Genomic DNA, 275997 nt, shown 5'->3' with positions numbered 1-275997 from the left:
CGAGCAGATTCGATCACACTGTATGGAATGCCATAATTAATCCTAGGTTCCATCCAATCACTGTTCATCTCTGAGGATGGTTCAATGGGTAAAGACTCAGGATGCTCAAGTGATTATCTCTTAGTTTTTGCGTTCACAATTGAAATAATAACAATAAAAAATCATCCAATCGCAGTCTTGAGAAAGAGAAATCTAATAACAGCATCCTACATATGCAATACGCAATCTTATACACTACCATGAATAGTATTATGGTTCATGGCTCTTGACTGTGGGTTTTACAGTTTATATCCTTCATAAAAAAGGGTTTTGGATGTAGTTATGATACACATCTCTCTCATACATTCTACCTTGTGAACTTGCATGTTATCAATAGATTAGACTGACGCTGTTCAAACCATTCCGAGCCAACTGGTTCGATGAAACCAATGATCGATGATCAGGGGGAATCGATTTGATCTGCTGTAAACGCGAAAATCTCTAATCAGTGCTACTCACACTCATACTGTTCGTAATAATAATAAACACACGAAACAGCAAACGCGGGTTCTCCAATGCTTCTCTTTTCTCCCCATCGACAGACACAGTTCCGTTTAAAGACATAAACAGAGGGATTCCCCCAGCTCTCTCTCTCTTAGCATTCGTCTGGACTGGTTCTTCAGTCTGCTCCAGGCGTTCGAGTTAATCAAGTGTGATTCTTTGTTGCTGACCAAGAGAGACTAATGGTCACTGATAGTTCGAAATGACCCAATACTATCGGTTGTTACAGGCTGTTCTGCTGGCCCTGGCATCGTCGCAGGTCCTCGCTAGTGGCCTTCCTGCAGATTGTGGCCAGCGGAAGCACATGTACACCAATTTGATTGTCAAGGGCAAGGAAGCAAAGGCAGGCAACTGGCCGTGGCACACGGCGATCTTCCATCGTGTGGATTCTGTGTTTGAGTACAAGTGCGGTGGAACGATCATTGATAAGAATACTATACTCACAGGTGAGAATTTGTGAAACGATTGGTTGGTTACGCCTGCTAATTAATGAAACCCAGACACTGTTGCCAGATTATATTTTTTTTATCAAACAATTAAATCTTTCAGCGGCTCACTGCGTTCGCTTGTCGAATGGCATCATCCCCAGCGAAAAGCTCTCGATACAGGTGGGTCGAAACCAACTGCTAGTGGCGGACGATCGTGCGGCGGAGCATGCAGCGAGTCGGATTCTGGTGGACAAACGCTACCAGAGCGGTGCCGTAGACCACGACATTGCGCTTATCAAACTGGCAACCGATATCCAGTTCACGGATTACATTCAACCCGTGTGTCTGTGGAACAGAGGCGAAGATCGGCTGTTGATCCGAGAGCGGGAAGGTACGATCGTTGGGTTTGGGGCGACGGCAACCTCCGGCTTCTCGGAGGTATTGAACGAAGCACAGCTTCCAGTGGTTGATAATCAGATATGTTTGGAAAGTAATAGGGAGATATTTGCGCGAACCCTTACCAACAATATGTACTGCGCGGGACGGCGTAACGGTGTCAATGCCTGCAATGGTGACAGCGGAGGAGGAATGTTCTTTTTGATCGGTGAGCACTGGTTTGTGCGAGGAATTGTATCGTTCTCGCCCGTTGTTGAGAGTACCGGTGCATGCGATCCGCAGGAATACGTCGTGTTCACCGATGTTGCTCGATACGTCGACTGGATTGCTCACCAGTTGAACGCATCATTCGTTGAGGCTCCTGCTCGATCCGATGTGCACCCAAAATTGAAACTTCTCAAACAGGATATCTGTGGGACCAATACTTATCCGTTCCACAAGGAAACAGAGAAACCAGTGTTTCTTACGTATCCATGGGTAGGCTTGATAGAATACACCAAGCAAGGTGGAACTGAGACCAAAACCCTCTGTCATGCGATTCTGATCAGCGATCGTTATCTAGTGACAGCTGCCCAGTGTGTTTACAACACCAAAAACTACAAACCAACCTCGATCCGATTGGGTGATTATGATACTTCCACTGACCAGGACTGTGATCAACTTGACGGGACCGTGGTATGTGCTGATCCCATCCAAACGTTACCCATCGAAACCATCACCGTTCACCAGCAATACAACAAACCACGTTACGCCAACGATATCGCACTGATTCGACTTCGAAGGCGCGCGGACATCACCCCGGAGAATGTACGACCCGTCTGTCTGCCACTCTCCAAAGCGCTTCGGAGCCACAAGCCGCCCACCTTCACGAGAACCGGCTGGAAGGGAAGCAACAGTCAGACAACCATGCAGCGCTCCCAGGTGAACGTCGTTGAATCCGTGGCCTGTCAGCGTCTGTACAACGCGAATCGTGTCCGGCTGGAGAAGACTTTCCGCCAGATTTGTGTCGAGCGGGACCCGGTGCCGGCGAGTGGTACCTGTGTGTTCGACAGAGCCGCTGCGCCCCTGCAATCCGTCCAAACGGTGGACGCTAGCCCGCGGTACGTGCTCCATGGAATACTCACCCTCGGTCCCAACAAGTGTCACCTGAACTATCCCGATGTGTACACTAACATAGGCACCTACTTGGAGTGGATATTGGACAATTTGCAGGAGTGAGCAAAAACGGGGACAGATTGTTTTTTTATCTCTCTTATTTTATTCCATTAAATGCTATGATTTGTTTTATCGATAGGTGAGATTATACACGTGTGTAGTAAACTTAATACTGATTAGAAATAAATACACCACTTTCAAACCGTTTTCTCTTTCTCTGAATGACACAATTTTTGTTTCCTTTTTTTCTGCTGACTCTCTGGAATGCGACGATTCGACGGTGAGTAGTATGGTTCTGGAAAGATGCGGCTTTGCGTCGGTTTTCACTGGGTTTGTTAGTGTCTATACTTTATATTGACTTTTTCTTGATAGCTAAATGGCCTCAATTAACCATCCTGTACTCGCGCCCAAAAAAAACTCGTATACCCGCGCACGGTCTCACAGGCCGTGCGTGTCTCTGTAATTCTTCTTCTTCTTCTTCTTGAATGGCGTTAACGTTCCCTGTGGAACTTTTGCCGTCATTAACTAGCGTCATTTATTAATACTTAGTTGAGATTTCTTAAGCCAAATAACACGCCTTGAATGTATTCCGAGGGGCAAGCTCTAGAATACGCATGACCACAGTGCCAGTCGAAGGAAATTTCTTTGACGAAAAATCCCCCGGCCAGAACGGGAATCGAACCCGAACACCCGGCATGGCTCTGTAATATAGCTATTGTGTATTTTTAGGCATTATTTAAAGAAAAAATATAATTGAATAAAATAAAACTCCAGAAAATATGTTTTCTTTAACTTCATTCAATTTTAACAGTCATTGAATTGAGCCTCCTCAAAACAAAATTACTGATTTTCGGTCTGTGAGACCGTACGCGCGAGTAGAGGAGGTGTTTGAGCAAGAAACAAATATTAATAGAAAGACTTAAGGTGGCCGTACACTGTTTGCCCGGAGATCAAATATTTGATATTTTTTGACAGATAAGGTTTGATTTGATATTTGTACAAACACTATTTTGTTTGCCACTCTTCAATTTTAAACAGTAGTAAACAATATCAAACACCGAACATGGAAAAAAAATCAACTGAAATATCCAAGGTAACCGACAGGTTCGAAGAACAAACTGAAAAAATATTTTAGGCATCCAATAATTGAATATTTGCTTGTCGTGTTTTGTGTAGAATATATTTGATCAGTACACGTTGACCAAATTTTATCTGTCAAAAAGAGTCAAATATTTGGCTTCGGTCAAACAGTGTATGAGCACCCTTAGAGCCATCACAATTGATTGACATCTAGCTAATTGAACATTTTTTGTAAATATCGTTTGTGCAAGTTTCTACAACACGATAAATTTTTTAGGAGTGTTTTCAACCATTTTCCAATCAAAATAATCTTGTATTTTACTGAACCTCATTTTCAACGGGTTTATTGTTGGTTTTGCTGAGGGTGATTTGTACTAATGCACTAGAACAGCTCGAATGAATGTTGGCCGATAGTAGATCTTCAAAAAGCTCTTCTAAATGTTCTTCTTGCTTGTATTCCTCATCAAAGTCTACGAACGTTGAGTTCATTTTACTAGATTATGTATTTTGCACACATTTCTAATGGATATTTGTAGTTTTTCAATAATTTTCCTGTTTTAACTTGTTTTTCACATTGTGTTGTGTTTGTTGATATGTCCAATTATAGGTTAAAATCGAATTATTTTAATCGAATTCCCGAAGAAAATCTTCAGGCTTCAAAAATTCTGATTTACTCGTCTAAATTTTGTTTGATTCGCGTTAACACTTATTCTTGACTCCGGGGATGTATTCAATGGTTGTGAACACTTCTGGAGTTCTTCTACAGACGGGCGGATTCGAATTAAAAAATGTTGCTTCAAATGGCAACTGACAGCGGGAATTTCATGACATACTAGTGGAATTGGCAACTATTTGATTTTATCACATGCATAGAATCCGTCTGAGCCGACAAGGACTGAGAACGTTGAAATCTGATTGATTCGAAATTCTTTTGAATTACGTTGGTGCTCTAATTGGCAGCAGCCAAAACTATATAGTGCCAAAACTCTTTACTCTATACCGAGCTTTAGTCTTATGCATATTCTACTACTTCTGAAACAATACATACAATTTAACTATTATATTGGGTGTTCAACTTGAATCGTTCTGTTTTTTTGCATGAAAAACACATTTATATTTGAAAAAAATCAAAAACACAACATATTTAAATGATAGAATGAATTAAAGGAGTAGTACACTATGGAATCTTAACAAAATAAAAAATGTAAGGGGTTGTATCTAGGACACGACCGCATATTTTTGACGTAGAACTACGCAATTATATTATACAATCAACTTGTTTACCACTTCGAATATTATTTTAGAATTCATCGAAATTTTTGTAATAGTTACAAATAAATTTAATGAACGTGCTATAACGTTTGATATGATGCCTAGGACTCCTAAAATATGTGAACGGAAGAATTGTCAAACCATCATTGTATTTTACATTTCCCACTGAAATTATCGCACATCTCATGTTTACGTAGTTCTCGAACCGCGAAAGTTCATTCACCTCTAGTATCTGAAATGACGATTTTACCAGGCTTCTCAGCTTAAAAGTACGTTTTAGGGAAACATATTCCGGTCTGCACAACGACAAACGAGTACAAAAGTACTCAACACCAAAAGTTACCCCCGACTTGCATGTATATTTGCAGAGCGAATTTCTACAGTTACATCGATTTAGAAGTGTGTGTTGGGGAAACCATAAATCGAGTCAATCAAAACTTGACAGTTAGGGCGTTTATATAGCGCTTTACATTTTACAGTTATTCAATTGTTCATCTCATGAAAAATAATATTTTATTAATTGTGATAGACGCGTAGAAATATTTCCTATCAATCGATGTAAACATCCTTTGCGATCTGTTAAGAAATGTTCGAGTTATAAGCATTCGAAATACGGGTAGGGTTAGCACACAAATCGGCAGAACAAATGTACGGGAAAAAAAGGAAGTTCTTCCAGTTTTCATGAATTTACACCGTTTAGAGATTAGCGAATTGTAATGTATAGCATATCAAACAAATCTTAGAGAATTTCCGATTCGATTGGTATGCAAATCATGAGAATAAGTTCACAATGAAAATAGTTATTAACGATAACTTTATTTCATAAAAACGTGACCTATTTTCTGATTTGGCACCCTTCCTGAAAAACGTAGTTCTACGTCAAAACATAATTCTGGCTTAAAATGTTCTATGGAATGTCTTCTTTACTGTAGTTTTTGTCCCATGTTTGCCCGATGCTCCGTTCCGTAGTTATAAGCCAATTAATGGACCGAAGTGCTACCATCAGGTATGGGCATAATCACATCGAAATTCGTTCAACAACACTCATTCACAGATAAAACTCACCCTTCTATTCTCCGTTTATGCCTCACTTTATTTGAGACAGAAAACATTCACCTATCCTCTTCGCAAAGTTCATTCTCGATTAGAACGGAAAAATACTGTCTCGATTCCGCTTATCTATTCTCAGAAATTTTAGCATTCCCTCATTTGCCTCTCGGAATGACGTTAGATGTTGATAGAATCAAATTAGAAACTTTTGCTTGAACCAGCGAGTGTCTCTGTAAAATCATCCGTTTTTCACTCAAATAGCAATCATTGAGCCTCGATCGCGGCAGTTAAATATAGGTAGATAGTTGAAATCGATTTGTTTCCTGTGCACTATTGTAATGACTTTTTTTTTTGTGTCTAGAATGAAACGATCTAAGCCAACGCAAAAGACCATATTAACGCAAGTTATTGGTGAGCGGGAAGGTGGATTCATGTGCACTTAAATGCTGACAAGGAAAAGAGTATAAGGGAAAATACATACACGCAGATTCAGTCTATTTTGACGCACTCGTTATTTTGTTTCGTGCGAGCTTTCCAAAGGAGTATTCATTCATTGAATGTTGTTTTCCAATCTTTGTTTTGTTATGTTCACTATAAGTCCCGAATTAAGGAGGAGTGTGAAATGATTCATCGTGCAATCTCACGATTGCCTGCTGCATTCTTTTCGCCATGATTATTCCAAGCAGATACAAGAGTGATTTATAATCGAACCGATGAGGAACGAGCCGAACGAGCAGAGATGCGGATGTCAGAAGCAGCTAGAGAAGCCTGCAAGTCCCATTTTGGCAACAAAAAAGCGACAGGAAGATCACCTTCTAAGTGTTGTAGGACATTTTTAGGGTCCAGGGATTGCAGACTGAAGGCACGATGTAAAATAAGTAAATGTATCAAATATTTAAAACGCGTTTTTCTCGAAACCAGAGGTGGCATCGCGCATTTCGAAACGAGTAACTCGTTTCGAGAAAATTCGAACTCAAATCGAGTTGGTTTTAGTATTATGTATCTTTTTCAAGTTCATATGTTCGGTGTACTAGATTTAGAGCAAAATTTGTCTCGTAGAGAAATGTAAAATTTTTGGGTTCGTAAACAAAGCTGGTCAAAGGCATGTCAAAATGGTCGAAACGAACATAAATCACTCGTTTCGAAATGCGCAATGTCACCCCAGGGCTCGGCATAGTCATAGTCAACTGAGGATAGTCAGCTGACTATCTGACTGACTATATCCGTATTCAGTCTGAAATGACTTTTGGCTTCTTCACGCAGTTTCTCCACCAAAACGACTAAACAGTCAGTCGGGCGTTTAGTCGCTATCCCCCTCTACGGTCTCGACTATATCATTTCAAGTGACTTCCCCTAAAACAAATTCGTTCCTCTCTCTCTCCCATGTATCATTATGCATGCTACACGAAAATTAGTCACACGTATAAAATAGTGTGCAGTGTGTGTGCGCTATTTTGCTCGCTTTTTACTAATACTAACGCGAGGACCTTTATAGAACACCTGATAAATGTCTAAGTTCGTTGGTTTGAGTTCACGATGGGTGGACAATAAATCGTCCATTGATGGGGTAACCACTTTTTGACGTAGGATTACGTCTTTCGGGAACATGTTGGGGTATCAATTGAAAATCGAAAATCGAGCACATCGTGAAAATTGTCCAATTTCAAACGCATATTTCTCAGTCATTTCATGATGGATTGATGAAATTCGATTCAATCGATTTCGCCACTTCAAAACAATGTTTTATATTGAAGATAATAATATATGTCATGAAACTAACTATCGAACTATTGAAAAATTTCAACCTCTATCCTAACGGGAATAACCACATCTGATTGGTCGAAATTTACAACACGTGTGGCGGGTCCCTAACAGAGACATCAAAACCAAGCTGCCTGGGAGAAATCGGCTTTGCAAATACATGATAGTAGGGGGAGCTTTTGCTCTCACCGAAATGTTGCTTCGTGGAATTGCATATCAATGACTGATCGTGTATTGTGAAAAATTTATCACAAGTGTAAGTGTAAAATATATTGTAGCAGTTGTGTTGAAAATTACTTGATATATGAAACGATTTATTTCGATTTTCATATATAAAAACCAAGGTGTGTTCCAGCTCGAGAACGGGTCGTTTGGTCACCAAATCATTATCAAAGAGTTTAACGATGTAATTCTTCAAACATATCCAAAATCAACAGATAGCCTGATGGAATCCTACGTCAACTATGCGGTCGTGTCTCGGACACAACCCTCCTGTGACTTTTTGCATCAGGAATCAAGTTCTCGTTCCTCTTTATGTGGACGTAAAAATAAGATTGCGTACGCGGGTATAAAATTAGTCTCAGGGGGAAATGGAAGTGTGGATTGAAGTCAGTTGAATGAAGAGGCAAATTTGTATTCATCAATCGCGTCAGTTAAAATAACCCAGTGGACTAGTTCACCAGTCATCCTCGCTAGTCAACGCTAGTCAATTCATTTACTAGTCAAGTCATTTTTTGTTCACGGCGACTGCCGAAGCAGTTCTAGTCGAGACGAAGCTACTGAGAGTAGAGCCGGTCTTCATTTTTCACCTTCGAAGAACTCGGGTCCTGCTCGAAACCATGTTTTTCAATATGGTGGGAGTTCCACCTCCGGAACGGTCCATCCGATTTTGATGAATTATTTTTTCCCAGATTCTCCACTAAATTTCCTGTCAATGTAAGTAGGATTTTTTGACGTAGAACTACGTCTTTCATTAAGGGTGCCAAATCAGAAAACAGGTCACGTTTTTATGAAATAAAGTTAACGTTAATAACTATTTTTGCCGTGAACGGATTTTGACGATTTACATACTAAACGAATCGGAAATTCCGTAAGATTTGTTTAATATGCTATACATTAGAATTCCCTGGTTTGTAAATGGTTAAAATTCATGAAAAATGTGAGCGTTTCCATTTTTCCATACATTTGTTCTGTCCATTTGTGTGCTTTCCCGAACAGAGATGTCAACAACGAGCAACTTATCGACGACCAACGGAGGGGAAGTCGTAAGATTTAAAGTCTCCGTGAACAAAGAAAAAGTAGAAGAATGAAGGGGAATACTTGCCTAGAGTATAAACAGTGGATCTCGCTAAAGCAAACTTTCATTCGGCATCGGACTGTTGAGCAATCCAGTTCACTTTGCTTTCGCTGCGCTTCGATCTAAGATTGGACCCCACCAGTGGTAATCCAACTTGGATATCGTCGTGTGGTTTTTTCAATTCGTTTTTGGCGTTATTCGTATCGTGTGTTTTTCTTTCCGCGTCATAAATTGGACACTTCGCGTAGTGTGTGATGAGCAAGAAAAAGAAGAAGGCAGGCTCGAGCCCTGCAAAAAACGAACGCATTGCCAGGGACAATAAAATTTCGAGGCATCGTCATCTAATGATGCACGCGATGTTGGTGCAGTGAAAAGCGCTCACACTGAACCGAGCCTTCGCGAGTGTGACACCGCATCGATCAACAGCGAAGTAGGCGATTTCGGCGCGTCGCTCGAAAATGTAAACGCCGTTACCCAGGCAGCAACCAAATCAAGCTCCCCCCGCTGGTGATGAAGGCGGTCGCTCTTGACAAAATCATCAGCGAATTCTCATCGATGGGTGTTACAGCAGGGTACAAGCTGTGTGGCATAATTCAGTCTTTTTCCAAGCAGTTAATATTGTTTGTTTTCCGTCATCAAAAGGGCTTCGTTGGTGCCTTTGAGGATGCATCAATGCATTAAACTGACGTTATGGCGAAGCAGACATTAAGATTGTGCGCCAAAGCATTATAGAATAATATCCGAATATATAAACAAGCGACTTATATAAAAAAAAAACAGCTTAGTTCTACGTCAACAATGCGGTCGTATCTTGGACACAACCTCGTATAATTTTTTGATATTTTTGAAAATGAAATTTTGGTGAATATTTTTGTCTCGATATTTTAGGCATAAACGCAATTTTTTTACGACAAATGTCGCCATTTCATCAAAAATCAATATTTTGAAAAAATTCTAAGTGCTATGACAGGAAATATATCCAAGATTACGTAAAAAAAAGTTACGTTACGGTTACGATTACGTAGGAAATCGGTCTACTGGAAAAACTTGTAGAACTCCCACCAGTTTACAAGGTTTTGACTGCAAGGGTTCAAGAAACCGGTTGCGGCTATTCATGGGACAGTCCAATTGTCACCTTTTTTTCGTTTGTTAAGTAATATATAGGGGAAAGTCGGGAAAGACGGACACCCCTTACCCCTGTATAATGGGTAAATTACATTTTTATTTTAAGTTTTAATGATGGATAAACTTGCAATACAGTGTATCAATACCTTTGACACTTACTGTATACCCCTAGCTAGCTTTATGTTAAAATTGTAAATAAAAACAAAAAAGTAATCTACGAAGAGCAGCTCGACATAAATTTTCGTGTGCAGAAAGTGAGGCTTTCATTATTATCGAGTAATTTTTTGGGGTAGTTTTCGTTCCGTGAATATTCTACCATCACTTCTCTTCCAGTTTATCGAATCAGCGGTGAAGTTTTCTCATTTCTACTCCAGAAATATTGACGAGAATAAAATACTAATCAAGTCGTTTTGTTTTGTTTTGAGAAAAAAATTATTATCTCCTCCTTCTTTTATTAACAGATGCCCACTAACTACGTTTGCAAGAGCAACCAGATATCATGGACGAATAAGCAGAGCGGTTTTAAAAACGTAATCCGAATTGATCATTCCGAATGCTGGAAGCTATTTTAGACATGAAAAAATTACAAGCCCTTCTAGGTGATTTATGTCTAGCTGTCTAGATTTTTGTTAGATCATATTTGAAGACCTCCAAAACTTATCGAGTACATAAACTTGAATTTTCAGTTAGTGTCCCTCTTTCCCGACTCAATCTTATTTTTTCAAAGATGTCGGACACATTAGTTTTTCAAAATTTCTGCCTCAAAGACAAGTTTCATTATAAAAAGAGACCTAGACTATCAATTTGTAGTGAAATAGCTATATATTTTTTGTGAATTTCACGAAAAAAAATCAACTTTTACTTAGGGTGTCCGTCTTTACCACCCTTACCCTACATAATAAAACTATGATATCAGATTAATCATAGTAATTTATTTCTCGTTGAAGAAAATCGTAAAAATCACATACTTTTTATGGTGTTCATAGTGCACTACCCCCTTAATACATTATTCACAGTATTGGCCATCGCTAGACGCTTATTTTTCCCCTCCATCTGATAATTTACGGATTCTGTCGCGTCAGAAGTATTCATCTTCTGAGGCCAAGGATTATTCCATCCAATTTTTTTATGTTCTGAAGTAAAGCATATTCCACTCAAAGCATCCTGCATCGATTGAAACAAATGGTAGCCGGAAGGGGCAAGGTTGGGGCTACAAGCCGGGTGAACCCTTGTTAACTCGAACCAAATACAGAGCATTACTTTGGCACCGTGGATATCCGGCTTCGGAATTGACGTTTCTATTTGGCCGGACTTGACATACGATCGTTAGCGTTTTGGATTGTCGTAGTGAATCAATTTTTCGTCCCACGTTTCCAATTCAAGCTTTAAAATGCATACATTTTTCCCAATATCATAAGCTACAATTCATAAGCACGTCTTTCCAGGAAACATATTCTCGGTAATCGGTAATGAATTAGAGAGACTTTAAACTCTGAGAGTTCATTCGTCTCTAACAACATATTCTCATATGAGCTTTATCCCTAGTATTAAAAAAAACCTGTTTCGCGTGTGATTGAAATCAATCTAAATCGAAAAAAATTGCATCACAGTCCCACAGCTCCACTCACCGTCTCGCAATATCAATATCTGAGTATGTTTTGGTCCTCCCGCTTTCCTTCGCCCTAACCTACACACAAATATGGCCACTCATTCAACCCCGCCCTGCACTGTTCCCGCAGTCCTCACTTACTCTTAATGACCATCATTTTTTTCGCTTTCCGCTTGCTGTGCATCTTGGCAACGTGTCGATTGAGCGTGTACCCTCGGAGAAACTTCAGTCCGCAGAACTCGCATGCCGTCACCGTGAGGCCGGGTGCCAGCTCGCCGTGTACCTCGTACATGTGCCTCTTCAGGTTGTACGATTTGGTGAACCGCATCTGGCAGGGATCGCAAGCCAGCGAGCATCGCGATCCGCGGTCCCACGCGTGCACATTATCCATGTGCTGCTCGTAATCGTAATGCGTCGCGAAGCTCTCTTGGCAAAGCTCGCAATCGGGTGGCGGTTTGTTCGGATCGAGCTTCCCCTTCCGGAAGGCTGACCGAGCACGTGACTCTGCGCTGGCTACGGATGTTTCGTCTAAGGGAGGCGCCATATGCGCCACATTAGGTTCACTGTCACCCAGCGATATCTGGTTCACCTGCACCGATATCGACAAATTGCTAATCGCAGATGACTGTGAGTAAAGGGAGATCTCCGCCGGTGGCTGAAAACAACTACTATTGGCTACGAGACTAGATTCATGTACTGATTGCGTTGACTGGGACGGTTCCTCGTCGTCATCTTGCTCCTCCTCCTTGCAATCGTCTATCACAATGGTCGGTGGCTCCTCTGGTTCTTCCTCCTTAATTTCAACCACCTCATCCGCAACGGAAAGTTGCTGTGCTGCTAACCGCTGTTGTGCTTCTCGTTGTTCTTTCTCCAACACTCGCCGGGTTCGGATCATCACATCCTGTCGCAGACATTCCTCTCTGAACTGGCAAAACAAATCCAACATCTGTAAACACTTGTCACATATTACTGCACCGGTGTCTTGTGTCCGTGTGAGCGTCACCGAGGTAAGCACATCGATCATCCGTACCAACTCGTCCTTCGGGTCATCATCCCCAGGAGGAAATAGCGGATGTATTACCACCCCCTCCGAAGCGCACAGTCTACAAAAGAACTCCAGGGTGCTACGGTTGGAGGGAACAAACCATTAGAGAAACACACTATTTTTTTTCGCTAGGACACTTACAATTCACCATTCTCCATTGCACAAACAATACTCCGCTAGTGGTTGTATTTTTTTTTTACCTTCGGCTGACACTTTCATTTATGCGTTGTGTGATATGTGGCTGCTCCCCCAACGCACAATCACATATTTCTGTTTACAAGCGAATCCTGAATGTTTTGACAGCTGGTGCGCAGTGTTTTTCTTTTCGGTTTGTCAAAAACACTGAAATATTCACCACCACGACGACGGTGGTGAATATCCTAAGCGCGGTGGCTTTTCGTGGAAGCTAGGATGAAAAAAATATGCTCTTCGAAAAAAAACAACCATATTATAGACAATTAAAATAACAACATTAATTTATTTATGGACAAATTTTGCAATTTTTCTCCTTTTGATGGCATTGTGAGATTGGGGACATTTCGGCACAAACAATTTCCCGCGCACCGCTGCTTCGATATAAAATTGTATATACTATACGTCTCAACAGATGATAAAAGGTATAATTTGCATTCGTTATAAATGTATCAAAAAATAAAAATTAAAACAGAAGACGGCTTTCAACAAATACACACACGTATAGGAAGCTGCTCCCCCGATCAGTGTGGTCTCCTGCAAAATTTCCCCCTGGAGTCGCTCGTGGCCCACTCCTGTTTGTGGGCACTGAACAGATGACCGAGCAGCTGGTAGCGCCGGGGGAACCGCTTGTTGCAGAAATTGCAAGTGAACGGCCGCTCGCCGGTGTGTATCCGCATGTGCTCTCCGTAGGCGAATTGGCTGCGAAATTGGCGGTTACAGTACTTGCAGTAGATCATCGCCTTCGTTCGCTCTCGGGCCCGTCCCCGGGATCGAATACGATCCTGGTGTGCGTGCGATAGGTGTTCCCTGAGCTGCTGCAAGTTGGTCTGGTCGGTGTTGCAGATGTAGCAAGCGTACGATCGCTTCTCGAGTAAATCAATCTGACGGTTCTCCTCGTCATCTTCGACGGTGCCAGCGACGGTGGCACTGTTGCTAGTGCCGGGTATTGGTTGTGGAACAGTGCCCGGCACCACAGCACTGTTCGAAGCCGCTGCAGCAGCTGCAGCCTCGATTTTTACAGGACTAGTGCTGGCGGTTATCGCTGCAGCGGTGGCAGCGGCAGCCGCTGTGTTGCTAGCTGCTTGTACAGCACTACCAATCCGCGACGACGTGGACGGGATTGGCGTCAGATTTGGCGCTACGGACGTCGTCGGAACCGAGGACATAGAATTGGCTCGCGATGTCGAGGGAATCGCAACGGGCGTCGAAGGAGTTAGTACGGTCGAAGCTGGTGCCGATGTGGATGGAACCGACACCACCGCCGAAGCCGGTATAACGTGGGTTCGCATGTGGATGACCAGCTTGGATCGCTTGAGGAAAACTCGCCCGCACAGAATACAGTTGAATTCGTTCTTGAAGCGTTTGCGCGAATCGGTTGACTCGGAACTGCGTCGCCGCACGCTGGGAACTCGATAGTCAAAGGCACACTCCTCCGAATCCTCCGCCTCTTCGCTGGTTTGCTGCGGGGAGAAAAAATGAATAATTTTTAGTTTGTAAGTGGAATGCGATACAATTCAAACTCTGAGCAGGATAATTCTCATTCGAGTCAGCTCATCAGAATCTGATTTGCTACTCCGAAGACGTAGACAAAAATGTTTGACGAATGATGTCCAATGAATTCATTGATAGTCTATAGCACAATCACAATTCCTTCCAGAATTTGTGAATCAAACTTGCACCGGACCTGACAATAAAATACCTTTTACGCTTTTTACCAAGTAAGCATGTTCTTCAATAATCATCGATACATGTATTAAAATAATTAGAACCGACTGCAGATCACTATTCTAGAAGATCATGGAAACGGACTATTTTGGATTCCTCTGATCATCATTGAGCATTAAAATCATGATCACGATCATGAGCATTGAAATTATCAGTAATGACAATACCAGCAAGAATCACTCCATTCCATATTACAATTATTTTTCAACACCGCACAATCCTTTTCATTGACAATGCTTTCCTTCAGCATTGTGTTCGACAGCTTGCAGGAATAGACCAACTCCAACCTGTATAGTCGTAAGAGGAAAATTTTCGAAATTAAAATTAATTTTCGTGTTTCAAATAAACTCCTCACCAATAATTTGCTGCAAGTTGGTCTGGTCGGTGTTGCAGATGTAGCAAGCGTACGATCGCCTCTCGAGTAAATCAATCTGACGGTTCTTCTCGTCATCTTCGACGGTGCATCAAAATAATCTTGAACAAAACTTGTGCCTTATAATGGTCTCTAATTATAATTTCAACAATTTGATCTGCCCTTATAATCACCTCTATTCCGGAACCCGAACGAGTTTGGAAATTTCACAAACCGATCGAGATCGACTTCGGCATTCTAAAATCCATCCGAGATTCAAACTCATTCGACATATGCAAAAGTGGCAGCATTGTCTTGAACCAAACAAATGTCAAAATGATTCATCCGTATTTGTGAAGCTATTTACTCACTATCAAATTAACATGCCCAAATGCAATTTAAAATTGTTGAAATATGAATGAAAAGTATGACTTGTTATTAAACTATTTTTTTATAAATTCTGAAGTATTTATGCTAAAACTTTATCAATAATATAAAATCACTATTACGCACAACTTTGTTTCGCTTCAAGGCAATAAAGCCACTTTTGCGAATGGGTTTGAATCTTGGATGGATTTTACAAGTCGATATCGTTCGGGTTACAGAATGCAACATCGTGCTAATTTCAAACCCGATCGTGTTCCGGAATAAGGGTGAATGTCTTTCAGTGATGGATGAAGAGAGTTCAAAACGATACGTTATGAGCATTCAAAGAACATTTTGCTATTATTTTTATTGATCTAACAACAATTAGCAGCTGTATTGACGTACGACTACGTCTTTCATTTCTGTACCGGATAAAATGTCCAAGATTAATATGATTGTTACTTATTGATCCAAAAAAAAATTCAATAGCTGAAAAACTACTTTGAAACATACTATCAAAATCACTATAAATATAGCAATCACTTCAAATATCATTTCAGTCGCGATTTGACTACGGTTGTAGCATGATGCATGATATCGACGCCAACCTCTCTCAGTTTCTATGTTGCTTTCGCATGGAGTGTTCTTGTAAAATTGTTTGCTTGTGTATGCGCCCGAACGGAAGAATATTCGCACACATTCGATTCGATGTTCTGTGGTGCAATCCAAGAGCATCAGTTTCTATTCTGCTTTCGCACGGAATAGTCATGAAAAATTGTTTGCTTGAGAATGCACCGGAGCGGAGGAATATTCGCGCACATTTGCTCATTCGACTAGGTGTTCCGTGATAAAATCCATAAGCATCAGATTCTATTCTACTTTTATATGGAATGGTCGTGAACAATCTCGTGTATTATTCTAACGAAAACAAAATGAATCGTGTATCAAATATCTTCAGTGACTTTTACAAAGCCACTCGAACCCATCGGTTCTTCACGTTCGAAATAGTTGAATTTTATATTTATAATAATTTCATACTTATACTAATATACCTAAAAACTAACGAGAAAAACTCAGCAATCTTTCAAAAAATTCATTCATTCATCCATTGAGAACTGATTCAGATGCGAATTACCATTTAAAACTTCGCGCTCAATCGTTGTAAAGCGTAAATGATAACAGATTTCCATGTGGCATTAACAAACTTTAGTAGGATTACACCATGGGCTGTCAATTTAAATAACTTATCGAATATCCGAATAGTTTTTCTGTACATATTAGCAAAATTACATCCCTAACGCTCCCAAAAACATCATTCCCAAACAAAACATTCACAAATTATACTATGCAGCATAATTCGCAGAACGATAACAAAAAATCTGAAATCAATCGTGTTGGTGGCAACTATAGCTATAGTAACTGAAACACTTTGAAGCCACTTTCAATTCGTAAAACATGCACGGATTCGTAAAACTTGAAACTTGATCGATCTAAAAGACCCCAACCACCAAAAAGTTCAAAAAACCGTCTAAAGTTACACAGGCCCTTCCCAAGCAAACAAAAATCAGTTTATATATATTACCATATTATTCAGATATCACTCTAGAATCCATCGTATTTATTATAACAATAGATAGGACGAACAAGAAATAACAGAATTTTAATGAGTTGGTCTTATGGTTTTTTTTTATGTTAAAATGTGACTACTTTATAGTCGAATTACAGACTATCGACATGGTTTCGAATAAATATCTTCGGGAGTTGAGACCGACGCTGATATTGTACGAGCGCTTCCCGCTAATTTTCTTTCGCTCTCTTGTTAGCGGCTCAATGGATGCCTGCCCCATCGTAAAATTTTTAATTAAGCTTCAAACAGCTCCACAGCTTCGAATTCAATTTATGCTTTGACGATTTTGATCGTTCTTGTAATTCCCGATGAAAATGATCAATGCACTGCAACATTCCCATTCCCATTTCATTAGCAAATGTTTAATCGTTGGATTTAAAAAAAAACTTTTGAATGGCCATTTCGACTAGACTAATCCTTTCAACAGCAAGGAAAATTACCAGAGCATTGAGTATGATCACAGCGTTACTCCGAGACGGTCCTTTGATTTGCAAATATTCTGCGCCAGATCTTCTTCATGTAGTAAAACGCACCAGAAGTACGGATAAAAAAGAAGTATTAAATCATAAACTGCTGGTAGTAGGAACCGTGCACTTGATCCAGTATTTGAGCCGCGCAATACTCCAGTGGCATTATAATGAACAGTCCATCAAGTTTGTCTTTCTAACATAACAACTGTGTGGCTCAGAAACATATCTCAGTGATCAGTCGGAACTGTGAAAAACGAGTAAACAGATTAAACCGTTCTCAAAAATGTTACACATTGTAGATTCTCAGCAAAATCATGTTGTCCTCATGGATACAAAGAGTTATCTACAAGCCCACGCACGGATTCTTTATTTTGCTTCCTCAACAAAACCGGAACTCCTTCATTTGATCCTGACATGATTGGAACGGTTGATATGCTGTGAATGGGACTCCAACCTTTCTGTTGTTGAAGCAGAGGCGACGCGTGATCAACTGAGCTACCTGTTCAATTTCATTTGCAACATTGAAACAACAGTATTGCGATGACAGATTCTAACATTTTTATCTCTCAACATTTATCGTTACAGTAAACGAACGAACGTGATGAATTATAGAGGTTTTAAACTTTTCAGTTCATTCGCCTCTAGTTTACAGTAAAACTAGTTTTTGTGCGGTTTTTATGCGATTTTTTTTTGTGCGACTTTTTTTGTGCGGTATTTGAAAAAAATGAAGTCATCGGTCATTTTTTTCTATCTTTGATATGTATTTTATCGCTCTGCATAGGGACTGTGTCAGCTAATTCCCATTCTCATGTTTTGTTTTGTTTGTTTGAAGGTGTCAGTAAGAGCTTATTGACAGGAGCAAAAAGTTGATTTTATGATCTGCGCAAGTGAGTAGGCCGCTTATGAAAGTGAAAAAAGGTAATCGAATGTTGATCACGAATGGATTCATTAGGATTTGGGTTATTTTCTTAAGGAAACTTTTTTAAGCGGTTCCTATCCACCACATAACGAAATTTTTTTTTTCAAATTGTTTAGCGAACACGATTTTTTTGTGCGGTACCTATCACCCGCACAAAAACAAGTTTGCCTGTATAACACAATCAATCAATAACAATCCTACGGTCAACTATGAGCGCAAACTTATCAATGATTTCCTCATAAAATAAAGGCATCTGCATTATCTCATAAAAGAAATCTTTTTCCACAGTCATCATCATAATTGCGAATAACCATTTCTGGTCAGATCTCGACCGCAAATCGACCGTCTAATTCCGCCGGACATTACAGTAGCGCCATCATAGCTCAGGGCCACAATTTTGTCAGCATTAAGACCAAAGTACGCAGCTATTACATTCACATGACCGACCAATGCAGCGGAGGTTTTGAAACGTAAGCAGACAAACGTGTACTATATGTATCGGGTTCAAGTTGTCGAATGAACAAATTCGATAAGAACGCTCGAATTAAAACCACACCTCAACGAAAGAATACCAGCACATCCATAGAAATCATGAATGAATTTGCTCGATTTTTTTATTCACGTCATGCTCGCTCGGGGTGTTTGGTGCTGTATACTTTCGCGGTCTCGTGCCCTCTCTCAAATTTTAATGACGTCAGGAATAGAAAGAGAAACAGAAAGGGAAACGATGACAACCAGGAACAAACACTGAAGAGCGGTAGTGTGTATTTTCAATCGTTTTCATCGGTTCGTTCAGCAGAAAAATTGAACCTAAAACGTTATTTTTACGCAAGGCGGCGCATTAGTAATAGTGATCGTTTCATACGTAGTTGACGAGTTAAGATGAATGGTTTGAACCCGGTAGTCATTACTGCTTATTTCGTAGCGTTAAGGCTATGTTGCGCGCGGATTGGGGTGAAATCAAATATAACTATCAGATTATATTCTTCACGGTGGGTTTGAGTTCCACCAAAATAGAAAATAAAATAAGGATATTCGGGATAATATGGAAATCAGAAAAAAATACCTTCGATCATTCCTCATCCATGTTACAAATGTGAAATAATATACCTTTTATTCTGAGATTGTCTATCTGTCCTATGAACAGTTTGAACAGTCGGACGAGACGAGACGTGTTGACAAGAAAATATAAAATAAATAAACTGAGAGCAGGTCTCTTTTTGACACTCAAATCATCAAAATGGGTTCAATGCTCCGTGTACCAGAAATATCATATAATCAACTTTTTCAAATTTTCCAAAAATGGCTTTTTTCAAAAACTCATAACTTTTGAACTACTAGACCGATTCAGATGATCGACATATCAAATTGATGCCAATCACCTGGTCTTATTTGAAAAAAATGCTGTAGCTGCTGTAACTTCGAATTCTGTTCTTGTTATTATTGATTGTATTCGTTTTTTGTTGATTTCATAGTATCGGGACCAAGGGCGCTATATTTTTTATATTTTTTCTGGAAAGCTGAAAAGCTGTTTTCCACATAACATTCGTCGAAACCAGAGAGGCGTTTTATTGTTTTTGAGTTATGATTTTTCAAAGTTAACCGATAGTCTAAAAATAAATCGGTCTAGCAGTTCAAAAGTTATGAATTTATTTTTGAAAAAAGTCATTTTTGGAAAAAAGAGGAAAACATTTTTCGGACAACCCTAAACTGGAAATGGTCACCCTATTGAAAAAATAAAAAAATACGAGTCTAATGTTTTGTGATAAAGAATAAACCTACCACTTTTCACGAAAATCTGAGAACCACTATATCGGTTTGGCATGGAATGGCTGTATATTTATAATGATTTGAATAGTTTGCTTTCTGAGCTGTTCTGAACTGTTGAAACATTTTTCGTGGCCACTAAATAAAAAAAAAACATCCCTCGTATACCTTTTATCTTTCAAATAAAGTTACATTCATACCATTTTGTTCATTCGGGAAAGAAATACTAACGAAAACCTTGTACTCCGAACGCAATCGCCTCGTTTCCGAGACATTGAACAAACATCCCAGTACTGAAATGAAAGACATAGTTCCACGTGAAAAGTAAGAAATATTCTTTTCCATAGTGACTTGCATTGTTAAATAATACCATAAATAATAACTGGTTACCTTCATTCAAAATCACGATTTTTTTCAATATAAAAAACTAATCATGGTCATGGGTGCCACCTCCCTAAGGGTGACAACCGGGACGGACCGCCCTCCCCGTATGAGCGCTACATCAAATTAAACTCTTTACCCGCTGTCACCGTTGCCGATTCACAACAAGAGCGGCTTACAATATGATTCATTGCTTGTATCCAAATTATATGCCGCTGTTACTCTGGTTGCTCCTTTTGGTCGGACCCATTTGAGGAGCACAAATTGGACCAATCAAAACGAGACAAGAAAAATAAAATGTTATTCATTGTGATAGATGCGTGGAAATATTTCCTATCCATTGATGTGAACATTTTAGCGATCTTTTAAGAAATGTTCGAGTTATAAGCGTTCGGAATCTTTCATTTTTTCCTGCATGTTCAGTGCCTAGATTATCTTTTTATCCCCTACATCTTCCGGTTAGACTTCCGGCCTGATTCTCGAATACACTTCAAGGTGGAAACGGAATGAAACGTATCCGTGATGACAACGGTACAGTGTCGACATCTGGATACGAGATTAGTTTCCCACTAAACTTATCATTATAATATCAAATTATCTTCAGATGAAATTTTTGTATGAGATTATTATATCGCATAAAGACAACAAAGTTTTCCCCTCACATTAAATACCAGTTTGATACGAAGAAGTTAATTTTCAATAATGATTTTTTTATTTGAAAAGTGCTCATTCTGCCTGAAAACTCATTATTATCTTCGACACTTCACTAACTCGTAAAACGTAGTTCAATGGCGTGCCGTTTAGTTCGTTTCCACCGTGAAGTGTATTCGAGAATCAGGCCCGTAGTCTTACCTGTGTCATAGTGCTTGCCGAAAAAATAAGTTTGGACCGTTCTTTGGACTTGAAAACATTTTTATTCCAGAACAAATGGAGGAACAGGTGAATCAAAGCTCTGACCTGCCATAAAGTAAGGCACTTTTTGAAACAACCAGTAATCAGAGAGAGCAATGTTCAGAAGATACGATGGGTACGGTTAAAATTCCATTCGAGGATCAGGAATTGATTCAAAAAACATTTGTATTGTCATATTTCATGGATATTCTCACAGCGTTGCGGGTATTCCAAAGAGATCCCAACATTTTCCATGAATTAATTTCAAGCAGCATACAATTCAAAACCGACGGTCCCCAGGATGAGTTCAGCGGTTCATTCCCACTCAGTCGCATGGAAAACAAAGAAGGAACCTGGAAGCAAACTCACCGTACTCCTCGCCCTCAGCTCTTGTAGCATATTGAAAAGCACCTCCCGGCTGCCACCCGCTTCACTATCACTGTCGGAATCGCGACGGAACAAACTTTTAAAGTAGCTCACTTCCTGTTTCTCCAGATTTGTCGCACTTATTGCGACTGCAGCGGCAGCAGCTGCCGCACTTATCTGCTCCATCGACCCGCTGCTGGCGCCCGGAGTAGTGGCGACGATGGCTGCAGCCGCTGCCCGATGCTGCATTAGAATCGCCCGCAGCTGCGAGGTCAGTGGCGTTTCGGAATGTGATTTGTTGTGGTTGAGTTCATGTGGGGACGACTCACGTTTGTGATTCATTGTGCTCGGTCCTTCGAGGGGAGACTGTCGGCCTCCCCCCTCCATGAGCATTCGTTTCAGAAGCGAGGGAGACGCGTTAGGGTTGCTAGGTCCAGCCTGCGCTGGTGATTGAGAATCTCGCACAGAAGATTGCTGGAGAAGCATCTGCTGTAGAAGCGAAGCCGGAGCGGGCTCACTGCCGCCCTCATGATGTTGTTTATCATCATCATATCCTCCACCTTGTTGTTGTTGTTGCTGCTGCTGAGGTGAAGCAAAATTTTTTTGCTCAGGTTCTTGTGCTGCTAGTGGTGCCCTTTCAGGCTCTCGATTTTGCAGTAAAATGCTTCTCAGAATAGATGAGCCTCCTGGATCTTCTTGCTTGATCGGTTGAGCACGCTGCTCTAGTTCTGGTGCTATCACCGCAGGGTATGACACTTGTTCCTCATAATGTTCCGGTTCCTGTTTCACCTGAACCAACTGTTGTTGTTCCTGAGTAGGCTTGGCGTTAGTGGATGACGATGAGGATGAAGATGTCGAGCCTCGCTGAGATTTCAATATTCTATCATTTTGTTGACATCGCTGTCGATATTGGTAAAACTTGTCTAACGTCTCCAAGCATTTCTCGCATACTTTCGAGGGGTAGTCTTCCTCCAAGGTTATCTAACGAAAGCAAAACAAAACAACACGCGTAAAGTTAATGCGCCATAACATCGCGAAGCACGAGTCAGTCAAGGCCTACTCGATATACCTACCCGTATCGAGGTGCACTCCAGTATCATTTCGATCACCTCCCGACGGGGCTCCTCTTCGGGCGGGAAGAGGGAGTACGAAAGATCCTCCACAGAGAAGCACAGTCGACAACGACTTTCAACGTCTGCTTGTTCCATTTTCTTTTTTTTTCCTTTAGCAATACATACGAGCGAGGTTTCTTCTCACATTGGTGACGATCACTTGCAGGCGCCCGAGAACTACCAACCGGACGACCAAATTGACAAACCTCGCGGCACTACAGGCACCGGAATCGCTGGATTTCCGTTGCAATTTGACCAATTTCCTACCAGAGGCACAATTTCTGCGTGCAAATTTTCGCTCCCGTTGAACTAAAATTGCTTCCACGAAGACAGATACCTATCTTTCACTCATTCTCCCATTCCCGCGACTCAGTAGCAGCAGCAGCAGCAAGCAGCACACATTGTGTGTGCTGCTCTCAGATAGACAGACCTTGCAATTTCTTCCAACACAAACACACCGCTCGCGCTCTCGGACGAAATTTGCACAAACACCACGTTTGTACGGCGCGAGGTCAATAACAAATAAATGTCAAATTTATTCACCACTCCCTCCTTATGCTAGTGGTTTGTCCCACGGCGCGGCGGCTTATGGATGAGAAGAACACCGAAGGGAACGTGCCCCTGAGTGGAGGGAAGGATGTTGAAAACGCCGAAGAAGGTTACTGGCGGCGGTGGCGGTGGTGTTTGGAGTGTGTATGTATAAAATGAATAGCTATGCGCGGCTCGAGAGAAAGAGGTGAATCAGCTGCACATTCGAAATTGGCGATTAGTGAAGTATATACGCCAGTCACTAGCTAGCAGCGGCAGTCGTACAACATGATTGGATGGAAATGAGAGGCATGATTTTTGCGATATAGCGGAGCGAGACAATGCAACTGAGACCTACGAAGACGACAACAACAACGACGACAACGACATCGGGAGCACGATATAGCCTAGCTAGCAGCTATATCAGGTCGATGACCTCTCGCGGCTTGAGGTTTTGCTTTCTCTTCGGTGTTTAGGTCCAACGGCGGAGAGAGAACATACATGTGTGTGTGTATGCGCGCGAGAGAGAAGCGTATTTGGGTGCTCGATCCGGCAGTCAAGTAACCGAGCGTGAATGACGTAATTGAAGGATATTTGGCGCTTTTTCAACCGGCTCTTGTTTTGCACCTTGGAGCTGTTGCCTTTCGATTCGGTGAAGGCTGACCATCACCACTTGGAAGGTCTCTTCGCTGTTTATTGTTGAACAAAACACAAAACGTGAGAGAGAAATCGAAGGTTTTTTTCCCCTCGAAACGCATTTGAATACGAACGAATGATGACAATAGAAGGTCGCTTGTACTGCGGCATATATTGTTTAACCTTTTTTTCCAATGGTCAAAAGAACTGTGGATCTATGCACAGCTATCTCAAAAACCCTACAATACGCCCTTCGAATACCTTTGATGTGGATAGCCTTCGAGAATTAATGGAACCATGATATACGCGTGCTTCTGCACTGACGTGTTTTCGAAAGACAATGCAATTCAACCTTCACACCACATGTCGCAAAGATACCATAGGGCTCTGAAGTAGTGATGTCCGCTAATCGTTCGATTAATCGAATATTTTCTACAAAAATCGATTATTAAATGAACGAAAACTGTGCAACCAATAATCGAAGCGAACGAATAATTCTCGCGTAACTTTTGAAAAGGTCCTATGTAACAAATGTAAACAAATCGAGTTAATGGATGCACGCTATTAGTTTTCAATCATTGAATGCATTACAAAAACAATTGTTCACGTATCTATCTTCTTCATCTTTTTATCGCCGATGCAAAAAATATCCAATGTACAGAATCGGATTTGAAGCGCCCGGCTGTTACTTCAGACGCCTCTTTCCTCCGACGCCCGAAACGTCCGAAGTAACAAAGCAGTCAAAACAATACGAAGTCGTACTTCGGTTGTTTGAGTTTTTTTTTCGTACAGCTGTTGTTACCAATTTCAATGCAATCCGACGAGTGATAACAATAATAATTCGCCTTTAGAATGAAATGCTTTTATTTGGATTGTTGCTTAGAAGTTAGTTTCAAATTTTTTTCGTGCAACGTAATATGTCCAATGGGCAAATGCGGGCAGACAAAACGTCCAATGTAACATTTTTCGCTCCTAGTCTTCAACTTTAATCTTAAATCACGGAACAACAGTTATGATTGGTTTTTCAGAGTTATTCTTGACTGCTAGTGGTGAAAGTAGTGATAAAGATCGGAAGCTTTTAAGACAATTCGCGGAATAATGTTTGGGTCTTCAACTTTGTTTTTCTCGAGTTGACGAAAATGTTACATTGGACCTTTTCAAAAGTTATGCGAGAATTGAATCGTTTGTTTGAGAAACCCCATAAACGCTACTTTAAAAATTTCAGGAAAAGTTTGTTCTACGAACCCCCCCTGGGCCTAGTTTAAACATTGCGAGTAAGCACACGAGTCGGCCTAGTCAGCTACTGCAGTGCAGCTACCCACACCGTGTGAATACATAACTTCATACTTCTTTTTTGAGATAGTTTTCTTGAAAATATAGAATTTAAAATCATTATCAGACACATTTTTCGTTCAAAATTCGCTCGCCATTTGCAAAAAAAAGTATTGCTCTATAAAACAGAATACATATTCGATTTGAAAAAGTCCTTTTTAATTCATTATTTAAATTTCTGACGCGTATTTATTCCATCTGTAAATCTACTATCATTTTTATTTCACAAATTGGTACACGAAACTGCTGTCAAGGCAAAATAAATAAAATTTAAAAAAATCTTTTAGACTGCCATTTATAGACTGTTATACATACAGTAATTTACATTTGACGTGAGAGTGGACAGACCTGTTATGCGACACGTTTAATTGGACATTTTTACCTCTAATTCGCGTTGACGGCGGACGATGCCGACATCTGGATACGACATTAGTTTGTATGAGGCCGAATATTCTCTATCAGATTAGTCGGCCCTAAGGCAGTTTTAAATTGTTAAAATTTGTATGAAATTTTTTTCTTGACGTTATTTACCTTCTAAAAGTACGTTGTTCTCACCCTAATTTAAACTATTTTCTATGGTTTTTCAGATATTCACTACTACTACTACATTTTTCACTACTTGCAAGCAAAAGTGATTTTAATTTACATGAAGTGCTAATTTGATTTGGGAAAAATAGTTTTCATTCATAATATTAATTTTAAAAGTGCGTCATTTTTTCTGCAAACCCATATTCCTATAGTAAACCTACTCCCCCATTTCGTAATACGAAGCTCAATTCGCGACTACGAAGCTAAATTTGACAGCATGTGTGCGTGAAGCGAATGTCAACAAAGAATTGCAAAAAGAATGTGATTTTGAAACGCACCGTTTTTAACGTTTTTTTGCGGAAATTTTCGTAATGGTGAGTATGTATCGAAAGAACTATCCTCTAGGATGCTAATTTAGTTAAATCACATAAATTTACTGCAGGGGAAAACGTTTTCTTACCGCATCCGAAGGATACTGTCTTTATTTGTGAATAAGTAAACAAACTTCCAGGATACTAAATTTTAATAAAAATTAATAATTGTGTGCAAAATTTATCTTCCAAACGGTTGGAAAATGAGTTTTCCTCATGCAGTGAAAAAAACTTTGCCGTAGCTTAAGCTGAATTTAACTTATAAGTGGTTTTTCTGTGACCATGTTTCATGCATTATCAGGAGCCATCAGTCGGAGAAAATGAAAACTGCTACGTGGCTGTGGAGTTTGCGGATGTGTTCGATTACGCTGCGGGTGGAAGCCGTTTAGTCGTCGAAGGCGAAAGAGTATTCAAAGCTGGACATCTTTTAATAGTTGGTGTTGAAGAAGTTCACGATGAAGGCTTCAGTATTTTCTCGTCCTGCCTCCAGTCATCATCTCCAAGCTCGGAACCCCATACAATAAAAATTCGTACGAAAATCTCCTTCTCCAAATGGTTGTTTTCGTGTTCCTGTAAAGCTGGCAAAGGAAAGTGCAAACACGTAATGGCTGTTTTGTATCATTTGCTTAAGTATGTTTTATTTTATTTCTTTATTATTGCACATTTTGCACCAAGTTGGACTGTTTCACACTTTTTCAAAAGTGCGAAAATGTGAATGTGAATACTTGGAGAGTAGAAGTTCGACACGATGAAATGGAGGCTACAAATACGGGAGGTTTTTGTAAGTTCTATCTTTAACCGTAGTCGTTGGATCCAGTCTAGATACCGCGATTTGTCCGTTTTCGGAGGGAAGGCATGAAAAGAAATTCCGGGGCGATATCTCTGCTTACATCCGGGGACGACACAAACAATACGGCTTTTGAATTTTGCAGATTGTTCGGAGTCAGCTTCAAGCAAATTTCGTCCGACTTGCATGTTCTCCGGGCAATTTGCGCAGCTTTTGACGTCCATATTTCACACGTTCTAAGGAAAATATTTTGAAAAATATTAGAGCACTGATTGAGTAGAAGCCAGATCTTTGTATTTTAGGTATTTTATGAACACTAAGCGGATATTTTTATATCAAATTTCATTAATTCGGTTTACCTCTCTCGCAGGGTGATTGACAGAGGGTGTGCTTCAACGGCTTTTTTTCACTACTAAATGACAATAAATTTTGGTTCGGAGCATCGAAACAGCTAAGAAAAACTATTTTTCAACAATTTCCACTAATGGTAAGATAAACACGGTACAAATTTTCGAGAAATCAGTATATTAATTACAGAGAAAATATGCAACGGTTTGTTTACATATTTTTCACTCACACGCGAAACTTTCATAGGTGGCGACACCGTACCTTCGATGACGCGAATGCCGTCAACGCGGATTGGACATTTTTGTAAACATCGAGTTCGGGGCCCAAATTATGGCCCCACATTGAAAGTCGCCATCAGACGTCGACACTGTACCACTCTCTTCGTCAATGTTCAATCACAGGTCAAAATCGCCTCCAATGCGACACTGAGTGGTGCCTCGGCATGTCATATTAAATGTAAATTACTGTACTTCCGAAATTATCTTAGCTATGATTGCTTTCGAGATTCTAAAAAATATCAACAATAATCTGAATGATATCCCAGAAGATATTCAATGTAATTTCTAATTTCACACTTGCATGTATAACATCCCTCATGAGTGTATCTTGGCGTTCTATTTTTGGAGCAATTAAATCCAACAGTGTTTCCACTTGTTCAGGTGTTATTCTCCACACTGCCTCTGTACTCTCGGAGATCATTATCGTAGAGTTCCTTCAACACCAATGAAACCAAAATCAAAACAAAAGCCGAGACACAAAGCCCAGACAAAACCACAACGAACCGTCCGTCTCCGTCAATTATTCTTTTCTACAAATCCTGCCTGTATTGAACTGTGATGTTCCGAGTATTGTTTTGGAAAATCAAAAAATTAAGACTATGAAAATGGAAAACCTGCTGCTTATGTATTATTGGAATAGTAATTCAATTCGGATTCTGATTTTGAAGAGTATATTCGTGTAGACGGCATTAAGCGTTGTGTGCTTTCATTGGGAGGCGAAAATAATGATGGATATTCAGGTGGAATAAACATGCTTCCAAAATCAAAATTATGAATGAAAATTTACTGTAACGTATCGAATATTTATTTTTTTGTGATGAAATAAGAGATTTTTTTATCGATATCCCAGAAACATATTGAACGAAAACTGTGTCTAATGATGATTTTATATTATAATAGTAATTATTTGTGGAACAAACAGGAAATGCATCGACAAATGGTTAAGTGAGTGTCAGGACTACATGTGTTAGGTAATCAAACAATATGAAGTAAAAATTTTCATTCAAACTTTTATATTTTTACACTGCACTTGGCTCTTCTGATCTGATAGAGAATAATTTACCTCCCAAACAATAATATCGCCACTAGACGTCGAAACTGTACATTTGTCGTCGCAAATATAAACAAATTAGAATATATAATGCACACCAGTTTAAAGCCTCTTAAAAACAAAGAAAGAAGAAGAATGCACACCAACGTGGTGACGCATTCGTGGTAACGCATTCGTGAAACTAAAAACGTTTTGACGTAGGATTACGTCTTTCGGGAACATATGGGGGTACAAATCGAAAATCGAAAATCGAGCACATCGTGAAAATTGTCCAATTTCAAATTGTTATTGCTCAGTCATTTTATGATGGATTGATGAGATTTTTGCGTCAATCAATTTCGGCACTTCATAACAATTTTTTACATTGAATAAAATAATATATGTCATGAAACTAACTATCGAACAACTATGAACTATGATTGGTCGAAATTGACGACACATGCGGCGGCTCATGTACTTACAATTATTGGTCAGTTATTTCCTGATGGACTTGCGAGATATTTTCATCAATCGATCTGAGCATTCCATAACGAGTCATCACAATGGATAAAATAACATATCATATGATACTAACTATCAAACAATCGAAAAATCTCCAAACGGAAATACCTCGTTCTGATTGGTCGAAATTGAAGATAGGGAGAAATCGGCATTGCAAATACATCAATGTTAAGTGAACTTTTGTTCCCACCGAAGTGTGTTCCCTAACAGAGACATCAAAACCAAGCAGCCTGGGGGAAATCGGCATAGCAAGTGCATGAAAGCAGGGGGAGCTTTTGTTTCCATCGACATGTATTCCCTAACAGAGATTTCAAATTAAATGTACCTGGGGGAAAAGAGAGTTTTTTCTTTTATTTTCGTTCCAATAAGAATCGATGGATTGATTGAAGAATGATGTTTCAATGAACTGAATAAAACTTATGTTTGATAATATATAAATAATATTTAAATTTGGAACTTTTATGATGGTTGCTTCGTGAAATTTCATATCAATGACCGATCATGGATTGTAAAACTTTCAGAACAAGTGTGAGTGTAAAATTGTATATGGTAGCGGTTGTGTACGCACCATGTAAAATGACTTGAAATATCAAACCATTTTTTTTCTCCCAAGAAAAGTTCATGCGACGAGAAAAATGAAGGAGTTCCGTGTTCCGTTGGGTTTAAAGCGAAAATGAAAATGGAATGAATAAACACTCAGAAAGTGAAAATTATAAATGAAATCGTTTTCCATTTCATATATATTTTCTCTATAATAAAGTTTTTTCTGGTGAGAACAATTGATAATTTTGTTCGCTAATAATAATTATCTTATATTACATTGATGAGTTTTTTTTCTTCATTTCATTCATACTTCATCTTCGTCATCTCGTTCAGGGTCACAAAGGGAGGCTTTCATCATATATCATTCCACTGTGTCATCTTCTATCGTGATACGCACCAATCACCATTCTTCTATCATCATTACTCATCACGAGTGAACAAACAATACCTAACGACCAGACAAAACGGCCCTTTTCCGGGCCACCAAATCATTAACGAAGAGTTTAACAATGTAATTATTCAAACATATCCAAAACAACAGATAGCGTAACGGAATACTACGTCAACTATGCGGTCGTGTGTCGGACACAACCCTCCTGTGACTTTTTTATTACAGAGTCAGTTTGGCATTAACTCAGTTTTAAAAACGAATTCGCTATGAGTGAATAAAAAAAGTTAGGTTGGAACTGGGATTGAAACCGAACAAAAACGAATTCGCTATAAGTGACATAATCGATTTCTCTACATCGACTGTCTCTTTTGGTCATAACTTAGCTGCAAACTCATTCTCAGTTGTATTTGGTAATGTGGAAGATAGGTCAGAACCTCATCTATAGGATTCTATAACAAACTCAACGGAACGTTTTCGCAGTTGAGTTATTAACTAAAGAAAAAGTTGATGTAGAGAAATCGATCAAGTCACTTACACCCCTTTCGTTCTGAGTCCCTCATATAGAACAAGACGAAATGATACATTAATTATAGAAACCAGGGCCTTTCTCTCCAACTGGTCTAACTTTTCAACCAACTGGTCCGAAAAGTTACAACACCAATCTGATTTCAAATACGAATTCGTCAGAACAGCTGCAAAAGAGTAACGACCTTCAAAGATCAGGAGAGCCACAACACCAGTTCTGACGACTTGTGGGTGATTCACGATCCAATTGTGGCTGAAAGCAATCACCTGTATGGAAATGACAAAGCTAGAGAAATCGGACCTTTTTTCAGCATTTTCGCACATTCGTGCGGAGCTGTGCGATGTATATCATAAATATAAACAGTATAAATAATAAAATAGTATGCAGGCTAAAAACGTTTCTGTTTGCAATATTCGAATCGATAAAAACATCTCTTTTATCAATGAAAAAAAAATAGCACTAGAGGAAAACATGACATAACCATTTTCTAAAAATTTCGTGACACTCTTGATTTATTCACCAATTACAAAGAATCATGTCATCCTATCAAATAGAACATCTGTTTAATACGGAAAAACTTTTGATCATATACAGTAGAACCCCAATTATCCGTGAGCGGATGATCCGCGGTGCGGATTATTCGCGGCAGCGAGTTGCAAGGTAAATCTATAGACCTTCCTGGAAATTGTGAGTGAGTGGTAGACGCAGTCCTTTACTGCGTTATCCGTGTTTTTTGTTATACGACGTTACCTTACCCGACTATTCCGCGGATAATCGGGGTTCTACAGTATTTCAATTTCAATATTAATTAACATTGTTTCGGGTAGAGCTATGCATAGCTTGTTTTCACGTTTTACAGCTGTTGAAGAGATGTTACAAACACGTTGGTAAACCAAACAGTGCTGCGGATCACCACTTGTAACTAAAATAATCTATATAAATAAAAATGTAAGGCCAAATGTGTTGCTAAGGGCGAAACCCAAAGAAGGAAACGTCCGACTTGAGCCATCTTTATTTTGATGTATTCGTCTCTGCCCGTAGATCAATGTTATGGAGAGAAAAATCGGAAAATTCAGAAAATTGATTTCCCATATGTTTCAAAATTACATCATGATAAGCGTTGCCGGTCCAATCGATATTTGCACTATTGAAATTGATCTTTGTTTGAAGGTGGGAATGGATTTTCAGGTGAAATAACGCACTCCTATATCTTCTATCTTCTACATAAATAAAAAGGGGAGGCCAAATGTGTTACTAAGCGCAAAACCCGAAGAAGGAATGGTCCGATTTGAGTCGTCTTTATTTTGTTGTATTTGTCTTGGCCCATAGATCAATATAGCGGGTAGAAAATCATATCAAAACAATAATTTTGGGCAGGATGAAGTTCGACGGGTCAGCTAGTTACAAATATAAATAATTCTAACGGTAACAAAAATTCTGGAAAAATATTAAAATTGGTCTAACTAATTATTTTTCTCAGTAAGGCGATTAATCGATTAATCGTATCGAATAATGAACAGCTGAAAAATATCGATTGGTTGATGAACGAATAATTTCAAAAATCGGGGATCACTACTCAGAAGGTGCTTCTCATCGCTTCGAAAACTGGGTTTAAAGCTAGTCATCTTTTTTAAAGCATTTTAGAGTGACTTTTAGCAAGTGTCTGCCGCAACGGAGAAGCGATTTTAAACCATATCCTGTATGTTTTTCATATTTACACAGCCGCAGCCCCTAGTAGCAAGCTTCCTTTCACAATCGGAACTATTATCTATGCTATCAACGATACGGTCCCCTCTTCCTCTGGGGTGGCTCAATTTCAACATCATCCGCATTACGACTAGCGCTCGCAGTTCCACCCTCGCTTCTGCCTCCATTCGCGGCAGATTGATTTCGTTTCAAGAAATGCTTTCGCAAATTCACAGACTTCTGACAAACGATCAGTCGGGCAAGCTTCTCGTGGGAACGAGCGAGCAGTTCCTCTTTGTTTGAATTACCTAATTCCAGCTGAATCCGCTCGAACAGTTTCACTGTGGACAAGAAGAAAGGATACATCAGTTGTTTAGTAGCAAATCGATATATGACTCCGTGGCGCAACGGTAGCGCGTCTGACTCCAGATCAGAAGGTTGCGTGTTCAAATCACGTCGGGGTCAAGCCAGACATTTTTTTTATGATGAATTACAATTATGAGATAAAAATAGAGGTCGATAAAAAAATATAACCTGGCTCCAGAGAGGATCGAACTCACGACCTTCGCGTTATTAGCACGACGCTCTAACCAGCTGAGCTATGGAGCCATTCAATCCAATAGGTGCACAATGATAAAGTTCAGACAAATACTCACATCCAATCGCAGCTATTTTCTATGGACAAAGCGGGGGTTTTGCTGGAATATTATGGTGTGCATTGGATGGACGTCCGGTGACACTAGAACTGGCCATCGTCTCGGCTCCAAACACCGCGACAGCTAGCTTGCTGACAATGTTTCGATCGCCTTTTTCGCCTGGTCCAGATTTGAAATTTAATGTTTGCAGAAATTCGACTGAAATCTGCGGAAAAGCCGGATGCATCTTAAATTCCCCACACTAGCCATCGGATGGCTCTACCTTGGGTTCTCTTCCCGGTCCACTGTTAACTCCTGATCTCAGGAAACTGGCCTGCTGCTGGTATGCTCTTAACGTTTCTTTGGTACTCTTTATTTTGGTGTGCTGCTCTCGGAAAGCCGTCTGCAGGTGATTATTATTCTTTCGAAGCGTCAGATACTTCAACTTCCAATCTTCCATTTTCTCGTCAGAATCACGTTCCTCGCCATCTTCACCACTTAGTTAGTTTCGATGTGTACCTTATGTCCACAAACCTCATTTATTGTCAACTGAAAATTATCCGACTTAAAATCGGAGCGATAATGCTTCAACGCATTGTTTACTTTAGCCAGCGCCTTCGTTCAATCTCCCGAACCTTACTCTTCAATGAATCTGTTTCTTCACCAATCCATAAAATTTTCTGTCACCACTCGATTCAGTCTGTTTCACAGCAGACGGATAGTATAGACACGCCAACGGAACCATTTCTGTCTGCTTATGCTCTTCCCCATCCGATTCTCTATTCTTCTCAACGCGGATCCGTCTCAGTTCCCGATCGTTATCCATGCATTTCCGTCGGTAGGCATAAAATGTGTTCAATATCCGGACACAGCTGCTACACACCGGACACGGAAAGTCCCGCTCGAAGCTGATCCGAATCGAGGTGCATGCATAGATTTTCTGAATGAATTCCTCGTTCGGGACGCTATCCGCTGGGAAGATTACATCGGTGAGATTGCTCGAACTGGAGCAAAGCCGGCATCGACTTAAAACGGAAGGTAGGTTAATACAGTAATTGTGTTCTGTTTTATGCCGACATGTTACTTTAATTCATTGAGATCGGCCATCTCATGGCGGAAAGAAAGGACGTTTCTATTGAAAAAAGATCAACGATACGAAAAATGTATATTGACGACACATCACCAACAGAAGTTACTGCTCTGCGTTCTCTTCCTTTGACATATTCTTTATTTACGTACACTACAGATTATAAACAGTAGATTCGGTGCAATGAGAGAAATGTCAACTAGAGGAACAAAATTCACCACACCAGCCGATGTTATTTTTAAGTGCGTGTGTGCAGAATTATAACTATCAACACAATCTGTATGCTCTGTTTTGTTTCCGCTCATGTTCATGATGATCCTTCAATGGTTCCTATTTTCTCCCTCTCGATATGGAATATAGACATGTTAGAAAAAATATGCTACAAGTTCGTAAATAAATAATCTTATTAATTGGAATATTAACACAGTTTGGCGAACTGAATGTCCCAAAATTGAGTAGCTTTTTACCCGACTATTTATCACCATTATTTTGTTCTCTTTTATACTTGTATTTTTACCTTATCATGAACTTTAACATAAAAGTATTATTTATTCTAAAGAAAGCATCGAATCCAATCTAATCATAGTTTCAAATCCCATTCAAATATTTACTCTGAAGGAATGGAATGATACCAATTGACAGACACGAATCTTCTTCGTCGAGCAAAAGCACATAAAATATTAATTAAACATTTGAACGTAGTCAAATTTAGTTGTATTAGCCAACAGGAATGGACATTGAGAACTGTCTGCAAGTTTGACGATCTCAGATATAAAAAAAAACAATTGCTGTCGAGTTGTTATAATCTTCGTATTTGTCAAAGTTTCTCTCTCTTCCTAATTTTTATGTTGGAATTTGTGTACATCATGTACATATTATTCAATCTGTATTGAAAACAATTCAGCCAGATTTTGTGTTCGATTACCACAGTTGAATTGTGTTTTTGTGTTGGATGTTAAATCTGCAGAAATTTCGTAGTAGCTCAAAAGATTGAGACTGGATCTTAGAACTGCATTTTATAATAGTTTTCAAAAAATCATAACTTGTTCAAAGAACGTTGGTGTCTTGGATTTAGCAAAATTACATCTTTTCATACAGAAGAGCCTCGATTGTACACAGAGTTGAATGACAAAATCACCCAGTATAACATAATAAAATACTAAGAATTAGAAGCAAACAAGAAAAACTCTGTTCGACCGAAGCCAAATAAAACTGTTTAACAGATAAAGTTTGATCTACGAGTACTAATAAATATATATTTGACACAAAACACGACAAGCAGATATTCAGTTTGTGAATGCCTAATTTTTTGTTTCGATTTGTTCGTTAAACCTGTGAGTACATATTCACGTTACGTTAGATATTTCAGTCGACTCTTTTCCATGTTTGATGATTGTCATTGTTTTTCTTTCCAAAATATATATTTTGTAATTGTATTCCACTGTTGTCAATTGAAAAGTGACAATCAAAATAGTTTTAGTATCAAATTCAAACCAAACTCTAATAATGAACTGCAAACACAAAAAATGTATTTCAGCATGACAACTATGTAAATTATTGCTGCTAGAGTGCAAAAACTTAGAAACATACAATTTAATATCAAACTCAGAAGTTTGCCTAAGCATTCTAGGCCCTTCCGGCGACTGGCAAAAGTGTTAAAAAATAAACCGAAACACGTGCCTCCTATTAAAGTAAATAATCGAATCTACCTTACATCTACTGAAAAAGCAAACGCCATAACGCAGCAAACAGGGACACATAATCTGGGTCAGAATATTGCTAGTCCGATGGAGGTATCGGTTGCGCTTCGAGCTTGTAGAAGATCAACGATCAAGCCATCAAATACTCTCGCAATATGAAAGCCCCCGGACTCGAAGGCTGCTTCCACATTGTGCTTAAAAACCTCGGACCCAAATCATACGCTCTACTGGCAAGCACTTTCAACCGTTGTCTCGAACTCGGATATTTTCCACCTGCCTGGAAGGCGTTCAAGATTGTGCCGATCCTCAAGCCAGGTAAGAATCCTTTGAGCTCGTCAAGCTACCGCCCGATCAGCCTACTCTCCTCCATCAGCAAGCTGATCGAGAGAATAATGTACACTGGACTCCTCCGGCACACAGAGTCCAGTCCACTCCTCCGGCACACAGAGGAAAACTACATCCTGCTCGTAGGAGTTCTCTAAACAGTCATGACTCTGATGGACATCGAAAAGGCATTCGATAATGTCTGGCATGACGGACTGGTATTTAAGCTTCAGAGATTCGACTTCCCAGAATATCTGGTGAAAACTTTCCAGAAATATCTCCATGGTAGAACATTCAAAGTATACATTGCTGATGCGCTCTCGGAGACGTACCCGGTCGCAGCTGGTGTCCCCAAAGGGAGTATTCTGGGTTCGCTACTGTACAACCTGTACACTTCGGACATTCCTCCTTTACCCGGTGTCGATGTTTGCCAATGATTCGAAAACCCTCTACAACGGACGTGTCATCAACGCCCAAGCTCCAAACCGGACTCAACGCTCACGTCGAATATCTTTTTTTTGTTTTGTTTTGACCTGGAAGTTTCGAGTAAACGCGGCAAAAACCCAAGGGATTATTTTCGCAAAATGTAACACGGAGCGATTTAAGCCTACGTCGAGATTGAAAGTACTGAACAGCGAGATAGAGTAGTCACCTGATGTTCGCTACCATGGTGTGATTCTCGATAGCAAACTTTTCTTCTGTCCGCACGTAAATGATCGCGTAAACAAAGCCATCACCATGTTCCGTAACCTCTACCCGATCATCGCCAGGCGAGCCAAAACATGTACTGGGAACAAACTGGCGGTATTCAAACAGATGGTGTCTGGAGTGGATGTGCTAGATCTCACCTGAATTAGCTTCAGGTAATCTAGAACCGCTTCCTGAAGCTAATACTCAATCTTCCGTGGCACACGAGAACCACTGACGTCCACCGGCTAGCTTGTTTTGGCCCAATAGGAATTAGAATCGAGCAGTTCGAACAACGACACATAGCCAGATCCTGACAGGTCGGAATGGCAAAAAAATCAGAGACCTTTATCCCTAAATTTTGTAAATGTGTGTACATAGTAGATTAAGTGTATTTAAATCAAACAACAATAGTTCAGTAGCAACTAACAAAATGGTACATCAACCATCTACGAAAAATATATATTTTATATAAATTAATTATATCAATAACAGCTGGACTAAAGATTGAATCACCATGTGGAATCTTTCACACTGTAAACTAATTGTAAATCAAAAATTAAACTAATAAAATTGAATAAAATAAAAAATAATTGGGTAAACAGTTCCCTATTATTTTCTCGGTAGTGCCAGTAGTATATCTCGCGTAATATCGATCATACAATTTTCAATTTAGGCTCGTTGTAAAGGTTTTCGCACATTTCGCACTAAAAAAAATCTTTTGCGATTTTTTGTTTGTTCCATTCAATTGTGAGTATCAGGTTGTTAACAATGGAGATCAACAAAAAGAAAATTCGGTACATCACATCTCACACTTTTCTTTTTATGAAGGCGAAATTTCGAGCCAGGCCACTGAAATTGTGAATGGTGTGTATAGTGCCGATACTGCAGCAGTAAAATACGTGCAATTCAATTTATTTAAAAAACATTTTTAAAATTTTTTTAAATTTTTTTTCTAACAAACCAATCAATTTTCTTAATTTTTTTTCATGTTTTAATTTTTTTTCGGTGCAATACTCTAAATTCTGATCTCTACAGTCAACGAATGGACCGTTTGAGGCTAGCGGTTGACCAGAAACGTCCAGAATTGGCCAAAAGAAGAAGCGTTGTGTTCCATCAGTACATCACAAGGATACACAATTCCGAGAGTTTGATTGGGATGTTTTAATGCATCTACCATATAGTCAGGACCTGGTATGAAACGATTACCTGGTATCAAACGATTACCACCTTTTTTTTGCATTGTAAAATTTTCATAACGATAAGAAACTGGGACCAATAGAAGGTTGTAAAAATCTATTGCTAGAGTTTTTCGCCAGTAAGAACCAAGACTTCTGCGATAGAGATATTATGAAGCTACATTTAGAAAGGCAACAAATTTTACAACCAAACATGTGCATTCCGAAGCATATTAAAAATGGTTTGAATTTCACCCAAAAATAATGGATTACTTTTTCCCCAACCTAATATAATGGAAAAAATGACAACTATGTTTTATCGCTACAGACACCATTAAACTGTTCATCTGTAAGGTTGGATGGCAAGGATGTTCTCGGACCATGGCACTAAACCACTGGGGAGGAATCTGCGTCGTGAAAAGATGCCTAGAAGTTCTTGTTCCCCTTGATTATATAAGAGGAAGGAACAAGGAGCATCATGGCTGATCCATTATTGATCTGTCTCCCCCGTTGAAGACCTGTGAAACCGAGTATTGCCGTATCCTTAGTCTTGTTGTACATTCCATGTTATCGGCGCTTGAATTAAAATTTATTTATTTGAGAATCGTAATTAATTTTTTTGTTCCTTGCGCTCATGGATAATCGGTAGTACACTGTATTAATTTATTCCAATATAGCGAACACTGACAAAAAATGGAGAAATAAGCTTGCATATGAGCATATTTGTTCTTGGTCTAGAATGAGCAACCAATCAACCAATCTCATTATCCAATAATATGCAGAATTTTCTAGAAACAACCGCTTTATTAGTTTTGTTTTTCGTGTGATTTCATTACAATCATCGCATCAAGCAGACTTTAAGTGTTTGTGTGACATATTCACCATAAAGAAAAAAATAATTCACCTCAATGGCGTTTGTTGCTCAAGTGCAAGATTCGCGTTGACAGTGATACTGTGTCGTCGTCTGTTGGCGACTTCCAATTAGGGGCCTCAATTTGGGTCCCAAACTCGTTACTGAAATCTGTATCAGATTAGAAGAAACGAAACCGGTTTTAAAATGTTAAAATTTGAATGAAAATGTTCACATCATGTTATTTATTTACTTGAAACACGTATTTTTTACTTTTATTCGACTATATGGCTATACATTTCCAACATTGTTTCTAAATCTTTTCATTATAATATAAAGTTTTCTTCAAAAACAATTTTCATACGAGATTTTCCACCTCCTGCAAAAAAAGTGTTTTTTTTATTTAAATATAATACTATTTTGATACAGGAAAATTAATTTTCATTCATAATTTTAATTTTGAAAACGTGTTCATTCCGTCCGAAAAACAGTTATTCTTTGACGCTCCCCTAAACTAGTGAACGAAGCTCAATGCTATCAACGCGGATTACATAAGCAATATATTTAACCATTCTATGAATCTTCTGAGAGGCAGCTGTGATAAATTCTGAGTCCGCTTTATGTTATTTTTCAACAATTCATTTGGGCAAAATCCTGCAATCCTCTCAGCATTTAATTAATTCTTTTTATTGATTGAGTTAGAAAATTGAAATAAAAAAAGAAAGTTATATTTTTTCCTCGAGAATACACCTTACAAATCAATTAAATCTAGAGTAACATGTCAAAAGGGTCTATCTTCTTTGATCGATTCTCTTCATCAACTTTCTCTTTCGATAACCACGGTGTTTCAGACGGATTTTGCTCCAGTTTTGCCGTCTAGTTTGATAAACGAGATTTTCTTTCACACTCCTTATCGTCGAAAACATAGGGAAATGCTTTTACCGATGAGGTATTAATGAAAGAAAATGTAGATGGAGAGAGTCAATCAAAGAAGATAGGCCCTTTTGACATGTTGCTCTAGAAATGACAGGTAAATCGTTTTTTATCTACTTCAATGTTTTGATATGGACTAGACTAAAGTTTTGAAGGACGGTCTTTATACAGTGCAATATCAATGTGTTATGTTCGGTTTGAAACTGCCACATTGCCCACAAATGAGTTATTTTGTATTTATTGTAACTTCATTATCGTCGTCGGCAATACACAAAAAAATTGGATACCCACTATAAGGTTCTGTTATCCAGTATGTAGTCGAGGACTCTTTGTATATTCCAATATTCATAGGAATACATCGTTTGTTTTCGAGAATACTGTGGCTTGTGCCATTTCACATCTTTCGCCGAGCAGAATAAAAGGGAATGGTTCTTTCGGTTTGCATGTTATCTAATGAAAATGTGTTATTTGGCACTGTCACATTATCCAAGTTTTAATAAAAAATGATTCATTGAAATGAAAAAAAATATCTGTCGAATATAGTAGCATTCAGGCAGAATGAAGCGTCAAACATTTTCAGACAAAAAGCATTAACCAAAGTAGGGAGAACAAATATTCCAGACATGCTATGTGCCAAAACCTAAATTTTTATCCACTCACCACTCTAGAACACTTTGACAGATAAATTCCCCACACGTAGCCAAACTGTCAGCCTATGCCGTCGTGATTTTTCCTTCCTCACGTCAGTCTCTGCGCTACAATAGGTCGGGTCAGATGTGTCAAAAATTGTTCGCTTTGCAAAGTAAAACGGAATAGTGTGTAGGCTACCGATGCAGCAGCAGCAGCAACAAATCGATTCAGCCCCGACTCAGGGGCACAAGCAGCTAATGCGCGTCCGCTCAAAGACGTGCGACGTGCGGGGTTGCCCCTCCAACAGTTTGCGCAACCCAGATCTGCTTTTCGTCGGTGTCCCGGGTCATTGTTTCCCCGAACGACGCTTCGTTTGGTTGACACTGATGCAAGCGATTCGTGACAAGAAACGAAGTTACGTTTGTTCTCGTCATTTTAAGGTGCGATAACCCTGTTATGAAGAATCAAGATGGTTGCCAATTGGATTGGTGGTGTGCATCTGTTTTCATATGACTTTGTTTTCCACCTACAGATTCCCGATGATTTTAAAGATTTTCATGAATTTATTTCTGCCCCACCGGGCTATAAGCGTCAACTAATGGTAAAAAAGGGTGTCGTACCGCATCTCAACATGCCACCGAGCAACAACACTGGGCTACCGCCGTTGACAGACAAATGGCAGATGACGCTTCCTGTCACGTTGACGGAAAGTCATCGGATCAAAGAAGCAGCGTCTATGGCTGCTGCGCCGACTGCAAGTGTTTTGAGCCGTTTTCAGAGCACTACCGGAACGTCGGTGCGTCAACAGGGGTGGACGCAGGATTTGCCCCAGCGAAAAACATGTATGCCCAGCAATAACAACAGAAACAATGATAGGATACAGCTGAACAAAGCGATACAAACTGATTCTAAAAGCGATTTTTGTGGACTTCGGGTGGTACGGCCTAGTTTACAGTACTGCAGATTGTGCTTGAAGCGGCACGATCTTGAGCCTATCTTTGCCGGTGATCAGACTTTAATTGAACCCGATTTGATCGATAAAATATATCGGAATTTAGGGATAATGGTAAGCCAAAAGAAATGTTACTGCGTAGAAGCAATTTGTAATTTTTTTTATTGTTTGATAGATCACTGCACAGTGCGATTTTCCCTCCTCGATCTGTTCCGGCTGCTATCAAAGCGTATATGAGTTCGCCAAATTCTACGAGTTGGTACGAAAACATGACAGATCTTTGTGGGTGTCTACTAGCTCTCAAGGAAAGACCAATCCCAAGAATCTTCCTGTGCAGACATCTACTTCTGTTCGAACGAAAACCACCGCACTAAAGCAACCCGTATTTCGAGTGCATAATGCCTCTGTACCGAAAGTTATTCCGAACATTTCTTTGCAACAGACGGAACGCCAAGAGGATTCTCTGTTAGTGGTGGGTCACGTAGAGGACGTTCGAACGTACGAACAAAGACAGAAAACTATTGAAAGAAATCAACCGCGAGAGCAGCGCATTCAAGACACGCTCATTCCTGTTCCCTACAGGCGGAAGCCAATGTTGGACCCACTTCAAAACATTGAAGAACAGACGGATCGGTCGGTTGAAACAGATGCCCCGGCGAGGGGAGTCCAAATGGGTGATCGCATCGTTCCGGTCACTTTTATCGAAGCTCAGATCGACACGCATGATTCAAATAGTGAGTCTACGGAAATTAATGTTTCGAAATTGGAACAAACTTCATCTTCCGGGCAAAGCGCTGCTGCCGGACAAACGGAAGAAACGACGGTGAAAGATGAGATTGGCGATGACCTGGGAAACGAACCTACCCGGCAAACCAAATCTGTTGAGCCCTCACCTGACGTGCTTCAAGCGGTCAAGTTAATATCGAAGACTGTTCTAGAAGCAGCTTCTCAACAGAGAACTTCTTCCAGGATTTTAGGGACGAAATCGAAATATTCGTGCGATAATAAGGTATCAAAAATTTGGAAAATAATCCATAGCGATCGGAAGAAGATCTCCGTAGAAAATAAATCGTTGCCAACGAATCGTGTGGTGTCGAAAGTGAGTCGGGGGATTAAATTCCCAGGCACATTAACTACTCTATTTTCTGGGGGGAAGAAAAATGTATCTAAGCAGCAGCAGCAGATCGAGGCAACGCCGTCAAAAAATTCCGAAGCCGTTAAACCGATTAAGAAGCCCGAAGTGTTGAAATCAAGCGTAAGTTCTCAACTGTCCGAAACATTGAAGGTTAAAGAACCGGAACCGAAGCCAACCGATGGCGTCCAACAAAAGCTGAAAGAGAACGATGCCGTTTCAAAAGCCGTTAAACCGATTAAAAAGCCCGAAGTGTTGAAATCAAGCGTAAGTTCCCAACAGTCCGAAACATTGAAGATTACAGAACCGGAACCGAAGCCAACCGATTGCGTCCAACAAAAGCTGAAAGAAAACGATGCACGTTCAAAGGCCGTTCCCATTACATCCCCCCGTACAGCACGTGCCCGGAAAATTCCGCTGAAATATAAAGATACTGTGGGTTTCCCGATGCCTAAAATTATAATCGTTAAGAAAGAGTCGGAGCCTCCGTTGGAACAGTCACAGCGGGTGACGGAAAAATCTAAATCCAAACCTCCCACCAGCCAGAAATCGGAAGTGCCCGCGGAAGTCAAAACGCCACAACGCATTGAAGAATCAGTTCAAACGCCAGAGGTAATTCCCGAAGAACGGACAACCAGAGCAAGAGGACGCCCGCGGAAATATGATCAGCCAGTAGAAGCCGATCCGAAGCCGCCTCCCAAACCGATTGGTCGACCTTCGAAGCGGAAATCGGATTCCATCACCAGTCAGGTTGAGCTAAAGGAAACGATCACTACCAAGCTATCTAAAGTGGACAATTTAGATAAGAACACCGAACAGACACAGTCACAGCGTCAGAAAAATCCTAGAGCGAATGGTTCTCGTAAAAGTGCACCGGCGAAAATTTCCGAGGAAAAAGGGAAAGAAACAACGCAGAACACCGTTGTTTCGTCACAGGATTGGAAATGCCCGTTCTGTCCGGACAGAAACTTCGACCAAAAGAAGGGTTTGGTGAAGCATCTGCGGAAGAGGCACGGAATGGATTACGCGCTTGTGCGACAGAGACTGGCCATCTACGGAGGAAATTGGCGATAGAGCAGGAGTGTTCCCGGGAAGGCTAGGCTATTCTTTGTTTTTTTTTTCTCAGAAAAATAACCGTTGTATATATACGATTTTTTATATTGTTTTAATTGTACTTAGGTCGTTATTATGTGAGAGTTAGTTTAGCTTGCAGAAAATAATTTGAAGATTAATTATTAACTATTTTGTTTGCCCACAAAATCATTTCACATGCGAAAGAAACTGTCGAATATTGGAATAATATGATCACTCAGTAAAGCAAACGGATGAATGGATAGTGTCTTTTATTTCTCGTGACATTTTGATTCTTATTACTTGAGTTGCATTATGTTCAGCTACGACAAACTGTTCCTCTACCAAAAGTTGCGATATCGTTCATTTGATATCTCTTTTTTTGATATTTTTTTCTTGTGTCTCGACTACTGTTCTTTTGGAATTTTTACTTGTTTTTATGTTTTGTTTATATTGTCGCTTTCCAAAGAAGTTTATTTCTATTCTACAGGCATTGACCAGTGCTACAGTTAGTGTGATCGATTGTAGTACATCGGGTCTTCGTAGCCAAATTGATTGCCTATCCGCTACTAAGCGAACGATCGTGTGCTCAAAACTCAGAGCCCATAATTGATTTCAATTGAATTTTGTGTGTTACTCTAGCTCAGGGTTTCTCAAAGTGGTCGATTTCGATCTCCCAGGGGTCGACTTGAAACTATTTTGGGGGTCGAGGAGGTCTGAAAATCGACCCATTTGAATAACACAAGTTTTTTTTTGAAACTTATAAAACGCTGCATAAGTTGTGTGAACCAGGCGAATACACGAGTCAAGCCGTTTATTGTTGCCGTAATTTGTTCTATGTCAAGTGACTACTACAAAGATGAGTTCCGAAGACGACGGGGAGGAGTGTTTGGTGCAATCTGTGCGAGAAGTGCAGGACAATCAATACAACCTTGCATTATGTCAAAAATCAATATTCGCTGCATTGTAGCGCGCCTGGAACTTAATGATTCCAATCCTATAGGCTAGCACCGGTCGGAATACGGAGGTATAATAGCTGGATCGTTCTATTGAAGTCGTCTCAGAGCAAACCGTAAAAACTTTTACTGCACCCATACGATTGACAAAGCATGGACTACATAAAAGGGGGACCGAACAGGGGCCGCATACTCCAGAATACCACGAACCAACGAGCAGTACAAAATCTTCAAAGCATGGATATCGGTGAACTCGTACTGATCTCTGAGCTGAAGATCAATCATGACTCCGAAATGACAGATTGACGATGTTAATTCCAGTATTGACGATTCCATCCTGTATTGATGAAGCATGAGACTATTGAAGTGACCAAAGGAAATGATCCTGCATTTCTTGTCGAGATATGAAAATATCCAATCCGTTATCAAGTCTGGCAAACCTATTTGCTTCAGTTTCTCGACTACTGTGCGAGGCAAAGCGGTAACGTTGCACATCAAACTCGATGTGGTAGAGCGATGTTTCATGAATCCATGCTGGCCGTCGAAGATTATAGGAGACGTTGTATAAAAGATTGTGCATCAGTCTTTCCAACACTTTGCTTAGGCAGCAAAATATGGATACCCCGCGATAGTTCGTCACCTGCTTACAGTTGCTAGATTTATGAATAGGAATGATGCAAGCTGTTTTCTAAGACGCTGGAAATATCCTTTCTTGAAGCGATCGGTTGAATAGATTCGCAAGTTCTCTGGAGCAGCTTTTCAGGGGTACCGTCCGTATCATATCCTTTTATGATGTCTAGGCCATCAATGGCTTTTGTTATTTCGTCTTCGGAAAACTAAATGACGGGTAGATGGATGTTGTACGAAGGAATATGCACAAAATAGTCACTTTTTGGCATAGGTGACGATTTGCTGAAGACGCTCTCAAAAAATATACCGAACATATTAGCGACATCCGCATTCGTATTAGTCTGTAACCCATTGAATATTACGTTGCTCAGGATACGAGTGGAATTTTGCCGTTTTTTTCACGAAGTCCCAAAAGCGCGATGGATCCTGTCACTGATGTCACATTAGGCAGATTCGCCGCCGTCGGATCATCCGACGCGAACCCCCGGCATGTTAGGTGTGACGCTAAACACTCGGACATGGGAGCACAACGATTGAGAACCTGCTGATTATGAAGTGAGCATGGTCTGGGCTAAGCAATGAAAACAAATATTTGACGATATATAGTGGTGATAAGTTCTTATAAATCGAGATTGTATGTGGAGACGAAAAATTTCTTCAAAATTTTCAATCACAAATGTGTTTGTGATTTCGTATTTCACCAGTATTCTGAGAGAAAGTTTCCAGAATCGATTCTCTAAAGTTGTTTCTTCTGCCAGGGGTGAATGAACTGCAAAGTTTGGAGCCTCTTTAATGCAGAAAGTAAAGTTACTTCTTGTTACTGATGTCGTTTGAACGTCTCAGGTTTGAACTGCAGCCTCATGGTCGGCGGCCGTTCAGTTCCTTGTTCCCTATAGCTAGGGATGCAGACCACAAGAAAACAAATTGATAAACGTTTGGAAGAGACCCATTGCCAAGTTTCTCATAACATTATCTTGAAATTTAAAAACATATATTTATTGAGTTCTTGAAAATCATATTTTATTTTATCTCTTCATAAAACACAAATAATGTTGTGTAATAAAAAGTACTTAAGGGGGTATTCTAGTGTAGAGACACGAATTTCGGACGTTTTTTCGAACTCCGTAAAAATATAACAAAGAACATTTTTACTATCTATTATATCATTATTTGTTTATCTATCTCTTAACAATAAAACAAAAAATGAACGGCGAAAAAATATTCATAACGAGAATAACCAAGAGCTGATGAAGTGAGGGGGAGCAAAAAAAAGTTGTGCCATGGCGTACACGATTCCAGCCCTTCTGGTTATCTGAAACAAAAAAATCGAACAGATTCTGAATCAGTAAAGATGCCGCTCTCGCATGGACTTCGGACAAGTCAAAAAGATATTTTTTGACAAAATGGCGGCCATTTGAAAACAAAATGCGGTTTAAAATGTTTTTTCTTACGTTTTCCGATTTTAGAATTTAGTAAAATTTAAAAAATATAATTTTTTAAAGGTTCATGCGATAGACAGATGCCTGCAGATTGTATCCATATAAATTTGATATGAATCGGTTCAGTAGAATTTGAGATGTCGTGTACGCCAGTTTGAAAAAACTAGTTTTGACGAAAACGCGTTTGAAGTTCATTGTTATGACCGTACCAAGTTAGATACCGCATCACTAATATAGCTTTAACTCGGTAAATAATAGGATTTTCTATATATCCTTTCAAGAGTATATTTTTGAATACCTAATTTACAGAAATATTAAGCAAAAAAATTGATTTTTCCAAATTTCTAGACTAGAATACTGTCTTAAGGGGGCACTATGAACACCATAAATAATATGAGATTTTCGCGATTTTTTTTTCATGGAGAAAATAAATTTCTATGATTAATCTGATATCATAGTTTCATTAGGTGTATATCATTTAACAAACAAAAAATAAATTGGACTTTCCCTTAAATAGATGCAACCGATTTGTTGAAAACTTGCAACCAAAACCTTGTAAACTGGTTGGAGTTCTACAACCGATTTGAACCAATTGTTTTTTTACGTGATCTTGGATATATTTCCTGTCATCGTACGTAGGATTTTATCAAAATATAGATATTTAACGAAATGGTGATTTTTTTTTTGTAAAAAGATGCGTTTTGATCAAAAATGGAGACATAAACTTTCACCAAAATATTATTTTTCAAAATATCGAAAAAATCCTACGTACGATGACAGGGAATTTAGTGGAGATTTTGGGAAAAACTATTTCACCAAAATCGGATGAACCGTTCCGGAGGTAGAACCCCCACCAGTTTGCAAAATACGGTTTCGAGAAAAACGCGTTATAATTTTTAGATACATTTATTTCGTCTATTTTACATCGTAACATCAGACTGCAATCCCTGGACCATGAAACTGTCCTTCAATGCATAAAAGACGATCTTCCTGTCACTTTTTTGTTGCCAGATTGGACTTGCGGACTTCTCTAGATGCTTCTGACATCCGCTCTTCTGCTCGTTCGATTCGTTCCTTAGCCGATTGTTCGCAGAAATTGTTGCACTCCGATCCAATTTCAAGCTCAAGTCCTTTCATTATCTCCAAAACACCTTGTACACCATCATTTAGGTTACAGGATGCTATATTTGCTGCAATTTCCAAAACTTTTGATTATTGGTTGCATGCACCAATATTGCAAATCCACCGCTATGGTCGCGATAGTATGCGAATCAAGTTGTTTGAATGTTTGATCGATAAATGTACATAGGACCAATTCGAAAATCAATCCACATATATCCATCCATTATATTGTATGATAGCTTTGGTAGCCAGGAGAATATACATTCCCGTAAGCAACTGATGTATGCGTTGTGCGCATTCTTCACGCGCTCCTCAACAAAGACTTAGGTCCACTAATTGGCTTGTAACTTCGAAACGGAGCATCGGGCAAACCTGGGCAAAAACTACAGTGACGTAGACATACCAGAGAACATTTTAAGCCAAAATTTTTTTTAACATTTTTTCAAGTTTCCATAGTATACTATCCCCTTAAATTTACATGCCTTCAAACAAATTTCGCTGCTGCTTGCAAATTCCTTCGTTCCCACCGGTGTTGACCAACAACGGTTTGATTGTTGCAAAGAAATGTCAAAAATCAAAAACAAACCGTCGCTATAGAGCGGTTTTCTCAGTTGTCCATCTTGATTATGTCTGTTAAATTGTTCGAAATATTGTAAATTGAAAAACAGGCAATTGTCCATCAATCATGTATGAAGTAATATCCTGTGCGAAGGACACGCAGCTGCACACATTCCCCTCGTTCAATCTACTCTCTACAAGTGCCCATGTGAATGGAAATGGGAGCGACTGCCAGTTCTTCCCGGCCTCGAAGTTGTTCCTCCGGGCGAACAAGAACTGGGGTGTGGAGATGATGAGAATCAAAACTGTTGACGGAAAACGTAAGTCCTATTCTTCCACGAAGCATTGATTATATGATAATGGACTATTCATGCACTTTAACACAGCCACGCTCGGAAATGTGAAGAAAATTACTATGGACAACCTGTACTGTGTGGCCTGTCCTAAAACGGACCGCGAAGATATCGCAATTGGTCTAACATCGGGAGTGATTCGACTGATGAATTACAAGAAATCTTCGGCCACCAAACGGTTCGAGGCGGATCGCATAGCCAATGGGGTCACTTGTTTGGATTTCAATGCCACTGATGATTGTCTGGCGGCGGTTTATGAAAGTGGAACGGTCAATTTGTTCGGCATAAAGACCAATGCCCGGGTGGCAACAATGACTTTTGATAAGCAGTGAGTGGTCGATGACGATTTGCTTGTTTTACTTTTTATTCTCTATATTTTCTCTCGTATTTGCAGCACAACCAAAGTCCGCTTTCATCCGACCAGACGATTCCTCATGGCAGTGGCCTCTTACAATGGGTCCGTTGTGTTGTATGACACACAATCAAAAAAGGTTGCCTTCAGCCAATCGGAAGCACATTCCGCTCCCTGTCGAGACATTGGTATGACTAGCAACTGTCCGGATGCCTTATTTACCGTTGGGTATGACAACGTGATCAATATATTCGACACACGAAAGAAGCTAACCGCATCGCAGATTCGGTCCAACTACCCGTTTGAATCTATCGCCGTCTCGGAGTGTGGCGGATTTTTCTGCGTAGGAAATTTGAAGGGATTCGTTTCCGGATACGATATGAGAAACTTGGCGGAGCCATTGAAGACCAGCAAAATTCACGACAACATTGTAAACAGTATAGCGTTTGTTCCAAAACCGTCGGAAAAAGGAGGACACCGGGTGAGCTTCGATCCGGCTCAGGTATCTAAAATCGACGAAGTCAGTTTGACGAGCAACTCTGGTGGTTCGCGACCGGGATCAGCGAACAATTCACAAAATTCTCAGAATGCCAACAAATCCGATCAGGATAGTTTTATGGGTGAAATCGATTTGTTCCTGCAAAGGCGCGATTCGATGGATTACATGTCTCGATTGAGTTCATCTTCCAGATTGAGCACCGAATCCCGCAGTAGCATTAATATGGGAGGTGGTAACAATTTGATGGGGTATTTGGACGACATCTCTGATAGTAATCTGGATGTCGATCAGGGTGGAAATGTTCAAAGTAACCTCGATGATAGTTTCGTGAACGTTAATCGTCTGCTGAAGCGAACCACAACCACCACCACCACTAAAAAACAAAGTTTTGTGGATCGCACTCAAAAATCTACCATTAACTTGGAAAACATTCGAGAAGAATCGCATGACAATGATAGTAGCCGTACGCTTGCCGAAATCCCTGCCGATACAAACGTTGAACCTCAAAAACCTATGGTCGGCGTTAAAAAATCAGCTTCGTTTCGTCGCTCTGTTGCCACCGAAAATAAGGAGAATCATTTTGATGGCACAGAAAAAAACTCAACCCCCCAGTCGGAAGTCATAATCACCTCCACTCCTGACTGGGATACACCTAAAACAGCTCTTCCAACCACCACTAGCACCGAGCCAATACCGGCGAGTGTCCAACTCGCTCTACAGGAACTCAAGCTGGAAATCGCAAACTTTCGTACGGAAATCCGCGAGGAAATGAAGGAACACTTTTTTCAGAATAAAGTCGACCGAAAATATACAGCCCAAGCTACGCGAAGTCATGCATGGATGGGTGCCTTCAACCTTTGGCGAGAAACACAGAAGAAGCTCGATCGGGTGGACGAGGTCACGCAAACCGGGTTCGGACTGCTGCTGTCGAATGATGAATTTACTCAGCAATTTCTGAGATTGCAGAGGGAAAATGAAGCCCTCAAACAAAGGATAGCCGAGTTGGAACAAACGAGTGTGAGGAAATAGAATAATATGTCTAGTTTTTATCGAACTCATGATTGTGAACACGTTAGTTATTTTTTTTTAAAGTAAAATTTGACTGGTTTTAAAATATACACTTTTAGTTGGAGAACATTTTCAAGAAAACCGTGTGTCTTATTCTATTTTGGAAAGATAATATTCTAGTGATGAAATTGTATTGTAATTGTTCTTTTCAGTTGTTTCTTGATTAGCAACGCCTGAGATCATGCAGTGGTGGAAATTCATGAGCATTCTGTTTAATCATGGTTAGATATAGGGGAAGGACGATAAAGACGGACACCTTAAGTTTTTTTCCTTGAATTTCACAAATAAATATATAGCCATCTCACCATAAATTGATAGTCTAGGTCTCTTTTTATGATAAAATTTGTCTTTGAGGCAAAAATTTTATAACATGAATGTGTCCGGCTGTGAGAAATCGAAAGAATTTGTTATTCCAATAAACGTAGGCAAACAAAGGTCAAGATCAGAATCACGATTTTCCGCCCAGATATGTATCTGAGCAGAGTTCCAGAGTTTTGAGATGAGAGTAGACTGGCTACCCGATGATTGAGGAAATGATGAGATTGAATGTAGTCAAGATGTTGATCTATACTGATCGGTGGTTTTATTGCAACTGACACTATTCTTACCTTACCTTCTCTATTTTTAAGAGGCTTTAAATTAGTCACTGTTCTTAACATTTCGTGCCCTATTTGTACGATTGGCCCATAGACACTTTAATAGCGTTTGTTTGGATTGCGTCTGGAATATTTGCTATAATACAGTTGCGCGTTGTATAGCCAGTTCATTTCCATCCGTTCCTGGTCTTTTGTCAATTCGCTTGTTATTGTTTGTGATTGTTATGATTGTCTATATGTCGTTTTGTTGTACTGTTGTGTTTCGAGAGGTGCAAATAATGTGTATCAGTTCCGTGCTGAAAAAGTAAGTAACAATAAAGTGCGTACACATACAGCGTCACCGTCACCCACGGCTTACAGAGACAAGGCTAGCTACTCCGGATCAGTCATTTTTTAGTGACGTCATCTGAGTCGTTGAACTAAACAATGTGTTCTTATTTTTTATTTTTCGTGCTTTGTAAGTTTATGCGTTGATAATATAGTTGATTATATTTAACACCATGAATAATTTGATAAAACATTTATCCACAAAGAACATAATTCTCGGTTTTTCGGAAAGCGAAAGAATCTCTTTTTTGGCCCGATAATGTCATTTTCATAATTTATACACCCGCTCACAGCGCATTGAACCATTTTCGATTTTTCATTTCAGGAACATTTACGCGTAAGTCGGAAAACAAAATACAACTGGCGACTGTTTACACTGAGAATTCGGATGACGTCATAAAAAAAAGTTTACTCGCTAAAGAACTAGCCTTGTCTCTGTAAACCGTGACCGTCACCGTCCTGTCAACTATTCTCTTGCACTTATTTTGCCGACGTTAAAGTTGCCAGTGATTGTGTATGTGAATGCTACCATACGATTTCCATGGGAGAATATTTGAAATGTCAAATATTCTCCCATGGAAATCGCATGGTAGCATGCAATTCCTTTACGTTGACTTCACGCTGACGGGACGTTGTATGTGCAGTGCACTTATTTTTTATCGCTTGAAGCGAGCATATGTTTGACTCAGCTGGGAATATAGTTTAGAATTTAGTACGGTATGAGGACGCACGCTGCACATAGAACCAAAACAAACCATTAAATAGGCGAGCACGCGAGCGATTGTTAAACCAACAGCCGGTTGTGGCTGGAACAGAAACAAACACAACACACAACAAAACAGGCAGCTTAAACCAAATGACCCATTCTGGAGCGGGAACACACCTTGGTTTTTATTTATGAAAATTTAAATAAATCCCCTTTTTTTACTAGAATTAATCGTATCACTCACCTTACTTGCAATATAAACTTGCCCCCGACTTGGATATATTTGCAATGCCGATTTCCCCCGGGCACATTGGTTTAAATATCTCTGTTAGGTAATACATTTCGGTAGGAACAAAAGCTCCCCCTACTTTTATGTATTTGCAATGCCGGTTTCTCCCAGGCAGCTTGGTTCTGATGTCTTTGTTAGGGACCCGCCGCATGTGTTGTCAATGCAACCAATCAGAAGCGGGTGTTTCACGATATGCTCGATTTCCGATTTTCAATTTGTACCCCAATATGTTCCCGAAAGACGTAATCCTACGTCAAAGAAAAAAAAAGCAGTCTCAGGCTGCCTTCTGCAGCCAGAAGTTGTCTCAAGTAGAACTGAGACCGGTGTTGTTCCTGGATATATCACAGTCTTGAGTCCGCTAACGAGAGATCAGCAGCAACCAGACTTCCAACCTTCGAAGCATCAATTGTATAATTTGCGCTCGGAGTTCGTGAAGATCTTGCTCTCGTTGATCCTCCCGCTTAGTAGATTTCGACAAATTGTTCAAACTCCCGTTCGTAACGCGTTCCGTAGGGAATTAGTGCGAAGGCTTTGGTTACTTCGAAATCTGTAACGTGCAAGCCAGACTCATTACAAAACTGTTCGTGGAGTGTTTTGCCGCGAGTGAACGCAAGGGTTCCCGGAATAAATCGCCACAGAAAACGACTGCAACAGAAACCACCGCTTATAAAATGTGTAGTAGGCTATAAATATTGTGGCGCGGTATTGTATTTCAAAACAAGAATTAACCGGGCAAACGTATCGCCCCAGGCAAACGTAACGCCCCGGGCAGACGTATACCGTCCGACGCTCGCTAGAGCTCGGTCGGACATTGCTAAAGGATCGTATCCTATGTTTCAAACTAACCGGGCAATCAGTGGATCCCAGGTTTGCGTGCGAGACACCGCCGCTTCCGACGGCGGGTCGGCGGTGGACTCGGATTGCGTCATCTTGGCGGCATGGGCCGCCTCGATTCCTTATCCTCGCCAAATGGGGACTTCGTCCCCATTACATTGTCCTCAGAATAAATTTCGAAAAACGAGAACAAGAGAATAAATTTATAATAGAAATGTGAGGCACATGATGTTTTTCCCGCGCCAAATATTTCTAGCCTACTACACTTTTTCTAAGCGGTTGTTTCTGTTGCAGTTGTTTACTGTGGCGATTTATTCCGGTCACCGAACGCAAGTGATGGTTGCCAGACGATTTTCATAATCGAACTACTCGAACGAAAATAAAAATTGAGTTGTTAAATTATTATTTTCGTGTTGTTTGATAAATCATATAACTTTATTCTAATTCACATAATACATATAATGAAAACCACTATTGATGTTTTTATATTTATTGTAATGAGTTCTGAAAAACACGATATAGACCTTGTTCTCACTGCAGCGGGGCGTCAGCGTGGCTTGGGCGGGGCGTGTGACGCTTACGATTAATCGAGTGTGTTCACACCAGGCTGACGTGTCGTGAGCGTGGTTTTGGCGTGTGGCTGTCGTGCAACCGAAAACACTTCACGCCGGCGATATTTGTACTTCTCCGCTTCTCTCTTGCATATGTTTGTTTGTAGGAGTGACATAATTATAATTTTTTTGATTTTCTTTTTATTTTTTACGGTTTTCACCCTCCAAGTTTTTAGCCGGATACGTCCAACTATGTTGGAATTTTTAAAAATAACCCAATTTTCATTCTTTCATCCAAAAACAGGAAGTGGGTTATATCTATGGTATAACCGCAAGGGTGACGTAGGACTATCGTTGATTTAGAGATAATTTGTTTGAAGTTGAATCTGAATTCATTCTGAATGAATGAATATTTGGGGGACCTCGAAAACGAGAGCGTTACGTTGGAGGCACATGGTTTTATGCATCCAATATTGGATACGGAAATATCCTACTGATGGGGAAGAATAATCTTCAGAAGCTATCCTGTTAATTGCGATTGATTGAAAAATCACAAAACCAAATGTATTTGGTCACAGTGTTACATGGATAGAAAACATTAAAATAAACTGTTTCACATGAATGTATTTTTAAATTCCCATAGGAACTGGCAGATTATTTTCAGTAACGATTAGATATTTCCACATTTTCCTCGATACTGGAAGCCCACCAGTGGTTAATGCTAACTCGATAACCATCTGTTAATAGCACTTGATTGAAACATATTTGGTCACAGTGTTACATGAATAGAAAACATTCAAATAAACTGTTTCACATGAATGCATTTTTAAATTCCCAGAGGATCTGGCAGATTATTTTCCGGATCTTTCTCGATGCTGAATGGCATCCAAACGGAAAGAATTCCGCGCGTGAATGTGTGTGTGTGTGTGTAGCGGCTGCTTCGAGATCTTCCCGGGGAACCGTTTGTGGCATCACTCTCCTCTTGATGGATTCCCTTCTGGCCTAAGGTGCACAAACATGCTCTTGGTGACACCGTTCATCCGCGCTTTCATGATAAACAAAGAGCTTCACCACAACAGCGACAACATGCTCCAATCGCTGTTCAATTTGAACTTAGTGGATTTCCGAGCGGCGCTCGCTTATATACCGATTGGTGATTTCAATAGCCTGTTTTGAAAGCAATTTTAAGACTATTGAAACAAGTTTTTGGATCAGAAAGTAACAAGTATAGAACGCGTAGACATTTTATCTTTCGAATGAAGTATCTATCATACCATTTCGTTCAGTTGTTTAGGAGCTATTAACGCTCAAAATCTCGGTCTCCGGCGTAACGCTTTCGTTTTCGAAACTTTGATTTTACACCCCGGTATAGAAATGAAAGACGTAGTCCTACGTCAAAACACACATTGATAATTTTCATGAAACACGTCGAAGACACGCCGCTGGCACGGTGCAATGTGAGTGAATTAAAATATCGAGGCGAGAAGTGAACACGCCCCGCTCACGCCACATTGACGCCCCACTGTAGTGAGAACATGGCCTTAGAATACTCAAGTGATTTTATCTCAATGTTCTCTCCCAATGTAACTATCTTGATTCCACCCAAACTCAAACCAATTTACTATCAGTGCATGAAACAGAAATAAATCAGTTTATGTTTGAAAGTTCACGCGTACGGGTGTTTATTTGTTTACGTTGAGCCAAAATTCGGTTATACAGTCCACTCTCTCGGAGCTACGGATTCATTTAAGAGCGCAAACCATCACTCTGAAAACATGCCAATGGACCATCCTCAAACCTCGGAAACGACGGGATTAAGTTCAAAACATTCCAAAAAAACTCAAACTGAAGAGCTCGGCTTCAAGCCAGGCCCATTGCCGATCCCTCTTGAGCAAACAGATTATTGTCGGTTGTGTTTCACAATTCAACGCCTCCAACCACTTTGTTCGGGAAGGACTAGGGTTCGAGATGACATGCTGGACATGATCTATGCCTGCACTGGGATTTTGATCATACCAAAGCGAAAAAAAATCTTTTTTATTTGTCAAAACTGCGCTCAGACGATTAGTAATTTCTATATGTATCAGCAGCAAATTTGCAGCAATAATCGTGCACTGGTGGCATATCATGCAAGAAACATAAACATTATGAACTTCCCCACTGATAACTATGCGCTTCCGACAGTACAAGAGACACCGGCCACTAAAATGAGAAAAGTGCCAATCCAAGTTCAAATGAGGACTGAAGAGAGTACTATCGACATCTCAGATGGCACTATATCGGATACTGTTGACCCATTGATGAGTCTTGATGAACCATCGAGCGAATCTAGGTCGGATGCGCTGTTTCTAGAGATCTTACCAGAGGATACCCAAACGATTGCCTTGAAGAGTGAACCTCCGGATGATTCGCTGAATTCAGACGATTCATCGGAAGTTGAGTTGTGGGATTGTTGGCAATGTGGCACGACGTTTGCTTTTAAATTTGAATGCGCCAAACATTTGCTGCAGGCGCATCGAGAGGATGTTTCACTTATAGGAAGGCGCTTGGAGTTGGATGAACTGAACCGTAACATGTTGGAGATGATGAGTAAATGTACTCGGGTGCAGGCGACGGGAAGTAAAAGAAAGATAGCTAATTGAAGATAAAACTTCACATGTCATAAATAAACTCAGCCGTCGGTTCTTTCTCCTTGAATAAATAGCAAAAAACTGAACGTCTAAGATTTATTCATTGCAGTGTGTGTGCGTACCAACAGTGTTGGTAAGCGCAAATTGTACTACCCGACATCGGTCTTGTCTCTAACGGTGATGTAGTGTCTGCAGTGTAGCTAACTGGTGCTCTGCTAAGCTGTCGAGATTCAAATTCTCCGCATTGTGGCTTGGGGCATGCCTCCTGTAGTCCTGTAGACGCGAGAATACTCTTGGACAGAACTCACATTTGATCGATGAGTCCTCATTAACGATGCCCATTTGCGTTAGCTGGATTTGGTTTTGTCGCTGCTGATGCTTCACCTGATGTCGCTTCCACTGGATGTGTTGGGAGAAGCTATCGCCGCAGATAACACACACGTAGGGTCTTTCTCCCGTATGCGTCCTTATGTGGTACCTTAGATGATGGCTGTATTTGAATGATTTCGGGCAGTGGGGACATTTACGGTCCCGTATTTCCTCGTGAACAGCCTTCAAGTGTCTAGATAGTGAACGCTTTTCCCTAAACTGAGCCAAACACTCGAGACACTGGTATGGACGTTCCCCGGCATGGACATCCAAATGAATTTTCCAGGACTCTCGATCGAGGAAAGCTCGCCCACAAACCATACACCGATGTTCCTTGCTTGCATTGGCGGCATTAGGTGGTTCGATCTTCGGAAAAGACTGCTGCTGCTGTTGCTCGATCGCTCCTTGAAATGAGCCCATCAGCTCCCCAAGACCGTTCAAACTGGTTATGGCATCTGCTATAATACTGCTTTCGGTGAGACAATCATCACCGGCATATTCGTCCGGTTCCTCGTGAACTGGTGCCCTCGTTTCGACAACATCACGCGCAGTATTTCCAACAGAACCATCATCTTCGCCCATCTCCACCTTCACCTTAATCTCCGCCAATAGGTTTCGCTTCGTCTTGATTATGCTGTCGCAATGTTTACTTCGCTTTTGAAACTGGTGAATCTCGTCCAGAAATGTCACACACATACTGCAGATTCCAGCTGGATAGTCTTCGCGTAGCGAAATTTTCACTCCCGCACAGCGACGAATTTTGTCCGTCAGTTCGCGGATGTAGCTGCCATCGGGAGGAAACAGATTGACAATGTTCTGGTCGGAAAAACACAGGCGGCAATAGGATTCCGGATTATCGTTGGGGCTGTGAGCAACATAGATTTTGATTTTTTTCACACATTAGAATCTCACTTGTACTTACACATCATTACGGAATTCCACTGCAGCGGTGGATCCCCGTAATTGGGCCTCGATCTCCATAATTTATGGCACTTTTTTTTGAAGATTTTTCTTGTTGGAAAAAGATGGATCGACAATTTCGTCTAGCTTGCCAGACGATGTTTTTGTTTTGCGCCGTTTGTTTTGCTTTAATCATCCGTACAAGTCAGAAGCTGTTGTCATTGCTGTCAACAGCATATTGTTATTCATCGTACGTAGCAATTACCCTGGTATGCTTTAAATATCTTTGCATTAGTATTGCTGGATGGAATATATTTTCGTAATTGAGTGAAGAGCAGAGATGTCAGGTTTAAAGACATGTCTTCGTTTCAAAGACATTCGACTTATACTTATGACAGACATACAGCTGTACTACCGTTGTACTTCGAAAATTGTATGTCTGTCACCATGTACAGCGCTAGAACAATGCAAGCAACTCCGTACAATCGCTGTACCTGTACCGACCTCTTTTACCGCTGTACATGGCTACAGTTGTACTGTGCGCAGCGCCATAGACGGTTAGTGGTGGGTAGCATGAACAAAACGAATCAAAACATTTGGTATACATTCTTTTCAATGACTTTCTCTTGAGTTGATAACTCAGATTGGAAACATATTTGTTGTGTTCGATAGTTTAGACGCTAAATAAAAACCTTTTCCATTGAAATATTGGTGAAAATACAATGCAATAAATTCAAACTTCTGATTGTCAGTCTGACATGCGGTACAATGTACAACCAAAGTATGTGTGTCATGCTATCGTGGTACCTGTACAACGCTGTACACGTACAGCGCTAGTACAGTTGTATGTCTGTCCATGGTATTACTGTCAAGATACAGTGACTCAAACTCGTAATCGTACGGAATAATGTTTACTTGAACATCCTGAAGGAATATATGAAGTAAAGTGTCAACAAAATGTGATGGAATCGAGGATTCAAGTTTTGCCACGACAATTACCCAGAGCTCGAGACATATAAAGTTCGCCCATGGTTACATTGCAATCACTCAAAAGTTATTGATATTCCTCTGCAATTTTCCGACATCAAACACAATAAAAAAACTGAGGAAATTATCTGTGTAGGAAAGAAGAAATCATTAAATTTCTAAAAATAATGACCACTTTATGAAAAAATCGATGAATATTCCTTCCGAATACATAAAAAAAACTCGTAGATAAGGTTAAGCAAAGCTTATAAGAAATTGAAAGGCAAGTCAATTTTAACATCATAAACGATCGAAAGAAGGACAGACGGAAAACATTACACGATGAACGCGAGCCGAGTGTACGATCCTAAAATAAACAACCTATTGGGAGCGGGTGCAATAAAACAGTGAAAGGAGAGGGACCAAAACGATCGCAAACATTTCATATCGCGCTAGGCTCCGTTGGTTTTAGAATGCAGTTACAAATCTTAGATAAACATTAGCCAGGAGTTGTATGGTAATGACGATAGTGAAAGGATTTATATACAAAGAGGCAAGAACGTTTATAGTTTTCTCTTTCCTTCACACGTACCGTGAAGATCTTGTACTCGTTGATCCTCCCGCTTAGTTGATATTTAATAGATTGATTCTGCTCCCGTTCGTGGCTTGTTCCGTACGAAATTTGTGCGAAGGCAGTCAGTTCAATTTGTTGAAAGGAATAACACTGGTTAGCTTCCGTTCGTGGCTCGTTCCGTAGGGAATTAATGCGAAGGCAGTCAATTCAGTTTGTTCCAGGAACAAGGGTAATTCACTCGACACTTTTCCTTACTTCAACCCTGTAAAGTGCCAATCCAGATTCGCAAGGTTGATTCCTTCGCATCAACCGAGTTTGCGTCTTGGGCATCTTTTACACAGCTAAAGATAGTTGCAATGAACAACGGATACCCTACTAATGATGGAGGCAGAGGCAGCCGTGGCAGTATTCCGAGCTCTGCAATACAATTTTCTTAACCGATTTTAAAGTTGCTAAAACTTACATTATAGACCCATTAAACATAAAAACAATAATTTGATATCAACACAATTTTATTTCATTGATTTCCATGACATGAAACGCCAACATAACATAACAACAGTAATAACATTTTATTGAGTGGTTTTTATCAAGGCGCTTATATCAATGTATAACAGGTGAAGCAACATCATCACTTCAATAAGAAGGGGATTACGGTTTGCGGAGCGGGGGCTGTTTGTTTTGTTATTGCTAGGATACCTCTTTTTTGTATTTCCACATGCGAGAGTAGTGGAAATGAGAATGAGATTCTACAAAATCATCCCTTCTTTTTCACATAAATTCGCGAAATCCGAACATAGCATGCATCGTTCGAATAAGCATCGTAGCAGTTTGTAGAGAGCTTGTAGAGAGGTATATATAGAGGCCTTGGTTTTTAGAACCAAGTTGTCTGGCATCAGTGTCGAAAAAATAACGATGCTTTCACCAATACAAACAAATCCATTGCGGAAAATTGAAAAATTAAAATTTAACTTTCAGAGCACTAGCTCGAGTTTTAAAACGTTTTTCACTACACAATGCGACGGCAGATGAAAATTTATTATCTTGTGAGTAATCGATTAAAGTTTGATTGATATCACTTAATGGGAAGTGTGCGAAAACGATCATTTTCTACATACAGTTTCGCAAAATGATTGATTTTCGGGCGAGGGGTGTCGCGTCGTCGCCTGTTTCACCTCTCTGTCTCTCTTAATTATCTCGCTTGCTCTTGGCCGAACATGGTTGCCAATCTAAAGGCGCGTGGTATGTAGACAACCCCAAAGGTAAATGAACAAAGCTCTGTACACAGTGTCCAATAGTTTCTCATACAAATATTTAGACAATTTTACATGAGATATCCAGAATTTATTGAATGAAAGGTAATATTATGTTGACCATTACAACACATGTTTCGGAATAACATCGTTTTTAACCTTTTTGACCAGTTTAAAAACCCGTCGTAGCCGTCGCAAATGAATTTCGTCCCAAATTCGAAGATCAATGCCTTAAACTAGGTCAAACAATTAATTTTTGACAGACTGTATGAACATATAAAGTAATCCAAGGAGTGTAGATCTGGGGGTCTTCGTAGCCACATAGGTTGCGCGTTCACTCACTAAGCGATCGATTGTGAGTTCAAGACTCGGGGCCCTCAATTGATCATCTTTGTGTTGTTATAGAATACCTTCATCCACGCAACAATCTATAGCGTTGGATATCGATTCACGGTAGGAGTCCTGGCCTCTCTTAATCCATACAAGCTCTGCTTGAAAGTGCTCTGTAAGAAACTGTTGTGCTATTAATAACACAACAATGATCATATCAACTGTTTTCGCCGTTCGTTCTAACTGAACGATGGAAGAACCAAAAGAATACTCTTACGCCTGAGTGGATTTTGTGTAATGTACCATATGTAATGGAACAGAAGCAATAATCTTACGCCTAAATGGCTACTGTGTAATTTACAAATTATGGATACCTTATACATGTAACATGAGCCTAAATAAACAAACAAATAGAGTAAAAAAGTGGTTTAGATATGGTAAATCAGGAGGCCATACATCTATTCTGAACTAGATTAGTAGCATGAGAAGTCGTTCCATCCTGCTGAAACACTTAAGGATAATTCCCGTACAACCTTTCCTACTTGGCTTCTCGACATTCTGCGAAACATCCGATTTATAATATAAAGTGTTAATTTCAACGTCTTTTTTCATAGTGAAGAGTGGTAGTTCATCACGTTTGCAAATACCTTCTCAACTCTTACGGATGCGGCGCTTTGGAGCCGTGGAATGTTTCTATCGTTATCTGGAATATTCCTCAAACTGTAGGTTCCCAATTTGTTGTTTGGGCATTGTGAGACTGTTGCAAGAGAAACAACAAATTTAGCATGAAAACTATGTTTTATCAATTCAGAAATCATTAAACTATCCATCTAACGGGTGTTAAATAAAAAATGAGATTTTTTTCAATCACATATAAATTTTTTTTAATTTTTTTTCATCGATTTCAGTATTTTTTATTAATAACATAATGTATTTTCTTCAAAAAAATGTCAGTGAATGTTTGAGTAAGGGCCGTGGTCTGCTGTTCGACGCAACTTTGTCGCGATGCTCTCAAAAGAACGTTGTACGGCACTTACGTCCATTTTCCAGATTCTTGTAGTCAGTTGCTTCGTGTCCTTGGCTCTCCAATTGTTTTTATACACTAGGGCACTGAGTGAGCCAAAGAAATCCTCTATTGGGCGGCACTGGGGCAAGTTTGTTGGGTTACGATCTTTCGGCACGAACGGTATCTTTTTCTCCTCAAGATACGCCAGCGTCTTCTTGGCGTAATGGGAAGACGCCTTGTCCGGCCAGAAGACGTACTTCCCATCCGCGTGATGCTCGTTCAGGAACGGCAGCAGGATTTTATCGAGGCACTCTTCTCGATAGATTTGGTGGTTGATTGCCAGACCGCTCGGCTTAAACCAAGGCTTTGAAATGCCCCGGTCAGAAATGGCGATGTACAACATAACCTTTTTTTCAAACTTGTGCTTGACAAACAGCTTCTCTAACGATGTCTTCCTCTGCTTCGTCATTATCGTCACCGGACGACCACTTCCGACCTTCCGCTCTAAGTTCAGGGAACCCAGGATACGATATACCGTACTGACAGGTACATTTTCTTCCTTAAAATGTGCCACCGTGAACTTTTTTCCTTGCTGGAAATGCATTTCGTAGAACCGTACAATGCGTTCGCGCAGCAGTGCTGTTTCGACGCCATCTTTGCTTTGACTAAATTCAAACTAGCAAAACCAAACACGCCTACTGTTTCTAGGGAGCCCAAAGAGCGATTTTCTTGGACAAAGAAAATTTTACGCTCTTTATTTGAGTTACTGAAAGGTATTGAAAAAATTCTAATTTTTTATTTAACACCCGTTACAATGTCGTGTACACCAGTGGTCAGATAATGTGATAGCCATAACCAAGACGAAACAGCCTGACAAACTGACAAATTTCGGGATGGTCTATAGCGGATCATCCACTCGCAGATAATCGGGGTTCAACTGTATCAAAAATAAACGTGTGTGTCATCTTTCATCCTTTCAATTTTGTAAAGTTCAAAATTGGAGCCGAAAAACTAAATTAACGGATCTCAAAAAATATTTTCTTCACAAAATTCTTGAAAAAAATGTCATGATAAATTTTCTACAGAATAAAATGCTTCCCCTTTAACAATCCTGGCTCACCGTGACTGGTTCTCGCTAAAATATGGGTGATCACCAGAGTGCCTATGAAAATGGCCATCTCGAATTTTCAAAGCGAACTTGAATAAAAATGTTGATTTCCACGAAAAACTAGTCTATGCAAAATATCAGCTCAATTGGACTTCATTTACTAGTGTCACACAACGGTCAAAGTTTGAGTTTTTTGAAAACCGGAAAATCACCCAAGGGGGAAGTAAAGGAAATCGGGGTTTTTGAAAAAAAAAATTGATGCCAAGTGTCTTCAAATTGCATGAAACGTCGAGATCTAGTGTCATCTCGATTTTTTTTTGTCAAAAACCGACACTCTGGGACTTATTTTTCGTAAAATTTTTCGTAATAATTTTGCATAGGGTAGTTTTTCGTGGGAATCAACATTTTTAATCAAGTTCGCTTTGAAATTTCGAGGGTCACTTTTGTTTCTCTCCCCTCCGGAAGATGCATGATTGGGGCCTAATGAACCTTTTGGATATTTCGGTACGACAGTCATGTTGAAAAAAACATTTTTAGTTTGCTTATGCCATTACTTGCGGTCTATATTATTAGTATTTTATTATTTTCGAAAGGGAACAAAATCAGAGTCGCAAAGTGGACAACAAGTAGTCTTCGGCTTATTTCTGGTTGCACTCAAGGATTTTCTGTGCCTCGTTCTGTGGGGGACAAAATTATATTTGGAGAGGTTCTTTTCGTTCATGACTAACATTCAAATACCTGAATCAAATGGTAGATTACGGTTAGCGCCTCAACGGGTGTTTTGCAGTTATCTTGAACGCCAAGCACATTCTGCATGTTCATGCCCAGTGGTGTGGGAGCTCGTTTGCCCCAGGATGGTGTAAAGGTGAGCTGTGGATGATTATCAAAGACCCCTCAGTTGATGGAATATTGAACAATTTCGATGGTTTAATTACCTGTGCTTCGCACACGAAGAGCAAAGAGGCACACACCAACAGTACACTGAACAGTTTAACAAGATCCATTCTGAACAAATCTTAGTGAGAAATGCGAAAGATATTACGTAATTCAAACACAGCTGACAACTTGTCTTCGGTTGTTCGATCCGGATTGATGATGATGGGAGATTAATCGCTCGTTTTTATATCTTTAGTTGGTATCCATTTCCGCAATATATTGTATGGCTTCACAGCCACGATATACATACATTCGAAAGGATTGAGGAGTGAATGGATGAGGCGAAGCAATTATATTTTTAGAGCCAAATGAATCCATTTCTTCGGTAAATAACATACGTTTTCGATTAGATGAATCCTTATCAATAGAGTGTCAACGGTGGGTAGGAAATTTCATGTGTTATTCCATAGTTATAGATTTTAACAGAGGGTGTTATATTTCTCACGTAGAAGCTAGTAGAAGCAAATACTGATTTAATGATAATTCGGAACCTTTTGAGGATATACATACTGTCAAATATATACCGTGAATACCTGTCAGTGGTCTTAATGTCAATTTTGAGTGCGATCTGTAATTTAGTTTATTCACAGCGTCTGTTATCTTCTATTGCTCGGCGATTTTTGATATGATATCCATTAGGAATTCTAAACGCTAAAGGTCAATGATCAAATGACAATGCTGTGTACTGATTCTACGAAGACTAAGGATTCTTGGAAAGGGTATTTATACGCCTTACAAAATCTACTCAATCGAGAAAGGAATGGAAACTGATGAACGCGGCTGAAGGTTTCTGCAGGAAAACACATAACAAAACTGACCACTATGAGCGATGCAATTTTCTTTACAAGATGACGAAGAGAGAAACATTTTCTAATGGAGTTGACGAAATATGATAATTGATTTTCATGGCCAGAAATTGAGGACTGGGATTTAGCCTAGCTGTAGTTTCAGAAAGATGTGGCTAAATACTAAACAAGCCTTCTTTCAACCGAATTTTTTGTTCAATGAGTTCAATATCAGTGTAATATATCGTTTTGGTGATGTTGGGTGAAATTGAACTCGAATGGATCAACAGGAAGGGTGTTCTTACGCTCCTGAACTTTATGCACCACGATTTGCTTGAATCAATTCCGAGAATCCCGAATGATAGTAGGGGTGGCTCATACATAGGCTGACCAAATAGTTCCGGAATAAAATCGAAAATAAAACCATACAATCAATTATTATTTATATTATTTTGGAATATTTGTATTATTCTGATTTTTAGCAATTTTCTCATAATATTTGTCACATTCCAGATAAAAGTTCTGTTTGACAACTGTTTCATGACTTCAACATTGAATCGTGACTTTTCTGTTGTCCACATATCACCATGGAAAAATCCTTCCCACTAACGCTTGTATTAATAAAAATGTACACATTTTACCAATTTTTCATGCGTTCACCCCTTAACACCTGATGATGAGACCACTTGGACATCGTCAATCATAGTAGCTTCCAAACAAAATTTGGTTTATGCGTACTGGGAGCTCCATCCCATTGCGAAGAAAGTGGACATCGTCAAGTATTTTGAGTCCGCCGGATACGCCCGTTCCGGTTCCCGAAGCCTGGTTTCGGTCATCCGACGGTGCAACACGATCGTAAACTGCTGCTGAAACTAAAGCAGAAAACGAAGGGAAAGGCTACCTCATTCCGGGCTTTGGGCCGGGAGTTCGGAGCAACGTTCAATTTAAAAAAAAAATAGGACACAATTTCTTAAAAAGTTGTGACGTTTTGTATAATTTATTAATAAACGTATTAATAAATTGTACAAAAATGAACGTATTAATAAATTGTACAAAAAGTCACAACTTTTTAAGAAATTGTGTCATAATGTGTCATAATTAGTTTTCTAATTGAAATTGGAAAGTAGTCAAAATGACTTGCTTGGGCAATCTACTGTTAACGACGGATTCAAGTAAGAGTGAGCGAATTCAAAATTTTCAAAGGTTCGAGCTTCCATATATCCTCTGTGCTTTAGTGAGCAAAAAATAAGCGATGTTATTTATTTATTATAACGCTATATGAATAAAATAGGTGAGATGGGAAAAAATATGATTAACCTCGGGCCATTATTGCAACGTTATTTTGAAAAATCTGTTAACTCTGTATGATACACAAAAATCTACACATTCTTGGTTTAAAAAAACTGTAGAAATACGATCAAGGCTATCCCCTTCCCCCTATGCCACATTCAGTAACGCAACCTCGACCCCCCTCCCCCCTACTCGCGTTACGTAATTTGCGCATGACGCCTAAATCTCGTTGCATTTCCTCCAAAACTTTGTCCATTCTATAAGTCAGTTCACGATTTTGTCAAACACGTAGAAAAAAAGATGTTTCCATCACATAGAACACATATTCATTTCTGAATAGTCAATTTTCATTAGAAGCTTAATTCCAGAAACGCCATAGTGGTCATACGAAAAATCATTTTTCTTCAAATTTTTATGCCGTAACAACACTCCTGGATGTGGATTGTATATTGTGTCGAATTTTGAGAAAAAAATTATTGTATCGGTATGAACTCATTCGAGCATCCGCGTTTTCTTACTAAACGAACGTTCATGGGTTCAATCGCAGAACTCGACATTGATTAATCTTAGCCCTTTACAATTTCCGGTACTTACTGATAAGCGTCATCGGATCTGAACGAAAGGATCGTCTCCTATGTTCCAAACTAACCTGGCAATCGGTGAGACACAGGTTTGCTTGCGAGAGATAGCCGCTTACTACGGCGGACTGGCGGTCGACTCGGATTGCCGCCTCGATTTCTTATTATCGTTAGATGGAGACTTCGTCACCATATAGCATTGACCCTAGAATAAATTTCATTACGAAAAAATAAATTCATAATGGAAATTGCGCTTGGGTGGTGTTTATACGTAAATACCGCAAAACCCAAATACACATTTTCGTAGCACTTAAAAAATAACAAAACAGTGCAAACAACAAGACAACAACAATACAAAAGTTAACTGAGTGCCCGTGCGAACAATAAAATTTTTATCTATTGAATTTCGGCTCCGATGACGGTCATAGTGAGGACCCAATTCCCTTTCACTATAATTTTCCTATTACTTCGAGCAAAACTCGTCATTATAATAAACATTTATTTTCAGACACAATTCTCGCTCAACATTCTTGATTCACTTGCAAATAACATGTTTCTCCGATACATGGAATACATGTTTGATAAAATTTCTAAAAAATTAACCATAACATAACATTGATCTACGGGAAGAAATGAATACAAAAAACCAAAGAATGCTCGGGTTATCCGCTTACCAATCTGGCCTTCCATTTTTTATTTATATAGATAGAAGATAGAGGAGTGCGTTATTTCGCTTGTAAATCCACTTCCACTTTCAAATAAAATTCAATAGCAAAGTTCATTAGCACAAAAACACAAAAACAAAAACAAAAACTAAAATGAGCGTTGTTAGTCCATGCTAACAACGCTCATCATAATGTAATTGTAGAACATATGGGAATTCAATTCTCCGAATTTTCCGGACTTGCTTCAGAGTTTTCCGGAAATTTTTAGATTTTTTTCTCCGCTATATTGATTTACAGGAAGAAACGAATAGAACAAAATAAAGAAGGCTCAAATCGTTCCATCCCTTCCTCGAGTTTCCCGCTTACCAACATAGTTGGCCTTTCATTTTTATTTATATATATGAGTTTTGGTAGAAGTACAGGTAAATTTATTGTAACAAAATGTACAGGGTCAATCAGAAGATCAATAAAAGAATAGTTCTGCGATTGGATCCATGAACGTTCCCTCAGTAAGAAAACGTGAATGTTTAAAAGTATTGATAATAAAAAATCCATTTTGGGTCAGCTAATAGTAAATAAAAATTCGGTCATCATCATCCACAACAACATTCTTAAAAGGACTAAAATAGCACATTTGATAGCTGGAAAAATGTTCGAAAATATGTATCGAAGCAGAAGATAAAACAGATACCATACTGTGGGTATTTTGGTGAAATCAAACTATACACTAAAATTATTGTACTTATGTGTTTAGGTAGCCGGGATCCTGATCTTCTGCTTCATACCTGTTCCTCAGAAACGCCGATGTCAACGTTTAATGATGTTTCCTTCGTTGTGTCCCCGTTTCATATCCCTCCTATCCGATCGATAAACTTTTACTTAGTCGCGGCAATACATACACACACTCTTTACAGATGCACGGGCCGAAGGTTGTGCAGTCCACTGATCATTCAACAAGAGCCAAAGGTTGTACCGCTCATGACAACTCTACACGAGCTGATGATTGCGCCGGCTAGTGACCATTCTATCCTGGATTCCTCGAGTCGAGAAAGACGCACCACGCTAGATATGGGGTACAGACTAGGGGGGCGTTGCTGATTAATGGTCAGCTGCATCCCAATAGGAAGTATCCCGTGTCGGGCACACGTACTGAGCATCGAAGACTGCAACATACCAATTATGAGAACACTTGTAATACTAACCTCGAGCCAACCGCGAGTAATCGGTTACATATTACTAACATAGTTGTAAGACAAAAATTGTCAAAATATTGGACTCCCGGCCCCGTCAGGCTAACGCCACATGTGCCTTAATAAAATATATATTTTGGGAAAAAAACCATATACAGGGTTTTCCAACTTTAAATTCCGAAAGTAAATTGAAATAAAACACACTTAGAATTCGAATTTCGATGAAACTTTTATTTCAAATTAAAGTTTGGTTTATGCCATTATGTGTGAAATACAACATCATTCAAATGTCCACCTAGGGCTTCCTCGCACACCTTGATCCGGAACAGGTAGTTTTCGATGATTTTTCGGCACATATGGGGCGGTACCTCGGTCATAACTTCACGAATGTTGTCTTCCAAATGTTCAAGAGTTTGCGGAGAGTTGGCATAGACACGGTCTTTCGCATAACCCCACAAAAAAAAGTCTAGCGGGTTCAAATCGCATGATCTGGACGGCCAATTGGCATCACCAAAACGCGAAATTATGCGTCCCTCAAATTTCGTTCGCAATATGGTCATGTTCGGTCGTGTTGTGTGGCACGTGGCGCCGTCCTGCTGAAACCACATGTCATCCGTATCCATATCTTCAATTTGTGGCAACAAAAAAATCGGTTAACATGCGGCCATAGCGCTCACCATTCACAGTTACCGTCTCGCCGTCCTCATTTTCAAAGAAATACGGCCCGATGACTCCACCAGACCATAATGCGCACCAAACAGTAACTTTTGGCGGATCCAGTTTGTTCGAATTTACGCACTACATTAGCGATTGTGTGCTCTGTAGGCCGTCCATGACGACCAAAATCCGTCCGTAATGCTCGAAAAACATTTGCCGGTTTTTCATCATTTTTATAGTATAATTTAACAAAATTGGCAGACATTCAACTAACGATATGAGGCTTTGGTTGACAGCTATGTCAAACGGTTGTCAGCGCTGTATACTTTCGGAAGCCCGAAATGGAAAACCCTGTACAAAGCGATGAACAACTTATTATGATTAAATGAAAGAAATTTTCAATCATTTATTTATTATTAAGGCACTTAATCGGAATCACGCTGTAGTCATTTTATATCCCAAGCACAATTGCACTCCATAATCTCTCGTGCCGCTGATAAAGCAGTGGAAGAATTGTCGATTTTAAGACAAAACCCATTCAATCTGGAAGCAGCTAGCAACGCCACACATATGTTAGATCTTTCATTGATTGGACAAAAGTCCATCGGAAGACACCTGGCTTGAATGAACCAAATAAACACCAACCACACACAAATGAACCAATTTCGCTCGATCAGTATCACGCATATGGTCATTCGCGTATCTTGGCTCTTCATTTTGGAGAGGAAATACTCTCACGGCGTCAGTCGCACAGTGCCCTTTGAATCGGCTGATTGTGAGCACTCGTCGGGTAGAACTTACGGCAGCCTCCGTCGTATGTGTTATCAGTATTACCGCCCTCGACGCTATCGCTGTGGTCGCAGGTTCTCAGCTGTTTGTCCACAATTTACTGATCAGTCTTGCGAAAGCCTGACGCCAAAGCGCGCGGGAGTGCTATATCGACTGCAAATTGGGGGGGTGAACGACACGATGGCATCCCGAAGACAGGAGCTGAGCGGTGAGTAAAGTAACGAACGAATTGCTCTGTTCTAGTTCGCCGTTTGCTTCCTCTTCCATTTACAGATGAAACCCAGGTGGACTATCGCGAGCGTCTGCCCAATGTGGGTGAACTGATTGTTCCGCACATTTATTCCGCCTGCAGTTGGTCAACCGTGCGGACGCGTGTTCATGTGCTTCAATGGTTACCAAAGTACCACGCCAAATATTTGCTCTCGGACATAATCGCCGGAGTAACGGTTACGCTGACTGCAATACCCCAGAGTATAGCCTACGGGATTCTGGCCAATCTACAACCCCAGGATGGCATTTACTCTAATCTGATCGGTTGTTTGATGTATTTCCTGTTCGGAAGCGTCGCCGATGTGACCGTAGCACCGACTTCCATCATGGCCATTATGGTCCAGGGTGTGGTAACGCAGATTGGGCCTGGAGCGGCTCTGCTGACACTGCTGGCTGGTTTGGTTACCTTTCTGTTCGGTATCCTACATCTTGGCTTTTTGGTGCGATTTATTTCGATGCCCGTAATCACCGGGTTTACGACAGCGGCGTGTCTGACCATCGGGAGTGCTCAACTGCGATCGCTGTTCGGAATTAACAGTGCGGGGAAGAGTAGTGATTTTATAGATGCATGGGAGAATGTGATCACTAACATTGGCGAGACTCGACTGTGGGACACCGTTCTTGGATTCAGCTCAATCGCATTCCTGGTTATTTTTAGGGTGAGTCTATTTAGTATATGTCAACACTTAAATGTATTAAGTTTTTTTTATGTCCTTCTTCAGCTGATAAAAGACTGCGGCCAGGGCCATTGGAGAACGTTTTCCAAGTACCTGTCCCTGTTGCGTAATGCACTGGTCGTTGTAATTGGCGCTTCTCTCGCATACGGTTTCTCCCTGAATGGTTCCCAACCGTTCAAACTAACCGGTCATGTCGAGTCCGGCCTTCCTCCGTTCATCGTTCCACCGTTTTCGATCACCAACAACGGCACATACTACGCATTCTCCGACATGATCTCCGTCATGGGCACCTCAATCATCACGATTCCTCTGGTTTCTATCTTGGAGATCATATCGATCGGGAAAGCCTTCTCCAAGAACAAGATGGTGGACGCTACGCAGGAGATAATCGCGTTGGGAATGTGCAACATAGCGGTTGCCTTTTTTTCGCCCCTTCCGGTGGCGGGATCGTTTACTCGAACCGCGATCAACAACAGCAGCGGAGTGAAAACTTCTCTCGGTTGTGTGGTGACAACTGTCATGCTGCTGTTGGCACTGGCCATTCTAGCAGACGCATTTTACTATATTCCGAAGGCAACTCTCGCTTCGGTGGTGATCTCCGCCATGATATTCATGGTGGATTATGGGGGAATCGCTGATATTTGGCGTGCTAAGAAAATTGATGTGTTGCCCCTGGTGGGAACAGTCATCGCTTGCGTCTTCCTGGGACTCGACTATGGGATTCTTGTGGGGATTGCTGTCAATTGTTGCTTCCTGCTTTATCTAATGTCGGCTCCGGAGATAACGATGGAAACGAGACACATCGATAGTACGAATGTGCTGATAGTGCGACCTGCGCTGGATTTAACCTTTTCATCGGCAGAGTATCTGAGAGACCGAGTAATGCGAACGGTAGTGGAAGCGTACCAAAACCCTATCGATCTGGTGGTTCTGGATGGTAGTGGAATGAATTTTGTGGACACGACCGTGGCGAAGAATTTGGCTAGCGTGGTGAGTGATCTCCAGGGACGTGAGGTAGGACTAGTGTTGTGGAAGTGGAACAGAAGCACCGCCGGTACGGTGGTTAGACTAAGTACTAGGTTTGTGCCGCTGTTGAAAAATGGGGCTACGATCGATGATGTAATACTGAAGTGGAAATCGGAATGGGAAAATAGCACAAAAGAGGCCTGATGACGGATAGTATTGCACAAGGCATAATTATTCCTCTCAAATGTATTATAATTCCATGCGCTTTAACGTGCACATGATGGGTTATTATCTAGATGCATATGTTGAAGACGGGTATTAGTAATCATAGCTGACTACTACCATTATAGTTCCACAAATCATGTTCCTATACTAACCGGAAGCTGTGAATTCGCCTGTTTTTACTACTTGATAAATAAACTATTCTATTATAACAACAATCGATGCTATTTCTTACATCCAGAACATACTGGGAAAAGAGTAATCACAAACATGTCTGTCATTTTCAAATTTTTCATTTAGTTTTTCTTTTCTGATTTTTTTAGCTAGCGTAAAATTTACGAAGCTGTTCATTTTTTGTGCAGCGTTTTGTCGGGCTGATAATAGACACGATTTGAACCGAAAATCGAACAGTTGAGATCACTGTACAAAAACTCAACGAGTCAAAAATTTTACGGCTTCAACCGTTACGGGACCCGGCATTCCAGATTTACATCGATCCAAACCAAACACACACCAAACACAATGCGTGATAAATATTTACCCCCGTTGATTAGAGCAAACAATTCGTCGCAGCATCGTAACTGGCTAGATATCATGGTTTTTGACAAGGGAGAAAGACACTTGTTCATTACTCGACTGGATGATCTGGAGGAGAATTACGCAAAATATGCCAGTACCAACTGACCGTTGAACTCAAGGGTTTGTATTTATTTAAATTTTACTTAAACAGATTTGAAGAAATAATCTTAGAGTGGTTTGAAAAATAACTACCAGGTGTATACAAATGAAACTTGGATGGTTCAAAATGTGCACCCGTGGCCGAGTGGTTAGCGTCTCACATTATCATGTCGGGTGTTCGGGTTCGATTCCCGTTCTGGCCGGGGGGATTTTTCGTCAGAGAAATTTCCTTCAACTTGCACTGTGGTCGAGTGTATTCTAGAGCTAGCCCCACGGATTTCATTCAAGGTGGGTTATTTGGCTTAAGAAATCTCAACTAAGTATTAATGAATGACGCTAGTTAATGCATACGTTGAGACGGCAAAAGTTCCACATAGAACGTTAACGCCATTCAAGAAGAAGAATAAGAAGAAGAAGATGGTCTAAATTATTTCATCTAAAAAGTAATGGTCATTGGAAGTTGCAACTGTTCTGCGCCATCAAAAAAAAATATATCTGAAATATGAAATATTTCAGCCGACTTGTTCTTCATGTTAGTGCGCTTCACATTGTAAATTGTCTTATTTATTATAATTTAATTGTAAGCAGTTTTTCCTATCTATTTATCCGAATGTTTAACAGATTTTTCTGTTTCGGACAGCTCTGGGAAACATTTTTCTTCGGGATCTGGTAAGTAAGACATCCAAAGGGCTGCCATGAAGTGTAAAACCGTGTTAAGAGGACTGATCTGCATTTTCGAAAATTGCGTGCAGCCCCAACGAACCAAGTGTAATGCATTTTAAAATCTATTTATGTTTATTTATTAAGATATTATTTTGTCAAAACAGCAAAATTGACAAAAAAAAATAGAGGGACAGAGTGCGAAGTCGGAAATTTTAAGTGATTTTTGACATGCTGTAACTTCGTGAAAAATCAACGCATATCGATAGGATGTACATCATTTTGAAGCTACAAACTTCGGGTATTAGAATATCATGCGTACATATTTTTACCTTGGTGTGAGGTGTAGTGGGCAACAATATCGGGAAGAACTTAAAAATAGATTATTCTGTGTTTTTGTCAAAGGTTTTCTGAACTGACACATTTTTTTGCTAACCAACTCAACAGCAAATCCAATTAACCTTATCATCCAGCTTTCATTTGGTTCCTAGAACATTCCTGTAGGATCTTCCCATACATAGATATGTTAGTTTGAATGAAAATTACTCCTTCGTTTTTGATGATAAATTAGCAAAGAATAAACAATAAACAACCATCGCACCGCAAATTTTTTTTCATCGATTTCAAAAAAAGTGCCAAAAACAGGATTTTTATGGCGCTTTACAAAATCCATCGTAATTCTGCAAATATCGTAGTAAGTTCTAATGTTTGCAGGTAAATTTTTAGCGTAGGGTATTCCCCAAACATCTGTGAATGTTTCATATTGATACGTTCAGCCGTTTTTCTAGCTGATTTTTCAATGTTTGGAGTAAATTAGAGGAGCATTTAATCGCAAATCGTATCAGAAGTACAAAATCCTAAAGGTGGGACCACAATGCCGCGCTATGCGTCGCATTGCGACAATTGTGCTTTGACACTTCATTTTAAATATGTGTGTTTCCATTTAGTCAAACACAATAATGCGTTGCGTCATTAGCATCGTTGTACTAAACGCTAGCATTTGTTCTAAACTGCTTGCGCCGAATTATCGATGGCAGTGGTATGGTGTCGACGTCTGGTGGCAACTTCAAATAAGGGCCATAATTTGGGTCCCAAACTCGTTAGTGTAATCTCTATCAGATTAGAAGACACGAAGCCGGTTTTTTAATTCTAAAATTTGAATGAAAATTTTCACATCATGTTATTTGATTACTTGAAACACGTGTTTCTGACTTTCATTCAACCATATGGCTAAACAATTCCAACATTGTTGCTGAATTGTTTCATCATAATATAGAATTGTGTTCATAAACAATTTTCGTATGAGACTTTTTCACCACCTGCAAACAAAAATGTTTTTCATTTAAATGGAATACTAGTTTGATATGGAAAAGCTAATTTAAATTTTATTCTTAAGCGACTCTCAGAACGAACAGCCACGTTCAATTTTTGGGAGCCCAAACTTCAAAATGAAATATTTCAAAATAATGTTTTTGGCACTTGGTTCGCTTTGACAGAACTCCGACCATTCGGCCTTTTATGTACTTTTCAGTTTGGGTCAGTTTGTGTGCGTGCAGAATAATGCCTCTATTTTGATTTTGACATTTGATCTTCAGTTATCAAAGTGACGTCCAAGCAAGAGGAGCAAGGCATCAAAGTTTTGCTCGCGGATTGCGGGAATTCGAATTATTCGCACGACGAATAAGCGAAATCATTCATAGTGGCCAAATCAACTGTCACCAACACAATACATAACGTCAAATATATACCATGAATTTGTGTTTTTGCAGAAAATGCTTTATTTATCATCTAAATTTATACGAGGGTCACTATTTATATTTCGGGAATAGGAACAAAAACAAATAGTTAAGCTGCGAATATATTTTTATTGTTTTTCAAAGTACTCGCCACGATGCTCGATACACTTTTGCATGCGCTTAAACCAATTTTCAAAGCATTTATTCCAATCGACACGAGCCTTTTTTTTGAGCGATTGTCAAATTATGTGGGATCCAACGTGAACATAATTTTCGCACAACTAAGTGTTCATGTAAAATCGCATATATGTTGGTGGAACTAATGCTTAGGGATGCCTCAATCTCACAATAGGTTACATGACGATCTTGCTAAATCATTTCGTGCACTGCATCGATGTTTTCTGGCACTACAGTCGATTTTGGATGACCTTCACGAAACTCGTCGGACAGCGAACTACGACCACGATTGAATTCACTATACCAGCGATACACAGTGGTTTTTGATGGAGCTTCATCGCCAAAAATTCAAATTAAGTTGATTGACGCACTCTTGTTGTGATAATCCACGTCGAAAGTCATAAAAAATCATCGCACGAAAATGTTCACGATTCAGTTCCATTTTTTTGCCGAGACCAAACTTTCAACTAAATATAAAATAAACAAATAGCGTCCGTATGACAAAATGTTCTGAGTACGTATATCGTCAAAAATGTCAAGCTTTACGATGGAACCGTCAGATGGACTCACATGACATCAGTGTTGCCAATTCCCGAAATATAAATAGTGACCCTCGTATTATCGCCTTGAAAAAATACCCAGCAAACATTAAGTCGTATGAATAGCTATAATTGGAGGCGATATACATACAACCAAGACACATTTGTATGATATATGATGCAGATAACTAGCATATACACACAAAAGTGGAGGCGATATACGTATATGCCATATTTTGTACGCATATAAAGCCGTATATAACGATATGCGATGCTTTTTGGACTGATATGCGATTTGATACGACAACGTTACCACTCAATCCATCGATGACATGGAAAATCGTGTTTTTGCATTTTATGCGATTTTAGATATATATGATCGATATTTTGATTGATATTTTATGCGATTGTGATTTGATACGAAATTATATGTGACTTATCATGTGCAAAGTTATACGATTTAATGTTTGCTGGGTACCCCTTCTGAAGCAATAAACTTTTTCCAACGAACAATCCAGTCATCGAAACATTTTTTATAGCTGTATTCAGAATTGCCTTCAATTCACGCAGCGGTTTCGTTTCTATGTCGTGAATGCTGTCAAAACGGATCTCCCGAAACGGTAATTTGAGTTTCGAAAATAAGAAAAAGGCGCTCAAGGCCGTATCTGCAGATGCGTTGGATGAACATGGGATCAAATCGTTTAAGCATGATCAAGCATGCCACTTGCGATGAAATTTTTGGAGAATATTGAGCTCTTTTGGCACTAGTCGTGCTGGGACTTTTCTCAAACCAAAATAACGGTTTTTTTTCCATAGGGACGCTATAAAAGTAGACCGATAGGGACAGCAAACGACGCCATATTTTCTCCCGCTCTTTTGACATTTCTCTTCAGTAAGGATTGCCATTTCATAATGGAAAGATATACGATCCAACAACAAGTCGAGATTATTAAAATTTACTACCGAAATTCGGAGCTAATGGTCTCAACTTTAAGAGCGTTACGTCCAATTTATGGTCGTCATAATCTTCCTGCCAGATCAACGATTGAGCGTCTAGTGGAAAAATTTGAAATCACAGGCATAGTACAAAATGTCCCCGTGCCAGTGAGACAAAGAAGTGCGCTGATCCGGATTTTCATCGAAAAATCATCATCAGTGATGAGGCTCAATTCTGGCTGAATGGCTTCGTCAATAAGCAAAATATGCGTTATTCGTCAGGCAACAATCCATACGTACTCTATGAGTCACCATTGCATCCCGAAAAAAATACGGTTTGGTGCGGTTTATGGTCCAGCGGCGTCATTGGACCGTACTTCATCCATGATGACCAAGACCGGCACGTTGCTGTGAATAAGAATCGCTTTCTCGAGCACTTTTATGCATACAAATTCTGCTTCGCATTCCGGTCCGGCTTAATATGGGCCTGAAAAATCCTAATCCAGCCCTTTTATTTGTCTTTTTCAACGCTTTCTTCGATGACAGCTTCGGGTTCGGTTTGAAAATACCCAATACTTTCACGTGTGTTGTACGATTCGCTGGATTTGACTTTCCCTAAACCGTTTCAGAATGTCAAACTCCGGGGATTTCGAAAGATTTGCTTATTTTCGATTTCGTTTTTCCGTTTCGTTCCGAGCGTACAGCTTCGAATCGCGAAATGCTCGATCCGGTGAAGCCACGATTTAAACAAATGAACAATCAATGACAACCTGACAACCAATGCCTACTTACACCACACTGGTTGCGTTTTGATGTGTTCGATTTTTTTCCGCATCAAACTTTTACTAATTGAACTAAAAAAAGAAAAACAATTAAATTTCTGCATCAGAAATTATAAAACATTTGGGCATTTTTCTCCACAGAAAATCACTGAATACACTAAAAAATTGAAAATTGTTTATTCGTTCGATGAACAAACTTTGAATTGTTGCTAACACTTTTATAATAAATATAAAATTGATGGATAAAAAGTTAAAATTCATGATGAATACTTAATCTCACATATCACACATTCCCCTAAACGCATCCCTCTCCGAAACAAACGGTTCTCCAGTTTTTGATCATCAACTCTTCGTTCGCATCTGCCTTAAACAGCGGCAGGAACTGGTCCTTCTTGTACCGATAAAGCGAATACTGTACTTCCCGGTTCCACCTCCAAAGCAAAAGATACTTTCCCTGGACCTTCAAATCCCCTACCACGCCGGCCATATTCTTCACCACTGTCGAATCAATATACTTGATCAGCTCGCCATCGATCACCACCACATCGGCCTCGTGCTTGGCAGCCATCTTGATAATTTTTTCTCGTAGATACTCCGCCGATGAGAAGGCAAGATCGTTGGTTGGGCGTAGGAAAAGTGCCCTTGTTGAGTCCACCTGTAATGCGATTCTTTCAACACCATTCCCAACCGCTGCTCAAATTTGAACAAATCTTACCGTCAACAACCGATGATCGATTCTAGGGCGGGATATCAGGTACAGTAGGAAGCACAGATTAACTCCGATTCCGACCATAATTCCGAGCTCTAGCCCCGTCAACAGACATGCCACCACAGTGACCAGGAACGGGATAATATCGATACGCTTGATGCGCCACATCTCCGCCACCGCACGGTACTCGATCATGAACACCATGGCGGCAATGATCACCGCCGATAGTGTTGCCTTGGGAATGTAATAAAAGTACTCCGTAAGAAGTCCTAGTGCTAGTAGTACCAACACGCCGGTGAATACTCCACCGAAGGGGGTTTTGACGCCGCTGCTGCTGTTGATGGCACTTCGGGCGAATGAAGCCGTCGTTGGGATCGACGAGGTGAACGAACCGGCGATGTTGCACAGCCCTAGGGCAATCATCTCCTGAGTAGCATCGACGGGTTTTCCTTTCGCGAAGGCCTTGCCAATCGAAACGATCTCCAGAATCGAAATCAGCGGAATTGTTATGATTGACGAGCCGAGTGTTTGTAGCATTCGGGGAAAATCGTAGAACTCATCCTTGATCGTGGTGGAGAAAGGTGGCGGTTCCAACGAGGGGAACCCGGATGCAACTTTTCCCGTTAACCGGAACGGATGTGTGTCATAGGTGGCACAAATGTATGCCAAAGTGCCTCCACTGATCACGATCAGTGCGTTCCGGAGAAGACATAGATACTTGGTGAAAGAGCGCCACCGACCCGTGCCACGACCTTTGATGAGCTGTAGAATGTGCGTCTTTGTTTATAGTAGAATTTAAATTATCGGAATTAACCTACCGTGAAACAGATCAGGATCGCTAGTGATCCAAAACCCAGCAATGAGTCCCAGAGTTGTGTCTGTCCAATATTCTCGAAAATGTTACTCCAAGAATCAATGAATTGGCTGGATTTACCAGGGCTGGAGATTCCCATCAGTGATTTCACCTGACTGCTCATGATTGTCATCGCCGCGGCCGTAATGAAGCCCGTTATCACCGGCATTGATATGAACTGAACCACGAATCCAAAGTTGATCATCCCCAGCAGTAGAATGATACACCCGGACAGAAACGACGACAGGATGGCCCCGGCAGGTCCCAGCTCTAGCACCTTCTGCTGTACCATAAGCGCCATAATGGCGGTCGGTGCAATCGTTATGTCCTTCACACTGCCGAAGAAGGCGTACACAAACGATCCCATAAAGTTCGAATACAGTCCATACTGGGGCTCGAGATTGGCGACAACCGCGTACGCAATACTCTGTGGGATGGAGGTCAGCCCGACCGTTATTCCGGCGATCGCATCCGAGAGGAACTGTTTCGGCGTGTATTGGGGGCCCCACTGCAGAGCGGGGAACCTGCGGAGTGCATTTTCGCGAGTCCAGATGCCCCGAAATTGTCGCCGAATTAGAGGGCGCAGATCCGGAAACTGTTCCTGGTAGTTGTGATCGAAATCTGAAATGAGATGACAGGGGTAAGTGAATTTAGTTTAATCTAGTTTAGTTATTCGAAAAATTGAAATTACTGAGAACCAGAGTAGAGGGTCCAAAGCCCCTAAGTAGGATGGTTGTAATAGCTGTTATCCATGATTATTATGTAATGATAGAAATTGATAATCTCCTAATCACATCACTCATCACAGTGAATCCTGTTTCTTACCTTCCCACACTAACAACTATCCATTCCTTGGCAATCGCTAGGGACCCACACTACAGAGGCGACCCTTTTTGCCCTAGGGCCACGAATATCATACTAACATTCCTCCCCTACTCCTGATGACTGTAAGGACGTGGCCGGCGTCGTTATTGACTATTTAAATGTCGATTCACCGAAACTTGCACAATGAGAATGATTTGCTACTCCCAAGAGTCATTCGGCGTGTTCTCTGTGCAATTTTGCTGGTTCAGATCAATCACGGAGAGCAACTACGAAGTGTACAGTCTACCCAAGCTCAAGCTCAAGCTCGAAAAATTGTCGATGGTGAATTATAGTACTGTTATCTACCGATGCGGAAGCATGGCATGGTGCCGCTGTTAATAAGGGCTTAGAACGATATCAGAGGCTTGTTTGCAGATTTGTGTCTGGAGATGTTATTTAACTTTCGAATAAACAGAAAGACATAACAAAATCTGTTAACAATTCACGTAGATGGCAACATAGGATGATAGAATGTAGTTGGTGGGACACAACGACAAAAGTATTTTGCGAGAATCGAGAATCATTTTCAATTGAGGAGAACACTTGTGGCCACGAAGGGATATTGAAAACAGGTTCTGAGCTTCCAATCTAAACGTAAAAGTGATGGCCATAGAACACATATTGAATCAACTCATATAGAAATTTCATTCATATTACAACGTTGGGGAAAACCTGTTCGTACGCTTCGGGATTCACCGCACAGAATTGAATATCTTCTTCATATACTTATGTTAAATATTTCAATCCAACGCGTTGGAAACACGAACACAGTCATATGATAAGTACGAAAACAAAAACATACCTTCTGGAATTTGGTGGCTGGGGAACAGTTCCTTGTCGGTGAGTATAATCTCTTTCGTCATAATTGGTCCAGGGTAAATAAATTCGATGTTAGGCACTTCTCACCCACTGAGCACTACTAAGCGACTTCGCGAACAAAAAACAGTTCGAACATAAGTTCTAGTTTGTTGTCGCCAGGAATGCCAATGAACACGGAAAACCCCACCGCGAGTCAATTGACAACTGCGGCTGAAAGCCAGCGAACTCTCGACTGCGTCGACTCTGGGAAAACAGCGTTCACTCGTTACCAAACAGCACAACTGTAGATGACCACTAACACCTGTTGCGTGCTGTTTCTGCCCTGGCACGATTCACACGATCGATCCGTCCGCCAGCCGGAATAGGAATAAGCGAGTGCGAATTTGCAACCCCGACTATAGATCCCCAATAAGCCATCCGGTTCATTTGCGCCGCACGCTTCTCTTATTAGCGAGCATCAATCCGCTTCATTCATTCGTGAGATTTTTATTGATGTGTTGGAAAAATCTAATAACAAGGTTCGAGCGGGAAAGAGATAACCACACCTGCGTGGAACGCAGAACAGAAATGCGGGAAATGTATCGTGCTAATGATTGCCCGCACGTGACGCTGTTTTGCCCACGGGTCGTTGATTGAGCTCCCCGATAACCCAATTCCCCGGCGAAAATATTACGGAAGTGTAGATCGATTCGAAACAATGGTGTCTATAAATTGTCATTCAACTTCCGCTGGTCGGTGTCAATCGCAGGTTCATGGGTCGGAATACAAACTAGCTTTGATTGATTAATCTTCATCATTTCATTCAGGTTTTTCGGATGCTTCAAGTAGTAACGAATCACGTCTCATTGATGTCAAATAGTTAAAAGCAAATAACCGTATTGGTCAGTATACGTCGTATACACACTCGGGCGCCGTGTGCCTTCCAAATATGACATGACTTAGCAGAAAAGAAACCGGTTCTACAACCGAGCGAGAAATTTTGCACGTTACGCAAATTTGAACGAATCGACTATCGCACATGCTGCTTTCTTGTTGAACATTGTTGATTACATTTTTTCGCAAACGTTTTTATGCTTTTGTGTGTGAAAGTGTGAAGTTTTTGGCCATACAACTCTGTTGATGTTCATTATAATATATCAAATTCCATCGAACATTCATTGCTGATTCCTTTAAAGTTTCATTAGCAATGTTTATGTTTCCAATTTCATTCGAACTTTAGCTTGGATAGACTGTACGCTTCGTAGTCATTCTCAAGTTTCGGAGATTCGAGCTTCAAATAGTTAATAACGACGCCGTATTACATTTCAATTTCATTTTTTTTTCAATTGTCTCGATCGAGGTAATTTTTGGCAACCTGGGAAGGCCGCCGAGAAACTCCGTCAACACTTCGTCGGACGCTATATGTTTTGGTACACGGTCGAGCGTATTGGGCCTGAGAAGCACTGCTTGATTCATTAATCCTCTCTGCCGAAATAAACTTTTTTTTCTTAGAGAAACAGTTGCTAACTACTATTAATAAAGGCCCATATGATCTAAGAATGCGTAAAAAACAATTCGGGGATGTGGGGATGTCGTTTTGAGTGGGCGGGACAATCCAAAAAAGTTTGAGATGTGGACTTTTTTAGGATGGTGATAAAAAAAAAACTAAGACAGATAATTGAGTTCGATACTTTTCCCATGGAAGCTAATTATATTAGCTTACTTACAGCAAAATACTACTCCCTTGCGAGCGGCCTTTCGGCAGTTAACCAGGACATTCGCCATGGCTGACTAAAACATGCGTGTAGGCATGTTTTAGAGTTCTTTATTCGTTCTATTTATCAATTCCTTCTCAGTTTTCGCGACGAAATTTTTCAAATAGATCTCACGCTTCAGGTTTGCCCAGAAATTTCCGATGGGACGCAGCTGGGGGACGCTGGGCGGGGACGGGGATATTCAGCCGCTCCATCTCCTCTAACGATCGCTTCGAGTAGTGGGCCGACGCCAGATCCGGCCAGAACACCGCGTCTTCGCCCTTACGGTATTTCTTGATGAACGGCGCAACTTCCGGCAGGCACTACGTACTATAAATTTTCGCCGTTCACGGCCAGTCCGGAGTTAAAGAAACGCTGCTTTGACATCCCCTCGCTGATTGTCAGCCACAGCAGCACCTTCTTGGGGAACTTGGTGTGTGAAATAAACTTCACTTCGGAGCTCACTTCCTTCGTGGGGGAAGTAAAATACGAAGTGCCCTGGCAGTCGTTGCCATCCAGGGTGAGATAGGTCTCGTCGTCCATCATCACCGCCACGTCGCGATTCGCCGGGAAAATCGACATGACCAGCTCCGAGACCAGTGGACGGGACAGTGGCTATGGCAGCGTCATAGCCAGCAGCTCCGAGACCAGTGGACGGGACTTCCGCTTCCTGACATGTATGTCCAAGTTTGCCAGGCCACTTTTCCCTCGATCTTCCTCTTCACCCACCTTCGGAGCTTTTTGACGCTCAGAGTCGTCGGCCGTCCAGCACCGGGCTTTCTTTCGATGCTCTGATTGTTGTTCAATAGTGCCAAGGTGTTGTAGATGTCGGAACGGGCGTATCCGGCGTCCACAAAGTGCCGCACGATGTTCGTTTTCGACGCGGCGGGGTACCGTTCTTTGAACGCGCACACTTTTTCAGCTTCACTGTTTTCGCCATCACGGTTAGAGTTCGACTGATAAAGCTGTCATTTTTTTCTTCAGACTCATGGGTTACTATGATTGATGCTGCATGGGTAGTTTCGTCAGTGGGTGTGAAGACAAACCGTTGGAAAATCGGCAATTTTTGTCCATTTTTTTAATGCAAACGTTATTACAACCAGCGTACAAATTTATCTGGAAAGGTACACATTTTTTCGTTATTTTTGGTACAGATTCTGTGCGGTACAATACAGATTTTCGTCAAAAAGTACAGATTGGTACAGATTTTTTGCTGCGTGTGAAATTTCTTACATTTGAATAGAGCTACATTAAGGTACATGATGAATTTTACGTCGCGGTATCGCATGGTGCTGCTGATAATAAAAGGATTTACAATTTAATAATTGATCGATTTCATAAGGACGGACTTTCTTAAAAGGGTCGTCTGAAAGGATTCGCGTCGGACGGTGCGATCGTGATGATGGTTTCGAATTCCGTAATGCGCTTGATAAAAATCGATTTCCCAGATCTAGTAAAGGGTGTGTCACATCAAATTGCATCACGGAAAAAACGCTGTAGAAATTTAATTTTTAGGAATTATATCTTCAGCTTTCGCTTATAATTAGATAAGAGTGTATAGATCACGTTGGCCATGCTTCACTGTCAATTTTTCGTAAATTTGGAAAAATATCGTCGAACGAAAAAGAGCGCCGTGAATTAATCCTGTGCACTCATTTCGAGAATCCGGAGTTGTCACATCGGGACATCGGTAAGATGCTGGGAATCGTCCAATCCACGGTCAGCAGAGTACTAAAACGATACTTCGAGAACCTAACCATCGACCGGAAGGTGAAGAACGGCCAAAATGGATGCTCCGTCAGTGAAAAAGATCACAAGCGCGTAGTTAAGCAGTTTTGACGTGATCCGAGAAGTTCGGTCCGGGATGTCGCCAATAAGCTGAATTTGTCAAGTTCATTCGTCCAGCGGACCAAGCAGCGGGAGGGCCTGCGTACATACAAGGTTCAGAAGGCTCCTAACCGCGACGAAAGGCAAAACATGGTGGGGAAGACGCGAGCCCGGAAGCTGTACACCGAAATGCTGACGAAGCCGCATTGCCTGGTAATGGACGACGAAACCTACGTCAAAGCGGACTTTCGTCAGCTGCCGGGCCTGTTGTTCTTCTCCGCAGAGGACAAATTCAGCGTTCCGGAGGAGATTCGCAAGCAGAAACTATCCAAGTTTGCCAAAAAGTACATGGTGTGGCAAGCGATCTGCTCTTGCGGAAAGCGGAGCGCCCCCTTCGTGATGACCGGCACGGTAAACGGGCAGGTTTACCTTAAGGAGTGCCTACAGAAGCGCTTACTACCACTTTTGAAGCAGCACGAGGGCCCGACCATCTTCTGGCCGGATCTCGCTTCGTGCCACTATTCAAAGGACGTGTTGGAGTGGTACGAAGCCAACGGGGTCACCTTCGTGCCAAAGGAAATGAGCCTGCCCTACGCGCCGGAGCTTCGCCCAATAGAGAAATATTGGGCGATTATGAAGCAGGCCCTCCGGAAGCAGGCCCTCCCAAAAGTTGTCAAATCGGAAGCGGACTTCAAGAGAAAATGGATTTCTGTTCAAAAATTTCTGTGATTCTGTGCTTGGGCTCGAAGTATGAATAAAAAGAAAATGCCAAAAGTTGTTTAATAGTTTTTATTTTAATGTCTAAAATTTTCAAAAGGATCGCTTTACTGGGCGAATTTCTATAGCGTTTTTTCTGTGATGTAATTTGATGTGACACACCCTTTAGTCGTCAAATGTACAATGTTATTCGCTGGCTTTGTGCTAGTTATATATGTGAGAAAACCCCCGACTATTTTGAGTATGTTTTGTCCCAGATCAATAGATTAATTCCTTTTTTCTAGGCTGAAAGCCTAAATGCATGAATGAGTATTTCTAGTAATTCTATAGAGCTTCCCGAAATTTGTCAGTGAGAGGAAGGCACTTGCTATATTGCTATGGTCATGGCTTTCACATTATCTGCCTAGTGGTATACACGACCTTACAGAAGGATAGAAAGGCCAATTGGAGAGCCTCGCTGCAAGATGAGTGATAAATCGTGAATGACTTATTGGGAACTGAGATTTTTTCACCACCGAAACAAAAAACGTGTTTTTCATTTAAATAGAATACTAATTTGATACGGAAAAGGTAATTTTCATTCCTCCTGAAAATCAATTATCATTTGACGCTTCCCTAAACAAGTGAACACAGCTCAATACCGTCAACGCGGAATGATCAACGGTAGCGATTCTTGTTCGTTTGAGTATTGCGTTTTATTGCAAATCAAGTTCATATTAAGTAGTATGCTAGTCTAAATTCGTTGGCAAAAACTACTTTGAAGTAACGACCAACGAAATGTGGGTCACTTTCAATGAATCTCTTTACCACCGAACCAATGATTATTTATCGCATAGAACCAACGCTATAATAATAAATTGTCGCTAATGTCGCTAATTCTCTCATTCAAAGAAAGTGCCGAATTTTTTACGATTCTGATAATGATATGAAGATTTAATTGCGCTCGCGCTGGTTCTGTCTGCACGTGATGTGACAGTAAAGTATCGTGCCGCTATACATTTGTTTAACGAATGACACAGAGATAACGTGAGGAATGACATTAGATTACTAGAAAAAAGTCCATCCAATCTACCGAATCCAAAATAATTCGTTTTTGTTTTCACATTCTGACTAATTGAACTAATCATCTGACAAGCGTCTTTCTTGTTATAATATTCAAGGGCTTAAATTCCGATCTGAGCGCAATATCATAAAATCTGATTTTTTTATAACTTTTCAAAGACATACTGACTTTTTTTTTTACATTTTTTTGAAAAAAAAAGTACATTACTTTGTAACGCTCTGTAGCTTCAACGATAGCTTGCATTTTTTAACGTAAAAAAAAGTTGCTGGAAAAACTATACAAAATTTCTCTTCCATTAGGTATTGCAAAAATTGTTCATATGAAGCCCGAAAAAAATTATGAAAAAAGTGATTTCTGGTAGGGAACCAACTAAAAAGTTTTGTTGCCGCAGTTCGCCATGGTTGTGACTACATGCAAAATTTAGGCAAAAACATATGCTTTCAAATGAACACGTTTGTCGTTTCGGTGAGAAAAGCGATAGCCATTTTTTTACTATAATTTTTTTTAATATTAAGATTTTATCTAGGACTTATTTGAATCAAAACCATAATAGCCCATTGATGAACATTTTCATATTACAGTAATCTGTAGAGGATGAAATATAAATTTGGACTTTCACTTTTACATCACAAAATTTGTCATGTAAAAGTTTTAAAAAAGATTTTTTTTTCTTTCTTTATTAAAGAGATTTTCAGCCGAAGGCTGGTTCATCTCTGCAAAAAAAAAAATGAAATTGACCCTCTACAACCCAACCCCGGCTTTAGACGGGCGTTACCGTACGAATATGAGTTTGACTCAATTTTCATACATTCGCAATTATTGCAGAAATAAAAACCATTATTCTGAAAACAGATAGCAAACCTTTTCTCTGTCATATGACACTATGATTAAATAGAATGTTCCGAAAGCTCGTTTTGGACTTTCAAAAGAAGGGAAAAAAGATCTGCATGGTGGGGTAAGATTTCTAATTTGAATCACTGTATATGTGAACAAATAGTTACGCGTAACAGATCCGTGAATTGGTCTCCAAGTTTATGCTGTTTAACACCGTTGGAATATTTTAATGGGGCTATGGAGTTACAGTAGGTTTATTTTTACTGGTATTTTTTTGATTAAATAAAACACATTCTGTATCATCTACAAAAATATTTTCTGGTAACAATTCCAGTATTACTTTCGTAGCTCATTTCTCATTTGCATTCATTTTTTTCAGAGTTGTTTCGCGAAATTATAATGCTGGCCCACTGTGTTATCCAAGCACAGGTTCACCCGCCACCTTCGTAATGAACCGTTTGTTTACATCCGGAATGAATGCTTCGAAACGGAGATGTGTGTGATTCCATTCATGCGAGCGTGTAAATAACGTCAAAATCAGCTGTTCGCAATGTTTACAATTATTTCGTATCAGTCGCACGGGGATGGCACCAGTACGGATCGTGAAGGTTGTTATCTCTGATCCATTTGATATGGAAACTGCAATTCTTTTTTGCTGGGACGAATGATTTGTTTATCACTTCTAGAAGCACGCTGGAGAGAACCATGACACGTTAAACAGTGATAAATAGTGTACTGTGCGTAATGATGCATCCCCGACGACGCCATAAACTCTTATCAACCGTGGTTGCATTTGGATAGCGATTCGCAGACGGCAGCGTTGATAAGCGTACGAACCGATTGGGGACACTGCGAGGTACAGAGTTTAGTGATTCGTCTATAAGGGCCCGTGCCACAACAGCCTTTTGCCACAACGAAGAGAAGAGTGCCGAGATAACTCACTGCGAGATTTTTTTAATGGACAATTGTGATGTACAAACGGGTAAAATGTATCGAAGTTTGTCTCAACATGGAGACGGATTACCATCTACTGGTGAAGGTAAGGGTTTCTACCGACGTGGTTCAAAAATTAGGTATTTGTAGAAAATCAATTTGCTACGCAAACATTGCCTTACACATAGCAATTCCTGAACCGTTCACAAATGAGATTCTACGATTCATTCGCATATGCAGAGCTGGAAATCTGAACAACTCATGTCTGAGCAAAGCGAGGAGTTTAGTTCGAATTGTAACTGCAAGTAAGCAGATTGCTGTTTTGAGCCTTATCTAATTGATATGAATAAAACAGAAGTAAGATAGTGTAACAGAGAACGAGGTCAGAATGCTGCTGTAAATTTATATGGGGATGTTCTATTGCTAATTTGCGTTCTACATTCGTATTTTACAGTCTTCACTATATAAACTTATATTCATTCCAACTCTATGACACTTTCGGTGCAAGTGAATCATCTTGTGAGCTCTCAATGTATATTTATAGACTATAGCTGATCATCCATTATCAGGCGATAACTTTATCTTCAAACAAATAAACGCTAGATTCGCGAAATGTGATTATTTGAGAGACTTTTTCACACATATGAAGTAGTAATGTCACTGTTATTTTATGATTACACATTATTCCATTAAGGTCACTGGAGGCTCCACTCATACACACCTACAAGTCTGGCTGTGGGTGATTATGATCTTACCTATCAATCGTCTATTACGCTACTGTGTTACCAAGGTTTGACGAGATTGACTATTGTTCCATTTATGGGTGATAATGAGCGTAATAATGGTAATGATTCCAAAGCAGATGCGTCAGATCGGAGACTATTGCATCGATAGAAGCTGGAGTGTATAGAGGTTCGTAGTTTAGTTGATTGGCGCTCCGAAGTAATGCGCGAGGTGTGCATGTGACGGTTGGTTACATTCTCTTGTGCTGTGATTGAAATGAGTGGTTTTTGAAACATAAATTCGGTGAAAAAAGTGAAGGCTTCCGAAGGCATTTAAAAGCAGCGAACATTTTTGGCGAATAAATAAGCTAGAATTAGGAGAGTTATTTCCATATATCTCTTCGCCGAATATCGCCAACTGAAAAAGTTTTAACAACAAGGAAAAGGATCTCGAATTGTTATACTCAATATATCCGTCGAGCATGCGGTATATAGTAAGACTCATTTAGAGCTTTGTAAGCATGAGTTTCCTGCTTGTTCTATTGATTGATAGTAGCAAAAAATAAAGTGAACAATAGGAAATGCTGCTTGTTTCCTTGTTTGTTTGTTCCCGGAGTCTTCTTCCGTCTCCGGATTCGGATTCATTCGTCTCCGACTAAATGCGGCGAGTAGCATCATAACTAGGGTGCCGTTTTTTCAATTATTTTTCATAGTTCCGCCTTTTTATCAATTTCTATCGTATTTTGAGTACAAAGAAAAAAATACTTGTAATATTGTCCATTTGTACCACGATTTTTTTTGAAAAGCTATCCCTCCATCAGATATTAGTTATTGAGATTTTAAACGTTCTTTGGCCTTCTTGAAAGAGATGATGTATCTGACACTAAAGTTGCTGTTGATTTTGGAGATTTTATCAAAATTCTTTAGCATACTAGTAAAGAAGTATTTTCGACTAGTGTGATGCAAAGGGTTCTCAAAAAATAAAGAGAGTTGTGTCCAAGACAACACCGCGTTGTTGACACAGGACTATGAAATTATTTAATTCAATTCGCAGGTTTACCACTTCGTCTGGAGAGTTCATAGAATGGCAGGTGCCATGCTGCTGTATTTCTCTTGAGATTCCATTTTCAATTACTATAATAATTTTCGTCGATTTCGTGAACATCGAGGCCACGTCATCCGCGCCTTTTGTGAAATCAATCGGTCAGTGATTGCGAAACAGAGAGGCTTCAGTTGACATTGTAACATTCCCTGCTCAGGATCGGTGTTCCATGCTCAAAGCAATAGTAACGTGGTTGATTTGTGAGATCGCCACAGGAAGCTCAAATGGACAGCATAGGAATTGAAGAACACCTGTAAATGTGGAACGAGTAAGAGTTTCAACTAAGCAGTCACCGAGACATTCTGTGTGAAAATATGTTGCTGTTCCTGTTGCTGTTAATGTTCCCTCTTTGCAGAATTAATTACGTGATTATGCCAGTCGCAAAAGGCATCAGGATTATGAGAGGCTGACGTTTGATAAGTTATAAACGGGCGGGGTTAATTTGCAATATCTCGTCTCTCTACAGCGTCCATGAGAACGAATGCTACATTTGTATTTCGAGTGAGCGATTTACGCATACCCAATTCGCAGTGGCAGATATAAATTATATTTTATATCTACATTCGTTCCTCGGTATAGAAAGCACGGGTAGATAGGCACAGAAATGCACAGAACAAATGTATGGGAATATGGGTATGCTTCCAATTTTTGTTAATTTAAACCAGGGGTTTTGGTCCTTGCGAAGCTATCCAAGCTATCGCAAGTGCTCCCACATGAGAACCCACTTTGGAAAATATTTTTTATTGAATTTCACTTGGCATGTAGAGATAGAAAATGTACCTCCTTCGCTCTGGCTCATATGTCGTGTAATCGCGATGGGCAACCATGATAGAGCTGTTCTCAGCTGTTAATGCAAAAATGATCTGTTTTTGTTTCCGACGATAACTTTAAGCATGTAATTTGCAGGATTTGTTTGATAGTTTTCCATAATATTTTCCTGAAGTATATCATCGATGAAATGGCTTGAATGGAACAGTCTTTTTCGACACAAATTTATAAAGTTTGCAAAAATTTTCAACTAACAATTTCTCATCAGTGTGACGTTTTTATGATGGTTTTATTCAGTTGTATGCTTGATAATGCCTGAGCTAATGGTCATCAAATCATCTATTCAAGCCTTATTCAAGCATATTTATTATGAAATTATTAAGCTATAGCCAATATTGTTCGTTAAATGCAGTTTAAAGTCAATTAGAAAACGTTTATCCAACTCCAAGGTGTAGTGAAAACTTCTATTCGACCATATTCTGGTTTACTTAGCTCTTAGACTGCGATATCGAAGAAAATCTTTGTCTGACTGCATTATTTTCTTCTACCAAATTTCTTTAGATAGAATTTAAATAGAATTGACAGATGCTTGTTAGAGTATTTTACAGCTACTAGATAAAACTTGTTAGGTTTCTGATGAACTTTTGAAAAAAAAAAATAGCCAAGATTCAAACTTACAACCTTTGCCTTTGTCGAACATGAGCCTAAAAATACTGGCAGGAAATGCTCATTTTGGTAGTCCGTCATGTGTTGTACAAAAGCTGCCTTGCAGTTGAAAAAAGGCTTTCAAGTCGTTTCTCTGGCAAATCACCCAGGTGTTTACCGATGGTTGAACAGAAACTTCAATTCGGTCTGAATAAGCTTTTATACAACGTATAGTTCAGCATATTGCCTTATTGAGCACTCAATACTATAGTTCGACTTGATTGGTTTTATTACAGCTAATGATCGATTCGTGTCGGTAGGGTAGAGTGTAAATAGTCAAATAAAAAATATCTTTCAGACTCAAATTGCGTCTGTTGAGCTTTTTCATTTTCGAATAAAGCACTCTCGAAACTTTTCACTGGCGTATTATCCAGCTGAATATAAATGATTGAACAAAAGCTTCAATTTGGTCTGAATAAGCTTTCATACAACAATTAGTCCAGCATATAGTCTTATTAGGCATTTAATACTATTATTAAACCATGATTAGTTCAATAACGGCTAATGATTGTTTGCTGAGTCACATTTTTATTGATTAAAAAGCGAGCACTCCGGCTATAAAAAGATTATAACATACCAATTCTTAGAAAATTTCCAATCCGATTGATATGCAAACCATCAACATCCGACTGAAAAATAAAAATAGTTCTTATCATTCAAACTATTTAGTGAAAACGTGTTTTTTGATTTGCCAATCTTGCTTTGAAACATAGTCCTACGTCAAAACTTGTTGATTGAAGTAAAATACAGGAGACTAAATTTCTAAAAATTGTGAAAACTTTTACCATACTGCGTTACTTTAAAAAATGAAAGGCTAGTCTAGTTACTAGTTAAAAACAAAAACAAAATTGTCGATGAAACAAAAACATTCCTATCTTTATACATAGAGGTAAGTTGCATTACGGTGACCATGAAAAAAAAACTTTTATATTTCAAATTCTACAACAAAATTGTCCTCATGCAACTTTTAGAGCTTATCAAGACCAACATTTTGCGATGCAGAACTTGTCAATATCTTAATCCTCCTCAATGTTATTAATTGGTTTTCACCCGAGGAATTCATGATTTAAATTTTAATTTACTCAACAAAAAAAAATTACCTGAATAACCTCTAAATGCCAATTTCCACTTAAATGCACCTCCTGGACCATTGTGCAATGGCCTTCGTTAAAAAAATAATTTTGACAGCTTGGTCGTTAATGTAGACAATGCAGTTCAAATGTTCTCCATTATTGTGAACTATGCTATTGACAGGCATGTACCGAAGCGAACTACTTTAGAGCATTCGCATACTCCATGGCAGACTAGGGAACTAAGTCAAATGAAAACAGCAAAGAGAGCGGCATTACGTCGATTTGCCAAGTACCGAACCGTGCCACTTAGGAATTATTATGTGCGACTAAACAATGCATACAAGCGAATTACTCAATCGTGTTATCGTAGTTACATAACTAACATGCAGCAGAAACTGAAATCAAATCCTAAGTCTTTTTGGAAGTTCGTAAACGAGCAAAGGAATGAGTCCGGTCTACCTTCTACAATGGAGTACAATGGGCGCTGGAGTTCTGACATACAAACGATATGTGACCTATTTGCTGATAAATTTGGAAGCCTGTTTTCGGATGAGTCGATAACACCCGAGCAAATTGAATCTGCTGCTGGAAACGTACCTTTTCTCGGCCAGTCTTGCTCCCATATCGAGGTTGACGAACCAATGGTACAATCTGCTATGAACGAACTCAAGGCGTCTTGCTCAGTTGGTCCTGATGGAATTCCGTCTATTCTATTGAAGAAATGCGCAGCTAATCTTTGTCGCATTTTCCGCTTATCGTTGATTAGTGGAAAATTTCCAACTTCCTGGAAGTCGACGTTTTTGATTCCTGTACATAAAAAGGGTGCCAAGACTCAAATCGATAACTACCGAGTAATTTCGGCACTAAGCTCGGTCGCCAAACTGCTTGAGCTTGTTGTCTTGGAACCGATCTTTAGTTTCTGCCAGCATTATATTGTAGAAGACCAACATGGATTTATGCCTAAGAGATCTACTGTAACCAATCTGTTGACTTTAACGGCTTATATAACGGAAGGTTTCAATAGCGCCAAACAAACAGATGCGATATATTTCGACCTGACAGCAGCGTTTGACAGCATTAATCACGAAATTGCGATTTCTAAAATGGAGAATTTGGGGTTTGGCGGCAGAATAATCAGTTGGCTGCGGTCATATCTAATCGGTCGCCAGCTAGCAGTAAAAATTGGTGATCATTTCTCGCGCAAATTCGACGCGCCATCTGGGATTCCTCAAGGCAGCCACCTGGGGCCGTTGATTTTCCTCTTGTACTTCAATGACGTCAATTTTAAGCTGAACCTTCCGCGCTTGTCATTCGCCGACGATGTGAAAATTTATTTTATAATCAACTCGACTGCCGATGCCTGCCTACTTCAGCAACAGCTGGATAGTTTTGCCGAATGGTGTATTGCTAATTGCATGAAGGTGAACCCAATTAAATGTGCCATTATCACCTATTCAAGAAAAAAGGAACCGATCTTGTTCGATTATAAACTCTTGGATACTTCCATCGAGAGAACCAACTGTATCAAAGATCTAGGGGTACTTCTAGACAGCAAACTATCGTTCCAGCAGCACATTTCATATATTGTTGGCAAAGCTTCCAGAAGTCTGGGCTCTTTGTTTCGAATCGGTAAAGATTTCAATGACATATATTGCTTGAAGTCTTTGTACTGCTCGCTGGTACGTTCGACTCTTGAGTACGGCTGTCAAGTTTGGAGTCCTTACTACCAAAATGGTGTCGACAGAATTGAAGCTGTACAGCGCAGGTTTGTGCGCTTTTCTCTTCGACGCTTGCCGTGGAGGGATCCTTTTCGGCTACCCAGCTATGATAGTAGATGCCTTCTAATCAATTTAGACACCCTAGCTGTTCGCCGCAATGTCGCCCGTGCTATGCTAGTGTCTGATGTCCAGAGTGTCCGGCGTTGCTCCGTTCATTCCAACTACAGGTGCCTCCAAGAAGTCTGCGGAACCAAAATTTGCTGCGTATACCGGTCCGGCGAACAAATTACACGACCTACGGTAGTATATCCGGTCTGCTCAGAATGTTCAACAGAGTTGCAGAGGGCTTTGATTTCAATTTATGTAGGGTAGCTATCAAACGTAACTTTAAGAGAATATTAACCAACTTAAATATCATTAGGGCATAGATTCTGCCTGTTGATTATTGTAATAAATAAATGAGTTAAAAGGCCACCAACTGATGTCTCTGGTAGGAAGCAACCATAGTTTTAAGCATCGGTTTTCAGTTAAAGCCAGTAGTACCGCAAGACACTTTTCTTGTGAAAGAAAATAAGAACGCAATCCTTCAAAAATACTAAGCATCCTCTCGATAGATGGTCCAAGAGAAAGGAATCGTGTGTCACCCTGCTGAAGCAATTTAGCATCATGTTCACCGGCGAATTCACAAAAACTCTTCAATTTTCCTACACGAATCGTGTAAATTTGAATATATTTATAAAGTTTTACAACGGAACTGTCAATATCGATTGCATGTTGAAGACAGTTGTGTGAAATCTCTGCGAATACAACATTGTAAATCCCAATTCATTCATCAGATGTTCATTCGAATAAAATTATCGAAAATAACGATAATGAATTATTAAGGAATATGTATAAGAATTTTCTGTATATTCAAAATACGGTACAAATTGATAAAAAATGGGATAATTTAAATTGGTCGAAAAAACGGTACGTCTAAGAATTTTCGAATGATTGGTTTAATTCACTCAATAAAACACTTCAAAAAATAACATGACTTTTCTTTTTTTGGTCTTATGTGCCCGGTTTTCACTCATGAACTATTTGGTTAGCCTAATCTTAACATATGGATCGTATCCGATTCCACAACTTGGCGCCATTGTGAAAACAGAAACCAACCAGATACTATGACCAAATGCCAATCGCCGCACGACCGCCGAACTCATATCAATTATGACTGGGCAATGACGTTCAAACAATAATGATTCGCAGCTTACGTGAAAGATTCTTAAAATTACAATACCAGTGGGGGGCACCGTTGTTTGGAATGCTAATCTCAGCGCATTTGATAGCCTATCAGCTGCTGGTGGACATCCGTTATCGCTTTTCTTGTACATTCGGTCAATACGCAGTGGTTTCCGATTTGCTTCCCGCTCTCTGTTCCCACCATTCAACGTTGGCGATTCATCGATGTTAAGAGCTGTTCTCTCTTTAGTATTAAGCCAACGAGTAACTTGAGTGGTAGAAGAATATGACGGCAAGTATTCCAGCTAGCACGATGTCCGTGCCATTGGATTCTAAATTCGCTTTGGCCCAGAATGGGTCAACACACAAGAAGGGTAACCTTTAAACATTCGAATAACAAATCGACGTTGATTGGCGTGATCTATTTTCTTAATTTACAGATGCGGAAGACGACTACACCGAACGAATCCCCCACTTGGGGACACTTGTGTCCGAACGATGCCGAAACGGATGCTGCAGTGTGAAGCTTCTGAAAAAGCGCGTTCCCATACTCCATTGGTTGCCAAGTTACCCTCGACGATATCTGTTCGAGGATCTGGTGGCCGGCCTTACGGTAGGTTTGACCGTGATCCCACAGGGCATTGCGTACGCCGTGGTCGCTAGTCTAGCCCCACAATATGGACTGTACTCGGCATTCATGGGCTGTTTTGTGTACTTCGTGTTCGGAAGCTGTAAGGACGTATCGATCGGACCGACAGCGATCATGTCGTTGATGGTACAGATACATGTAGCAAATCTGGGACCGGCGTTCGCTATCCTGTCCGCGTTTCTAGCGGGGTGCACAATTTTGGTGTTGGGGCTGTTGAACCTCGGTGGGTAGATCATCCGATGCTCTTGCTGTAACTAGTTCTATTCCGGATTATTGTTAGGTTTCCTGGTACAATTCATTTCGATGCCGGTGACAGCAGGCTTTACTACTGCCGCAGCGATAACCATCGGCAGTGGACAAGTCAAATCGTTGCTTGGTCTTCCTGGGAAATCGAATGAATTTCTTGAATCGTGGATAAATGTGTTTGAAAACATTCAGCAGACGAGACCGTGGGATACAGTCCTCGGCGTGGGAACGATCGTTATTCTGTTGCTAATGATGCAACTGAAAAATCTTCGTGGACGATGGAAGACAACGGGAAAATATGTGTCTCTGTCAAGGAACGCTGTGGTTGTCATCGGAGGGACGATACTCGCGTACTGTCTCAGTACAGATGGGACGGCTCCATTTCTGTTGACAGGCAAGTTACGTTATGGTCTTCCTCCTGACAGATTTTTTTTTATGTTCTTCTATATTGCAGGTAATGTAACATCCCGATTGCCTCCTGTGCAGCCACCTCCCTTTTCAACGGTGGTCAACAACCAAACCTACGAATTCCTCGACATGGTGTCAGAGCTTGGAACGTCACTGTTCGCTATTCCACTTATCGCCATTCTGGAAATCATTGCCATCGCAAAAGCCTTCTCGAAGGGTAAAGCCGTTGATGCCACTCAGGAGATGATCGCTCTGGGTCTGTGCAACATAGCAGGATCCTTTTTCTCGTCGATGCCTGTTACCGGATCGTTCACTCGTTCCGCTGTTAACAATAGTAGCGGGGTACGAACAACTGCCAGTGGTGTAGTCACGGGAATCGTGGTGCTTCTGGCCCTCAGTTTACTCACCAGTACGTTCTACTACATTCCAAAGGCCACATTGGCCGCGGTTATCATCGCAGCCATGCTGTTCATGACCGAATTTCACGCGGCGTTGGAGATTTGGCGCACAAAGAAGATCGATTTAATTCCATTCCTCGCGACCCTTATCGCTTGTCTCTTCGTCGGTTTGGAGTATGGAATGCTAGTGGGCATAGGTATTAATTTGTGCTTCACATTGTACCTAACCTCCCGCCCGCAAATCACCCATCGCATCCAGCGGGTTAACGACACCGATTTGCTCGTCATAACTCCCGACCAAAGCTTAATCTATTCATCCGCGGAATACCTCAAACAGAGTGTACTAAAACTTTCCCAGCGAAATCTAGTCGATGTGGTTGTGCTGGAGGGATCAGCGGTGGCTTACATCGACAGCACAGTGGCGAAGATTCTCGCCAGCATGGTCGGAGATTTAAGAATTCAGGAACGGGCTATGGTTTTCTGGAACTGGCAGCGACCAGCGCAGAACACCGCTTTTCGAATGGACGCCGAGCTGTTTGTGCCACTGTTTAGGAGAGCCGACACCCTGGAGGAGATTGTTAGTGACTTGAGGCATGATAACCTCATTCAAGCCTGACGACGATGTCAGCAGCCTGGGTTTCCTCGATAGAATGTAATTGAGGAGCTTTTATTCCGCGATTGAGGAAGAATGTAATTATTCCAAAACCAGGAATGTGATATGAGGGAATGAACTTTCACCGCTAGTGACAATAAGAACATATCAGAATAAGAAGGCTTGTTCAAGGCTGAAATTTTGCTTCAATTGAGATGACATCCCTCGATCGCCATCATAGAAACACGTCAAAGAATTGCCAAACGAATAGAAGCTTTGGAGCTAAATTACTTCCCTTCGATTTGAAAAACAGCAAAAATTATCCCAATTCTGGAACCCGGGGAGGATCAAAAACTACGTCAAGCTACAAACCAATTAGTTTTCTTCCAGCTTTGAGCAAAATCTTCGAGCGTCTTCTGTTGGATAGATTGACGAAGCGTCTGGACAGGAACAGTACCTTCTTGCCAGAGCAGTTTGGCTTTAAGAAAGGGACACTCTACTGCACATCAACTGGTTAGAGTGTTGAACATATTAGAAAGGACAAATCTGGATCAAAGTCAACTGCAATGGCAATACTAGATGTCGAAATGCGTTTGATAACGTGTGACACGATGGACTTATAGACCTAAAGTCTTAAATTTGTGTATTTGGTGAGCAATAAATCACCGATTCTCATAAATCTCGGACTTTATTTCTTCATCGTACAATTAGGACTGCCACTCTCTTATCCAGTGTCCAGTTCAATGCTTCGATAAGTAAGTGGATGGGGTACTACGATGTAGATAGGGATGCTCTAAATTTTCGAATAGTTCACAGACTGATATATAAATTTAACCAATTAACTGCTAATTTAACATCCCGCAATTGCTTTTCTATTTTCGCCATAACTTCCGCAGTTCATCTGATAGCGCTGTCAATTTATGTCTGAAAACTCATGGGATATTGTGATTGACGATGGACAAATAATCTCATCATTGACCGCATAGTGTATTGCCTCTGGATTTCTTTATCAGACAAAACATTACGCAAATCTACTTTATTACGAATGTAAACATTAATTTATTCGTCGATTGTCTTAAATCACTTAAAAGTCTAAAAATCGCGAAGTTCCTATTTACAATAATGACACGAAAAGACTCGTGGAGAAAAATTTTTACAATAAAAAAAACTACCGTTCACTTACACACTAATTAAGACTCTGTTCAATCTCTTGTATTGTTCTCAATATTCCCTCTGCCGATGAGATTTGTATTCATGGATAAAAAATCATCCGTTGTGTTATTTACTATTAAATTCGCTTACCGAAACTTCTTAAACGATAGGAAGACACGAAGAAAGGCACCATGAACGAAGTCGGGGGGCGGAAATCTACGAAACCCGCTTTTTACGTCCGCACGGGGAACCCAAATCTTATTCCTAAAAAATGCATCGGTCGGATCGCTTAACTTACTAGAAATCTTAACAAGTCTACATGACAAAATACACACAACACGCACTCTGAATGAAATCGGGGGTCGTTCGGATCACTGTTCTCAACTTCTACGATTAAAGCCTATCATCTACTGGATATTCCGAATAAACGGGGGAAACGCACAAATTATCACTACTTGTATACAGTCCTTAAATCTACAGTAAGTCTCAATCGATGAGTCATTGTTGCATTTGTTAATCGAACTAGTTTTGCCTAAAGAAACACATAAAATAAAGCTCTGCAGCTGTCTACTGAATCATCTGCAGATAGCGGTCTTCCTCGAAGTACGAGCTGAGTGAGGTGCTCATATCGTTGATCACAAGGTTGGAGGAGCTGGCGGCGGCACCGGTTGCGGTCGCTGCCGTTGCCGTCGTCGCCGGATGGGTACTGCTGCTTACGATGTCCGCTGCGGACTCGACCCAGCTCTGGCAGTTCTGGACGTATTCCAGCGTACGCTGGTAGGTCTCCGAGCCCATTGCGGTTTGGGTTCCGTTAGCGGAGGCAGCGGCGGTGGCGGTGGCGACGACTGCGACGGCTGGGGCCGTAGCAGCTGCCGGTGGTTCTCCGAAGCCGACGGGGGTGGAAGGAAGAGGAGGCGTTTGGAGACTGCTTTCCATGGGTTTGGGGGCTTGCTGGAGGGCCGAAACTCCGAGTGCGGCGGAGCTCGGAGTCGGTACCAAGCTTGCCGCTACCGCTGGAGACATTTGCGATTGACTGATGTCTCCGCATTGAATTTCCACGTTCGATGCTGTTGCCGTGGTGGTGGTTGATGGCTGCTGTTGCACGGGAGCAACAGAAGGCTGGCCTCGCTGGCATTGGAAGTTTGAATTAAAATTAACACTAAATGGGTTTTTGTACTGTTGGGAATTGTTGGCGGAAGGTCCCGATCCGCCGGAGGGTTGATTGATGTGGAGCGCACCCTGCATCATCATTGCCAGACAGCAGTGGTGTGCACTTTGATCCGTTCGGTGGTAATAACCGATGAGGTTTGAGCATGCAATCTGCCGAAGTTGCGGAACCTGCTGACTCTGAGGGAAGCATCCATTGCGATTGTTGCTGTTCATAGTGGCATTGAAGTTTTGCATTTGGCACTGAACTTGAGTGGCTTGTTGAGGCTGTGGTCCGTAGTTGGAGGGGGTTCGCGGGGCGACAGCACTCTCGGGCATCATTGGGGACATCATCGGTTGTTGGGGCGTTTGAGGAGACATCACGTTACTCATGAGACTGCAGTCGTCATTGCTGTACTGCGATTGGGGACTCATCAGCACATTATTGAGGTTTGTCTGAGCCTTGTTGAACGATGCCGGCTGTTGTGGTTGAGGTGGTTGCATTGGATTCGCTGTGAATCCTTGAGGAGAATTATCGCTCTGATTCCAACCACACGCTCCTACCGTATCTGAGGGTGCGGTGGCGGAATTCGGTGTAGACATTCCTTGGGGAATTGTCGTCTTATTTTCCTGGTCAGCCACTTGATTGAGATACTGCAACATTTCGTCCGGAATAACTAGCTTGTTTTCCACCATCTCGCCTTCCTCGACCTCGTCCAAGACCACCTCCTGATTTGGATGTAATTTTCCCGTAGGAGGCGATGGTACCTTCGCCGCGGCTCCTGACGTGACGGTACTACTCCTAGGAGCAGTTGAGCTAGGCCGCGAGGGTCCTCCGAAGGCTTGACCAAATCTTCCTCCAGTAGCATTATTTTGATTGGCTGCTACCGGTTCCGACAATCTTCGGTCGATTTGACCCAACATCATCTGCTGCTGTTGGTAGTAGTTACCACTGCCGAGATTGTTCGGAATCGAATGTCTAGAGGATCCGGCCGCTGCGTTACCCATCAAACTGTGATTGAATCGCTGCAGGTGTGTTGAGATCAAATGCGAGGATGGAGGCGGCGGCAAACTTTGACCACCGGTGTTCGTGGCCGTCGACATCGAACTGGATCGCCTCGAGCTACCCGGCGAGATCGGGTCGTAGAACGATGAGTTATAGTAGCTGATGGGTCGCATCGTCGATATCGAGCTCTGCTGGGAAGCTTGACTGCTACGACGGCTAATGTCCGCCGATCGCATACTGTAATACGAGCTGCTGGTTGTACTGTTGTTACTATCCCTGCGATTCTGCGCCGGATTGAGGTAGGCATTCGTCATCATTGTATTCGTGCATGCAGGCGATGGACCAGTCGGAGGTCTCAGGTTACCCAGATCAGTCAGGCAGCTCTTGGCGATCGGTGATGACATCGGTGGAGGCGTTGTACCTGGTTCCATCTTGAGATCAGTGATCTTCCGGTTCAGTTCACCCAAACCGAAATGGTTGCGTTGGTTGTTAATCTCCGGGATGTTTGACAGTGGGTTGCTTACCAGGGATCCCTTGTTGCTGATGCGGTTTTTCAAACGATGTCGTGGTCCACCCGAACGGACTCCAGCCGTTGCAGTTGCCGTTGGACCACCGAGATCGACCATTTCGCGCAGAACGTAGGGCAAATCGGCTACCTGTTGAAGACCAAACATAATGGTTAGAAAATGTTTTCATGGATGTCCACATTTTTATAGGTTGACCAAATAAAGGGTGTGTCACATCAAATTGCATCACGGAAAAAACGCTGTAGAAATTCGCCCAGTAGACCGATCCTTTTGAACATTTTAGACAGTAAAATAAAAACTATTAAACAACTTTTGGCATTTTCTTTTTAATCATACTTCGAGCCCAAGCCCGTATGCTCGCACCTTCCTCTTTACCCCGTCCATAAGGTTCTGTACAACGTTAGGTTGTAGTTTTTTTTGAACAGAAATCCATTTTCTCTTGAAGTCCGCCTCCGATTTGACAACTTTTGGGTTCTTCCGGAGGGCCTGCTTCATAATCGCCCAATTTTTCTCTATTGGGCGAAGCTCCGGCGCGTTGGGCGGGTTCATTTCCTTTGGCACGAAGGTGACCTCGTTGGCTTCGTACCACTCCAACACGTCCTTTGAATAGTGGCACGAAGCGAGATCCGGCCAGAAGATGGTCGGGCCCTCGTGCTGCTTCAATAGTGGTAGTAAGCGCTTCTGTAGGCACTCCTTAAGGTAAACCTGCCCGTTTTCCGTGCCGGTCATCACGAAGGGGGCGCTCCGCTTTCCGCAAGAGCAGATCGCTTGCCACACCATGTACTTTTTGGCAAACTTGGATAGTTTCTGCTTGCGAATCTCCTCCGGGACGCTGAATTTGTCCTCTGCGGAGAAGAACAACAGGCCCGGCAGCTGACGAAAGTCCGCTTTGACGTAGGTTTCGTCGTCCATTACCAGGCAATGCGGCTTCGTCAGCATTTCGGTGTACAGCTTCCGGGCTCGCGTCTTCCCCACCATGTTTTGCCTTTCGTCGCGGTTAGGAGCCTTCTGAACCTTGTATGTACGCAGGCCCTCCCGCTGCTTGGTCCGCTGGACGAATGAACTTGACAAATTCAGCTTATTGGCGACATCCCGGACCGAACTTCTCGGATCACGTCTAAACTGCTTAACTACGCGCTTGAGATCTTTTTCACTGACGGAGCATCCATTTTTGCCGTTCTTCACCTTCCGGTCGATGGTTAGGTTCCCGAAGTATCGTTTCAGTACTCTGCTGACCGTGGATTGGATTCCCAGCATCTTACCGATGTCCCGATGTGACAACTCCGGATTCTCGAAATGAGTGTACAAGATTAATTCACGACGCTCTTTTTCGTTCGACGACATTTTTCCAAATTTACGAAGAATTGACAGTGAAGCATGGCCAACGTAATCTATACACTCTTATCTGATTATAAAACCAAAGCTGAAGATATAATTCCTAAAAATTAAATTTCTACAGCGTTTTTTCCGTGATGCAATTTGATGTGACACACCCTTTAGTTCAGGAATAAAAACGGGACACGTAAGCAAAAAAAAAATATATTGTAAAAATATTGAAACTACTCCAGTCGTTGCAAGATTACAAAAAGTTTTGGCAAATGATCATGCTAATGGTTTAGGTATTCTCAAAAAAGAGGATGGAAAGTTCACTTCTAATGCATCGGAGACCTTGAGTTTAATGATGCAAGTTCATTTTCCAGGATTACTATCTGTCTTGAGTGATAGGACGACTCGCATAGATTCACATACTGATTTGCAATAGAATCAAACTTTACCGTCTGAAGATTTCAATGACCTGGGTAAACCTGAGCACGAAATGATCAGTGAAGAGAAGCAAGATCTAGCGAGTTGTATTTTCACTTCTGCAAGAGTAGAGTGAGCAATAAATTCATTTGATCCTTTTAAATCACCGGGGAATGATGAGATCCGTCCTGTGACGATCCAGAAAAGTGGAGGAATTATAGTGCCCTGCTTAACTGAAATGTTCAAAGCTAGCTTACTATTGAATTGTATTCCAGAAAATTGGCTACAAATTCGGGTTGTTTTTATTCCTAAATCTAATAATAAAATGGGCTTTTCCCTGCTCCAAATAAACAAATAATAAAAAAGAAAAAAAAAAATATATTTCAAATGCTACAAAAAGACCAATAATGTGTAACAAGGGAGGGACCACAGTTACAGTAAGAACTGTGAAAGGATGCCCACAAGAAGGGGTTCTTTCACCTTAGTTGTGGTCATTGGTAGTAGATAACCTACTGTCACTCCTTGAAAGAACAGGATTTGAAATCATAGGCTTTGCAGATGATATTGTAATTGTAGTTCGTGGAAAATATGAGCATGTAATCAGAGATAGATTGCAATATGCTCTATACTTAACTATGACATGGTGTAAGGATGAGGGTTTATCTATAAATCCTCATAAAACTACTGTTGTTCATTTTACACGTAGAAGGAAAATGAAAATACCAGATTTGAATTTGCTGGGAACTAAAATAGTGTTTTCTCCAAAAGTGAAATATTTAGGAATAACTCTTGATAGCAAGTTCAATTGGAACTCGCATTTAGATGAACTAATACATAAGGCTACAAATGCTACATTCAGTAACAAATGGGGACTTAGACTTAAAATGATCTACTGGATCTAGACTGCTATAGTGAGACCTTGACCTAAAGTTCATTCGTGCTATAATACCTTATTGGGATCATGCCTACAGTCAGCAAGTGGAAATCACTCCAAATAATAGTGATACGACATCCTGATAAGGCTTACAACAAACAGGGAGATATTTTAGTGAGACATTTTCACTCCCCCACTGCCATAGAAAAGAACGAACTTTCATTATTTTTACGATACCATATTAATATTACTATGGATCTCTATGTCGATGTGTGTGATGTGGGAAACTAGTATTCATTTAAGCAGCATTTCACTGAAAATGTTACTGCTTTCGAGGACTAAAACTACGACTGCTCTCTGGGACTTTTCACTACATAAATAATGAAATTATTGGCACTGCTATTGGTATTATTCCCATATAAACAGCGCCTTCCTGAGAAAATTTTAAATAGCATTCTCGATGATTGGTCAGTGAGTAAAAATGGCTCAGGCTGGATAACACGAGAAACTTTGCCAATAAATAAGTAAAATAACATTTTTGACAGATAAATTTACATTTTATGGATGCGCATAATTATTTTTTTAAAAATAGTTTTATGATTTATTGTTTACGGTTGTTATTTTCAATGATACTACTAATGATATATTTTCAAGACCGCATTAACTGTTTTGTGATAAGGTGCAAATATTTTGGTTACAGAATGGTTTAAACATTGAAAAGTTTTAACTGCGCAGAATATGGTAGATTTAAGGTAAATGTTTGGAAGGCCACCTATTGATCCCTGGTAAAAAGTAACCATTGTTTTAGGCATGTGGTTTCAAATTAATTGCGGAGGACATTTCTCCTTCTTTGAAATAAAATAGGAGCGCAATTCGACAAAAATACTCCTCTTGATAGAAGATCCAAGAAAAAGAAATCACGCGTTACCATCTTCAAGTAATTTAACGTACCGTTTACTGTTCAACTCTTCAAATGTTCCATTCCATTCTTTGTTTTTGAGAGGCTTTAAACTTTGCAGTTCATTCGCCTCTACTTCAATTAGTCCACACTAATCGCGCAAATATGAAAATGTTTGAAAATTTGCTGTGTAAAGTTTCTGCGAATACAATGCATAAAATTTAAATTCAAATTCAAATTCGAAAAACATAACACGGTGCAACAATGTTTTCCCTTGGCTTCTTTAGATGATTTTTCATTTGGGTTTGACATGAAATAAAATGTCGCAATGTAGTCATCGCTATTCATTGGGTCTGATCATCAATGTTCTGAAGGTTTCTGAAAGTATCTGAAACGAATTAAAGAAATCACGCTGAGATGACTTCGGAAAGAGCACTGTTTTAGGCTCAATTCTTGACCGATGACTAAAAGGGGTACCTGTCATATGTTTTTAGCAATGCATTTCACTATGTTATTGAAAATAATGACGAAGAAATAAATATAAATATACTCATAATATACTCAAAAGACGGGCCATCGAAAAAAGTCGAAAAAACCAACACTCTGATCAATCTTACCTCGAGATCCTCATCCACATACGGCCACGCAGGGTCATCCATGGTACCCAAACTGCCCAGCTGCATGTTTCCGCCGTCGTAATCGTCCACCAATCCGGCAGTGAGCGCCGATATCGACATCGGACTGTTGATCGGTGGCTGTCCGGGCGAGTGGGCATCCGATTCGGACTTGATGCTGGGGCTGCTCATGCTCGTCGTCTTGCCACTCTGCATATCCTCGCTGCGTGGGCTTCCATCGTACATGTGGTTCGAACCCTCACCATCGTCACCTCCGTCTCCGCCACTTCCGTGTCCGCCGTGGCCACCACTGCTGCCACCATGATGACCGTTACCTTTGTGCTTTTTGTTCGCGTAGAACTCCGCCCCGTGTACAGTCTTCACGTGCTTCCGCAGGGAGCTCGGATCCGTGTAGCGCTTGGTGCAGCCGGGAGCTTTGCAAACGTAAGGTTTCTAAACATTTTCGAAATGGAGAGATGCAGTTGAACAAAAAGTTCGTCAAAAATTATGAAGCTGTGATCGTTACCTCATTGCTGTGGGTGCGATTTTGATGCTTCGCCCTGTCAGACGCATTGCTGAAAGCTTTGCTGCAGCCCGGGTACTCGCAGGTGTACGGTTTCTCCCCGGTGTGTGATCGAAGATGTGTTTTGAGGTTCTCCAGGCGGGAGTAGGCCTTGCAGCAACCTTCAAACTGTGAATGGATAGGAACGAATTAGAAGTTGTCATTGGCTGAGGTTTTGAGATTTGAACATTACCGTGCACTTGTGTGGCTTCTCGCCCGTGTGTCTTCTCATGTGTACCACCAGCATGTACTGTGCCTTGAAGGGCTTCTCATCCCGCGAGCAGTCCTCCCACCGGCAGACGAAGGATTTCTTGTTCGCGTGTATATGATCGTTGTTGATGTGCTTGACCAGCTCGTCCTGTGTGTTGTACTCCAGCGTACAATCCCGCCAGTGGCAGTTCGTCTCGATAAAATCGCCCGGTTCATCTTTGGGATCGGTGGAGTCCACCTTGGAACCACCTCCGCAGTTGCTCTCCATCCCATGCATTGGGCTCAGGTGAAGCCCATGGGATCCGTTGTGGTGAGTGGTGGATGACGCCGCCGTTGAGTGCGATGACATACCCTGGGTGGAAGTCGGACTGAGCTGGTGGTTGGAGGTAATCATGGCCGAACCATTCGGGGGGCTGCCCTTGTGCATCGGGACGTGTCCGGAAGGTTCCCGCTTGACGCGTGTCTTTTTCTGCTGGGCATTGCTCGCGCTGTCCGCTTCTACGCGAGCCACCTGGTTCGAGGAGGTCGGCTGTTCCGATTTCTTGCTCGAGAGATCGGTGATTTGCTATCGGTTACGAAGAAAAATATGTTGTTAGTTTATTGGAGGGTTCGGTGCTACAATGTGTCCAACTTCTATAAGACAAGGAGATGATCTTGCTGCTTGGTGTCATCGTTAACAAATAATTCAATTAATATTCTAGTGTAGTGGTATTAGGAACTACCATACACTGCATGATTTTTATATGTGTGTGTGCAAACGTTGATCGTAAACAAATGTTTTTTGAATTTTTAAAGTGTCAAGTTTGTATAATACTAGTTACATTTTTCGTTGTTCTAGTTGTTTTGAAAATTCCGAAAGGAAAAGTGCTCACAGAGAGAGAAAAAAGACAAATCAATGCATTTCACCCGTCGGATTAGACGATCCCATCAAGTAGTGCTAAATTATTAATCGTAATCCTCAAGGATACGGGAAGAAGTAGAGAGCCCTAAGTAAACTGAAGCTATCTGACTGGGATAAACGTGGACTAGTTAGAACAGCTTCAATTACCTCAAAAACGCTTATGCCAATAAAGGAATCTACATGTAATCTACAGGTAATACATGTTACCGGGGCAAGATAGTATACCCCATGGAGCTCGGTTATTCACATTGGCGATCCTGCCAGGAGCTGCAATTGTTTATTAAGTGACGATGTTTATTAAGTGTGGTGAGATAGTGTCTAAATAAGTTTCGAAAAATAAAATTCGTGAAGGCGAATAAACATGGCTGTCATCCGGGTCCAACGAACTTAGACAGTTAAAAGGTATGCTATGAAGGTCCTCGCTTTAGCATTAGTGAATAGCGTGCAATTTTTGAGGAATTTTCAACCAAATTTTGGTTCAATTTGTCTCCGAGTTCAATTTTATGAAAAAAAACATACAGAAAAACGGGTTTATATTAAAAAAATTACAAGTTTTTCAGTGTTTCTGAACACAACACTGCACGCTATTTTATATGTGTGAGTAATTTTCGTGTACGATACATAATTTCTACGCGAGTGATGTTTTTTTAATTTGCTTGTTGTATTTACGGATTGTGTGACTCCCACATGTCAGACGGTAGATGGAAGTGATGAACTTTTTTCCGCGATGGATAAGAAAGGAAGCGGCTCCTGACGAGCGCGCTAGATTCAAATGAAAGCGGATCGTTACGACCGCGTTATGTTCAATGAAAGCTGAGGGTAAATTGAAAGCGGATCGAGACGACCGCGCTAGATTCAATCGGAAGCGGATCAAGATAACCGCGCCAGATTCAAATGAAAGTAGATCGAGACGACCGCGTTAGGTTTAATTGAAAGCGGATTGAGATGACCGCGTGAGGTTCACGAGTTTTCTCGTGTTTCCCATCCCGTCTGTTGCGGATGGATCATGAAATAACATGTGTTTTCTACACGCTGTCTTTAGATGACACCTACTTTGATACATTGTATCTTACTTTGTGTATTTCAATATTTACATCAGCAGCCAATGTATTAGTTTGATGGATATCGTCGCAAAAAATCACATCCCAGCAGGACAATGTTATTCATACCAGCGAGAGAACTACGTAACGGATTAAGGACCAAAAACTTGTCTTATTGGACTGGCCGGCTCGCTCTCCAGACTTGAATCCTGTTGAAAATCTTAGGGGAATCCTTGTAGGCAGAATCTACACTGAGGGAAAGCAGTACACCACGGTTGATGAACTCAAGGCCGCAATTTCAGAGACATGGGAAAATATCGAGAAATCCGTTATTGACTGAAATGGCAAGGTTGCCAATTATTTACATGTGAATCTGTCACTTTTTTTAAAATTTTTAATTGATAATACTTATGAATTTTGAAATGGTCTTATAAAAACTGGACAATTGAAACAATCATATTTAAATATACTTTATTCTGAGCATTCAAAAATGTATGAAAAATGTAGTCAAAATCCTAACTGTTTGTGTTGCCACGAAACATATTCAAGGTGGTCTTATAGAAGTTGGACAGAGTGTGTAGTGATCCTGTGTCTTACCTGTGGCTTCGTTAGGGAGTGTCCGGGATGCAGTGGATGATGCGGTGGCAGTGAGAACATATTGCTCGTTGGGGGATGATGTCCTGGGAGGGAATGCAGAAAGCCGCTACTTCTGAGCAGATGCTGCAGATGTGGTGGCATCGCACTGTGAACGCCCAGAGCTGGTCCGAGCGCACTCGCTGATAGATGGCCGTACGATCCACTGGTACTACTGCTGCGGGACGCGTTAACCAGTGAGGCCAGAGAGTTGGGCGAGTAGCGTATCATCGAGCTGATATCGAACGAATCCGAATAGGGCGATGTGGACAGGGCCCGTTTGCGGCTAACGCTGGCTCGTATGCTTCCCGGCCGGGGACTGTTAAGTCTGCTGGCCGCATCAATGCTGAAGTGGAAATCGGCGCTCGCCAGCGAGCTGGCCGGGTGCAGATCGGCGATGGCGTTTCGTGCATTGATATACTCGGAGGTGAGACCGAGACCTGTAAGATTTGAAAAGAACAAAGATCGATTAGGATTTCATGCTTTATCCGTTTTGTTCGAAAAATGTTTTACGACATCAAACGACACTTGGCCAGCCGACCTCGACGACGTCGCGTATGTGGATAGAATTAATTGGCTGGCCAAACGAGCAAATCGATAATCCAAAAGCGATGGTTCAATGCTATCCTCGAGTTTTATCAATGAGTTCGATGAATATATGGTTGACGGTCGAATACATCCTCGCAACTACCCAAAAAAAAAGACTTTAGAGATAAAAATCTGGCTCCAACCGTAAGCAGTTCCCACAAGCGACAAAAATTATAATTGATGTGTTTGCTTTTGTTTTTAAGAGCTGGCTTCTCAGAGAATACCAAATGAAACAGTGTGGCGACGCTGGGCACGGAAAAAAAATGAAAAAAGAAATATCCAGGGTTGTTCAGCAGCTGTCAGCCTGCAGCGACTGACTGCAGCCAAGCACCACCGTCGTAAGCTGTCACGTAGAAATTGCAGCCGTGTAAAACCTTGATTAATACACTCGACTCGCCGTTCGTCATCACATCTTCCCGCGACGCGAGCACCGGGCGCTCTCTCATATTTTCTGCAAACATAAATTTAATTTACGAGTTTATGACTGCGTTTATAATGCGATTTGGTCAATCTTTTATGCGCTTTGTGCATTACGTTGAAAACGGCACGCATGGCTTTGCTTCTTTCCATCTCATTGAGACGGCTTTCCGCAAATTAATTGGACACACGTAGCCCTCCTTAAAGTGCCAATAAAATCGGCTGAGTCGATCTCCGCTCCGAGACTCGACCCGTTCCGACGATTAAATCAAATGAGAGTGACATCTATATTTCATCTTCGCGCTGTTGTCACCCGCCGTTGTGGTCGTGGGACGCGCGTTGGCAGAGATTAGGCTATAAATAAGCGAGTCGAGTCACTACCATTCATCCCATTCAGAGACAGGACAGGCGCGAAAACTCGACTAAATTGGAGTGAAAATTAAGCTATTGCTTCGTTGACCGCCGGCGTTTCCTCGATTTGGATTGTCGATGAGCGGACACTCGTCACCTGCCAACAGCGGCCAATTTCATGCCCGAACAGCAGCGAATGCAGCAGCAGTAACTAAAGCTGGACGTGATAAAATTATAAATAGTCACGCACGTTCTCTAGCTTCTGGCTGCCGCCTCGCATTTGTTTTGTTATTGTTTTCTGATTCTTGTCATACGCAAGCTTCTGCTCCTTTCCTCGCTCCATTCAATTCAACCCATTTAATGAGTTTTTCAGAATAATATTTAGATTCGTTTTCACCTCCCCCACCCCCCTCAAAAGCTCCTCCCATTACCACAAAAAACGAGTTAACGTGGAGGCTCATTTAACACACTTGCATGCATACATATAGGAGAAATGGGTAATACGCACCCCCTAATGGATTTATCTTGACCGTGCTCTTAAAATTTAAGGTAACAACTACCTCAGTACGTAGATTAGTTAACTCTCAGTCATCTGTAATCGTTCTGTATTTTAGATACTGAATAACAAAAGTGCTACGAATTTTATTTTGTAAGGCGCCCAAATTTTATATTTCCAATCATACGGTGTTAAATGGCCCAGCAAAAGTATAATATGCTCATAAGCTGTTCCTCTCAGAGAATATAAAGCTCAGAGAAACTGCTTGTATGAATGAGAGATTCCATCAATCTATTCACTTCATGCCCACCAGCGAAGAGAAGAACCCGTTTCTCCGGTGAGCGTGTTCTCACAGTATTCGTACATTAATCCTCCAGTCCGCGCTCTTTTTTTCCTACATTCTCTGAGCACATAATAGCATATAATATCGTGATGTTTTGCTCATTTTCGTTCATTATGATTACATTTGAAGACATTTGGTCGGGGTTCTGCCAAAACGGACCAAGCGCCATTTTTTTCAAAATTGAGTTACACACACGCAAAAGTGAGTCAAAATACATACCATTCTTGAAATTAGTCAAGAGCCGTTGCAAAATACTAATGTGTTCTGTAATGATATTATGTTAATAACTAGCATGTACTTGGTTCTCTCTGTCTGCAAAGAGAACGAAGTTTTGCATGTCAAGCAGAACATAATTTTGTTTTTTTTTTCATATTGACGTAGGATTACGTCTTTCGGGGACATATTGGGGTACAAATTGAAAATCGAAAATCGAGCGCATCGTGAAAATTGTCCATTGATGAGCTTTTTTTCTTTATTTCATCCATACATAACACAGGAGCCATCTCGTCCAGGACCACAGAGGGCGGCTTTGGTACGTGATACGCACCATCTAATGACTAATCACCATCCTTCTATCATTATCACTCGGTTATGGACACTGGTGAAGTGAACAAACAATACCTAACAACCAGACAAAACGGACCCAAATCATTATCGAAGAGTTCTTCTTTTTGGTTCTGAACCAAAAATTGACGACGATGTGTGTTGATTCGATAGCCTTGAGAGCGGAGGTTCTGGTCGGATGGTGCACTGTTTCACTGGGGGAAACGTGCCTCTGGACACTTGAACTTGAAGTTCTCAGCGGAAACACTTTCAGGAATCAGTTCTGGGAGGAACTAACTGGGCAAATGGCAAAAAACACACGTTACGACAGGATTAAAATGTAAACTCTTTACTACTCAGTATTCAGGCGCGTTTTGGACACATCTCCTCTACACTTTTGTTCCCCTCGCTCTCTCTCTCTTTCTTCTAGTCATCCATTGAAATTTTATGTCCGACGGAAGTTGTCTTCATCATCTGTTCGACTGGTACCAATAGAACCGGGCAGCAACCTTATTTATAACTCCCTGTCGCTCTCTCTCTCTGCTCCCGCCGATTTCGGACTAATGTGGCCCATTTGCTTGCGATGCACGTTTTCGTCACTGTCCTGTTTCCGACGGAATGCATCCACACCATCATCCCACTGGGTCCAGCTTTTAATGGAATTACAATTTTAGCGTGCGCTTAGCTTCCTAACCAAGAGCTAGAGAGTAGGAAGGTGGATCCGTGGTGTGTAGAAGTCGCCATCGTCAGCCGTGATTTATTGTTTGTTTTACTAGGAAAGACGTAATCGGAGGGGGAGGGATGGTGGGAAAATGTCAAACGGTTTGCCACGAGGGGCAAGCTGTCAAAACTCATGCTCGATTAGGTGCTGCCGTGGTGATTTTTAATTGCTTTTGTTTCGTCGCCTGCTTTGTTTGCTTGCTTAGGGTGTTTATTATCGGGCGCTTTTTTAATGTGATGTTGGATGAGCTTGAGATCATCACGGGTCGCTGATAGGTGTTGTGTTGTGTGTTTATTTATGCGATATTGATTGCTTTCGAAACGGGTTGTCTGCGTAATTGATGAGGTACAGGCTGTGTCGGTTGCAGGCCTATAATTGGAGTGTCGACAATTGTCACGCTGAGAAAAAATGTTCCACGTTTTATGCATATAATCTTCTATGCTCAGAATCTCCGAACCTCCTACAATCGTTTCCCCTTGAAACGGAGTATTAAATTATCGCAATAAAACATGTGCGCTAAATTGAAGACAGAAGGTGAACTAGAGTGTTGATACATAGTGGATCCACCGTTATCAAAACATACAGTTACTCATTTATCAATGGCGCCTTCTCAGTTAATCTTGAACCGAGATTGTGTCTGATAATGATTCTATATGGTTGGTATTCAGTCAGACCGGGCAAGTAACAAAATAAGAAAAAAAAAATGAGTCAATAGTAGCAAACAATCAATAAATTGTCAACCTACATTCTACTTTTATCAGATCACACTTATGTTACTAACAGCCAGGTTTGTGGCATAAATTTATTTTGACTGATCAGCGAAAACTTATAATAGTTTGCAGTCAGAGTGGACCAAGTGCCTACGACCATACGACAAAGTTATAAAACCCCGACATGGTAGGATACAAAGATTGAGTTAAAAACGGTCAACATCTACGGCTGTACAGTGCTAAAATGTTTCAAGGTGTGACCTTCGTTTATTGCCCGATTGAGCTGATACCCTATGCAAAATATCAGCTCAATCGGACAATAAATAAACGCGAACAAAAACTACAAATAACTCAAAAGTAGTCTTCGGGCTTGTTGATCTGATGGGAAGCACCCAGCAAACGTTAAATCGCATAAAATGCCAACATTGGAGGCGATATACACTAGAGTGCCATTGGATGTATGGGAAAAAAGGGACCTTCGAATTTCCAAAGGGAACTTGATTAAAAATGTTGACTCCCATGAAGAACTACTCTATGCAAAATATCAGCTCAATAGGACAATAAATAAACGCGAACGAAAACAACAAATAACTCAATTAGTGTCATCGTCAGTGTGCTGCAAGTTAGAAATCACTAGCAAAATTAATTTTCATGTGTCAGGCAATAGAACCACTGACAACAGTATCGCAATTGCCACACAATTTACACTCATGTAGACCGCAAGTGTTTAAATGCGTTGAAAGTAGTTCAAAAGCAAGGATGTTGGGTTCCTTAGGAACTGAAGCGAAGGGATGATCGGTGTTGTTTTTTTTTGGTCTGTGAACAACTGCACGCGTGGAAAAGTGATTTCTTCGTCGTATCGCCACGGGTGAAAAATTCATTGCAGCAGCCCATAGAGAAGAAACTCATAGGTCCCTGCCCAGCAAAATAGAAACTGAGGTGGGACAGAGCAAGCACAATATTTATAGTGCCTTCACGGCTATCCGACGACATGCATCAACGGTATTAACGCTCAAATTGTAAAAACCGAACCTTTGTGCTATATCTATTTTCCATTATTTCTTTAGCCCGAGCAGTTGTGTCAGACATCAGCATTGAGGAAGTCTGCTGCCCGCTAACTGGAGCGAGACTGTGACTTGAATAATGATGATCATGGTTTGACTTAACTTCTTGATTTTTTATAAGTACATAGTTGAGATTTCTTATGTCAAACAACACGCCTTGGATGTATTTTGAGTGCAAACTGTAAAATACGCGTATGCCAGAATTTTCTAACGAAAAAATCTTCAACGAAAAGTCCCCCCGTCAGAGTGGGAATCGAGCCCCTGGCAAGATAATGTGCGCGCTGGTTTGAATAACAGGGGGTTTAAAATGTATCAGCCCATTCGTTCTTAGCCCTGAAAAGGCCATTTAAAACAAAATAAACTCTCAGCTATTTGTAGAACCTCACCGCCGTCTGATCCCTAGCCGGGTCACTAATTAATTGTAAATGCTGTGAATTCGCGAATAGTTTGTTTATACTCAAGCGTAAATTTGTGGTGGTGCAACGTAAATTGCAATATTTATCCTATCCACATTGTGCGTAGAACGAACCATTTCTATTTCATAAAAATATGCCCTGTTTTCTGGTTAGATGCCATTACTGAAAGACGTAGGGGTAGTGGGGGCAAAGTGGTCACCTGCTTGTTTGGTAGTATAACTATTGACTATAGATGCCGTATTATGTTTGAAGAATTTCATGAGTTTTGAGTCACCCTGTACTTCAGTAGAGTTGTCGCATGTCAAAATATATATAAAAACAGAAATTGCTCTCTCGATAGTCATTCGGTCGTAGTTCTGTACGCATGGTATATAAGGAATTTCTCGTGAAATTTAGTTTATTCAATTTGCTATATTGGACAAATCATCAGTTTGGACAACTGTTCACATATTCTAGGAGAGGTGAACAGATATTTTGTTTTATCTCAGCGATTAATTAACATAGAAATTATTTTCATGTTTGGAGGCAAAGTGGTCATAGGTGAATAACGACTTACAATGTTCTGTTTACTAAAGCTGATATACCGCATCACATTCTGCTCTTGAAGAAGATCCTTTTGTGGCTTTGACCTTGGATAAGTATGCCACTTCAACTAAACCAAGCCTCATTATGCGGAACGTTATGCGTTTCTTACTACTTTTTTGTATACATGAGAAAATTCAAATTGAGACTTCAGGTGAGTAGGCCAAGCTTGTTTCATACATGTACCTACTATATCAAATATGATTTGAACAAATTTGGTCGAAAAAACGCATAAATCTATCCCATTTAGCTTGATATGTGCGAGTGACCACTTTGCCCCCACTAGGTGACCACTTCACCTCCAAGCAATAAAAATGTGCGATTTTTCACCTTTTTTTCTAAAGGTGAAAAGTGTACTCTTTTGAATTTTTATAGTAAAAGACGTTTGCTATTTTGAAGAACAATGAGTTGAACTATAATATTCTTCGAGAAACGGGAATTGAATCGGTACGTGGACGCTGGAAATGAGCATGTTCCTTAGGGTGACCACTATGCCCCCACTTCCCCTAGTCCTTTGTAAAAACAAAAATTATAGGAGGTTGTGTACAAGACACGACCGGATTGTTGACGTAGGAATAAGCTATTATTTTACTCAAGTCGCTTGTTTATAACTTCCTACATTATTTTGGAATGCTTCGAAATACTGAAAATAACTGTTTAGTAGAATGGTTGCAATGGTTTTTTTTTATTGTAGAATCAGTTGACGATAATCGTTTGTCAATGCATTGAAAATTTTCACTCGAACGCTGTGTGACCTATTTTGCACTTGACATACACTCGGCTACAGGCGATTATATACTTGTTGCAACAATCCCATTATTCCACATCTTATAACTACATCAATCTATCTTCGGCACCGCATGGAAACAAAAACAGTTGAAAGTATCAAGCGAACGAACGTGATGAAGCCTCTAGGCTTTAAACTTTTCAGTTCATTCGCCTCTCTCGCAAGTTTCAATGATATTTGATACTTGTTATTTAGTATTGCCTCAGTAGAATCACATCTCTAGACATCACGTCACGTTTTTATGGAGTAAAGTTAGCGTTAAAAGCTATTTTTGCCGCGAACGGGTTTCAGCTATTTACATACCAAACGAATCGGAAATTCTCTAAGATTTGTTTAATATGCGATACATTACAATCCCCCGGTATGTAACTAGTTTAAATTGATGAACATATACTTTTTTTGTTCTGCTAATTTGTGAGCTTACCTAGCTGTGCCATCAATAACGAGCAACTTATCGACGAGCAATGAAAGGGAATATTTGCTAGAGCATAAATATTGGATCTCTGCTGAGGCAAACTTTCAGTCACGTTCTTTACTCTGAGCAATGAACATCGTTTGTATCTCCTTCGTTTCGGCTTGAATTGTGGAATGATGTCTCTGGACGCCATTGCATTAAAGTTCTGAACTGAAACTAGGTAATGATTTCTAGGGGTTTCGTTATTATTACACACACACAATTTTGACAAAAATCAAGCATAACCAGATATGACAATCAGAAGAGTCCGCCGGACCGTAGCTTGAGTATGGCTGCATAAGAGCATCTGAACAGTGCATGCAACAATCAGTATCAATCACATGGAAACAGTATAAATTTTGAACACGGTGTGGTGACTGCCCCAAGCTAGGCAGGACCGCAGAAATATAGAACCCTTGAAAGTTGGACAAAAGCAGTAATGAACTATTTTTTTTTGGGGAAGTTACAACTTGGACTACAATGTATTAGGCTGTCAAAAAAGTCCTGCGGTATTTTTTTTGAATTTTCATTTGTTCATAAAATTAGTTACAATCATCTGTTTTAAGTCAAATATGCGCCGTTTTGTTCGATGACTTGTTCCCAACGAGGTGCCAACTTCATAATACCCCTGGTATAGAAGCTCGCTTCCTTATTGGCAAAAAACTCGGATAGCCCATTTTTCACAGGCCTCTTTTGTGGCTAACTTCTGACTACCTAGCTCGTTCGCCATGGACAAAAACAGGTGGTAGTCACTTGGTGCAAGGTCCGGACTATACGGCGGATGCAAAAGAACCTCCCATCCGAGCTTCCGGAGCTTCTGGCGCGTCACCAAAGAAGTGTGTGGCCTGGCGTTGTCCTGATGGAAGACAATACGGCCTCTGTTTATCAAAGATCGCCTCTTCTTCATGAGTGCTACCTTCAAGCGGTCCAGTTGTTGGCAGTACAGGTCCGAATTGAGCGTTTGGTCATAAGGAGGCAGCTCATAATAGATTATTCCTTGACAATCCCACCAAACACACAGCAGAACCTTCCTGGCCGTTAATGAGGGCTTGGCCACCGTCTGAGCCGCTTCGGCGGGCTTCGACCACGACCGTTTGCGCTTCACGTTGTCGTAAGTGACCCACTTTTCATCGCCAGTCACCATCCGCTTCAGAAACGGGTCGATTTTGTTGCGATTCAGCAGCGATTCACATGCGTCGATACGGTCAAAATTGTTTTTTTTTGCGTCAACGTGTGTGGCACCCATACATCGAGCTTCTTTGTGAATCCAAGCTTCTTCAAATGGTTAATAACGGTTTGATGACTTATCCCCAGCTCTTGGCCGATGCTATGGCTGCTACTTTGCCGGTCTTTCTCGGCTAATTCAGCGATTTTTTCGCAATTTTCGACGACAGGCCTTCCGGAGCGTGGCGCATCTTCGACGACCTCTACACCAGAACGAAAACGTTGAAACCATCGTTGTGCGGTGGAAATGGAAACTGTATCGGGTCCATAAACTGCACAAATTTTATTGGCAGCTTGACATGCATTTTTGCCTTTGTCATAGTAGTACTGTAAAATATGTTGGATTTTCTCTTTATTTTGCTCCATATTTGCGACACTATAACTCACGAACGACTTAACCAAACAAAACACTGTCATGGACTATATTATAGCGCGCAAAAATACATTTCCAACAAGCTATAGTATGACTCGATACAATGAATACAACTAGAACTACGCGCTTACAACGACACCTCGCGGAAATACCGCAGGACTTTTTTGACAGCCTAATATTTGGTCAATTATAACATTATATTACAAAACAATAGCGACTACGGAAGCCAGAATCATTAACGAGGTCAATCAGTATTGTATTGCTGACATTGTCAGCGGTTTTGTTTTTTTCTTCTTATCAATGAGCCCGGTCAAATCAAAACACTCAATCGTATAAAATGAAAACGGTTGTTCAACGTAATCATGGATTTCGATTGTAAATCAGCAGACAGCGTTATAACGTTATTCATTATTTTGCTAAATTTCCGCTGACAGTGCCCATACTACAATGTAAAGAATCAACAAGGTCCCCGTAGCTAACTAATAACATGGCGTAGCCAAAACAATCTGGTCAGAACAACTTCTCCAACAACATAAACTTACCATGCAACGAAGCGGACGCGTGCTGGAGCGAGTACAGATGCTCCATGTAGCCGGGTATCCTGTACGCCGGATGGAAGTCCCCTGGGTGTGGTACCGCCGGTACCGACGGTAGTGTGGTCTGTCCAGCAGACTGCGGACCGCCGCCGGGTGGGCTGCCACCATTGGTAGAGGGCAGACCGGGACTGGAACCTCCAGCGGCGCCTCCGTTTGCGCCGCTATTGCTGCCGCCGGATGTGGCCGGGGGTGAAACCGTGGTCGGGTGGGACGATGGTGGTGGTGGTGGTGGCGGTAGAACGGTACCGGCGGCGGCGGCGGCGGCCTCTGCGCTTGCCACCGCTGCGGCAACGGCAGCTCGACGGGCGCTTAAAAATTGCAACTCGGCGAAATTTGCATTGCTGGCCAGTCTGTGTGTGGGAAGAAGAGAAGAACAAAAATCATCAAATTAAAATATTATGTTACACACATTGGGGTTGCGTTTTTTGGGGAAGGCGAAAAAGTTTCGCTTGATTGCGCTCCAGATTTTTGTCGTCTCGTATCGGTATCTCGCTTCTCGCCATATAAATCGGGAGGCAGATATATGTATGCTAATCAGGAGCTTCTTGATCGGCGGATACTCGTGTTAAAAGTGGTTTAGAGAGAGAGGAGTTTGTAACCCGATATCCAAACTAATAAATAATCCTTTGATGGCTTTTTCGTCTCGGCAGAGCGATCACGGAACGATCTCTTATTCCCATCAAGCCAATCGGTCGGTGGTGGTCGGATGATAGTCAACGATCGTTTGCGAAAATTAGTTTCTGCGCGGTACGACCCGTCTCGGTCTCGATCCGTCCGGCTGGAGTTTTAGTACTCCAGCAAAAAGTACTAACGCAAATGGATCAAAGCAAAGGGGGATCAAACATTCGCACGGTATTTAGACATCAAACGATCATTTGTAGCAGAATTTGTACACCAGGTGCGGTACCCCGAGAGGGAAAGATTAAAGCCGTTGGCGGATGTGGTCGAATCGATATTTCAATCGACCGGTGCAAGCCACAGGATCAAAGCGGGGAAAATTAATTAACAATCGCTTTTCGGCTACGCGCGCGCTCAGACACACGTGATCTCGTTTTACCCGCGTCGTGCGTACATGTTGTGGACCGCTTCGAACCCGCTCCCGTGAAGTCACGCTGATGGAAATTGCTTTTTTAGAACAAAACGCATAAATCATTTGCTCAACCATGTGTGGGAGGGGGGACGCAGCATGTTTATTTGTGGCACAACAAGAATGTTAAACGATTGCGATCGAGAGGCCAAACGCAGCCAAAGTGAACGCGAGCAATTTTCGACATTTTAATATTTCATCCCCGGCGATCAGATAATAACATATTGTTTTCTTGTGCCTTCCTACCTCAAAGCCCCCGTCGCCCCCGCCTAGCCCAACGTTCACATTATTCAAATCGAGTCAAGCGAAATTCCTGGGAATTGGACGCGGCTTGGCTTTCAATTGAAATGATAGAGATCATACAACATCGAACACAGAATCATGAAAGCGCGCGCTCGCGAAGGCAGCCAACAAAGTCATCAATTGAGCAAACGAACTCTCGGAATTTTCGCTGCGTTCGCTGCACAGTGAAAGGCAGGAGGGGGCGGTTTGGACAGCAGCGGCGACAAATCTAACCATCTCAAATATTGACGCAAAGTGGGCTTCCAAAAATGGAGAGTACACATATATTTGGGCACACCGCACTAGGAGCGGTAATTGAACGGGTAAATATTTGATCGGTCGGATCGACCGTGTATCACAAATCGAATTAAAAGTAAATATCGTCGAGAGCGGCTTGACGATCCCGTAATCCTGGGAACGGCGCACTCCGATCATGATGATCATGATGCCGCCGCAGATCGATGAAAAGGGGGGAAACATAAACTCTGGGCGTCCGAGAGACGGACGTCTTCATCGGGAGAAAGAGAACGAACTTCAATGTGTTTGCTCGGGTCGGGAACTAAAACTGTATAAATATATGCTATCAAAACATCGATATTAGCAAAACAAACAGACTGTAAATAGTGAGATCGGGTCCGGAATAATAATGGCCGATGGTTGTGACCGGGGAACGATCAGACGATGCAAGATTCGTGTGTGTGTGTATGTTTACTTTGTGTCTTGATTTTGCGGAAGCGATGTTGGTACAACTGGCCTAAAATGCGTCGTTTTTTTGTTTGTTTCATTAGGCAGCAGCCAATATGCACCCGGAGAAACTGGATTAGCGGTTCGGTGAGAATTGACTTTCCGTCAGGAAAGGGGGCCGTTGCCGCCATCCACTATTCTGGCTATACTTTGAATGAGATTGAGTAGGAAAGTTTCTCAGTGGGGTGTTAATAATAATTCATCAAAGGTGCTAATTAATTGCCGAAATATATATAGTGTAAAATGCACTAATTGACACGGTGCTGCACGGGCCGAGCCATATTTGGCCGATACGGTTCGATGTTTCGGCGGCGCCCAGAGGTACCATGACATGATTGTATTTTAAAGATAATTTAAACGAAAAAAAGTTTGACAATGTTGTGTCTAACTTGAAACTTCCCGGAAACGAAATCAAATGTCGTATTGGCGTAGGACTACGTCATTGATTTCAATGTAAGATGTTACTCCACGCAACTGAAAGTGAGGCATGTAACGAAAATTCATGAAATTTCAAACGCATATTACGCAAAATCATTATACATGTTATACTGTTGTATGTTGAAATATTTGAATTTTCTGCCTAATACAGATTCGGCTATTATTTCAAAATAAAAATAATCTAAATAAACTACGAAAAGCACGACGGTAGATTGATATCTTGACGTAGGGATACGCCTTTAATTTATAGGAGGATCATTCGACAAAAATGTAACGAAAAATTAAAGGATTTCAAATGCATATTACGCAAAATCGTTTTTGGCATAATCGAAATGTTTGTGAAAATAGAAAAATGTCGTTACGGGATTGTTTCTCTTTGCTTTTACGTGCTACAAATCATGACACAATAGAGAACGAGACAACTCTGCTTCGGTTCGCACTTCATGATACACGAGCAAGCAAACCAAAACCGTCATGATTGGTTTCGGTGCAGAAAGTTTATATGCTTCTTTGGTAACTCATTGCATGTCGAACCTCTCCATGCATCATGAAGCAGCAGAATCATACGGACTACCCAAAGCGAATGTTTCATATTCAATTACAGCAACAGATCCTGACCCATAATTGTCAGAGAGTGCAAACTATGTGAATATTTAGCTAGCTCAGGGAAGGATAGTCAGATCATATTTTTCATTTGTAACGCTGCTATCCCTTGAAACATATATATTCATATAGACTGCAAGTTTTGTGAGAAACAAAAAGACGGGTGGGTAATGTCGGTGACATAACCGGAGTGACGTAGGACTATACAAAGGGGACAGCTTTTGTTAAATATATATTTTAAATATATTGTTTTATTTTCTTCTCCTACGTGAATACCTACATATCTACCTGAAAAATGGATTAGTTTACTGTTTACTCTTTATGAATATGTTGATGGTTCTGAAAAGATCCTTTGGTGTTGTGATTTTGTTATCACTCGATATTCCCATCTTGTTCGGTTAAACCTTCCTGTTTAACTATTGCGTTTGCCACTCGCCACAGCTTTCACAGTTGGAAAATTTCTTCCCATCCAGCTTGTGACATGTTGTTCAGTAAATTACATTTAATGCGACGTGCCGGAGAAACACTTTGCCACTCACTGAAACTAATTGTTGCCTTGATGAGCGCCGAACCGAAGCTGCTCTGTTCTTGATGCGGGTTTTCTGATTGTCGTGAGCAGCTTTGCAAGCCAACTCGAGCACTCCGACGGCCGAAACTCTATAATCGCTGTTAGGTATACTGGTGCTCCGGCACCAATCCGTTCGGCCTAGTTACCCTTGCGGAGCAATCAGTGAATGCGACCAACAGGGTACTGGAGACCTGCACGGTTCGAGTGACGCTTTGCCTTTCCATTAACTTGTCTTCCTTTGTTACGTCCACGATGCCGATGCCGTACAACCACACGGGTTTACGGTTTGAAAGAAAATAAGATATTTTTTTGGGGTCCGCGTGTTTTATACTCTAGCGGTTTTTTTGCCACTCGCCACAGCTTTCACAGTTGGAAAATTTCTTCCCATCCAGCTTGTGACATATTTTACAGTAAATTACATTCAATGGCACGTCGCATTACCACCACTCAGTATCGGATTGGAGGTAATTTTAACCTGTAATTGAACATTTGCGATGACAGTGGTACAGTGTCAACTTTCAATGTGGGGTAATAATTTGGACCCCGAACTCTATGTTCACAAAAATGTCCAACTAAATATGTCGCATTACAGGTCCGTCCAATTAGCTAAATGTCGAGATAAGTGTAAATTACTGTACTTTCAATCTAGAAGCAATTTAAGAATTGGTGAAAATCAATAAGCTCAGAACAACTGCCAAATTCACATACTCATCATATCCTGGCAAACAAATTATGAAAAAATCAATTTGTGTTTTATAATTATTTTGGATATGTTTTAGAAAACATTGAACTGTATTTCCTAAACTCTTTTTTGAAAGGTTTAATGGCCCTGAAAAGCGCCTTGTTTTATGGAATGGTTCCAATTTAGAAAACTTAGTACTCGTGGTTTTGAAAAAAAATCATTTCGATAGCCCTCGATGCCGCCTTGTTCTGGATTTGCCACCAAAGCAGTTTGTATAAAGAACAAACTTTTTTCTTCTGCTACCTGCTGCCGTTTTGCGAATGCGTTTGCCACTCACTGCAACTGCCTGTTGTTGTCTTGATGTCCACCGAACCGAATGTGTTCTGTTCCGAATGCGGTTTTTCTTATCCTCGCGAGCAGCTTTACCAGCCAACTCGATCACTTCGGCGGCTGAAACTATATAACGCCGGCTAGGTGGACTGATGCACTGGTACTAACGCGCTCGGCCTAGCTACCCTTGCGAGGAACTCCAGATCAACACGGTTCGAGCGGGATTTTGCCTTTCCCTTCACTTTTCCTCCTTTATCATGTCCAGACATGGCTTCTTGGGTTGGTTTGTTGATGTGTTGTGATGCGAACCGATGTGGTGTACGGTTTGAATGAGAATGATCGTTACGGCAGCGGAGCGGGGATTTTTAAGCTGACTGGCTGGCTCGAGAATTACGCATGTGTGAGACTGCGACCAACGTTTCGTTCATTTTTTTCTTTTTCCTTTCCAATCGTGCTTCATTCTATTTCGCTGCTGCTCTGGTTGCCCGTTTTGGTCGGTACGATTTGAGGAGCACAAAATGGACCAATCAAAAATGGGCACATAGTGCATTTTGACAATGCTTGATATTTCACAATTATTCAATTATTTATCTCAAGAAAAATGAAATGTTATTCGTTATGATAGATGCGTAGATATATTTCCTATCAATTGATGCAAAAATCTTTGCGATCTATTGAGAAATGCTCGAGTTATAAGCGTTCCAAATCTTGCCTTTTTTCTACTTGTTCAGTGCCTAGATTTCCATTTCACCCCCTATATCTTCCGGTTAGACGTAGTCCTACGTCAAAACTCTCTCGTTTTAGCTCTTCTCCCATTCGCCGCTCCCCGCCAATGGTGGCCGAATGATGACGTAATTTTTCATGTATCATTTATCGCTCTGCACTTGTCTGTGCAGTGGTTATTCGCTGGTGCTAGAACGGGGTGAAATATGCGGTTCAAACTTGTACGCAGGCTTCGAGAGTGGTGTGCGATGTTTGGCACAGCTCGGATATGCAATCAACAGGCTCGCTGCGTATATTCTTCTGGTGCAACAAAAGTGAATACTGTCATTCGGTCAAGTATCTGAATCATCCATGCATGTTAGGTTATATATTTGTGAATTGTTAGTTACATGACACATTGTGGCTCATTCAACATTAACAGATATCCTAACACTGTGAATAGCTGTAAAGCTACTTATGTATGTCAATGCGCAAAAACGGCTCAAAAGAACTGGTTCACTTAGGTGGACGGTTAGTGACTTAGCCGTTCATCAAAGTTAACTGCCTTACTCTCTACTTCATGGTCTGGTTACATTGTTCGTCCTCACATGTTTTTTTCCTGACGGACAAGTTGAGTCAATGTATATTAAGAATCGTCCTACACTTGATGATGAGAGTGAGATGACTTGGAAGATGGCGACACTCTATTATCCCCAAATTTTCGTTTCGGAAAGTCTCGATATCTTATCTAAAAGTACACCCAAACTAGCGTTGGCAGAAATAATGCCGTTCCGTGTGCTAGAGAGTCAAATGCGCAAATAATGAGCTGTTTTAAAAGCTCAAAAATGGTTTGTATGTATGCGAGCAGACATCTCTTTCTGTTTTCTTTTCTCATTTCATTTGGGATTGTGCCAAAAAAAGCACTGATATTTTGTAATATCTTCCATTCTTTCCATTCTTGTATCGAGCTATGTGTGCATATGTGTGTGACATCAGCTATGGGAATGAATGAATCACTTGCTCGCACGAGACTGTTGTTTCAAATCGGGGATGGATTAATTATACCAAATAAGTTGAAAACGGACTGAAACAAATGTATTAGTTGCTCGTTAAAGATGGTACGAGTAGGAAAGCACACAAATCGACCGAACAAATGTTTGGGAAAATGGGAATGCTTCCAGTAGAATATGTAGAGTTGTGCACCGTGAGTTCAATTATAACTAATGCCGAAAATATTCACGTTCTTCTTCTTCTTGGATGGCGTTAACGTTCCCTATGGAGCTTTTGCCGTGTCAACGTATGCATTAACTAGCGTCATTTGTTAATACTTAGTTGAGATTTCTTAAGCCAAATAACACGCCTTGAATGTATTCCGAGGGGCAAGCTCTTGAATACGCGTGACCACAGTGCAATTCGAAGGAAATTTATTTGACGAAAAATCCCCCGGCCAGAACGGGAATCGAACCCGAACATCCGGCATGATAATGTGAGACGCTAACCACTCGGCCACGGGTGCACTTATATATATTCACGTTTTTTTCTATCCCTTTTTGTTTTTATTTTAGGCTCATTAGCATTTTAGCTGTTACAGAGCCGAATTTCAATCGTGTACATGTCACATATTTATCATATCTATAATTAGCACATTACACAGTTGCCATTTTTCGGCGTTAGAGTATTCCCTTCTATACCATTGCAAATGGTACACATTTACACAGTAGCCATTTAGGCGTAAGAGTTTTCTATCTGTTCTTCCATTATCCAGTTAGACTGGACAGCGGAGGCAGTTGTTGATCCATTGTTGAGTTATTTATAGAAGAGCAGCCCGATGTTTCTTACAGAGCAGAGCAGTTGTATGGATGAATCGATCTTATTTCGACCGTGGATCGATCTCCATCGCTGATGATTGTTGCGTGGACGTAGTTATTCTGTAACAACACAAAGATGGTCAATGGGGGCCCTGAGTTTTGAACTCACGAATTTCAGTCTGCCTTGTATTGATAACCTACTGCTCAAGGGAGAGTCGATAAATATGGAAAAACACTATCAATGAACACTAGTGGAATGAACATCATCAGCAGCTTGCCATAAAATTCATTTTTCATTTGCATCTTCATTTTCGTCATGATATTCGTAACGTGGAAATTGAAGATCATTGCGTGTTAGTGAAAATCAAAGCATAAAATTCAACATCAACCAATTGAGAGTAAAATCGATTAATGGTAAAGGATTCACATTCACATTCATCACACAAAATTGTTGTTTTTGGCGACTTCGGCAATGAAATGAAATGTTGCTATCCCGATTGGCCGGAAATGGCAGACACCCCCAGTTAAATGGTTAAATGGGTGACAATAACAGATGAGCGAAAAACGAACACAATCTTGTTTTGATTTCCGGTTTGATGATACTGGCTCTGAATGACCAGCAATGATAAAAAAACCCCTACGATATGGGTATTGGATAAAAGGGCTTCAACAGCAGAAGTCGAATGTGGCTCCCGGTTCATTGAATACGGCCCTGGAAGACCGAAAATAGAGTTAGTGAAGTGGAGTTAGTCAAAGAAAGTGTTAGAAACTAAGATCGTGTTAGAGCCAAATGGCTGTAGTAAAAGAGTATAGAAAGCGGAAACGGAAACGAACCGTTCCTCTCACGCTAAAGGTAGTTCAATTCTCACTCCCGACATTCTTCCAAAAATGGAAGTGACGAACCAGACAAAAAGTTTTGAAAGTCACTATAATACAATGTAAAAAAATATGATGATTTTTTTTAAATTTGTTGGTTTATCATTTCGGATATTATTTGCGAATACGTCGAAATTTCATAAAAAGTCCATGTAAAAAGATCCTGAAAAGGTTTACTGGCTTGCGTGGTTTTGCAGAATCATTTCGAGAAGTAACGATTCTTTCTTGCCTTTGCGAGAACAATACACTAATTGGTCATATGTTGCAATTTGTTTCTTTACATCAATGCCCGCATTGTACTTAGTATTTAACGAGAGGCATCTTCACAGCTCGAGGGGAAAAATAAAACACGAGCAGAATAAGCGACCTTGGTTGTTTCGGGCACAGAACGATTCTGAAAATTTCCCTTCTTCTCCTTCTTATTCTTCTTTATCGAATTAAAGAGACTTTAAACTGTTCAATTTAATGTTCGCCCAGCAACGGTGTTGTCCAGTCGGCATCCTCACGAGGAATGAGTTTTCCTCAGAGGAAATTCAATACTTATACGCTAGCGACAGCTTACTTATTATGCAAGGGTAGAGTTCACTTCGCAATTATTCTCTTTTCGCTATCCCCCTTCGTTGTTTCTATTCTAGCGGCTGCATAAGTTGCCCGTTATTGACAGCTCTGTTCGGGAAAGTACACAAATGGACAGAAAAAATGTATGGGGAAATGGGATTGCTTCCAATTTTCATCGAATTAAACCATATGCGGACTATGGGATTGTAATGTATAGCACATCGAACAAATCTTAGCAAATTTACGGTTCGATTGGTATGCAAAATCTTTAACCGTTCTCAGCAAAAATAGTTATTAACGTTAACTTTATTTCATAAAAAAATGACCTGTTCTCTGATTTGGCACCCTTAATGTAAGACGTAGTCCTGCGTCAAAAAAAAACGGAAACGGAAACCGCACAAACCGCATAACGGGCAACGCTCAACGAGAACTAGTGTTGTCTTTTCCGGATTCCTGGTTCTTTCTTTTTTTTCTAAATATGGAAATCAAACACGTATCCAATAAAAATTCACTTCAAGCGATGAAGATCAACCCAACGTTCGTGATAATCACCTGAAATCATTAAAAGTAATGAAAGTGCCTGAATGCAGGCTTTTCAGAATTCGTTCATGCTGTTTTCGTTCAATATACCAAAGTTCACGCGTCTCGACTCTTGTGTTATACTCATTATGACAGATACGGTGTTGAGCATCAACAGAAGAGAATTTATTCGACACTGAGAAAAAGCTAATTCCTCCATTCGTGAAATTTTTAAAAAAATTTGTGGCACTGATTAAACCTGATGATACAAAAATAAGCGCACATCAAGCACTTGATCGCTTCAGAAAAGACAGTTGTTGACAACTTTCTGCGTTCTGCTTCTATGAGCTACTGTTCTGAATTCTTAGAGAAATTCAAATTCCATTGAGTTTATGTAGGTTTACCACCCACTGGTAAAATTCTCGAATTTTTGACAGGCTCTATTTCCATCCGACTTTCGGGCGGAAGTGATTGTGTGCGGCTCGCGAAAAGAGTGGCGTTGAGTTTGAAAGGCATGATATCTAGTAGTGTTCTTTCCGGACCAGATAGGACCACGAAGGGCGCCCCGTGGCGGGAGAGGGGGAAACGTGCAGCAGGTATTTCCTTTCACTGTTTCGTTGAAAATGATCCATCACCATCGGCGCGGCAGCATATGCAGCAATCTGCAGCAATCGGGTGGTCCGATGCCAGGGCCCGGATTAAGAGCGAAAATTCGCGTGAACTTATAGCCGGTATTGTACCCCGATCCGGCGGGTTTCAGATGGCGCGCGAGTGCAAGCGTTGGCATTGTTCGTGGGGAGAAGATCTCCTTTGTTTGCACCACCATGATCATGTTGCTGCTGCTGCTGTTGCTGATGCTGATGATGCTGGTTCATTCTTCCAAAGGGATGATTGCTTTATTTGATAAGCAAATTATCTATTATGATGGGATTGTTTTTCCCCACCTCTTCGGGTCGGTGCAAGCCGTCTCGGACTCGGTTTTCGACAGCAAAAAAAAAAAAATACAGTGAAGGAAGACTAAAAGCTGCAAGCGGAAAGTACGGCATAAAAAGCGATCGCGAATAATTGAGAAATAACATTTCATAAATAGAAAGAAGCGAAATAATATACCTCGGGATCGCTTCGGGATGTGAGTGCTTCGTGCGGAGCAGCTGCGAGGAGCATGCCCGCCTGTTATGTTCCGAGATTCAGGATTGAGTTGCGCCACAGCCAGGAAGATTGAATAAGAGGAAGAAAAATATCAAAAGGGGAGAAAAGTAAACAATTTGCTTCGAGGCATAAAAACGAGAAAATTATGATCAGCGTGTTCTCCCTTTTTCTTCGTTGCCCGTTGACCGAGGGATTTGAAGCACACTGACAGGTGAGGGAGTCGATCAGCTCTCCTCGCGCGCATCTATCAACGGACCTTCAGGAGACAAGCAAAGGGTGTAGATAATCGCGCACATGACTTTGTTATGGGCTTATGAGAGGCGTTCGATTGAGCGTGATAAAAATCACTGTGCTTCGACGGTTCTCCACGCGGTGCACCGTACACTCCGCACCACCCCCGCTGCATCATCGTTTTAATTGAGCCTCCCCACTGTGAGCGCGCGGACAAGATTGGCTCACACCACGCCCACCAATTCAGGCCTCCAACCGATCACGCCTCCGCGCTCGGGGTTTTTATAGCGCAAACACAACCACCAGGGTCTCAACATAATTCTGTCCATTTCGGCCCTCCAGCGAGACTTATCAGTGCACAAAATCCACAATTATTTGCGCGGGATAATAAAAAGCATCATCCTCGGTCTAAATGAAGAAATTTTCGCTCAGCATTCGACACGCCCCGAAATCCAGCAAAAAAAAAAGAACTCACCTCCGGAAGAAACGTCGTGCGGGTCGTGATACACACCGGGATTCTCACGTAAACCAAAACAATAACAACTATAAATTCAAAAACATCCAAATAACAGAAAGAAAAAACAACAAAAAAAAGCACGGCGAGACTAACCGACTCTAGAGGCCCGACAGGCACGGAATAGCAAGCACAGGTCCAACGTCCGCGCACAACCGAAAACACGATTCGGACCGAACTGGCGAGTGCGCTGGCGAAATGGACTTGTTTTGGTTCCTGGACCGAGATCTTCCAGCCGAGGTGACTCAAGAGCGAAAGAGAGCGACTACCTGGGACCGAGAGAGCGGGCGATCACAGTCTCGCTCGCTCGCTCGTTCGATCATTCGCTCGCCCTCGGCTCTCAGTCAGTGCAAGTTGCACTGTGCATATTTTCATCAGTGTTCCGTTTTTTTCGTTCATGTGTTTCGTTCGCTGTAGGAAACTCTCCTTACACACCAACACAGAGGAGGGCTTTAGCCCGAGATAAAGATGATTCAAGTGGAAATAATTGATTTATTACGTTTGCTGCGAAGGTCCCTCACTTAGCAGACCTGGGACGAGGAGGCTGGAATTTCAATGGGGTCCTGGTGAGCGTTTTTCTTCCAGGTCGGACGGGTCCCAATCGGAGATTCAATCAGTGCGCGCGTGAACACACATTCGTCGTCTAATGTATTCGTCAAACTCCTCATCAACAGGAGAAGAGATGCACATATATTTTCCCCAAAGCATGAGATTTGCAAGTGCTGATTAAATCGGAAATTATACATTTTTCTCTCCGTGAAAGCAGCCTTGGGATGCGATTGTTTGTGTGCTCGTGTGCGTTCTTCCTGGATTCGAGGAGCATGGGAGGTTCAGGCACCGCAATACAAACATCTAAATTAAGCCATTATCTTCCCGTATGTTGGAGCTCTGGGAACATCTTCTCGGCGTTCGGACTGCATTGGATAGGACGCCCAAGAATAATGAGATATTCGAATGCGTGCCCTCTTTTTTATCAGTGCCGGATGTCTTGGGGTGTATGTGGTTTGCCTCTGCTTCCAAACTCTCGGTTACTTTGGTTCCCACTGTGGTTCGAAACAGCCGAGACACATGTCATGCAGTTGTCTGATTGGATGGTTCGTTTGTACGCACATGAGCAATTGACGCTTCACAATCAACGCAATTGGGTGGTTGTTTGCATGTTGCTTACATCTTGTCTTCATTTTTCAAGGGTATAAGCAGGTACCGCCGGGTGGACATGGTATTGCTTTCGAGAGAAATTGAACAGAAACTTTACAGTGGTTCACACAAGGCTACAAAACACCATTGGACCAATTGGGGGGAATTTGTGACAAAAGTGACATGGTAAACGCGCTGGTTTCTTCGAAAAACAGGTTGAGCCACGTCTTGTCCGGTTCAGGGCAGTACAGATAATGTTATTATTGCATAGGGTTTGCTGCGAAAAAAAAATGGAACGATCACATGTCATTGTTAACCATCAACAAAGCCATGGTACACAGCTGAATTGAAATGTTGAGCTTATCCGCGCGAGAAACGGAATTAAAATCGAATAAGGTACACCAGAGGAGCTGTATCATCGATGGAAGTGGATGAGTTGATTTTATAAAATATAACTGGCCCAGCAAACCCGCCCAAAATGGATTTTTTGTTATCAATACTTTCAAACGCTCACATTTTTTTTACTAAGCGAAGGTTGATGGATCCAATCGCAGAACTATTCATTGATCGGTCTTCTAATTGACCCTTTACAACTTCCTTTTACAATAAATTTCCTAGCACTTCTATCAAAACTCGTCATTATAACATCAAATTATTTTCAGACACAATTCTCAATCACTTGCAAATAACATGTTTCTCCGTTACATGTATGTGGCATGCGCTCATTATTAATGAGCGTTACTCTGAAGATGCACAAGGAAAACGAACAAATTATTAACACCGATAAGTTCTTTTTTTTGTCAAATATAGCAAGGTAAAAATAGATAAATCTTTTAAAATAAGTACGGGTCGGGACGACCGTACGATGAAACCGTAAAGTAAAAGTGAATAAGCGAGACCGCACAAATGCGTACGGCTCGGGACGACCATATGGGTACAAAAGAAAATGGCTGCGTAACCGTGTTAATCATTGAATAAACAAAGCCAAAGCTGATTACGTTTCCTCTATTTTGCATTCCGGTAATTCTAGTAAGCAACTGTGGGTGAGACTTAAGCAACTTAATGTTAGTAAACCTCTTGATAATTAAAGTTCCTAACTCTGGTGATGAAATCGATAATTTCTTCAGTGAAAACCTTCCTCGCGAGCTTAAACTACCAATAATTCCTCCAGAAAATCCAAATGGTTTCAAATTTCTTCCAGACAACGTCAGAGGTCGCAAAAGCAGTTGAATCTTTTACTTCGAACGCTGTTGGTTTAGACGGCATCCCTCTGAAATCTATTCTACCCTACGTTATTACTCCAATTATATTCATATTTATCCTAATATTTTCGATTTCTAAGTTTCCTCGAGCGTGGAAGGTATCTAAAATAATTCCCATAGCTAAAATACCAAGAAAAACTGTATCAATTAACATCCTTTGCTCTTTGTCCAACGCTTTCGAAAAAACTGCCAAACATCAAATGCAAGAGTTTATAAACACGTTCAACCTCTGTTCTTGATACTTGATGACGTGAATGAATGTGTGGACAAAAAAGCGCAACATTCTTACTTCTTATCGATTTTTCGAAAGCTTTCGATCGAGTGTCTCACACCAAATTATCGAAAAAACTAGCAAATCATGCAGTTTACTTTATTGGGTCATACCTTCGTCAACGCACTCAAGTAGTTGAAACTGGAGGGACTCTATCAAGTTCTGTCAGTATATTGTCAGATGTACCGCAAGGGTCAGTGATTGGTCCATTACTTTTCTCATCTATGTACATATAAATGGATTTCTGTCTGTCTGTCTGATTCTTATGGACTCGGAAACTACTGAACCGATCGACATGAAAATTGGTATGTAGGGATTTTTGGGCTCGGGGGAGGTTCTTACGATAGTTTGGAACCCCTCCCCTCTCTCTAAGGGAGGGGGGGCGTAAAATTTCATGCAAATGAAACACAAATTTCTACATTACTCGAGAATTAATCAAGCAAATGAAACGAAATTTGGCATGTGGAGGTTTTAGGGTGTAATAAATGATTCTATGGTGGTTAGATACTCCTCCCTCCTCTCTTAGGGGGAAATTAGTCAAGCAAATGAAACCAAATTTGGCATGTGGACGTTTTAGGATGCAATAAATGTTTCACGGTGGTTAGATACTCCTCCCCCTCTCTTATTGGGGGGGGGGGTTTGCCATACAAATAAAACACAAATTTCTGCATTACTCGAGAATTAATCAAACAAATGTTTTAGGGTGCAATAAATGATTCTATGGTGGTTATATACTCTTCCCCCCTCTGTTAGGGGCGGGGCTGCCATACAAATTAAACATAATTTTTTGCATAACTTAAGAACTAATCAAGCAAATGAAACCAAATTTGGTATGTGGAGGTTTAAGGGTGCAATCAATGTTTTTACGGTGGTTAGAAACTCCACCTCCTTCTCTAAGGGGGAGCTGCCATACAAATGAAAGACAAATTTTTGCATAACTCGAAAACTTATCAAGCAAATGAAGCCAAATTTGGCATGCGAAAGTTTTAGGGGACACGAAACGTTTCTATGGTGAATAGACACATCTCCCTTCAAATGGAATCAAGCATATAGAGGTTTTAGGGATCGATAAACGTTTCTTTGAAAAGGAAAATGGGAAAATTCGACAAATTTAATTCGCATGTGTTCTACAATTACATATTGACAAGCGTTGTAGGTTCATTTGATGTTTGCGGTAACGAAATTGATCTTCGTTCGAAAGTGGAAGTGGATTTTAATGTGATAAAACGCACTCGTATATCGTCTTCTATCTATGTAATTAAAAATGGATCGCCGAATATGTTGATAAGAGCAAAACTCGAAAAAAGGAATTGTCCGATTTAAGGATGTCGTAATTCTATCATATTTTCTGTATCAAACATTTATTTTATGTAACGGAGAAGCATGTTATTTGCAAGTGGATGAAAAATTATGCACGAGAATTGTGTCTGAAAATAATCCGATATTATAATGTCGAGTTTTGCTAGAAGTACTGAAATTTTACATTAAAAAATAGTTTTAAAGGGTAGATTAGAAGATTAATCAATGAACAGTTTTGGGCGGTACGAAGTTTGCCGGGTTAGCTTGTTATTTATAAATTATTTGGCCGTGTATTTAGCATGATACACATATTTTCTGGTGATGTACAGCTATAATTTTGCGCTTTCAATACCGTGGTCGAAGTAATGGCTTGGTCAGTTAACTCTGATCTTGAAAAAGTCTGTCATTGGTCAGAACAAAATCTTCTCCTTATTAATGCTTCTAAAACAAAAGTAATGTTCATAAGTAGACGTCAAAGACCATCTTCATTGCCAAGCATTTTTCTCAATTATGAAGTTTTTGATTATGTTGACAGAGTTTCTAACTTGGGAGTTATTTTTCAATATATATTAATACACAATGCTCAAAATTCTATACAATTCTATGAGACTTACTGCAAGTATATTGTCTGCTACTGATTATAAGATTATTTTAAACCCTTCTACCTCCGCACTTTACCTATGGTTTGGAACTCACATCGAATGTCTCTGTAGCTGCTCTCGATAGATTGAGATTAAGAATTGCTCTGATGGATATTAGGCATCAGTACATTTTCTCGAGTTTCTCATCTTCACCATCGAATACTTGGATGTTCTTGTTATAATTTTCTTAAAATGAGATACATCTCTCTATTCAGAAAAATTCATCATGGCCCTCGTTATCTTTTTTGAAAAACTTACTACTTTTAGAGGCACGCGTACCAGAAGCTTTTATCACAAATAAATACTTCTCTTTAGAGAGAATCATTCTTCGAGCGAGCAATTATTCTATGGAATCGGCTTCTAGCTGAAATTAAAACCATTGGTTCACGCGGACGGTTCAGTCGAGAATGTATAGGCTGGCTAGAAGGAAGAAATTAGTATTTAGAATGTGAATTAATCAATTAGTTTTGAATATCGTTCATGAATTCAACATATGGTCGCATAGAATCCGATTGTAGAAAAAAAAATCCTTACTCTACAAGTATGAACGCATAAATGAAATGAAATGAAAAGGAAAAGAAATGTGAATCGAAACGACCGTGTGGTGTAAAGATGGCAGTAAAAATATTTGCGGATCGGGACGAAATTTGATTTCGAAAAAAAAATTGACATTCAGCTGAGATACAATCAATTTCTAGAAGATCACCCAAGCCAAGAAAATTATGGTTTCCGGTAGCTCAAACATTCACCGTTATCAACCGGCGGATCAAAAAGTAGCTTACCGTGGTCTTTAGGGTAAAAAATCGTGCAGACCTTCTTTCCGTGGGGACAGCATTTTGAACGAAATCAAACAAAATGTTACGAGGCCTGTCATGCTCTCGGAAATTTCCAGAAGTGGCGAATGTTCTACGCTATCAAGTTCTCTGACTAACCCCAACTCACAATGTACCCAAATTAAGATCACGGCCTCCTGTGCGTTGGAATCAATTGATGTCAACAAGCGAGGTGGCACAGTTATGGCACAAATAGGAGCGATGAGCGAATGTTTCAAATCGGTTTATTTTTTTTATCAACCCCTTAATTGATGACGTCAAGAGTAGACTCGGTTTCAGAACTGTGCGGTGGGAACGAGAGGAACACTTACAACCGCCCAAAGCCAACGAGAAACGACTTCTAATTAGTCCGAACGAGACCAAAAAAAAAAGCGAAAAAAAATACTGTACCAAATCACATCGTCGTCCATTAGCATCGCGACATGATTTCCGATTCCACGCAGATTAAACCTGTTGTCCAATCGATCGGAGTCCATCGATTGGGAACTTGTTTCCCCGGGTGCTCGAGCGTCTTCGTCACATTGCGTGGTCGTATCGATGATATACACACACACACACACACATGAGAGACAGCGGGGTGGAAATAATTGGATCACATGGATCCACCACAACACAATCATCGTCATCAGCATCTTTGGCAGCCGGGCGGCGGCGATCGCGTTGAAAGCCGCGGCGGCGGCAGTAGCGAATGAGTTTGGGTCCATCCATCCATCCATCCACGGAGTGCGAGCGATGAAGATAAGTGGATTGATGAGAATGTAAATAATGAGCGAGTCCTCCCATCCCTTCGTGCGCTCGAAGTCGGTCGGTCGCTCTCCGGGCTCAATCAGCGCGGATGGATGATTGACTCGGACGCGAAAGATCCGAACGATGAAATAATGTCTTCTTTTCCAGCGAGCGCATATTTGTGAATGTGTGTGTGTTTGTGTGTGCTCGCGATGGACCATAATTAAAGCTGGTTTCGAACTTCAGGTTAGTGATCATCATCAAGCAGGGCGAGAAGTCATTGGAAGTGTGGGGGCTGAGGTGTGAGCGGAAAGGAGTTTATGACTTGCGATTGTGCGGCGCGATTGGATTCGTGTTGAGATCGCGCGGTGACCGCTCGGTGGGAAGGGAACAACCAAAGAAAGAAAAAAATCCTACCGAAAACAAGCTGATAAAGATGTCATAAAATCGTTTTTTTACCTACCCCACCGGAGGCGTTTGGGACATAAAACCGAGTGAGGGATCACTCTCGTGAAATCCGCTTAAATCAATTGATTCATGGTATCAAATTCCACCGCCGCCGTGGTGGTGAAGGTGGGCGTCGTGATTGGCGTGGTCGTATGCGGCACACAGCGCGCAGCTGTCAAAATTTTCACCTCAACGCGACGACGCGATGGTGGTGAGTATCTGTACGTTTCAATTATCGACCGATGGCGACCGTGGGATATGAATAAGGTAACTTTATAAATAATTAATAACTTGCGGAAAACGAGACTACCATGTGTAGAACTTTACAAATATATTCGTGTTTCATTATGCGAGTTTGCCGGATACGGGCAGCGGCAGCAGCGAGCAGTTCGGTGCAAAAACGGAAGAGAACCGAGGAAAAAAAATCCATGGTAAGGAGGTTCCAATAACAAGGCGCGGTGATTTCGCCTAGTATGCATGTTTTACAAATTGTTTCCTACCAATCCCCTTGTGTGCCGCTGCAGACGCCGGAGTCCAAGAGGTATCCACAGTCTCAGTGTTTTTTACTCTCTCTCTATGTCTTCTCTCCTTTCGCGATATTATTAGTTAATGTGTTTAATTTACTTGTTACTACATTTTACTTATCGTCATTGTGTAGAGTCCCGGGTGGGTTCTGCACAGCACGTGCGCATGTGAGAGGTCGGGACTACCTCCATTACCCATACAATGCGCGCCACCATGAACTATCGCATCGTTTGGTTCGAGCGAAGAACCGTTTAACCGCGCCGCGCAATTGTGCGCGGGATGGTAGTGAACTGCACGGTACGGCACCTTTTACGGATAGACAACGACGACGGATAGGTTCTCGGCCGAATACGAGGCGAAAAAACAGGATAATGTGTGAACAGCTACTTTGCAGTGCTCGTTCCTTGCTGCGGCTGCTGCTGGTGCAAAACAATTGGACGGTAACGGCACATTGATATGCCACACTTCGGAGAATCCGTGTCGAGGTTTGTCAACCCTGGGAATTCTCGCCACATTAACCTTGCCACGTACAATAATGGTCTAGAACTGGAGAGAACGAACTTGTGCTAACACGGACGATTTATCGCTCCATCAGAACGTGTGTGTGTGCCATCGAAGGGGCACCCACCCGATCCGAAGACTTCATTGAACAAAGTAGAGTGCGTTCCATCATTCGTTAAATTGCAAGATATATGCACCAATGTCAGAAGCTTGCGCCGGCTATGCAATAAATTAATAAAAAAAACATGCATTCTGCATACACACCAGCACCAGCCTGGAGACTCGTTCTCCCGGGTTGAAGGATGGCGCGGAGAACATGGACACAGACGTAAACTGTGCGAAATAGTTGCTGCATGACTTGAGCACCGGCTAATTGTTCTCGGTGTAAACAAACAAATCGTCTTTATAAATCATCACTGAGACCAGCAACATAGAGGGGGAGAGTGCATTGGGAAGACAAAGACAGCGGCATTCTGTGGTCTCTCTCCATAATAGCTAATAGTGACAACATTGTGTTTAATTTACACCTAGAAAAAGGTACGTCTGCTAGGGTCATAACGGTGTTGAATACAGATATTGGTCTAAGGTTAGTTCTCCTTCAAACTATACTAGAGGAAAAGATTCCTAACCGAAGCTACCAAAGTATGAAAAAATCCACCCCTCTACCAATTCACTTTTCTTTTGTTTTTCTAGTGAAAATCAAGCTAATTTGATGATTTATCAATTCATGTTTATTTATGTCATCGAAAAGATTTTTTTTATCATATAAAATCTTTTCTTCAGATTTTATCTGATTAATTATGAAAAAGGGTAAAAAATACGCAAAAAAGTTAAGTTAGTTTTAGTGTGTATTCTGCAACTTTCCCGAATGTAAACTTGTGCCTAGCTGTCATTTATGGAGTGTATCGAAAAGTAGTCTTAAACATTAACCCGTTATTACACACAAACGGGTGAACTTTTATTTGACGTGTAATCAGAGCACGCTTTGTTTACATGTCAATCGAAATACAAGTCATTTAGTCGCGGTCATGAAGTTGTTTCCGAAATGTCGCGGATTGATTTGGAAACTAAAAAGAAAGAACCTCACAATTGGTGCACCGAAAAGGGTGTTATATGTTACAAATAGCAAAAAAATAATAATAAAAGTTTGCCCAGAAAGTGTTAAATGAATCGTCGCGAAGTTCGGTAATGGGTGTTCTTTCGAGGATCTCAGCAGAAGTGGACGAAACCCTGGACCAAGTAATCCTGAATTGGACCGAAAAGTTCTAAATTATATTCAGAAGAACAGGTCTGCATCTATTCGTGATTTGGTCAAGAAGTTCGAAACCAATGTTGGGATGATTCAGCGGATTAAATGAAGACATGGTCTGAAGACTTATAAAAAGCAAAAAGTGGTCAAACAAAAACCGCTAAAACACGAGCTCGAAAGTTATATGAGCGCATTTTGAACAATCCCAACCAGTGCATTCTCATGGATGACGAAACATACGTCATAGAAGATTTTAGAACGTTGCCGGGACCTCAATTTCATACCAAATCGATTGAAGAGAGTGTACCATTAGCGCATACGACTGTGGAAAAAAGGCAAAATTTGGCCAAAAAGTACTCGTTTGGCAAGCCATTTGCACGTGTGGCATGCGATCGTCAATTTTTTTTCACAAAAGGGACTATAAATGCTCAAATTTATGTGGAAGAATGCTGGAAGAAGGGATTGCCTCCACTTTATAGTAAGCACGAGGTTCCTCCTTAATTCTGGCCGGATTTGGCCAAATCCACTCTACAATGGTTTTCGAAAAACAACATCATGTTCGTCGAAAAAGACTTCAACCCACCTAACCATGTTTAAAAACGAAGGTACAGTGTCTAAAAATATGTCGGAGTTCAAGAAGAATTGGTATGTAACGTCCAGAAAGTGCATAAAAACTACTGTGCAGAATTTGATGAGTGGATTGAAATCTAAGGTTCGATCATTTTTTAGAAATCATCAATAAGCTTGATTTTTTCATTTCATTGCTATGTAAACTTAATATTCTTTAATGAAATTCACTTTTGTAAACACTTTCTGAACGTTTTCAGTTTTATTTTGATGTTTGGAAGTTTAAGACTACTCTTCCGATACACTCCTTAGTGCTCGTGAAGTTTTCGTGCTCAAAATTTCAGTTTAGTGTTCAAAATTGGAAGTTATTTGTTGCAAAATGACAAAAAAAAGCATAAATTTCGATCGGCATCCGAAATTTGATTGTTGAACATCACAAAACTGGCAAAAGCTACCGTGATATTGCCGATATCGTCCAGCTTCACAAAGAAAGGTCGCTAGGATTGTGCAGATGTACAAAAAGCGTGGTTCTATCTCACCAGCTGAGCGATCGAGGCGTCCTTCAAAGACAACTGGCCGAATTGACAGAGCTACCGTGAAGAAGGCGAAGCTGGACCGGGGACTATCAGCTCCGAAGATTGCGAGACAGATTGAAAGCGAGTTTTCCTTTCAACTGACATCACAATCCGTACGAAATCGTCTACATAAGAAACGTCTTAAGATCAGAGTAGCGATGATTGTCTGGAAAAATATTAAAAAAAAAAGTTTGAAATGGGCCCAGGACCACATTTCATGGACTAGTGATGACTGGAAAAGGTGATTTTTTCAGACGAGACGAAAGTAATGCTATTTGGGTTTGATGGTATCACAATAAAATGGCGGCGAACCGATGAAAGTTTGAAAAAAGAGTGTGTCATGACCAAGGAGGTCTCCCGATCCACTCTGATCGAACATCTCTGGTCAACTTTGAAAATTAAGCTCCAGGAGCAAAAATCAACAAGCATCCAGCAATTGCGACAGGTAATCCCAACTGAATGTGACAAAATCACCTCGGAAACAACTGCTAAGCTTGTTGAGTGGATGCTGAGCATTTATTGAAGCCAAAGGTGGTCATACGAAGTACTAAAACTATTTGAGCTAGATGAATGTATATACTTTTTTGCGTTATTTTTTAACTTCTTTCTAATATCATGTCTCAAATGCAAGAGAATTTGTTTTTTTTATTTTGAATTCGCATGAATTGGCTTTGTTTTCCCATAAATAATAATGAACTGAACAATAATTAACCATGTTTTAATTTTTTGGTGAGTTTCTTGGAAGAAATATGATTTTTCACTGGGGTGGATAAACTTTTTTTTGCATACTGTACCTTTAGTAGACAAATATTTATAAAATGTAAAGATTTTTGTTTAACAAATTCATCGCATTCGCCCCAAAATAAGTCACCTACACTAAAAGTTGTTCTGAGTGTATACACTGCAAACTGACTTTGTTGTTTTCGGATCGCTGCGAGGTCGCGAATCGCGGCCGCCGAAAAGAAAGAGGTGAATGAGCGAGAAAATCGGCCCGGTTTCGATTGGTGCGTGAGTTTCCCGGCAGTGATCAGATTTCCAGCGCCAGGGGGTTCTACATTGCAAAAGCGGTACCTAGTCCGGACAACTTTTAGGTTCCCCCCGTTCGCAAGCGACACAAACACACAAACACAACGAACGGTGTAATTACTTTATTATTTTTCGTTTCTCTCCTGTATTATCGCATATCCTTGTGTGTTTCTAGAAGGTAACCTAAAGACAGGTATTCTCCGAAGCCCCTTTCTTGTGAGTGCATGCGCGGAAAGAGATTGAAGATGATGCAAGCGGTGAAGGTTTGGTTACGAAATTAAACTGCCAGGAGGGACCGCCACTTAATGATTCAATCTTTTGCCTACACCCTTTTGGGCTTGGACTTGGGCCGTTACAGTTTGGAGTGTGATGCGAGAGCGTTACAGTGGTCCGCAAAGAGAAAATTCAGGTTGGATCTGTTGTATTTACATGATTGAAAATAAATTAAATTTTCCGTTGAATACATGCATGAAGCCTTAGATACATTGTATCTGGTCGATTGGCGATCTAATAAATTAAACCGATCAGCGGTTTCGTCAGTTATTATGCTCTTCGTCAGCTTCAATTGGTGCTCTAGACCGTGGTGTATCTTGAACTTAATTGCTGGAACCAAATTTTGCGGAACAGCTTTGGCACTGACTCAGATTTAATAAAAAAATATCTTTATTTGAGAGCCTCCCATCCGTTTGCTAGTTCGTCCCTGTATTCATCTGAGACTAACGTTCACTTCGTATGATTTTAAATTGGAATACACGTCTTGATTGTATTTTGTGTGACAAGTGGCATGCTTCCTGAGACTCGAAGTGCTGGTCAGCCTGGACTTGTGCCTTTTCACGTCTGTCCCTGTCTCACGTGTATAACATTATTTGTGGCATCTAAAACACAAAATCGTCTGCAAGTCTATACCGGTATCAAACTGAACCATGCGGTGGCGAAACGGCGCGCACTGCGCCCTCAGATCTGGAAGTAATTACTGCTGCGGCAACCGATCATTTGTTTTGGCGTAAATTTTCGCGAATCGTTCCGCAGAGAGCCAAGTCGAGCATATCTCTCTCTCTCTCTACGTAAACGTAAATACACGAAATCAACAAACAAAAAAACCCACAAGACGACGACGAGGCTTCTAATTACGGACGTTTCCCCGACTCGTTCGAAACAAGAAACCATTCGCGGCGACGCGAGGAGCAGCTGGAAGAAACACGGCGAAGGATGACGACGACGACGACGAAAAATTGAAGCACATTCCCGAGAAATGAGCTTGTCGGATGGCCGCGGGGGCCCCCGCTCGGTTGCAATCGGGGATGGGTGCGATGGTCACGCACGGGAAGGGCGGATAGAGGGAGGTGAATAATGAAAACATAAATTTTTGCAAGCATAATTTGCGCGACAGGTCCCTAATGCGCAGGCAGAACCGAACAAGGCAGCAACAGCAGCACGTTCCGTGGAGCAACAGGAAGGAAGCGGGGAAAGTGAAGGTGACGTGTAACAAATGTTTTGTAATTTGAAGCGTAATTGTTTTGATTTGTTTGAGCTGGCTGTTGGAAGTGGCATTCGCAAAAAGGGAAATGGAAATGAGACCGAACGTGAGCGGTTCTCCGATTGCAGCCCGATTTCGGGCAGAGCAAACGAATAAAATCGGCGACGGATATTTGACACTTGGCTTCCGTCCGGTTCGGTGGCCGAAACAGCGCCGCGTCAGTTAATCGAATAAACATCGCTGCGTGAAGCCGAGAGTGACAGATTTGACACCAGGCAATCGGATTTCGGTGTTTTGTTTTCAAATTGCAACTGTGTTCGAGCCAATCATCGAAGCTTTCGCCGTAATTAGGACGAAACAGTGGCGGCTCATGGGCGATAACATATGAACGCGAAAGGTTATCGCTGGCGATGAGCGCATCGTGCTCTTGGAAAGCATTTGACATCGTGTTGAAAACAATTACCCGAGATTTTTTCCGCATCTATGCGCTCCGGTGATCATTCAATCAGTCTGTTAGCTTCCGCAGATAAGCAGAGCAGATAGAGAGCTGGAGTTAATCCACCCAGTTTCGCAGGTGAGTGATAGTTTTAATTCATCAAACAAGAACAGGTGCACGGCGGGATTTCCGATTTTTTTACAACATGTCTCAACGTGAGACACGGAAAGATACCCATCCTGAGATTATGTTCTATCGGTTCCCCATAGATGAAAATACTCGACAGGAATGGATTCGATTCTGTGTAAGCAGTGAGATAGAGGTGCAACATTTCATCATCAAACCAAGCTCGAGAATATGTTCCGTGAGTACTCAAAGCCAGCTCCCAAACATATCCTAAGACAAATATCAATACAGGTCCCCTTTGCTGGCTGAAAATACAACGCAGATGGAACTACCAGCTACCACTGGAAACAGTATCGCGAATGAGTGTTTGAAGAATGCGGTATTGACAATCATTTTGGAGACAGAAGGAATCAAATTACGTTTACATTTCACAACCACTATGAAGAATGTCAACAGCTGTTCAACGAGAGTGCTGCAGCACCGTAAAGTCTGTTCCAGTTAGTATTTGGTCGCTTTTTTCTAGATCCTACAGCGTCTCTAGATGTCGTGCCAAGAAACTAATGGCGGCGTATTGATCAGGAAGAATTGTTTCCTTAGTGGTAGAAATTTCTTCAGGATTGATATATGCGTTGAAAAATTATCAAAGATGGCACGCGTGAGACGGGATCTGTATGCAAGAAGGATTTTGGTTGTACCATGCCAGGAGATTGATCGAGGATAATGGAAGCGACTACTGGATACATCACGAGCTACTAGAGCTAGAGCCCTAGATCCTGTTGAAAGTGAAGTAAGTAGCTGTTGTTGTAATTGTTACAATTTTTACAATTTAACTGTTGAGTCTTGTATATTTTTGTGATTACACATTTATACACTGAAACAAATTTCATTTCGCTTTAATTGGCATTACTTACCCCCCCCCCCGCTTCTTAGTCCGCCCGGGGTGACAAATCAATCGACTACCTCATCGACCAAACGCGCGGTTAGTGCGTTTAGCACTTGCGCTCGACCGAAACGAAACCCTGCTGCTGCTGGCGGTTGTGGTTTTGGATTGTCTTTCTCTTCGTGTTCCATCTCCGATTCCTGGTTGGGGTTCATTAATTTTACAACCGCAAATTCAGGTGCATCCATTCCATTCCGAAGCTGGGTGACCATTTTTCTCGCTCTCTCTCCCCAATTTTAATGAGTGCAAATTAGCATGAGGGAAGCAGATTTATACTTTGCACCGTTCGTTTCCAAAACGGATATCTTATTTTTATATTCCCTGCATTTCGTGCCATAATTTCGGTTTATTTGCCCGCCGATTTCCTCGGTTTCGCGTAGAATCTCGGATTGGGGTCGCGGACACCACCCGGAGACAGAATTGGGGGCTACTTCAATTAAGGCGAAAGTTCGGTAATTGCTGCTCGAGCGGCGGTCGCTACAGCCGTTGCGATAAAAGTAATTACTGTTTGTGAAAATGAACAGCTCCTTAACCGGCCGCAGTTGACCTCTGTCGGGCGCGCATCCACGTCTCGTGGGCAATCCCAGCTAATGATTGGCCCTCCAGGCAGAAGTGGGCTGCTCAGATTTCGAGCATGACGTGCAAAAGGCTGCCATTCATCCGCTTTTCACACCGATCGGCCGCTGATCACAGTCGGAAGAGAAAGGACCGTTTAGAACCAACCCAGCCCCCAGCGGTGGTACGCGGCGCGGTTCCACCAAAATATGCCCAAAAATTATAAATAAATTATAGCCTTTCATGCAGCATAATATCATCTCATTTTCATCATCAATTACATCCTATTCCCATTAATAATAATATATTCCAGCGTGTCTTGCTCTGTTCCTTGCTCGCGAGGCCCTTCGCGGTCCTCCTCTGTGTGGCTTAAATTTAAGCGCAACGGGGTCCGAATGAGGAAGAAAAAAAATCTTCCGCGTCTTACCCCGATCATTGTCATGCAAGGGTTCAATAAACACATCTCAACTCTTATGTAAATTTCACCACGTCCGCTCGCTCTCTGTCTACGATGTTCCCTCTAGTTTCTCGCGTCTCACTGACCCGAGTCAAAATGGCCTCACCGCTCCTAATAGATCGCGCAATGCGTGTTGTTGTGTCCATTCTTCTGTTCGGGTTCACACTCGATCTGAACGACCAAACGAGCATTGGGAGTTGAAATAACACACACAAAAAATTAAGTTGTCATGAGGTGAACGGAAAAAATGATTATAAAATATAACAGTTTATATCCTCCGGATAGCGCGGAAAAAATAGACTTGTTCGTCCTCCCTCTCCTCTGGGTCAGACATATTATCGAAATGTGACCCCTGGTTCAAATATTTTTCTCGCTCTCTCATCTTATTCCTCCCGTCATTTACTGTTTGTTTACATTCACCTAGTTCCGCCACGCGGATATGACACGGCTAGTGCCATAATTCACCACCGCGTGTATACTCGTCGCGTAAGCAACCGGAATGCATCCTGATGCATACCGTTCCCACACGGGAAACAACCACGACGACAAGCACCGAAACACGATCTTGGTGCACGATCGGTCGCGACCAAAACGGGTAGAGAAAAATATAATACAAACCAAAAAAAAAAAATTGGATCTTCGGCCGTTTGTGGGGCTGAGTTTTGCCGGCCGATCTTTCAGAGGGACGGAAAAAATGCAAAAATGAAACGTAATTTATTGTTCCCGTTGCGGTGATTTTCCGCCGCGGCTCTCGGAACTTTGCCTCAAAATCGCCAAACGTGATTGGAAAGCGATTAAATTGTTGGTTCACGATTTAATAACTTTATTTATTGAACGGTTTTGGATGCTGGAGGCAGTGACACCGGGGTTCGCCTAAACCCAAAACACTTCCGCCTTCAGAAGAAGAAAGATCCACACACACACTGGCTAATTAAAGCTGGCTTGTGGCATCCAGTCAGCCTTTCTTGGAGTAAACGATCCTCGGGACTGCGGAGGTACTGTTCAATGTGGATTAATTCTCGGCTCCATAATGAGCAGGATCGAATGGCTCCTCCGGATCCAATCAACCGAAATGAGCGCGCCACGAATAGAGTTGTTTACTTGTGGTGAGGTAGCTTCTTTGCCGTGGTATCTTCATCAGGGTTCATCAGGCGGACGAACCGCCGGGAATATCGGTTGCGCTGCTGCTTCGTGGAAAGAGGCAAGATTGATTGTGGCATGCACGGTAAAATGCGATAAATATAAGCGAGAGAAGCAAGCAAAGAGAGCTGCTTGATCGATCGTTTCGAATAGTTGGAATAACGTATGCCAAATTAATAATTTATTGATCGTTTGCTGTAGCGTGGCTACTCTTCGGCTACCCTTTGCCATCGTCCCTTTCGCTTGATTACTGGCTGCGACTATGACTGGAGAGCAGCAGCGTGGCAATCTTCTGTTGTTTTGAGGCGTTTCAGGCCAGTGGCGAAGGGATGGAGGATCGTACAGTATAAGCTTAAACAACACAGCAACGAGCAGGCATCCAACACCGACGATGGCAGCAAAGTGAGGTGAAAATCAGTCTACAAGCCAGAGAGATACCAAACGGGTGCGATACGATCAGTCTAGGAGCTGCTGCCACTGTTAAATTTTGACAGCTTTCTAACAGGGGATCAACCTACGGTCTCAATGAGTGGGAGCAATGATTGCGATTGGAATGCTGGGAAAGATTCAAATTTTATTGCCATGTCCGTTTTCTCACACTAGACGGCAGGCCGTATGAATAAAAAAAGTATTTACTTATTCTGCCCGTTTCCTAGTATTTACTTAAATCCGTATGAATGAAAGTTTACTCTACCAATTTAATTTTAACGCAAGTTCGAATTTCGAACATAGTTTTTACTTTGTCAAACATCTGTCAACTGATTGTTTAGGTTTGGTTTCAAAACGTCACTTTGCTTGTCCGTGTTTTGATCCTTTGGTTTTTTTGACAGGGAGTGTATTTACCAGGATTTATGACTACATAAACATCAAGATACTTGAACAATATATTCTGGTAAACAATAGTGAGTTTAGTTTTTTATTGTTACTAAAAATATTAATTTGTAATCTTAAATTTACAGTCAGGGTGTCTGTCGAGAAATCGATTAGCAGCGGCAAAAGTGGAATCGGGGAAACAGTTGATCAGGTGACCGATTCTCAGCAACCGAAAAGTAGCGATAGCGGCAAAAAGAAGAAGAACCTATTCAACCAAAAAGAAATGGATGTAGTGTTTGAGGATGTGCTGGAGGAAATGGGAAAAGTTTTGCATTCCAAATCCTAATCATCAAATGTAACGGAAAAAGGCAGCGTTGGTGGCGATGCAACAGCTCAACAATTACTCATTCGATATGGACTGGAATTCTCTGGCGAACAAATCCTGAACAAAATAAATCACATGGAAACCTTCTTGTTTTTGTTAAAGAAAATACATTTTCGCGAATAAACCTATACAACTGCTCAAAAGTGTCGCCATCCCCCTCTCTGCGTAGTTTGTGGGCTTGGTATTTCGATTTTTCGCAAATTTAGGACCGTGCCCCAAAGTAGTGGTACCGGAATGTTTGACGTGTCATAGTACATGTTAACTTGTTTAACTTTAAGCGCAAGATAGCAGCATTAAGCATAAATCGGGTATGACATCAAAACACCCATGAGCGCACTTGATAATTACGAAATAAATACTTGATGAATGCTGTTTCTACTTCCTAAACTTCCTGCTAAACTTCCATTTTGGAAAAGTAAATACTTAGATGTTACTTTTATTCATACCAAACGTAGTAAAAACTCAATCTCACTGCTCGACTGCTCGGTTGAAGTAAAGTAAAGCTGAATTTTATTTTTATTTATATGGCCTAGTATGTCATGCTTCGAAGGAATGTGCCGCAGCGTCCAAACGCAGGGCCAAACGTTAATTGGGGGGGGTGAAAAAAACTGGAACTTTATTTAGAGAACGCAACATCTGTTAGCGATCAAATTCCAGTTCATGAACGATCGAAATTAACGTTGTCTTTGTACAGAGTGTGGACAAATGAGCATGGAAAACACGAATTACACAGAGCATTTCTTGTTTTGTTCCTGTCTACAAACACACACACGCACACTTCGAATGGGGTTGGCGGGTTGAAAGAAAGTGACAAGCGGGACTAACAAACCAAACAAAAAAAAAATACAACAGAAAAACCAAACAAAAAGCCAAATGGAAGAAAGGAGAGAGATGAATATCTCAATTTTCAATCCTCAACAACTTATTTAAATTGATTAACTCGTATATGTAAATTAAATTTATTCGAGAGCGCATTTATTATTTAAGTTCACTTCGCTTCCCTCCGTTCGCGCCTCCACAGGTTAATGTTTTTGCCTGTTGCTCGTCCCCCCCAGGCCCCCCGCCCCGTTTCACACCCAGACTGTAACATGAGCTTAGTCCGCTCCAACCTGACCCGCCACTGCAGCGCTGTAGTTTGCGCGCTGGACTTTTAAACTTATTTTCCAGAATAAAATATTGATACCCTCTCAGAGGCTATTGAGCTGGTTTCATTTTACTTCTTCGTTCTGCTACGGGATCTTCATACGGATCTTCATCCCTATGTCTCTCGTGATCCCATCCAAAGAGCGGAGCTTTATCTGCCGAGGCCAACTTCCAGTTTCACTTTGCATTAATTTGGATTCAAAGTTGGCACTGGAGCTGATACACCTACTCATTCGGAGGCTTTGTCGCGAACCAGAGCAAATGCAGTCAGCAGCACTTCGGCGAAGGTTATTACAAGACGGCAGTACTTGTAATTTCATCTTGCCTCCGACTACCCCAATCGGTCCATCCTTCCACCCCACACGAGTCCCAAAAGGAAACCAAGATTGGTCGTAATTGATATATTAGCTGGAAGTTTGCGAATGACTTGAGCCTGCTTAAATATGCATGGTGTTAATTAACTGCACAAAACCGCAGAGAGCGGTCTTCCCAACTCTTCCAAAACCCCCCACCCCTTCGATAGGTCGCGGTCGCGGGACGGGATTGGAACGACGGAAGATAAAATTTGGAACACAAATCTTCACTCACGACGAACTCTCTCGTGGCTGTCTTCACCCGCTTGGTTCTCCACACAGCCAGCGGCCACTGCCACGAAAGCTGGTGTGCTACGTTTTGGTCAATGAAGCGAAGATTGGACCGTCTGAGCGGTGCTGCTGATGATGATGAGTGTGCACAGATTAAATTACCTCCACACCAGCGCAACCAGCATAGGTAGGGACTCGCGTTCACTGGGGGTACGGGATGGGACCGAGGATGCTCATCGTTTTGTACTTGTAAGATCTTTCAATTTTCGCTACTGCCACACCGGCGGAGTAATTAACATAATCATTCAATCTATAATAAAACTTCTGGGCGAATATTTCCGTGGACGCTTGCACAGCTAGTGGAAACCAACTTGCATGGATTGGGTTTAAGCGCACGATTAGCTGGAAGTCTTCAACTCCAGCGGGGCCCAGCAGCGACAATTTACTTCCTCGTAAGCTCTCTAATTGTTTGATTAATTGGCGCTGTTACCTAATCCCGATTCGACTGTGTGCTATCTTGCGTTCTTGTGTTCTTTACAGCTAATGAAGGTAACGAGACTTCGCCTTTCATTGAGGTTTGAGTGGCAAGCTCACAGATATGTGTGTACCGTAAACCGAGGGAAAATTGATCACGATTTTCTGGAAAATGTAAAAATTTCAGAAATAGCTATTGCTGGTGCGGCTGCTCGAAAGCAAAAGTCAAAAATCGCTGCACAGAAAACTGCGAAGCCATAGAAATCAACAACAGCTTCGAAAAAAAACTACCGTCGCAACACAACAGGCAGAACACGAGAGATTTTGTTGTGTTTTCCAATCAATTCCAGTTCTTTTCAGAACTCCAAATTGCTTTGAAGCGAGCGTAACGATTACATCTTTCGAGAACTTATTAGGGGTACAATGAATCTTGAGAAAGACAATTCATTCCCGCTCGACTCTCGCACAAACGATGTTCATTCAACAATTTCTCAAACATGAAGTGGGTGTTGTAAGGAAGGGCAGAGCGAGCTTCCAAATTAACTCTCTGCCTCAACATTAGCATGTTGATTATTTGGTGTCTAGAGCGACCCTGGTACAATGAACTTTGGAACATCACAGTAGTTTTTCAGTATGATTACAGCAGACTGCTTTTTTGAATAATTTATTTTTATATCGCAAAATGTTTCATTTTTTCCTTTGAATCGACAATATAGTAACGGTGGAACGATGTTGCGAAAGTTTTGACTCATAATTGACCCTCAGTTGCGAACAAATGATTGAAAGAGTCACGGCACGATTTTGTGCCATTATTGGCAGTTTTTTTGACCATCTTGGCACAACATAGCGAAGGCTACGGGAGATCTAAATTAGTTATATCTCAAGAACGGTTCGTCCTAGGATAAAACGTTATATTTAGTTTTTCATTCAGAATCGCATTCAGATTATATTTTTTAATTACTTTTCTTAGATGGTAACGATTTTGCAAAGTATTGAAATATTTTAGTATTTTAAAAATATCGAAGGGAACATGTTTTGAACTGGGTCATGCGGATAGAATCAAATTGATTGCCAAGAAGAAAGTTACTAAGTGTTACTTTTCTCATAATAATCCACATCTTCAAAAAAAAAATTTTCTTCAATTAATGTTAGCGTTTCGAATCATATAGGGTCCAACTTACATTCTGGCAGATACTGAAATTTCAGTATTATTGACTTCTAAGCATATATAAACCTAATTATAATTCCATCTAACTTCTCGCCAAAGGTTAGCATTATATTATTCTCTACGATAGAATTATACTATTTGAACAACTTTACTACTGAGGAGGCGATCTGGCGTAGTGGTAACATCCATGCCTCTCACGCTAAAGGTCACGAGTTCAATTCTCACTTCCGACATTCTTCCAAAAATGGAAGTAAAAGTGACGAACCAGCCAAATGAGTTGAAAGTCACTATAATACAGATAAAAAAAAAAAAAAAAAAAAAAAAACTTTACTACTGAAACAACTAAAAACTACGAATTACACAAATTATAACATTCATTTCAATTCTGGTTCGGTCAAAAAGTTAAAAAAACAAAGCATGAGTCACGAAAACGTTTGCCCCTTTTATAGGAGAAACAACTGACAGCATGCAGAAAAAAGGCAGCATGGAGATAAAAGGTACAAGAAATTCATTTTTCAAGCCAAATGCATTCGAAAAATGAATTTTATTGACTCCGCATGACTCAGGTTTTGTGTTATAAAAAAAAATAATATTAAATGAGCAGGAAAGGGATGTGAGTGACTTGATCAATTTCTCTTCATCAACTTTTTCTTTAGTTAATAACTCAACTGCAAAAACGTTCCAAAGAGAGAGTCGATGCAGAGAAATCGGTGATGTCACTTCCACCCCTTTAATTTAGAGCCCCTCAAATTAAACTATTAACAGAGATTTTCGAGCAGTACTTTCAAAATAACACGCTTCATATTGACATGAATCGAAACATGAAAAATACCAATCCAGAACGAACGAAGAACAGCTGAATAAAGATATAAAAAATAAAAAATGTAAGGGGTTGTATCTAGGACACGACCGCATTTTCGACGTAGAACCACGGCATTATATTATTCAACCTGTTTGTTTTGACGTGGGACTATGTCTAACCTTTCAATATAGGGGTCTATTTCAAAGTTTCGAGTGGAAAAAATGTAAGGTAAATGTAACCACAGTTGCTAGCGAGGAGCAAGTAAGTGAAATCAACATAAGGTATGGGTGATGTCCGCTCGTTGTGTTTCACTTATTTACTCCTCGCTAGCAACTGTGGTTTCATTCCATTCCATCAGTAGAAAAAACTCCATACTCCTCCTTTCCTTGTCTTTCCCGACAGGAAAAGAATCCATCCTCGCTCGATGTTCGCCAGCAACGATGTTGCTCCGATGACCACCAAACGAGAAGTGGTCTGCGTTCACATCGTGGATGGCTTATTTATACTAATCAAGTTGGAAACGGGCAGAAACGAATGCATTAGTTGCTCGTTATTGACGGTATGGGTGCGAGAAGCACACAAATCGGCAGAACAAATGTATGGGAAAATGGGAATGCTTCCAGTTTTCATTAATTTAAAACGTTTAGGGATTAAGGAATTGTTATGTATAGCATATTGTTGAACTTCGATCAACAGGACTGAAGATTTCCGAAATAATTTCCTCCGGGACGGAAATTAAATTTACACGATCCGATTTTATATGGAGAATATAATTTACCTATAAGTTAATTCATATTATAGTGATTTCGTTTACATATCAATTCAATCGCTTAAGTTTAGTTTCCTTTACGATTCTTCTAGTCCTTTGATTTCTGCTTCAACTAACTGACCAACTAGCGTGTAATCCGAAACCTATATCATCAAGATTCAGCTTTTTATTATTTTATTTTATTTTGCTGTAGGTTTTAGAATTGGACTCACCACTAGTATTAAGTAGAATAATAGAAATTTTAATTATATACTATATATACTAAGTAGAATAATATAATTTTTAACTATATAAGAAACGATCCTGTGATTCCAACTGTGATAATAGTTTTAATAGGCACTAACAAAAGACTCCTTCAACACGCAATGGTTTGTCTACTCCTTTATTCGGCTGTCATCGTTGCTTCCGCTTTGCTGTCAATTGTTTCATCGTTGACGCTAGGTGCAATACCTTTGACGGTAGGTGCGTATACAACACATATCAAACAAATCTTAGAGAATTTCCAATTCGATTGGTATGAAAATCATCAGAATCCGTTCGCAGTTCGCAACTTTATTTCATAAAAACGTGACCTGTTTTCTGATTTGGCACCCTTCCTGAAAGACGTAGTTCTACGTCAAAAAAATGACTGTCATGTCCACCAATTTGGTTATCGCCTGGGAACCAATGATTGAATCATCTTCTCTCAAGATAACTTCTGCATTGAATGAAAGAAAGCCACCGATAAAGAAACGATACACACACACACGAAATCCTCCTCCGAAAACATGGTTTCAAACTTTCCCCCCCAATTGTAGTTATTGTCAACGCACTTGTTGGTATGCCGTCGTCGCGGCAGCCGCCATCGCAACGAATCGGGAAAGTAAATTTGGATATTAAACGCAAACACACAAAGGAACGCACTGTTTCGAAATTTTCAGAAGTATCAATTAACAACTGCAGCAGCAGCAGCAGCAGTAGTACCTAGTTGTAGTTTTATTCGTCGAGATGCGGTCGTTTCCGTAGTGTAGTATGGTCCTAAACGCACGTTCTTGAGCCACGACAATTGAAAACCAAATTTTTCTCTTCATACTTCATAGTGCATTCTTGTATTCTTGAAAACGATGGTCAGCCTACAGGGCGTACTTTATCTAGAGGATCGCTCGCTCTAATAGCCTGTTTGACGTCCCGAACGATGAGAGGTTTCGGATCAGTCCACTGGTTTTATGAAGTTCTTTGTGGCGTTGGCAGATCTTAGGAATACTTTTGTTAGTTTTCTCGGTAAAAAGCTCCACTGACTGTACTTTTAACTACCGAGAGATTAGAGGCGCTACGGGTTTTCCCCATGAGTCTAACCACCAGGCGTGCCATCGATTGAAAAACCAACAAATTACATGGTAATGCTCGAATTATTTAATATATGGACGCACTGTTCATTTTACTACAGCGCGATAGCGGAATGTTTTGACAGCAGTTTGTGTTGAAATGTTTGCATTTTTCAGTGCTGAAAAGTTCGTCACGGTTCATCTTGTTTCACAAAAGTTATACTTGATGGATGCCGCGAACCCAAATTTTTTTTGAGACACCCACTTCGAAAATCCGTCAGGTTCAAAAATCGCGAAGTCGTTGAAATGGCTAAATCGACTGAGTGCAGCGTTGTCAAACTTTTCTGTGATTGGCATACAACCAAACGGCTGGCCGTCAGAAAGATTCGTCTGCGAGAAGGATTTGGATATTTTCGGACCGTTAAGCAACCAAACATGACACTGACGCAGAATCTAGTGGCCAAAGCACTTGCCCAGAAGTTGTACAATGAGGTTCTTACGAAGTACGAAGGGTGCATCCTTATGGGCGACGAGACGTTCGTGATGATGGATTATGGGCAGCTTCGGAATTCAATGCGCGTAATCATATTTGTCGCAAAAGACATTGTGAAGAAATGCTTCAGACATGGATTTTTCGCGAGTTATGAAGAGGATCGCTTCCACAAAAGTGGGGTTGCAAACGAAAAGAACCTTCGGTATTGGGCATCTGCCAATCCAAGGGAACCCAATGTACTACAATGGAATCCGTTTATAATGACATCGAAGGGAGGTCATAATAAGCGGATGTGATACAGAGCGTTTTGTGAAAAAAAACCGCTTTTAATGTAAATATGTACTTATGCATGTAAAGAAATTATTATATCCGACTATTTTACAAAGTATTTTATATAAAAACCAAACTTCGTTGTGTAATTAAATAATAATAGACTGTAGGACAATATAAGCGGAGTCATAATGTACGGATTATACCTTATATTTATGCTCTCCAAAGGTTACAGCATACAATTTTTTTTAACCTTTTCAGCAACTAAGTCCGATTTAGTGCATGGAATGTTAAAATGGCGACAAAGAGCTCTCAGTTTTCCAAAAAAAAAATTGTTTCGATCCTCTAAAGTGATTTTTCTGTTGAACTTTTTATGGAGCAAACCGTTGTGTAACATCAGCATTAGGAGAAACTATAAACTGCTGCTGCTAGTTGGAGCGAGCTGAGTATTAGAAATCATACCCAATAAGTTATAAGCGAGTGGGGCTAAATTGCAATATCTCCTCTCTCCACAGTGTCCGTACAAATGAGCGCTGCATTTGAATTTTTGAATTTTATTCGCAGTAGTATATAAAACTTACACTTCATCACTTCACTTATTACTTAGATAGAAAACACAGGTAGATATGCACAGAAATGTACAGAACAAATGTGTGGGAAAATAGGCATGCTTCCAATTTTTGTTAATTTGAACAATTTATGGATTAAGGATGTGTAATGTTTAACATACCAAACAATTCTCAGAGAATTTCCTATTCGATTGGTATGCAAATCATCAACTTCCGTAGGCAGCAAAATAGTTATCAACGTTAAAGCTATTTCACATGTCACATGTTTTCTGATTTGGCTCCTTTACTGAAGAACGTAGTTTTGACGTAGGACTAGTTAGTTCAGGTGAAAAACAGGAGGCTATATTTTTCAAAACTGTGGAGAATCTCTATGGAGTACATTGAAAAATGGAAGGCTCGTCTGAGGGAAACATTACAGTATTATATTAAAGTCCATTTCGGAATTGCCAGAGATTCAAGATACAGCGGAGAAATACTACAGTGGTATCGAGACAACGCCCCAACTGCCCTTAATTCCGCCCAATTGCGAAATATTGAGCAATTGTCAAACAAAAGTTGAAGAAGTGGAGAAGCGGTGACTCGGGATGATGAAAAGATGGTGGAACAAAATGGCCGTTCAGGTTAGTCAATTTATTCCGCCGGGGTCGTTTGGTACAACATCACCCTAAATCTCATCATAACTTGCACCGTGCACCGACCAATGTTTGTTGCATGCGGCACGTAAACAAACCGAAACCTGCGTTTATACCCAACGCAGCGCGTGTTTGTAAACATCGACGACAAACGCACGAACTACCAATCGAAGTAAAACTCGAAACTCGGGTCACGGACCTAATCTGGAAATGTGTCTTTCGTTTCGCTTCCCGATTGGAAGTCTTCTCGGGTTCGATTAAATCTTGAGGCGGAAGAACAGAGAGTGAAGCGATCAAAATCTTGCCCCGTTTTGTTCGTATGTTTTTATGTGTGTCTTTTTTTGTTTGTTTCCACGGCCGGAAGCTCACACACGCTCAGCGCACTATTCACTACTGAAGACGCCGCCGCCGCCGAAGATGATGACAACGCTGGGAAAATCGGGAGGAAAATCATCAATTTTCTACCGGCGGCCACAGTAATGAGAGCAGAAAATAACCAGTAATTGACTCCCTAATGAAGTTGTGTTTCCCATCCTCTTGGACGCGGATGCGGAGCAGGTGCTCGCGCGGAGATTCTGTTTTTTTTTTGGAAGACAACCTTTGTTCTCGTCTCAATCATCGACTGGTTGATTAATAGTTTCCTAACGGTTAGAGATGGTCAAAATGCTGAATGCGAGAATTGCGCCTCGAGTCAAAATCAGCAACGGTCCCATCCCGGTCGTTTCACGATTTTTCCACTTGTGTGCCCCCGCAGCTCTCGTTTCAGTAATCTTTCAATGCCTCTGCCATGTTCATGATTTCATTAATTTATTCATTTCGATTCCCTTACCCTGCGCCTTCCAGAGCAAATCCTCGCGATCGAAATCGAGCGGAGTTCAGCGTTTAATGGAGCAGAAGAGCGCGGCGAACGTTCTTATTTCACCAGAGGCTTGACTGGCCTGGCAAGGCACGGCCTGGTCTGGGCTGACCGTCTTCCGAAGGTTCTCTCAACTCAACTCAAGTTTCCTTTTTCCACACTGCCACACACTGGCTGACTGGGATTAAAACGAATGTATACATGCAGTTCAGCCGTGGCTTTTACCACGTTGCCCCCCCCCCCTTTTCCTATCGAAAGGCTGGAGGGGGACAACCGTACTGAACATCTATTCAGAGCAGAGCCGAATGTCATCCGATTTCTGATAATATCATTTCCAGTTAATAAGCTTAAAATGTCACGTCAAAAAGTGAAACCCCGTACTCTCGCGGTCGGATCATGATACGGACACACTCTACTTTCGGAACGATTGAGCCCCGAGCGCTGGTAGAATCGATGCTTTGTTCTTCCCAGCTCGGGCATACTTTGGCGGTTCATTTCCCGGCGCACTGACGCGGATCCGCAAGCCGTAAATTTCACACCCAAGTATCCTTCTTCTGTGGTGCGCGCATTCTGCTCTCTAAACGATTGTCGACCCCAAGTGAGGACAGTGTGGCAGTGTGGTTAGGTACAACGACCGGGAGCCGATTTTGTCGCCGTTTAAATATGGCCGCCGACACTGATGCCGCCGAGTTGGACGTCAAATGTCAAATCGTGTCACACAGGGCGGCGATGGCGGACTGATTTCTCTATCGAATCAGCGCTGCGCCGCGGCTCAACTGCGGCGGTGGTCAGGCCAGGACATTTTATTAAATTCAATTAAGTTACAAATAAATAATACATCGGGGCGGTCGGAGAGCAACAGCTACAGCAACAGCAGCAGCGCGGCAACAACACTGCGGGAACCCACGAGTGTGAGGTGGAAAAATAATACCAACAATAATGCGAATGCAATGCATATCCCGCGAAAGGAGAAAAAGAAAAGACGAATAAAACTAAATAAATAAATAAATAAATGAAAATGATCATATAAATCGCAATAATAATAAATCAGATAATTCTGCTTGAGGTCCCTCGTGGCTGCCGCCCAGCCGTCCCCCGTCCGATCGGTGCGAGCTCAAAGATCACACGTTGTTCGATCCTGCACCGATCGCGGCGCGCTTGGTTGCCGGTCGGCCGGCCAACCGACTAGGACGGGCGGTGCCAGGTCCCGAGGGGTTTAATGGAGTGATATCACTGCAGCAGCAGCAACAGCAATATGCAGTGCACTCGTCTCGCGGGCCCGCCTGCCGAGACCATAGTCGACGACGTGCGCGCAAGATCATCGATCGCGCGAGACTTTGGAGTTAATATATTTATTTGCCTTTATTATTTACAAGGGTCCACTGGTTCGGTGAGAGAGAAAAAGAGAGAGAGGGATATACAGAGAGCGAGCGAGAGACAAACTGCTCGTGCATTTGGGTAGACACAGATGCTCCGAACAGATGGAGCTATTCCACCAAAATCGGTATCATATCCGTATATCATTAGTTTTTGTTGTATTACCAAAATGTCAGAGACCTTCACACTTACAGCTAGGATTGTCGAGCAGTCATTACGATGTTGTTAGTGTTGCCACATTTTAATCTGTACCAGAGGGGCTGAAAATCTTTCTCATCTGTACTTTTCACGTAGAACTACGTCTTTCATTAAGGGTGCCAAAACAGAAAGCAGGTCACGTTATCATGAAATAAAGTTAACGTTAATAACTATTTTTGCCGTGAACGGATTCTGACGATTTACATGCCAAACGAATCGGAAATTCCCTAAGATTTGTTTGATATGCTATACATTACAATCCCATAGTCTGTATATGGTTTAAATTGATGAAAATTGGAAGCATTCCCATTTCCTCATACATTTGTTCTGTCCATTTGTGTGCTTTCCCGAACAGAGTTGTTAATAATGAGCAACTAATCGACGAGCAACGAAGGGGAATCGTAAGATGTGAAGTCTCCGTGTACAAAGGAAAAGAAGAAGAACGAAGCGGAATATTTGGCTAGAGTATAAACAGTGGATCTTGCTGAAGCAAACGAGCTGGACGGCGAGGGATCGAGTGCCTTTCTCAAGGCAATGAGGGTGGAGGTGTGGTGCAGGTGTAGAGTGAAGTTTTCCAAGGGCCTTTTTCAAGGCTAGAGACGAATGAACTGAAGAAGTTTAAAGTCTCTTCAATTCAACAAAGAAAGGATGGAAAGGCAAACTTTCAGTATCGTTTTGGATACGAAACAATGAACATCGCTTATTCTTCCTTGTTTGTGGCCATCACATGTCTTCGTTTCGAACTTAGCTGTGGACGCGACCAAATTACTAATCGTTGATGTCTCTGGCATTGCAATCATTGCATCAAACTAACGCCATTGAATTAATGTTTTGAGCTACACAATTGTGTGGGGAATCTCATAAAGCTAGGATATCGTCAGCTCACCAAGAAAATAAATGTTCTGGAATTTTGTTAGTGATTTGGTTTCGCATGATGGTAGGAAAACTCTCTCCACAAAGAATGACAGCTAAACTAATCTAGACTGGCAATATAAACAGAAAGGACTTCTGTTGAGAAGAGCGCAAAACAGAGATAAGTCTGCGTATATTTAGTTGCTTCAAGCCATCGATATATGGATATTTGTGTGCGTACGTGCGGTCTTCACAACCCGTACGTAAAAATAATGCATCTTCGCTACGCTGAAACCCCAGTTGATTCTGCCACCCATATATTTTACGATAACCTGTTTGAGATCATATATTCGAATGTACCCCGTCGCCACCGTTCTATTAATAGGAACACCAGGAAGCCTTGGTGAACTGCAGAGTTGTGAAGGCTGCGAAACAAACTGCGTAAAGCACGCAAACGATTCTTCATCAATAGATCAAACGAAAACCGTGAATCTCTTCGCCTAGTGGAAACATGTTATAAGGAACTTGTAGAGAACAGCTACAGGGCCTACCAGCAGAGACTTCAATTTGATACGAAACGGAACCCTTCGGCGTTGTGGAAATTCGTTAGAAAACAAAGAGTGAGTAATCGAGTACCACAAGTTATCGCATACGGTAACACCTCAACAAACCTACCTGATGAAGTCGCTGATCTTTTTCGAAAAAGTCTTGAACACGCCTTGGAAGAATAAGCGTGTTCAAGACTGAGCTGCTCTAACCAGGAACTGGATGCTTTCGCAACTTACCGTCACTTCATATCCATCTCCCTTTCTTCAATTTTACCCAAGATGAAGTATTAAGATCATTGCAAAAGCTAGACGCGACGAAAGAAGCCGAAGTGGACGACTTAGCACCTATTCTGTTCCTCTGACAACACCGTTTAACAAGTCGCTTGAGGAAAGAACATTTCCTAGCCTATGGAAAACAGCGAAGATGATTCCTATCTACAAATTAGGCAGCTTGCGGCGCGTTGAAAGTTTCCGTGGAATATCATGGATTTGTACCCCATCGTTCCCAAACGTCCAGTTTATTATGCTATACCAACGTGCTCTTTCGTGAAGTTGAGCACAGAAACCAAGTGGACTCTGTTTATATAGATTTCTCAAAGGCTTTCGATACTTTTCCGCATATTTTCACGGCGAGGTTTTCCTGATTGGAAAACCGATTGGTTGATGTCTTACTTGACCGATAGAAAAGCTTTTGTTGAGATAAACTCAGCATGATCCACAACATTCGATATAGCATCCGGAGTCCCCCAAGGGAGTGTGCTAGGGCCATTGATATTTGTTATCTTTATTAATAGTTTGTGCCTACCAATATCTTCTGGAAAACTATTGTTTGCTGACGATCTTAAAATTTCCCGAGTCATCAAGTCAGCTGCGGACTGCTGCAACTAGCAGGCCGATATCCATTCTCTAGTGCAGTGGTGCAAAGACAACGGCATATATTCCCAACAACAATCCAATCAACCTCATTATTTCGCTTCCATTTGATTCATAGAAAGTTTCAGTAGAACTATTTACTACAGAGGTATTCTTTATCGAATGAAAAATTATGCTTCAATTTTGAATTAACAATATTTCATGAAATAATGAACGCACAGCAAATCGATGGTCAAAACTGCCCACTGCAAACTTGAAAATATTCTATACAAGATCCAGTTGTTGCTTTGACGAATTATTTTATAATTTTATAACAGTTGCAGCGTTTTGAAAATTACTCAAAATTTTCGATGTCGCATTTTGCTCCTCTATTTTTTTTTTGTCGAGTGTAGATCTTTGCCCACTCCGGAATACGATTAGTCACAGGAAATATCGGTTCATTTACACACTCGATTCACATTTAGTTGTCAAAACAATACGAGACCTTTTCCGCAATAGTTCGGAGAATTTGCAGATGGCACTAATAGGGTATTAAGAATATTTCCAATATATATTTTCTTGTTTTTCAACTGCTTATTGACCATTCTGCATTGAGTGTCTAGATGACTTCCAAAGAGCTCGTGGGGATAAATTACACCAAACATCTCACGTCTCATTGATTGGCCTCAAGGAAGGAATTTTAGAGTGGTTGGAGAGTTTCAATTTAGTTAATAAAAAACAATCCTGTTTATCATGCATTTTTGAAAAATTAGTAAAAACCCATAAAAAACACAAAATTTTAGGTTTCTTGTTTATTTCTAAAGGTTTCTTGGTTCCATTAAATTGAATGTTTTACAACTGCATTTAAAATTTCTTATCTTTCAAATGAGCAGCATAATTATTCTAAGTATCGTACTTTCTTAATCAGAGTCAGTTCAAGACACGAAATAAGGCTCAAGAAAAGTTCAACAATTATGTCCTATATGAAAATTGACCATATGCGTAGAAGAATCTTTTTCATCAAATATGATTCTCTTTCACCTCCTAAAATATTCCGAATCAGCTACCTAATTCCATGTATATTCTTAACAGAATACTGGCTCAATTGTTGACTTGGGACTACGCCGAATCAAAATATATGGAAATATATGGTTCTTTTGTTCCTATCGAAATGTGTTCCAGCCATCAAAACCAAGGTGCCTTACATTACGTGACGTTTGTTCAAATTCTTTACCTACACAGCAATTATGGTTAATACAATTGAATTCGAAAATTGTTTCATTCAATCAATAATTTAATCAATACAAACAAACGATTACTAAGCCAACGGTAGTCCCACGTCAACCTCATAGATATTACCCACTCATTTTTTTTAAGTATGACGACTAGTGGTGCATTGACAATCTCACGCAATTGTAAATATTGTTTCCCTCTCTGTATACAAGCGTGGACATTTTCTTACCCCCTACCCTCCCTAAAGTTGTACACGTGGTATGTGGAGAGCCCCTCATTGTAACAGTGAATCAATGTATTTTTGTATGTTTAACCCATACCGTACCAAGCATTCGAGAAATCGAACAACAACTTTGATGGTAATGTTTTTGCACCAAATGATTCATTTATTGGCTATCAATTACCATTAAGTTCATTTAATATTTCATAACTTCATTGGGCAATAAATTCGGTTTAAAGCGAGTAATGAGAAGGGCATAACCTAATATAACCTAACAAAACTTAATAAAATACAAGAATAGGTGATCTTTCCTACACTATTATTTTGGAAAAGAACACACATTGTGATGTAGGAAAAACCATTGGATTGAGCTTACTACAGAAAGAAACATGCAGGTTTTGGCCAATGTTTCTGTTTGACAGTTTTTTAATTTTTCGTCGTTTCCCCGAAAATAGACAATTGTAAAAAAAATCTTGAACATTAATTATTATCGAACTTTTAAGAAAATACGCTGCGTTAAAATTTCAATAATTGTGATACAATCATCATCTGAGTTATTTTTATTGACGTAGTCGTAATGTCACAAATCACAATACTTATTAGGCATAGTTGTAAAAATGTATAAAAAAGGACTGGCATTAGTTGCAAGTGGAAATTTTCTCAAGTATAAACCAAGTAATAAATGTAAATAGATCAAATGCTGGAAATATATTGGGAACGGAAACAATTAAAGGAATATTAAGAATTATGTAGAACTAAATACAAGTTCCTTTACATTTTTCGAGGCAAATAACGTCCAAATATAACAAATTGAGGTATGAAACTTTTAGAAATAAGAATATGTGAGCATCTTTTCTTATTAAAATTTATGTTTCATTCAAACAATTCAAAATATATTGAATTCTATAAATAATACAGAATTCAATATATTCTTAATTGTTCGGAATATTCATGCCGATACTGATGATGACCAAAGCGAGACGCTGATCCAGAAGAATGCTGTTTTGATGCAAATCGTGACGGCTTGGGAGTAAGCGAGTTGAGCTACCCTTAGCTAACCCCAAACCTTATCTTCACCAGAATAATGCGATTTGTTTGGTGGGGCTGGGTAGAAATTCTGTATTATGAGCTTTTACCAGGCAGAATTATTGAATGTGATAGGCGTCTTGTTCCATCATGGCAACGACAAACTTCACGTCTCTTCGACAACACGACAAATTATTTTGGATTCTGGGTGAGAGATTCCACTAACTAAACTACAAAATTCTCTCAAGGGCAAGATCTTCGATACGTTGAACCGTTTTCGGTAACAAATCAAACATGTTCTGAAAGAATAGGATTTTTATGCTGCGAAGAAATGGCAAAATATTGTTGAGGGAAATTATACAAATAAGTTGCATAAATATATGTCCTTTAAAAATGATGTTTTTGTTTTCTCAAAAATCGACATGAACTTTCCGGACAACCCAATATGGACTATCCTGATTTCTTCCTAATTTTTATTTTCATTCTCTCTGATTTTGAAAAATTATTATTGGAAACCTGATTTCAACTCATATCAAAGTTCAAAAAAGTTTTACTCTGCAGCACAGGTTCAAAAATTCAAGAATGGTGATTTAAACGTGGAAATCGAAGAGCGTGGAAAATCTCCAAATATTTGCAGTGAAGAATCAGAAGGATTTCCTCTATTATGAGCTATTCAAACCTGGAGAAACGGATAATACTGAACGCTGCCAACAACAAATAATCAATACTCGATTAATATTGATTTTCAGCAGAGAAAAAAAACTTTAAAAAATAAACAACAAACCGCGGATACCCATTCAAATGATTCAATATTTTTTGTTTGACGCGCAGCTCATCTGTTCGCATGTCTGTGTATTCGCATAACCAAACTACGCACACGGCGTACATGCTTGCAAGGAAGTACTGTACTGTTGTAGCAATCAGCTCGCGCAGGGTCACTTTACATGAGCCTTCTGCGATTTAGAGCTCGCGTACGTGTGTGAGTTGACGGGGGGTAGGGTGGACCATTCAAGCAAATACTTGCCCGTGGCCTGTGAGTAATTGAAGTAAATGTGAACCTAATTGATCGATTACTGGCGATAGAGTCCACCCCCGGTCGCTGGTCGCTGGACAGCGCACGGATTGAGTTGTTTCCGGCCGTATGTGCGAACCGGCGTTCCACGGACCGGTTTGTTGGCGCTGATTGTTGCTCATTAGCGGATCACGATTGGGATTGACATATCCCCCCGTGCTCGCTCTCTTCGGACTCCGATGGAGTGCGATTGATCGATCGGTTGTCGGTCGGCAGCATTCGCCTGTGTCGAGGTGTGATTGACGGATCGTTCGAGGGGTATGAGCCCTGGCTGCTGGAAACTGTTCTGATTGGCTTTGATACCATTTCTGTGTATGTGTGTGTGGTTTTCTGTAGACTCGGCGTCTGAACATTGACTCAATCTAATTTGCATGTGCGCTCATCTCAACTCGTCAAATTATGAACTTCGGAGCAAAAAGTTAGCGACAGCTGTCTTTTCTAAGTTCAAACATAAAAACTGATGCAAGTCAGAACAGAGCAGCACACACTAATGACGCATAATTATCGTCGATTGGATTGAGTCATCAACCGGGTGAAATAAACACGAACCTCTCTGTTGTTCAATTCTTGGTTCGTCGTTCTCCCAGAAAAAGTGAACACAAAACGCAGGTAGAGAGATGATTTGCCTGCCAATTTTGGCTGCCTTTCAAGTTTTACCGCTCAACTCCGGCGGCTCCAGCTTCAAACTACGAGCGCAGCATCCGGATGCAGAGGGTGATACAGGTCCTCGAGCCCGAAAGTGGACCATTAATCATACAATTGATTGGTGGCAAAAGTTTCTCGGACCTTCCCCGAAAACTATCCTCGGTAACATAACCCCCCTCCGACTCTCTCACGGAGGATTGTGTTAAAAGAGATCTCAACCTTTTTCGCTTTCTGACAGCCGCCACCGCCATCGTGCGTTCCTGTGAATGGCAACGAATCAAAGCTTCCAGCCACACAAAAAAAAATCAAACCAGAATCAACCAGAGAAAAAAAATCCTGCACACATGACTGATCTGGATTAGATATGCAACTGGCGGTGAATTGGTCCGAAAGTGCGCGAATTTCGTTGCCGGGCATAAATTTTGCCAGCGATCGGTCGGCCGCGCAATGGAAGAATAAAAGCGCCGCCATACATTTTCCACCTCGAAGGCTCGATTATTTGTAATCCTTCGGCTTTCTGACTGCTTAATATTCGGTTCTTAAAATGCCATAAACTGGCACTCTCTGACACTGGAGCGACGGCGGCGGCGGCGTGCCAACAATGGGAATTTATAATATTTAACTGCGCAACGGCTGAAGAGTAAACGCAGTGCACAAGGGGGATTGCGCACGAAGAAAGAGGGGGAGGCGAAAAATATGTAGCCATAAAACACTTCATAACACCGCCGCGACGACAATCCGTGCCGTATCCGCGAATAGAGCAATTTTTCGTTCGTCACTTGATCGCCCCGAGTGCCCGCGCTATACGCGAGATCGTGCAGAAATCTCGTAAAACATAACCTCTTTGGGGGCATGAAATGAAGACGCGCTGAACCGGGGAAGAGACCGAAGCAACGAGAGATTCTCGGTTTTCCTAATAAATTTATGACACATTATAATTCGCTACACGCAACACCTCGCCGCCGACTGCTGTTGCCGCTACCTTCAACGAACGTTCTCGAGGAGGACCCTGTGGTGACCTTCGCCTTTGGTTGGACACAGCTACGTATTCTTCCCGGTGTGGAAATGTCACACCGAGTTGCGCGGAGATCTTCTCGCTGTATCTCGGCTGATCGGCAGATTGGGAAAGATTTGCCCACCAGTATCCTCCCCCTGGGGGGTTTCGTGAAACATGTTCATTTATTTGCTTTATGTTTACCTGCCCACACATACACAAACAACAACCAACAAAGCGCGCGCGCGCCTGTATAGGTTCGTAATTGGCAAACATAAATATCATGAACATGTTGCACTTTAGCCAAGGGTGCTGCAAACGCAAGGGACGAAATAAACCCCGAAACGGACCTGTTGTGTTCTTCATCCCCTCACCCAGAGTGAGGCTGCGCAGCCAAACACAAAAGGAGATGGCAAAAAAATGATTATCTTGCTTCTTGTGCTCTCTGTCTCTGTCCGGTGTGTGTTTTTTTTTCTTCTCTCGGCGCTCATCTCCCAATTCGTTTCGCTTCGGTTGTTGTTTCTCCCTGCTTTGGTCTGTTGAGTTATTCACAAATATAATGTCTTAATTAGCAGAGTAACAAAAAAAAAACGAAGGAACTGGATGGACAATCGCTCACGCAACTGGCAACACTTTTCAGTGTCGATAGGCGCAAACGCAAAAATGACATTTTCTTATATCGTAATGGATCGAAATCCGGACACTCAAGGGCTTACGATGCTAATTACAACTACTAAAAAATATTGACATATCATAGCATGAACAATTAGAAGTTATGAATTCCACAAAATCATGTTATATCTGTTCAAATTTGAAAATTTTTCCATTGTGTCCAGAGTTGCCAACCTTCCAATTTTTCCTGTATTTTGCCAGTTTTTTTAAAGCATACCAGCAAAACAGCCACAGACAAAAAAATTCCAAATTATACTTTCTTGTGCCCAGACTTCTTTACACTAGAATGTGTTTGTCATAGTATGACCCTGTGTGCATTTTATGCACGTAAATATACATGCCAGAGAGAATCGAGCGGTTGTGTAAGGGTATTTACTCTCAAATCAGCTGTAATCCGTTACGAAGCAGTCAGTCTTTAGTTAATAACTTAACTGCAAAATCGTTCAAATTTGAGTTTGCTATACAGCGCGGTCTCGATTATATACAGTTTTTGATTTCTTTTCATTGTACATACTCAATGAGGTACATATAGAGGTGAAGCAGTAGGCGAAATGTATCTGTATTGGCAAGCAAAATATCGTGTCGTAATTATTTGCATTCAATATGGAATGTATATGGAAGAAACAAAACAATGTTGAAAGTACTCACGGTTGCATGATAATTTGAGCCAAAATTCTCATGAAATCATTCAACTGGTTGTTTTTTAACAGATGACAATTATGTCGTGGCTTATTTCGATTATTCATGTGGTAAAAAGGTCCAGAGAGCAGTCGTATGCTCAGTTCTCGAAAGCAGTAACATTTTCGGTGAAATTTTGATTAATTGGCGATTATTATCTCACAACATACACACCGACACTGAGAGCCTTCGAAACGTCAACTTCATAACGGTAATACTGTAATAATGAAACTTCGTTTGTTTCTATGAACGTGGGGGAGTGAAAATGGCACATAGAAATATCACTTTTATCCGTCTTTTTCGACATGATTACACAAATATTCACTCCACGCTATCATTTTAGCCTTATATTCAGCGGGAGCTCTACAAAAAAGAACGTTTTTAATTGATAAATTACTTCCTGAAAATAGTATTTTTACATGGATGCGGTAGACAATCAAAGATAAACACAACGACTGACGTCACTATTTGCGAAATAGTTATGGCAGCGCATGCTATGTCGCTCGAAACTCGACCATTTTCATTACCTTTTTTCCAGGACATTGGTATATACTCAAATCCTGTATGTAATCGAGTCAAAAAATTTTATTTTGATTTGTTTTTTTTGCATGTATTTTTCGTTTTTTTGAAAATAAAAGAGGAATTCGATTTTTGACTCATCCCCTTAAAGTCAGAAACACCTTTCTCACATGAAAAAAAAAATTAATATATCCAGATTATCTCTGGAAGTAATAGTCGATCATTTTTGATGAAAAAAAACCTTCTACGCATATGTTCGAATTTCAACGATGACAGAGTTATAGAACTTTTTTTTGTTTCGGACTCTGGTGCCTCAAACTGGCTCTACATTAAAAAGTACGCTACGGAGGACGATTCTGATGCTTTTATTTGAAAGATGAGAAAGTGTAGTACAGGATATAGTAGTGGAACATTTAAATTAGTGGATCTTAATAACATTTTGGAAGTGAAAAACTTAAAAGTTAATAATTTTTGATGTGTTATTATTAATTTTATCCTAAAAAAATATATTAAACTAGATTGTTTCTATCAATTAAATTGAAGTTCTTCAACCGCTCTACAATTTGTTTATTGACGTCCAACTTCTAACTTTCTTAATTTGGCTGCAATATCGATATAAACAATTGCTGGTGAAAATTCATGCAAAATGTTCAAAAATTACGATTTTTACCCCACTGTACATGTAGTAGCCACTTAAACTTAACGTTGAAAGGTTACATTTCTTCTTGAAATAAGCCATATTTGAAATATGAAAGGTGTCTTCGACATTGTCAAATGCAGCTGGGAATGTGCTTGCAGCTAAGTTATGACCGAAAGAGATAGTCGATGTAGAGAAATCGATGATGTCACTTGTACCCGTTTCATTTTGAGCCCCTCAAATATGACGAATCCAATAATAAGTTTTTAATATTGCACTCTGCAATCAAGTTCAACATCAACATGACGATAATTAATATCAAGCTAATGTCATACAAATGAAGCATTTGTCAATTGTTCTTCTACTACAAAGTCCTCCAAATGTTTGCGTCTGAAATTATATTCGATGATGAATTTGGAGATATCCGAAACCTGGATTTGACTGACCTCACTGTAAACGAACGCAAGAAGTATGTTTCTTTCTTTTGGGGTAAAATGTTGTCACTAAAAAGGAATTACACAAATTGTGATCTTCCCAATTTAATGAAAATTCCAACATTTCTGACTTTTTCCTCGTTTTTTGCAAATTTTCATAGGTGTTTTACTCGAAACCATGTTATTTCAGCTGGCGTTATTAATAGCTCTACCAATTCGGTTGACAATTTATATCAGCATGTAAAAATGAATTATCATAGCCGTTTTTTGAAATATAATTTAAATATAACAGCGATTTTTCATGCAAAATAACTCATTTATAACAAAAATGGTTGCCATTTTGACAATCTTTAGAATTTACAAAAAACCCTATGTAATGCATTTAGGACTTGTCCTTTTCAAATTCATTAGTTTCAAATTCATTAGAATTCGTTCTGCGACACTCCATTGCATCAGAACCGATATCACCAGCAAGGAACCGATTTTCAGACAGCATCTACGCGTCAATAGCGTAATGATTATTATTCGTTCACTCAAAAACTGGAAAATACATCTTCAAATATGCCTTAGACAATAAACAACATACCCGATTACTTCACTTAATTCGTAAATCCAATAAGAAAATCACGAAAATTCATTATTTTTCGACCTTCCAGACAAGGGTCTCCCCTTAAATTAATAAAATTATTTGATACTGATGATTTTCATTAGTAGGGAGGGAACCCCGCGGAAGGGAGAATGCTTCAACTATATCGTCTCTCGCAGATACAAACATCTACACCTCTTCATCTTAGATGTATTCTACAAAGTTTTAGATCTTATAAAAATATGAACTATAATCGATGACGTCAGCTTTACGAAGGTACGAAGACCCCTTAAAAAATAATGTTTTACTCGTTGACATATTTCTGAATAGAAAAATGTTTGCAGAACATGTGAATCGCGATAATTTATACACATAAAAATGTTACGAATTGAACATTAATAGTAATTTTTCAAAGAAAAACATGAAAAAGTTGTTGTTCGAAAAACTTCTTTTCTCAAATGACTTGTTGGAAATTGTAAGGGCTATATGTTTATTTTTTCAGAATTCTAGGAAAACATGTTTACGAGAAAAATGAATTTTAATTTTTAATATTTTTTTTTTCCAATGAATTTTTTTTTCAAAAATTTACTTGATATTTTCTGATGAAAACATAAATAATTTCCTACATTTTATTTTATTGCTTAAAAGACCCATGTGCTTGATCCCACAACGTTTCGCTGCTATCTGAGATGGTGCTGCCAACCTGCCAAATTTGACTCCATTTGTTCAACTAGTTCTCGAGTTATGCAGAATTTGTGTTTCTTTTGTATGGAAGTAATTTTTTTATGTGAGAATTGCCTTTTCTGACCTTAAGGGGATCAATCAAAAATTAAATTCTTCATTTATATTCAAAAAACAAAAAAAAAGTGTATATATACAGGATTCGATTATATACAGTGAAAAGAAATTGGAGACTGTATATAATGGAGTCCGTCCCGTATACCTAAGAGTTTTGCGGTCTCCTGGATCAAAAATCATTGCTCCATACTCCATACCAGGGTTGCCATAATAAAATCTGTTTTTTGGAAAAAATCTTTTCATCTTAGTTTTTTCTCAGAAAATCTGTATTGATATCTGTATCAATTTTCAAGTCCAATGTTGAAGCATCTTAGCTTCGTTATCTTTGATTACCATAGTTATCACGAGCAGGGCTTGACAATTTCGGAAACTTAAATATGAAAATGATTTTTTGTTTCTTTCTTTCTCTTCGGCCAATTTCAATTTCGATTTGTGTATTCACTACGCATACTGAAACATCGATTCTTCAATTCCGTTTTCGTTCTGCCGTAGTTTCTTTTGAATTTGAATGCAAACGCTTTCAGTTGATAATTGAAACTGCCCTATTCATTATCATTTGAATGTCACTTTCAGTTTCACGATCACTGCTTTCAATTGCAAGTTTCATTCGATTTCATTTTTCCAAACTGAATTTTCTCGGACCATCTTTCAAAAAAAGTGAAAGTGAAAAAGGGCATATGAGGGCATATTAGCCTTACACCAGCGCCGATAACTGATTACGCCTGCTGGCATACTGTATATTCTTCCACATCGTCATTCTCTTCAGTTCCAGTGAATACGGTTCGAGCTCCAACGAAATTTTCATTCGAAATAAGACACTTTCATTCGATATAAGAACCTTTCATTTTCATTTGAATATTTCAAAACTTCACTTCAGCGTGAAGAATGAAAGAAATGAACGTGAAATGAAACGAGAGTGTACGATGGTGAAGTGATATTCTCTTTACTGAGCGTGAAGAGAGAGTATATTTTCGCTATTTTCTACCTGCAGGAGTTTGCATGAAATTGGAAAGCGATAGGCTCAAAATTGGCTGACGATGTGTCAATTGATGTGAAATTGTAAGGCCCTGATCACGAGGATTACCTTTATTTTAATATATTCCTGGTACAAACACAAAAATGTATCAATGTACCACAAAAATGTCACGATTCAACGCATGAGAAAGGGAGTGAGTTGCTATGTGTTTTGAACTCGGAGGTATTCTGATAGATTTGTTTCGTGATCAGGTATATTTTCAGAGCTTCAATAACGACAAAATTATCTGTTCAAAACCTCCAAGGTTTAATCCTTTCAAAATCTACAAAATAGGTTCGGTCATCGAGTCGTTCAAATGGTTCAAAATTCGTATCACTGTTTGGTTTCAGTCTAAGTTGAAATGGAAATTGAAGAACAGTTCCAGTTCGATGTACCTTTAACGACGGATTGTAGTGATCTTGTTGCGAATTTATTCAGGATAATTAATGATTTAAGTTTCCTGAATTAATCTACTAATCTTTCTCATTTTGGTCTGTGCGAAAGAAAAGTATAATTGTGTAGACCGCAGTACGTTTTCCTAACACGGACTAAACCGATTTTCGAGTCTGTGTTGGGGAAATGCTTTGAGGTCTACACAAAAATGGTAAATTAGAAACTCTATTTCCAATGCATTTTTAAATATTACCAATTGAAAATTTTATAATTATATTGCAATAAATTGTTAGGGATTGTCCACCTCAATTCGAGCAAAAATCTCGTAAATCCGTCATAACTTATATTGGAACGTTCTTCTGAAAAATCTGTAAATTCTGTTTGAAACACAAAAAATGTGTAATCTGTATCTACAGATTCTTGGTCCTAAAAAGTCTAAAAAATATGTAGAAATACAGATTATTCTGTAGCTATGGTAGCTCTGCTCTATGATCCATACATGGGCTTTGAACATACTTTAACATGCAATACCTTTAATGAGAATTTCAATCGTTAACTTTTGATCCGTCCAGATTAAAAAGTCATCTTCTGAATTTGCATTTTATTCCAGACATGGGTTTGTGAAACACAATTTTTTTTTAAATTTATGTCATTTTTTTGTCAACAGGTACAGGTACTATGTTTGACACTACACTAAATTGATACAACAGTAACTATCACATTAATTCGCCATGCAAAAAAATGCCATGGTTTTGGTATGATATTGAACGCAATGAAAAAGCGTCCGGATTCAAAAGCATTACTGTATCAAGCGACAGAGAGCATCTTTTTCTTTTATCGAGTGTCATCCATCAATAACTATGGGAATAATCTGGAGGGTACTCTCCTCTGACAACAAGTGGGCTTAACAAAGTATGGAGTCCGAGTTTCGGGCGTGTCGGAATTCTAATCAATCTCAAACGCCGGATTTGAGGAGAAGGTTGCGATGCCCAATGATTAGTGGCAATAAATCTCTCACCTCGCCGTCGCGCCCTCGTCGACGGGGCCATTTCCCAGGCCCATGATGATCATTAAACCTTTCTCCATAAGCTGCAAAGAAGGCGCTACTGCGGTGAGGGCCGCCGAGGAGAGGAGGAGATTTTCGCCTATGGAGTAAATGTCTTAATAAACAAAACACATGACGGGGGATCGTTAGCGAATGAATGAGCGCGCTTCCACCGCTCTCTTCCGAAGCAGATAACTCTATTTGGTCGTTCCTTTCTCTTCGGTGTGTAGATGAGATGAGTAATCACCTCTCGTTTCCACGGGGCAATTGAGGGCTTAGATTTAGATGTTTTTCGCCAACACTTACCTGGAAAGGAGAAAAGAGGAGAGAAGAGTCATGATTAATAACGGAAAAATGTTGTTTCACAAAATAATGGATTGATTATTCGTGCTCTCGCGAGTGTGATTGATTGGAGGCAAATTAGGATTGCTGGGCACACTGGAGGGGAATGACAGCTGTCTTGTGAATGTCAAAATTCGGCCAAATCTATATAGCACCGAGAAGCAAGCCGGAAAAAATCCCCTGTACCTCAGCTGCTTGGTTCGACTTGATGAATGAATGAATAAAAATAAATAAATCGTATAATGACGTGCATTTATTTCTACAACTGCGCGAAGCGGAAAACAAAATACGGTAGCCGAGGCGCAGTCGTCATCGTGGTCCTCGTCGGTCGCGTAGTATTTACTGGCGTGCTAAACTGTTACAGTTTATATTAAACGGCTTGCCCAGCGCTTGGCACTTTTCGCCACCGCACTACTGTGTGGCGCGATTGCCACCGCTATCGCGTTTAAGTGAACAATTTAATTTCATACTAATTTTCATATTTTCACACCATATAATTATCGCACACAGAGCTCACACCAACACGCGGCGGCGGCGGCGGGTGCCAACGCCGCAACACACAAACCGCACACTCGTGGTTCTCCTGGGGTCCGGGAGACGGTCGGTGAGGCGTGTTGGGACCAGGCCGGTGGTGCTTCTGATCGGCGTACGCGATTACGGCTGACGCTGAGGCGCTTCTGAATGAGCGAATGTGTAAACAAATTAAAACCATCAGTTGAACCAGGGTGAGAGAAAGGGGGAGGGAGTGCGTGAATGTGAATGCAGGAAAGAAGTAAGAACTATAATCATAATCAAGATCATCAGATTGATATATTGGACAGATTTGAGCGAACGTACACATTGGTTATGGTCAGGGCTCGGCAAAGTCATATTCCACTGAGGATAGTCAGAGGACTATCAAGAAATTCGTGTTCGTACTCAATAGGAAATGAATTTTGGCCTCTTCCAGCAGTTTCTCTGTCAACATGACTCAACAGTCATTCGAGCGTTTAGTTGCTGTTTTACTCTACGACTCGAAAAATACTCACACATATAAAATAGCGTGCAGTGTTGTGTTCAGAAACGCTGACAAATTTGTGAATTTTGTTGATGTGAATCCGTTTTTCTGTATGTTTTCTTCACAAAACTGAGGTAAACGATGAAGCCGTCCATTAATGGTGTAACCACTTTTTTGCATCGGAAAATCAAGTTTTCGTTTCACTTTATATGGACATTAAAATAAGATTGTGTGCGCTGGTAACGAGATTCCTGTCAGGAGGAGTAGTAGTGTGGATTGAAGTCAGGTTGAATGAAGAGGTAGATTCATTAGGCACGTCAATAAGAGTAACCATCATCTAGAATAATTCATGAGTCATCCTCGCTCTCAACGCTCGTCGATTCATTTCCTAGTCAATTAAAATTATGTTGACGGAGAATGCCGAAGGAGTCTTAAGCAGTGTATCGAAAAGTAGTCTTAAACTTTCAAACATCAAAATAAAACTGCAAACGTTCAGAAAGTGTTTACAAAAATGAATTTTATTAAAGAACATAAGGTTTACATAGCAATGAAATGAAAAAATCAAGCACATTGTTGATTTCCAAAAAATGATTGAACCTTAGATTTAACTCATCATAATCTGCACAGTAGTCTTTGTGCAGCTTCTGGACACTGCAGACCAATTCTTCTTGCACTCTGACATATTTTTAGACACTGTACCTTCCTTCTAGAACTTGGCAATTGCCCATTAACGTTCAATTGGTCGCAGCTGGGGACGGTTGGGTGGGTTGAGGTCTTTTTCGACGAACATGATGTTGTTGTCCGAAAACCATTGTAGAGTGGATTTGACATAATAGGCCATATGAATATAAACATAATTCAGCTTTACTTTACTTCAATCGAGCAGTCGAGCAGTGAGATTAAGTTTTTACTACGTTTGGTATGAATAAAAGTAACAACTATGGATTCACTTTTCGAAAATGGATGTTTAGCTGATTCCGTATGAATAAAACAGAATTGTTCAAGAATTTACTTTGTAATTATCAAGTATGATCATGAGCATACTTTGAATCTGAAAACACTTCCATTCGTTTTGATTTAATATCCGATTCATATTTAATGCTGCTATCTTGCACTTAAAGTTAAACAAGTTAACAATCCGTATTGATGGCATTGAGCTTCGTTTACTAGTTTAGGGGAGGATCAAAATATTGATTGATTTTCAGGCAGAATGAACACGTTTTTAAAATTTAAATTATGAATTAAAAATAACCTTCCCGTACCAAATTAGCATTCTGTTTAAATGAAACACACTTTTGTTTGCAGGTAGTGAAAAAAATCTTGTACGAAAATTGTTTTTGAAGACAACTTTATACTATAATAAAAAGTTTCAGTAACAATGTTGAAAATGTATAGACAAAGGGTTAAATAAATGTTGGAAATAATGTTTTAAGTGATCAAATAACATGATGTATAATTTTTCATTTAAATTTCAACATTTAAAAACTGGTTTCGTGTCTTCTAATCTGATAGGTATTACACTAACGAGATTGGGACCCAAACTATGGTCCCTAATTGAAAGTCGCCACGAGACGTCGACACTATTCCTTTGTCATGGCGAATACACGCTTTGTCCAAAAAAAAAACGTTTTGAAACCAAACCTAAACAATCAGTTGACAGATGTTTGACAAAGTAAAAACTATTTTCTAATTCGAACATGCGTCAAAATGAAATTAGTAAAGTAAACTTTTATTCATACGGATTCAAGTAAATACTAGGAAAGTTTACTTTACTTGGGAACGGGCAGAATAAGTAAATACTTTTTTTTTATTCATACGACCTAATGTGCCTGCCAAATTCGGCTAGAATAGAGGAGGAACCTCGTGCTTTCTATAAAGTGGAAGCAATCTCTTCTTCAAGCATTCTCCCACATAAATTCGAGCTTTTATATTCCTTTTTGTGAAAAAAGTGGACGATCGCATGTCACACGTGCAAATGACCTGCCAAACGAGCACTTTTTGGCAGAATTTTTCCATCTTAACAGTCGTATCCTCTAATGGTACACTCTCTCCAATCGATTTGGTATAAAATTGAGGTCCCGACAGCGAATTGCACTGGTTGGGATTGTTGAAACTACGCTCGTATGGCTTTCGAGCTCGTGTTTTAGCGCGATCTTGCGCTCCGGTGCTTGTTTGGCCACTTTTTGCTTTTTATTGGTCTTAGACCATGCTGTTTAATTCGCTGAATCATGGTTTGAACTTCTTTTCCAAATCTCGAACGGATGCATTCTGTTCTTTTGCATATAATTTACAACTTTTCGGTCAAATTCGGGATAACTCCACTTCTGCTTAGAACTCGAAAACTCGAAACTCGAAAGAACACTCATTACCGAAATTACCTTTGCGACGATTCGTTTAACACTTTCTGGACAAACTTTGAATTGTTTGCTGTTTTGTGGTATATAACACCCTTTTCGGTGCACCAACTGTGTACAATTTTCTTTTTAGTTTCCAAATCAATCCGCGGCATTTCGAAAACAACTTTGTGACCACGGCTAAATGATTTGTATTTAGATTTTTTACATGTAAACAAAGCGTGCTCTGATTACACGACAAAAAAAAGTTAACCCGTTTGTGTGTTATAGCGTGTTAAATGTTTAAGCTTTTTTTTTCGATACACTCCTTAGTCGAAGCGAAGCTACTGAGAGGAGAGTCGATTTATATTTTTCATCTTCGAAAATTTCGGGCCTTGGTTTAAATTTCCATTTCACCCTCATATGTTCCTGTTAGACGTAGTCCTACGTCGAAAAAGAAAAAAAAATGCCAGACCTTGTATGATGGGTTTCTCATAAAGACAAGTGTCCATTTTTGATGTCTTGCTATCCTAAGGTGAGCGCAAATTGTGAGATTCTTCCATATTTTCCCGTATATTTTCATTTCCCCCCACCACCGAGTGGAACCCGAGCTTTCCGAGCATGGTTGCGTGGCTGTTGTTTACACGCGATCGCAAATGTCAAATTGGGTAACTATTTCGTTTGATTTACTGACTGCGTTTGCGAGTTCCTGCGAGTGATGGAGTGGACCGCGATGGGCTCCCACCACCACCACTTATGCCGCGCTTGGCCGCACTATAAAAATGCGCGCGACTCCCGACTTGTCCGTCGCGGTCGTGACCGATCGTTCGTTACGTTCGCTACGATCTATCATCGATACCGAGGACCGAAAATGGAGCTCACCGCAGCCGCGCGTATGACTAATTGTCGTGCGCGCAAACGCGCGAGAGCTCGTTATGCGCTGCTTTTCTACGCAGCATAAACGTATAAACGCGTTGTTTGTGGCTGGATTTATTGACTTTTTACCTTATTTATGGGTGTAATCAAGTGAGTTTCCCAACGAAGCGGACACAAGTCTGTCAAATACCGTTGCATATGGATACCTAGTGATGTCCGGTAATCGCTTTACCAACCAATTCTAGTGTTTCCAAGAATACCCGGAAATGATTCTAAATTTAACATACTCAAGGTGCACACAGTGCAAGAAATTTCTATAAGCGCACACACATTCCTTCATTTTGGGATCAGCTTGATCAACCATGAAAAAGATAGCTACAGCATTTGATAGAATTTGATGAATGTTCAGTAGGTTTACCATTTTTCCGAGTAGTTTAAAAAAAATCAACTCGGCATAAAGTCAATCAATCAGGTTATTCAGAAAACATGTTTGCAGCTCACAAACTGTTCCAAACTATCAAACTATTTTATTCTGGACTACCAGCTGACCACTTCATTGTCCGAATTCTCTCGGAAATCCACGCCTTGCTTACATGGAAGTTGTCATCCATTTTGTCCTCCGTAAATGGGATCAAAACTCTCTCCAGTCGAAATTGTGGCTATTGGAGTTTTTCCTCGTCGCGAAAATCCAATGCATTAGACTGCCGCCTCCAATGTTTCCCGTTGATTTTACCTAGGAATCCTTTCGAAGATCTCGCCAATAATAGGCACAGCAGTTGTAATAATTGAGATTTAACTTTTTTTGGCGTAGGATTAAGTCTTTCGGGAACATATCAGAGGGTACAAAGTGGAAAATGAAAATAGATCGCATCGTGAAAAATGCTTATTACTCAGTCATTTTAACGGTTCGGCTGAACAGTTCATAAGGTAACACAGTAAAACTATTTCTTTTGCAAGATTCAATTTTATGATTCAACATAATTGCCTGCGAGGGCGATACAGCGATTATAGCGATTTCGCAACTTTTCGATACCATTTTTATAGTATTCTTTCGGTTTTTCCTCAAAACAGGCCTCAGTTTCGGTAATTCGGTAATATTCCACAGTGGCAATAGCTGGAGCAGAGTCCGGATAACGGATGTTGGACTTGCAACTGGCTCATTGTAGACTTAATTTATTGTTAGAAATAACGTGCTGTAATGTCAGAACAATGTGAAGGCTGTGTCGACGTTGCTCATTATAGCATCTCGCATATTAATGTATTCTTCATCACGCCGCTTTCGTTGATTGTTGTCTTAAGGATCGCAGCCGTTCGTTCTCCGCCTTCACGTTCATGCCGATCATGAATTGTTGGCACGTCTCAAAACATCGTAGAATAACGTTGTCCTGACCGCGAAGAATCATCATACGATACTCGTGGAAATCGTCAAGCGCACTCTTTAGTTTGTTTCGTTAGAGGACTATCCTCGTGTTCATAAATATTAATTCAAAATGAGTAATGAAGCAATGATGTGAATGAAGTACCTATGGCGGGATCTCGTTATTTCATGTTTTTGCAAAATCCGTTTTGTCCCTTTAGAACGGACGGAGGAATTTTGATCAGAGTCACCTCCTGGCATTGTGGTCACGGTGCAGTTACCTACCATAATTCCAGCAACGCGTGCACATTGAATCTGCTGAATCTGTATGCTCTTCAGCTGCTGATTTATCAGGATTTTTGACGATAGTGTCATTTTGTAACCCGGGCATATGTGATTTGAAGAACTTCAATAATTCGTTGTGCCCACTCGGTAAGGCTTCCACAGCACGCCGGTGATGCGCCCGGCTTTAAGCGAATTGAAGTTACCTACTTATGTGTGGATGTAAATTCGATGAAGCAAACGAAGCGTTCCTGATCGAACTCCTGTTGGGAGCAATGTTGGGAGCTGTGCCAGCAACGCAGTCATTCTACAATGTTGGGAGCTGTGCCAACATTTCATGGTCAACATGTGCCTGAAGGTAGCGAACGAACGACTGCGATTCGTACAACACAATCGACAGCAGCGATGTCAGGAGGAATATATGCACTTGCGAGATGCTATCATGAGCAACACCGACACAGTCTTTGTTATCGCCAGGCCAAAACGTAATGCATTGTCACGACATTATGTATTCGTGTAAAAATGATAATGAATTTTCAGGTGGAGTAAACAAACTTTTAAGCCATAAATTATATATTGAAATTAACTTTAACGTATCAAATATGTACTATATGTAAAAAGTTGACTCTTTTACGATTGTGTCTGATGATAATTTTACATCTATATAAACAAAAATGGATCGTCAAATGTGTTGCTAAGCGCAAATGTTAAGCCCCAATGTTAAGAAAAAGTTTTGGAAAGTTTTGAAGTAAAATGAGAAAGTTCAGGAAATTAAATTCTCGTATGTTGATTGTCCAATAGAAATTCGGGTTGACGGAATTATTCCTCATGTTGCGTTGGTATGAAGCGTAAATGGTGGTGGATTCTCAGGTATTCTCCTGTGACTTTCTCGGCTGTAAACACCACGTCATCAAATTCTACCCCCAATCCATGTGTTGTCTGGTAAATTTCTAGCTGACTTCAATGTACTTCGGAGTAAGATTGGGTTTTTATGGTAATTTTTTTTCGGTAAACCAAACGTACAGATTCTCGCAGAACTTATATATACCTTTTAACTTATAACTTATAAAATACACCTTCTTTGAAAAACAAACGCACACGCCAATGAAATTAATGTCAGATTTGGGACAGTTCCTAAATGTTTATTTGTTGAAGAACAACCGTTCGATTAATCTTGAGACGATTGACAAACAGCTGAAAAATAGTCGACAATTAGTTGATAATCGAATGATTTGAAAAATCGGACATCACTATGTATACACGTACAGCCTGCCAATGAACGGGCGAAAATGACCCCACCAAAGCAGGGCCTTTTGATTGATAGAGTCGAAATTTCTCCCCGACAGAACAACCGCTCGGCGGACAAACCAAAGCGGTGATCCGTAAACGGAATCGAATCGGTTGTGGCGAGATATGGGCAACGAGCCGTTAATCTGATTAAGAGTCGTTAAAAGATTGATGACCGCTGAGAGGAAAATCGATTGCCGCAATCGTGGAACCGGGGGCGAAAGACGCGGAATGGCATCTTCGTATTTATGGGTGCAGCGAGGTTAGCTTCGTGTATAAATTAGAACAATTGATCGGCGGAATCTCGACGGAATTTAATGACTCTACTTTCGTTGGAAATTAATTTTCCCGGCCTGGATAAAAACTGGTATGCAAAAGGACAGGGGTTGATCGAGTCGTAAAAAATGTATCCTAACTTCTGGGACACATGAGATGACTCATTCAACTCACTTTTAACTTATCTTATCGTGACGTGTCGAAGGGTCTAAATAGCGCACAATTAAAACATCCTCCCGAGGAATCCATGTTTATTGTTCAATCAGCGCCGGAGAGTTCGTTAACTCCACGACGAAGAAACGACGACAAGCCGCTGCATTCCTGCTGGGCAAGGAATGAATGCAAATGTGCGCACCTCGGCCGGATCCTTGGCCCGGCTCAGCTGCACACCACTAAAGTTGAACTCATAAAACCCGATACAGATTCCGTTCGCGTTCGCGTACTCATATGGAAGCAGAAACCTGTTCTGGTGGTAATCTGCCGTCGCGTCCACCGAAGGCGTAGATAAAAACGTAAAGTTCTCATGGAGATGCTTTTAGCCGGTTCCCGAACCGGCCCCGATAAGGACCCTAGGATGACTCAATTAGGCCGCCCGTCGTGCCTTTCGGTGCACCACTTTGTGGCCGACACCAACTGTCATCGCGGAACGCGTTTCACACATCCGCACAACGCATTACACACACGCACACGCACACATGATCGCGCGCATGATCGGGATTGTGATTTCGCTTTCAAAACACGACGATTGTGTTTCGTGTTTTCTTCCCGTTGGTGCGGTTTGGGTGCGTTCTGCCAATGCCAAGATCGTTATCTCGAAAAAACGTGTCCGCCCGCGAAACCAAAGACTCGGCTTCGGTGCATGACTTTTGTAGTACCGGGAATTCGCGACATTTCTCGGGAATCGTCGCGCGCATTGTCTGACTTGGCACAAACAGGTTCGACCGAACGAACGCGGCCGCTGCTGCTGCTCTAATCGTAAATCCGGCTCTCATAACCGAACAACCGAACTCATTATCTTCGGCGGGTCCAAAAAAATAAATACAGTTTGATTGGAACCCAATCGGGTAATGTCAAATGCGGATGTTACCCGTGGCAACCCGTCCGATTTGGGGTGCTGCGCGGGACTCCACGGTTAATTGGCACTATAACAACTTAATTCCCCAACTGGATTAGGTGGGGAACGTGTAGATTATCGGCATGAATCATTGTCCATTTTTATGAGGCACTAATTCAAACCAAATAAATTTAGCACGATCGACTCGCCGCGCGCTTTTCCCGATCGTACAAACGAGGGGGCAGTAAATCAAATTCAAAAAAAAAAACCTATAGATAATACAAAAAGAAACAAGCGCTGATTTGATTGTCGCTAGGAGCTAAAACACAGCTGCGCGCGGCAACTCCCCTTTCTTCTCAGGTATGCTCGGGAACGGATCAAACTAAGGGGGGCGGGAGACAACACTATATGCTAATTAACATTCTTTGACACCACATCGAAATTCATACAAATTGCTTAATTAAGAGGATGTTCGATTTCGCTGTTCGATTTTTATTGAACCCCACTCTGAGACTGTTGAGTGTGGCGTTGTGGCTGATGGCGTTGATGGCGGCGGCCATCTTGATCATCATCGTCGGTTGCTTCGTTTTCCGATCGCTAGGGCACGTTTTTCGGAGTGAGCATGTTTTTATTTCTCAATTGACGCCATATATCTTCGGGTTGAACAATAGCAGCGCTATCACTCTGTGATAGAGACTGGAGAAGAACGACGAACGGCCTTCAGAGGCAAAGTGCTTTGTTTTTTTTTGTGTGTTCCTTTTTCATGTCTGTGTCTTTCTAAGAAAGCTGTCCATAAAACCAAGCAACGGGGGAGTGTAAAAAACCTAAACCCCGTCTAGTAGACAACGTCACATCTGACGTGCAGAAGCTACGGCAAATACAAACAGGCGCGCGCGCACTCACACACACACACACACACAGGAAAGAAGAAACCCCTATCTCGTTGAGAAGCGCAAAGATGAGCAGCGGGGTGACGGCAGGGAAAACTTTGGACAAATTTCCTCGAAACGAGCGTAATTATTACCATTCCATACTGACCAAAACTCCTACGGAGTTTATGGGCCCGAACAGTGCAATTTGTGTGGATCGCTCACGGGTTAGGAGGCTGATTTTGTTGGTTTTATGACATGTTGTACTTGTTGGTCTCTCCTCAGGATGATGGTCACCGGGTTCCGTATGTTTCAGTGCAAGGATTTCAAAGTATACTGATAAGTACAAAAAGATTTATACCCCAGAGGGATGGAAACGAACGAAAACAATCAATGGGACCAGATTCTGACAGACAACTACTTGTTCCAAGCAGAGCTTTTGCTACAGGCAAGCATTTGCTATAGACACATCCGCAATCCAGTCTTCGACTTCTACGATTAATAGAGTTTACTAAGTTGAGTGAATGAATCCTACTAACTCTTTCGGCTTCCCAGCTATTATCGATCAGATATCGGTCGTAGCACCTTGAATGATTCCCCAATGTCCTATCTGTTTAATTTGATTATATTAACTGGTAAATTTCCTCGGGCGTGGAAGATCTCAAAAGTAATTCCAATTCGGAAAAAGCAACAGACTCAAATATGAATAACCTTCGTCCCATTAGCATCCTTTGCCTCTTGTCTAAGGCTTTCGAAAATATGCTTAAAAACCAGTTTCAAGAGTACATAAATCGATTTGACCTGCTCAGTCACTACCAGTCAAGTTTCCGATTAGGGCACAGTACAACCTCTTCATTGCTTAAAGTTCACGATGATATACACAAATTTATTGATAGAAGAGAAATTGTTTTCGTACCAATGGTTGACTTTGCCAAAGCGTTTGACAAGGTTTCTCACGTCAAACTACCGAAAAAATTATTTCACCAGTTCGGATTCTCTCGTAAGGCTGTACATTTGATTAACTAGTATTTAAGTGACCGTTCTCAGGTGGTTGATATAGATGGTAACCTCTCTGCACCCATCAGTATATTATCAGGTGTACCTCCAGGATCAGTGTTGGGTCCAATTTTATATTCTCTGCTCATCAATGATCTTCCCTTAGTTCTACAAACCTGCAGTATTAACATGTTTGCAGATGATGTTCAATTAAATCATTGCTCAATTGATGCATCTGTCGACGAAATTATCTGTTTAATCAACAATTATTTGAGAAATGATTCGCTATGGTCATTAAGGAATCTTCTTCCAATAAATTCTTCCAAAACGAAAGCCATGTTCGTTTCCAGACGGCATTATAGTATTGAATAACCAAGCCTAGTAATTAATAATGAAATTATTGAATATGAAATAAAGTATCTAATCTCGATATATTTTTTCAGCATGTTTGGATTCCCAAGTTAATACCCAATGCGGGAAAATCTATGCCGGACTGAGGCATTTGAGGCTTCTATGTTATCTATTTCAACAAAAGTGAAGCTTTTCAGTTCACTTTTGAGGCCAAACTTTTTTTACGGACTAGAGTTGATTTTGAATGCCTCTGCTAGTGCCTTAAATCGCTTAAGAGTTGCCTTGAATCATTGCGTGCGTTGGGTTTGTAATTTGTTAATATATGACAGTCACTTACAACAACACCTCTTGGGCTACTCTTTTTTTGAGTTCATTAAAGTTAGAAGTTGTGTAACCTAATACAAGATTATCCATCAAGGTCCAAACTACCTATCTGAAAAGTTGCAACCATACAGAAGTTCTCGAGTAAGACACTACATCGTACCGCAGCTTCTCACTACAATTACTTTGTAGAATCAGCTTCCAACTAACATTAAAACAATACAATCAGCTGCAAAATTCTATCGTGAATGTATGGAATGGATAGGCAGGAGGATTAAAGCGGAATGGAACGGGCATATATGTTTTTAATTGTTTAATTGTTTAATTGTTTAAATGAATATTTAATTGTAATCAGACATAGACAACGATTGGAGAAATTTACAAGATAAAAAATCTTACTCTACAAGTATAACGATAAATAAATGAACCTGCGGCCTCTAGGCTCTTCTGGTTGGCCCGCCTGTTCACGTTAGTGAATAAAAATGAAAATATGAATTACCTATATTTTGAGATAAGACTTCGTTTTTTAGTAATGATGCCAAATCAGAAAACAGGTCAAGTTTTTATGAAATAGTTTTCACGTTAATAATTTCTTCAGCTCTGAACGGATTGTGATGGTATGCATTCCAATCGCATCGGAAATTCTCAAAAAAAAAAGTCGATACACTATACATTACGGTTCCCTAACACAAATGATATGAATTAAGAAACATTGGAAGAATACACATTACCTAACGTGTTCCTTGTGCCGAATTTGTATCAGTAAGGTGCAATATAGAAATATCACTGCTAATCAGATGAGCGTAAATCGGTCGCTCGAAACACAAATGCAGCATTCGTTCTACGGACAATGTGGATAGAGAAAATATTGCAACCTTAGCTCCGCCGTAATCTCTTCATTGCGTAGAAACGAGCCAATCGCGATTTGAAATTAAAGTTTTCATAATTCGTGAGTCATCTAACTAGCGTTTCAAGTGCCAAATTTTAAGCGTTAATACCTCTTGGTCAGTTGAACAAAGTGGTATGTCAATCACTACATTCGAAAGATAAAAGACTTATGACTAATTTTGGTTACTTATTGACCCAAAAACTTGTCTCAAAGACTGCTTCGAAAGAAAACTACATGTTACGGGAGAAAATCGACGACTGGTGGACTCGGAACTAGAACCGAACACTTCCCGACGTTTTGATACTTCTACCGATCCGGAAACCGTTGTGTATAACATAAAGTACTTATTATTTTTCACATTTTCCAGGATTTCGCTGCGGAATTTCAAGTGTTGTTTTTTGTAAATAAAGCGTTTGATAATTCGACGCGTGTTCTCTTTTTTCTTATTTTTGAATCCGAAAGTTCGGACCGGAGCGGGCCGTATTACTACGGAAATCACAAAAATCTAGAAATATGAGTACCTGCTTGAAAAAATTCTTATTCATCATATTCAGGATTTGTCGATGCATGCCGTTGGCTTCGTTGGTTGTCAGTGAAAGGTCTCTAAATAATGTGCTCGCCCTGGCCAACCTCAGATTCTATTCTGTTACTGTGTTGAACAATATTTTTTCCCACAGAGTGCATTTAGGAATATACAAGTGTGTTTGCACTTATTGATGTAATGTTGTTGTTTTAAATCGTAGAGATTTTAAGCTTTCTCAGTTCTTTCGCTTATAGTCTTGGAAAAGACCAATTTGAAAAATCAAACAAAACAACTCGTCCTTGAGAAATACCATTTGGAAAGCCGTGTTACCGTCCGATCCCTATCTGGATGACTGATAAATCACGAATGACTTATTTGTAATTTTGTTCAATTGATCATTCATTTTTTGTGATTTCAATTATTCTTTCCGGGTTAAAAAAGGCGTAAGGCATTTTTCAGCGTTGAAAGTTGAGTTCTTCTGTGGTAAACTGAAGATGAAAATTTGTTTCGATGCTATTGCTTCCGTCTTCGCCTCCACCACGCAATTGATTCGACTCGGATTTTCTGTTGCCGTTCTGCGTCTTCTGAGATGTGTCGTTCTGCGTTGTAATTGTAATTTGTTGTAATTTTTCTAAGAGATACTGAGAAACTACACCCAAACTAGCGTTGGCAGAAAACACCAATTGTGCCAATTGAACGGTGAAACGAGCAAATAAAAGCATATGTTCCAAAGATTTAAAATGTTTGTAAGTATGGGTGCAGACATTTGTTTTTCTGTGTGTCTGTTTTTTTTTCATCACTTTTGGGATTGTACCCAAATAAAAAGTCCAAATGATGTCAACGGGGATCGAACCAAGGCCGGCTAGAATGCAAGGCTGATTTTCACGACCACGCTATCCACATTGCTAATAGTGCTGTTGCTTGAATACGTGATAATTTTACACCCATTATAAAATGAAGTTGGAAAGTGTTTTCTATGAGTGAAAAGGAGAGTATGCGAAAATCTATAATGTGTGCTTATTTGCAATGTGTCTCTTGTTTCGCTGTTTCGTATGTTATACAAACACTATGCCACTATTTGAGAATCATGACATTTTCTGTTATTTTTCGGCTCATTTAATGTAATGAATCAGGATGACAAAATATGTGCCAATAACCAACCAATCAAGCATAAAAAAGTGAAAGTGTTTGTTTTTTTTATTCTGCTACAAATAGTGTTGATATGTTAATAGGCCAATTTTGGCGTTTTTCCTCGCGGTGTGCACGTGTTTCGAGTCGCTCCTCGCTTAATTTTATCTAGGCTAATATTCGGCGTCAGTTAAAATTGATTTTGTTTCAAATTGTACGTTGGTTCGGAATTCGTTGCGAAAAATTTGCAGATTAGTGAAAGTGTAGCTATGAAGCGAGAATTCCGTCGAATTTTCCAGGATTATACTCGTTGGAAATGAAGTTTTACAGCCGATAAAGATATTTTCTGCTATGTATGCCGCGTATCATTTAACGGGTTCATACTTGTTCGCGCTGTTCGGTCTTGTTTTTTCGTGTTTTGTTACCTTATATTTTAACGAGTGCACTTGTATTCGTGTGTAGTAGCTTTCAAGTTGATTCGGGTTCGGGACGCGTTCGAGTGTGGTACAAGTTAGTCCCCACGAGGGGTCATTGTGTGTGTAACATATCGGTCGTTTAGTGTAGGAATTGTTGATGTGTTGAAAATACTGAGAAAAAGAACACTTATACCGGGTATACACAGTGCAGTTTGGCATGTGGTTGCATGTCGGCAATGCAAATTCAAATGGGAATTTCTCCTTTCCTTCTTTTTGTTGTGGAGTCCGATTGACTGGGCTGGCGGTTAGGCCGATGCCGGTCCAGGGAATTTAACACGCGATTTGTATGTTGTGCTATGCGAGCTCGTGAAAAAATAAAAAAAAACTGAAATAGTTCGGATGTAATTTTACGGACAGATTCGCACTCATTTCTAACATAATCGATCGATTCAGTAGTGGCTGTGGAAATAGATTCTTATCATGAAAAATGTGCTAGCTGCTAACCCACGTTCGAATCATAAATCTGAAACCATTATAATATCAATCCAATATTTTTAAATCAAGAATGTTTTCTTGCAAATCTCAAGTCGTAAAATGTATAGTCATGGCCGGCGTCGTTATTGACCATTTAAAGCTCGAATCACCGAAAATTGCACAACGAGAATGATTTGCTAGTCCCAAGCGTCATTCTATGTGTTCTTTGTGCAATTTGGTTGGTTCAGGTCAATCACGGAGAGCAACTACGAATTTTACAGTCTACCCAAGCTCAAGCTCAAGAGTGTGAGTGAAGGATACTTGAGAAGCTCTGTTGTGTGAAGTGAGGTATAGGAATATCCGTCCATTTTAATGGCGAATTCGGAAGTTCTGCTAACGCTAAAAAAGATATGGTGTCCTATCCGTTCTTGTTTCTCCTACCTTTCTTCGTTCCTATACTGCAGTGTGTGTACGTGATTTTCTATTTGCTGGCTCATCACAGTGCGCTCAGCGCTCTTGACGTGCGATACAAAAGAAACGAGTATTTAGTTTCTGAGTTTGAATTGAATCTGAGATAAATCAGATAAGTTTTCTTTTTTTATACAAACTTATTATCTAAAACCATTCTTTGATAGTTCATTTTTTTATTCTTTAATTCTTTGGTTCTTCACGAAAAGTACGTGTTATAAATAAGTGAATATATAAATTTATCTCGGTTACCTTCTCAGGTTTCACAAAAATAACTATCCTCCATTGCCATTGGATTTAGATAAAAGTACATACGATAAATGATAGAATATATAGCCTGTCCAATTTATTTTACAGGGTTTCCTTCTCAGAATTCCTAAACATAATTTCTGCCGCATGTCGTAACTCAAGATTTTAGGGTTTTCGTTTCGGCGAGTGGTCGTTAGCTCGTATTTACATAATCACATCACTGACCTCAGTGAATCCTGATTACTACCTCTCCCCACAAACAACTATCCCTTCCATGATAATTGCTAGGGAACCACGCTATAGAGGTGACCCTTCTGGCCTTCGGGCGGCGAATATCATACTAACATTCCTTTCCTCCCCCAGGTCGTGGCCGGCTTCGTTATTGATTATTTAAAGTTCGAATCACCGAAACTTGCACAATGAGAAAGGTTTGCTACTCCCAAGCGTCATTCAGTGTGTTCTTTGTGCAATTTCGCTGGTTCAGGTAAATCACCGAGAGCAACTACAAATTCTACAATCTACCCAAGCTCAAGCTATTAATTTCCCAATATTTTAGTTATTGTTTCCGAAAGACGCCAATAGTAATGAATTCAATCGAATTAGAAAAGTTCAATCATCGATCACGAATATACCTCCAGACAAAAACAATTTTGGAAGGAAACGAAAATATTCTAAATTATTTCAATCAAATTTTGAGTCTGCCATTATGAAAATTTCATATTTTATTGGCCTATTCCTGGTAGGGTAAATGATTTCGGTTTGTCCAGTCGAAAATATGATCTTGGTTTGTCCACTTTTTTGAAAGCTCTAGTTCAGCGCACCTGTGTCAACATATAACATACAAACCTTCCAAATATATAAATAAAATTGCCTTTTTTATGATTTACAGTAGTTTTATAGGATATTTTTAAGGATTCACATGTTTCAAAAGTTCAGAAAGTTCACCTTCTATTGGCGTCAATGCGCCCCTCATTTGAGTTATCTTTTATTCAGCAACCAGATGATTATTTGGTACGAATTCTGATCTTTTCTGAATTATAACACTTACAAATATTGTAAACAATCATGTATTTAATGCATCTCGTTGATCTCAATTGTGATCATGGTTTGTCCGATGCGCTGATGTTGATTTGTCCACATGGTTACTATGGCAGCCGCTTGGCGCGCTGCAGTTTGTTTTGTTTTGTTGTCAGTTCAGTTCATGAGACATCTTCAACATCTTCTTGAAAATTTGAATTCCTTCAGTCAAAAATAGTGATTTCTAAAACCGGACAAATCATGATCATAATTTTTTTTTGAAAAAAAAAACCCGTTAAAAAAGATAAAAAAAATTAAGTTATTTGAATGCCTCAAGGTACTATTATTGAGTCAATTTGGCAATATAATTTTGCAAATCTACCAGTATCTTTCTTAAACATATTCATCCTTGGAATTGCGGCACACTTGCTGAAAATACGTTGCTCTGATCTTATTAGAGCTGACATGATTCTGGAGAAGTCTGCCTCTTACGATATCGCAAACTCTTCGCTACAGCAGCAACCAAGTGCAGAAGATGAATGTGGATGTTTAGAATCTTTACTGGAAGCTGGATCCTCTGGGAATGCTGCTACCTCAGGATCCTTGCCCACGTCTAAGTTTCCGTGTAGCGGAACTGTGTGGTGGCTATGTAGCAATGAATGATCAGATCTAGTAGTAGCTGTTGATCAGGCCGTGGATCTCCTTGGTTTGATCTACGAATCGTCCATAGTGCTCAACGCACCCTCCTGAGCTCACCCCTGGGATATCGAAGCCGGCCAGACCCGAACGGTTCCTGGAAAGCACCTGAACTGCATCGGCCAGACATCTGTCTCGAATATTGCCGCTGTCACTGCACCGCCGGCTACCGTTTACTTTACCAATTTAAAAATCGCTGCGTACCCTAGAGTTTTATGACCGCACACCAATAAACCGCGTTTACATGCCGACATTTCTCCCCTCTCCTACTGCTGCTGCTGTTTCACCATCAAACCATAATTTACACCTGTTTCGGCAAGGATCCCATCGCCCCGTAACCGGATCGATCCGCTACCCCGAATTACTGGTTAAAATACACCCATCGGGGAAAAAACAAAAATTCGAAGTGGCTTTTATAGCACATAAAATGTCGAACCCTACGCGTAAATTATCCCACAAAAAAAACGGTGGTGGAAATGGCGCAGACGCACCGATCTAAACCTTTTTACCTTTTAAGGTCAATGTCTTCATACACGCATCGGTCCCTCCCCCCCCTTCCTTTTTCCTCAGGGAATGACACTTTTTCTCGCACCGTTTAATAAAAAGCCACACTTTATAGGCGGACACTTCTTAATTTTTTTTTTGTAGGTTTTTTGTTAGAAATTACCCTCCCAGTTTGGTGACAGCTAGAGGCTAGTTCAACCGCATTAATATAGAAATTTCGATAGGTGATAAAGGGGTGGGGGGGTCTGTACGGCAAGGCAAGGCTAGATAGACGAGAAAGATTTTTTTCTCCTCATTTGTCGACGCCACAAGGCGGGACGACGAAGGGAAGGGGCCCCGGGTGAGGTTGAGGTTGTAATAAATGTCATCAAAAATATCTTTTATTGTGCTCCGAGCCGATAGTGGTCAGATTTTTGTCCCGACCGTTTCCCCCGGGTTGTTGGAATAAATTAACGCCGTCGGGATTGGGTGGATAGAGAACCATTCCAGGACCAAATAGATGATGAGTCGTTATGGCTTATTGGTTAGATTAGTTTTTAGTGAAAAATGTGTTTCCAATTCTGGGACAGCGCGCGCGGTCACAGGGGGAATATAAAATAAATTGTATCAATTTATAATCTTTACGAGAATTAGTGGCATGGGGATGGGGTTGACCCAAGGCGGATAGTGATCGTGAATGTTTTCTTTTTTCCGGAGAAAGAGAAAGATGGGGAATGAGCTGTTAAAATATCGCTTGGTATGCGAGTGTTTGTGTGTGTGTGTGTGATGCGATAGAAGCATAAGGTTTTGAGGTCTTTATTATTCCAGTTCGTTAGTCATCCTTTGTTTTTGAGAATGATCTTTACCGTTTTTGCCGTAGACTCTCGGGTCCGTGATTTAATTCACAGCTTTTCCAACATTCCGAGAAGATCCAGACGCACAAGAAGAGAAGAGGCAAAAAAAGCTGTTGAGATGTACAATTATCATAATTTCTATAAATATTATCGTTCGAACCGAATGATTTTCAGAAGTGGTCCTTCACTTGACAGTTCCACCGTTCGCTCAATGGTCCAAAATGGTTGCCCCGCTGGAAGTGTGACTGGCGAGAAGAACTCGTCCACTCGATCATAATTTTCTCGTCCTCTTTTTTCACTTAGGGCAACACCAGCAGCATCCACAACCACACCGGGAGACAGAAGAATTTCTAGAGAAGGGTAGACAAAACAAAACAGCTTACCCAAGAATTGCCCTCTTGAGGAGACTCTCTGTGCTGGCCTTCCTCTGGTCCGCTCCACGAACCATTTTTTGTTGTTATTGTTGGTGGTGTTGTTGCTCGCCCACCGGAGGTTCAATCAACGACACAGATGAGAACATTTGGAATCTTGACGCGAGTCAGTGAACGATGCTGCGAATTGAACGAACTATATGTCTGAAGCTCTTGGCAATACTCCCGAGGGACACCGGCAACCACAGCCCGGTCCAGAGTGTCCGAACCGGCGGATGAATTGGAGGAGAGAAAAAAAAGCAAGATGTCATAAATCTTGAGAGGATAGCTCTCGAGAGGAACGAATCATCGTAAACAGCGGACAGCGCGAGTGCGAAGCACTCGTTTATCTTGCCAAAGCAAACCCGTCTCCGCCGCCGCCCTAGTCACGGTAATTAGAGACCACTCACTCAAAAACTCCCCAAGGGTTTTTAATTCCTTACCCGCGAACGCGGAGTGTCTACCGGCGGCTCATTATCGGCTAGTTCCTCGGAATGGAGGTAAATATTTGCTTAGAATTCCGGACCCCGTTTCACGGCAGTCGTCGCGACATCGGACGACGGCGGCTGACAGTTCGGATTACGATAATTGAAGGTCCATCGTCCCTCCCAGGGGGGGAAGAGGCATCAGAGACCATCGCATCGTATGAGAAACTAATTGCTTCATTTTAGAGGAATCTTCGCTCACACACTTTCATAGACTCAAACCCGCAGTGGACACACGTGATGACAAATCGAGTAATCAGCCGCGGCAGCCGCCCTCGAGATTGCGGCATAAGCGCCCGAGATTAACTCATTTGGAAAAGGAGGCGACTGCGAAAAAATGACAGTTCGTCATGGTTCCCAGCTCGCCTTTAATCAACTTGATTGATCACCGTGTTCGAGCGAGTGGTAAGTACCTCGTGGAAAAGAATAATTAGCAGAGAGAAGAGATATCGCAACCTATGCTATGAGTAGTTGAAACCCAGCCACCTTCGCTTGAGTGTGTATGTGTGCGTGTGTGGCGCGAAGAAGGTGCGATCGCGGAGTTGTCCGACTCCGCGGTGGATTCGAAATTAAGTTATTTTCAACTGTGTCTTTCTCGTCGATCTTCGGCGCGAGGAAGGAAGAGGGCAGCGAAAGGAGGATGGTGCGCGTGAGGTGGATGGACAAAATGTTCCGAAGCATGTCTCAGCATAAATTAAACATATTGTTAACCATTCGAGATCTCGTGCGTTTCTGTGCGCCCGGTGGATACCAGAGGTCCTCCGGGCCGTTCCGTTCGTTCCCCCAAAGAGTGGTAACAACTACGGCAAACACTTGCGCCACACTTGCGCTCGTCCTCATTGGGGTCAACGGTGCGTTGCTGTTTGTCTAGCTGGTTAGTAAATTTGATGGAACGTGAAATATTGCTTCCCGAGAGGCGCGTCTAATGGTTTGTACAAATTCCCAGCGATTAGGCGGAACGATGCCAAGCCGAAGACTTCCATTATCATCGCGAGATCTGCTTCATCCCTCGCCCGCTAGCGTAATCTTCCAGCGGAATATCGATTGGTTCCCATCGATCCCCAGCCGACGATCTTCCGACGACGAGTCCGCGCGGATGAAACAAACTAAGCTTCAAATTGAGCAATCTAAGTTTTCTCCACCCAGCCACGAAGTCTGCTGGTCCGGGGGAAAAAACCCGAAGAAAAAAACATACAACAATTTCATGCTCAAGGGGGAACTTCTCGGGCGAGCAGCTTTGTTGTCGAGCTAACGCGCCGCTTCGAGAATAATCCCTCTCGCGTCGGGGGCGCTGCTCCCGATCTTGACGGAACGTCATCGTTCTGTGCGCGCAAGAAGAATGGAGGATAATAACGATCATCATCATGTCGATCATCGTGATCACTGCCGTGATCGTTGGAGTGCGATGGCGATGGCGACGGCAGGGAGAACGAATAATGCATCCTAGCGGCAGTATTTAGGCTCTTTCATTATTGCGTTAAAATAATCGCAAGCGTTGCGTCCGCTTGTCGGAAGAACGGCGGAATAATCGATTCAATCCGATCCGGCACGAATCGGAATCCAATTCCGTATGATACGATCCGATGCTCACCGCAGCAGGACGGTAATTGGGGAAACGAAAATTCTAGATGATCGTTTTTTTTGGCTCCCTCTCTCCCCCCACATTCCCTCACAGAAGGTAAATAAAATACTCATCCAATTATTAGTTGTTATGTTGAGATTAAGAAATTACTTATGGAATTGGTCAGCCGATCTGTGTGGCCTGTGAACTTTTTGTTTATGGTCGGTATGCGTAGAGATGGAGGGCCTTCCTTAAAGCCGGCAGGTGAGAGCTTAGGTTGAGTTTTATAAAATGGCCTTTTGCGAGGCTATACCCAAACTAGCGTTGACAGAAAACATATCATCTTCGGAAGAAAAAATGCTTTTTGTGTGCTGAAGGGTGTAATGAACAAATAAAAGCACAGACAGACTGATCTTCAGTTTGGGATTGTACCCAAAAACAAAAAGTCCAAACGATGTCAAGCGGGGATCTAACCAAAGCCGGCTGGAGTGCACGGCTGTTTTATACAATCACGCTATCCACATCGCCATAGTTGTATAGTGTTTTCTAAGAGTAAAAAGGGAGAGCATAAACGTGAACCTATTTTCTGTCTGGGCGGTGTATGTGGCAAGAAGGTTCAATGCGTGCTTATTTGCAGTGTCTCTTGTTTCGCTCGCACAAATTGCTCTTATATTGCTGTGGCACATATTTAATACAAATGTTGTTGCAATATGGGAGGGTAGCACATTTTCAGGATGCCAAAACATGTGCTAAAAATTAATTTTGGATGTAGACGCAATTGTACTGAAAATATTTGAAGCTTCTATGATTCAATACAAAGGCAACAACAACGAGCTTCACTGTGCTATCAGTTTTGCTCCATACTAAGAGAGTAATTAACTCTATAGAAAACACTATTCATTTCATAAACTTCCTACTAGCAATAACTTCTCACTTGTTTACTATGTCTTTATGTTCTTCCTCAACTTAATCTTTCATTCTTCAACCATTCTTCTATTTCTGGAAATATTGTTTGTTTAGTCTCCCATCCACCATTTGCCATTAAAACATGTTCAACAATCACTCTCATTCTAACACTCGATCGAGTCAGAATTATAAAGCATGGAAACTGATTTTATATCACAATGATAAAATTTAGCGGAAAATCTGCGAAAGCCAACAAAAGTAGTTGGATGAGGGTCAAAACGACGTGCCATAAGTATTCAAATAACTACTGTAGTAATTTTCATTCAAATTCAGATAATGTGAAACTGCTTTCGGGCCTGATAAACTGATAGAGGAAATAGCTTCACGAATACGGATGAACTGTTTCGACGTTTGTTTTGCATCGAGGCAATGTTGCCACTTTTGCATATTACGATTGGGTTTGACCCTCGAACGGATTGCAGAATGCAAAAGTCGAGTATTTGAGCTTGGATGAGGAACATAACACCCTCTTACCAGGCGCCAGGTGAGTGACACGATTAATTCTGACAAATAAAATTTAAATTTGGAGTGTCAACACTGGTTGCTTTGTCAAATTTCATATCAATGACCGATCATGCATTGTAAAATGCACTAGTGTAGTGTAAAATTGTATATGGTAGCGATGGTGTTGAAAATGATTCAAATATGAAATTATTTATTTCAATTTTCATAAATAAAAACCAATGTGTGCTTCCGCTCGAGAACGGATCGTCCTGTTGTTTTGCTATCTGTTTTGTTGTGTTCATCTTCATTCAAGGAAAGTTCATGTGGCGAAATGGGTTGAATAAACACTCTCAGAAAGTAAAAATTATAAATAAAAATTACCTTTTCCATTTCAAATATGTTTTCTCTATTATAAAGTAACATGTTTTTTTCTGGTGAGAAAAATTGGTAATTGTATTCGATAATGATATTTATCTTATATTACATTGGTGAATTATATTTCTTTATTCCATCCATACAGAACACAGGAGCCATCTCGTCAAGGGCCACAGAAGGCAGCTTTCATCATATAACATTACATTTTGGCGTATTCTATCGTGTATCGCACCTTCCAACGACCAATCACCATCTTTCTGTCATCATCACTCGGTTGTAAGCACTGGTGGAGTGAGCAAACAATACCTAACAACCAAACAAAACAGCCCTTTTCAGGGCCACCAAATTATTATGGAAGAGTTTAACGATGTAATTTTTCAAACATATCCAAAATCAGCATGCAACAGATAACCTAACGGAATCCTACCTCAGCTATGCGGTCGTATCTTGTACATAACCTTCCTGTGTATTTATCGGTCGTATAATAGAAACCATCAATTTTGCCATTAACTGAATGCGTGCAGAATCCTGAAAAGTCAGATGCAATGAAAAGAAATTTACGTAAAGATTGCATCATCTACTTTGCAGGGTTTACGATTTGTGCATAACTTTTGGAACCATTTTTGTATAGTAAAGGAAGAAATAACCTCTGGTCCAAATATTAGCTCAAACATACTTTGTTGAATCTATACGTTTACACCTTGGAAGTTATAAGTAAAAAAATAATCCAACACAATGTGTTATTTAATATGTTTATTCTATAATTATTAACAGTGTTGATTCAACACATATTAAGTGTTCAATTCATCGGAACGGGTTTATTGGTTGTGGTGATGGCTTTGGAACCAGAAAAGCGCGAAAGTCTCGTTTTGATGGATCGATAAACAACTTGCACATCGAGGAAAACATAAACATATACTCGAAATCTATGTTCTCCTTCGTTATTTTCTAATAAGACGTCGTGCCCAAATTACGTAACGCGAGAAGGGGGTGGAAAGAGGGGGCTGGGTCAAGTTTGCGTTACATAACGTGACATAGGCCCATAGGTGTAGCCCTGAATGTTACGTAACAAAATTCCATTTTCCAGAGCACCTTGGTCATGTTGAAGCAGTTCAATACAAATGCTCGATTCTTGATTTAAAAAGGGTGTGCGAGCTGCCTAAATTTGAGATTATCAATGAATAATATGAATTAAATGAAATGAATTAATGTGAATGAAGGACCAGATGAGGAATTGAGTGTCAAAACGAAATATTATAACACACGACTCGACATGAAATATATCTTCAGCTGCTCTTTGATATTCGTTGAATATCGTTCCCTCGAGCTGTAGAGAGCTCGCGATTCTAGAATCTCATCACTTACTGCTGTTCTGTTTTCCATTTTTTGTGAGTTGTTCTATTAGTTTCTATGTATTTTTGTAGCAGATATAGACGATTTGTAGTTGTTTGATTCTCGCCAACATATTGGTGCTTCATGTGATTATGAAATAAAATATGAGGCGGTATGTACGGTAGTTTATTTTAATGATTCGTTGTTGTATTAAAATAAATAGGATGTCGATATAAGGTATTAGAGTAGTGCGGGACAAAGATGCGCACGGGGCAAAATTGCACATTGGCCTTTCTGAAACACGAGCAGAAAAATTCGGCAACAGTGTATTCGTTTGACACATTATTACCCAGCATTTCCCACATATAAACAAGATTTATTCATGAAAGTGGTAAAAAGTTATGAGGTAAGAAGAGTTTTGTGTTGTTTTGATCTATTTTTTTCAATTTTGGGGAGGACGATTTAACTACCTAAAATAACTGGAAAGTTCGAAACTACATTGTCATGGAAACTTTCATTCTATAGTAGATAATAGTGCGTATTCATTTTTGTAAAAAAGATCAAGAGCTTTTTACAAATTCGATTAGTTGCAAAATTGCATGCGGGGCAAAAGTGCTCTCAAAAAAATTTATAAAATATTTTCAACCTAATTTTCAACGGTACCCACGAGAAAAAAACTAATTTGAAGGAATGTACTCCAGAAATGCTCGAAATGGCCCAACAGAGCCTTCTAGAGGGAGTCAAGAAGAGGCAGACCTCGGTATTTCTGAATCAGCTCTGAGGAAGAGGCTCATATCAGCAAGCGATTTATGATTTGAATCTTCTTTTATTGACATTTCTACTTCTGCTGGGATGTGCCAGCGAGCACGTCAAGTGGTTCAGACCAGGATTTACAAGTGGGCAGTCTGAGGATCTTGCGAACCATTGCAGAGCACTGGACAACGCTTTCTATTGTATGACTCTCAAAATTTACGACGTCTGGTTTTTGATTTTGCGGAAGCCAACAACCTCTAGCACGAATTCAACCAAGTTGCAAAACTGGCAGGAAGGGATTGGACTTCTAGCTTCATGAGGAAACATCGACTGTCTCTTCGAACCCCACAACAGCACGACGAAGCAACAGCGCTCCAAGGCAAAGCGTCGGAATCCAAAATGAGAAAGAAAAATAAACAAAATAATTCAAAACGAGTTTCAAATAAAAAATGTTTATATTTTTACCATGCATTCCATTCAATAACGGTTATGTTTCGTTTGTGTTCAGGTTTTCATAATGAACATAAAATGAATATTGTTTTTTCCAACAATGAGTTTCAAAAAAATCAAGCGGAGGTTACTATGTATTTATAAACTTGATCTGTTAAAAAAAGGATTCTGTTAAAAATGTTGGACATTTTCAGCTATCTTGTATTGTCAGTCTCCTCCCTTCAAAAAATCTCCACGTGGTATGTGGATGGTCCGCAAACATATTTCTAGGTGCAAAGACGCAATCAGCACATAACAAAATCATGTTCGACCATAACAGCCACCCTTCTCCACTCATAGAATATCACACAACACCCCCTTCTACCCCACTTGATGGTGCCTACACACGCTTAGTAATGATGCTTCCGCTGGTAATGATAAAGCATTTATTTTTGGTACAAGTTATCTTGGAAGTCCACTTCAATAAATGTGCACTTTTGCCCCCACTATGGGGCAAATTGAAGAGGTGTTGTCCGATGAGCTGCCCTCTGTCGATGACTGTAAAACTATTCGAAAAATCAGAATATGCAAATGCGAATGTCACGATTAGAGTTCGTTAAAGAATACACCAAAGGAGGTCCTGGGAGGTCTTAGGAGGTCCAACAACCGCGTTTTAGTGTTACGAAATGTGTGTACCACGCCGAATTGTGGCGTTTCATTCTTTATATTAACAACAAAAATAATTTGATCAAAACATTATTTCCAGCGAAAATTTAATTATTCGATTCGATTCTTTATAAGTAAGATAGCTATAGTAAGCAAGCCGTTAAACATGTAACAGTTCGGCTGAAAAGTTCATAAGGTTGACGTCTAGATGGCGCCTCTTGCAAAAATCTACTTGACTATCACAAAGCGCCATCTCTCAGTAGATACGTGTAGAAATTTGACAGCAATCGGTCGATTGGTTCGTGAGTTACACCATTGAGAGTGAAGCAACTTTTGTTATTGTGAAAAAAATTGAAAAAAATCACCAATCAATGGAGACGGAGGCAAAATTGCATGAATTGAGCCTCGAATTGCTTCCACATCCACCGCATCCACCGTATTCTCCAGATCTGGCCCGCAGCGACTATTTTCTGTTCGCAGACCTGAAGAGAATGCTCGCTGGCAAGAAATTTGAGACCGATGATGAAGTGATTACCGAAACTGAGGCCTATTTTGAGGAAAAACCGAAAGAGATCGCTATAATCGCTGTATCGCCCTCGAAGACAATTATGTTGAATAATGAAATTGAATTTTGCAAAAAAAAAAGTTTTACTGTGTTACCTTTAAAACTTTTCAGCCGAACCGTTAATATCACTTCATAAAACCGAACTCTCGGTCGGGCCCTACAAATGCAGCTCGGACAACTCCGCGAAAGCGGAGGAGCAGAAGTGATGATCGGGAGGAAAATTTCGCCAAGAAAATGGCTGACTCTGCGCTGAGTCGTCCAGTCCACTGCTGCTGCTGTGATCTCGCGATGGTGGAGGGCAGTGGCAGGAACTGCCGCTGGCGTTCCGCGGATGGCAACACACCAATAACAATAACATCAGCAGCAGCAGCAGAAACAGCGGCAACAGCAGCAACGAACGGACGAGACTGCATGCCTGATAATGATGCTCTTCTCCGGACGGTCCCATGGACAGTTATGTTCGGAGGGAGGAGACAGCGAGCGGCAGCAACGCGATCGAAGACGGTTCTCCTTCGCGGAAGGAATATCTCAATCTTGGAAAAAAAAACGAGCGCATAACAATGCGCGCCACCACCACTCTGTGCGCAGTGGCCGAGATTGAGTGCAATTGGCATAAAATGGCGATTGAGATATATCGAGGAATTCCATATTTGCTTAGGCATTTTCATTAGGGCCGAGCTGCCGCCGTTGGGAGTGAGCTTCTGTGTGCGCTGTGATTGCTAATTTTTGCGTTCCCCGCTTTGGACCGTTTTGGAATCGGGCGTGATCTTTGCAGGATGGGAAGGCGCGCGCGTTTGTGTGTGCGCGCATGTTCGCTTGTGTGTGGGAGTTCAATTGGAATGACATTAGATCCGTGAGCCTATTTCGAGGCTTTGAAAAGGAACGCGTAGGTGTCAACCTAAGGGCCTGTGAATCGCCGTTGTCGTCGTTGCGGCCGCCGCCGCCGCCGCAGCTCTAGAATGAAACCAGTTCTGTCCGCGGCGTGCTTGTAGCCTGTCAATAAGTGCAATGCGCGGAACACAATCCGAGTTGAGTCATGATCACATGCAGAGCATAACGTCGTCGTCGTGAGCTATTGGTATCTCTCCCTTTTCCAGCAAAACATGAGCATGTTCGATGATTTGCAATATGAGCTCCCTGCTGATCCGATCGAAGGGAAGGGATGGTACCGTCAGGGGCGGGTGAAATAGAAATGTTTATTTAATTACACCGTTCCGAAACGTAGACCAGTTGGTCCCCGGCGGACTCCAGCGGTTGGCGGGATACACAGTGGATATTGTTGCACGCCAACGTATCGATCGTGAGGCCGCTTCGATGACGCTGCTGCTGCTGCTTGACTGGCTCGTAAAAGTTGTGATATTTCAATAATATTGTATCGAATCGCGAAAACATATCGTGTGCTAATAAAATGCCATAAAATATGTGTGTATGCCTACAATAAAAGCACGTACTTTCCTCATCTTCCGTTGGGCACGAAGGCGATTAATACGTTTATTGCGGACCCGTCCATTAAAAAAAATAGCTACGGAGAAGAAACTGCCCAAACTGCGTGCGCGACTAGTGATCCCCGATAATCGTTCGATTAATCGATTAATCGAATACTGTCCACAAGAATCGACTATTAATCGAACGAATACTGCGCAACCAATAATCGAAGCGAACGAATAATTTACCTCGATTAATCGATCCAAATTTGTTTGATCAATTTTTCAGTTCTAAATGTTTTTTTTTTGGATAGGGGCTGTCCACAAACCACGTGGAATACCAAGTGGACACAAAAACACGATTTTAGACTCCCCCCTCCCCCTTCATGGACAAGCGTGAACATTAACCAGACCCCTCCCCCTGATGTCCACTTTTCCACTCAAACGAATAAAAAGTTAGGAGTTCAAGGGTTTAGAGGCGTATGAACTGAAAAGTTGAAAGACTCTTTAAAACAAAGAATATCAATAGAAGTTAAGGAAGTATTCCTGAATCATTTGCTGCCGTTTTTGCATCGAAACCACCGTGCTATTCCAACAAAATAAAGCATCATTTAAAAAAAAGTCAGAAGTCCTTTACATGGTTTATAGGACTGGGGCTTCAATTCTAGACTACCCTGCTTTTTACCAGTTCCAACCCCAATCGATAACTTATGTAGATTGATCGCACGAAGAATAGAACTGCCGAAGAATAGGCAGTATGCGAGTTTTATTGAGCTTAAACGAGCAGCTACCGCTGCGTGGAGCGAGATTCAAATTTCCACATGCCGTAGCTTGGTCGAAAACGTTGTTTGGATAGATTGGAAACTAAGGATGGCCTACGAATTATAAACTTGTTGTAATTCGTGCGAAATTTGTTGTTAATTTTGTAAAGAAATGACAACTTTTAAAAAAAAATTCAAATTGCTTGAATTTCAATTCCTCGCGAAAGTGTACATTTTTGGAAAAAGTAAGGCAAGTGAAAAATCAAATCTTCACGTTTGTGTGTCTGTTCTCATGATTTATTTTGAAATAAAAAAAATCCTCTGACGGTCCACGACCAGGAGCTCCAGCCATACTGACTTTTGGAAGAATATTGTTTGAACCGATTAGAGTAAGTTTGAGGTTAAAAGAAACAAAGAAATGACAGTCTGAAGTCTGAGCTATCCAGCCTACTCAAACAACAGCAAGCAAGTGGAGGACCACTGCTTGTGTGGGGCTGTTTACTTGAAATGGGGTGGACAATCTCGTTAAGATCCATGTGAAGAAGACTACTGAGTCCTACGTCAATGTCTTGGAGGTGAACTTAAAGCCGTCACTCAGGAAAATAAATATTAAAGGCTATATTTTCCAACAGGACAGTAATCCCAAGCACTCCTCGAAGGTTGCGAAACGCTATTTTCAGTCCAAAAAGTTTAAAATGCTTGAGTGGACATCCCGGTCCCCAGACCCCAACTCCATTGAACATCTATGCACAATACTGGATGAAAAAATCCAATTAATTAGAGTTTTATACAAATTTGAAAATGAATACAAAAATGGCTCGTTTACACTCTTTCCATTGTAAGAAATACGTTCATTTTCAAAAACAAAATCATGAAAAAGTATTTTGCATAATGCTGTTTACTTTTTCCTTTCCAACATATGATATTTGGTAACTTATTTAGTATTCTGACACCAAATTGCTAGATTATTTACTTCCGTAGCAATTTCATTTTAAGCATCTTCAAAAACTACGAATTCTACCATTGTGTTCACACTGACAAGTATTTGAAAAAAAACATCAGGCAGCTCAATGTGGACATGCCTCATAGTAGTAAAAAATTGAATGAGAGTGGAAAAAAAATATAAATTCGCTGAGCAATAAATAAGAGACTGCAGTTTTTTATTTTACTTTTTTTACCATTTGATTCATTCTCTCTTGTTGATACAACAGGTTAGCTCAGACAAGAAAAAAGAAAAGAAATAAGCAGTAATCGTTGCATACTTCGGAATACTTTGTGCTCGCGCTGATCTTTCGGATAACATATTTTGTTTAATTTATTAGCTGTACTTCTTCTATGCGTTCGATGGCACGATAATTTGATTCTGGACATTCTAGTCATAATAAAGGCCTCTTTGAGAAAATTCTTCCCAAACCCATCAAAATTCTCCTAGGTCGGAAAACAGCTAATCCCATCGGGTTCACTATTTCAGTTGATCTCCTATGAAAGAAATTCAACCTGGATAGAATTGCTTCAGATTGGAAGGACGTACGGAAAAAGTAACGTAGTTCTTCAACTCGTAACTTTGGAGGCCAAAGCCTAATGACTTGAGGTAAACTTTCTTAAGAAGGACTAACGCAGATAGTCCATTAATCAACACGGCTGAACAGTCAGGAGTACAGCGAAGTACTTCAGGATCATTTACTGCTGTTTTTGCATCAAAACCACCATGGTAATTGGGTAATCCGATACGGTAACGCATCAGTTCATAAAAACCGGACGGTCATGGCACTATATAACGAACAAGGACTTAAGAATCTGGACTTACCGGCTTGTTTACCAGATCAAAACCCAATCGAGAACTTACGAAGAGTTATCGTACGAACAGTGTATGTACTTAACAAGCAGTATGAATACTTTGAAGAGCTCAATCGCGCATTATACTATGCGTGCAACGAGATACACAACTTATTTAAACTATTTGAGAACTAAATGTGATCCACGAATTATAGACTGGCTGTAATTCATGCGAAATTGGTTTCAATTCTGTCAAGGAGTGATAGCTTTCCATCAGATTCTTCTCATTCTACTCTACTCATATTGTAACGGAACAATATTATAGAATGTCGACTTACGCAATTTCAGTTGCATATAAATCGGAATGGATGATTCTGACAGCTGAAACCTCATTTGTGTCTGCTCTCGTGAGCATTGGCCCTGTCGCGATGCTACAATTACCTTATATTTTGATGCTATGATGGACGATTGTTTGGTGGTGCAAATTATGCAGCCGCGATAATGAATATAAACAAAGAGGGAGGTAGCGAAAGAGGAACACTTGCGCTAGGGTATGGGATCTCTGCTGAGGCAAATATTCAGACTTTTTCCTCATTCGCTTGTTTTCCGTCATCATACGAACTTCGTTGGTCCCTTTGACATCGCGTCAATGCATCGAACTCACGCTATGGCGAAGGAAGAGCGTTAAGGTTGTGCGCCACATAATCATTTGAGGAACATCAAGGAACATAAACCATAGTGAATATCCTGCTGGGATGTTGTGAGCTATTTGGGTTCGCGTGCCAATCGCAAAACTGTTTGCGCTAATCTTGATCATAATGAAGCAATGCCACTCTTTTCGAGGTTATTGAGATTAACAGACATAATTTATTTCGTTTATTTAGTCACCAAGAAAGTGAACGTCGTTCTAGAATGTTGTATGTGATTGGATTTCGCTTGCCAGTCGCAAAACGTTCTCCAGTAAGGATAACAGCTGCGCTTATCTCGAGCATGAGAAAGTAATGCAACTTTTTTTTGGAGGCCAGTAAAATTAACAATCTAAGTTAGATTTACAAACAGATAGCGCAGCGAGCAAAATGATTTTTTTTTCGCTATTATAGTGACTTTCAACACATTTCGGCTGGTTCGTTACTTTTAATTCCATTTTTGGAAGAATGTCGGGAGTGAGAACTGAACTCGTGATCTTTGCGTGAGAGGTATGGATGTTACCACTACGCCAGATCGCCTCCACGAGCAAAATGATGATTTAGTTTGAAATCCGTTTGCATTTTTTTTTAGAAAAATCAACTACTAGAATTTCTAAACATAGTAGAACTCTAATTAATCACGTCTTTTCAAATTTTGCTACTGTTCAGTCTTCGACAGAGGCCAAATTTAAAATGACTGACCATGAGACAATTCTTGTGAGGGACTGTGATGGGTATTAAGTAAATATCAAATGCTGGAAACAATTTTCTAAGGAAGTTATGTCTCAACTTGTGTCGGCAAGCCTTAAGGCAATGGCAATGGCAATTAAGGCAATGACTGGACATTTGAATGATAAAGCAGCCGTTCTAACTAACACTTTGAGAGAGTGTATGAATAAATTAGTAGTTGCAAAATATATTGATTTAGGCAATTCGATCAGCTGGTTCTCTTTGGATCTGCTGCGATCAAACGAGAGACAAAAAAGACAAAAAGTACAGAAAGTTTGTAAGAACTAATTTTAAAAAAAACTATTGGAATATGTACACTTTTGGCGCGAAACATATACTCACGGGCCTTGAAAAAGACTATATGTGAATATATAGAGGGGAAAATCGATAAACTTCAAAATGCTAGTAAAGGACTATGGAAAATATTAAAAACATTATGAAATTCTAAAAATAGTATACCGCGTTCCATAGTTTTGGGAGGGTCAGAAGAACAGTTAGATCAAATCATTGCAGATAAATTTAACAGTTATTTCGTTAATAGTGTTCTACTGATCAACCAAAGTATTGAGTTGGTTAGTGAACCTTCCGAAATAAAACAGATTGTTTTTGCCTATCCCTTTTTCCTTATTTGAAAGGTGTTTGGCTGGTCCTGATAATGTCATCGCAAAAGTGATTCAAGATTGTTTTCATGTAATTGGACACGATCTGCTGGACCTGATAAATGAATCTCTACGAACTGGGCACGTGCAAAAGATTTGGAAGGAATCCCTAGAGATTCCAACCCCCAAAGTTAATGGGACGAATAAAGCCGAAAAGTACCGCCCTAATAACATGGTGCACATATCTAAAAAACTGTTAGAACTTGTTGTGAAAGGTCAGCTGATTCATTGTATAGATAACAAGATAGGTGGCAGTATTTGATGTCGATCGTTAACATTTTATCGGTCCAATATTGACAGGCAAACGGAATTTGGGTCGTATCGAATTGGCGATCTAACGCAAAACGTAAACGATCGGTGAGACATCTGGATTTTGGTTTTTAACTAAGAAAATGATGATAATGTAACCTAAAACTCAAAAACAAATCACATATGTTTTACTTCCGGACATTCCAAGGTAGTTCTTACATGCAGGAACCATGCAATTTTCAACTTGTTTTTGATTGTGCTCTCGAATTTCCCTTTTTTGAATCAACCATTGTAACATTTATACAATTTTCACTACTGATTAACATGTTATATATAAAATTGCGCAGAATTAAATTTCTTCCAAACCCATCGCAATCAAATAATATTTTATGATTATAACATTGTTATTTATGGAAAGAACTACAAACCTTCCATAAACTCACATTGCAAAGATTAAAACCATCTTGACTTTCACCGCAGCGCCGCCTAGGTGTAGATTTGTACGTTAGATCCTCAATAACTAATAGCTGAAAAATATTCCACTAGCTGATAAACGATTAATTTCAAAAATCGGGGATCTCTATGCGCGACTCATAAAACGGTTCAATTTCTCACGCGGAATGGACACCTCATTAAGCGGAATCTCCGTTCTCCCTCGTTAGCAGCAATCGGGATGGGAAAAATGATTAGTTTTCTATTCCAAAATGAATCAGAGCGACAAATTCGGGAGACAATCTTCCAATAAATAAAGATTATCTGCTTATTCTCCCCGCAGGCATGTCCGAAGGAAACGCAAGGTTGGAAGAAAGATCCCTTTTCTAAGCTACTCAAGGTTGACACATCACACGCCGCTCACTCGCTCTCTATGATGATGTTTGTCGAGTGAAATGGGCAGGTAAGACACGTTCCCAATCGAATGCGTAGATGATGATGATGATGACGGGAGGTGTTCGGTAGAAAGGAACCTGTTCGCTTTTTGTGTTTCCCTTTTTTGGGTGCTGCGTCATGAATCGAGATGAAATTTATTATTCTAGCTTCGTTTTCGTCATGATCTTCGTTGAACCCTGCTGCTGCAGCAGCACCAGCTTCGGGAAACAATCAAGAATAGAGAACAGAGCAGAAGAGGAAGATCTAGAAGAAAGAAAAACTGAATTTAAAATTATAATGTCTTTGTTGTCCGTTTTGCTGCAAGCTAACGAACGAAGAAACAAACGGAGACGACTTTTTATTTCTTTGATAAACTTGTGCACTCTTCTCTAGCGGAGATTCCTTCTCCGGCCATTCCGAGTGTGTGTGTGTGTGTTTTATTTATTTTTCTTTCTCTTCTCTTCCGCAACTAAACTGTGGCGAAAAAGGCCCTCTAGAATACCCATCGTCATCATGCTGAACAACAATGTTACGAAAAACTTGCCGAGGCCCAGAGACAGACAAAAAAAAGCATGACGAAAGTACTGCGAACACACGTAACATTGCAATAAATTAACAGCTTAATCTACTTTTATGCGATTGTGGAAAAACTTTTCAATTTACTGCGAACAAAAGCACTCCCTCGCGTACAAGGTAATCGATTATTATCCCCTCGGTGAAGGATAATCGATTTGTGAGCCTCGGACAAGTCCTGTCAGAAGTGACGTTTCAAGAGAAGTAGAGGCTCAGGCGTGTGGGATAATAGCGGAAATAAGCCGTCACACGTACCCAATATTACGATCTCTTGCCTTTTTTTTTGTTTCTTCCTACTCGGAACCTAGGGTTTTCATGGCTCTTCCGAAACATCGTTTCGCTTTTGTTTTTCTTTTTACTAGGAACCAAGTTTCAGAAGACAAAACGCTGCGCTTGGGATAATTTCCATACCCAGGCCTCCGTGGGCTCAGTGGGAAAGCAATTAATTCTGTTTCTCTACGGAATTGAATGGTTAACCATGGCGTGCTGCTGCGTAGGAATAAATTTTCGAGAGGCCTTTAAAAATGTTTCCACACTCAAACACCCGAAATAAGACGTTCGACCCAAACATTTAATTAACACATCCTCCGCGCAAACAAGCGCGCGCGCTTTTCATTTTCTGGTGGTGGTAGAGCTTGACGACGATGGTTTTATGGTTTCACGTCCTAATCCGGTCGGTTGACAAGTGCGCAGCACATTGATTGCCACCGATGAATAGTTTCTTTTCACTCTCTGCACGAGAAGAACTGATTCCGGCTTCCGGGGGAGTGTTCCGCGCGCGGGAGATTTTACGACCCACCGATCGTACCACAATGTGTTCCTCCCAACGGGGGTTCGTTTGTTTGTCACTTGCCGATTTTTTATTTTGACATTTGTATGTTTTGAAACAAAACTGCAAAAAAACATCGTTAACCCCTTCCCGTATTATTTAATACGTTACATATCAAGTGATTTCGCTAGCCTGCTGAGCGTTCTAGCGCCCTTTGTTATTCAAGTACATACGAGTTAGACTCGATGTTGTATGGGAAAGGGTTAATGTTCAACAGTAGTGAATCGTAAAAAATCAGGTGTTGTCGTGTTACCAAAGTTTTTGACTGCCAATGTTACGAAGGAGAGGGTGTTGGTACCGACAGCACTGCTGGTAGTGATCCAGTGATGTTCGGAACGGTCTGTTATGGAGGTTGTCAATGATACAGTCCAGAAGAAATGAAGTTACAAAGCAGCATATTATACAAGAATATTCGCTCATTTACGTTCGATGTAAATTTTAAGTCGAGACATATAGGTAATATAGTCTGTAGTTTTAACATTGTTATCGAAGATTACCCTTCAAAATGAAAATTACGTCTTTGATAATATTATTGTCATGATACAAAAATCGTTTAGTCTAATATATTCCAGTACTCATACGCAGGGCCCCAAATCTTCGAAAGTGAAAAATGAAGACTGATTCTATTCTCAGTAGCTTCGCTTCGAATAGAACTGCTTTGGCAGTCGCCGTCAACAAAAAGTGACTTGACTAGCAAATGAATTGACTAGCGTTGACTAGCGAGGATAACTAGTGAACTAGTCCAGTCAGTGGTTATTTTAACTGACGCGACTAATGAATACAAGTCAGCCTCTTCATTCAACTGACCTCAATCCACACTTCCATTTCTCTCTGACACTAATTTTATACCCGCGTACGCAATCTTATTTTACGTCCACATAAAGAGGAACGAAAATTTTGATTTCTGATGCAAAAAAGTAGTTACCCCATCAATGGACTGTTTATTGTCTACACATCGTGAAGCCGTCGAACTACGAACAAAATAGCGCACACACACTGCACGCTATTTTATACGTGTGAGTAATTTTCGTGTACGATACAAAAAAAATCTAGCTCACCTGTAGCGTATGTCAAAACCACGTTGAACTCAAACATCGATGCATGCGTAATGATACATGGGAGCAGCGTCGTAGTGAAGGTAGACAGCGGCCCCGGCAAAAGATGAAAGTGGTGCCGTCAAAAGTACCACTTTTTTCGATTTTTTCACTAGTTTTGAGATTGTGACATTTTGTATAAATATGAGGAAAACTACCCACTTGTATCAATGTTTGCAGTTTATTCGTACCAATTGATCCATGCTCATAGATGTTAGTCTGTCTCTCGTTATGAATGAAAAATCTGATGCAATATCCGCTATAGCAGGGGTGGCCAAACTTCTCACCACCCCTTCCTACCAATACAATATGTTTTTTAGGTCCCCGTAATAAGTAGCAGTTTGTAAAATGTTGTTTTAGGTAGCGAGAATAATGATCTATTCTCAAAAACTAGTTATAATAACAATAGGCTCTTTTATTTTCATTGCGAACAATTTTATTTTAAACACATTTTATCCTGAATGTTTGTTTTGTGTCTGATAAAGCGCTGGAAACATTAGGTTGTATATTTTCGACATGTTTTTCATATTCTTGCTCAAATGCACTCAAATTTATTTGCAAACAGGCTGCCAAATAGTAATCTGTCAAAGGAGAACGATGTTTTGTGTCAATTGTATTCATAGTAAAAAATATTGTTTTCGGGTATAAGTATATCCGAAAAAAGTTATCTGTCGAACTTATTTCGTAAGAAATTTAATCTGCATAACGATCGTAATCATGTGTTTAATCTGCTGATTTAGTCGCAATATTTTCGAATTACTTTAAATCTTGTTTCCGAAATTGAGTGTTTTCAGTTTTTTTCCTTGATGTTTCAAATTTAATTTATGATAACGCAATGAAAAACGAGATCATGCATCCACTTATTGAGGATATGTTTTATTGGCAGTTGCCATTAATTCTTTTTTTTTTTAAACTTGGCGCCTCACTGTGTAATAAAAATTCTCCAATGTTTGATCCACAATTCTCTTGCCCTGAATTTGCGATTCTGAAAACTGCTTTTTATAGGTAGTTAACTATTTTAACTAACTATATTGACTATTTTGAGTGCCAAATTCCTCACATCATCGGATTTCAATATTTTTGCGCACAGTATTTGCTGATGGATACAATGGTAGTTGATAAAATTTGGAATATTATCACCAATTTTGCAATGAATAGTAAATCCATTATGACTTCCAACCGAGCTCCACAAGTCGTAATCGATACCAATTTTTGTATTGGAAATCATGCTTTAGTGACAAAGGAATTGAACGAGTTGTATAAAATTTGTTGAAAATACATCTTTATTAGACATATCCTGCAAACACATCCTTTTGGATACACATAACTATGTAGTATCACTTGGTTCTTCGGGTTGTAAGAATGCAACCGGAAATCATCAAGCATCTCATCTAAATTTTAACCTTTAGCTTCTGTTCTACGTATAACTGTGTTTCTTGATAGCGACTTTTTTTAAGCAAAGCAATTATTCAAGATTCATTGTTAACATTGTCAAACAATAATTCTCCTGATGCAATAAAACTCCTTTCGCCGTCTTCAAAAGGCTTCTTATGCTTTAATAAAATTTCATTTACTTCAAATGATGCAATCGTGGCGGTTTTCGACTTCGAATTCGATCTCGAAAAATTTCGAGAAAACAAATTCTGCAAAATTGTAGCCAACGATAGTTTCTTGTTATTTTAATACTTTTTTTGGGAACGACTCCGTTTGTACATGACGGATTTTAGTAGCGTGTAAATATCAGACAGGTGGGCGTCTAGGAAAAGCTACACGGACGACCAGTCGCCCGAGGTGTACGCTTTGGCCACTCCTGCGCTATAGCTTCTCCACGCTGTTCCAACTGTATGCACAGTATGCGTTCTTATACTGCAGCCCGGTCTGGAAGGTCGAAAAAAACGATTTTTTTGCATTTTTTGGAAGCTTATGCCCTCAAACTTGTTGCACTGAAATGATTTTTCGATATTTGATTTCATTGGAAAGTTACAGCCAAAAAGATGAAGTCACCTCAAGGGATATAGTGTTGCTGTACAAATTTTTAAACACGTTTTTTTTTCTAGAAACCATGTTTCTTCAGCTGGGTGTATCGATGCCTCAGGATTTACTCGACCGATTTAACTAAAATTTGTTTACAGCATGTAAAAATGGATTATCTGAAGTGTTACATAGCCGTTTTCAGATTTTTCATTTTTGGAGTTTTTTTATGAAGTTTTCATGAAAATAAACTCATCTTTACCAAAAATCTCGACGTCCACAATTTTGGCATTTTTTCGGATTTTCAAAAACCTCTATGTGACGGTATTGTCCTATAGTTTCAAAATATTTATTGGAATTCGTTCTGCGACACCCCGTTGCTTCAGAACCGATACCAAGGTACCGATTTTCAGACAGCATCTACGCATCCAGCTGTCAACAGTGTAATAATCATTATTCGTACGTTGAACAATAACCAAAATACCCGAATATTTCACTTTATTCCTAACATCCGGAAAAAAATCACGAAAATCCACCTTTCAGAAAGAGGCCCGCCCTTAAGCAATAACAGTAAATCAACGCATAGCACGGAAGGGCGCCCAGGCAAACGTAGCAAAAAATTAAAAGGGTATTGATATAATGTGATGTGATGATGTTCCAATTTTGTGAAAATCAAAGGTTATTGGTTTCATATACGGACAGAAGCAACTACTCACGATGGATGTTTTTTTACTCAATTGAAAAATGAAATATAATACGGGGAAAAATTGCAATTGAAAATTTTTGTATTTTGGCGTCCCAAAGGGCCAGCGCCCCCGGCAAATGCCGGGTTTGCTGCCCGCACACTACGCTACTGCATGGGAGAGAGAGAGAGGAACGAATGCGCTCTGGGAGAAGTCACTTCAAAATGCAATGAAGACAATTTGACTGGGAAGCATGAAATGATATAGTCGAGTCAGTAGAGGGAGATAGCGACTGAACGCCCAACTGGCTGTTTAGTCGTTTTGATGGAGAAACTGCGTGAAGAAGCCAAAAGTCATTTCCGACTGAATACGGATATAGTCCGTCAGATAGTCAGCTGACTATCCTCAGTTGACTATGACTATGCCGAGCCCTGCTCATACGTATAAAAACAATTCAAACATTACTGCAAATCAGTTGACACAATGCCAACGCAATTCCAAGATGTTGGCAAAGTGTTGGCTCATCGATATCTTTTACCATATTTGTATCGACAATTCTGCCAAAATGTTATACAACTAGTGTTGCCATTTCGTGGAGGAGTTGAGATCTCAGCATAATGTTCATATCGGTTTGGGAAATAAATTTGTTCTGGCTGACCACACAAGCAAATTTTTATTGAGACCTCAAAACTAAAATCGGTCATGCGTAAACCATCGCACGAAGAACCGCCAAGCCAATATCCATCGCCGTCGGCCATTTCCACAGGTGCTTGGCCTGAATTCATCTCCCACAATCGTTCCATTCTCGCTCGCTTGAGGTCTTCATCCATTTCGCTTCTCTCCCTCTATTGACCGATCCGATTCGGAATTGGATCGCGCACAAAAACCTGCTTATCACGCTGCGATAATCGAATCACTTCAACCCGCAGCAGCAGCGACGACGAACAAATCATCTGCCCTCAAAAGTGAAAATAGTAATTCCACCTAATATAATTACAATATAAATGATCAGCGATCGGTTCCTCCGTCCCGTCGCTCCTGTCCGTCGGCCAGTGTATGAGGGAACTAATTGTGTATCGGCACTCTTATGGCTTATTTTTCGCCCGCTGGAGTCCTCTCCTCCTCCCGCGCGGGGCTTACACACTTGGCTATTGGTTTGATTGATTGATTTTCAGCATGAGTTGAATGTTTCGCTCTGCTCCCTTCTCGGACGAAACATTCCTTCCACTTTGTTGTTGATTGGGTGTTAGCGATAAGAAATGGCCGGATTGGATTTCTTGCGGAATCACGACCCGATCCCAGAGGAGAGGTGCAACTTTTTGAAAGGGAGCATGAAATTAAGTTTCTTTTTATTTTCGCGTTTGGTTGATTTGGCGCGTTCGGCAGGCTCGGCCAGATCGGCGAGATGATTAGCAGTGTCGGGATCAATCAGAGATCCAGAGGGGGAGGATCGACGATCAACCTCACACGTGGATGAACCGTTACACCGAGAGCTGTGGGCAGCTTGTGTGCTCTCCTCGTTCGGGTGCAATTTGTCCAATCGTCTCTTGATTCTCTGTCAACAGCAGCATCGTTAGTTATTGTTAACCTTTACTGCCCATAACATCGGCTCAAATATTTGACTTGCAAATAAAACTGAAACAAAACCCGAGAGCAGGGAGCAGGGAGCAAGGTTTCAAGAAAAATGCTGCTGAAATAAATATTAACTATGTGTTTATTTTATGGTGTTTGATTTTGCTGCGTGTGTAATCAAACACGGACTTTTTTCCCTGTTTCCCCTCCTCAAGTTTGTTTTCGTATAAACCTTCGGGATGCGAGGCGAGAACAAGGTGTTTGTTTACATTTGCGCAAACTTTGACAGTTTCAATGGCTCTCGGTGCTCGGATTTATGTGTGCACATTTTGCTCCTGGGCTCTCTCAAGGTGACAACTGTCTGCTCGACGACAACAAACAAAAATGGCAGCCGTGGCAGCGTCTAGCTGTCAGCGCAGGGGCTCGAAAAAGTTCCCGAGTAAATTCCTGACCTCGCGCAAAGACCACTTTCGAAGTCTGTTTTTTTTCTGTTGTTGTTGTTTCGTCTAAATATGTTATGTTCTCTTTATTGTCTGCAGTTTCGTCGACTGTTGTTAGCACCCAGTTGTCGGGATGAGATTGGACAAATATTTAATCAAGCCTCAACAACGTCGTTTGCGGCGCGGGCAATCATTGGCTGCTTTGGAGCGCTTCGGTCCACAAGCGGGCATGGCATCCCAGCCGCGACCGCCGATTGGAATGTTTGTAATAATTAAAATGATACATCATGATTGCGAATGCGCTCGGGAAGAGGAAAGAAGGACCAGCGGAAAAGAGCAGCAGATAACAAGTCAATCAACGTCAAAATGCGCACGTATTCCACTACTGTTCGGAAATGGGGCGACGGCGGCTGCCACTTCTCGCGGATCGCGGCAGGCGGCGATCAACGAAGATCGTTGCGATGGGCGCATCGCATGACAGGGCGATTTTAGTTCGCGTTTTTTTGAGCCAACGTTGTGCCGACTTCTGGCCGAATCCGGTCAATTTGGACAGGGAAAAATTGTTACTCGATTCATGACAATTGTAGCACCGGACAGATAATGTACTTATCACCTGTTGACCGAGTCATATAACGAATGGTTGATGGATGAAAGCGAAATGGAGTGCAGTTGGTATTTCATCAACCGAACAATCGCCCGCTCGGAAAATTTATTGCACTCGTGTTAAAAGCAATCCATTATCTTTATCATTCGAAATGCATCCTTTTTTCTCGGAGGAATAGAAATCCTTTATCCCGAACCTTAAAACCGCCTGCACCGGCTGGATTCCAAAAGTCACAGCATCCCAGCGAAAGGTCACCGAATGACTTCGCCGAAGGCGACAGGCTCGGGAAAAAGTCAAACCTAGGAATCGGATAAAATTTATGGCGTCGGATGGCCACAGCCAAGGGTGAAACATGGGAACGACCTTTTATTGCACCTTCAGAAGAAGACGAACAAAAAAGTGTAATATTTCCTAGCAGAGAGAATAGAAAGGTACACAAATAGAAGTCACAGGATAGTCTGAAAATTAACACGTCTCAAACTTTTTTTTTTTTGGGTCCCCGGCAACCGACGAATCCGAAACACAGAAAGAGGCAACAGGAAACTGCTAAATGATGCCTGGCTTTCCGATGAAACCTGGGACTCCTCAAAAAAACGGAGACACGGGAGACAATAGATAAAGAAACATGCGCTTCTGTTTCTCGGCTTTGCCGAGAGCCACGAGAACGGCAAAAGTCGAAAAGTCATGATCGGGGGAAAGAACGAAGCCGCCGGTAAGAAGAAACGGACGGCATTTTGCAGCGCTCAGCAATGCATCTTTAATCTAGTTTTTTTCTTGCCGTCCTTTGGATTGATGCGGGGATGTGACAGAAAGAGACAGAGGGAACACAAAAAGTCGCCGATTCGGTTGTTCTTGGAAGGCTGGAAATAATGTTGTTTTGTAAAGTTACTTCAGAAAATTTGTTTCGGCTATTCATCAACCGTTTTCACAGACAGCCGCCGGGAGGAACAAGCACCAACTGGGCAAAGCCGACCAAAATGTCAAACATGGCAGAAAATTAAGTCATTTTGCATGCGTGTTTCATCATGCCGCGGGCCAAGGTGGTCGTGCGGTACACTAGATAATGTGCATAATAACTCCGTCGATTCGTGGCTGAAAAGCTGAATTTGCACCCGGCTTCGAAAGAGTTCTTCGAGAAAGTGCCACTCAAGCTAGCGCAAGGTGGCTCAGAGTGTAAAGGGTTACCCAAAAATCTGCACTGTCAGCTGTCAAACATGGATGTCATTCAACTTCTCATTCAAGGAGTGTATCGAAAAGTAGTCTTAAACATTTAACACGTTATTACAAACAAACGGGTGAACTTCTTTTTGTCGTGTAATCAGAACACGCTTTGTTTACATGTCAAAAATCGAAATACAAGTCATTTAGTCTCGGTCATAAAGTTGTTTTCGAAATGTCGCGGATTGATTTGGAAACTAAAAAGACAATTCTGCACAATTGGTGCATCTAAATGGGTGTTACATACCAGAAAATAGCAAAAAAAAAAAATCAAAGTTTGTCCAGAAAGTGTAAAGTTCGGTAATGAGTGTTTTTTCGAGGTTCTCAGCAGAAGTGGACGAAAACCCGAACCAGATAATCTCAGTTCGTTCGTGATTATCAAGGCGAAGGCCAATTTGGAAAACTGAACTAAACACTTGGCCTTGAATTTGAATTTTTCGAGGTTTCGAGGTTTATTTCGGGATTAAGAGTAGCATCAAAGTGCATCGCATTCAAGCTGGATGCGAATAAAGCATTTTTAAATTGTGTTCTTCGGTGGAAAACTGAAGGTGAAAATTGTATCACAGCGTTTCGTTGGTTTGGGGGAACGCTGGAAATGTAATTATGCTAAGGCATACTGGAAAACTACTTGGATATCCACTAAGTACAGTGTTTCATCCTCTCTCTAGACAGCGAGCAATCAACAATACAATCAACATGTTGATGCAGAGAGATAATTTGATAATTTGGTCAAATCGGTGTTTTATTGCTTCGGGAAACGTTCGCGCCCCTCAAGGTGGCCGAACACTGTTTGCCCGGAGGTCAAATATTTGTTATTTTTTGACAGATAAGGTTTGATTTGATATTTGTACAAACACTATTTTGTTTGCCACTCTTCAATTTTCAACAGTAGTAAACAATATCAAACACCGAACATGGAAAAAATCAACTGAAATATTCAAGGTAACCTAACCATGTATCGACAGGTTCGAAGAACAGACTGAAAAAATATTTTAGGCATCCAATAATTGAATATTTGCTTGTCGTGTTTTGTGTAGAATATATTTGATCAGTACACGTTGACCAAATTTTATCTGTCAAAAAGAGTCAAATATTTGGCTTCGGTCAAACAGTGTATGAGCACTCTTACTCAATGAAAGCATTTGTTCTCCGACTCTTGTCAGTGCTACAAAATATTTATACTATGGGGTTTCATTCTTAAATTTGTATAATGGCAAGGCTTTAACTTTATAGTTTTACGTTAACAATGCGATCGTGTCATGGATACTACCTTTCTTTTTTGCGGCCCGTGACACCATGACTAAGACGTGTTTGTGGTTTGTGGTTGATTTTGAGTATACAATCCTGCTTAATTTGCTAATATCAGCACATTCACCGGATTCCGAGAGGGTGCACAAATCTCATGGACAAGTTCGTCCTACATTTCTCGAACGAGAAACCAAGGTTTCCACCAGATACCATCGAAATAATGATTAATATAAATTAGGATCGCTCGGCAAGTTCAAATTCAGTGGAAGCCGCAGCGCAATCAAAGATCAGCGCACATTCTCTGGAGAGCCGTACTCCATTGATATATTGAGCCATTTTAGCTTATACATTGCGTGTTTTTTTATCATTTGGTGGCCTAGAAAACACCGCCATCACAAATAAACGGTGAATTCGGGCAATAAAACTGTCCAAAAAAGAAACAGTTTTATTGCGCTCGCCCACCAAAAAGTGTTTGTTGAGCAAGGGGAGGAGCACCGGTTTCAATAAACGGGATTGCGAGAGCAATAAACTAATTAGCGGCACCTGATACGAAAGAGTGCTAATAATTTCACGCCCCAACCAGCAACAACGGCGTAGCAGCGGCCATTTTTCTGAAGTGTTGTCCGTCAACGAAACGGTAAATTGTCCCCATCAGGAAAAAAACGCAAAAATGTGGAATCTGGCAACATGGTCCGGAGAAATTTTTGACAGTTCTCCGTTGCTGTCTGCGCTGAGATAAATTAAATTGTACACTGCCTACGCCGGGGATGATTATATTGCCATTAACCGCTTCATCAATCTTCCTTCGCACCACTTGAGTTGTTTCCGACAGGTTGGAGACCTGTTTGGGTGCGCTCTCTCTCTCTCCCTTCGGTCATCTTCGCGCAGCCAGCTTGTTATCAGTCACCAGCAGGGGAGCTGATTTAAATTCAAAAATCCAATTAAAATAATTGAGCCATCATTTGGCGTCGTAATGATTACCACAGCGAGAGACACCGAGGGAGTATCCATAAAAATATGTGGCGCAACGGGATTCGAGCCCCGTTCGATCGACCCCTCTCCGGAGTCGATGTCGATAAAACAGAACGGCACGCATTTCGTTCCAATTGTGGCGGTGGGAATGGGGTGAAGGTGACGTGAGGTTGGACCCAGTTGCGAAACGACACACGCACTCACGAAAAATTATAATTAAGTCATTAAACTCAACTTTATGCTGCTCCGTGTTCTTTTCTCTTGCGTGTCAAAAAAAAAAAGAGTGGACCGCAAAAAAAACAAGAAGTGGTACGAGATGCTGCCCTTCGGTCATATGAGAAAAGAAATCATATCTTGTGAGATCTCGCCAAATGGTTGGCACTTTTTTTTTGTTTTTTGTTTTTTTTTTTGTGTGTTCGCCAAGTGGCTGTTGTTCTTTTTCTCACCCATCCGCGCGCACCGCGTTTGCTCGCGTTACGGCGGCGGCCATCATTGTTTGTGGTCCGCTTTTGCTCCTTTTTTGCAAGATCTCTCGCTTAGCCCCCGTGGGCCAGCCAGCTTCTTTCTTTTTCTTCTCAAACGCGCGCGCAACACACACTCCGAGACGGAAGAACCATCCGCGGGGAGTCGAAAAACTGGTAATGATGGAGAGCCTCCCTGAACTGGAACTGCGAATCAAAACCGAAGAGATTGCGAAGGAAAGAGAGTCAGAGCAGAAGGGGGATGGTATCGCGGTCGCGCCCTCTCTTTCTCGTTTTCCTATATCGATTTTATAATTTAATTGAAATGTTTAATCTTGTAGTAGGATAATTAACGTTTTTATCGTTCAGCTGTCAAGCGAACTTCCTCGCGAGAGAGAGAGATACGGACAGACAGAGCACGAAAGGCATCTCGGTGCTTTCCGTTGGAGTTTTGTTTTTATTATTATTTGGATAGCCGTTGTTGTCGCTGTCAAGATGGTGTGAAAGATTTACGTTGTCGAAAGAGTAGTTTCGGTTAATTGAGGTTATGTTTTTACGTTTAATGGTTTTTCACTCTACACATTGTCTCCGATGGGCTCTTTTTCTCAGCGACCTCCGGGGAAGGTGGGAAGATCTCCTTTTAAGGGACTTCCCTGGAGAAATGAAGAAGACAGACAGCAGTGACCATTATCCCCAATCCCCCCTACCACAAAAAAACGAAAGTCCAATGGCCTCTTGGCAGGATCTAAGGTGAGAACGCGCACGTTTGAAATCCAATTATCTCGTCTAACCTGCGCACTTTTTGGTTAATGGAAGACATTAACCGAAGACGCACACGCGCATGACGTTCTCGCATCCGTCAGATCGCATCGCGGGGAGATCCAATTTCGGTGCGCCGACAGGAAGTTAAATTGGATCTGGCTGCGTGGTGGCCGGCCAAAAGGTGGTGAGGGGGAAGGGCTGGGCTAGGAATAAAAAGTAATGGCATGACAAATGGCTGAAATTGGATTAGATTTATGTGTTTGTTTGTTATTAACGTTGTCCTCCAATTTCGGGGAGCACTTCCGTCGCCATGGGTCGAAAGTGATTTATTTCAGCGCGCAACTTTCCGGTGCTTCGTCGGGCCAGTAGTGATTTGTAGTGGGAAAACTATCTGAGAATGACGATCTAAATGGCTCGCGGCACTGCCGGTGTGCCGGGAAGTTTGGAGCGGTTCCGAGAGCATCGTTTTCAAAAGCGTGGTGCTAATAATAGTTGAGCTCGGCAGCTCAGTTTATGGGACGTTGACTCGATCCAAAAGAAATGCCGATGTGAGGAGCAGTATTTTTTTCGTGTTTCATGATTGCGACACAAAGGTGACTAAAGATAGTGTGACGATAGATTCATAACCGCAGGAAATATGTTATTTCAAATCTGGACGCACGTAAAATGCCAAAATACCCGAAAACCTCCGAATTACGTCAGTGCATTGAATCACAGTAGGCTCTTGTTGACAAGATAAGTTTATTTGTTTACATCATGGTGTCACCGTAACAAACGTGTCGTTAATCGATACTGCATGCTCGCAAAGGAAATATCAGACTCGTGAGTTTTCTGGACTGCTGAATTATGGCAAATCCACGGTGGGTGATGTCCTGGAACAATTTGGAGAACGGTTGACCTTCATCAACACGAAACCCGGAACGATTTTGAAAGTAATGGCTCTCTCCAAACGATACTCGCAGTCAGCTGGTTCGGACCGCTTCACGAGGATTTGCGAAGAAATACGAATGCGTCGTTTGAAGCGAAAAAAGGATGTTCCTCCCACATTCTCACTAAGCTTCGTATTACGCGCTTCGCGTCCCATCAGTATTTGTTCGGTGCCCTACAGTGATAGACGTTCGTTTAACCGCACTTGAAAAAAAACTTGAAACACTTACAAAACAACTAGGATTGTTCTTTTTATCGGGATATTTATTTGCTGTAGTGATAGTATATTTAAGTCACTTTTATTGAAAGGACGTGCGTCACAATCACACACACACACACACACACAAGGCGGCATTGGTGGATATAAACATTCAAACGTCGTTTTTTCCCGAGACATACGTTTAGCCGCAGGGCATAAAAATCGAATTTTCGCATAATCACCAAGCTTTTATCTGTGTTTTTTGAAAAAATACTTGGGAATGTTCAATTTACAAGATAAATAGTAGATGTGCAACGTAAGAAGTTGGTCAGATCAGTGATTTACGTAGAATTTAAAGAAACGGCGAAAGGTATTCTATTTATGGAAGAGGGTCGGAAAATAATAAAGATATTCAGTGAACAAAAGTTTTCTAATCGCTCGATCGTAACAAAAATGGCTCGTTCTGAGAAAGTGGTACGGAATTTTTCTAAATAGTGCCAGAAATATGGGATATAACGACCAACAAATGGGAACACCAAAGTTATTTTGCTATTGGTACAATTTAAGTCAACGGCATGCCGTGAGATCGAAGTGAAACTTTGGGGCGGAAGTTTGACAGTGTGGGGAGCCGTTTCCTATCACAGAAAGCTTCCCATTTGTTTCATTTTCACCCGAATGAACTCCGAAAAGTATCTTCAATTACTGGAGGGCGTTTTGATTGGCCATATTGAGAATAACGCTACCGAGGATGTCGTTTTTTCAGCAGGATTATGCATAGATCCACGTTTCCAAGCAATCGAAGGCATGGTTTGCCGAGAAGGACATTCCGCTTCTTGAATGACCTGTTGGCAGTCGATTGCAATCCCATAGAGAACCTATGGAGAATCTTGGCCGAGATGGTCTATGCAAACGGATGACAAGTCCAGTCTCAAGGCATTAATTCAGGAATGTTAAGCTATAATCAATATGGCAACACTTTAAAAGCCTCCTGACTCGATACCAAATCGAGTTTTCAAAGTGATCCGAAATGGAGGTGGACATACTAAATTTGGACTTGAAATTTGCCGCACAAGTTTTAGGATGCGGCTGAACGAATGTCCACCCTGATTCCACATATTTGAATTACTTAGAAAATAAAAAGTGAATATCTACAATGTCTACCACTATAGCAACGATGAAGTTCGGTCTGTACGAGAAGCGTGTGGCCACAGTCGCCTTATATAAATACAGGAAGATGGTGAAAGAGAAATACGAGCTGCTCAAAGCGCTTTCTATCAATGAATGGTCCGTGTTCCGAACACTACATAGGTACGAAGAAATAGCTAATGTGGAATATAGGTACAGCTGTACAATGTCATCCAGGCCGTTCGTGAACGCGTTCGGCGCAATCTGAAGCCAAAAAAAGGAAGCAAAAGCATCAAACAGTCAACATGAACGTTTCCAAGCGCAGCATGCTTGTTCCTCCTTGTTCCCTCCATTTTATCCAGAGTCATTGCAATTGAATTCATTTTAATCTCTTGGGACGAAATGAAATCGTACACTACGCATACTCTGAAAAATCCATTCTTCTGTTTCGTTCATTTCCGCTGTCGTTTCCTTTAAATGTGGAAAGTAGAAACTTTGATTAACAATTGAAGCTGCTATATTCATTATCATCGTCAAAGTGTTTCATTTCGCAAGCAAAAGAGGACACTCAATTGAATGATTCATCCGTTCCATTTCGTCGAAATGGATTGTTCTGGACTGTTTTCCAAAAATAACTACTAAAAAAAGGAGGCATTAACGCCAGGGTTGCCAACTATAATTTTCAAACATCAGGGAGAATGAAAATACACATCAGGATAGTTCATGTTGGGTTGTCCGGAAAGTTCATGCCGATTTTTGAGAAAACGAGAGCATCATTTTTATAGGACATACATTTGTTCAAATTTATGTGTATAGCTTTGTTCTACTATATTTAGCCATTTTTTCGCAGCTCAAAAATCCTATCCTTCCGGAACATGTTTGCTTTGTTACCGAAAACGGTTCACCGTATCGAAGTTCTTGCCCTTGAGAGATTTTGTAGTTTAGTTGGGGGAATAACATCTCTCAGCCAGAATCCGAAATAATTTGTCGTGTTGTCGAAGAGACGTGAAGTCACATTGACGAAAGACAAAGTAAGTATTTTAAAATGCGGACCGAAGAGCTTTGAAAGCGATTCCAGTATATTTATTACGGCTAATTATTCTGATGAAGTAAAAAGTACAAAAATCAGAGGAATCAGGATCATTTCAGAAAAATCAGGCAAAACTGAGTGTTTGTCAGGATATCAGGTAACGCTTCACTTCATTTCACGTTCATTTGTTCCATTCTTCATGCTGAAACAATGTTTACAATCGTCATTTTCGAAGCAAATTGAACCACTGATTTTTTCGAGCAGTTTTTGTTTTATTGGAACTTTGAATTGATAGGTACGAGCGTCCTTTTGCTGCAGAAATGAAACACTTTGCCGATGGTAGTGAATATCGACCATTTGAGCAGTTTCCATCGTTAATGAAAGCTTCTGTTTTCCGAATTGAAAAGAAACTACGTCAGAATCGATGTTCCAGATGCCCTGATCCTGAGAAAAAGTTTACAACGCTGTTTGGTTGTAGCTTCATTCCTAGATACCATAGTTATTGATTCCCTGAAGAAACTTGACCAATCATTTGGGATCAAGTATCAACTACTTGCACAAATCATCCGCAAGGTTCTGACGGAGGTAACTGAATGTCCTCACGCCATTTGGCAGCACCAAACAAGATCGCTAGATTGTGGAACACTCATTTGTTTTCCAATTCCGCTCATTCTCTGAATTCATTGCCTAGGCTAGGTTGAATGGGTGAGGGCTAGCGGGAAAAGAAACAGAAAGAAAACATCTCAGTTGATCTGTGAACTTTCTTCCTTGTTTTCAGAATTAAATTAGTGTGATCTTGGTCTGTATGCGGCGGAGAAGGCATCAAAACACAAACAGCTCGTAACCGGGCAAATTCGAGGAGGAACTGTTCGGGTTCGACCAGCAATAACAACATCTAATTAAACATGTGTGTACACGGCTCCACATGCTCCACATTGCATTTCTTGGGCCCGGAATGGAATGGCATCACACACACACGAAACGCACATTTATTTATAAATAAATAGACAGTTTTTATGATCGCAATGACTCCTCCGCCCTACGATCCCAAGGTTGTAACACCGAGGATTCGTCGTCGGCTAGGAGACGGGGACAGCTCCGAGGGTGGGGAACAGATATTAAATTTTCTAAAGATATAAAAATTGAGCTCGTTGCACGGTGTGTCAGCGCTGCCAGTGGCGCGCACATTGCGCCTTTTTTCCGTTCGAAATTGCATGCAGGTTTACAATGGCGTGAGAGTGTGTGAGACCGGTTGTTGGTGGAGGGGCGCTTCGATTGCACCGAAGGTGACACACTCTGGCAGCGCTTCGCTACCCGTGGACTGAGAACGGGTTAATTTTTTTTTTGGTATAATGTTTTCAATAAGGGGAACGATGAGACTCTAATAATCCTCGAAACGATGATTACCGTCAAGTAATGGCAGTCGTAAAAACCGTGCTCTGAAAGTTGAGGCGGATAAAACTGAATAAAAAAAACTCGGTGAGAGGGAGCAGTGCAAGTTGCACCTTTTTTGCTTGCTGCAACAAAAAAAAAGGAGAACCCATAAAAACTCACCGTTTTAATGATAAAATGCGTTTGATGGCATCCGATTATGAATTTATTAGTACCTTCGAAGGACGCTCCATTTGCGTGTGCGAATTTGGAAACGATGATGAGCTTGTGCCATTTTGTATGCTAATCTATCGTCCAATCGTAATGATCGTATATTTATGATTTTTAATTAACTTATTAGAAACATTTGTTCAAAAACTCAGGAGAACGAACTGTTTTAACGTTAGTTTGTGCTGTAAAATCCTTTTATTGACTTTACACAGTACATGTTAGCATCCAAGCCGACCGAGAGACAGTTACGAATCGACTTTAAACGAATGCGAATCGGTTGGAAAACTGTATATAAATGAGGACTTCTCCGGGACTACAATTCCATTGTCAAATAAGTTGAACGCACTTTGTAAATGGACTCCTTATTGGTCTCATTCGTTCACCCATCATCTCTCGTAAGATGGCTTGAGCACTAAAGGGTGTGTCACATCAAATTGCATCACGGAAAAAACGCTGTAGAAATTCGCCCAGTAGACCGATCCTTTTGAAAATTTTAGACAGTAAAATAAAAACTATTAAACAACTTTTAGCATTTTCTTTTTATTCATACTTCGAGCCCAAGCCCGTATGCTCGCACCTTTCTCTTTACCCCGTCCATAAGGTTCTGTACAACGTCAGGTTGTAGTTTTTTTTTGAACAGAAATCCATTTTCTCTTGAAGTCCGCCTCCGATTTGACAACTTTTGGGTTCTTCCGGAGGGCCTGCTTCATAATCGCCCAATATTTCTCTATTGGGCGAAGCTCCGGCGCGTTGGGCGGGTTCATTTCCTTTGGCACGAAGGTGACCCCGTTGGCTTCGTACAACTCCAACGCGTCCTTTGAATAGTGGCACGAAGCGAGATCCGGCCAGAAGATGGTCGGGCCTTCGTGCTGCATCAATAGTGGTAGTAAGCGCTTATGTAGGCACTCCTTAAGGTAAAACTGCCCGTTTACCGTGCCGGTCATCACGAAGGGGGCGCTCCGCTTTCCGCAAGAGCAGATCGCTTGCCACACCATGTACTTTTTGGCAAACTTGGATAGTTTCTGTATGCGAATCTCCTCCGGAACGCTGAATTTGTCCTCTGCGGAGAAGAACAACAGGCCCGGCAGCTGACGAAAGTCCGCTTTGACGTAGGTTTCGTCGTCCATTACCAGGCAATGCGTCCATTACCAGGCAATTTCGGTGTACAGCTTCCGGGCTCGCGTCTTCCCCACCATGTTTTGCCTTTCGTCGCGGTTAGGAGCCTTCTGAACCTTGTATGTACACAGGCCCTCCCGCTGCTTGGTCCGCTGGACGAATGAACTTGACAAATTCAGCTTATTGGCGACATCCCGGACCGAACTTCTCGGATCTCGTCTAAACTGCTTGACTACGCGCTTGTGATCTTTTTCACTGACGGAGCATCCATTTTTGCCGTTCTTCACCTTCCGGTCGATGGTTAGGTTCTCGAAGTATCGTTTTAGTACTCTGCTGACCGTGGATTGGACGATTCCCAGCATCTTACCGATGTCCCGATGTGACAACTCCGGATTCTCGAAATGAGTGCACAGGATTAATTCACAACGCTCTTTTTCGTTCGACGATATTTTTCCAAATTTACGAAAAATTGACAGTGAAGCATGGCCAACGTGATCTATACACTCTTATCTGATTTTAAAGCGAAAGTTGAAGATATAATTCCTAAAAATTAAATTTCTACAGCGTTTTTTCCGTGATGCAATTTGATGTGACACACCCTTTATCTAAAATATGAAAAAACTGTGTGCTCCATAATAATTGCGTAACATATGAACTTCTATCCTAAGTGTATGAACTGCGTAAACACAGAGATACACTCAGAAAAAAAAGCAGAGTAAAGTGAAATATCCAAATTTTTGATTTGATTTTTGTAACTTTGTTATAAAGGAACACCTGAAAGTTGACAGTTTTTTCATTGATGAGCTCAGATGTTAGTTTTTCGATCGACTAAAGCTCTGAGAAATTTGAAGGAACACTCTCAGAGCTTTGTAACGATCGAAAAATAAACCTCTGAATTCATCAATATAAAAATAGGTGAGGGTTTTGGAGATACATTAAACCTAAAAAATATCCAGCTAACATCAGTACGTGCAATAGCAATAGATGTTCTGAAGCCCTACCAAAATTCATTTTTATCAATTAGGAGTTGATGAAAAAATCTGAATGATTTTAACATTCAATCAATAATTGAACTTTTCACAGAACATAAACAAGTTTCCAAAACATAATGAATTGCTATGCGTTCCTTGTTCCGTGAAATATTGCTAACCAATGACAATGATATTTTTCCATTCAATCCATAATATCTCTAAAGTAAAAAAAAATTACCGGAACGTTCTTGGAGTTTATTCGCGAACGAATTACAATATGCTCTTGCTAAAGTTTCATCTTTCCTTTTATTTAATGACAATACATTGTTTTGAAATTATTGGAAGAACATAGATTTCCAAATGCTTGGAATCAATCATCTACCTCTCGCTTTAAATAATTTCTGAATGGCCTGGTCTTAAAATATATGTTAAAACGTCTTCATAAAATTATGTGTCATTAAGCGATGTTTTCACAAACCCCCACCGGCTTTTGTGACACTGTTTACACATATCACTTCCTGCACTCACTGCGCTTACTATTGGAAATATCCCACCTTCTATTTTTTATATACACTTTGGTTTGTTCGAGTGAACATTTTGAAGGAAAAGCCGAAAAAAAATATTTCGCGTGTGTCCTGCAATGAAATTAGAGGTGATGCATTGAGCTCCGTGCTCCGATTTGTGGAGTGGAAATTATAATGGAAGTCGGGTGCAATAACCACACTTTTAGAATGAAAATTATGAATGAGAGTCATGAACGAAAATAAACTGTTCCATAACAAATATATGTTATATGTAAGGGTGTAACACATAAAAAAGCGATCAAATTTACTTACTCATTTGCACTGCACTAGTAGATTCTGCAAGACAATTTAGTTAACATATATGTCAAGCAGGACTACAATTTGGCAGACACAGCATTGATATTTCGATGATAGCATGGGGGGAAGCTTGAACGAACACGACACGCCAGTGCCCTTCGTTTGCACAAACATGCTCTTGGTGACACCGTTCATCAGCGTTTTCTTGACTAATTCAGCTTCACCACATCAATCTTATAGCAGTGCTCCAACCGCTGTACAATTATTATTGAGTGGATTACTGACTGACTGACTGACTGTTGCTGCTGTTGTTGAATTGTAAAGACTTTAAACTTATGCAGTCCCTTCGTCTCTAGTCCTGAGGAGGACCTATGGGGAAAACTCAATACAAACTTCTTCTCCACCTTCCTTGACAAAGACATTTAATTCTCGATACGCGATACGCTTCTCAGCAAACCGTGTTTGCTTTCAACAACATCAAACGACGTTCCGGGTGGATTTCCGAGCGGACGGCAGCCTATCTACAGATTTCTGTAATTTATAGCCTATTTTCATGGCAATTTTTAAGCCATCTAAACTTTTCGTTGCGCCGGAGCACAATTATAAACCCTCAAAAAAAGAATGGATTCCAGCTCGGAAATACTCAGCACAAATAATACCCCCTTCCCACCAATTGGAAACGACGATCGATTGCGGCATTTGTAAACAAATGATTTTATAACTGCTCCTTTCATCAATGTCGTTTCTTTGATATGGTGAGTTATCCTCTACACCAGGGGTGCTAAAAGTGGTCCTTGATCCCTATGAATTAACACAAGCTCTTGCTTGAAACTTTCAAGATACTGTATAAGTTGTGTTACGTGAATCAACTCGACTAATATCCGAAAAGAAAGGATTATTGTAGTACTTTTGAAGAATTCAATGAGTAGTATGAGCTTGCATACGTTCGTGTAAGCTGAATAATTTGGCAAGTGCATTTAGCATTTGCGTCGTGAATTTGTTGGAGCTTGAATGATAATACACTTACATTAGATTGATGGGAAGTCGCTAGGTTCATCAATCACACTGATTTTTTTTAAATTTTTTTCATCATTAACTGGCGGTTTTTATATTGAAATAGAAACCTACTCAAGTATTTGTAAGTAATTTGTATTAACATATTTACAATTAAACTTAATATTTCTAGAATTTTGCATCTAACTATTTTTTTTTTTAATTTTGATGAAAAAATGATCTCAAGTTTACTCACTTAACCAACCGCAAAATTTGTAAATAGGTGAGATTTGTGTAGGAATGAGAAAAAAAAACTAGAGATAGATTTTTGCTTAAAAAATTTGGCTGCAGGGGTCTGATGTATCACTCAGTTCTGAAATTGCTCGAAATAGTTTGAAAATCCCTGCTCTACATCATATCAAACATTTCGTATTCTCTTTTGTCAAATCCATAATCAATGGCATCCATCGTATTGAATTATCATTGATACTTCGGTTTCCGCTAAATGTTCAGTTCGGCTGCTGAAAATAAATGTGATTGGGAGAGAAGAGCATAACGCATCCTTGTGTCACATTGCAATCACAACTAAATGGATTTCCGATCGGACGCCAGCTTATATACAGTTTGGAGTGATTTCACAGCAATTATCAGGCTATTGAAACAAGTTTTTGGATCAATAATTAACAAGCATATAACGTGTAGACATTTTTACAGATTCTGTTAATATGTACTAAGAATTTGTGAACACCACTAGTGTTCCGATTACTAAAGATTTGAGAGCCCCAATTACAGATATTTTGCTCTAGTGTAGCGAAAAGGTGGAATCTCATCAGTGATGCCGTTTTTTGTTACTTCGATTCTGCCAGTGCTGTCAGCGGATGATACTTTGGAGTCTGAAATTATTGTGTTTCAGTTAATATGAGCTCAGAATGTTAATCAAATTCATTTTGATATATTATTTGATTATTTTTGCGCATGTCTCTGCTAGTACCCTTATCATAACGTGACAAATTACAGGATTTTGGAATAAACATGACAGATCTTACACATTATCCGGTTGTCTGTTTATATTGCTTAATAACAAATCTAAAACTAACCGAATTACAGATTGGATGACAGGATACCAATGCATTTTTGAGCCACGAATGCGAAAGTGAAAAGCTTCAGACAACCAATCAAATCATTTCCCACTGAGACCCTAATCGTCACATTGAATAACGTTCAAGGATACGAACAATGGTCAATCCATTTAATCCTCATTTTGCCTTCATGGGCCGTAATAACACGTCGCATCACAACTTTGAGGTACAACAAATTAGATCCGAAAGCGGATCATTATAATGAACACATTCCCTGTAATTACGGCCATCTCCCGTCCGGTCCGGAGGATGCCGCCTGTGACCCACCACCACTCAATTATCATTATTCCCATCTTTTCGTGCGTGTGTATATTTGCCGACATCGACACCCTCATTATGAGGAAGGACTTGTACACACATACCCAAACACGCACGCACTCATCTCATCCGAAGCCGGAGAAACATGAGCTAGATGCCCCTAACAAGCCCCGAACATAACCAACATGTGCATGTGAAATTGGAAGGCGCGGAAGGTAGCCGCAGCGCTGAGATTTATTGACGCACGAACTGTCAGCGAGGCGCGGTTGATTTGCCGGGATGAACAACTACAACAGAGACCCCTAGAGGAAAGAGGCGCGGTTGATTTGCCGAGATAAACAACAACAACTACAACAGAGACCCCTAGAGGAAATTGGAGACGCACCCGGACAACGGCAGTCAGTACTCCAACGGAGGAGAAACGTGATAATTACTCAATGTTCTCGTGAATGGATCGAACTCTGCGAGATCGTTTCATGGTGGTTCGTCAGGGTCATTGTATTTTGCCAAGCACGCAGCGATAACAATAACACAGTGAAATTGGACACCGAACGCATTATTTTGCTTGCTTGTTTTTTTTTAATCCGGAGAACTTGACGCACCAGACGCACCATGATGCACTTGTTCGCCACATGAACCGATCACAAAACTCGAAAGCAGCGAAAACGGGACGGACTCCTGCTGTTGATATGGATGCTATTTCATCCCGAAGTTTCTCCCCCATTATTTATTATTACGAATGTAAATCGAAGAATGCAGAGAAAGCGACAAAAATTAAACAATCACTTGTCCCTGTCCCTGTATCCTCCGGGGTATGACCCTGGCAGAACGGGCTAGCAGTTTTTACGAGGAATTCTCACCCCGGGAGATGTTTGTTTTCCTTTTGGCCTTCTGTTCGTTGTCCTTTTCGGTACGCATTCTTGTTCTAGAAGAAAGTGGTGGAACGCATAATAAGTCATGGTTTCTGAACCCTGTGACCGGCGCACACTATCATAGCTGTGAAATTAACTAATCACATCCCCCGTGGTCGTTTTTCCCGCTCCAATCACCCTGCTGCTGCAGCCATTAATACTGCGTTGACATCGATTAATAGTCCTTTCTTGTTGTCTTTCTGTGCGAGAATTGCTGCATACCTGCAGCGGTTTCCTTCCCTTTGACATTTGACACCTTGTTGAAACCCTGCGCTTCACACTTGTTTTTTTTTCGCTTTGCTTCATTTAGCGCAAAGTTTTCCCTCGAGTCGAGACTTGTTGAAACAAAATTTCCCCACTCGATGCCACCGTTTTCCGGGGATTCAGGTTTCAACGTGGCGGCCTGGATTCCATCAAAAAGTACGCGAGTTGTCCGATAGATGGCTTTTCGACAAAAAAAATTGTGAAATCTAACACCTTTAATACATATTTTTTCATCGCTTCGCTCCTGCGGATATGACGATTGCGTCAGTCTTTGAGTCTAATGGCGCTTGTGACGGGTGTTTTCACTCTGTCCCGAAGACACGCTTTTTCAGCTTTTGACAGTGACGGTTCGGTTCGGGTCGATGAATTTAAATTCGTTGGGAATATGACGAAAGCTTAATTGCCTCTGAATTCCGGTGTCTAATTGCCGTCGAATGTGCTCGTTTCTAATGTGTCACCTCTGTCTAAACAATCACAATCGGATAATCTCGGGTTTAGTCTCTGTCAGTGCTCCCGGTTTGACCTATCTCTTTTTCACACAATATTTTCCCATCGAATGAAAATTGGAATTCTGCGCTAGGGGCGCATTGCTTGGGCCGCCACTGTCAAGCGCTGTCACCTTCCCCAACAACCCGTCAAAGTATGCTGCTGAAAAGGTTTATGAGCTATGATCTCTATAAATCCAAACATCTAGGCAGGCGATGTGTGAATTTTCCTCCGCCGACTCCGCCGAAATTACCTCCTCTCCCTCTCCCGAAACAAAACAAAACCAAAAATAAACAACATCCGTGTGTGTGTGAAACAGTAGCGGCAGGGTGACGGAGTGACTCTATCGGTATGACATTAGCATAAAACAACGAGACAGCGAGCGAGGTTATGCTCGGAACTTCTAGCCGCCAGACTCCAGAGGGCTCTGCTGCCTTTCCAGCGTAAGTGCTGTTTTTCTCGGAATTATGAAATTAAACCTTCCTCGGGTTTTTCTGCTGCTGCTCCTGTCTGTCCTTCTGGTTTGCCTTCGCGCACTGGCTGATTTCGAAAAAGCCGTGCCGTGCGATTCTTGCTGGTTCTGGTTCGTTTTCACCCCCCTCCCCATCGCATCTCACGCGATTCGCCGGTGTGTTTTTAAACTATCATAAATCAACATGTTCTTTAAAATCTTAATTAACAGAATAAAAGCAGCTGAAAAGAGTTTACTTCTTCCTCGGGTACGAGATGTGAGATTGGATGCTCTACACTTTTTTTTTTGTAAATCTCTTCCTCTCTATTTACTAGGCACAATTTAATTACTGTTTATTGTTTCCCAACGGTCGCTCAACGGGCGTCAAATCAACTCGAGTTTTAACCCCAAAACAAAGACCCAGTGATTACTCCGAACGTCGACACAAAATTTTCAAATAAGCGTTTTTTGACTTGTTTTTTCAACCTAAAACACAGCACCTCATGGATTCGGGTCGTTCGGTTTGTCTTTATGACCTATCCGTCACCACCCACCCATCTCCCACAAGTGTGAACATTCACGCACATCTGCTTCGCAGACAGGGAGCGCATCAGGAGAGCGTGTTTGTTGTTATTGCCGATTGCAAAATATCTCGAAAGGAAATGCCACGGTGTTTTGGTTTATTCTTCTCACCGCCGATTTCATTCTGAAACATTTCCGGTCGAAGCAGACACGTGCGTTAATGTTCTAATTGCTCGGGGCGGGGGAAGCTTCATTAGCAATGCAGGAGACCATTTTTCCGGACAGCGGCCAGCAATTTTCACGGACAGTTTATCACAGCCCCCCCCCCCCCTCGTCCCACACGATCGGCATCAAGCGGTAAGTAATTCATAATTACCGCCAGACTTTGTGGTTTACACACCACTTCTGCCTAACCACATCATCGATGGCTGCCGATGGCGGCTGGGCCTTCGCTCCGCTTTGTCGACACTAAGTGACCACATTGTTTCGGGGGTGCTGCTGCTGCTGCCATACGTTTTTCCCCGGGGCGTGGACCCTTGGAAGCGCGGCAAGAAATTTGATACTTTCGCTTCAACAGAACCCTGAAACAAAATGCACAAAATACAGCGGTCACAAGTGCTTAATTTTTGACACACCACGGCCCAAGGAGGGTGTGGTACCGAAAACATTTTAAGCCGATTTGCATCGTGGCTGCTGCTGTCCGCCTTCTTTTTTCTGCTACTACTACTACTGCTGCATAACTTCGCCCAAGGACCACAGGATACTAATAATGATTTCGGTGGAAAAACGAGCGAGACCGTTGACCGGAACGAACGGGATGACGGCGGCGGCGTCAAACGGTGCGAATGGGATTGCCTTTCAGCACCCAGAAGTGGTGTTGATGAGTGACTTTAGAGGTTTGAACGGCGCAACAAAGATGCCGATTTCGGGACATGCCGGAGATTTAAGGATATGGGATAGAAATACTGTTGTGACCGAACTCAGACTTTTTCAAATCGATCTTCAAATGTATCAACCAAATATCTTGGGCTGTTTGTGTAGTGTACTAATCATATCGCAATAAAAAGGTATGTGTGAGTGACCCAAATATGGATCCATCAATACACTCCAAATACAAATTGGCAGCAAAGTGTTTTCTTCGATATTGTGAAAAATCCACTACACCATATCAAACATTTCTTATTCTTCACCATCAAATACATAGTCAATGGCACCCATCGGTATTATCGAAATGGAATTGGGAGGAAAAGGCATAATGCATAGACGTGTGAATGAACCTTCCTCGTCTCACATTAACAATTAAACGGAGTCCCGAGCGGGCGTCAGCTTATATAAAGATTTCAATAGTCTGTTTTCTAAGCTATTCTTAAGCTATTAAACAATTTTTCGAGTCAACAAGTAGCAATAATATAACTCTCTTGGACATTTTGTCTTTCTAATGGAGTGATTATCATACCACTCCGTTCAGCCTGCAAACAGGTATTTACGTTCAAAACCTTGCACTCCAAGCGGCACTCTCTGCTTTTTGAAACTTTGAACTTACACCCCGATGCAGAAATGAAAGACGTAGTCCTACGTCAAATACTTCATTTTTGATTACATGAATGGGTAAGAAACCGAGAACAAAATACGTTTGGAAAGCATTTCAAGTGAAGCGTGAAGATATGAAACAAAAAAGTTCGTTGGACATCGGTTGGTTTTGCTCTTGACTTATGAATAATTTAATTTTGTGCTGTATAGCTGTGAGGACAAATGGAGACATTACGTTCGCAATGACATCCCTGGTGCGAAAAATGCAAGATGCCGAGAAAAATACCGAATACCAGAATATGAAACCGAAATTCGCCAACGAATGGCTTCAACTGTCAATATAAGTCTCACCATAATGCATTATTGGCAACATTGCCTTGTTTTGACATCTACACATAGAAAAATTCTCGGTTGAAAGCTACCAGATACCTTTGGTAATGCAAACATTAGTAGAATGTACAAAATTTTCGTACATATTGCCAACTGTTCCACATCCCTACCAGAGGTTAGAGTATTTTACTCGATAACATAAGTAAACTTGAATGTCATATCTGAAGACTGGTGAGAAAAGTGCGTATTAACCATTATTATTACGCATTACGGAGGTGAGAATTTGATATAATTCTAATACGTGCATTTTCGCCTAGAAAATGCAGCCGATATTGGGCTTACGAATCATGATTCTGCTTGACATATATGCTTATTAGTCCGGTAGAAAATGACTACAGATTGGTAGCGTTTACCAAAAAATACGTTATATTTACTAATTATTTCTCTTAGTGTAACGAAGGATTTCAGCTCAAAACTAAGCTCAAAAAAAAATTTACTCTGCAGCATATGTTTGAAGAGCATTGCACAAGTCGACTTTTGTACCATTCAAAGAACGCTGCGAAGCCAACGACGGACCTGCTCTTGAAAAATCGCAGTTCAAAAATGGTGATTTCAACGTGAAAAACGAAGAGCGTGGAAAACCTCCAAATAATTTCAAAATTCAAAATGCAACAACAACAACTCGCGGATCAATTGACGAATTTACGCAAAGCTGAATCAGCTCATGCGACACCTACATTAGAGCTCAGAACCACAATAGTGATGATGTTTGTTTATTCTACGCACTGAAAAGCAAGATTCGGTCGTAGTTCTTCATTTTATTTCTGTTCAGATTCATTTCAACCATTAAATGTCGTCAGAATATGGTGAGAAAGTTAGAGCTTTGTATATTTACGATGGTTTCAACACGCGATTGGACCAAAGTCATTGATAATCTTCAAAAATTTTAAGTTTGATTATGCATACAGGTTATGAATACTCTGGATACTCTGGTGATGAAATCGATATCATATTAAGTTGAATGATATCATTGATAATGTAAGGGCCGATACGAAAAGGATTTGTAGTATTTCTAGCGCAACACATGCTACTCATCGTTTACCTAGTTGAAAAATAATAAAGTTATGATACTTATACCAAGCCATTTTTCAAAATATGCATATTACATTGTAAAATGGCGATTTCCTAACCTTTTTAGGGCAGAAGGAATACGTGAAACCGGGAAATTTGAAGATAAATTCTGATTTTTCTAGAAAATTTGAACGAATTTCATACAAAAAAAAACAAAACATCCTCATTTTACTCGCAGCGCTATCTGGTTGTAAATCCAACGTAAATTCGTCAATTGAATGTGACTCAAGCAGCCATCTTCTTACGTATGAAGACTATGGAAAAGATCCAGGAGATCGGAAAATTGGTTCCACATGAGCTGAACAAAATACAGCAGGGAAACCGATAAATCACATTTAAAATGCTGCTCGCCAGGTGAAAATGGAAGTCATTTCTTCACCGGAATGTGACTCGCGATGATAAGTGGGTTAATTTTGAGAATCCTAGGCGTTGGGTAGGTCCAGGGAAACCATCACCATCGGTTGAGGGGCCAAACCGCTACGGACCGAAGACACTGCTCTGTATTTGGAAGAATCAGAAGGATTTGCTCCATTATGAGCTACTCAAACCTGGAGAAACCGGTAATACTGAACGCTACCAACAACAAATAATCAATTAGCTATCGATGGAAAACCCTTTCAATATGTTGTGTTTTCTTGAGAAAAATAAATGTAATTGTCAATATCAATTGAAGCAAACATCTTTCCGATCTATTAAGAAATGTTCGAGTTATAAGCATTCGAAATACGGGTAGGGTTAGCACACAATTCGGCAGAACAAATGTATGGGAAAAAAGGAAGTTCTTCCAGTTTTCATGAATTTAAGCCGTTTAGAATTTAGCGAATTGTAATCGATTGGTATGCAAATCATGAGAAATTCATAACTATATTTGTCGTTGTATCAAAAAATAAGTGTGAATGAGTTCTATGCAGTATTGAATGTGCCTAAAAATGATTAACCTTTAATTATGTCCCTAATATCTTAAACGTAGATCATAAATTCAACCCCGTTTGAGATTCCATTTGAGGTAATGAAGCTCCAAGACCTATGTTTTGAAATTGTCTTGTTTCGTTTCACGTTCATTTGTTTCTGTTCCCCGATGAAGCGAAGATATCAAATCGTGAAATGAAAATGAAAGTGTTCTATATCGAATGAAATCGTCTTATACCTGAATGAATGTTTCGTTTGAGCGCGAACCGTATTCAATGAAAGTAATGAAAATGACGATGTGGAAGGATGTCAGCAGGCCTAACCAGTTGTTGGCGCTAGTTGTAAGACTAATATGCCCTCATATGTATTTTTTAACCCTTTATAAGATGGTGACAACCATATTGCCACCCACAAAAAAAAATATTTTTTTCGCCACACTTGGAATATCATTTTTTCAATATTTTGCATAACCAAAGACTTCTAAACAACACTCCAATTTTTTTAAGACTGCTTAAAATGTACGATATTAATTTGGGAGTCATTTTGATTTTAAAAAAAACGCAATTTTAGAGCGTCGGCGAAAAATCCTGTTTAATTTCGTTTAAAATTCAACAAGTTTATATTTTTTTCACTATAAACGTTCTGTTTAGGATCTACTGTGTAAGATCACGCCTTTTTTTCGATAAAATAAATGGTGTATTTGATGAAAGATTCATATTTTTAATTTTACTGTAAGTAGAGAATACTCACAATCAAAAATTATTCTGGCTGAAAAAAATGAAGAATAAAACCCTCATCATAAATATTGTTTTTATGTATTTTGTTTTTGAGTAAAAACTTTTCGACGTAGGATTACGTCTATCGCGAAAATATCGGGGTGCAAATTGAAAAACGAAAAATCTTCCGCATCGCGAAAATTGTCCAATTTCAAGCGCTCATCACTAAGTTATTTGCTGATGGATTTTCGAGCTATTCGCATAAATCGACATAGGCATTCCCTAATAATGTCATACAACGAAGAAAATTATACATTTCATGAAACCAACCATCGAACAATTGAAAAATGTCAAGCATCATCTACACGAAAATCCCTCGGTCTGATTGGTCAATTGGCACAAGTAATCTGTGCTCTCCCAGTTGTTCATTTAATATTGCTACGGCGTTTGGAATTATGCGTTTGGTTAGATTCTCTGCTGCGGTAAATCCCACGTTACTTGTGTGAAATTGTGTAACAAAATGCTCAGTACAACAAATTACAGACAAGAGTTGTCCAAAATGAATACTAATACGACTAGGAATGGAAAAACATCGAACTCCAATGAACCTAAGATAGGTCATTGACCAAATTGTACCGTATGAGTGTCACAAAACTCAAACAAATCTAATGAAGACATCAATCATTCTCTACAATATTAGGAGACGATCAACTTCTCCGTTGACATCATCCCCGGGTGCGTATGATTACATACATTAACATGCAAATTGTTTCATGCGAAACGATCCCCAAATTTGACACCCATTAATCACGCCATCAATAGGTGGGGGGATTTCAATATCGTTCGTATTAACTACAATCGAACGCAATAAATCTCAGCTTGGCGGAACATTAAATCAATTCCGAGCTTACCCCCCAAAGATGGGGACAGCTATTACGCACTAATGTGAGTTTGAACAAAACATCTCTTCTCTGCCATATCGAGAAATTTATCATAACGGTTGTTAGTTTGGGGAAGAGTTTTAGAATTAAACTGTCCATGGGTATAAGTTGGCGAAGAAATGTTCAAAATTAACACCTCGCGGAGACGACGCAAGCAATAAATCAAAAGCACGCTTTTATCTCCGGAGATTATTCGACGGAGACTGTTAGCATCAGCTTATCGTCAGCCTACGAATTATTGGCGAAATACAATCGAGCAATAAAAGAGTCAAATATAAAGGCGCCGAAGTCTTACAGTCCATTTTTTTTTTGTTTTGCCGTCGTAAAAGCCCCTTTTACGAACTTCATAAAATGTGCGAAACATATGTTCGCCAGACACTCCGAATTCATAGAGGATTTAGAAAAAGATTACTTCAAACTTACCCATGACCGGAGTGGTGATAGGAAGGCGGCCCGGTGGGATCCCAGAGCGTCCCGTAGCGTCCATCATGGGCCGCTGCCCGCTGGTCCATCGAGGGCAGCTGGGAGTGGAATGCTACGAATGCCGACGGAATCTGCAGCGGATTGTAGCCACCGCCGCCGCCCGGACTGGCTCCGTTGGCCGCAGCCGCCGCGGCAGCCAATCCGTGCGATGCGGCAAGGCCCGGATGATGGTGGGCAGCCGCCGCCAGCGGATGGCCAGGATGATGGAACGGATGCACCTGCATGTGCTCGTGGAAAGTCTCTTTTTCCGGCATCGTTGTCGTCGTTGTTAGTATACACGCTAATAGATAATCCAAACACACGTGAATCCAAACTTATCAAATCACTTATCCATCATTTTCACTCTGTTTCTCTCGGTTTCACAATACTGCTTGTCTCCTTGGGCTTCTCCGTAAATATCTCAATGGAATGCACGAACCGTAGAATCAGGTAATCTATCCATTCATTTCTAGGGAAAAAAAAACTCTCCTTTTCCCTTCTCGTTTGCCCTTCCTTAAATCGAAAAGGTCACAAACTCTTGCTCGTTCCCAAAACGAAACCGAAATTTACTCACATTCCCGGCACTTTCCTAGCGCTCACATTTTTTTCATCACTCCGATTATTTTGAATCAAATTCCACTATTATAAAACGAACCTTACACAGCATTTTGTGATCAACGAAACAATCGCGTACCGTCCTTTAACCGTCTGAACCCTCGAGTGTACACGGATTTGCAGCGAGGTGCACTTGCCGTCGGCAAGTATCCTCCAGAAAATTTCACGTTGCGTTTGCCGCGATCGCAACAAACCTCGCGGGGACCAATCAAATCAATTAGCACCAATTATGAGCTCTGCGCGCCGCAATTGAACTATTTTGGTTCATTGACTGCCGACCGCCCTTCTATTGTTTATATTATTCGTTACTTTATCTTTATTTTGGTTTCCAACCTCGCTACCTCGAGTCCGCAAGAGTCCGCAAACGATACAAGATGTCTGCGCAACGTCGTACTCTCGTTTGAGACTTCTCCGCACCAACTGTGTATGCCTTGGGCAGCCCGAGATGGTTTGGGCGGATGGAATCCGACAGTTTGGCCGTACCGAAGCCTAGCGGACATGAGAGGAAGAGTGCGCGAGAGAAAAGCCATGCGCAAGAGCGAAAACTAATGAAGTGATCTGCTCTCTCCTGCGCGTGTCGGTCAGAAGCACACGATCACACGATCGTCAGGGATTGCGCGTGTTGTATGTGTGTGTGTGTGTGTGTGTGTGTGTGTGTGTGTGTGTGGGGGGGGGGGGGGAAAGAGAGATCAAGGAGCCACCGGATTCGGTGTGGTGTGGGTGCAATGGAGCGAGAGTAAAGCAGATCATCGGTACGCGATCATGGCCACGATTTGAAGAGAGAGGCACTGTTGTTCCATGATGGAATACGAAAGACTGTGTGAAGCGAAAGCAGCGATGAAGGATAAGGTGGATCGAGGAAATCGGGAAAAATATTCATGGTAGACAGTTTTAGAAGGACGCGGTCCGAAAGAAGAATGTTTTCCGTGCGCTCTTTCACTCGTTGGCTCGGATCAAGATTCTGAGTCAACGATGGCGGGGCACGAGAGGGGCAAAAGGTGGTTAGTGGAACTAAACAGATTTTTAATTCAAACCTATTCTTCGATTGACTTTGTTTGATTCGACGGTATAATGCCATTATTTACCGCCAGAAGGTCATAATCGGTCTCGGCATGTCTTGTTTATCAAATATTTTCAATGATGATTGATTGATTAATTATTAAGAAGCAAATGTAAATATAATTCTTTTCGTTTGCGATTACACGCGCTAGGATTGACCGGTGATTCTTGATTGTTATGGCGACGAGTAACGAATACTGCGTTCGTTATTGATTTTCATTTTTGGTGAAACAATAGTCTGAGATGTACTCTACATACAGTGACTCAAACCCGTAATCGTACTCCACCATGCAGATCTCTTTTTCCTTCTTTTGAAAATCAAAAACAAGCTTTCGGAACATTCTATTTAGATAAAGTCATAGTGTCATATGATGGTTAAAAGGTTTGCTATCTGTTTTTAGAATAATGAATAATTTAGAATAATTCTCTGCCAAAAGCGAATGTATGTGCTAATGTATGAAAATTGACTCAAACTCATAATCGTACGCTGGTTGAAATATCTACTCGATTTCGAATGCGTTGGCCAATTTCCGAATTCCAGCATTAGTATGGTATCCCTTGTTCATTTCAACTATTTATAGCTGCCTTTAGCCTCATTTACGAGTTTTTTTAATGTATTCGGAAGGAATATTTATAATTTTTTTCATAAAGTGGTTGTTAAAATCGTTGTTTTTAGAAATTAAATGGTTTCTGAATTTCCTACACAGATAACTTCCTCAGTTTTTTACTGAGATTGATGTCGGAAGATTGTGGAGGAATATCAATAACTTCTGAGCAATTGTAATGTAACCATGTACGAACTTTATATGTCTTGAGCTCTGGGTCATTGTCTTGGCAAAACTTGAATCCTCGATTCCATCACATTTTGTTGACACTTTGTTTCATATTTTCCTTGAGGATGTTCAAGTAAACATTCTGATCCATTACACCATCGAAAAAAAAAACAAATTGAGCATACATAAAGTTTGTAATGTGCCCGGGAAGGGTTGACGAAATGTTATTCCACTTTCTTTGAGAACAACAGTTAATCGGTGTTTAGTGAATTTAAAATGGGCCGTACAAGCACCGCAGATGCATCTCGCTCTGGAAGGCTAAACGAGGCTACGAATCCAGAAATCATAAAACAAGTGCGTCGACTCGTTTTGAACGATCGTGGAGTGGAGTTAAGCGAGTTAGCTGAGGCCGTAGACATTTTAAAAACACGAGTTTGATACATTTTTCACGACATTTTGGACATGAAAAAGCTATCCGCGCGATAGGTGCCGCGTTTGCTGACCGTCGACCAAAAACAGAGGAGCGTTGATGATTCAACAGCTGGTTTGGCGTTGTAATAATCACGTATTACGTTGTTTTTCTGGTCGCTTGGTCTATCCGGTTGTCGATGTTACATGGTTGGATAAAAAAAATTATATAGCCTAATTCTTAACCTAGAAATGCATTAACCTTGAGAAAGATTCCTTTTATTATTAATCGCGATTACAGTGGCAATTATTCGATGTATTTATATTATGATTTCAAATTATTCGATACAAAATTACTCGATTATGATTTCAGATATTCGATTATTTGAATTAATCGAACGATTAACCGGCGTCTCTAAATGCATGTAAGTCGGGTTTTTTTTGTTCCGACTGAAATGTGTTTCCCCAACACAGACTTCAGAACCAAGGTGTTTGGGGGAATCGGCATTGCAAATTCATGCAGGTCAGGGTATTTTTGTTCCGACTGAAATGTTTTTGCCTAACACAGACATAAAAACCAAGGTGTCTGGGGAAAACGGTTTTGCAAATAAATGCAAACTGCGAGTACTTTCGTATTCGCTTGCCTTTGTGCAGGCTAGAATATGTTTCCTGAACACAGTATAAGTTTAAGTTGTTGATTCATGCAAGCTGGCAGTACTTCTGCACCCGCATGTTTTTTTTGCACTCTGAAAAGTGTTTTCCTAACCCGGATAACAAAAACGGGTACGAACACAACGCTTTGGCTCGGTTATTCATGTTGCATTGAAGGATATGCCTTCATATCTTCCACTCACTGAATTTCCGGCACAGAGTACCTAAAGTTCATCAAATCAAACAAATTCGCGGTTCGAGAAGTACGTACACTCGAGAGATGAAAACTTCATAGAGAAATGTGAGATAAAATAATCGTTTGATAATTATTCTGTTCACATTTTTTGTCCTATGCATCGTACCAAACCAAAAAGGACTGTCATTAAATTTACTTGTAACGAAGAACATAATCTATCAAAATGCATGGCATTTATTCAATCTGTTTACTCACAAAGCAAATATATTGAATTCGGAAATTGTTTCATTCAATCAAAAATGTAATCAATACAAACAAATGATTGCTAAGCTAAGCTAGTCCCACATCAATTTTGCGGTTATATCATAGATATAACCCACCCATTTTTTTTAATGCGCATGGCATAGTCTTCATCGATTACTTGCAGAAGGGAAAAACAATTACCGGAGAGTAATTAATGCAGCGTCATTGGACAAACTGACACATAAGTCATGAAAACTTTAATATTATAATATAAGGCGTGCAACTTAATTGGCGATCTAACGTACAAATCTACACCTAGGCAGCGCTTCGGTGAAAGTGATGATGGTTTTAAATTTTGCAATGGGAGTTTATGGAAGGTTTGGAGTTCTTTCCATAAATTACAATGTTGCAATCAAAAAAGATTCAATGTTATAATCAAAAAAGATCATCAACTCGTATCTGGTTGATTACTTGAGTAATCTGGACGTTTTTGTGCAATAGCTAGCTTTGGACGGATCAACAGATCTGGACACTTTTTGTTTTCACCACTTCTAACACTGTCGGTAGTTCTCGTGTTAAAACGTCCAAATCATTCCCTACAAAATTCAACGTATTGAACATTTTCAACGCAGTAGATATAGCACTAATTGTACAAGCTCAAAGACTTGTAGGCAATATTTATTTGACAGATGACGACATTTCACGATTCAGCAAAAATCATCTATCACAGTCGACTATTTATAGCACCTTGAGTCATCTTGTGGAAACGGAACGAATTAAGTTGCACTCCCAATATTTTTTGAAGAATTTTATTGAGTGAATGAAACTGAGAAAAAAACAAACAATTAAACACTCTTGGATGTAACTGCTTTGTTCTCCACAATGAAAATATATTCAGATAATGAAGCATCTTTACGAAAGAGATTATGATTTTAGGAAATTTCATCATAAAATTTTTCACATTCCAGATCAAAGTTTAATAATTACAAATGGCATGAATCCTTGTTCCACCTTTTTATCTCATTAATTATAATTCCTTCAATCATTGTCCGCTCATCAAACAAAATTGTTGTTCGATAGTCGTAACACCAAAATTCCGTAAAACGCTTTATTATTGAAGAGATTACAAAATTTCCACTAGACAAACATAATAAGACATAAACCTAGGTTATATACAGCAATACATACTGTTAATGGCTCTTCAAGCTATTCGAACAACGAAATTTAATACGAATAAGTTTTTTTCGTAGATCCCTGAAGAGTAACAAAGAGCGTAAATTACTGGTATTATAATATTATTTTTGTACTTTTACGCTAGTATTTCGAGAAGTAGTGTTTTCCTTTTATTCATTACACGAAGTAGGATTGTGCTGAAATTCAATTATTAGGCGTTTGCAATAAATATTTATTCCACATTTAATAATTATACAGTTTCGGACAAAACATTAAGACCACTGAAATGCGAAAAATTCAAATTAATTTTCAATGCCAATTCAAACATAGCGACTAGCACTTATACTAGTATGAAAACTTTGAAAACCGCAAGTTTAACGCAATCAAAGCAGCCCGTTTTATGAGCACCTTACAAGATCAAAATTATTGACAATAATTGAGGGGCCTAGAATGAAAGGGGTGTAAGTGATTTGATCGATTTCTCTACATCAACTTTCTCTTTTGGTCATAACTTAGCTGCAAATACATTCCCAGCTGTATTTGACAATGCGGAAGATAGGTCAGAACCTCATCTATCGGATTCTATAGCAAACTCAAATTGGAACGTTTTTGCAGTTGAGTTATTAACTGGAGAAAAAGTTGATGAAGAGAAATCGATCAAGTCACTTCCACCCCTTGCATTCTAAGCCCCTCAATTGTCTTCAATATCGTGACAGCCAGGCTTTCCGATTCGATCTAACCTCAATCAATATTTTGCCACCTTCTTCTTCTTCTTCTTCTTCAATGGCACTAACGTTGCTAGAGGAACTTCGCCGTCTCAACGTAGTATTACTTGCGTAATTTTTATTAGTACTTAGTTGAGATTTCTATGCCAAAATAACACGCCTTGAATGCATTCTGAGTGGCAAGCTCTAGAATACGCGTGATCACAGTGCAAGTCGGAGGAAATTTCTTTGACGAAAAATTCCCCCGACCAGAACGGGAATCGAACCCGAACACCCGGCATGTTAGTTATGACGCTAACCACTCGGCCACGGGAGCACAATTTTGCCACCTTACACGGTCAATATCGCCATCAACCCGGGACAACGGGAATATCCAGGACATAGTGGCGACATTCGGGTTTGGGATCCAAACTATTAGATCTCTATCAGATTAGAACGCTTAAAGGCAATTTTATATTGGTATAATTTTGAAGAAAATTTCTATTTGGCATTATTTGATTACTTGAAGCACATAGTCCTAACCCTAACCCTAACTTATTTCCTTTAAATTTTGCGATATTCCTACTGAAATTTATTATTATACTATAAAATAAATTTCGGACCCAAGCTCCGTATAGGATTTTCTCACCATTTGCAAAAAAAGTGATTTGCATTCGCATAGATTACTAATTTGATTCGGAATAGTTAATTTTCATTCATAATTTACACTTTAGAATTCGTTTTTCCATGTCAAAAAATGTCCATGTCCATGTTACCAAAATGTCCACGCTTGTCCACGATGAGGGGGGAGGGGGTTTGGATAATGTCCACGTGGACACGTTAGGTATTTTAAAGTAAAAAAAATATGTTTATAGTAAAAATTGAATCTGCTTCGTATTTACAAGATTTTTTGAGCTTTACGCCCACCTTGAGGACTCAGTATTCATCAATAAAAATACTGACTGCCTGAGAGTGCTGCCCGGTCAAACATTCATGTTTATTCATATGGCTGAAATTCTTCCCTGAAATGCATATTCTGAAAGATACGCACATGAACTGAGATCGATCAATTTATTTTAATCAGTAATAGAGGACCATGAATCCCGTCAGGATAAAGACACCAAAAGTTTCAATTCAGCTTTCGCTCTTAATGGCAAAATTGCTTCGTTCCCCAAAATTTTCCGAAAATTGAAAGAAACAACAAATTCTTCCATGGGTGTACGAAATAATGGTTTTTTTACCGAAAAATATCTGAAGAAACGGATCTCAATCTAATATTCGTTTCATAATCGCAACGAAAATACACATTTTTAGTGAATTGAAGGTCATTCACAATAATGTTGAGTTAAAAAAAACTATTAATGGGTTAAACCTATGTTATAACCGCAAGGTTGACGTAGGACTTCTGTTGGCTTAGTAATCATTTGTTTTTTCAATTAGCAATAATCGCACCTCGGATGTTCCTCTTTGGGTACGATATCGCCGCTGCGCAGAGCCATGTTTTGTGTGTATTGATCAAACTAGTGAATGAGTGAAACAATATACGAATTAAATTGCAAACAAATCACAATTCAGGTCAATTCATGCGTTATGGTAGTATAGTTATTAACATTTTGCCTGTATGTGTATAAGTCCAGTGAGCTGGCAATATCTTTCAATGCAGTCTTGGATAACCGAGCCAAAGCGTTGTATTTGTACCCGCTTTTGGAGACCTTGTTAGCAAAACGAATTCCGGAGTGTAAAAATACATAGGGGTATGAATGTATTCCCGACTTGCATGTATCTGCAATACCGATTTTCCCAACTTCTTGGTTTCGGAATCTGTGTTGAGAGAACACATTCCGGTTTGCAAAAATGCAAGCAATAGTACCCGCTGCTTGCATCTATTTTTAAAGTGACCATATGACCAGAGGTCTAACGCGGGACACCAACAAAAAAAACAACGTTGTGTATATAAGTTATGTAAACATGAGCTGTAAAAATATACAAAAATAATTTAACCAGTCTCGTTTATTCGTGAAATTTTTGGCATGACAGATAATACGATAAGCTCCAAAAAAACCTTCAGTATACATATATTTTTCCCCAAGAACTTTCAGTTCATTTTGTACATTTAATGGTACAAACTGATTACTTACGCTTTCACGGTGCTTAAACCAGAGATCGTCAATTTCAGACGCAACTTACAACTGATTGTAATATTGCCACTCTCCATCAGTATGGAAAACTGCAGCCTAACAACCACATTTCAGATCATTTATCTTCGAAAAAGTCTCAAAGAACTCTGGGGCACTCTGGGGAACTCTGAGGAAATTGGAAATTGGAATAGACAAAACATTGGATTTCAATGGTTAAAATATTTGGAAAACTCGGTTACTCAGAATTTTCATATACTCCACCTCTATTTCCTCATGAAAATCTTTCAGCGTCGACGGTATAACTATTAAAATGACTGAAATAGCCCAACAGAACACTGAATCAGAACATTCGTTTCAATCGGTAACGATTCCCAGATTCACAGATCACGAAAAAATTTTGGCTAATAGAGAAAACGATCTAGAACTAGCGACTAAGTTTTGACAAACGCGGGACGTTTCGCGGGACGTAATCTGACGCGGGACACTTTGCTGAAACGCGGGACTGTCCCGCGAAAAGCGGGACGTCTGGTCAGAGTATCTATTTTGCAATGCCGATTTCCCCTGGTTCCATGGTTTTGAAGTCTATGTTAGGGGAACATCCATTCATTACAGCGATCGAAACGCAATCGTTACGCAATCATAACTGAGTGGATTTCCGAGTGGCACTCGTTTATATACCGATTGGTATGATTTCATTAGCCTATTTTGAAAGCAATTTTAAGGCTATTGAAACAAGTTTGTGGATCACAAAGTAACAAGCATATAACAGGTAGACATTTTATCTTTCAAATGAATTATTTATCATACCATTTCGTTCAGTTGTTTATTAGGTATTAATCTGGTAAAAATCTGGGTGTTCCGGCGTAACGCTTTCATTTTCGAAACTTTGAACTTACACCCCAGTATAGAAATAAAAGACGTAGTCCTATGTCAATATTTTGGTAAGTGAATAGAACCCCGAAGCAAGTTTTTGCCTTAAGTAAATCACGGTCTGGGTCTGGTGGGAATGGAATAAAATATGTATCAGGAGCTTCTATCAAGCAACTAATATCGATTATTTATCAGATATTGCATCTTCAGATTATCAACTGTTGAGATTCCTGTAAGAACTTCAACTTACTGTATGGCATAAAAAGCACCTTGTCCAGTTTTTCGACGTGAAAACGGGCAATATTTATCATGATTTAACAATTAAGGTTTAACGAAATCATCGATCGCGATGATACTGCAGATGTTTTGTTAGACCAGGTTCATTATAGGCACCAGACAGTACCGAACTTTTAAAAGCCAAATCAAACGAGAAAATATTTTGCTCGGAGTCAATTTAAAATCTGAAACATTTGAATGAAAAATTTTGACTTTGTGTTATTTGATCGCTTGAAACACGTAGTCCTGACCCCGACTTAACCACTAAGGTATTCCCACTAAAATTGATCATTATAAAATCATCATTAAATCGTTATTAGACATACTTGTCCTTCAAGATTTTTCACCACTCGAAAGTAATATATTTCTCAATTACATAGAACACATATTTGATACGGAAAAGTAAATTTCGATTAACAATTTTATTTTCTCAAGGTATTCAATCTACCAATCCATTGTCATTATCACTTCCCAAAAACGGAGCCCAAAGCTTAATGCAATCGAAGCGAAAAGTAAACTAATGTTATTATGATTCTGCGGATCAGTTGAATGAACAGCATAAGAAATTTGACACTGTCTAACGTGTATGCGTTTAAGCGGCAATTCGGGTGTGTTGAACGATCTAAAACTAGCAAGCATCACATTACAACATTTCCACAATTTGAACATCGCGATGATATCAATATAAGTTTTTTTTTATTAATCCACTTCTGTATTGCTTCGAGATTCGCTTTTCGTCGTTAAATGCCAATAACTGTTTTCAAACAAAGTGCTTGATTTCATTGTCTGATTTTTTGAAACCTCAAATAGCCAGTCAGCTTCAAGAAATATACTCGAGAGTAGATTCATAAGGGAATAACGTAAATTGAATTCGTAGAGAAATAATGAGCTCACGAACAATGTTGAAAAAAAAGAAATTAAAACAAATCGTTACTATTAATAACGCTATCATTTTTATCAATAAAAACATGGAATAGAAGATAGAAACAAACTTGAAATGAAATTTAAGCGGAAAAAAATAATTTTCTCGTTTTTTTTTCGAAATCTGGAGGAATGTCCACGTGGACAACAGGGGGAGAGATATAAGTAATGTCCATGGTTGTCCACGGAGGGGGAGGGGGGTGTTTAAATCATGCTTTTTCTGTCCACGTGGTATATGGACAGCCCCTTACAATACATGAATTACTATTCAATTTTTTTTACTTACAAAGCAGATATGTTGAATTCAATTGAATTCGAAGATTGTTTCATTCAATAATTAATTTAATCAATACAAAAAAATGATTACTGGGCCAACGGTAGTCCCACGTCAATCTTGCGATTATATCATAGATACAACCCACCCATTTTTTATTCTATGAATAAGCTGCGACAAAATCTAGGACCAGTTCCTCGTTTCGGCAGTTTCGAGTGCTGCTTCTAGACTGGACGCCTAAGGAAAACGACCGTGAAAGATGACTGCCATAAATCGAGCCTCCAAGAAAGATTACTCCAAGACCCGGGACGAATTGAACTTGTCCGTGAGCTCCCGGGCAGTTCAGCGGCTGCTGGTGGAGCAGGGGCTAGGCGGTAAAAGCCCCCGGAAGGTCCCGATGCTGACGCCGAAGCATTTGAAGGCGCTCCTGAAGTTCGCGAAAGACCACTTCGATTGGATCGGTCCGGACGCGAATGAAACAAAGGTAAACATCATCGGCTCGGACGGAAAAACTTGTGTACATCGCCCAATAGGCTGCGCTTACATGCCACAGTATACCACGAAGACATTCAAGCATGGAGAAGGGAACATTATGGTGTGGGGTGCTTCTTCTGGTACGGGGTTGGCCCCCTGTACTAGGTGGATAAGATCATGGATCAGTACGACCAAATCCTAAGGGATGTTATGCTGCCACACACCGAGCGGGAAATGGCAGTTCATGCAGTCACCGAATCTGAATCCTTAAGAGCACCTATGAAAGATCGTGAAAAGGTCGGTGCACACTAGGAAGTCGAAGAATAAACAGCAACTGTGGGATAGGATTCAAGCTTGTTGGTACGCCATCCCTGTCACCACATGCCAGAAGCTGATGAAATCCATGCCGAACCGGGTACGTGAAGTGATGCGTAACGAAGATTACACGATCAATTACTAACCCTAGAAGCTTTTCATGGTATGAAAATTGTTATTTTTATTTTGACGTGGGACTACGTCTAACCGGAATATATGGTGGGTAAAATGAAAACCTAAACACAGAACATGCAGAAAAAATGCAAGATTTCGAATGCTTATAACTCGAACATTTCTTACTGGATTGGAAAGATGTTTGCATCAATTGATAGGGAATATTTCTACGCATCTATCGCAATTAATAAAATGTTATTTTTCATTAAATATACAATTGAATAACTGTAAAATGTTAAGCGTAATCTAAACGCCCTAACTGCTTCGTTTTGATTGGCCCGATTTACAGTTTCCCCAACACATCCATCAAAATCAAGCAGCCTTGGGGAAATCGGCATTGCAAATACATGAATGTGTGGGATCTCATGTTCTCACCGAAATGTGTTCCCCAACACAGACTTCAAAACCAAGCAGCGTTGGAGAAATCAGCATTGCAAACACATGAAGGTTTGTTTCGACTGAAATGGGTTTCGTTAACACAGTCTTCAAATCCAAGGAGCGTGGGAAATTGGCATTGCAAATACATGTAAGTCGGGGGCATTTTTGTTCCGACTGAAATGTGTTTCCTCAACAGAATTCAGAGCCAAGGTGTCTGAGGAAATTGGCATTGCCAATTCATGCAAGTCGGGGACATTTTTGTTCCGACTGAAATGTGTGCCTAACACAGGCTTCAAAACCAAGATGTCTGGGAAAAATCGGCTTTGTAAATAAATGCAAACTGCGAGTACTTTTGTACCCGCTTGCAGACTAGAATATGTTTCCTTAAAACGGTCTCCTAAACGTAAGAACCTGGGAAAATCGTGCAGACACTAGAGGCGAATGAACTTTCAAGTTTGAAGCCTCTATAGTACAAAAAGTAGAAGTTGAAGTTGTTGATTCATGCAAGCCGAGGGTACTTCTGCACCCGCATGTTTTTTTTTGCACTTCGAAAATTGTTTTCCCAACACGGATTACAAAAGCGGGTACGACCACAACGCTTTGGATCGGTTATTCAAGATTGCATTGCAGGATATGACTTCATATCTTCTGCTCACTGAATTTCTACGCATACCATTTGATGATTAGGCAGAATGTTGATAACCATTTGCTGCGATAACGCCTATTGATTAAACAATATGTGTTCGACGTACATGTCAAAATCGAAACTGAGTGCCTGAAGTTCATCAAATGAAGCAAATTCGCGGTTCGAGAAGTACGTGCACTTGAGAGATGCAAACTTCAGAGGGAAATGTAAAATAAAATAATCGTTTGATAATTCTTCCGACTTCACATGGCATAATACAATCTTTTTACTATCAATACAAACAAATGATTGCTAAGCTAAAGTAGTCCCACGTCAACCTTGCGGTTATATCATAGATATAACCCACCCATTTTTTTTACCATGAATTTTAAAACTTTAGAAATTTTTTTTTTATTTTTTTTTTTTAGAAAAAAAATTTAGTTGTTAGGTACCGTAAACCGGAGGCAAATTGATCACTGTTTTCAGAAAAATGTGAATATTTCCGATCACTTTAGTTAGATTTATACCCAATAATTTTTAAAATGTGTACTGGTGCTAAGGTCACAAAACGTTATGGAAAGTTTTGTTCAAAAAAATCCTTAAGCGTTAATTTGTGAAATTTTTAACGGAAAATTTCAAAATGTAGCTTCGGAGTAAAATTGATCAATCTATGTTTTTCAGAATTTTCTAGTGTCATATGCACAAAAATGTATAGAAAATCAATTATTTCTCCACCTATGGTCATTTAAATGATAATTCAAGGGTTTGAGGATACAAAAACCTGATTGAATCCACCTAAAGGTTTGGTCATGTCTTTCCATAACTCGATTTAAACATTGATCTGCAGGCCATCCGGAGACCATTCAGCTTATCCTAATGTAGCAAAAAACCCTTGAAATGCTCACTAATGAGCTAGTTTTGACAAATCAAGACGTTCGATATGTCGCATGATGGGATTCGGTTCTGGTCATTCGTGGTGTTTTTTTTGACGTAGGACTACGTCTTTCATTTCTATAACGGGGTGTAAAATCAAAGTTTCGAAAACGAAAGCGTTACGCCGGAGACCGAGATTTTGAGAGTTAATAGCTCCTAAACAACTGAACGAAATGGTATGATAAACACTTCATTCGAAAGATAAAATGTATACGCGTTCTATACTTGTTACTTTCTGATCCAAAAACATGTTTCAATAGTCTTTGCTTTCAAAACAGGCTATTGAAATCTCCAATCGGTATATAAGCGAGCGCCGCTCGGAAATCCACTCAGTTCTAATTGAACAGCGATTGGAGCATGTTGTCGCTGTTGTGGTGAAGCTCTTCATTTATCATGAAAGCGCGGATGAACGGTGTCACCAAGAGCCTGTTTGTGCACCTTAGGCCAGAAGGGAATCCATCAGGAGAAGAGTGATACCACAAACGGTTTCCCGGGAAGATCTCGAAGCAGCCGCTACACACACACATACACGCGCGGAATTCTTTCCGTTTGGATGCCATTCAGCATCGAGAAAGATCCGAAAAATAATCTACCAGTTCCTCTGGGAATTTAAAAATACATTCATGTGAAAGAGTTTATTTGAATGTTTTCTATCCATGTAACACTGTGACCAAATATGTTTCAATCAAGTGCTATTAACAGATGTTTATCGAGTTAGCATAAACCACTGGTGGGCTTCCAGTATCGAGGAAAATGTGGATATATCCAATCGTTACTGAAAATAATCTGCCAGTTCCTCTGGGAATTTAAAATTACATTCATGTGAAAGAGTTTATTTTAATGTTTTCTATCCATGTGACACTGACCAAATACATTTGGTTTTGTGATTTTTCAATCAATCGTAATTAACAGGATAGCTTCTGAAGATTATTCTTCCCCATCAGTAGGATATTTCCGTATCCAATATTGGATGCATAAAACCTTGTGCCTCCAACGTAACGCCCTCGTTTTCGAAGTTCTCCAAATATTCATTCATTCAGAATGAATTCAGATTCAACTTCAAACAAATGAACTCTGAATCAACGATAGTCCTACGTCACCCTTGCGGTTATACCATAGATATAACCCACCTCCTGTTTTATAAAATAGTTTTTTCTCACTTGTATTTGTTTACTTATTCAACTCATCAAGTATCGGCTAGGAGTGAATTAATATGTTTTGCGTCTATAAATGGTTCCCGGAATAAATCGCCACAGAAAACGACTGCAACAGAAACCACCGCTTATAAAATGTGTAGTAGGCTATAAATATTGTGGCGCGGTATTGTATTTCAAAACAAGAATTAACCGGGCAAACGTATCGCCCCAGGCAAACGTAACGCCCCGGGCAGACGTATACCGTCCGACGCTCGCTAGAGCTCGGTCGGACATTGCTAAAGGATCGTATCCTATGTTTCAAACTAACCGGGCAATCAGTGGATCCCAGGTTTGCGTGCGAGACACCGCCGCTTCCGACGGCGGGTCGGCGGTGGACTCGGATTGCGTCATCTTGGCGGCATGGGCCGCCTCGATTCCTTATCCTCGCCAAATGGGGACTTCGTCCCCATTACATTGTCCTCAGAATAAATTTCGAAAAACGAGAACAAGAGAATAAATTTATAATAGAAATGTGAGGCACATGATGTTTTTCCCGCGCCAAATATTTCTAGCCTACTACACTTTTTCTAAGCGGTTGTTTCTGTTGCAGTTGTTTACTGTGGCGATTTATTCCGGTCACCTCTATAAATATTGCTTTGATGTGTTGAAAATATGTTTCTTTACCATAATTTAAAATGGAAACGAAAATGCTATTTAGAAAAAAATAAATGTTCATGCAATTTAATAAGTGATTCGTTGAAAACCATTGACAAAAAGAACCTTCAGATGGTTATTGAACATGTCCGATTAAAAAAGCCTAAAATTAATTGCATAATACCTCTGAAAATTTATGTTTGTTTTCAGTAATACGTTTGATCAATTTTACCCCGGTGATCAATTTGTTCCCGGATGACGGTATGCTTAAAACACATTTATAATGAATGACTATTGTTTTAACTACAGATTTTATGAATTTCATCGAACAACGTAAATGAATTATTATAAATGGATTGAAAAACTGGATTGGATTTTTTTTTTCAAAATTTTGCCACTTTCTTTTTTTGCTTGAGCAGTGGCCTTAATGTTTTGTCCGACACTTTATATACATGATTCGATTATATACACTGAAAAGGAATCCGAGACTGTGTATAATCGAGTCCGCCCTGTATCATCTGAACATCAACTTATGGAGAACCAACAACATATTTTACATGTTATTTTTTGATGCAAATGATATAATATTGAAGCAATATTATCTTATAGAACCGTTTAGACCATATGTTTTACATTTCACACACTGTGCATCGAGCATCCTTCCATCGTAATCGCCTCCGTCTCGCTTACTCTCACTTTACATCTTCATTCGCATTGTCTTCCATTCATTCGTCTGTACTTGGTTCCAGTATTGATTTAATTCCCCAAACCACCTCTCCGGCAGCAATCTCCCACGACTCGCAACGTCTGAACCAAGTTACGGATAATCGAATTGACAGGCGCTGCCTCGGTCGGCTATACAACTCAATATGAACGATGCAAGAATCTCTCTCACTCTCTTTGTTGCGTCCACTAAACACTCAGGATTTCTCTCTCTGCACACAATTTGAGCCAGACTGAGATTGTAACCTAAGTTGAGAGCGAGAAGAAGGAGAGCCTTACCAATACTTGCGCACTATACCGTATCGGCATCAAGGAGCGCACTCCGTTCTGATTTTTCGAGACGATCGACTTGCGTTGCGTTCTCTGTTCCCTTGTTTACTGGAATTATTCGCTAACTTAACAAATAAAAACATAAACATGATAATCAACAAGAAATCCGGTTCCTCACGACACGACACAAACACACTTCTTGGCAACCGTGTGGAAGAAATCCTGATGAGGAGAAAGAGAGTGTGAGAAACGACAACCGGTGTGCGCGTGTGTGTGTGTGTGCACGCGCGGAGATGTGACTTAGCCAAACTAGCCGAGCTAGTTGACTTCGCCAAACAGCGGGAGAGCGCATTGGGGCAGATTCGAGTCCTAATATGTTGACTCTGTGCGAGGAACGAAAATTAAGAGGTATCTTTTTAATGACTCACTACACGCAATCCGTTTTCGGATTCCTCTCTGCGGTGCCCCCTGCCGGTGATATCGGTTCCTGGTTCCAAGCAATCTCGTTCGTGTTCGCCCCTCTTCCCAGCAGTCTCCCCTTCCGCTGCCGCTGGACCGTTGTTCGACCGTTGTCTCGGGAGCGGCAGCTTCCTTCAGCATCATCATCGTGTGTGCATCGTGATCATTTTAATCACTTATTTAAGCTCTTGTCTCTTCGGATTTCTTCGGTGCTGTTGTCTTTGCTTTCGTTTCTTGTTTCCTCCTCCTCCGCGTACCTTGAGCTGCTCTTCTTCGGTCTGGCTTGATTTTACCGTGGCGGGTTGCTTTAATTAGTTCTTTCGTTCCGATCCTCTCTCTCCTTCTCTCCGGGGATAGATCTTAGGATGGGGTGATATCGTGGTCGCACCATACGCACGCGGGAATTAATAGTCGGCTTCCAAAGAAAGATCAACACTCGCGACAGCTAGAAAGTGCGTGAGAGTTGCTGGCTGGAATCGACTGAAACCCTTCTGCTTGTGCCCTGATCGTCGTTAGTCGGTGGCACATTCAAACTTCCGGTCGTGGGAAAACTGTGGGATCGTGATTGGATTGTGTGTATGTGTATTACATGTCGGATTTGTTTTGATGGCTTTGGGGAAGATGTAATTGCCTTCGTGTTGTACATCGGTTCACAGCCGAGGTCAATCGGCGTTTGTTTTATGGACGATGCTCTACGATACTGTACACCCAAAATATATCGGATGATCATCTTCTGTCAAGGCCGTGATTGATAGCTGTATATTTTTAATTGGTTTCTTTAGTATAGTCCTTTGTTTATTTGTTGTTGCTATTTGGGCTTACCAATATTGGAAATTCAAGAAATTCAGAAATATCATTCCTTTTCGTGTACATCTTCCAAACGATAGAGTTTTTTTTTAAAAAATAGAGCAAAATATGTCGCAGGAATTATTCCGCAAGTTAGATTCTCTTTGGATTTCTCGATAATGAAATTACAAAATGAACGCTCGCACCTTTGCCTTGACTTCTTTCTTCGTGTTTTGGACCACAAATTTCGAGTTCAATTTCAATCACTCTAAAGGTTTACGAAGGTTTGCTTTTTATCATTCTCGATTCACGACTCGCAATGGGATTGACCTAGGAAAATTGGACCTTCCTTTCTTGTTGATATTACAGAGGGTTTGAACCTAGTTAATCCGCAGCTATCCCTGAAAAGAAAAGATTCGAAAAAAAAACTAAATCTTTCTTTCGAACCATTGAGAAGGTTCATTTGGAAAACTTAAGGTGTAATCCTAGCCTTGAGAAAGGCCGCGACTAGTATAGACACTCAAAAAATATCGGAAAAATCTATTCTTTTGTTTCAATTCAATTTTAATTCATTCCTATTGTTGACGAATTTCATGCCAACTCGACTGGCCGTTGGCAGCATCATCTCAGATAGCAGTGACACGTTGTGGGTGGAAAGACATGTGTCACTTAAGCAACTTTGCATACTTGAAATATTTGAAAAATAATTAGACTACTTTTTGGAAAAAGACAATTTTTTTCTTAATTTTTTTACAAAAAAATAAAATTTTAAAACTATGATACCTACAAAATTCATGTCAAAGGATGAAATGTTAATCCAGTTGGACCACCGGACAGCGGAGACAGTTGATTGATCATTGTTGAGTTATTTATAGAACAGTAGCCCGATGTGTCTGCAGGGCAGAGCAGTTGTATGGATGAATCGATCTTATTTCGACCGTGGATCGATCTCCATCGCTGATGATTGTTGCATGGACGTAGCTATTCTGTAACAACACAAAGATGGTCAATGAGGGCCCTGAGTTTTGAACTCACGATCGATCGCTTACTAAGCGAACGCGTAACCAATGTGTCTACGCAGACCCCCATGAACAATTGTTGGAAAAAGACAATTTTTTTTCTTAATTTTTTACAAAAATTTATAATTTAAAAACTATGATACCTACAAAATTCTTGTCAAAGGACGAAATGTTGAAATTTCTTCAAATTTTGACAAAAAATACTAAAAAATTTTTGGAAAAATATTTCGCTAACAAAAAAGTTACTTAAAAAATAAAAATTATTTTTTCTCAAAAACTTATTTTTTTAAATTAAAAAAAAAAATATATATATGAATAACCCGCACAATTTCCAACAAGCCGATTCGGATGATTGACATATAAAATTAAAGACAATCAGTTGGTAGTTTTTAGAAAATATTACACTTGCAAAAAAGTTGGATTTTGTTTTCGTAATTATTGATTGCATTTGATTTTTGATGTTTTCATGGCTCTAGCCTAGAAGGCGCTATATTTTTTTTATATTTTTCCTTGAAAGCTTTTTTTACATAATATATCAAAAAGATGATGGGTCTGAGCCTAGGGGCACGGACGGGATCTTGACATAGAACGGTGATTGTGTGTAGTAATTGCATTTAAATTCAGTTTTTCATTATTCATTCAAAATCTGTATTTTGTTCTCTTTTGATACATCAAATGGATGCCCTGGAAAAACCGTTTGCTGTATGTACTTGTATCCTTTAAACGGGTTAGATGACATAACGTGGTAGAATTCAAAAATGTACACAAAAATATCATTAAAGCCATTACTACCCTTATCTTCTGTTTATTCAATCATGCAGAAAAAGACAAAGAGTCATCATGTATCATTTTTCAACACAAGTCTAAATAGTTAAGACCTACATAAATATAAGCCTGAGTCAAATCAATCTATGACTACAAAAATATATTATAGATAAAAATAGCATTATCTTCTTCGACATTGTTTGTAATAACTTACCCTTTCGATCTTCTAAATCAGCAACCATTTAAATTCATTTATTGCATTTTTACATAACCAAACAACATACTCTATATTATGACATCCTGGACCACAATTACACAAATTGTTAGTAGTGAGACCTACACGATAAAAACATGAATTGAGCACAAATTGATTGGACAACATACAATATAATATAAAATTAATGCCTATTATCGGTAAATGGAGAATAATTCATTTTACGCATCAACACACATAATGCGCTAACGCCCGAATTTGGGCAAAAAGATTACTTGTTGCGTCGGGGAGGAAGCGAGTGGATAGAACAATCGAAAGAAAACATACCCAATCAAATGGTCAAATTGTTAACTTTTTTTTTTATATATTCACTGTTCATGTTACAAGCAATAACCATTTTGAGTAATATGCGTTTGAAAACTCTTAATAAATCGTTACATTTTTTGTAGAGTGACCCCCCTATATAGAAATCGAAGACATAGTCCTATGTCAAAATCAGAGATGTGATTTTTATAGTTTTAAAGTTTTGACTTTTCAAAATCTACCGATGTTCCGGAAAACATTTTTGCCTTTTCTTCCAAAAACGACTTTTTCAAAAAATTAATAACTTTTTGACTACTGGACCGATTCAGAGAATCGGCATATAAAATTGAATCCAATGTTGATTCCCTCGAAAAAATACACTATGCAACATGCTCAATCGGGTTTTATATATTGTTGTGACACAGACGTCAAAGTTTGAGTCTTCCGAAAACCGAAAAATCACCCAAGCGGGGAGTGCATAAAATCGGAATTCTAAAAAAAAATGTTGATGCCAAATGCCTTCAAGGGGGCCTCCGTAGCCACATTGGTTGCGCGTTCGCTTAGTAAGCGATCGATCGTGAGTTCGAAACTCAGGGCCCTCATTGACCATCTTTGTGTTGTTACAGAATAACTACGTCTACGCAACAATCATCAGCGGTGGAGATCGATCCACGGTCGAAATAAGATCGATTCATCCATACAACTGCTCTGCTCTGCAAGATACCTCGAGTTACTGTTCTATAAATAACTCATCAATGATCAATCAACTGTCTCCGCTGTCCGGTCTAACTGGATAATGGAAGAACAGATAGAAAACTCTTACGCCTAAATGGCTGCTACTGTGTAAATGTGTACTATATGGAATGGTATAGAAGGGAATACTCTAACGCCGAAAAATGGCAACTGTGTAATGTACTAATTATAGATATGATAAATATGTGACATGTACACGATTAAAATTCGGCTCTGTTACAGCTAAAATGCCAATGAGCCTAAAATAAATAAAAGGGACAAAAAAAATGCCTTCAAATTGCATGAAACGTCGAGATCTACTGTCATCTCGAATTTTTTGTCATCTAAATCCCGAAATTCGGTTTTTGATGATATCCCTTAGGTGATTTTGAGGTTTTCAAAAAACTGAAACATTGACGGCTGTGCAAAATTAGTAAATAAAGTCCGATTGAGCTGAAATGTTGCATAGGATATTTTTTCGCGGGAATCAACATTTTGCAGGAAGTCCCTTTCGAAAAATCGAAGGTTGATTTTTTCCCAAACATTCATTGGCACTCTAATGTGCATAATATGTAACAAAGCAAAAATTAAAAATTAACAGTTTTCTTTAAAATATTTTTTCGTAATTCTCGCAGCAAAAATTGTCCTTCCATTGCAATCCGTTTTCCTTACCTTAATGATAACCTTTCCGATTCCACATAAGGCTGTTTCATTTGAAACCCAATTTACGGACTCTTCTTCGTCAACAACCTGATGTAGTTTCAAAACTGATGAAGAATTCGCGCCCTCGGCAGTCGAAAATGAGTTTTCATCATCGTGGAAATATGTGTTTGAATTCAAAACAATGTTGCCTATGCCATCGCCGATCATGGCCTCAAACCTCACGTCCTCGTCGTGTACGACGTTATCCTGGTCAATCAGTTCCTGCAGAATCGAAAGTATGCATCATTTTACAACCGACAACGGGATATCAGCATTTTCCATGACTTGATAATGGAATCAGCCGGTACCTTTTCCCAAGCCTCGGCTTCCCAAAACGTGACATCCTTAATGTTGATTTGCTTAATCATGGCAGCTCACGAATAAGCTTTTGCTTGTACTTTGACTTGACCATTCGAATAATATTTTGGTCCATGAGCTGTAACAAGGCAATGAATATTTTTTTCGATTTTCAAAACACTACCCCTTCCTTCAGGAAGCGCCAGACAATTTCTGGCAACGACACTGCAATGTACAAATAAATCAATGCAAATCATAATTATTTTACGTTTACCGAGAGGTTATCTTCCAATTTTTTTTATGTCCCATTGCGTTGCCCTGATGGAACACAACACCTCTTCTGTTAGCCAATTCTGGACGTTTCTGGTCAATCGCTAGCTTCAAATGGTCCATTTTTGACAGTAGAGATCTGAATTTAGTATATTGCAAAAAAAAAAGTTGTTTTAAATAAAAAAATTCAGAGTGCAAGCGTGGTGGTAGGTTGAAAATTATGTTAATATATTTATTCTGCAGAACTTGGAATTTCTTGCGGTGTTTCGGGCGCTTTAGTTGGCCTATAGACGGCCAACTTGTAGACAGTGGACGCTTTCGATCTGCGACTAATGATCAGTATTTCATATGGAAGCAATAAGAAGTTTGTTTTCCAGGATCAGGCCCAGAAAGCGAACTTCGCTAGACCATTCGATTTCTGTATTCAGAATTGTGATGTTCGATGTAGGCGATGCGGTTTGGGAACACCATGGGAAACTATTGGTCCCAAAATGCTATGCGGCCCGAATAGTGCATACTTGAGACGATCTCACGTCCAGGAAGTCCGCGATTATTCTAACCAGGTTGGTAGGAAAGTGAAATCAGCAAAGCTTGTCCACCAACCTGTCTGCCAAACGTTATCAAACGCTCTCTCTATTCTATATCTTCGAAATTAACTTGACCCATTTGACCAAGTTCGTGACTGTTTCAACTGGTCCCCCGTGACCTGCGAAACCCAAATTGCTCCTCAAGGAGGTCTTTCAAGCAGGTGTGTCAGTGAAGTCTGGTATAAATTAATTTCTCAAAGTGCAACAACCAGCTTTTCGAACGATAACTGGACGGATTCTTACCCGGCTTCAGAATTGTTCCACCTTGAGTAGTTTTCCAGCGGTGGGGAAGTAATCAAGCTACAGACAACAATTGAAGGTGTTCGTCAAAAATAAGTACCCTTTCGGTCCCAGTGTTTTCAGAACGAAATAATTCTACCTCAAACAGGCAGACAATATCCCAACCTAAATTGTACTAAACCATGAAATGGCGTAAAATGCAATTCACCTTCTCGACGGGTGAATCTTGTCAACAATCCGAAGAGGCGAGATGGGCTTGAGCTTTTCCGAGCATTTTTTATTAATCGTTAGAAGTGCCTAGATTGTTTAGGTAAACAACCAACATCTTTAAAAACCACTTACAATTCCTAAAGCAATTGCCGAGGGAAATCGAGTGTTTGGTTTCATCATTCAGGTTGGCAAACTTAAGTATGATTCGGGTCGTCGGGAGAGTACTTGCAGCACGACATCAATGTCTTCTGTCGGTCGTCTAAAAACCGCTGTAGTTGGGGCCAGTCCAGCCGGTGGTGATTTCGTCGTCGATGCGGTTGATGCTGGTCGTTGGCTTCATCCACTGAGAACGCTAGCGCTAGATATTCAGATGACAGTTCGGTAGCTACACGTAGTGGAGGATAGAACCAGCTTCAGCGAATGAGACGAAGTAGACGATTCTGGGTGTAGGATCACGTAATGGCATGCCAAGAGTAGAACATTCCCAGCCTTTCGTCCTGGTTAGTCCTGGTTTAGTCCGTTTAAGCTGCTTCTCCACGCTTTGATCACGATCGTTTTCGCACGATATTGTCGTAATGACCCATTTCGGTTCCCAGAAAAAATCGCACCCGAAAACAACTGAAACAACCGCTCGAAAAAAAAGTCTGTGTTGAGAGAAAGAACGTGTTCTATCAGAATGATACCAGGACACGTCAAGTTTTGACCAAGAACCGCCCGAAGTAACAGTGTACCACCGTATTCTCTGAACCTGGCACTAAACGGTTTTCACCTGGTTCGTTTATGGCAGCGGTACTCAACCTTTATTCCAAAGAGGTCACAAACAAGGGTTCGTCATGGTGTCGCGGGCCGCAAAAAAATAAAGAAGGGAATCGAATTCGAATCTATTGTGTGGTGGCGTCGGAGGCGAAACTTTAGCCTCGAAACAAGTTATCAGCTTCAGTTTTCCATTGCAGAATACAACTCTCAACACTGAACAATGCCTTACGTCTTTTTAAACCCGGAAACAATAATTGATATCACGAAAATTGAATCATCGATTGAAACAAATGACAAATAAGTCATTCACGACTCATCAGTCATCCAGGAAGCGACCGGTTGGCAGCACGGTTTTCCAAATGGTATTTCTCAAGGCCGAGTTGTTTAGTTTGTTTATTCAATTTGGTCTTTTTCAAGGATAGAAACGAATGAACTGAGAAAGCATAAAATCTCTATAATTCAAAACAACATCGTTACACCAATAAATCCAAACACACTGCTGAATTCACAGAAGCTCCCTTCAGTCGAAATAAAATATAAACTAGAATGCATCGAAATTTCTAATACAACTAGTTGAAAGTTTTTGGTGACCCTGATAAGGACCGATGGGTTTGCGCTGTTTTGTAGACGCAGCTGCAGATGGTTGATTCATGATTCATTCTTGTTCTCGCGAGAAAAATACTCGCGCTCAGAATAATACACGTAACGTACTAAGTATGCATCACGACATTCTTCTCGTACTGCACACAGTGCGGCTCCAGGGTGTGTTCCACCAGTATCGCTATCTATTTGAAAACGCATAAAATCAACAATCCGTACAATCTCCATGGTAGGAAAACCGATGACGTATGTCCTATTTAATATTTCTCTTCTGCTTTGATTCTGATGATATTTCAAACTAATCAGTTCATTCGCCACTAGCCTTGAAAAAGACCAATTTGGAAAACTAAAATAAATACCCGGCCTTGAGAAAGATAATCTCGAAAGCCTTGGTGCCGTCTGGTCGCTAGTTAGATGAAGTGTGAATACTGTAACTTTTAATCGCGAGTGGCTTGTTGATACTCAATAAATAGAATACGGAGCTAAGATTGCAATATTTTCTCTATCCCCATTGTCCGTAGAACGAATGCTGCATTTGGATTTCGAGCGACCGATTTACGCCCGTCCGATTAGCAGTAATATTTAAATATTGTACCTCGCTGATACATACACGATACGGGTATACGATAGAAAAGTATGTATTCTTCCAATGTTCCTTAATTTAAAACATTTATTGGTTAGGGAACCGTAAATATAACGTACCGAAAAATTTTAGAGAATTCCCGAATGGATTGAAAAATTAAAATCCGTTCAGAGCTTCAACAATTATTAACGTTAAACCTATTTCATAAAAAAAAACAGACCTGTTTCCTGATTTGGTATCATTACTGTAAGACGTATTCATACGAGGGCGGTCCGATTAGTACTGAGCCTTATCGCCCGATGGTGTCAGTATCGCAAGAGAGATTACTTATCGTGTAGTACATTCTCGTAAACGGCTACTGTCAAAATTTCAGCCGAATCGGACTCGTAGTTTTGTTTTGACCGCGTGTCCGCGGATTTTAGAAAAATGAAAAAAAGGGATGGCTACGAAATGCTGCCCCATCCAGATTTGGCCCCGTGCGACGTTTTTTTTTTGTTTCCAAACTTGAAAAAGTCACTCGCCGGGCAGAAACATGAGTCGAATGAGGAGATCATCGCCGCCACGGAGGCCTACTTTGCAGACCTCGAGAAAACGTATTTTTCAGATGAGTTAAAGAAGGTGGAGCATCGCTAGGTCAAGTGTATCGAGCTAAAAGGAGACCATGTTGAGAAAAAAATCAACACTTTTCCAAAATTTTTGTAGGCTAAGTACTTATCGGACTGCCCTCGTGTGTCAAACAAAAGGGCAGGTAATTCATATTTTCATATCAATACTATCATTTTATTCACTAACGTCAAAAGGATTAGCCCTAATGATCGGATTTAGTATATTCAATCGATATTTTATGTACTAATATTACTTAACTAAACAACTAACTAATGTGTAAATGTGTAATGTGTAATAAAGTTTAATGTGTCAAACTTCATTATACATAATGGTAACGGGCGAGGCGGGCCAACCGGAAAAGCCAGCCCGCGGGCCGTAGTTTAAGTATAGCTGGTTTATGGCGTATGATTTTGCTAGTGTAAAATTTGACCCTAAAAAAAATTGTCAAAAGGACTGTCCCAGATTTTTGTCAATAGATGAAGGTTCCCATAGCATGGTGGAATGTGACAATTACCTTCATGTGACAACAAGTTATTGAACAAAACAAAATGGCGCATATTTGGCCTACATCATATCATCCTAACTATGCAAATAAAGCCTTCCATTTCGTCGCACAATTTTTATTTTGGTTTATCTGATTGGTCATCAACACGTACAAATGATATTTTTTCTACTAAGTCTTGTAATAAAGATTACCCAATAAAATATTTTTTTGTGGTTTTCGATCATGCCCCTAGGAGTGACTACCTAGATGTTTCAGTAAACTTTTATTGTAATTTTACAGACAGAACATTCTATCAAGCGATTAGCAACTTGATTGCGGATATTCGAACAAATGGTTCAACATAAAAAAAAACATCAAATCAAACATTTCAGAGAGCAACCGACGCCGCGTTGTCAGAGGACTAAACTAATTCAATTTTATTGATGATTGACACTTGATAAAAAGCAGCGATCGTTAACAGAATCGGATGACCGGTCTGGCGGTAAGGCGGCAAAAAAGCACCCACAAACACAAAACGGAGGTAACGTTTTACTGGCTTCTTGTGCAGTATAAATTAATGCCATTTTAATCTTTTGGAAGTATCATTTTGCATTTGGCGATAGACAGATAAAGTTCGTATTGACAGCAGGGTTGCCAGCGCTGGCAAAAACTTTTGTGCCCTTCGTTCGTTTCATACTCGTCATCGCCGCGGGAATAACTTGTAACGAATTATAATATGTCATAAATTTATTAACCGCATATGTCTGGCCAAAATGAAGGCAAAACAAAAAGCAAAGTGCAATAGTTTATGCGATTTTTGCATGCCGAAAACGGAATTTGAACGGCGAGAGGAAGACAAGAAAAACTTTATGATCGCGAACAGAAGAATTTATGACTCTATTTTCACGTCTCTTTCCGATGACAAGTCGGGTCCATTGATAGGATCGCTGATTGTTGTTGCTTTTTAGGCGGCTTAATAATATAGCGTCTTTTAATGAAACCATAAATCAGCGCCCCGCTAGTGGGCACCTATTTTATCGAAATGTCAAATATGCGCTTCCCACTCGAGGGTGCATTCGAGAGCTGCCTCCAATTCGGATTCGATCGATCTTCGTCTAATTATGCGTACCCTTTTCCTTTTTTGGCACCCGGTAAATTACCTAATTAATTTAACAACCGCAAATTCTGGCTTCATTTGGCTCTCTCGCGCTCTCGCTTTTATTCTCGATTTAATGAGTGTTAATTAGCATGAATGCGAATGGAACGTTTCCTCTTGGTTCCTCCGGTGCAGATCGGGTTAATAGCCACGCCGGAAAGAAGACAAAAAACAGCCAAAAACGGAAGAGCAACAAGATAGGAGCGAGATTTCGGACCTTTGGATTGCGACGGTTTGGCTTCGAGCTAACAGCCGAGTCGGCGGAAAATAAACTTGTTCCTACCCACTTTGCTTGCGTGCCGGGAGATAAATTGTGATCGCGTCGAAACTTTGTTTCGCGAAAATCGATTGCCTTCCAGAAGAGGACCACTGCTGGAGGAGCTGAGGAAACCTAATTTGAATAAATTCACTGCGAGCGGATCGGGTAACTCTTTGTACAACCCGGGGGAAAGTTTGTGCCCCTCTGAGTTCAGGTGCAATTATTGGGCGATTGGAGATAAATTATCCCAATAAGGTACTTAATTCTAGACTTAATGAACTCATTTAACCAGGGCGGAGGTTGTGATTTGTGGGATAGCGTTGTGGGAACCGTTGCAGAGAAGTTTGTATGACACGCTAACGATTATCACCAACGATGGGAGCGATGTTTGGGGTTCATCAGTTAAGTGGCGGGAAGGCGATACTTTTTGACATTGGTACTTTAGCTCGATTTATCTCGCAGTGGTAGTTAAATGACGATGCCATGTCAAACTCCTTGAAAGGGTGCCGGTATCTCTGAATTAAAATGTCACAAAGTACGGTTGAACCCATCATCGCGAGTCCGTTATCGATAACAGCTACATATTTCATTAATTGAATTGCAATTCTCGGACCAACTGCTATTTTAATGCTGATTGAGTGGCCCAAGCGCACGGTGCTGTTGCAGGTGGTCCACCAAGTGGTGGCCGTTTGCCATTTGTTTTCGGTTTTTATGAAAGCGGTAAAACGAGAGGAATCCGAAATACTGCGGCCATTAAAACGGTCAGTTGGCCGTTGTTTTAGGGAGCTTGTTCAGGCGAATTTGATAACACGATTTCCGACTTCTGGGACGGCGACTGGCTATTAAAACATCATCGGACAATAATTTTCTCTCTTGTCAGGTATAAGATTAAACTTGTTGCATTTCCAATAACATTGAAAAGAAGAAAACCTCACTAAACTATCATATTTCCGAAACTGTCATTCACCGCATACATATTTATTCTCGATCGGGTGCAAAAAATAAATTAGGTAGCACGATCAAAATTAGCATATATGTATTTTTTACAGCTGTATCGCTTTTCTGCCAAAAACTCAAGTCTACCGATTCACCGAAAACCCGGGCTTCGTGTAATTCAATATTTTTGTTTGATTTAAGTTCATCGTTCTCGAGATTGACTGCACCCAATTTTCCACTTATTCAGCAGGCAAAGATCAAATTCGCAACAAGCAACTGTGTGTGTGTGTATATATCGCGTTAAGTTTGTTTAGTCTGCATCCAACAACAACAACAACAACAAAACTGGTAGCGGATTTTTGAGTTTCGCTCAGATTAAAAGTGGCGTTAGCCAAAACTAAACCGAAACAATCGCTCAGAGTCAATCTACGGTCTGATTAAATATGGACGAGCTGTCATCCGAATCGGTTCGGAATGGTTATGGCTTGCTTAGATCCACTTTGTGCGTAATGTCTGCTGTGCATTTGTCAACCGTAAATTGATTGCGACAGGAATCGAATGTTTCAGCTGAAATTACCTGACGATCGATGGCCCCATCGTGATGGAAATTTGTAATTGAGTCTCTGAGTTTTTGGTCGATGTTTCATCGTAAAGAGCACGCATGCACGTGGTGAGGATTTTTGCTTTTTCCCGCACGTGTCGAGAAGGTGCTTTGAGAATCAATCATGAATCAGTTTTCTGACGTAGGAATACGCCCATCTATAATAGTGTCAATTCTGATAACAGGTCACGTTATAGTGAAATACAAAATCAAATAATTTTAATAAAATTACAATAATTGAGCTTTCTTACCAATCTATTCGATTTTTTGGGAAGCATTCCCATTTTCTCATAGATCAAATCTATACCAAACTATCCGACCTCAGCCCCAAATCTCTCTAATTTTCTAAACTTTTAACTCAAAATTATAAAATTTCCCTAATTTTGATTTAAAACAGTGTTTTAATAGAAATATATACTAGGTCTGTTCAAAATGTATCGCGACTTTTCAAATTCAATTCGTTGGTGGTTATACAGCGCGTACTCGATTATATACAGTTTCTGTTTTCTTTTCACTGTATATTATCGAATCCTGTATATAATCGAGTTAAAAAAAACTGGTTTTAAATAAATTTTCTATATTGTTATATTTACAGTTATAAGATAAGTTCTAAGTTCTAAGTACAGATAAGTAAAAAAAAATTCACTTGGGAATGAAATTAAACATCATTGTTTGTACATTTTTTACAAAGAAAAGTGGAAATCTTGTTATGTGTACATCTTTCGCAAACATACTTTTGACATCTTTCACATATATTATTAGTTTTATTGTTGCAGCAAAGTTGGATTCCACAAATTTTTCGTTTATTAGAATGGGTTGCAATTATTCTGTCTTGCAGCTCTGTATTCGGCGGAAAGCGTTTCCTAACTGGCACAGGAACTCTTTCCGTTGATTAGACATATACTTTGTAAACCTGCATATGACTTCTGACGGAAATAAATGTTAATCAACTGTTATATTTTAGTTGATAACAAGCCTGACTATTTTCAATGAACATGTCCCATAATTCCGAAAACACGGCAATTTTCTTTGTTTGTAGGTGTAGGTCCTATGTCCATAATTTTTCTAAAAAAATGGAACTACTTTTGCGAGTTTAACCAGTTTAATTTTTTATTTTGCCTTGTAAGTTCCACGAGCATATAAAACTCCAATATATACACGTATTTCCGGTGTTACTATTGTCCAATCGTTCTCCAAAACTCGACAGCTTTCTTCTTCTTCTTCTTCTTCTTCTTCTTCTTCTGTGCATTTTTTAATATGTTTGTTTTAATAGTTTAATCTATTATCAACATAGTTTTCATCTATTATCAACAAGAATGCTCTGATAAGATTATCTAACATAATGTTCGTTTTTGCGCAGCCTGACGACCCTTTCACACCCTTGAAAGTAGATCGTAGCCTTCCAGGAATATCACCTTCATCAAATTTTGACCACACAATACCATCGGTATTATCAGAGTCTGAACAAATTAGAATCCTTCACCATTATTGAAGACACTTTCATATTCATCATTGGTGATCGACTATTCATCGCTATCTTCAGTGGCAGATGTTTCACATTGAATATAATCCGCTTCATTTTCAGATGGTGGTTCAGAATTTGTTGTATCTGATTCTATATCGGAACAATCTTAATTTTTCAATAACACAGTTCTATTTCATATTCATCTTCTGAATTTATGGGTCAAAAGACATAAAATAAACAACTTGTTAGCACATGTATAGATGCATGAAGATTCTAACAACAAGGGCTACTTTAACTTTAGAGAAATTGCGACTTATCAAACATACACCCAAATCCACAATTTACCAATGTTCGTGACTCATGTGTTCATAGTAAACCGAGGAATGGAACGCCAAGACATTGACCGCCTACGAAAAAAAAATCAAAAAACATAACTTTTCATAATTCAATGTATTTTATTAACGTGACTGACATGTTTGATCTCTTAAAAATACAATGTAAAGAAAAAATAACATATTTTTGTCGTGAAAGAAAACTGCTATATCGTTGGTGAAAAATAATCTATATCAGATTATAAGAACCGAAAGCAATTTTAAATAGTTGGAATTTGAATGAAAATTATTGCTTGATGTTGTTTAAATACTGAGAAGACATAGTCCTGACCTAACTTGACTACCTTTCTATAAATGTTGTTGCATTTCCACCAAAACTTTATCTATTATATAAAATCATTATCGGAGCTTTAATTTAATTGATAGAAACAATCAAGTTCATCACTTCCAAAATGTTATTTAAATTCACTTATTTAGATGTTTCACAACCATATCTTGTACTTAATTTTCTTATCTTTCTAATGGGATCAACAGAATAATCATCTGTAGCGTGCTTTTCAATGTAGCGTCATTTTGAGGCAACAGAGTCGGAAACAAACCAAAAGTTCTACAACTCTTTCATTGTTGAAATTCGAACATATGCGCAGAAGAATTTTTTGCATCAAATATGATCCTCTATTATCTCCTAAAAGAATTCGGATTCGGACTATAAGGGGATGAATCAAAAATTAAATTCTCCTTTTATATTATAAAAACGAAAAATATATGTATAAAAAACGATTTAAAAAAAAATTTCGGATTGATTATAACATATAGTGATATAAATTATAATGTATTGTGTAGTTGATATGTTGTATATATCAACTCACGTGATCATTCAGCTCGCGCAGTCCGAAGACATCGGTCGCAAATTTGTTCGCGTCTATCATATAGTGGAGATTATACCGTTATCAGTAGCTGGTGAAGTTATTTCGCCCTAACGGGGTTCTCTTTATTGCGCGAGTGAGAAGAGCAGCAATCACAACCAGCGTGAGGAAGAAGTTCTCCACCGCGGGCGCGGTGCGTGTGCCGTATCATCGCTGTGTGTGCTTTAGCATCGTCATCGATTCCATCATCGTGTGGTGGTGCGATTTACCGTTGCAGCTGTACCGAGCGATTGCCACGCGGTTCGATTGGGACACCGTTTCATTTCATTCGCATTGGTGTGCGATTTAGGTATAATATATATATTAGGTTTAGGAAGATAGAAGAATTCAAAATTATATTATTTCATATCTGCCGTAATGGCAGAAGGTCAAGTTGAAATGGAGATTGAAACTACTGTTTCCTCCTCACTAGCTACAACGGGGGCTGGGAAGTCGCTCAAACGCGTTCCCCCCTCAGAAGATGTCTCTTCAGAGAAAGAGTTAATTAACCTCAACAAGCCCCCCTCAAGAAAATTAGCAAACTTTTCCTCTTCGCCCCCTCCATCTCCCGCTTCCGTTCAACTCCCGAACTTGCCTCCCAGTCCTACTGATCCCGCTCCCGCTCAACAATCGACCTCGTCCTCCCCCTCAGTTGTTTCCTCTCCTCGTGTCAAGGTCTATCCAGACGATGCACCTGGAGCTGGTCCATGGGTTATTTTTTTCCGGCCCAAACCTAAAGGAAAATCTATTAATGTCATTCAGGTTTCGAAAGATCTGGCAAGATTTTATTCCTCCGTGGTCGAAATCTCTAAGGTTAGGCCGAACAAACTGCGTGTTGTCGTGAGTGATCGGAAACACGCAAATGCAATTGTGATCGACGAGAGGTTCAGCCTAGAGTATCGTGTCTACGTGCCCTCCCATGACGTAGAAATCTCGGGGGTGGTAACTGAAACGGGTCTGACGTGCCAATTGATAAAAGAAGGAGTTGGTAAATTCAAAAGACTCCCTTTGGTGGGCGTTAAAATTTTGGACAGTCGCCAACTAGGTAAAGTATCCCAAGAAGAGGGAAAAACGAAATTCACGCCGTCAGACTCGTTTCGAGTAACTTTTACTGGTTCGGCCCTCCCTGACTACGTCATGGTGGACAAATTGAGACTGCCTGTGCGACTCTTCGTGCCAAAGCCCATGACTTGCAACAAATGCAAGTCACACTTCAGATTATTGTGCCAACAAGGAGCGCTGTGCAACTTGCGGAGAGCAACATGTGGGGGAATCCTGCAGTGCGACTGAGCATAAGTGTCCATATTGCGGGGGATCCCCACACGTGCTCTCAGCTTGTGAAACTTACAAGAGTCGCTGGGAGAAACAGAAGCGCTCTTTGAAGGAACGCTCGAAACGCACTTTTGCGGATATTTTAAAGGGCGCTTCTCCACTGGCCCAACAACAACAACCAATCAACACACAAAATGTCTTCGCCACGTTGCCCGTTGACGAAATGGAAGCGGACACAGCTAACGGGGGCACACCGTTCATTTTCCAAGGGAATCCCCGGCGCAAAAATGTGACCACTCCCAAAGTTCAAGGACAAGCCCCACCGGTTATACCCCCTGTTAGCATGTCTAAAAAATCGAGTGCAGCGGACAAGCAAAATCAGGTTCCTCCTGGTTTCCGTGGGAATGGTTCACCTTTGAACGGCCCAGCACTCGAGGGGACATCAAAAACCCCAACTGTCCCTGTTTTTCCGTCTAGTTCAACTTCCCAATCGGGATTTATAAAGTTGACTGACCTTGTGGATCAAATCTTCACGTGTTTTAACGTTTCCGACTCCATCAGAACCATTGTCATCTCAATGCTTCCAGTGTTAAAGACAATTTTGCAGCAATTGATGCAAACATGGCCCCTTCTTGCAATGATTATCTCTCTTGATGTCTAATTTAGATAGAGAGGTCGGAGATATCACTGTTTTACAGTGGAATTGTCGTAGTCTTATCCCTAAATTGGATACTTTCAAATTTCTAATTCATAAATTCAATTGTGATGTTTTTGCTCTGTCCGAAACCTGGCTCTCTTCTCAAAATGATCTCTATTTCCACGATTTTAATATAATACGCTTGGACCGCGATGACAGATACGGAGGGGTACTATTGGGGATTAATAAGTGCCACCCATTTTTTAGAATTGAACTTCCACTTATTGGAGGGATCGAAGCTGTTGCTTGTCATGCAAACATCAGAGGCAAAGACCTCTGTATTGTCAGTTTGTATTGGCCTCCGAGAGCTGCGGTTAGCCGCAAGCAACTTGTTGACATGTGCTCACTCCTTCCTGAGCCACGATTGATCTTGGGAGACTTCAACTCTCACGGAACTGCCTGGGGGGAACAGTACGACGACAATCGTTCATCGTTGATATATGACCTTTGTAACAGCTTAAATATGACCGTTTTGAATACTGGGGAAACAACACGTGTACCTAAACCTCCTGCTAACCCAAGTGCTCTTGACCTCTCGCTTTGCTCGAATTCACTATCGTTAGATTGCAAGTGGAATGTAATCCAGGACCCCAACGGTAGTGATCACTTGCCAATCAAAATTTCCATCACCATTGGGTCGAATTCTTCTGAATCTATAAACATGGCATATGACCTCACAAGACACATTGACTGGAAAAAATATGCGGACGCGATTGATCTAGCCATCAATTCCAGAGATGGTTTGCCTCCATTGGAGGAGTATAACTTCATTTCTCGTTTGATCTATGACAGCGCGGTTCGCGCTCAAACGAAACCCATCCCAGGCTCCACTATTCGTCGAAGGCCTCCCAATCCATGGTGGGATAGCCAATGTTCCAAGCTTTATCAGGATAAATCGAACGCATTTAAAGCTTTTCGAAAACGTGGAACCATTGAGAATTTTCAAACGTATTTGGACCTTGAAAATCAATTTAAAAACTTGATCAAAGGGAAAAAGCGTGCTTATTGGCGAACTTTCGTGGGAGGTTTGTCACGAGAAACGTCAATGAAAAAATTATGGAAAGTGGCTCGAAACATGAGAAATCGCTCTTCATCGAATGAAAGCGAAGAATATTCACATCGATGGATTTTTAAATTTGCACGGAAAGTTTGCCCCGATTCCGTTCCTGTGCAAAAAATTGTTCGAGATATACCACAAGATAGGTGCGATCTTGATTCCGAGTTTTCGATGGTAGAATTCTCTCTTGCTCTCCTTTCTTGTAACAATTCGGCTCCAGGAACAGATAGAATTAAGTTCAACTTGCTGAAAAACCTCCCTGATGTGGCGAAACATCGCTTGTTGAATTTATTCAATCGGTTTCTGGAGCATAATGTTGTTCCAGATGATTGGAGACAAGTGCGAATTATAGCTATTCAAAAACCCGGAAAACCCGCGTCCGACTTCAATTCGTACCGCCCAATAGCAATGCTGTCTTGTATACGGAAATTGTTGGAGAAAATGATCTTGTTTCGCCTTGATCGTTGGGTTGAAACGAATGGCTTACTCTCAGATACACAATATGGGTTCCGCAGGGGCAAGGGGACGAATGATTGTCTTGCGTTGCTTTCTTCAGAAATTCAAATGGCTTACGCCGAAAAAAAACAAATGGCTTCAGTATTCTTGGACATAAAGGGGGCCTTTGATTCTGTTTCAATAGAGGTTTTGTCAGACAAATTACACTCTCGGGGTCTACCGCCTCTATTGAATAATATGTTATATAACTTGCTTTGTGAGAAACATTTGAATTTTTCTCATGGAGATTCGGCAGTAAGTCGGGTCTCTTACATGGGCCTCCCTCAGGGCTCATGTTTAAGCCCCCTTTTGTACAACTTCTATGTAAGCGACATTGACAATTGCCTTACACAAAATTGCAGCTTAAGACAACTTGCAGATGATGGAGTAGTGTCTGTCGTAGGATCAAAAGAATCCGACCTGCAAGAACCCTTACAAGATACATTGAACAATTTTTCAACCTGGGCCATTGGGCTAGGGATCGAATTCTCCACGGAGAAAACAGAGATGGTGGTTTTTTCTAGGAAGCATAGACCAGCAAAACCAAAGCTTCAACTTTTGGGTAAACCAATCACTCATGCTATGTCATTCAAGTATCTTGGGGTCTGGTTCGACTCAAAATGTACTTGGGGGGCCCATATTAGGTATCTGAGTAAAAAATGCCAACAAAGAATAAACTTTCTCCGTACAATTACCGGCACCTGGTGTGAGCCCATCCCGAAGATCTTATAATGTTGTATCGAACAAGTATTCTCTCAGTGATGGAGTATGGCAGTTTCTGTTTTCAATCAGCTGCCAAAACACACCTCATTAAACTCGAGCGAATTCAGTATCTTTGTCTCCGTATTGCGTTGGGATGTATGCCCTCAACGCATACCATGAGTCTCGAGGTTTTGGCAGGCCTACTCCCACTAAAAGATCGCTTCAATTTATTATCTCTTCGGTTCTTCATCCGGTGTAAGGTCATGAACCCATTGGTGATCGGAAATTTTGAGCAGCTGATCGGGCTAAATTTTCATTCTGGATTCATGACTTCATATCATGAATTCATCTCCATGCAGGTTGATCCTTCTTCGTATATTCCCAACCGTGTTTGTTTTCCTGACTACATCAATTCCTCTGTACATTTTGATCTGTTCATGAAGGAGAAAATCCATGGAATTCCAGATTATCATCGATCGGGGATCGTTCCTACGATCTTCAATGCAAAATATGGGCGTATCAATTGTGATAATATGTACTTTACTGATGGGTCCTCTATGAATGAGTCCACAGGATTTGGAGTGTTCAACGAATTTTTTAGCACCTCCCACAGTCTTCAGAATCCTTGCTCAGTGTATATTGCTGAATTGGCAGCAATACACTGGGCGCTGGACAGCGTCGCCTCACGACCTGTTGAACACTATTACATTGTAACGGATAGTCTTAGCTCTGTCGAAGCAATCCGTTCAGTGAGGCCGGAAAAGCACTCGCCGTACTTCCTTGAGAGAATACGAGAAATTTTGAGTGCTTTAACCAGACGCTGTTATGTCATTACCTTTGTCTGGGTCCCCTCACATTGCTCAATTCCGGGTAATGAGAGGGCTGACTCATTGGCAAAGGTAGGTGCAATTGAAGGCGATATTTATCAGCGTCAAATCGCCTTCAATGAATTTTATTCTTTAGTCCGTAAAAATACCATCGTTAAATGGCAACGTAAGTGGAACGAAGATGAATTGGGTCGGTGGCTTCACTCGATTATCCCTAAGGTTAGCCTCAAACCATGGTTCAAAAGTCTGGACTTGAGTCGGAACTTTATTCGCACCTTCTCTCGACTCATGTCCAATCACTGTTCGTTAGACGCGCTACTCTTTCGTTTTAATCTTGCCGATGGCAATATCTGTGCTTGTGGCCAAGGTTACCACGACATCGAACACGTTGTTTGGTCGTGCGAGGTGTATCTTGTTGCCAGATCGAATTTAGAAAACTCTCTTCGGGCCAGAGGAAGACAGCCCAATGTGCCGGTGAGAGATGTGTTGGCTCGGTTAGACCTTGATTACATGTCCCAAATATACGTCTTCTTAAAAGTTATCGATCTTCGTGTGTGATTGTCCTTATATCCTTATATTTTCCTTTTCCTTTTCCTTCGCGAGAAATTAAATCCCTTCTTACTAACAATAGAATAAGGTGAAATGTAAATACATGTTAGATATAAGATAGGCTTAAGAATTGAGTATGATGAATGTGAGTGCGAATGTGAGTGTGAACATTGTCAACATATCCTTATATCCCTTCCTTTTCCTGAAAAAAATGTCACCCTTCTAAACTCGAGCAAACCGCGAGTAATCGGTTCTCTACTTCATTAACACTAGAATTAATGAAAAATGATTATATATACTTGTAACAATACAGATAGGAGTTCGGCTCCTTTAAACTTATGTAACTGAGCCTGTAAAAATAAACGATTTAATAAAAAAAAAAAAAAACTCACGTGATAAATAATGTAATGAATGATTTTCTATATATTTTGAATTTTGAACGAAAAATCGTGTTCACATTATACGTATTGAAAGAAAAAAATATTTTTTTATTAGAAAGAAGAATCTATTTCCAATATATCATATATCGCGATTCTTTTTTTGAGCGTTATATATTTGAATTGCAAGAAACTGCATTAAAGTTCTGGGAAACATGAATTTCCAAAGATATAATTGAAGGTCTTATCAACATGTCCGTATTATCTATTTCACACTAAAAAAATTCGTTTGCTGTTATTTGTTTGCTCCATTCAGTTGTGAGTTACAGGGTGTTAACAATGGAGGTCAACAAAGAGAAAATTAGGTACATTTTACACTTTTTCTTTTATAAGTACAAAAATGCAAACTAGGCCGCTGAAATTGTGAATGGTGTTTATGGTACCGATACTGCTACAGTAAAATACGTGCAGTTTAATCAATTTTCAAAATTTTTTAATTTAAAAAAAATTTTTTTTTAATTTTTTTTGGTACAATACACTAAATAAAGATCTCTACTGTCAACAAATGTACCGTTTGAAGCTAGTGATTGACCGGAAACAACGCAAGGCCACACCATTCCGAGAGCTTGATTGGGATGTTTTAATGCACCCACCATATACTCCGGACCTGGCACCAAGCGGTTATTACCTTTTCCTCGTTTTGCAAAATTTCCAGAGTGATAAGAAACTGACATCAAGAGAAGATTGTAAAAATCTATTGCTAGAGTTTTTCGCCAATAAGGACCAAGACTAGGGACTTCATGAAGCTACCTTTCAAATGGCAACAAATTTTACAACAAAACAGTACATATTTGACCCAGATCGGACAATTCAAGGCATATTAAAAATAGTTTTGAATTTCACTCAAGAATAAAGGATAACTTTTTCTCCAACCTAATATATTTTGTATCAAACATGTATTCCATGTAACGGAGAAACATGTTATTTGTAAGTGAATGAAAAATCTTGAACGAGAATTGTGTCTGAAAATACTTTTATGTTAAAATGACGAGTTATGGTAGAAGTACTAGTGTTAAACTGTTTTCTTAGCAGACCCGTTCTCAAAGATTTTAGTTTTTGATTTGGATCAGCTCTAGCTGAAAAAATAGTTTTCATTAAAAATTTTCTCCTTTTTTTCTGTATTATAGTGACTTTCAACACGTTCAATTGATCCCGAAACTATTGCACGTTGGACGACTAGGGGTACTTGACGTCAGAACTGGGAAATTTATTGAAAAAGGAAATTTGAAAAAAAAAATCAATGGGTTATCAATCAATGAATAGTTCTGCAATTGGACCCACAAACGTTTGCTTGGTAAAAAAACGTCTATGTTTGAAAGCAGTCTTCAGAAGACATACGCTGCGCTGCACTTAAGTTTAATTTTCATCAGCGTTCGTTCATAACAAACACGTATTCTCTTTTGGTACGAAGTGTACCAAATTCATAAACATGAGAGTGCCGAATGAACACAGCGCAGAATTCAGATACTATACATCGCTTGTTTGTTGCTTGTTTGAAGCAAACCAGATTCAAGCGCGGTGTAAAATAGGTATAGAAATACGGCGCAAAACACGGTGCAAAACTCGGTGCAAAAACGGGGCTGACAACAAAGTATTTGATCTGTATTTCGGAGCGTGTTCATATGCACTCTGCAGAAGTGAAGAGCTTAACTGAGAATAAAAAAATTGTTACATATAAGCTCCGTGTTGCTTTCTAAAGACTGTTTGAAAGTATTCATATTAACAAATCAATTTTGGGCGGAGCGAAGTTCGCCGGATACGGTTAGTAATATATAAAATATAAAATTTAATTGAAATAATAACTATTTTTGGGGATCTGTCATGAGTTCTGTAAGAACCCCAGATACGTTTTTCTTCTAAATTCAAATGGTACTGATGTATGTTAGTGAACTCACTTCTTGAACAACGATCAACAATTCCCCATCAGTGCTCAGATTGGTATTGAGC

The 275997-nt window shown here is 40.5% G+C and overlaps 12 protein-coding genes, 1 long non-coding RNA gene, 2 other non-coding genes and 2 pseudogenes across 20 annotated transcripts; 8 read left to right on the top strand and 9 right to left on the bottom strand.

The window, feature by feature from the left end:
* Window positions 1-645: 645 nt before the first annotated feature.
* Window positions 646-2721, top strand: LOC129775179 (CLIP domain-containing serine protease B15-like). The gene is made up of 2 exons (XM_055779564.1): window positions 646-986; window positions 1090-2721. Exons 1-2 carry the CDS (start codon window positions 743-745, stop codon window positions 2580-2582), a joined length of 1737 nt encoding a protein of 578 aa, XP_055635539.1. The 5' UTR covers window positions 646-742; the 3' UTR covers window positions 2583-2721.
* Window positions 2722-2867: 146 nt separating this feature from the next.
* Window positions 2868-13042, bottom strand: LOC129775190 (zinc finger protein 148-like). Its single transcript, XM_055779573.1, has 2 exons — window positions 12900-13042; window positions 2868-12837 (listed from the first exon to the last, which is right to left on the bottom strand). Exons 1-2 carry the CDS (start codon window positions 12914-12916, stop codon window positions 11847-11849), a joined length of 1008 nt encoding a protein of 335 aa, XP_055635548.1. The 5' UTR covers window positions 12917-13042; the 3' UTR covers window positions 2868-11846.
* A 286-nt stretch (window positions 13043-13328) lies between these two features.
* LOC129772509 (protein sister of odd and bowel-like) lies at window positions 13329-23398 on the bottom strand. The gene is made up of 3 exons (XM_055776212.1): window positions 22891-23398; window positions 21821-22798; window positions 13329-14413 (listed from the first exon to the last, which is right to left on the bottom strand). Exons 1-3 carry the CDS (start codon window positions 23023-23025, stop codon window positions 13475-13477), a joined length of 2052 nt encoding a protein of 683 aa, XP_055632187.1. The 5' UTR covers window positions 23026-23398; the 3' UTR covers window positions 13329-13474.
* Window positions 23399-25667: 2269 nt separating this feature from the next.
* On the bottom strand, window positions 25668-34609 carry LOC129772684 (uncharacterized; annotated as a pseudogene).
* On the top strand, window positions 32829-32900 carry Trnaw-cca (transfer RNA tryptophan (anticodon CCA)). Its single transcript has one exon. It is a non-coding gene; the product is annotated as a tRNA-Trp (tRNA).
* Trnai-aau (transfer RNA isoleucine (anticodon AAU)) lies at window positions 32971-33044 on the bottom strand. The gene has a single exon. It is a non-coding gene; the product is annotated as a tRNA-Ile (tRNA).
* Window positions 34610-40569: 5960 nt separating the features above from the next.
* LOC129772493 (enolase-phosphatase E1-like) lies at window positions 40570-43875 on the top strand. The gene is made up of 3 exons (XM_055776211.1): window positions 40570-40899; window positions 40992-41525; window positions 41587-43875. The coding sequence occupies exons 1-3, from the start codon at window positions 40660-40662 to the stop codon at window positions 43615-43617; spliced, it is 2805 nt and encodes a 934-aa protein (XP_055632186.1). The 5' UTR covers window positions 40570-40659; the 3' UTR covers window positions 43618-43875.
* A 4472-nt stretch (window positions 43876-48347) lies between these two features.
* LOC129772525 (uncharacterized) lies at window positions 48348-50688 on the top strand. Its single transcript, XM_055776213.1, has 3 exons — window positions 48348-48639; window positions 48706-49000; window positions 49067-50688. Exons 1-3 carry the CDS (start codon window positions 48447-48449, stop codon window positions 50550-50552), a joined length of 1974 nt encoding a protein of 657 aa, XP_055632188.1. The 5' UTR covers window positions 48348-48446; the 3' UTR covers window positions 50553-50688.
* A 4873-nt stretch (window positions 50689-55561) lies between these two features.
* Window positions 55562-56593, top strand: LOC129772668 (uncharacterized). Its single transcript, XM_055776224.1, has one exon. The coding sequence runs from the start codon at window positions 55670-55672 to the stop codon at window positions 56534-56536; it is 867 nt and encodes a 288-aa protein (XP_055632199.1). The 5' UTR covers window positions 55562-55669; the 3' UTR covers window positions 56537-56593.
* A 26-nt stretch (window positions 56594-56619) lies between these two features.
* On the bottom strand, window positions 56620-57986 carry LOC129772620 (zinc finger protein 235-like). Its single transcript, XM_055776221.1, has 2 exons — window positions 57816-57986; window positions 56620-57758 (listed from the first exon to the last, which is right to left on the bottom strand). Exons 1-2 carry the CDS (start codon window positions 57872-57874, stop codon window positions 56696-56698), a joined length of 1122 nt encoding a protein of 373 aa, XP_055632196.1. The 5' UTR covers window positions 57875-57986; the 3' UTR covers window positions 56620-56695.
* A 5586-nt stretch (window positions 57987-63572) lies between these two features.
* LOC129772700 (hypertrehalosaemic prohormone) lies at window positions 63573-64143 on the bottom strand. Its single transcript, XM_055776225.1, has 3 exons — window positions 63966-64143; window positions 63769-63900; window positions 63573-63707 (listed from the first exon to the last, which is right to left on the bottom strand). Exons 1-3 carry the CDS (start codon window positions 64032-64034, stop codon window positions 63669-63671), a joined length of 240 nt encoding a protein of 79 aa, XP_055632200.1. The 5' UTR covers window positions 64035-64143; the 3' UTR covers window positions 63573-63668.
* A 5747-nt stretch (window positions 64144-69890) lies between these two features.
* On the top strand, window positions 69891-72260 carry LOC129772541 (sodium-independent sulfate anion transporter-like). Its single transcript, XM_055776214.1, has 3 exons — window positions 69891-70128; window positions 70194-70849; window positions 70913-72260. The coding sequence occupies exons 1-3, from the start codon at window positions 69948-69950 to the stop codon at window positions 72035-72037; spliced, it is 1962 nt and encodes a 653-aa protein (XP_055632189.1). The 5' UTR covers window positions 69891-69947; the 3' UTR covers window positions 72038-72260.
* Window positions 72261-77718: 5458 nt separating this feature from the next.
* Window positions 77719-81186, bottom strand: LOC129772604 (sodium-independent sulfate anion transporter-like). The gene is made up of 4 exons (XM_055776220.1): window positions 80792-81186; window positions 79091-79746; window positions 78279-79034; window positions 77719-78218 (listed from the first exon to the last, which is right to left on the bottom strand). Exons 1-4 carry the CDS (start codon window positions 80850-80852, stop codon window positions 77859-77861), a joined length of 1833 nt encoding a protein of 610 aa, XP_055632195.1. The 5' UTR covers window positions 80853-81186; the 3' UTR covers window positions 77719-77858.
* Window positions 81187-87486: 6300 nt separating this feature from the next.
* Window positions 87487-97719, top strand: LOC129772558 (sodium-independent sulfate anion transporter-like). 4 transcript variants are annotated; one of them, XM_055776218.1, is made up of 5 exons: window positions 87487-87590; window positions 87669-88021; window positions 95668-96099; window positions 96157-96516; window positions 96577-97719. In XM_055776218.1, the coding sequence occupies exons 2-5, from the start codon at window positions 87940-87942 to the stop codon at window positions 97542-97544; spliced, it is 1842 nt and encodes a 613-aa protein (XP_055632193.1). In that variant the 5' UTR covers window positions 87487-87590; window positions 87669-87939; the 3' UTR covers window positions 97545-97719. The 4 variants fall into 4 exon arrangements, with proteins under 4 accessions (XP_055632193.1, XP_055632192.1, XP_055632190.1 ...); XM_055776215.1 differs by lacking the exons at window positions 87487-87590; window positions 87669-88021 and adding exons at window positions 88029-88827; window positions 95095-95601; XM_055776216.1 differs by lacking the exons at window positions 87487-87590; window positions 87669-88021 and adding exons at window positions 88029-88883; window positions 95255-95601.
* Window positions 97720-98576: 857 nt separating this feature from the next.
* Window positions 98577-237827, bottom strand: LOC129772477 (transcriptional activator cubitus interruptus). The gene is made up of 7 exons (XM_055776210.1): window positions 236726-237827; window positions 118438-118841; window positions 108791-109266; window positions 106236-106817; window positions 106007-106171; window positions 105484-105933; window positions 98577-101480 (listed from the first exon to the last, which is right to left on the bottom strand). Exons 1-7 carry the CDS (start codon window positions 237037-237039, stop codon window positions 99240-99242), a joined length of 4632 nt encoding a protein of 1543 aa, XP_055632185.1. The 5' UTR covers window positions 237040-237827; the 3' UTR covers window positions 98577-99239.
* On the top strand, window positions 141707-147094 carry LOC129772717 (uncharacterized). 3 transcript variants are annotated; one of them, XR_008742635.1, is made up of 5 exons: window positions 141707-142692; window positions 142824-142918; window positions 142972-143467; window positions 146603-146674; window positions 146732-147094. It is a non-coding gene; the product is annotated as an uncharacterized LOC129772717 (long non-coding RNA). The 3 variants fall into 3 exon arrangements; XR_008742634.1 differs by having other exon boundaries at window positions 146603-146664; window positions 146732-147093; XR_008742636.1 differs by lacking the exon at window positions 146603-146674 and having other exon boundaries at window positions 141708-142692; window positions 146732-147093.
* Window positions 237828-243916: 6089 nt separating the features above from the next.
* LOC129763809 (U4 spliceosomal RNA) lies at window positions 243917-244083 on the bottom strand (annotated as a pseudogene).
* Window positions 244084-275997: the final 31914 nt, after the last annotated feature.

The sequence above is a fragment of the Toxorhynchites rutilus genome, chromosome 1 (genome assembly GCF_029784135.1).
Source record: "Toxorhynchites rutilus septentrionalis strain SRP chromosome 1, ASM2978413v1, whole genome shotgun sequence".
Lineage (NCBI taxonomy): Eukaryota > Metazoa > Arthropoda > Insecta > Diptera > Culicidae > Toxorhynchites > Toxorhynchites rutilus.
This window is presented reverse-complemented; position numbering and strand designations above follow the sequence as displayed.

Excerpts from the sequence above, each read along its gene's own strand:
- LOC129772493 (XM_055776211.1), top strand. The coding sequence starts at position 40,660 with ATGCAGCAGCAGCAGCAACAAATCGATTCAGCCCCGACTCAGGGGCAC. Across the intron at positions 40,900-40,991 it reads TTTGTTCTCGTCATTTTAAG|ATTCCCGATGATTTTAAAGA; the intron begins GTGCGATAACCC and ends TTCCACCTACAG. Across the intron at positions 41,526-41,586 it reads ATCGGAATTTAGGGATAATG|ATCACTGCACAGTGCGATTT; the intron begins GTAAGCCAAAAG and ends ATTGTTTGATAG.
- LOC129772509 (XM_055776212.1), bottom strand. The coding sequence starts at position 23,025 with ATGGAACAAGCAGACGTTGAAAGTCGTTGTCGACTGTGCTTCTCTGTG. Across the intron at positions 22,799-22,890 it reads TGGAGTGCACCTCGATACGG|ATAACCTTGGAGGAAGACTA; the intron begins GTAGGTATATCG and ends TGCTTTCGTTAG. Across the intron at positions 14,414-21,820 it reads AGCTGAGGGCGAGGAGTACG|CAAACCAGCGAAGAGGCGGA; the intron begins GTGAGTTTGCTT and ends TTCTCCCCGCAG.
- LOC129772558 (XM_055776215.1), top strand. The coding sequence starts at position 95,514 with ATGACGGCAAGTATTCCAGCTAGCACGATGTCCGTGCCATTGGATTCT. Across the intron at positions 95,602-95,667 it reads TGGGTCAACACACAAGAAGG|ATGCGGAAGACGACTACACC; the intron begins GTAACCTTTAAA and ends CTTAATTTACAG. Across the intron at positions 96,100-96,156 it reads GTTGGGGCTGTTGAACCTCG|GTTTCCTGGTACAATTCATT; the intron begins GTGGGTAGATCA and ends GATTATTGTTAG.
- LOC129772620 (XM_055776221.1), bottom strand. The coding sequence starts at position 57,874 with ATGGAGATCGAGGCCCAATTACGGGGATCCACCGCTGCAGTGGAATTC. Across the intron at positions 57,759-57,815 it reads GTGGAATTCCGTAATGATGT|CCCCAACGATAATCCGGAAT; the intron begins GTAAGTACAAGT and ends TGTTGCTCACAG.
- LOC129772668 (XM_055776224.1), top strand. The coding sequence starts at position 55,670 with ATGCCAATGGACCATCCTCAAACCTCGGAAACGACGGGATTAAGTTCA.
- LOC129775179 (XM_055779564.1), top strand. The coding sequence starts at position 743 with ATGACCCAATACTATCGGTTGTTACAGGCTGTTCTGCTGGCCCTGGCA. Across the intron at positions 987-1,089 it reads TAAGAATACTATACTCACAG|CGGCTCACTGCGTTCGCTTG; the intron begins GTGAGAATTTGT and ends TAAATCTTTCAG.
- LOC129772541 (XM_055776214.1), top strand. The coding sequence starts at position 69,948 with ATGTGTTATCAGTATTACCGCCCTCGACGCTATCGCTGTGGTCGCAGG. Across the intron at positions 70,129-70,193 it reads CCGAAGACAGGAGCTGAGCG|ATGAAACCCAGGTGGACTAT; the intron begins GTGAGTAAAGTA and ends TTCCATTTACAG. Across the intron at positions 70,850-70,912 it reads CATTCCTGGTTATTTTTAGG|CTGATAAAAGACTGCGGCCA; the intron begins GTGAGTCTATTT and ends GTCCTTCTTCAG.
- LOC129772477 (XM_055776210.1), bottom strand. The coding sequence starts at position 237,039 with ATGCCGGAAAAAGAGACTTTCCACGAGCACATGCAGGTGCATCCGTTC. Across the intron at positions 109,267-118,437 it reads CGCGTCCGCTTCGTTGCATG|GTCTCGGTCTCACCTCCGAG; the intron begins GTAAGTTTATGT and ends CAAATCTTACAG. Across the intron at positions 106,172-106,235 it reads AGAAGCCACACAAGTGCACG|TTTGAAGGTTGCTGCAAGGC; the intron begins GTAATGTTCAAA and ends ATCCATTCACAG.
- LOC129772604 (XM_055776220.1), bottom strand. The coding sequence starts at position 80,852 with ATGACGAAAGAGATTATACTCACCGACAAGGAACTGTTCCCCAGCCAC. Across the intron at positions 79,747-80,791 it reads CAGCCACCAAATTCCAGAAG|ATTTCGATCACAACTACCAG; the intron begins GTATGTTTTTGT and ends ATCTCATTTCAG. Across the intron at positions 78,219-78,278 it reads TCGATCATCGGTTGTTGACG|GTGGACTCAACAAGGGCACT; the intron begins GTAAGATTTGTT and ends ATCGCATTACAG.
- LOC129772700 (XM_055776225.1), bottom strand. The coding sequence starts at position 64,034 with ATGGATCTTGTTAAACTGTTCAGTGTACTGTTGGTGTGTGCCTCTTTG. Across the intron at positions 63,901-63,965 it reads TCTTCGTGTGCGAAGCACAG|CTCACCTTTACACCATCCTG; the intron begins GTAATTAAACCA and ends AATCATCCACAG. Across the intron at positions 63,708-63,768 it reads TAATCTACCATTTGATTCAG|AACGAGGCACAGAAAATCCT; the intron begins GTATTTGAATGT and ends TGTCCCCCACAG.
- LOC129772525 (XM_055776213.1), top strand. The coding sequence starts at position 48,447 with ATGTATGAAGTAATATCCTGTGCGAAGGACACGCAGCTGCACACATTC. Across the intron at positions 48,640-48,705 it reads CAAAACTGTTGACGGAAAAC|CCACGCTCGGAAATGTGAAG; the intron begins GTAAGTCCTATT and ends ACTTTAACACAG. Across the intron at positions 49,001-49,066 it reads ACAATGACTTTTGATAAGCA|CACAACCAAAGTCCGCTTTC; the intron begins GTGAGTGGTCGA and ends TCGTATTTGCAG.